Here is a 288,358-nt window from a genome sequence, read left to right on the forward strand (position 1 = left end):
TGTCCATCCCTTCTCCGTGCTGTTCTGCTCCAAAGCTGCTTATGCAAAGCGTTCAATAAATACCCCCTGAAACGTGGAGGAGATGAACAAGGTAATGTGAAGAATAATGAAATGTCCCTCAGCCTCCGGGGAAGCAGTATTGACCAGCCATGGAGAGAGCTTGTAATGAGGCCCACTTTACCCAGAGAGAACAGTAATAGCCTTCCCTTCTGCAGCCCCCTTCACCCCCCCGTAAATTGTGTTTGCTCAAGAAAATGATTTGTTCAGGAAAGGAGGCAGGCAGCGGGTGCTGGCTGGAGGAGCCAGCGAGGAGGCAAGGAGAAGGGCTGGGGGGAGAGTCATGGGCCATGTGTGGCTCCCCAAGGTCGGTTGTTGTTGCAAATGAGATGTGCTGTGTCAAAACGCCCCTCTGCATCCTGCTGGCCCAGGAGGACGGGGGAAGGAGACTTTGGGAAAAGAGCAGCCAGAGGTGGCAGCAGGGGTGGATCCTGTGTCCCTTGAAAGCCACCCTCATCCCAAAAGTGCTTCCCTTTGCCTCACCCAGACCTCTCTGTTCAGTCCTCTGTTCTTTGCACTGATGGTGAGATCTCTCTCTGCTGGTCGCCCTTGCTCTGCTGGAGCAGGCTCTCACGAGGTGTCTGAATTCAGTGCACTTGCTCAGTGGGTTTACTGCTCACTGTTTGGCCCATTTATTGAGCACTCTCTGCCATAGAGGCCCCCAAAGCTGTGGCTGTGGACTCATTCCTGCATCTGCAGAGCATCCGGCAGAGATTACACCTTTGCACAAATAGAGATACAACCCAGAAAACTGCCTGCTCAGCAGCAGGCTGCTCAGCCGACCAGGGCTGCAGCTTCCCACCCACAGCTGCTCTTCTTTTCTAGCCCATGACCAACAGCCTCTTCTGCACCAGAGTGCCCCTTGTTTCAGCATCACGGGGGTTTCTAGGGCTGCTCATTTGGTTTTAACCATGCTATCTGTTCAAGGCACCACCCTGTCTACATTAACCTTTATTGCATTATTCCCATGTCTTTCATTCCTCATTTCCATTCCTTGCCCCTTTGTTATCTGGCGACATAACAGGTCACTTTGCTTTGCTGTTCTTCCTATTTGCATCTCTGCCGTCTGCTGTCAGATCTTCTTTTGCCTGCTCCCTCCCTGAGCAGCACTCCATTTGGGACCAGCATCTCATCAGACTGCAATTCCCTTTGCTTTGGTCCAGTCTACAAAGTGACAGACCCTCTCAAATTGAGCTGGGACTTTTGTCTCACAGCCAGCAAGGTCACTGCAGTCCAAGGAGCTCCTCAGCACGTGCGTGTGTTGCGTCCCATGTTAACACAGGACCAAAGGTAGCTTTGGAAATTTTAGAGCTGTCTGAGTCCTCAGGCTGGTGCATTTGAACACCCACACGCTACACAGAGTGTTTGGAAGATGGAGGGAGAATAAGGGTTTACGTTTACTGTAATTATACAATTTATGTCCTGAGTGATGTCCAGAGGAGAGACTCCTGCCTGCCTCCATGGCAGCTGAGAGAAGGCTGCAGGGGAAAGCATCAGAGAGGGGACAGCTAGGGCAGGGACCTGCCACGTATGACTGGGATATGTGAGACTTCGGTGAGCTGTGGATCACAGACACACAGTAGATCACCAGCCGTGATGGTGTGGTCTGCCCCAGGAGGGTTTCTTCTTCCCTGCTACGTTCTGATGTGATCCAGCGTATGGTCAATCCAGACAAGGTGTTTCAAAGCTTTGCTGTGTCTTCCGTGGTCTCACCCTGGTAATCGGGACAAGGTGATGATCCCTCCCAAGCTGTGGACAGCCCCATGCTGGCACCCTGAGTGGACACACGTCTTTCCTCTCCAGGCAGGGAACAGAGGGGTTAGACTTCACCATGCCCTGGACAAAATGCTCTGGAAGCTGTCAGCCTAAAGCGAATTGGAAGAGCCTCCCTACTGTGTTCAATCTGTTGATTAAAGCAGCAGCTGATCTTATTGTCATTCCTAACAGATCAGCGCCGTGTTTTCCAAGGCTGCTGCTGAGCCTATTGTTAGCTTGGCTGGTTGCAATGATCTGAATTTATCCTAAGGGTTTCTGTTGTTGTTGGTTGGTTGGTTGTTTTGTTTGTTTATTTTGTTTTTCAAGGCTTTGAGCCTACTCAGAAAAATAACTTCATTCTCACTGTGCGTTCATTGGGGTTTCACGTGGAGAAACCTGCCCACCTGGCCACAAACCTTTAGTTGTGAGTTGCTGACTCACACTAACTAAACCAAACTCCTTGAAACCAGAAAAAAATAAAAAAAGCCACGATAGGACAAAAGCAGAGCACATTCAGACAGACCTCCTCAGATTAGCCTGAACCAGACCAAACCAGAGACCTACCTCGATTTGAGCAGACCTGACCTGGCATAGTTGAGTTTAACCAGGCTGTTCAGATTCTGTGGTTTGGTTTTGCTGTATATTGGATTAAATCCACCTGCTCATCTGTTGACACAGCCTCTTCTGCAAACCAAGGACCTTCTGGGATGCATCCCAGCAGGACAGACCTGTAACCTTGCATTAGCTGTTGCCCTCATACTGCTTAATGTGGGATTGCTCTCATACTGGCTTAATTTGCAGAGATCCCAGGGATGGCTCAGAGCAGCACCAGAGCTGGTTGAGTGCCAGCAGGTGCAGTAGGCTACCAGGTGCTGCTTGGCACCTAGTGCACAATGGCACAGCGTTTCAGAGGGCGACCACTTTTCTCTAGGTAGAAAAAAAGCCTTGTAATAAAAGCCAAATGAAAGCAGAGCCTCATCCTTACCTGCTACTTACTGCCTTAGGAATATCTGGAAACAACATGGGAAATGGCACTCATCCGTATCCCAGCTCTGATTGTGACTTTTCTGCTGTGAGTGATGCCAGGTGCTGAACTTGATTTCCTCCTACCTGGAGGTGACACACAGCCCTGATCTAAATGAAAGAGCTAGGAAGCTGCACATCTATGACATATAACAGTGTAACGTACGTGGTAATTATCAGTGCTAGAGGGGCTGAGCTAAAGGAGTCCCATACATAACATGGGACTAAAGCTCCTTTAGACTTATGATAAATCCAGACCTGAACACCAGGATATATATAGATCCTTGATTCAAAGTTTTTGTGTTATACCTACTTAGCAGTCTGCCACCCAGCTTCCAAGCTAAAAATATTGATTGCTTAAGCAGATAAAATGAGCCACCTGAAATGATCCCGTTCATGAAACCCATGTAGGCTCAACACTCATCAATAATATCAAAATGGAAAAGAAGAGGGTGTTATACCAGTTAGGAGGTGTAACAAAATGATGGGCAGACCTTGTAGGAAGGTCCCGAGCTGTTCTGGAAATGGACAAAGAGGTTCTTCATCAGAGATCCCTCCTGGCTAAAAATACAAGTTCTGTGGGAATATCACAGGTCAGATTAAATTGTACGGGTTGGTGAAGGTTATCCACTATTTTGGATGCTTTGAGAAAAAAAGCTTAGAAGAGAAAAACTGAAGTCTGAATTTTGAATGACATTTTGGTCAGGACCAAAAGCTGAAAGTCAATTTCCCATCTCTTTGGGTAACGTCCTTTAAAAGTCCTCACTGACCCTGACCAGAGCCAGATGTCTTGCTGGCCCTCTGTCCTTCCTAGCTAAGGAGAAAAAACTATTTTCAGTAGAGCCTGATGTGGAGTCTCATGGATCACAATCAGCAGCACGGCTTCATACCCTTGCTGCTTTCCACACAATGAGGCATCCAAGGGCAATCCTAAACAGGAACACTGAGTGTTAAATACAGCAGCTCTTGGGAGACAGGGTATTTACCAGACTGTCATTATCTGTTGAAGTTCCCCACATGATTTTCCCCATCAAAACAAAGAAACAAACAAACAACCCAGCAGAAATAATTTTCTGCAGTCTCAACAATCAGGATAAAATCTTTGTTTTTAGACGCTCTTTACTTCCCTGTGCTTCAGGTTGAGCTTGTTACTTTTCCCAGCTAATTAGCATGCAGCCTGCAGGTTCCACAGCATCAGCTAAATATAAACCATCCTTTTATTTTTTCCTTTTATTTGAGGGCTGTTGACAGAGCTTTTTGTTCACATGAAAGGTAGAGGATTAGCCATGTGAGGTTCATCCCTCATGTCTGTCTCCTGTCATCAGAGGACGGTGGGTCTCATCCATTAACCAGGCACACGGCCAAGGCAATGCACTGGGCAAGGCTTCGCAGAGGACAATGTCACAGCCAGACTCAGGGGACTGTGTTCCTGGGCTCTGACTTGGCCACGGTCTAAGTGCTGAGGACAAGAGCTCGGCTCTTGTCAGTCCTGGCTTTTCTTCCCTGCTCTTGGCTGTCCGGAGGAGTTACCTCCCTTCAATGTGCTTTGCCTTCTCCATGTGGTCTTCAGGGATCGGTCCTGCTTGGGATGTGGGAAAAGGGACTGCAGGAAGACTCGCTCCCAGTCTTTGACCTTTAGCTTTAACCAGCTTGTACTTGTAAACTTCTCTGAGATTTCCTAATAAATGAACTTCCAGCAGACACGGGGGCAACGATACGTGTCCTCTCCATGTGATTTCCAGGCTTCTGCTAACAGACTTGGCCCCTGTATCCAGCTTGCCTGCCAGTTTGTAACGCTTTAGGAGCAATGACATTCCAGGCTGAGGAAGGATGAACACAGCCTCTATGTTAATTTCACACCGTTCGGTGCCCCCCGTGTCCTTTTTATACCCATTAGGAGGACAGGGTGACATTAAGGGAGCCACAGACTGCATTTCCAACCCTAAGGGATCCCATCTTGGCTGAACTGTAGCTGACATTTCACCCACTCTGGGCTTTAATGCACAACCAAGACCCTCTGGGCATGATACACAACCATTTTATAGAGCACTGAAACAGAGCTTTCTCCAGCTGGGATAATAAAGGAGGGGATTTTTTTTTTCCGATGGCTCCTGTTGGAACACATTATGAAGCCCTTTGTGAGAGGCTTTAAACAGAGCCTTTAAAGTGAATTCAGATGGAGTGAGACTTGGCAGAGACTGAAGTGGAAGATGAAGGTGAGGGTGTGGGGAGAACCTCCGAACCAAGGGGAATTGTTCCTGGAGCAAGAAGAAAGCTGCAGGATTAGATCCCCTTTGTCCTCCCAGCCACAAGACTGAGATTTACCAGTGCCAGGTGCCCTGTGCCCTCCCTTGAACTGGCACGCAGCCGGCCAGTTTGGCACTGGCTTGCTCTGGGTGGCCCCAGCACAGACTCGCTGCCTGCCAGCTGCAGTCAGCTTGGCCCGGACCCTCAAGGGTGACCAGGGGATCTGGCTCTGCTGTGACCCCATACAAATGTCCCCTGGGCCCTGCACTATCTCTGCAGCCAAAGGGGTTCCCATTCATGCCTGTCTCGCTCCTATTTATTTCTTTGATTCCTGCTGGAGGTGGAAACAAACTGCCACCCCCTGTAGCATCTGTCCTCCTCTCTTGTTCTCCTCTCTAGGGGTGTCTCTGTGACTTCTCTCTTTTCCTACCCAGTTCCATTTGTCATTGTCCAGCATCATCAGAGGTTTCAGCATGGAGAAGAAAGACTATTTGTTAAAAACTTAAAAGGATCCCCTTGGCCAACATATATGGAGTTTCGCAGTGGAATTTACAAAGCCAGGGAGCCTGAATCTATCAGTTCAAGAGCTAAGACCTTCCCCCTGATGAGCTGACACCTCACCTAGCCTGTGTCCTTGCTGGTGGTTCACCCTGGCAAGCCCAGAAGGCTGTGGGACTCCCTTGCTTCCCAGTCCCCTGCTGCTGACACTATGCTGCCTTCAACTGAGGACAGAAAGGGAAGAGGGACAAGACATTTGCTGAGGGGACAGCATCAGCAGCAAGCACACAACAAGGACTCCTGTCCCAGATTTTTGTCTGCCTGGCAGCGAGGGCTGCTGGATGTCCAGAAACCAACGTCCTCCTGAAGTGTTAAGGTGGTAGGGACTGATGTGTTAGAGGTTTCCTGGTGCCTTGTGGTTCTCCTGGGGAGCCTGGTGAGAGAAAGCAGGTGCTTTCTGAGGAAGCCTTGACTTCTGAGTTAAATTGAAGTGTTACTACAATGAGTAAGGGCATGAAATCTAAAGACAGAGATGAGAGCAGAAGCCTGCTTGGAAAGGTCTCTCCCCCATGTTTGAGTCTGCCCCAAAAGGAAGAGATAAAAATTAGTCTGGAACTGAAGCACAAGAGAGCCTGAGCCTGGCTGAGCCTTGGGAGAAGGAGGGAGTTAGGGAACAGTGTTTGGGGATCTTTATGGTCTGACAGCAAAGCCTTCTGGCACAGGACAGATCTTGTGTCATCTCCGGGCTTTCCAACGACAGCACAATGACACATCTGTGACACACAAAATAGAAAAGAAAAGCTAGAAATCCAATAGCTCGACCGGAGCCTGACTCTGCTATCTCTTCCTTAAATCCATCCTCATTGCTGCACCAGAGCCATTAGTTTCAAAACCTTGATTCCTCTGTGCCTACTCCAAAGTTGATCCGTATGTTAACTGTGAGAGCTGGGGTTTTCAAAGCTGGAAATATGCCTCGGGCTGTTTTAATGTTTCATCTAAAGTGAGCCATTCATTTCTGAGGGGAAGATTAGGGAAAAAATAAACACCGCTGGTCTGACCACACCAAACAACATTCTGACAGATGAGTGGCTGGGAAGTGAAAGCTTATGGGTTGGAGAAGGGAAGCAATGTTTGTAAAAAACCACTCAGCCCAGCTAAAGCTGCCCCTGTCAAAAGTTGTGCACCTTGGAAAAGTCCCCAGCCCATATATATTCTGCAGAGAGCAGCTGCAGCTCAACTGCTCTCTCCCTCAATGTGTCTGTGTGGGCTGAGCTTGCTCTGTCTTCCTGTGGCACCTACAGCCCAGTTTGACATCTCTTCCAAATGCTCCAGGGAGATTTTTTTCTGCAGTTGTAGCATCAGGACAGAGTTTTCAACCCACAAGGCAACCTACAGCACTTGGGCTAAAAGGCCTCTCCCCTTTGCAGGAGGCTGCTCCAGGAGCTCTCCTTGCTGTTGCACATGGGGAGGTTGGGAAGGAATAAGGCAGGAAAATGCAAAAAGCAGAAGGATGATTTCTCACTGCCCATCTGGAGGAACTGTCTTGCTTTCTTCTTCTGACACTGTCAGGGGGAAGGCTGCATAAAGTAAGGTTCTCACTGAGAGCAATATATTTCTCCTTCTCTGAGCAATAAGATTTATTTGTGCTGTCCATTATACCCAGATGGACCCATGCTGTGGACACAAAAAATCCCATGTAAACCCTGAAAAAGCAGGCTTTAAGATCTTTGGAAACCTAGTTTCCCAAATTAATGATGATTTTGAATAAATTTGGCTTTGTTTCTGTCCCTCAGTTCCTTAGTTATGAAGATAATAAAACCACCTAATTCAACGGGGAAACTGCTGATGAACAATTCATTAATACCTGTGGCACTCGAACGCTACCATGAGCAGAGCTTACAAAAGGCTTTGAGGAAACCCATCAGGGTTCAGCTGAAACACAGCAAATAAGGTACGGAGCTGCACGTGGAGAGATGGGGATAAAGCAGAACTGTGATGAACCCCTTCCATCTTGTGCACGGAATGACCCCCGAAATACAAAACACAGGGAAGAAATCAGAGGTTGGAAGCTACTACGTGCAGAAGGGTCCAACCAAGGTCAGAAGGCAAAGCCTGAGATGTTGTCCGTCCCTGTCACCCCTCTGGGCATCACTGGCTGCACCCAAGAGATTCAGGCCGCTAACAGACCCTTCCTAAATTCTCACTTTATGGAGATCATAACCCAAGGAGGCCTCAGCCACACACATCTGGGTGGTTCTGCCTGAGGAAGCAAAGCCAACAATCCCACGGGGGAGCCAAGGCAGCAGCACGGGGCAGAGGCCACAGCCTTCTCCTCCTTCCGCTCCTTCCATGGGGCGTTTGGATGGAAAATGCCACACTGCCACTTGGCAAGGGGAAAAATGCTGCAGCCTCCTTCCCTGCCCGCCCTGCCACTGGATCCATCCCTCCGGAGCAGCAGGGAGGGGAGAGGGGAAGGCACAGCGGCAGGGAGGGCCGGGCGGGAGAAGCCTGTTTGAAACCCTCGATAAATGCCATGGTGCAGCCAGCGTGAAATGAAGAAATATTGCTCCTGGTAAATATTTATTTTATATCAGAAATTAGCATACCAAATGTAATTAAAAACATCTTTATGTGCACATCCCCCGACCCCCCAGTCTGTCAAATGACGTTTCGGAATAACTAGTCATAAAGAATGTGGCCTAATTAGCAAGCATCCCAGCCTACTGTTGCCGTTTGATAATTACCCTGCAATGAGCATCTGAAATTAGGATTTCATCCCCCCCATCACAGCCCGCCTCTGGCAGAAGCCAGTGCCGGCAGGTTTTTGTCATCCTCACCTTCATTTTACCTCTCTCCTGGCGAACACCCAGCCTGGGAAACCCATCGCTTTGTGAGCAGGGGATCCTCGTGCCCCATCCATCGTGCTCCCAGAGCCTGAGTCCAGGTTCCCCAAAATCTTGGGGACAGGGACACTGCACCAGGGATGGAGGGGACATGGGAGGAGCAATGGGAAAGATCTTGAGACCAACTGGGGAGCAGTTAATCCTGCTGGGGTGTGCAGCAGTTTAATTGCTCATCCCGGAGCTGCTCGGGGACTGCCGGCACGCAGCGAGCATGCTGCCTCCGTGCACCAGAGGTGCACCGTGCGTGAGATGAAAATCAGTTGTGAAGAGAGCCTGCAAAGTCTTAAATCCATCAGAAATGACCCATCAGTGAAAAAAATATAAAAGGACCAGATGGCGCCTTGTAAAAGTCTTTCTCCTTTCATAGCTCGAGTGAAAACGGTGTTCTCTGTGAGCCTGGGGAGCTGAGGTTTAGGGTAATAAGTGGCTTGTTTTCTCCTCCCCAGGTCTGGGACTACCCCCATGTGATGCCTGCTGCCCTGGCCCCTTCCTTGCAGGTCCATCCCCTCCACCAGGTCCTGGGGGCAGTCCCCAGGAGGTCTGGTGGGGGCTCGTCACCTGCCTCAGCCACCTGCAGCCTGCGTGTCTCTGCCCAAACGAGCCCCTTGCTCCCTGGTCCTTAGGGGAGAGGACGAGGCGCTTCGAGGGCTTGGTGTGCCTGACTTGTTCTAGACATTGACTCCAGCATGAGACAAATCATGTCATAGGGGAGGCTGTTTTCTTCACTGACTAAGCAGAGACCCCAGGGTGATTTAATCAGATGGAAGAGAAAAAAAAAAAAAAGCCAACAACAGCGAGATGAATCCCATTCTGAGATCTTGTTTTCTCACAAATAAGGACTAACAAAGACAAAGCAGAGCAGAGGGGCAGCTAGTATTAAAGAACAACAGGATTAGCTGTAAGGGGAAGCATTTCCCAAGAGACTCTTCAAAAATAAGGCTTTTCATCAGCCCGTGAGAGAGGCGCTGGCTTTGGCTTTGGCTGGGATGCTGCATCCAGGGGGATGAGGGGAGGAAGGGCTCGGGTTTTGGAGGAAGAGCCATGCTGGAGCCAAGTTCCCTGCAAATTCAGAAGTGGTGCTGGGGCACCCTCAGCTCCGTGGTGGTGCTTTTGGCAGCTTGGTGGGATAGCAGCAGGGAAAGGAGAGGTTGTGGCAAGTTTGCTGGGTCTGTGGATGAAGGGGACATCGAGCAGATACACTGCAGTAAGCCATAACCTCACCATCTCCCCTGCTCTGCTTCTCCCCACCATTTTGGGGGGGTTTGTGCCCCCACGGAGCTCCACGTGGGCAGATCAGGGCTGCCAAGATGGATGAGGAGCTCCAGCGTGCTCGGGCCCTCGCTTCCTGGTAGCCTCTGTCGGTGCTGCCAACTTTCTGGAGATCTCCTCCTCTCAGAGAGGGCAGGGAGGATCTCCATGCTGACATTGCAAATGCAGCAGCCCCAGGCACTGGTTTCCTAATTGCTGTGCATGGCTGAGTCCTCCTGGGGATCCGGGAAGGAGGGGTATTGAAGATAAAGAAAACTGGCGCTTCGTTTAAGTCATTAGAGAGCTCCTTGGGGAGCTGGAGGGAAGACAAAGTGAGAGGGATGGAGGGGGAGAGGGAGGGCAAGGCAGCGGGAGAGGAGGGGAGCAAGGAGGAAAGGAGGGAGGGAGAGAAGGTGTGGGCAAAATAGGATGGAAATAGGGTGAAAGTATCTAGAAGGGAGGAAAAAAGAAGGGAAGAGGAGGGAGAAGGGCATGAGTGAGGGAGACAGGGGGGTGATGGAGGAAGGGAACCCCTACCCTGCTGCACCACGGGGTCCTCCTGAGGATCCCCAGGCTGTCCCCTGGGAAGGGGATGCCCATGGGGAGGGCACCGGCTGGGGTACAGGGCAGGAGGAGGCAGGAACAAGAGGTGCTGCCTGACCTCCTGCCCTGCAGGGCTGCAGCAGCCAGCTCACAGCAGCAGGGCGAGCTCGGCAGCGCGGGCTGTGCTCTCAGGAACTTCTCATTGGAAATGGTTGGCTTGTTTTCTCTGGAAATGTTTGCTGGCTTGAAAATAAAGTCTCTTTTCTATATACTTTTTTTTTTTTTTTTTTTTAAGGTAGCAGATTGTTGTTTCTGTCGAGCATAACATTTAGTAGATGGAAAAAAATAACAAATATGTACAACTGTATGCTTTCTTTCCTTCCCCCCCCCCCCTTTTTTTTTTTTTTTTTTTTTTCCATGTAGGACATAAAGGCAAAAAAAGAGAAAAATGTGTCTGAATAAGTGAAATATTTTCATGGATTATTTTGAAGAAAGTGATTTTTTTCATTGTGGTTGCAGAGCAACAGAAAGAAAAAAATGCAGTTTAGATGAATTCTGCTTGCATCTTGAATAGACAAAGGGGAATACCTTCACTGCAGGTATTTCACTGCTATTTTGAGGCAGGGGAAACTGAGGCATGAGCAGCATGCCCAGAGGATGGGGATATGGTAGAGGGGCTTGACAGACAAGCCTTACACACTCCTACCTCCTTCCAGTCTAAATGGCACCGTTCCTTTCCCCTCCTGCATGCAGCACACTTACACCACCCCTGCTCCACCCCGGATCCAGCTTGGGGGGACTGGGCACACTGGGAACAAGCCATGCACAAAGACATTTCTGCAAGTGGGGAGGCCAGGGAGGAGCGGGGAGGAGATGATTTAATTGGAGGAACTCAGGACGTTTTACAACACAGACTTTCTCAAACAAGGGATGCATCAAACCTAATTGCTTTCCGGGCTGTCCAGCTCCTTAATTAGGAAGCATTTCAAAGCCCCGTGTCAAGTCTCTGCTGATAAAAGCACCTCGCAGCACAAAGTGAGGACCAGCTGCCCTCAGCTCCTTGTCCCAGTGCCCAGACCAAGGTGGGAGCACAGGGTCCTGTGTGCAAAGAAACCCACGGGGCCACAGCACTGTGGGGTTCAAAGGTGCCTTCTGCCACTGCCACCCCACTTTCCCCAGCCCATTCCCACCCAGGACAGGTGTCCCTGGGGATGAAGGGATAGAAAACCCCAGCTCAGTGAGGACTTGAGGGGTTGTTTTGGGTTCAGTCTGGATTAAATGAGAGCAGCAAGGGGCACACTGGGGAGATGCTCCATGGCTTTCCCTGAGCTGCTGGTCCACACTGCAGCACATCCACGGGAGTGAGAGGAAGCAAATATTCCCCAGGGCAGCCTCTGATTGTGCCCCCCTCCCCTGCCTTTCCCTGCTACCCTGTTGTCATTTCCCACTTGGCCAGCTCCACAAACATCTTAATTTCATGCCTGCTTGTCAGGGCCGCTTTGTGAAACATCTGAATGACATTAGCACAGTTTAAGAGTGTGACAGACTGAGGAGCAGCAGCCTCCTGCAGTTGCCTATTCCAGATGGTTGAGTGACAAATCTCGCTTCTGAGATCTTAACTAGAGAGGTGCAGCAGGACAAAGCCCCCGGGGAGCACCAGACCCGTCCCCACGGCGGCTTCGAGCCCTCTCTGGGGACAGGCAGTGGTTAATCCAGACGGAAGCAGACACACAGCAGCAGATGCTGTGTTCTTCAGGGACCCTGAAAGCTTTTCCTCTGACTTGTTGCTGTCTCATCTCAATTACATGCACAGCCACAAGCAAACCCCCCCCCCCCCTTTTTTTTTTTTTCTCCCTGCAAGCATCTTCTGCCCAGTGGCTTCTCTCACTAGTGTGGCGCTCCGCCGTGTTGCCTTCAAATGGCATTTGCAGTCTCATAGACATGCTTCAAACCCCAAACCAGTGCAGGACATTTTGGGGGAGAAACTCTGCAATCACACATGCAGTGGAAGATGAGCATTGCTGGGGGAAAGTTTAGAGTCAAAACTTGATGTGCATGTGAGTGTTTTTAAGCAAAATATAGCCCAGAATGGTGAAGCCATAAAACTGAGGAGGGATATTTAACAATCACCTACAGCTGGAGTTTTGTGCCTCTGCTGCAGCACAGCAGTGTTACAACACTTCTAGTGAATAACTGGCATAAATCGCTTCCTTTCATCCTTGCAACTTAATGCGCGTTTCCCATCCCAGTTCAGGATCTGGATCCTGAGGTGACCGTGTCTTTTCACAAAAAAAAGTGAATTTGAGGGTCTTGGGACAAGATCAGCTTGAGCAGCAAACCCCAACACCCCATCTTGTGCCCCATCCCGGGCTGCTGTCTGTTTCTGAGGACACCCAAGGGGCAGAAGCAGCACCAAGGCTCACAGTGGCTTGCTCATGCCAGTGACCTGGACAAAGAGCAGGACAGTTTACCAGTGCTGAGGCAAGGAAATCTGTCCATCTGTACTGTAGTCCTGAAGCAAGGGCTGCCTTGCCCTCTGAGCCAGAAGCTGAAGTCCTGGCAATAGGTCTAAGAGGCAGGAATAAAAGACAGCAGCTGATCAGAAAATAAAACCAGAGAGCCTGAGGAGAGGAATTAAACCCAGCTTTTACCAATCTTACATAAAATAGCAGCGACCTGATGGTTAAACTTGGTAAAATGCTAAGGTTTTAAGGTAGTGGTGGAAGGTTTTCTGGTGATGCCACATGAATAAATTTGGGTGCAGCTACAGCTTTGCTCTTGGTGAGACATTTGCATTTGGAGGCAAGTGGCTCACAACTGCAACCACAGTTCTGGTTTGCACTTGTACTCAGCTACTGCAGTATGGAGGAAGATCTTTGGCTTGCAGACTCTAGAGAAATGCTCACAGGAGGCATCCATCAGCATCCTGGCCCCTGCCTGCCTGCCCTCTGTTGCACTGGTGCAGGTCTGTTACTTTAGAAGTATCCCTTGAGCCTCTCTGAAGTAGGACTACATGGGAATTACTACGTGCTGTGGGAACTGTGTCTTCTGCCCTCTGCTGAAGGGAGGCAGAAATGGGGTTGAATCCAGCTATGATTACTCTGATGGCTGAAGTGATTCCCAGGCTGATCCCAGAAGAATGACAGGCTGAAGTGTGGGTGCAGGCAGAACAAACCTCTAAACCAACCTTGCCAATGGAGAAATGTTTCAAGTTACACTCCCAAACAATAAATGAGATGTTCAAGGACCAAGGAAAGCGACCTGGCCTGATTTATTTCTTCTGAGGGGCTGTGGGCACAAGGAACCACCTGCCTCTACTGGTCCATAGCATGCCCATCACCTGCACCCACTGCCTCCCTCCCCAGGGATCCAGGGAAAAGTGGCAGGCAGAGCTCAGCGGGACCAGAGGGCCTCAGGAAGACAGCAGGAAAGTCCCCAGCCATGAGCAAACTGCACATTTCTCAGCGCTTTTAATCTCCTTATTATGGAAATGGGCTGATAACTGGTTGTGTAGTTAAAATGGAAGTTGACACCAGGGCTGCGGTTTCTCTGACTTCAGAGAGATGCTGCAGTAAACAACCTGGTAAAGGGCTGTAAGAGCTGGTGTTCTGCTTCAAGCCTGTGTTAATGGGAATCTGGAGAAGTGCAAGAAAATAAAGGGAAGCTGAATTTATGGGGACAGATGCATCAAATACTTTGGGTAAATAAAGCATTTCTTGGCCTAGAAAAGGGATGGCAAGAGAGAGAGGTCACCCTATGGGCAATGAAGAAAAAGCATGGAAGATAGACACGTTGTGTCTGGCTTACCTCTGCCACAACACATCAGCTGCTCCCAACATCTTCCCTCTCCACTTGGCCCAGCTGATCAGCCCCTGCTTTAATAGCATGTCAGTCTTCCTTTACTGATGCTTTAATTCCTGGCAGCTGTTTTTGCAGTGTCTACTGCTATGAGGTTTGCTGTGGCCCAGCATGTTGGCTAAGCTTTTGTCCCCATGCATTTCCCTTGAGTTTTCTAAATGTTTGGGAACTCCCCTCTATTGCTTCAAATGATCTGACAACTTTCCTTCTGTTCTGTCCTATCCTATCCCATCCCTTCCCTTCCCATCCCAGACCCCTTGTTCATTATAAAACCATTCCAGCAAAGCACAGTGTGACAACTGATGGGCTGTAGATTTTTCTCCTATCTTCTCTCTTGCCACTGCTCAGCACCCAGCTGTATCTGTACAATGGGGAAGAGGAATCCCTACCGTGGTCCTAGCAGTTCAGTTGCAGAGGTTAAGAAGAAGGTAGCAGGGCTAGGAACCTATCTTCTTCTCTATCCCTATGAGCACCTCTCTCCCACACTACAGAAAAAGAAGGGGAAGAGCCTCTCTCCACTTGCCCTTCTGAGATAGGTGACAGCAGATGAGGCAAGCGGTAAACTCCTCTGAACTGCTGAGCTCTCAGTACTTTTTCAAAACCTTTGAGGAATTGCAGGATGATTGACTGATGGCTTCTGGGAAAATCCTTGTGCAGACCTGCTGGATTTACCCCAGTGAAGCTCTTTATTCGTGCTTTACCAGCCACTTAGGCCACTCAGTTCTCCCTTTGAAAAACAGAAAGAAAAAGACTGTCATTGTGAGTCTCTGCTTTCACTTTTTTTTTTTTTTTTAAAAAAAAAAAACCTCATGGTCAAGTACATTTGCGTAAGGGAATAAAAAAGACCCATTGAATTTCAAGGTCTCGGGCAGCAGCTATTTCCTGCATTAAGCAGACAGACGTGGGGAAATGAGGGAAAGCATATTGATTGATTTTACCACGGTCCATTATAGGTTGTGTGGATATTGAAATATGCATCTGGCTTTGACATCAGGCAGAGAGGAAGCCAGACTCCCTAGAGATTGCTGTAATGAGGAGGTACAGGCTTGCTCTGCCACTGGGCTGGGCAGAGGGGGGATGAGAGCTCCCCAGAGGTCCTAGCATGGGCAGGCAGGGCCCTTGTGTGCTTCTGGAGGGAGCCTGTTGCATGTCAAAATGCTTTGATTTTGGCTTACAAACAGTTATTTATGCAGAAGATTTAGGACCCATCCTCTTCCTTACAAGGGCTCTGGCACGATGTGGGTGTCCGTGAAGCCTCAGACCCTGTCATGAGAAGGTAGGGATGGGGTTGCCCAGCTCCCCAGGCACCCTGCACTCATGAGCCAGCACTAGTCCTTGGCAGCAGGAGCTGGGGACCACGCTCAGCCTGCCCCTGAGTACTGACTGACTTAATACCTGATGAAAAGGCAGTATTTATAGGGAAGCCTAAAGCCTGAAAGGTGCTTTTTACTGGCTAGATTGGGGAAATACTGGCTGTCCAGAGTGATTAGCTAAGAGTGAAGTATTTAGCGCGCAGGCTTTTATCTAGCTGTGCGTAGCACCCTCAGGTAAGGAGAAGCAAATCTGCAGGCCTGCAAAAACCCTTTGCTGGCTGTGCTCCGTGAGTGCTGGAAAGGAAACAGGTCTGAGGGGATTAAAGTGAGATGCCCAACAAGCTTTGTGGGCTAATGGATGTCTCTGACTCTCCCTTATTCCCAGCCTCTTGAGAGCAAGGAGAATTCACGGTGCAAATCAGAGCAAGTTCAGCTCCTTGAGGCAATGCAGGGCTGCAAACCCAGCTGTGCCGACTGCACAGCACGTGCGAAGCTGTGGAACTCCTTGCCACAATAAATTATCCTGCTTATGGTGAGATTAACTTAGCAAAGCTTGGTGACACGTGTAGCTAGGCAAACTGTATTAGTAATTCAGTCTCGTGATCCACAGCATAAGAAAGAGCTTTTATTCTAGCTATGAGGTCTGGGGGTGCTGTCCCAGATTTTCTCAGCATGCTAACCAAATACACCTTTGCATGTTTCTTGTCCTGGTTTCAGCTGGGATAGAGTTAATTTTCTTCCTAGTAGCTGTTATGGTGCTGCGTTTTGGATTTAGGATGAGAATAATGTTGATAATGTGCTGATGTTTTAGTTGTTGCGGAGCAGTGCTTACACTAAATCAAGGACTTTTCAGCTTCTCATGCTGCCCTGCCAGAGAGGAGGCTGGGGTGCAGAAGGAGCTGGGAGTGGACAGACCCAGGACAGATGACCTGACGGGATGTCCCATACCATATGGTGTTATGCTCTGCAATAACACTTTGTAGTAGGGAAATAGAGAGAGGTGGCAAACGTCTCATCTGTGGGATGCTTCTTGACTGATGTGGACTCCTGTAAACGTAGATAACACATATCCATCACTTCTGAGGAACTCCTGACCCCTATTCTGGTGGGACATTCCCCTTGTTCCCTTCTGCCTGCATCCCAGCTCCCTCACCCCAACCTGTGCACTGGACAGACAGTGCCCACCACCTTGGAACAAACAGCCGCTGTCTGCTACCCACTTGGCTGCCTCCTTCCTATCCCTCTCACCGTGGCTGCATGCCCGATTTGAGGAGTGTTCCCTGGTGGGAACTGGGCTCTTGTCTCCTCCCACTCCATGGCATATCGTCTGTGTCCTTGTCACCTCCCTGGTGCCACACTGATTTCTCTGCTGGCCTCTCCTTATTAGATACTATTCGCAGAGGGCTCCCTCACTTTGCACACTCCCAGGAGCACCCGTTAGCATTAGACTTTCCCTTCCTGCAAATCACCAGCAGCCCCACTCTTTCTGGACTCAGCCTCTAATTTTAGCATCACTTTTCTTGCAGCTGCTCTTCCCAGAAGGTCAGTAGAGTCCCTGCCCTGTCACAGACATTATTCCTTTGGAAACACGTATTCCCTCATGTGCATATCTGTGCATGTACCAGCAGCTCTGCCCTGCAACAGGACCTCCTGCACCTCCCTTCTCCATCTGGCACTGCTCTGCGGCCGTGTTTCCAGACCTGGGAAGGCCATCCAAGCTCTGACTGTGGGACCTATTCCCTTTAGTCCCTTCCCAAGCTGTAGGGAATCCTTGACAGCCCCTGGGTGGTCCTAAGCTTGGGCTTTATTATTTTTTTGTTTGTTTGTTTTGGATTTGCATTTTAGAAAGCTGCGTAAGTGCTCGGGAGAGCAGAGGTAGAGCAAAGCCCTCCCCTAGCTCCTCTGGGAGAAGGAATTGCTCCCGGAGCGTGGCTTCTCACAGGGATTGCCTCCGATGTCTCCCAGCTGGCTGACACCCCGTGTGAAGCCAGCTGCCTTTTGGTAGCAATGCGTGGATGGCACGGCAGGGCTGTGCACTGAGGTTCCTCACCACGAAAGGCAGCCCATGAATTATTTAAGCACCTCTGTTTCTGATTAGCTTTATGACTAACGCTCATCGCGCCAACCCATGAGACGCCGCGTGTTAAGGCTGCTGGAGGAGGAAATATAATGGGCTGAATTGCTTTCCAGGTAGCAAGGCACACACAGATCTTTTGTGGACTTTTGTGTGTTTGTTTTGCTTTTAAGTAGGCGCACACCAGGAAAGAGCTCAGCAAGGCTGCTCGGGGATTGGGAAGGTCACAATGGGCCTGAATAATTTTTCAAGGGCAACAGGGAACAATGGGGAGCGAATACCACAGCAGTCATGGGAATTAGAAAGAAATCTTTTTTTTCTGATGCTACATTAAGGTTTTAAAAGCTGTAGGACCTGGAGAGAAGGCAGGGAGAAGATATTGACTTGAGACAGCCTGTGGAAAGAAGGATGCATGAGCAACACCAGCAAATTTCACACCACGTTGAAAAATATAAAAAATAGTGTTGGTGGAGCTCAGGATCCAGAGGCCAATGTTACAGCAAGTTAATAAAAGTATGGTGTGTGCTGACCTCTGGACTCTATGGCCAGAAACACTTTCCCACTGGATATATGACAGCCCCAGCTACCTGTGTGAGTCTTAGACAGGAGCTCAGCCCCAAGCCCCCTTGTAAATTGAAGAGACCAGCCCAGAACCTGACAGTGCAGAGATTGAACTAACAGTTTCATGTGGGATTCGGGTACTCAACATTATCCCAACAATTTCCCAGATGATTCTTGTACCTATTAGCAGCCCCCCTCGCTAGGTGGCAGGTCTGGTTTGGGGTCAGTGAGGAGCACAGGAACTTTTTGTCTGCTGTGGGTCAAATGCATTGAAAACTCTCAGCTGGTGCTTCTTTGTTCATTTGTGTCGACTGTTATCTACAGACCCTCCAGATACCCCTGTGCTGGCTTGTTAGTCACCTTAGTTATATTTGCTAAATAAGGATACGGTTCTTGATCGCAAAACCCAAGCAGCAACAATAAAGGAAATTTCATTAGTCACTGCATTATTTAATGGTATCAGTGCCAGCTGCACTGTGTTCCCAGTGCTGTGAGTTTCCTGCAGGCTTTTTCATCAGCTGAGCTCCCTTCAGGTAAACCAGCTGTTTAAGCCACTTAGAACAAAAATTTGGGGCCCAGAAGGAAGATAAAGACGTGTCCTGCTGGGGACCTCGCATCAGCTCCTGCAGCCTCCTTCAAAACTGATGCAAAGTGGTTCAAAACTGATGCAGAGTAGAGCTTTGCTGCTGGATGAGCCCTCTCCTAGCCAAAACCTGAAACAAAGACTTCAGTGATGCCTTGACAAGTTTTAGCCTTGCTGTTGTGACTGTACCATAAAACTTGTGACCTTCCCTTGGGCACCAGTTCCACTGGGGCTGATATTCCTCACTCCCTGCTGATTTCTACAAGTTCTGCCTCGTGTCATAGGACCCCGCTGCCCGTGGGAGCCCCTGGAGGAGGAAGGTGCCGCCGCAGTGCCTTGCTGGTGGCAGGAGGGAAGTCATTGCTGGGGACCAGCTGCTCTCCCTCTCTGCCATATGTCTGTCTCTGTACGCAGCCTGAATGTAAGTGCCTTTTATTAAATAACAACATCTTTAATTGAATAAAACTCCCAAGGCTGGTTGGATTCCAAAAAACGTCAGCTCCAGGCACCACATTCCCTCCCTCCTTTGACTTTAAGCTTTTTAAGCCCAAACATTTCTCAGATATTACCTCTTCTGCATTCCTCACTGGTAGGAGTCACCAGTTTAACACAGTTTTGTGCCCAGTTTGGGGAACAGCAGCGTCTAGGGGTTGTGGCCAGCAGGCAGCATAGGTGAGGACATCCTGTTTGAGGAGGAGGAGAGATTTTAGCTGCATGGATGTGAGCCTTTAGCAAGCTGTGCTGCTTGCTTTCCTCACCAGAGAGCAGGACTCTGAGGCCAGGAGAAAGGGTGTCTCTTCCTCGTCCAGCACTTGCAGCCTGATCAACTTCTGGTTCCTCAGATGGATCAGTCATCTGAGGAAAGGATGGATCGTGCAATTTTTCTGCAGCCCTGGGGCTTTTCTTATTGCACACATCCCTGGTGGACTCACCAGACACATCTCAGGTCACAGAAGCCCCCAGCCAGCCCTGGCTGTCCTTTGGGAGAGCCGTTCTGCCAGGGGTAATGGCACCAAGGAGGGACGCAGTGGATGGGTTGGTGAGGGTCCAGGACATCCACAGGGTGCCGAGCAGCGTGCCTGGGAGTACTGGGGGATATCCCAGACCCTGGCAGCACATCTCCTCCATTGATTTGTCAGTCTCTGGCCACCGCACAAAGCTCCCGGCCAGGATCTCCCCACAGATACGCAGCTCTGTGAAGCACCGTGCTCTGGCACAGTGCATTGGGCAACCTGGGCACACACTTAGCTGTGTTTTCCAACGCAGACAGACAAGGGCAGTCATTATTGTGCAGACATTATCTCATCTGTCCTAGTGGTGCCCACTCCAGCTCCCTCTGCATTTCGCCTGGCACCTCCTCAGTGCAGTGTGCTCCACAGGAGGACGGCTCGACTGCCTCATTCCTCTTCACTCTGCCTAAATGTCAGCACCAGAAACCACCTGTTTTCTCCCAATACCCCTTTCAGACTCGGGATTAAAGCAGCAAGAAGCTGGGAGTGTTTCCCTTCTCGGCAGCCAGGCTGCTGCTGTTAGGAGCTTTCATGCGCCTGAGCTGAAACTTGAACACGGAGCGCAGGGATCTGTAATCAGAGCCAATTGCTTCCATCACCCGGTGCTTTCTGTGCTCCCCTGGACACAGTCTCCAGCTGTTCCTGCAAGAACTGGCAATGCTTCCATAGCAGTGTCATTTCTTGCTTTGAAAACACTTTGCTGGTGAGAGTTGTCCCCACTATGCTCTTTGCAAGGCTCTTGGTTAATATGTTGTGTGGTGTGCGTGGTGCTGTCGCAAATCCCTGGCATCTTTGGTAGTTGTTTCCAGTGCGATTCCAATTTTTTCAAGCAACTTTGGGGTCAAATCAGCCTTGCTCTATAATCATTGGTTGGGGGTTGTTTTATTTCCCTGAACACAGAGTATCCAGTTCGTTCATGCATCATTTATATTCCCTGCACCCTGGCAAAGCTCTGGCCATTTCTCTATTCCAGCCACGTATTCAGAAATGTTCATTTTCTTTCAGATTCTCTTTATAAAAACAGAAATGCTCCATCATCACCAGTGACTCTGAGGATAGGTGATTTTGTAGATTTTCCACAATCTCAGCAAATGCTTTGTCTGCAGATTTAATAGACACTGCTAGGCTGTACAGCAGATTATAAATTTCAGCCTCTATTATGATCAGCAAACTGCCATTTTTTTTCAGATGTTATGCACTGTTCACCCTTCCAGCACAGGGGGGCCAGTCTCCCCAAGCCAGCGGAAAAGCCTGCTTTCCCCAGACAGCCGGACGAGTTTCATCCTGTCTCTCCTTCCCCCGGTGTGAGTGGATAAGTGCCAGCCCCGTGCTCTCCCAGCTCCCCTCGCCCACCAGCAGCCCATCCTCCCCAGCTCTGCTGCTGGCCTGGTGGGTGGCTGTGTCCCTGCTATCTCACCTCTCTGTATCTCACTCTGCCTGGCTGGAGAAGACAAGCAGAGGGTGGTTGGGCAGAAGAGGCTGTGGCTGTGGCATGCATAACCTCAGCATCCTGCTTGTGCAGCTGGTGAGACCTATCCATCACGGTACTGCTCAGTATCAAGAAGCTGGGCACAAAAAGCCTTCAGTCCTTCATCACAATTTGGAGGCAGGGGGCTGGCCAAGAATTCCTCCAGGCAGAAGCAGCTGAAGCAGGAGCAAGGACTCCTCTGGGCCTGGGCAGAGGTGGTGAGGGTTGGAGACAACACTGTGCAAAAGGCCCTGGGCCCAGCTTCCTCCTGGGGGGCTTTGGTGGGTTCATCTTCTCTCTGCTGAGCCACCCCAACCTCCCAAAGAGGGGCGATGTTGTGTTTTTTTTTTAGCTGCAGAGTCAGTACAAATAGTTGGGGAAGGGGAGGCGGGTGTTGCAGTAGCCTTTGGGTGGATGATGTTGCAGATTTTGGGTAAAAAGGGGCTGCAGGTGTTCAAAGACATAGGGCAGAAGGCAGCAGTGGGGATGTAGGAAGGTCTGCACAGGTCTGCAGGGAGCAGAGGGGTGGCTGCCACCTTCTATGGGGATTGGGAGCCCTGCCGTGGGGCAGCTGTGGGACAAGGTAGGTCTTTGGAGGAGGGACATGGAGCAGGGGACTGCATTTGTAGGGCAGAAAAGGCCACGGTTTGCCCAGCCTTGTCCAGGTGTACACAAAGAGACAGTTGCTGCCTGGAAAAACGCATGAGCTGTGAAGCCAAGAGGTAAACAAAAGGCATGAGGGATGGGAGGAAAGAAGGCCATTGTGAACACAGGAGATGCTGTACCGGACCAGGAGAATGTCCCTGTAGGCCCTTATCTCAACCCTGACAGTGGCTGATATCAGATGCTCCAGAGAAAGCTGCAAAAACAATCTTCACAACACATCTGGGCATCGGTGTGATAGTATCCCCACGGGGACTCTTCCTGCCAGAGCCCATTTGCAAAGCAGCCTGCACATGGAAATGAGAAGACGGAGCGCTCTCGTCAGCTTGGCTCCGGCTGATACTGCAGCCAGAAGGACTTTCACTCATGTAACCTGCTTGCCCAGCTGGTTTCCTTCCCCAGGTGCAATATTCTGGGTGTGCTCTGGTCTCCTCCACCTTCTGCTAAGAGCAGTTCAAGGTGGGCTGGACAATGCCCTTGCTAGCCGTGTCTAACTGCTGTGGACCGGGGGCTTACCCATTTTTCACTCCACTGTTCTCTCCCTTTTCATTTCTTAGCTCTTCAACCCCCTGCCTCCTTCTCCTGTAGGACAGAATGACGATTGCTGAGCAAGTTGTTGGGGTATGGCACTACCCTGAGGGACCTTTGATGGTCCATAAGATGATGGATCTGCAGAGCTATGGTGCACAGACCTCCTCATGGAAAACGCACGTTGTCTGCTCATACTCAAAGCACAAGGAAAACAATGAGAAAAATAAAAAGGAGCAAAAAAGTTTCAAAGTTGTGTTTGGCTCCAAGTGGCAATTGCTCTGGGCTCTCTGCACAGGAGGCTCTGCAGGAAGATTTCTCAGCAGCTTAGGTAGCCGTTTACAAAACCAGAGATAATGAAACTCTAATCTGATGGGTTTTCTGGTCAAAGTCCCCTTGGATCAGATTAGATGTGAGCCTGGGAATGCCTCGATAAAGGCCTTCCCCCTGCTCAGTGCTGTGTGGGATTTGGCAGCATAAACCACGGGCAACCCCCTGGCTCATGGCGGGGTCAATTCCTCTAATGGGGAATGCTGAACATCCTGAGGGGTGCAGGGCTTTGGTTTTGGGTTTCCCTCCCTCTTGCGTGCCCACATGCACACACATGCATGTGCACAAGTGCCCAGTGCCATTTTCATGATTTCCCCCAGCTGCAGGACTACATGCCTAGCAAGCAGAAGCGTTTTTGCTCTGCCCCCTCCATGCCCTCCTTCCAAGAATTGATTTTGGTGAACACACCGCGCCAATTTACTGCTGTTCTTTTACATCCCTACCATAAAAACGTTGCCCATGGATCACAGCTCCACCGGCCTGTTGGACGTGCTCAGGGGCACAGCACCCTGGTCCCCAGGCAGCGGTCACAGCCTGCCACCTCGCCGTGCCCCCTCGCTGGGGGTGTCCCCTGGGATATGACCCCTTGGCCACCCAGCTGCTCTCAGCACTCTGCTAACGCGTGCCATGGGGACAGGTTGGGGTACATGGGGTGGTACGTGCCGTGATGAGATACATCCTCCCCACCAGCCCCCCAGGAGGTGGCTGTCGCTCCCTGACCGCTGCGTCATGGGGTCAGGGCTGTGGTGGCTTTGTGTTGTCACTGCGTGGCATGGGGCCCCGCTGGAGTGCAGGCAGCCTAGGGAAGATAAATCAGCAGCTCTCCAGGGATGAACTCTCCGTGCACCAGCCCTTTCCCTCCTCTTTCTCCTGGCCTTTGGTGTGAACCTTCTGGCTCTCAGGGTGGCAAGTGGGGACAGCTGAAAGCTATCATTCATGGGTTTAGAACTATGCTGCCTGCTTTTTTATTTTTTTTTTTAGTCTCAGAATTATTTGCTGCTGGGACACTGTGCTTGTGTTCCTGCAGCCACTTCAGTGCCATACAGAGTAGCAGAGCTCATGAGAAAAACTGCCCAGAGCAATGCCTCTGCAAGACCCCAGCTCTCCGTTGGCCGTCCCTGCTCTTGCCCTGGGCATCTGGGGCAGCTTGGCACCTGCTTTTGTATGTGTCAGGTGAGGGCAATGGGTAGTATCCATTCTTGGGCTGCTTGTGGGTCCTGCTTTGGTTTAGCTTTGTAGTTTCCAGCCCTTGGTTTGGAACAACAGGCTCTGAATGCAGAGCTGGGGGCAGTTCACAGCCAACATGCATGCTCTTTCCCTTTAAATCAACACTTTCAGGATGCCAACATGGAGTTTGGCAGCCTGCAGTGATTTTTTTCCCCCCCTTTTATCCCCAGTTTAGCATAATTGTTTCATATGTATATATACACATACATACATACACATTTATATATGCTACATATATATATGTAGGGTAGCAATGGCTATTTTAAAACTATTTCCAAAGGAAAAAAAAATAATCCAGAATTGCTTACAAAGTTTTTGCCACGTTGGGAAAACCTACGAATGATGTGAAATTTGAAATGGCAGCCACGTCCTGACACAAGCTATTGAAACACACTGGACTTCTCTGTCCCCCTGCTGCAAGAGAAATGTTTATAGCTAACACAGTCCAAAAATTAATGAAGTGTTCCTTACATGATTAAAACTGTAGCCCAACATATTTTTCCCTTCAGACACATTATAGCCCTCCTAAACAGCAGCTTAGAGCTTGGGCAATCCTGCTGCTCACACAATATAGATCCACAGCTAAAGGGGAGCCAGCTTTACCCTGCTGCTCTCCAAAGCGCGCTGCAGGGCAGGGAAGCAGAGGAGAGGAGGTTTGCTGAGATGCAAAGCATCTGAAGCCAAGCTCGGTCTCATCAAGCTGAGAGTAAGTGGTCTGTTAGCTTTGTGGAAGAGGCAGAAGATTGTGAGCTTGGATACTCTGAAAGTCAGGGAAGGCATTTGGGAGAGATAGGAGAAGGGCAGGATTGCGCCTCTGGCCATACCACTGTGTAGAAATGCAGTTTGCTGGATAAATTGAGTAAGATCATCTCAGTCTCACAGAACAAGAGTCTGTGTCGTAGTATCTTGCCTTCACTGCTGGTGAAGTACATGGTGGAGGCATGGCGGAGATAGAGGACTGAACGAGGGATTCGTAGCTCTTAACAAAGATGCCGGTACAGATCCATGCAGTGCCTGTTATCTGTTCTGTGCGTAAACAAGGGAATTCATCCTCCAGGGACTCTCAGTCTAGTTACTTTCATTAAGAATAAATTAAACATTAAAAAAATAGAGGAGGAAATTTAAAAAAGCATTTTTTTTTCCTCTTTTTTTTTTTTTTTTATTGGAACGCATTTCTTTAAAGCTCTGACTGGAAGAAGCAACATGTAGTGCAATGTATTTCAAACAGATAGAAATAATGCCCTAAACATACCAGCCTAATTAGATGTACTTTCTCTACAAAACCACAATTCTAATGTTCCTGTTTCGCTGTAATTAAAGAAGCATTTACCACGCATTGGAACTTTTAATTAGGTCTAACATCTAATAAACTTGGAGTAAACTAACAAATATTTTCTCTGTCAGTGGGTAGCTTTTAATCAGTGTCTGGAGGTTTAAAATTTCAGACAGCAGACATGCCAGTGCCTGGAGAACCCAAAGAGACATTTAAGCTTAACCTGGGAACTGCTGAGCTCATCCCAGTGAGGACACATCTAGGGATCTGATTCCCAGCCTTTCCACCTTTGGTGGTGTAAGTCTTCTTGGACAATCCCTTTGCAGACTGTATTTGCAGGAGATTTCTCCCCATCCTGTACTCCAAGAAAGCCCTGTTAGGAAGAGGTGAAGATCTGGGTGATTTTACTGAGGTGTCCCTGCACAGAAAGCAGGGCATGGCCCACAGACGAGCTCTCAGGGAGGAGAAGAAAGGTGATGATGGGGTTGCAAGAACTCAGTTAGGAGATCTCACGTTGCCCATCTGGAGAACTGCAGACTGTTCTTTAGGATGGGGAGATGTGGACTGGGGAGCTGGGATTTGGATGCTGAGGAGGATGGAGTGGCAAAGCGTAACCAGTGCAAGGTGTATCTGCTTGCAGCACCTTCCCCAAGCACCTTAGCTTGCCTCCAGGCTCCAGTCATGCTATCTTCCCATGTCCTGCATCTTCCCCCTTCTTCTGACAGTTATTTGAGGTTAATGGTCTGGATGATGATCTTCTACTGCAGCTCCAAGGTAATGCAATTGTTGTGGTAAAAAATCCTGAGAGACGTTCTTACTCTCAGGAGAGGAATCCCCACCTTGTACCAGTGGGGCAGCAGGGCAAAAGGCGTGGGGAAACTGAGCCATGAATTAACTCAGAGACCCCCACATTCTCCACCAAAGCAGAAGATGTGGGGGGCAGGGTATGGGAACACACATTAAAGGACCTCTTGGGGAAGCAGGCAGAAGACTGGAGACACATGCACAGGGCAAAATCTAAGGGAACACCATCTGGAGAAAAGGGTGAACAGAGCACTGGATGTAGTAGAGAAAGTTAGGAGGATGGGGAAGGGGTAAAGGCTTTCAGGTTTGGCTATGGAAATGGGTTCAGGACCTTTCAGAGGGGCAGGAAGGAGCCCAGGTGCCTCCATGAATGGGGACACAAGGGAGCCTGGAGAAAGGCAGTGTAGCATTTGCTCTGCTACAACTGGCAGGTGCCTGTGTTTTTTGAACAGAAGGTCATATATTTTGTGTGAAGTCTCTTGCATCTAGGGAATGACTTTAATGTAGCTTGAAGTGCCAATAAGTAGAACAAGTATGTGCCATTACCAATAACAATAACAGCCCCAGAATATTTTCCACGCAAGGATCTCAAAGCACTTATTTTTATGACTTATTCATTGACTCTTTATGTCCCCTGGGTGGGAGGGGATTATAACGATCACCCACTTTACACATGGTGAAACTGAGGGTAAGTGCCTGGGCTGAGAGCAGAGCCGTGACTGTTCTCCTCTGAGAGCATCAATTTCCCAAGTCATTGGTTGAGAGGGAAAAAAACTGCAGCAGCTGCTGGGAAACCTTTGGCATCACGAAGAGTGTGGAGGGGGTACCTGTCACACCTTCCTCAGGCCACTGCCAGGTGGGGAGGACAGACACACGGACACCCTGGGAGGCCACCTGACGCCTTGCTTTTTTCCCTGGGTTTGGCACGTGGTCAGGTGCATGGGGCTGTGCATACCCTGAGGAAAGGAGGCTGGGTTGGTTTAAATAACTGTCCTGCTATGTGTCGGTGATGATCTGCTACCTAACCGTCCCCTCCGGTCATGGTCCAAGCTCCAAAGTGTCCTGGCTCCATCTCTGGCTAGCTCCATCTCTCAGGCTAAAGCAAAAGGCCTTCTGCAGCTGCTGAGGGGCTGGGGGAGCTGCGTGGTGGAGCTGAGAGTTATTGCTATGGCATTCATGGAGCATGTTGCTATGAATCGATATCTCACCATAATTATCTCATTTGCCCATTTTTCAAATTAGGTAACAAGGTTGAGCGCTTGACCAGACCATCCCTCATCCATTTACATTTCCTCCCCTACTTGGCAGAGGAGGGGAGCCCCTCTGCCATTAATCAGCAGGCTCTGGGGTAGGGGGGTTATACCCTGAAGCCTCCCAACTCTGTTTGCCCGTCATGTTTGCATGTCGTCACCAAAAGGTGGGAGGCCAGGCCCGACCTCCCCCGCAGGGTGGCTGCTTGCCCCGGCTGGCTGCGTGCTGAGGTGGGAGGCGGAGGGGAATGAGCTCACGCTCTGCTCAGACGGTGACATTTCCATGGGGCAGCGCTCATCCATCACCGTGCGGTGGCTGGGGAGAGCTGTTAACTGTTTCAAGCTGGCTGGCTGCCTCCCGCGCTGCAGCCAGGGCTGGGTCCCCAGGGAAGCCTCCCTTTGTACCTGCCCTTTTCTTCTTGGGGACAGACAGACTCTTCCAGCACACTTCCAGCCAGCGTGGGTGCTCACAGAGTGCACCAGACAGACAGATAACCACCTCTTCACTCAGAGGTCGATCCCTGGCAGAATCCATCACCTCCCCACGCTGTGGCCAGGGTGTTTCTGCTCATGCAGGTGGCCAGTTGGCTTCTGTGAAAACGATAAGCACTCAAAATCCGAGGCTCTGCCAGCTTAAATCCCACCCCACGTATCCTCATCCCTCCCTGCGGAGCCTCCTCTGCAGCCAGCCTCTGGGGCAATGCCTGTTAGCAGGTATTACAAGCAAAGCACATGCTTGTAGTCAGATGGCTCATTAGCTCCTGCTCCTCTGGGGATGTCCCCGTGTGTTTCTGCTGCTCCCTCTCTCCTGTGACAGCAAAGGCTGGCACCCCTCCCCGCCTTTGTCAGTGCTAGATAAGGAGCAATTAGAGAGTCATTAATCTGCAGAAAGGAGGGCAGGAGGGGCACCAGCTGCTAAGCTGCTGTTGCAGGGCTGAAGCATGGTGATTCAGGGGATCAGAGATGGGGAGCTGGCTGGTGCCTCTCCCTTGCTGTCAATTAGTCCAAGAGGTTAGCTATACCTCCAAGGAGCCAGGGGACCTTGGTGCAGTTCTGAAAACCGCAGGCAGACTCTTTGGAGACTAATTGGGGTCTTTCACCTCCTTTTAGCTGCTTCCAAGTGATTTGCTCTGGAGCGCAAGCAGGAGAGGAGGCACTTACTTTGCCAGATGCTGGGAGTCAGCAGGCATTTACCAGTGCACCGGAGTTCGAGGAAAAATAGAAAAAGAGTCCTGAGAGAGATGGTCTTGAGGTGCTCTGCTGCTAGGAGCAGACCCTCATAGGGCAGGATGGTGTCTGCAAAGGCATGGGGGATCCCCAGATCCTGCTTTCAGATGCTGCAGTGAAAGCCCCCAGCTTTCCAGAGTCTCCCTGCTTTTGCATCTTTCTCCGTGCCCAGATCCTCAGGTGAATGCTCATTCATTCATTTCTTTTGCTTGGTCCCAGAATCCTGAAATGCATTGCCTGACCTCTCCAACAGGCCTTTGCGCTTTGCTCAGCCCTTTCACAAACTGGGCTAGACTGGACCCACGTATGGAAGCACAGCCCCAGCTGGACCCCAAGCCTAAAGGATTTGGATCCCCACATCTGTTTCCTCCCATCTCCTTCCAACTCCTCATATAACACACCACCTACTTAGTCCCCATAGAGAGCCTCAGTGCTCAACCAGTATGGGACCACTTGTCTTCTCCTGTACCTTCTCCCTTGCTGGGACATATATAGGTAAAGGAAGTTGTCCCACAAAAAGGCAAGGAGAAGGCCTGCCCGGAGGTCTCTTCCAGGAAACGTGCCTCCTCCTGAAGAGAGGAGCACGGGACGGGGTTGCTCTGAAGAGACAATCTGGACTGCACCAAAATACACCACGCGATGAGCTTGAATGGCGGCTGGTTATGAGCCCCTGGGGGGGCAGCTGGATTCAGGCTCAGTTATTAAGACCATAAATCATGGAGACAGCCATGGGGAAGGCTGATGAGGCAGGCACGAGCAGCCAGGAGTGCTGGGAGGGAGAGGCGGTGGGCACCGGCGGCACAGGGCTGCTCCACGTTGCCTGTTATTTTAGGAGTTTTTCACTTTTATGGCGGTGCTGTCAGTTCTCTCAGAAGACGGGGCCGAATGATTTCAGGCTCCCCAATTTCCTGCAGGCCCAGGTGTGAATGCCAAGTCACTCCTGATGAAGAGGGAGATGGCAGCTGCAAGGGGTGCAGAGCAGGAGGGACGGGGCTGGGTGAGCACCGCAGTAACGAGGAGGGCCTGTCCTCAGGGCAGTGCCCTTGGAGCATTCCTCATGCCATGGCCTCAATGTGTGTGAAGGACAATCCTCCAGCTGCATGCATGAGATGGCAGGAACCTGGGCCTGAAACTCGGGAGAGAAAACAAGGATCCCTGCCTTAGTGCCTTCATGCCACCTCTGTGAGGAGAAAAGAGGTCGGAGGTCCTCCCATGCTGGTGCAGGGCAGGGTCCTGGCCAGGAACCACAGCTCAGCCACCACGCATGGGCTGGAAACCCTCCTCCCTGTCCTTGGGGGTGCCAAGCACTTTCTGATGGATGCTCCCCTCCCACCAGAGGTGCTGGCAGCCCCATGGTTTGCTGCAGAGGATCACAGAAGAGCTGAAAGCTTGCGTGCTTTCCTCCAGGCCAGGCCCAGTCCCATCTGCAGAACTTGCCTGTGGCTTGCTGTGCCCCAGGGGAGGCTCCACACTGCCAGCTGCAGCCCCAGCTCAAATACCAACAGCACGCTGGGCTCCAGCTGCCAAAACCCCCGCCTCGCCTCCACTGGGAAGCATCAGGCGCTGCCTCTCCCCAAGGCAATGTGCAGTCATTAGCTAATTAATCCCCATTCCCTCTCCACTGAATCCCAGCTCTCTGCCAAAGCAGAGGCAGGACACTAATCCAGCCCAGCTTCCCCTCCCCTGCACGCTGAGCTGATGGACAAGGTTTTCCCAGCCTGACTCACGACCCCCTGCTGCTCTGGGGCTGACAGGGGCTGGCAGGATGCTGCTGTGGTGGGCTGTAGCTACAGCCTGTATCTCTAAATCTTCTCGAATTTTTAGGTCACTTTGTTCTCCTTATAAATCCTGGCCCTGTTGTGCAAGCCATAAATCTTTCTCTCCAGTCAGCATCATTTATTTTTTTTTCCTCCGGTCTTGTTAAAATAACAGGGTCAGAAAATTTAAAATCCAGATTGTTGCATTTTCTGCAGTTTTGGAGCATAATAAGTATTATCTTCTTCACTGGGAAACTGTCACAAACTCATGGCCAGGCAGGACAGCTTGGGGATTTGGGGGGAGGGGGGAGAGGAACGGGGGAAAAAGGGAACCAAAAGATCTGCACTCTCACAGCCCTCGTAGGTGGGCAAAATCTCATCACAACCACGCCTGCTCAGTGCTCTCAGCTTTCCCCTTTACCCCTCAGTGCCATCAGTACCTTCTCAGCCCTATCCTTGCCCAGCTCTGCTTCCTCACCCCTTCCCACAGGATGCTGCTGGGTACCCACCTGGGAGGAGCAGCCCCTCTTCTCTGCCACCTGCCTGGGGATGTGGAGAGGCACCGTGACACCATGGGTCTGCGTGTTGGCACAGCGGGAAATTGCCCCTGCTAAGCATCAGGTACCTGGGCAGCCCTGCATGGATCAGGAGCCTGCCAACAAGGCGTGTGTGAAAACCCAACGGGTGTGACACCGATGTGACACCAGCAGTCCCGTGCTCAGCTAGATGGGAGCCCGCAGAAGTGCAGCCAAGCATCCTTGTGTGTCTGCATTACTGTCCTCTTCTTAATGACCGTACAGCCACTGTTTCTGCAGGTTTCGTGTGAAGGACTGTACTCACTTGAGCGTGCAGTCAATACCCCCTTTCATCTTCATCACTCACTGTCTGGCTCCAGGCTTTATTTATTCCACAGCATCGAATCCCAAGCCAAACACCAAAATGGCTCATTCTCTTGTGGCCTTTTCAGTGGGCATTCCCAGTGATTGCAAACTTTAACAGAATTAGCATTGCTCTTACCTTTGGAGGTGATACTATTGTCTCCAGTGCGTGCAGGAGGAGCTGAGCCATAGAAGCTCTGCAATCAAAAGCACAGAGCACCTTGCAGGAGCAGCTTGGACCTCACTCTAGTTTCAAATCTGCTGGCACATCCTCCTCTCCCACTGGGAAGGATTGCAGCATAAGCCCAGGTCCAAGTCAGTGTGGAGGCTGTGAGGATGACTGCAGATGGGGTGTACGGCACAAATTAAAGTGTGAAGTCTGGGTTATTCTTGATGGTGATATCCTGTATGGGAGAGCTAGGGACCCTGCTTTTAAAGTGTGTGTATCATTTTATAGCAGACATGCTGAAAGCTGGGAGAGCTTCTGCAGAGCCCCATTGTTAGGACATCTCAGCCAGGTGGAATTAACAATTAATGAGAAAAATACACAATGACAGGGCACTTGGAGAGCCCAGACTTTCTCCAGGCAGTCCTAGATGTCAGCATCGTAACAGTAGAAGTGGAGGGTATGGCTGTAGGTTAACCAACCCTATGATAAGCTCTTATAGTGATATCTCTTGTTATTAAAACCTCGATGTTGGGATGAAATATTTTCTAACCCAGGTTCTTGCTCCTGAAGCCCTGCAGACCTCTGTGCCATAAAGAAGACACCTTCAGCCAAGAACATTTCAGGCATTGCGTGGACCACGACCAGCACTGCCCACTCCCTTAGGGGCCCATGAAATAATCAGGCCCATGCTGGAGACCCCAGGGTGCAAGGCAGTACTGGAGGTGGGAAGCAGAGTTTTGGATAAGGCAGCAGCAGTGTAGGGTATAAGTACATCAGGGAGGGCTTTTTGCAGCTCACTCTGTGCCCCTTCACACGGCGGCCCCAGTGCTGGAGACCCCAAACCTGTCCACATCGTATCCCATGCCCAGTCACCATGCAGAGGTTTGAGCAAGAATAAGAAACCTTCCCCAGGGACATAACCAGGCTTTTTGGGAAGAGCCAAAGGCCAAACTTCAGCATGTCCCTTGGTGTCAGGCAGCAAGAGCGGCTCCTCCCTGCCGCAGCCACCATGAACAGAAACCACAGGCTGCATCCCAGTCCCCTGGTCTCCATCCCAACCCGGCACAGACGGACACGCAGGCTCACCTGCTCGGGTACTGCAGCTTTATTTGAATGAAACAATCCACGCTGAGAGTCTATAGGTTACACGGCGGGTGCGTCGGGGTGTGGGGGGGTGGGAGGTGGATGAGGCAACGCTTATAAAACTTCTCACCCTGTTTAAAAGGTTCGTTTCAGTCCCTTTGTGCTTTGTGCTTTGAACGTTGCGGACGTCTGGGTGTCGTGGCGGCGAGAGGGCCCCGGCTCTGCTCAACGGCAGAGGCAGCACCCTATGAGATGTGGAGCGGGACGGGACAAGACGTGGTAGCGATGAGGAGGCAGGTGGAGGCTCTGTCCCAGGGCCCCCACCCAGGATGCCGATGTGTAAAGAAACAGGCGACACCAGAGGACCCCCCTTTTCTCCGTGGTAACACCAAATACACAGAGTCTGTGCGCAGCTCCTTTCGGGGGGGTGTTTCTGGGTGCTTCCGTCAGGTCAACACATACTTTCTACTGGCCTTGGCAACCTGGAAGCACGAGAGGGGTGGCATCTTGCTGGCTCTGGATCCCACTGAAGTGGCTCACTGTTGGGCCTGAGCTGGTTCTCCCTGCCCCTTGCAAGCTGAGGACGGGATTTTGGTGTGATCCCCATCTATGGGATCCAGGGATGATCTGCTGCTGGTCTCTCCAGGCTGGAAATGAAATGCCTGGTGAGGGTGAGTTTGGGGCAGGGGGATGGAGTGAGGAAGAGTGTGGGAAGCACTGCCTGATGCTCACCTCTGGCCACAGCTGCTGCCCCGTGAGACAGTCGCATACTGGGTGACAGCCCCTTTCCTCCTCTGTGTGCGTTGTGATACAGGCAGGATGGTTCTGGCTGGGGAAAAAGACCCAAGTGAAACCATCCAGCACCAAATCTCCCACCCCATCTAGACTCAGGGGACTGTCTCCATGCTGTTAGGCAAGGGCTATGACCAAAAGCACAAAGAAGAGCCAAGTATCTGTAGCATCCCCAGCTTTTTGGGAATGTCCTGAGAGATGGATGCATGTCGTGGAGCCCTCTGGGGTGAGAGGGTAGATCTAGACGATCCCAAGAGCCATGAAAATAGGCCAAGATCATCTACTTAAAAACACTGGCACTAGGCCTCTTTACCCAGAGCTGATGCCACCAGTTACACCAATGCACTGAGAAGCTAGGGCTGGGGAGCAGAAGAGGACAAACAGCAAGGCTTGATGAGAGCAACAGGTCACCTCCAGCAAACTCTGGGAGTCTTCTTGTCCCAGGATGTTACGTACCAGGGGCCCCTAGGAAACAACCAGATAAATGCACAGGAAAGCTCCTTTGCTCCGCTTCCCCCACCAGCATCTGAATTTCCCAGGGAATCCTCCATTGGCAGCAAGGAATTGATTTTCCCCTCTCACCACAACCTAGGTGCTGTCTGAGCTCACCGTGCCGTTACAGCCTCTGCTGGCTTTTGCTCCGTGTTTACTGGTACCAGTAACCAATTCCTGGGACCAAGGCCCAGTGGGACAAGATATATACTGAATGTCCCCACCTTGGAGGGTGCTCAGCACCTTGCCCGAGGTGCTCAGCACAGGATCAGGCACTTGAGGGGAAACATCTGCAATCACCTCCTGGGCTGGCTGAGGGATGGGCTGACCCACCCGGAGACCTGCAAAGGGTTCGAGTGTGGCCAGTGGGAGAAGGGAAAGGTGGGAAGCTGCTGCATCCAGAAGAGGTTTTTAAGTCCTTTCTCCTCTCTACTGCATCGCTGGCAGCTGCTGCACACCCACACCTCCGTTTGCAGTCCTGATCTCTTCACATGCTGCTAAGATGACGCACCTCACCAGAGCTGGACCTACACCGTGCAAGCAACTCCTGGAGACATCTTCATCTCAATGCCATCTTATTATCACAGCACCAAAAGAAAACCAGCTGGTGCCTGCCAGCAGGGGCAGAGATGCAGGTGGGGAGGTGGGGCAGCTCTCTTGGAGCTGTGTGGGCTCAGCCTGCACCCAGAGCAGCTGTAATGCTGGGGGCAAAGAAGTTGCTGCTCACCCCCCTGCCTGAGCAGGACTGCCAATGCCTGGTGTATTTCAGCTCCTATTCAGTGCCTGTCTGTGCTGATGAGCTTATGCCACAGGTATGCAAGTTTTGATCATCCAGGAGTAAATCCTCGCAGTAACAGCTGGGTTTTATGCAACCAAAAGCCACGCTGTTGCCTAAATGGCAGGACCAGAGCCCAGCTCCTTCTGCCAAAGGAGACCAGGAGGAACGCAGAGATGCTGATGCAGGGTGGCAGAGCAGCCAGTTACCCTTCAGCAGGCTCAGTGCTTAGCCAAGGACTGGCCGTTATCACATCAACCACCGCCAGCAGAGCAGCCAGCCCTGGGCACCAGCCCTGCTGTGGGGAATGGCACTGTGTGAGGGCTGTCCAGCTGTGCTATGCTGCGTCCAGGCCACCCTGAGGGTAAAAAATCCCACTGCAAGCCAAGCACTCATAGCTAAATCAGCCTTTAGGGCAGGAGTCAATGGAAGCATAAAATTGTGCCTCCTTCCACAGCAGCAAGTGGTTTATAGGCCATCCCCAAGCTATACAAAAAAGCGCAGACCTTCCCAGGTCTCCACACAAAAGCTATTTGCCCAGCTCTCCCTGCCAGCAGAGACAGCTCCTCCCTTGCTCCTGTTCCTTTGCAGCTTCCCCAGGGCTTTTCACCATTGCAGTGGTACAGGTTCAAGCTGAGCAATCTGATCTAAGTGCTTTTCTTTCTTCTCCTTCACCTACCAACCAAGCAGCTGCAGAGCTGAGCCCACTGCCTGCCACCACTGAAAACAAGAGCAATGCAGTGTGGAGCCTTCTTTCCTTTTCACTATTAATGCCATCATGCCCTGGTTCATCCTCTCAGCCATTCTTGGCGCTGTCATGAGCCCTCTTTTTCCCATGGGAAGACAGGATGTGACCTTCACAAGGTCCCTGATGGAGCCAACACATGCCCTGAAGTCCTCTTGTCTTTCTGCTCCATCACCAGCACCCAGGCAGACCCAGCAACCCTGTGACAGGACTGGAGGGAGCCAGATGGAGAAGGTGACCACACCAGGCTGTGAGCAGCCACCTGAAGACCCCAGAATCCCCCATGATGGGCTGGGTGGTTGCAGACAATCAGGCAAACTGGCACATGTCTTGCTCCAAAAGGGTGACTGCTGAAAAGCACATATATATCACAGCTACCAATTAGGATGCTGAGTGTACTGGGGCTATTCAGCTCCCTGCTGGAAACCACCAGCCGCCAGTTATTACCAGGGAGTGTAAATTGGGTCCTGTTAAAATGCAATTTCCAGAGCTCTCCGGGACTTGTTTTTCTGCAAATGCCTTTTGTCTGCATTAAATGCCTTCCCAGGCCGAGCGGGATGAGCAGGTAATAGTGGGGCCAAAGTAAAACACACATGGAGGCAGCACCTGGCTTCCCCAGCAGCCTGCATGGGGTCATGCTGCTGTATGCCTGGTGGCTCTGTAGTGCAGGGTGCACCCACATTGAAGGCAGCCTGGAAGAGACAAGATGCCCTGAGCAGTTCAGATCCCTGCCAAAGCCAGGAGGGTGAGAGATGGCTTCTCTCTCGCACAGCAGACACTCACAGTGCAGCTCCTGTCCCCATCAAAAGCAGCATCCTGCTCCCTGGACGCAGAGCTGGGCATCACCTGGGGGCAATGACGGATGAAGGAGCCCCTGGCTGTTCCCACAGGCAGAACTCCCTGCCTGAGCCTTGCTGAGGGATAGAGGGGAGCAGGGATTCCTCCTGCCGGCACCTTGCACAGGGGTGGGCGCAGCCTGGAGGCAAGGCTGAGGGCAGTGATGGAGGGATGCTGCTCGGTGACCGTCCTGGCCGGCTGGGAGCCCAAGAGCAGAGCGGTTCTCCGGGTGCGGAGAGGGAGCGACAGGCTGGGGAGGGGGCTCCCTGCCCTCCCTGCGGCACTGTTGCATTTCCACGTCATTCTGGAGGAGTGCACCCGCAGGACTTCGTACAGAGAGAAATCAGATTTCCATACTTCGAACAGCAATGGAGAGCGGAACACAATTTGTATGGCATTTACTATTCTCGTTCATACAACCACAAATTATCCTTGCAGGAGATTTTCCAGCCTAAACACCTGAACACCCCCCCCCCCCCACCACCACCACTGTCCCCCTGATCGCTGCCCTACCTCCTTCCAGAACAAAACCCCCTCCCAGAAGCCAGGCTCCCCGTCGCTGCGGGGCAGACCAGGCGTGCCGTGCCCACCCGTGCAGCTCAGGAGTTGCCGAGCCATTCACACGCTCCGCGCCGCGCTGAGATTTGTCACGGAGATGAAACATCTTTTCACTCCCATACGGCTGGAAAGAGCAGTGCTCAGGCATTCCGAATTACTTAACTTCGCATCAGATGAAACACATTTGCTCCCTCGCTTTCCAGCGGCTGATCTACGTGGGAGAAAAATAGGCTATTACTACTACCAGCCGGGAGCTGCTCCTCGGAGCAAGTAGTAGGAATTTGTATTTGTGTTGCTAAAAGCCATTGATTAAAGTCCTGTTGATGACCTGTTATTGGGACTTGCATCAAAACATGGAAAATTATAATACAAAAACTGTATTTTTTTTTTCTTTTCAGAATACAATGAACAACTACAAAAAGAGGTTTCAAATGAAAGTTTCTTTGTAAGCCCCGCTTGTAACTACACAGTAGCAGTCACTACTTCTAATATCTACAGCTTATACCCAGGAGCCTGCACACTCACATATTTTCTGTTTTATACTCTGGAAAAAAAAAAAAGAAAAAAAAAAAAAGAAGAAAAAAAAAGAAATGGAGTATATATCGGCTAACACCCACACAGCATTCTTCCTAATGTATTTCTACAACTACCAAGCAGAGGTCTCCTTGTAAATAAAAGCAGTCTCTTAAATTTATATTGCACTTTTCTTCTGCAGGGACTTTCATTCTATGTACAGGAATAATCTCCACCATCACTGAAATGCAGCCACTTCTGGAGCAGAATAAAGCAGCTACTCGATAGGCACACAGCAACATAAAACATCAGGGAGAGAAACATAATGTACCCAGTTGGGACTGCAACAGATATTTAAGAAGACAGTCTGTAATTAAGTTTAAGGACAGTTATTTAGCCAGAACACTGCGAATAGTGTGAGGGGGTCTTTAATTTTGAGGGGTAAGGGGCATGGCTTTATATCTCACCTGGGGTGCATTACCTCCTCGAGAAGAATTGCCCCCTCAAGCATGGGGCTGGGGTAGCAAACCCCAAATACCACTGCCCTTGGAGAGCAGGGATGGAGCCTTCCCCTCCACCACAGCACACACACACACACACAGACCCCCTCCATCGCTGCACAGCTTCTCATCCTTGCTGCTGAAGTGCCTCTTTCCTCTGCTACGCTGTCTCTGCACACCTGCCAGGGAAATGAGGTCCTTCCTTTCTTCCTCGGTACTTCTGACAAGCCGAGGCACTTGGGTTAATGACTTTCCCCCAAACTCGCCAGCAGCTGCTTTCAAGCCAGAGGTAAAGGAGAAGAGCTCTAAGAGGGAAGGGGCTCCCTGAGACTGTTTCTGAGGCTGCTGTGCCGGCAAGAGGCACGCCTGCTCCTGGCAGCAGGAGAAGGCTTCACCTCTGGCTGGGGCGAGCTGCTTGATCTGCCCTGGACCCATGGCCACGGGTCAGCTTGTGAGGCATTTACACCCTTCCTCGCAGGTATGTTCCACCAGTGCTGGAGCAAGGCCATGAGGGTCTCTGCCTCAAGGCCTAGGAGGTGAGGTGGTTGCCCTGAGCTCTTGCCAGGGGCAGAGTGATGAATTCTGGCCTCAAACAGACACGGAGGACAGGAAGAGCAGAGCATTGGACGGAAAGAGCTCAGCTAAGAGATGACAAGGGCACTGATTGCCTGTGAAAACAGCAACAGACAGCAAGAAGCTGAGTTGCTCTAGGCACACACAACATCCCACAGCGCTGCCTGGCCCTGGGAGACTGCCACAGATCTCCTGGTCAGATATTCAGTGTGATCAAGGTCTGGGCTCTGGAGGGAGGAATGGAGACAGAGCAGATGATAGGGATCATTCCTGGAAGTGGAGAAGAGCAACAGGAGCAAGGGAGACCCCTCTCATCCCCTTTCACCTGTCCACTCTGAAGGAGTTCCCCTCATCACTCAGAGCTGATGCCATTTTCTCTCTCCAAAGCTGGATGGGAAGTGTTAGTGCAGAGGAACTCCTGCCCAGGAGCAAAGAGAGCTGGGTTTGAGGACTTCAGACTGCATTTCTTGGGAGTTAAATAAAAGCTTTTCCCCTCCATCAGTGGAGGAAAGGAGGCACCAGCCGTTTCCAGAAGCTGAGCAGCGCAGGAGGCAGCCAGTACATTCAGGTGGTTTTGGACAAATGCAGCTGTCTCAGGGAAGCTGATGTGGTCATCAGAAATGGGGAGAGAGCCGTGGGTACGGGGGGTGGTGAGAGAGCTCATTGTACATCTGTGGTGCCCTGGGTGTGGAGTACAGGTGGGGTGCCCCTTAGGGGGAGAAATCCTGTTTATATAGCAGGCTGGTAAACCCCAGTCCACAGTACTGTGGGGCCAACTCTGTCCCGTGCAGGGAGGCAGATCATGCCCTGAGCTGCTTCCAGTAGCAGCAAGGCTCTCACAGTGCAGGGCAGTCCCTTCTCCTGGGGCTTCACCTGAAGCAGCACGTGCCTCCACCCTGAGCAGGCCAGGTCTGCTGCAGAGACACCAGCTTTACCCCTTCCTGATGCCAGCAGAAAGAAGACGAAGCCCCCACTCCCTGTCTGTTCCCACGTGTCTCAGGCACAAACAGCAGCAGATCTCAGAACGAGCCCCTTTCTCTAGTCCAGCTTTTTGCCTCTGTCCTTCCTTGGGGCACTTTCCTGCCTGTCCCACCCTGCAGCTCCTCAACCTATTTTGTTGCCAGTGAGAGCGGAGTAGCCCTAAGCCTGCACGTGCTGACAAAACCCAGCCACCTCTCCCCCGAGCAGCGGTGCTGTTGCCACATTTCACAATCTCTGCAGATAAGGCCTCAGCAGTTTTCTGACCAGGGGCACGGGGCCTGCTGCTTGGCAGGAGGAGGTTGAGATGCCTGACCCTTCCCATAACCCAAAACGCTCGAATGCTGGGGAGTTAGGCAAAGGAATTAAAGATTATAATAAATAACTAATGAGACAGACAGAGAAACAATCCTGGTCTTAGGGCTGAGGCAGCTCATATCCCAAAGTAAGTAGGGGGAAGCCAATGTGCAACAGCTTCCCCCTTCCCATCCCACCCCACCCCACCCCAGCGCATCCCTCAGCCCCGCTGAGAGACCTTTCTGTCTGCAGCTCAGACCTGCTCTCACAGCTTCTCCACCCAGCCGGAGGTGCTGAGAGAGGGAACGAGGCTGAGGCCAGCACCACGGCCGGCTCCAGCCGGGCCTCCCCCACCCCTGAGCGCGGTCCATGGGATGGGTCCATTCCTGCTCCGTCTTCTTCAGGCAGCCGGGCGAGAAGCACAGAGAGGTGGGGACAGGACGGCAGCGCGAGCCAAAGCAAACCACACCGGGGGTAGGGGGGGCAATTAAATACATGGGAGCCTGGAGGATGAGGGTGGATGGAGACACTGAAGCACATGCGGACGAGGCAAGGTGCTCTGGCTGCCAGCACGTGGGGCTGCCGCTGCGGTGCTGCAGGGCAGCCCCAGCCAGCAGGGGAGCAGGGGTGCTGAGGGGAGCACTGCGGTGTGTCGTCCACGAAGCCGTGGGCTCTGCAGTAAAGAAGGTAACTGTTCTGGTAGAAATTTGTGCTTTAATATATTTTTTGTTTGTTTGTTTGTTTGTTTGTTTAAAACAAGTTCCCACTTCCCTGAGGAAGCCCTGTCCGACATTCCCGAGGAACCATGGGGGTGTTTTTTTTCCTCCTTTAGTTGCTCTTCACATTTCTTCATTCCTATTTTCTGTCTTTCATTCCTTCTTTCCTGTTTTTCTGTTTCTTTCCTTCCTTCCTCTCTTTCTCTCACTCTCTTGTGCACGTGCTTTTAAAAAAACCTTGTCTTTATTTTTTTAATTTTGTTTTAGACATTACGACTTTCTCAAGGAGTGCTCCAGTTCTGAGCCAGATCCCTTTGCGTGGTCATGCCTGTCAGTCTTTGGTAACGTATGGACACTTTGGTGTGCCAGTGAGGAGGGGAGGAAGAGGAGCAGAGGTGGCTGAGTAGGAAAGGAGCAGGAATGTCTCGGTCCGAAGACAGGAGCGCTCACTTGCCATCATCTGAGCAGCACGTAAAGGAAGAAAGTCAATGGGCCACAAAGACAAGGGCTGTGCAGGGCTGGGACTCCACTTCCTGGAAGAGCAACCGCTGCCAGCCAAGGAGAGAGAAAGAGAATTAGTGATGGGACAGAGACAGACCTCATCAAACACGTCAGTGCACATCAGTGTCAACACCTCTCCTCCCACCCCAAACCACAAAGCACATCTCAGATCTAATGAAAGGTCTTTATACCCTTCCCTGGACATTTTCAAGGCTTCCCAATTTTATTTTCTTTCCAGCACGGGTGAAAATGCTGAGTCTTGGTTACTTTTGCAATCCAACCTCCTCTCTTCCTCAGAAGATTCAGCTTGAGCCAAAGAAAAAGTTCTGCTTGTGGTTTGTTTGGAGTTTGGCCATGCTAGGCTGAAACAGATCTTTAACTGCACGGAAAATTTGGACATTTTTGGGGTGTTCTGCCTGTTTTGATGTTTTGTTTTCCCCTTCACCTTTGGAACTAAGAAAATTGTTGACAGAAAGTCTTTCTCAACATTATTTTTCTTTTTTCTTTCAAAATAAATAAATCAAACCATGCTTGCAAATCTCTGGCTTGCATACAGTGGACATCAGCTCTCCTGCCTAACCGGGGCGTGTTACAGAGGGCACAGTCAGGACTAAGGCATGGAACACACCAGTGATTCCTACCCCGGGACTAACATCTGCATACTGATTGTGCACCTTGCTATGGCTTCGACCTCAGTGAATGGGGCTGTCTCACTTCCTGGAAAGCCGGCACCAGGAAACGTGGATGTGAGCTAAGCACCATTGTCAGGATCAGGAGGGAGGTGATATCCAGCTCAGGTAGCTGGCTCCCATCACTCGTGTAATAACCTGCCTGGCCATGCCTCTCTGCTCAGAGGGCAATGGGAAGAAGAGCAGCACTCCTTGCTCCAGGCCACAAGAGGCAGATTTTTTTTCCTGGATAAAAGTTGACTTAACCCTGCAGAAGCCCTTTAGCACTTTCCCTTTCCAAAGCCACCATACCTAGGGCTTCCAGGAAATTAAATATTGCAGAAGCTTTTAGCAGCCTGGGGGCAACACCCCCAATCCAACCTACTGGCATGGACTTCAGCATGCTGGTGTCTGGCAGCACAGCTCCTACAGGATGCTCCTCTGAGCTCTTGCTGACTCACTGCTATAAAGAATGAGTTCAAGGGTCTGACAGGGCCTCTCCTATCTTCTGTTGGTGGAGCTGACCATCTTGTCGGGTCCCATCAGTACATCGCTGTGCTGTGAAAGGAGCTATACATCCCTAGCACATGCATTCACATCTGCACCCCCACCAGCTGGTTTTCCCCTGAGGCACACACACTCTCACCCTTGTTTGGTCCAATTGGCTTCCTCGGACAGTCCCCCTTTTTCAGAGTGACATCGTCGATGGCAATGTCCCCCTCGTAGCTCGTGCCCCGGACACCTTCAAAGATGATCTGCAACCAGAGCACGGGGCAGAGCCCCCTGTGAAGCTGCGGAGGACCTGCTCCCTTCCCATGCAGGGGGAACAGCCTCACTGCGGGGCTCTGCAGGGATGAGCAGGGCACAGACCAGCCCTTACCGGTCCCCCAGTGATTGACTCCCCCTATCTCTCCAGCACCCACAGGATTTGGAGGGCTGAGCCCCATAGCTTAGCGGGCCAACCCCCGTGTGCTTAGCATCTGCAGTCAAAAAATGAGCATGTAGAGTTTTGCTTTATTTAGTATGTTACATGAGCAAACCCAGCACTGAATAGCACTCACAAGAGTAACTAAATCCTTATTTATTATTTTACAGTACCCAAAAGCATGCTGGGCGTTTTGCCACAGTACCACATCTTACCAGCCTGCACAGCCCCAGCTCTCACAAACAACCCTACAACAGCCAAGTACCCTGTTGGGCAAAGGCACCTGCAATAAAACATCCAGTAACAAAGCCACACACTTGTCTGTTACTCATAAATGACTTGTCAAGGGGATACAGCGTGCCCAGTCCACATTCACAGGCTGTCCTATGGTCCTAAACCAGAGGCACCGTGGGGGTGGGCTCTTGTAAGACACGCTATGAGAAACCTCCAGCGCTGTCACCTCTGATTTCCACTAATTAGCTCTAGTGACCCTGAGGGTGCAGAGCTCCCACGTGCCCTCCCCATGCCCGACCAGCCCCCATGCCATGGAGGCAGACCTGTGCTGGGAGATGTCCTATGGGCCATGGCACATGGATGGGGTAGGTGGCAGGCAGCTCCCTGGTGGTGGACCTGAATTACCTGGAAGGGTCCTGGCGGGTTGATGGGCACGTGTGCTTGCTGCCACATGTTCCCCCTGTTCCCACTGAGCGACCACACCTGGGTGTCGATGGCCCGCTTGTTCCGCACACGAACCAGCAGATTCAAGGAGCCTGTAGGGGAGAAACCGGGCGCTGGTGACAGGGGGTATGCAGGAAGCCCAGCCCGATGGGCTGATCCTCGGAGTAGCTTTTTCTTCTGGGTTGACCTGCATGTCCCACTGGCAATATTTCAACCACCTGGGCTATCCAAGGAGGATACAGACCCTGATGAAGACAGAGAGGACCTGATGAGGAAGAAAGAGTCTGTGGCATGGCTGATGTGGCCTTGCACAAGAAGTGGGTGGCAGAAAAGCTTGCTGCAAGGGACTTCCAGAGAGGTCCTGTTCAACCTCCTGCCTGAAGCTGTTTCCTGAAATTCTCTGAGGACAACAGCTTTTCTGAATGTCCAACATGAACCTTCAACGCTGCCATGTGTGGCCACTGTTCCCTGTTATATTGTCACGTATTACTGGTAAGAGTTTGGACCAGTTATCTTTGTAATTACCCTTCAAATAGTCAGGGGCCAAGGGCTGATAGCAGCCTCCTCTTCACCAGACTGAGCAAGTCCAGCTCCTTCGACCTCTTTTCTCCAGCACATGTGCTCCTGGCCCTTGACCAGCCTGATGCCTCTCCGATGGACCCACACCAGTTCCTCCACATCCTACTTGAACTGGGGAGGCCGGGACACATGTTCCCCTCTCCGCATTCACCACTAACACCTGGCACATGCAGCCTACAGCCTTCTTCTTGCTCTCTGGCCATTAGAAATGTGACCCATGTCCTCAGCAGCCACTTGCTTCCCATCCCAGCCCCCAGGTTTCAGAGGGACACAAACACTCTGTGAATCAGCACTGGCTTTAGGCCCTTGCAATCAAAACAATTCCCCAAAGGTTTTGTCTACCATTAGAACAAAAACAAAGCCAACAAATCTCAAAGCGCTTCCAGTTTTTGCTTTGAAAATTGTCACACCCCCCCTACACTCCACCCACAAATGAAACTATCTGTTTACCTTTCTGTAGTGTATTTTCAGCAATCTTCCTCAGCTGTTTTTTTGTTGTTGTTTTTTTTTCCTTTTCTGAAAACATTTTTAAACATTCATTTGGGGTTGAACTGAAACACTTTTTTTTTTTTTTTTCAATTCAGCTGGTGAACCAAAAAAATCAATCATGACTCTATGGTTGTTCATCAGTGTTTGTGGTCTCCATACCCAGACGTATTACCTCTGAGAGCAGAGAGGCAATAACAGCCTTTACTTAGGTGTCCTTAGTCTGTCTGTGCTTGGGATGCTGCTTTCCCACCTGGTGCGCTTTTCTGAGAGGCATAAGGGAACAGTCAGGTGAAGGGGTAGGGAAAGAGGCTTTCCTAAATAATGTCCTTCCTATACAATACCCTGAAATTCTTCTTGGCATGTCAGCCCTGGGGTTACTGTGTGAAGGACAAGGACATGGAAGTACCCCTGTCAAGTGCCTGGCTGTCAGAGAGCGAGATACATTACAGGGAGTTCAGAGATGCACAATAAAGATGATTAAATGTTTAGATTCTGAGTGGCTGACTTACAAGAAAAGGTTAAAAGAATGAAATATGTGTATAATTTAGTGAACTGAGAAAAGACGGGCACGGTTATTGACTGGAAATATTCAGAAGCTCTAGCATTAACGCTGGCTGAGAAAACCAGATGAAAGGCCTGACCAGCCAGGGAGAGGGCAGGACTGCAGGGTTTGCAGGGAAGGAGGGATTCCTCCTGTCATCGGGAGGACATCTCACCACCTGGAATGCAGCCTGACCAGCCCGCAGAGCCAACATCCCCCTTCCAATTCCTGCAAGCCAAAAGCGAATAAGAGAAAGGGGAGAAACATCCTTCTGCCTGGAAATATCCCGCTATTGAATTCCTTTCCCCAGTGGTTCTGAGTTTCCCAGCTGGGATGCACACCACAGCCCAAGGAGAGGAGAGAAATAACTTGTTTCTCTCCTGGGATCAGCTGGCACTGTGCAAGCTCAGGGACACAAAGGCAAGCAGGTGGGATCACGCTCCTGGAAATGCAATGCCTGGGATGGACAGAAGACACCACAGGAGCCTCTGGCAAAATCAGCTTTGAGCCACTGGCTTCTTGGTGTCCTCCTTGACCTCTGGAGCTTCAGGGAAGTCTCACTGGGAAGCATACCCAGTCCTCACTGGGGCCTGTGGCCAAACCGATGGCCCACGCGGGGTCTACGCAACCCCATAGATCAGTGTCAGCCACAGTGTGTTCAGAGCAGCTAATTACAGAGGCCAGAGCTGGTGAGGTGAGGAACTGAGAGAGAATGAAGAATTAATGTGGAGCTGCCAGCGAGCATGGATTAAAAACAACCGCTGTCTATTCTAACCTCATTTGGGGACTTGCAGCTAGGATCTGCTACACCAGAGCCTGGCTGAGCAGCCAGCGCTGGGACAAATCAGGCGGCAAATGAACTTTTGTGCCCTAGGATAAAAGAGAAGGAAAGATAGAAAAGGACCCAGAGAAGCATCTGGAATGCAAATCAGTGCCCCCAAAGCACTGGCTGTGAATACCTGGCCTGAACCCAAACTGAGCCTGAGCATTTCCTGGCTGACAGCTCACTGTCCTTGCAGTGAGTGGAGAAAAAGTTTCAACCTTTTGGCCTCCAAATTCCCTAGTAGAACTGTACTGAACACGAGCAGGCACTCTTCAAGAGGTTTGCAATTGGAAAGGAAGCTCCCCTATCTGCCCACAACATGCTATGTTTCACCATCCCTGTCTACACACTGAAAACTGAAGGTCAAAACAGCCAAGCAATATGCCCATGACTGTCTTACAAATCAGTCAGAGGTGCAAAGGGGGGTCAGATCTGCTGCTTGTAGCCTACGTGCAATCCCAGCTAAGTCACAAAGCCTCCCCAAGGCTGGGAAACAACCACAAACCCTCCTTTCTCCAGTAACACTGTCACTGGGAATGTGCTTCTGGGAGACATGGCAGGGACTCTAGGCCTTCAAACTAAACAGGGGTGAAGCCCCTGTCCATACGAGCTGGGCTGACAGTGTCATAGGTGTTAAAGATTGCACAAGTCTTCGGCTTTAGTCCTTTCCTCTGTGTGTCTGTCTGCCACAGTCTGCCAGTCCAGCTTAATGGCATGTATCCTGGGGTGGAAGTGCCTGGAAATGAACATTCAGAACTGAGCTACAGGCAGAGCCATTTAACTTAGCAGTCCTGCACTACAGAAAGCCCCAAGTCATCTCTCTAATTGCTCAGAGCTTCTTTATCTCTGCTTTTCAGTCTGGCCTGAAAGGCAGCTCCGTAATGGAACAAGTGCTGCAGGGCTTTGTATTTTCCAAGGGAAAGCTTTGGGTGCAGCCCACTGCCCTAGCACCAGATATTGTTCCAGGATCCTACTTACATCAGAATCCTTATGCAGGAAGCAGATGAAGGCTCTGGCTCAAATGGAAGGTGGAGCCTATGGAGATATTGAAGTCCATAGCTCCTGACCCCTGGTGAATCCACACCTCCTCACACCCACCTCTGTGCAATGTGGCAACATCCCTCTCAGGCCTAATTAACTCTGCTCATACCCTGTGTACCTTTCAGCATGACACACAAGTTCAGGCCAAACCTGATGCTTGTAAGATCCCAAAGATGCTCCTCCTGGAGCAGAAATTCATCATCCAAACACCACCGTGCAGAAGGTGGGCAATGCATGGACCAATCCTGTGTGGGGACTGGGGACCCCATTCACAGCTGTGATGCTAACTGGCCACACGATCCTTAGCAAACTGCTTTCACCCTCCGTGCTTTATTCCCCTTATCCGCTGACATGACATGATGAAGGTAATGAAGAGGGACAATAACGTTCACTGGCTGAGAGGGGAATTCAGAAACATCAAATGTTTTACGAGTGCTCTAAGACCTGAGAAAGAATATACCAGAGAACAGGAATACCTGAGCTCTTCTGCCTTTCCAACAGTCAAAGGTGAAGAAAAAGCAAAGTAGGACCTACCCTCCAACCCCCATGCCTCTATCAGTGGAGATGTGAAAGGCCCTTCTGGGATGTTCTCCTATGCCAGCTGTTGCAGCCAAGTCTTTTGTCTGTTTTTGTACTAAATTCATGCCCAGTTTCTTGTATCAGAGTCCAAATCCATCTGGCCAGTTTTGTCACCTCTTTGTTTAGCCATCGCCTTTTCCCCATCTCCTCCATCAGATGTGCCTGGCATTTCCTAAGGGCACACACAAAGACGGGCCATCTATCTGCTGCCGAATCTCTCCAGCTGACCAGAGGCGGGCAAACACAAGAGAAGTCCCAGGATGCCCGCAATCCTGTTGTTACTCTCCCCAAACAAGGCAATCTTCACATTTCTCTTGTAATCTGTATTATTCCTTCTCCCCAAACAAAAGCGAGAATAAAGGCCAGTGAGGAGCGATGAGGAATCAATTACAGCAGGAGCGAGCCCTGCCTTCTGCTGGCTCCCTTTAAGACCAAAGCTGGCATTTCAAGAGTGGCACGCACACAAAAGAGCACCAGCTGGGCTGCCAGATAGGGTAGCCCAAGGGATGCCTTTAAATGTTACCTTCTCACAAGAAGAAAAGGTCTCCTCTCAGTTTCCATGGGTTGGGGACTTCACTGTCACACTGAAAAGCAGCGTGGATCTGGAAGAGCTGGAAGGGTCTGTAGGGGCAGCACCATGGGCACAGGACATGTGGGGTGGCCGAGCAGGCAGAGGTTGCCTCCAGGGCTCTCTGGGGGGCAGCTGGGAGAGTGAACATGGAGTGGGAAAACGCTGCTGCATGCAGAGTTGGGCACACAGCTCAGTTTATGAGGCTGGGGGGGTGAAAGCAGCCATAAAGTGAAGGGAAGACAATGCTGTGCGCTGTGAGGCAGGGTGCTGTGCCAGGCAGAGCTCCATGGGCTGCATGGGGAAGCTTGTCAGGATTCACAGCCAGGAGCAGGGGGTGCTGCAGGCTCAGGCTGATCTCACCACGGCTCCCCGCCACCTTCCTGCAGCATCCCAGCTCTGGGACCAGGTGATCCCAGTCTCTATGAACTGTGAAGTTCTGGCTGCAGCCACAGTTTGGGCTTGGCACCCAACTGAAGCTGTCCAGAGAGGGGAATGCAGGGCTTGGAGCCCCGTGGAAATTCCCAGGGCATTACAACTGCATACAAGACAAACTGAGAAGAGATGCAGAATCTGAATCGTGGCAGGAGATGTCCAGTGGGGAGAGGACTGGGACACTATATAGCCTGGCAGAGTCATTTGCAGACCAAATATGAGGTCTAAAGCCAGACCATGGAGAGAAGAGCTCTTACCTCTCAAACAGGGGCTTTGAGCACTTCCTTAAGTGTGGTTTAGTGTAACACTGCTGGTAACAAACTACAAGCCCAAAGCTTAGTGCAGGCAAATCCCAGGAGCAAAAAAAAAGTCCCCAGAAAGAATTTATTACAGCTCATAATCCCCAGAACAAATACACGCCTCTGCCTCTCTCCCCCTCTCCCTCTCTCATTTAAATGGATGTTAATGAAAAGCAGTCCGTGTCAGGCTTGTGTTCTCAGTTACAGTGCTGTGGGGGAAAGTTACTGCTCCGAGAGCCAGGAAGCAGAGAGTGGAAAAACAATCGTAGCACAGATAGAGACAGGGAAATAATATCAGCTTGTACTGAGTCATAATTTTAAGGAATGTGAGTCGCCTTCATGCCATGATAGGATGTATTTATTCCTTCACAGTCTCTAATGATGCTTCATACATTAATATATGCGGAATAAGACAGTTAAAGCCCTTCAGCTTCTTCCACCCCTGGTTACACAGAAACCTTATCTCAATGCATCTTTAACTGATCCCAGCTCGGTGTGCAGGGCCCCCGTGTCCACTCGCAGGGTCGCTACACGGACACCTTCCACTCCTTCAGCAACTTCAGGGAGCTTGTCAGTACCAAATACACCGACTCTTGGTCACAGTTTGGAAAGCAGGGCTATCCCAGCTCTATTCACGAGGTATCCCCTTTGGCTTTAGAGAGACTGAGCATGTTCAGAGCTGTGTCACAGGCCTGCTAATTGCTACGGGATGCTGACTTTCAGCTTCATTATGCTGGGGAGACTCTGATGAAAGGGATCGGGGGAATCACAGCCTCCAGTTCCCTGCTGTGGCTGGGACTTTCTGAGGATAAACACCAATATAGTAAGTTTTGATTGGCAATGTTTCCCCTACAGCAAACCTGTGAAAATCATTTATATCTCGCTACAGGGAATTTTGTTGGATTTTACTGTGGATTTAAAAATCAAAGAAACAAACACATCTCCACCCCTGACCTCCTAAACCACCATCAAATGAGGATGGGCTTGAAGCAACATCCCCTGACATGGCAAAGCCAATCGCACGGATTGATCTATGATCCATCACTATCTGACCTGCCTGGCATGCATATGAATGTTGGGGTGGAGGGAATGGACCAGCAGAGAAGCAACAACACTGCAAAAAGGCAAAGTGGCCACGGGGCTGGCAACCTGAGGGTTACATGCTGCATGGAAAGGGACCTGGGGCACGCAGGCAGTGGGGTAAATGGAATGGCATGGTCGTGCCTACCTTATACGATGAGGAATGGAAGTGATAACAGGAGGGGAGTGGGCAAGCTACAGCTACAGATCCTTCTCTCTAGGATATCCCCACCTGCCTGTGTGCACGGAGAGCAGATGGTGATATGGTAGGAGCAGACTTGCAGTGGAGCTACGCTTGAGCTCCTTTGCTCATTTGATCCACAGTCTAATTAGAGAAAGTGTTGGCACATGAAGATGAATGGTACAAGACATCCATTTTTGAAGCCATGTGTACAAAGAAAAATCCTGCCATCCCTCTTCATGGAAAATTCCCTCAGAGGTTGTTTGTGACCAGTAACAGGCTTTCCCACACGTGGACAAGTGGATGCGGATTAAGAAATTCAAAAACAGGAAAAAGAAATCTCTACACTCCATAAAGTCAAATTAATGCTGTCTCAGAAGAACAAAGGCCCACCTACTATGCAGCTGGAATAGAGCAGAGGGAGGGTTCAGAGTCTGGCATCTAAAAGACGAGAAGCAGGAGTCCTCAGGCATTTTGCCAACTCCACATCTGATTCATCATGCCATCTTGCTTAACCACATCCCTTTCCAGTACTTAAAACATGTTGCAGGGGATAACATGGACAGGCTATGTCCTTCCCTGCAGGACAGCTGGGGTGTTTGACTCCCAGCCCCTAGCCCTGCTCCATTTCCACAAGCCCTGAATGCCACCTTGGACACCAGCTCTGCTCCTGGGTGCCAGCTCACTCTACTGCTGCCACCCACCTGTGTCCAGCACCAGAGCCATCATGGCAATGTGCACCAGGCCTGTCTGACCAGCTGGGTGCAACATCTGTGGGATCAGGCTAGGAGCATCTTCTGCTGAGCTGAAGGCACCCTTTGTGTTCAGTCCAGACACCCAGCCTAAGAGCCACCGGGTCCTCTGTTTGCCCACACCTCCTGGAGACCTCCTGATCCATACATGAGAGCACCTAAATTCATCTCAAACCCCAGAACACACTGTCTAGGTTACGGTCCTAAGGCCTTGCTGAGGACAGATGCCCGACCACGACTTCTCATTACATAGGCCAAGCATAAGGCAGGGTTTCGGACCTACTCTGGTGAGATGTCTGTGAAGAACTACCCAAAGGCAGCAGTGCTGGTCAGCCCAGGGATTGGATCTACAGCATCCCGTCTTTCTTCCCCTCAGACATTTTTTGGGACCAAGCTGTCTGAAGGCAGCCAAGCAGCTCCTTTCCTTTCACTGTTGCTGTACCTGGTGGTACCCAGAAGGAGACCTTAGCTGGGCTAAGGGAAAATGGAAGTACAAGGAGCATAGCACGAAGGAGATGACACGTAATTGACTTTTCCCACCAATTCTGCAGACTGAAGAGGCAGAGTGAGCCAGAGCTGCTGTGAGGTCTGCCTGCTCCTTGCTCACCCTCTGTTTCGCGATGTGCCCAGATGCCTCCAGGCAGACCCCTCTCTTCCCCCAGCTTTGGTGACTGACCCTTTCCTCTCTGCCACCAGCGACAGCCGGCCCCTCTGTGCAACTCCTGTTCCCAGCTCAGGGGCTGAGAGCATGCACTGTGCTCAGCTCTCTGGCTAGCTGCAATGGAAGCCTGCTGCACGGACACTGCCAGGTTTAAAAGAGCACTTGCATCCCTTCTGCGGGCAGGCTTCACAAAGACCTCGGTCAGAGGGGAAGGAGCCTCTCAGAGCCCCCAGGATACAAGTGGTGTTGGGGGACACCACCACTGACAAAACCCCTGCAGAAGCAGATGTACTTACGCTGTCTCTTCTCTGTCCCTGTTAACAGCCTATTTCCCCATCATCGCCCAGGAGCCAAGCACAGGGCAGCTGCACGGCTGCAGGGCTTGCAGCAGATGGGCTGTGTTAGTGCAGGGCCGAAGCAGGCAAGACAGCAGGGATGAGCAGCTGAAGTATTCTTCCTCTTGAACTGGAGACTCTGCTCAAAAGCTGCTCTCTGGCCTCCTCCTCTGCCTGACCCAAAGAAAGGCGGATGTTTAGGGCCTGGGAAGTGGGGAGGACAGGGTCCTCTCCAGGCACTGTAAGAAGGCTGTTGAGCAGGCTGTGTTCCCGGCTTTGAGGTGGGATGGATGATTATAACCACAGACTCCCTTCCCATTTCGTGCCTGGCTATAATTTCCCCAAGAAACTTACTGGGGAGAGGCTGAAATGGTGAGACTCTCAACCAGGATGTGCAAACTCCAGCAGTTCGGGTGCTGGGGTGCCTGTCACCCCTGTGGGGCTCTCTTTGGGAGAGGCAGGCACTCCTGGAAGCAGTGGTGATGACTGACACTTGTTGAACATTTTTATATTTTCTGGGAAGCGTTTCAATACATGTTACACATCAAGTCTCGCTAAAGTTCAAGAACAGTCTGGGATGGTTGCACAGGTAGTGCAAGACAGTTTTGTCCCCTGCCCCCCAAATTCATGCAGTCAGAGCACCTGGGAGGTCTCTGGGGGTGCACCTGGAAAGACCAACTTCAGCTTCCACTTGTACAAGTCTGAAACTAGGCTCTGGCGAAACAGCTGATGCTCCATGGAGACAGGCACTTAGAGCTCCCATTTTCTCTTAAGCCTCTGTAATGCTTTGTACCTAGCAATTTCAGAGTCTGAATAATTGATACAACACCTGATCGTTCAGGAGATGATCAGGTTGCAGTTTATCCTTACTCAGCTTTGCACATGGCTGCAGCTGCTGTGAGCCAAGTCTGAATGGAAAGATGCTTTGCTCAGAGCCTGGAGGAAGGGAAGGGGGATTGCAGCAGCTTCCCACAGGACAAGTAACAGTGAATTAAATCAGGTAAGCAGGAGTAAAGAAGATCTATGAGGATTCAGGGCACCTGCAAATGAGTTGGTGTCAGTGATCCGTGCCTGACATTCTCTCCAACAAATTCTGTAGTAGGATCATGGCTGGAAAATCAGCAGAAGAGGACTTTTGAAGAAGGCATTATTTCAGTGTCTGTCTGCACTGGAAACTTGATTCAGTGATGCACTGATAGGGCGGGTGGCAAGGAAACCTGGGCATCAGTGCACACAGATTCAAGGTAATAGCAGAATGCCTGCATCGACACGAAGACACGCTGTTCATGAAATAAACAGGACAACACATATATGACTCTCTTTTCTTCTTCAAGTGTTCTTCAACTTCATGTCAAGCTCTTTGGGCTAGGGACATTTCAGTCCCACATCTGTAAGCTGTGTCAAGTGTGCTCTTGATGCTATTTGTAAAGTAAACATCCAGTCAAGCTGTGGACACTGGTTATTTACTGGGTTCCAGCAAGAGTAACTGAAGGGAGTTGTCTGCCCTTGGATATGCAGGAACTTTGATTAGATGATATATTGGTCCCATCTGGCCTTAATAATCTTTAGATCTATGGCTTTAATCCAAAGCTCACTGAAGTCTTTAGAAAAGCAATGACTTCAACAGCCTTTGGTTCAGAGCCACTGTATTGAACCTACAGAGCTTGAATGACACTTTACAAATACGTAGTTACCTTGCCAGGTATTTATAATCCTTGCTCATGATGATGGTATTTGACTAACTTCCAAAAGAACCGAGCAGATACTATCAGAAGAGACCACAGTCTATCCAAAGGGTCCATACCATAGCCCACAGCAAGCTGCTTGACGACTGCACGGAACATTAGTTAAATACACATCCATTGATGGATGAATGAGTAAAGCCAAGAACCCATTTGAATAAGTGGAAAAAGAAAGGGTATAAAAAAATTAAATACATTTTTTCATTACAAACTGTTCACTTAGCTCTAACTGCAAGTTGTTTTCAGGAGCCTTGAGGGAAGTGAATCACACTCATTAGGAAAATCAGCCTCCCCTCAATCAATCCAGTGATGTAATCTCTACCGTGTAGAAATACTGCACTGGTCACAATGGCATGGATTTAATTAATTTTGCAGTCGTATATTAGGCAAACTTTGTATCTCCAGCACAATGCAGCTTCCTCCAGGGTGGTACCCGTATAACCGCATGCAGTAGCATGGTGCTGTATGCTCAGCCAACAGAATGCATTTATCCAGGGGGTTTGGGTGGGAACAAGGGAGCTGAGATGCTGAATATTACGAAAAGGACTTCTTCATGGTTCAGGGCACTTTTACATTGACATAACTGGTACCTGTCAGTTTGTGTGACCTAACACCTCTCTTACTACTGTCACTTGTCAGAAACAACAAGCAACCATGGCAGGTATCCCTGCAAACATTGTCCCCTATTGCATTCGTCCACCACGACCTCTCAGACGCACCTTTGCACTAGCTGCGTTATTTGAGTCGAAGAAGAGAAGCAGCAATTCAGTTTGGCAGGCCTCCCTGTCTATGTGTCCTGCTCAGCTGGGGGCTGTCAGTGGTGACACCACCAGCCCACAAACCTATTACCCTGGTAAAACAGCTTACGGCTTTCTTGAACTTGGATGCTGTGGCAAGTGGTGTGATCAGGGCTCATTGTTTCTGCTGACTCGGAACTAAAATCCCTTTTAATCAGTCCCAAACACTGTTCCTCACAGTAGTTTACAATTTCACTGAAAGCTTCCCATCCTGATTATACACAGGCCAGGCTTAGCTGGTGTGATCAGATAGGGGCCGTATCAGCACCAAGCTGGAACAACAGCACCTGTAACTCTCCAGGTTTTTCATAGATCTTGGATGCATCCCAGAAAATAAGCTTCTCTGATTTCTGGAAGAGGGACTTGCCAAGGTAAGTCTGTGGCACTGCTAGCTCAGATAAGCAGCTTGAACTATAAAACTACAAACCAAGAGCAGGATCTTCAGACATTGTGTTTAACCAGGCCTGGCTCTCAAAGCCCAGGACCTGCCAGTTTTACTAGGGGGAGCAGATGAACATTCCCAGCTTGGGAGACACCCAGGGCAAGGAGGGGTCTTTGCTCTCTCCCCTTTCAGAAACCCCATGTTATAAGCCTGTGTGCAGTCATGAGAGCTTTAAAAGCACAGCAAAAATAGTTTGGAAAGGATCTGCCAGTGAGCTCACCAATCAAAAGGAGGCTAAAAATTGCTATTTGGGTACATTTGATTTCACTGCTTGCACATGGGTACCCCCTGCAAGCATCCCCCTAGTAGGCAGCCTCTGGGAAGGGAGGAAGAGCCCGATGGTGGAAGCCTGTGGGGATTTGTCCCCAGCTTCAAGGCTGACTCACCAGGCCAGTAACTCAATAAAGAGTTGCACTTGATAACTGGTCACTGCCTGCCGTGGCTAGCTTCCTCTGCTGAAGGAGGGTGCAAAGCAAGCAATTCCTCATTTGACATATCTGCACCTGCCACAAGCAAGGCACCCTTGTTCTTGAATGTCTGATGGAAACCGTATTTCTTTCCTGCTCCTCCTCCTGATTTTCTTGTTTGGGCTGGCAGGATTGTAGGGCAAAGCAAATGCTCTCTCTGGAGGGGGGCAAAGGAAGGAAAAACGATGACCAAATAACTCCAGAAGAATGGGAATTGCCTCCAGGGAGCTCCCCTTCACCCTGCTCTCTCATCAGCTGCAAGATATTCAACATCATTCTGCTCTGCTACCCGCTGAATATTTTATACCACGGCTACAAACGCTCCATTTGTATTCTGTTTCTCTCTTTCGTCATATCTATTATAAACGAGTAGTGTCTGAAAACTCTCCCAGGGAAGATTTGCCTGGATGGCTATGGATATTTTATAGTCAAATTGTGAGAGTAAACCAGCTTTCAAGTTCTGTAGAGGGGGAAAAGGGTAATAAAAGGGTTATTAAAAAAATAAATAAATGTCGGGGTTTTATACGGCTTCCTTTCATAGTGACAGAGCTTCAGTTGGCTCCACGATGGAGCTGGAGCTGCTACGAGAGGCTTGAACTCAGAGATCTCATCTTGCTGGCACAATTTGCCATCAGGAGAAATCTGATAAACTATGGTGGGCTCAGCAGGGCTGGAATCTGGCTTGGTAGGGCTGGGCTGACACTAGGTGACAGGGGTGAGGGATGGGTCTGCAGGCACTGGGGACAGGTGGCTATATGGGAAGTGATATGGACGTGGCCCAGGGCTGTGGCCACCCCATCTTTACCTTCATATCGACACTTACGTGATACAGGTAGGAGGCCAGGGTCTGCCTCTTCATTTGGTAGGAGTCCTAGCAAGGGGGGCTGTATCTGAGGGTGACTCTCCTCTTCTCCAGCCAGGGGCTAAAGAGGAAGGTGGCAACAAGCTGAAGAAGCTTGCTTTGCCCTCAGGCAGGCTGCCACTTCCACAGGGGGATCTCAGAGGACTTCAGCCACCAAGGGCATCAAAATTGGTACCATCCAAACAAGCTAAAGGTTTCTAGCTGGAATTCACAACCTTCACACAAGCAAAACAAGCCAGGGAGTATCCAACATGCATTAGAAAGGCAGACTGAGCCATTAGACCTACTGTTGGAACAGAGAGCATCCCAAATGAGGGTTCATTCATGTGTGGATACAAAGGACTGAATTTCAAATTATGGATGGATATATTGTGGGTTTCCTAGACCAAAGCACATCTTCTGTAGCCCAAGAGAAAAGAGCTTTTCCTCATTTTTTTCTCTTTCATTCTGACTCTATCTAATCAGTCTAATTTTTAAATAATTTATTTGCTCTCAGCTCAGCAGCACCCACCCTGGAAAATCATCGCATAGTATTAAAACAGTCTATTTACTTCAGACAAATTTAACAGCCCCTTTGTGCATCCAGGGGGAAATAGGAAACAGGCAGGGACAATAAGGGAAAAATCAATTGATGTAGAAGGCACCTGAAGCCGGGAAATACAAATAGCACTTGGCGGCTTCCCGAGGTCTTTGGCTTAACCGTATATTTTGCTCTGGGCAATTTGTGGATGAAGCAAATGAGTGAAGAGTTTAAAATGTTAAAAGCCAAAAATCAGTCATGAATTGATTCCATAGCATGCCCAGTCCACACTGTCTCTGGACAAACCACGTGAATGCTGTCAAGTGAAACTCTCTTCCAATACAGACCAAAGCTAAGGGGCTTTTTCTTTCACAATGAAATGAACTTGAAAACAGAATATACAGCTGTATTCCTAAAGGAAACAAAGCAAGAGGAGGTCTTCTCCCTCCACACCTTTTTTCCTTGTCAGTCTCCCATTTCTCCCCATCGGTCTGTGCCACCTGTGATTGCAGTCACAGAAACCTGAATCCCTTACAAAAATGCCAGGAGAAAACAGGTGGGCATTAGGCAGCAAAGCCAACTGACCACAAAGGAAAATGGTAGAGAAAAGGGAATTTGCCAGCCAGCGTTAGCAGCTGGACTCTGTCAGCTAAGCAAGCCCAGGAAAACCTGCTGTCAACCTGTACCAACAGCCTGAGTAACCTGCCAGCATGAAGGCAGCACAGAGCAGCCCATCTGCAGGAGAAATACAGGTATGTGGAAACACCTCTGACCTGGCAGAAAACACCTCTGACTGCAGAAAGCAAACACGGGTCCTCTTAGCAAAGACAGAGATGGAGACCTGCTCAGTGAACCGCAATCCATCCCTTACCGCTGGCACCCTCGGGGTCAGGGTTTCAGCCTAGCCCCCACTGAGACAAGAAGATTTTACAGCTTAAACTCTCTGCTCAGCCACACATGCACAGGGACGTGATGGCCGGACTCGGGAGTGTGCTCCCTCCCAATGCCATCCACGGTGCTGAGGCAGAGAGCTGTTAATTAACCCCGTTTATTGAAGGGCGGACACATTCCTGCCTGGGCCCTGATTTTTCAGTCAGGCTCCAGTCCAGCAGGTGATTAATAACCCAGCGTGCTGTGGGAAGAGTGCATCTATTATTCAAATTAATGAAATTATAATCAAGAGGTGACGAATTAGCAATTGCTCCTTGACTGGATATGGAAACTCATTAGTGTGCCAGGCACTTCTGTGGCGCTCGCTGCGCTTGTAGGCTTACGGTTGGAGAGGAAGGAGCCAGGCAGAGCAGGGAGCCCCTGGGCACAGCTTTGCCCTGGCATGCACATCCTGACCATTCCAAAATAGCTGTGGCCACCACAGAGCCCTCCAGTCCCATAGAGTGCCTCCACCTCCATCTCCTCTCTGACACCCCACTGTCTAGAGCAAGGTGGCTGTGGCCGTGTGAGGGAGAAGCACATGAAAGCAGCTGCAATGCTCTTTTTTTTTGTGGAGGGTAGGGGGGGGCCTGTGCCAGAGAAGGCATGAACCAGAGGGGAAGGCGTGATGGCTGACTTCAGGAAACCGTCCCGAGGACAGGCTGCAGCAGCCACACAATCCTAGCACTGCTAAGCTGTGGGTAAGGGATAACCATCTGAAGACCATCCCGCTGCTTTGAGCACTGGAGCGAGACTCCCACCCACCCAAATCGCTGGCTGCAATCGTGGCTGGTGGAGCTGAGGCTGGAGGTCTTCCCTGACACCCTGATCCAGGCTGGGGCTACCCGTCCCCAGACGGTACTCACCGATGTGCTTGCCGTACATGTGGTAGTAGAAGGAGACACAGTAGTACTTGGCCGTAATGTTGTAGAGAGGGCTGATCAGCCGGGCTTTGTCTCCTGTCACCCGGGGCCGAGATGCCTCGATGAACATGTAATAACCTATACAAGGAGAGGGAAAGGTGGGGAAAGGCAGCACACACGGCATCTCCTGCCCTGCAAGTGGGGGGATGCTGGAGGCTGGGACCATTCAGTTGTGATCCCAGCCAGCAATATTCCTAGAATATCTGCAGGTGTTCTCCCTGATGGGATTGGCAGAACCCATGTTAATGCATGCAGCTGATGAGTCCCCGAACATGCATGCACACCTCTGTCTGGGGGCAAAATGAACCCTGCTCCTGCAGCACAAGGAGCCCCAGAGCTGGCTGGCAAGAAGGAAAGCAGAAAGGGGATGGTGAAACCAACCCAGTCTAATTTCTCGGCCTCAAGCAGAAGGAGAGAGCATTCAATACATTTGGCCTAAACAACATTGTTATCTAAAGAGAACAATACCAAAGTAGTTGCTAACAACCCAGGGCGGAATAGATTAGCTACTTGATTTGTTGGCATCATTTTCAATGCTGGATCAGGCTGGCATACTGAACGCTAACAGGAAAAGCCATTTTCTTAGCTGGCCACTGGATGTTTCCCTTTTATTATTTTTTTTTTCTGAGTTCAGAGAGTTGTGCTTGCATACAAATGTACTTTCCTTATTACAGAAAGGGAAAAGTAATACTCAGCTAAATCCGGAGTGTGTACCCCATGCGCAGCTCGTGTGAGCAGTACGTAACACCATTCTCCTCCAGCCAGGGGTGAGGCACCTGGTGAGTGTCACCTCCCCCAGCCTCATTCCCCGTGCTGCTGTTTAATACCGAGGAGATCTGGTTGCCCCACTGAAGCCTTCTTTGAGGAAACAGCTGTCTAAAACCAGCAGGGTGATTTCTAGGTGTTAGAAACGTTCTCCTAGTTGTTTATCCTTTTTTGACTTCAAAACAAGCATCAGACGGGACAAGGACATTAGGCAGTAGGCAATTAGCTGGTAACAAGAACTAATGCTCACACTATTCCCTTAAACAAAGTCGTGGGCGTTTTAATTGTGTGTTTAGTGCCAATCAGTAACATGCAAATTAACCGCCTGCTCCCTGCACCCTGTGCGGAGGAGAAGTGTGTGTGCGGAAAGCAGATCAGCGCTCCGCTGGCTCCCAGAGTCTCAGGACTCCCGACGAGCAGTGGTGTGTGCCTCACCTCCAGGGCCGAGCCAGAAGAAACCCAGAAGTGTGCCTACCCTCCGGCGTACCGCTGATGTCCGTGGGGGGCCCTGTGTTGACGGTGCGCTTGGGGTTCTGGGTCAGGGCGTTCTGCCGCGTCCAGTCGAAGTTGTCCATCTTGTCCTGCACGAAGCCACAGATCTTCTCGTCCTCGAAGCGGCAGGTGTTATCTGCAGGGAGGACAGGAGATGGTCAGCTGCAGCTTCTCAAACCTCCTCGCCGAGGCTGCCTGGCTGCTTGAGGAGGGCACATGCTGCTGCTGCAGCACCGCTGCGGCTCTGTGTGGAGCAGAGGACAGATGGGCAGCCCCCGGCCCCAGGAGGAGGCTGGAAAGGAAAATTTCTGTGATTAGTGTGATTATGGAAGGGTTAATCCAGGCTGATGGATGCAATGATCTGGCAAAATAGAGTACGGCTAAGAGGACTAAAGAGAAAGAGAGGTTCTGCTGGGAGGTCTCAGGGAGCAGACGTAGAGGAGGGCAAAAATGTAAAGAGGAGCACAGAAGGCAAACAGGCCACAAGGGCTTTTAAACCAGAACAACTTGATGGTAGAATAATTTCCCCAGGAGAGAGGAGAAAGTGCGAGACGATGACCCCCACTTTGGTCTATGTATTAAACTAAACTATGGCACACATGAAAAAATCAGCTGTGGAGAAGAGGTCAGCTCAGCGCTACAAATGTGTCATTTAGCTACAGCACATTCAATTTATACCAGCTAAGAGACACATTTGCTATTGCACCTTATGCTGGTTTACCTAACAAAGTAAGCTATGCAGGCAAAGGGTTTTTATGTAGGATCAAACACCCATGCAAAAGGGCTTCCTTCTACTGCTACCACAAGACGGTCACACCTTATGGCAATATTATAAGGCAGGTGAAAAACCTGGGACATAGGCATGACCCAATATAGACTTAAAAAGAACAGTGTGAATTGGGCTTGACCAGACTGAAGATGGTCTTTTGTCTGCCCTTTGTGGTGAAAAGGTACTTCCTGAGCCACAAAACCAAAGGCAAAGGACAAGCCTTGCACTGCTAATATGGTTGGAGAAGGATAGGGAAAACAGGCAGAAAAGAAAGAAAATAAGTCCAAGTTCGGTTATGAAAATTGTTCTGTGTTTTTGAAAGATCCATGGGCAGAAATCAGAACTGGGGAATGAGCTGAGAGTGGGATCTCAGAGCTTGTAAGTGGTGCAGACACAGCAAGCACAGATCTCTATCTTCTGCCTTTATGTTAGAGCCAAGAGTTTGTGCTATGAAACTGGAAGATAAGGTAACTAAAATCCATGAAAGAACACGCAGAAATGAAAAACGTTCTTTCTGAGGACTTCAGATTTGTTAGAAACCTCATCCATGGCATGATGATGTGTGATTCAACTCTTTGGGGTTTACCCTCATCCTGTTCCTGCTGTCATGGCCAGATGAAGAGAAGCCTGAATACCTGCCTGGGCTCCTGCATTCCTCCATCCTCAGGTGTTGTTTGCTCTTGTTCCTGAGCAGGACACCTCAGGCTTTCTGTCTGAGCATGGGTGGCTCTAGCAGGACGTGTAGGACAGAGCAGGGTCAGCAACCTATGTGCTGGGTGCCAATGATGGGATGGGGAAGGGAAGTTTCCTCCAAGACCAGGGTGAAAAGCTTGAGACATGGTATGTTGTGTTGGTGGAGCTTCTCATACCTACCATGCACCCCCAAAACTGCCTTCTTGTACCAGAGAGAAGAGACCAGCCATGAAATGAACAGCACCTTGACTCTGAGATGCTACACCTCCCAGCTCCTACCTCACAGCTAAAGCTCCTCTGATTTGTGAAAGAAAACAACTGTCTGCCGCACAGACATCAAAAACTTGCACGCCCCTGTGGCAGGAACCCAGGGGCTCTATGCTCTGTCCTTCTTGCCTAGCTCCCCCACCAAAGCAGTCAGAAAAGAGGAGGCAGTGTCCTCCCATGGCCCATGAAGTGGTTGGACACTGCTGCAAACCAAGGGCTTGGTTCATGGATCGGGGCAGCTGGTTTTTCTTCTAGCTCAGCAGGAAACACCGCTCCTGCGAGCTGAGCACAGCCATAGGGAGCTTGGCTGGGCTGTCCACTTAACTGCTGATTAACCCTGGCTAAGTGCTTTCCGTTCAATCTGCTCATTTCTAATTAGCATCCTAATCCAAATTAGCCGCTGCTCCACAGTGCAGTGCCGGGCGCCGGAGGCCACGTGGCGGCTGGAGCTACAGGCAGGATCGGATGGGGCAGATGCCTGCAGGGGCTGAAGCCCAGCAATAAAACAGGCCAGAGGGGCTCTATCATCCCTAGCACAAGGAGAAGGAGGGGGAAAAGGGTGAGAAAACAGCTTCTAAGGGTCCTTCCCTGGCCCTCGTGGCTGAGAGGAGGGCACCCCTGGCTGTAGCAGGAACCTCAGAGGAGGCGCTGGAGCCCACAAGCTTTCTGATGTTGCTGGCGTAGTCTAGCACCCCTGGCTTGTCTCTCTCAGACTGAAAACCAACATTTGCGTGGCTCTAGCTTATAGGATGCTGGCTGCAGTCAGAAGACAAGAGTTTTCTCTTACAATGGCATTGCTCGACACAGCAGAATCTACCTTGACTGTCCTTTCGCAATCAAAGGTTGTGGGACAGGGAGGGTTTGCACCTCTGACGCTGTCGTGCTTGTGGACCTTCAGAGGAGGAAGGTAACATCTTTCCCCAGCACAAAATTCACTTTATAGGGAATATCAGATAGAAATCAGAGCTGAAATATGTAACACAGAGGCAACTGACTGAGAGGGAGCAAACCCACAAAGAAAAAACCACAGAAACCAAAGGAGAAGGAGGCTAGGGAGAAAGCCCAAGTTCAGGTGGAGATGTGAGAGAAGGTGGTCAAAAGACTCAGCTTGGGGAGAGAGAAAAAAACAGATCTCTGCAAGACAAAAGGACAGTGTTCTTGTCTTATAAGTGCCAGATGATGGCCTGCTGTATAAGAAGTCCCACACACCCATGGGAAGAGGACTTGAAAGCTTGCAGATGGTAGGAAGAGGCTGCACTTACTGCTGCATGTGGGACACCTGCCACAGGACAAGGCATAGTGTGCTACGGACCCCTAGCTCCTTGAATGCCAAAACAGGGCCCTGACTCCATCCTCTCCTCTCGCTCAGATGCAGCAATTTCAAAAGGCAATGCTTCCAGCAGAGATCACAAAGGGGAGGAGGACCCTGGGCACCACAGCAGGATCAGGCTTACTTGCAACACCTTCTGCTGTGGGGGAGTTTAACTACAGCATGTTGCCTCTGCTTGGCTTGGGATCTCAAGGCACTTTGCAGCAACTTATGAACAAGGCTTCTCAATATCTCCACAAAGAAGCAATGCCTCTCTTTATATATCTCTTGCATTACACGTGGGGAAACAGATGCACAAAAATATAGGCAGACACATTTAAGGTCACAGCAGGCAGTTCTAAAGCTGGAAACAGAACCCAGGTGTTCTGACTCCTGGTCCTTTGGTTTAAAACAAACCACAGGAAGGCAGAAGCTCTGCTGTTTCTCCAGGCTAGAAGTGGAGATGCCCAGAATGACTTGGATATGTTCAGTGTGGTTTGGGACACCACCAGTATGTCACCTCTGGATGGTTATCAGCAATGCTGACTGGGAGAAAACTGGCAGATCCATCTGAAAAGCAAACCTTTCAATGACCCACTGTGTCTCAGAGGCCACAGCAGTGATCTAACTGCTGACCTTGTCTGTGTGAAGCAAATCTTCTTTCAGGCTCACACCATCTGCCAGGGATCCTGGCTCAGCACTGTGGAGCAAAGGAACCTTCCTGTTTAAAAATTAATCAGGGGCTTTAAATATTGAACACAGAAGTTGTTCTCTGGATTGTTAGAGGCGAGGTGGAAGTAGCAAGGGAGCTGGTTCCTCAAAGGCTGGAGTTAGTGCTGTCTTCACCAAACAGATTTCCTTGGCAGGCTTTGCAGTGGCAGCAGCTCAAAGTGCAGAGATGTTTGCTCCTGGTTACAGGCACCTCCCTGCATCCCCAAGGGAGAGACCCTCAGCCGTGGCTATTAGCATTTCTCGTTGCTTTACCTTCTTGAGAAACATAATGGAGGTTTTCATTTCAAGTCCTTAGGGAGAAGCCATTCCTGGCCCTGAAATTCTGACTGCCAGATGAATGCATACAAAAAATAATAATATGATCCTAGCTGCAAACTATGGGTGAATAGCAGATGGAAGCTCATTCGAATAAAATTGCTTTCATCATTTAGCTGTGCTCTGACGGCTGAAACTGGCTTAGAGCACAAGGGACCATGATCCGAGCCTCAGCTCTGTTACAGACCCACAGTGTGACCCACAGCCTGTCACTGGAGATCACTTTCTCAACTAGAATATGAAGACAATGCAAACTGGATTGTGACCTCAAAGTACTCTGGGATTTAAGAAGCAGCATGTAACAAAATTTTCCTTGATAAGTTTCTAAAGCATTTATAACCAGTAATGGAAGAAAGCTTCACAATACAATACTGTTTGGGTCACACTAGAACACTATGTGCTTTAATATCCCCATCTACCACGCTGGGATAATATGGCCTGTACAATCCCATTTGCCATTGTGATACAAGGAACTGGTGGCACTGCAGTGTTTGGGTTAGAACGTGAAGGCTATATCCAAATGAAATTGCAGGGTCAAAGCAAGAAGAACAGAACAGATTCTCCAGCACTGGAATTTAGACATGACATTAAAGATATTAAAGAGATATTAAAGACAAAGCCTTAGAAATATGATAACTCTAATAGAGTGTTTTTTTTTTTTTTTTTTTTTTTTTTTTAAGATAAATTCTGGTTTCTAGAACCAGATGAACTGTTTTTTAAGAGTTATTCAGTCTTACTGCTAACCTTTAAGTAAGTGAAATTTTCAATGTCTTTTGTTCACTCCCTCTGCTTTTAGATTGCTTCTGCTTTATAACCCTAGCACCTGGCTCCGTAACCATGGCACATGCATGCCTGCCCCAGTGCCATTAACATCTTATTAGGCTGGGAGAGAAAATGCATGAAGAAATAATTGTATTAAGTGACTCTCAGAGTTTGTAAATTAATCACCATTGTGCATGCCCTTGGATCAGGCTGCCAGAGGCATTAATCATCCAATCTTTGCCTTTCACTTGAGAGCTCTCAATGTTTGCTCCCAGAATTTGGCTGGGAAGCCTAGTGTGAGGATACCTTTGCAATCCCCTCCCAACGCCTTCCCCTGGGGCTGGTGGTAGGAAGGGAAGTAGGGGGAAAAAGTGGCAGTAGCAAGGCTTTCCATGATGCTGAGCTGAGAGGCTGGCAACTGGGCTGTGGCCCAGAGACAGAGCTAAGAGGCTTTGAACTCATATTTGCAATGGTAGCAGGTCTGAAAGGAAGGGGCATCTCTAAAAGCAAGTGTGCTGGCTGCAGTTTTAAGGCAGTCAATCTCAAGGTGTGAACTCAGAGGCAAGACCCTAATGACTGGCCCAGCAGTCCTAATGTTCAGCACAGGCTGGATAACATATCGAGGAAAAACCTTAAGTGCTGGGTTTACTGCATGAAAACAGAAGCGTAGATGAGTACTCCTCTGCCATACACAAATTTCACGTAACATTCTTGTCTCAGTCAAGCTGCCAAAGCAATCCCAGATGAGCAGTCTGAAGGCTCAGCTTACAAAGACCCCAAGGAGATTGACACAATTAGACCGAAGTTGCCCTGGCATTACCAGTGATACATGCAGTGTAAAAGCAAGTGGCAAAAGGCCAGATTTTGACACTTCGTCCAGTGAGCCAGGATGCTCACCTACTCCAGCAAGTGCCAAAGGACACATTCTGGAGTGGGTCCCTGGCAATACGTTCAGAGTTTCCAAGTGAGTTCCCTCTGGAGAACGTTAGAGGAGGATCAGAAAGTGGAGAAAAGCAAAGAAAAGGGAACCAGGGACTACAGCTACAAATTCCATCTGCCTCTGTGAGAAGCTCCTGCTCTCAGGTAAGGTATGATGCATCAAATCATCCTCAGAGAGTGAACAAATGCCTCATGGCTGCCTTAACAAGATAATCCTGCTCCCAATTTCCTTGTAATTACTGTCCAGTCCCACCTCCTCCTACCCACTGGTATTCTGCAGTGCAGCATAACATTTGCCTGCCTATACACAGCCTACTACCTAAGATTACTGAATGCTGTTTCAGCTTCTTTTAATTTTTACTCAGCAGCTGAAAATGGGAAAAACAACAACAACAAAAAACATTTACATGGAATGAGCTCTGTGGACCACCAGCAAGGAATCTGCCCATCTCTGCCCCAGAGTTTTGCCTGGGCTGATATCCAGCAATCAAAGCACAGGAACTTTGTTTCATCCCCTGGAGATCACTCCACCACTACTTACAGCATGCTAGAAATCCTCTTTTATGCTCAACGGAAACCATCGTGTTCTTGTTAAAGACCACCATTCGGAGATGTTGTGTATTTTGCTCTCAAAATCAATGGGAGCTCCTGGTGCTCACTAAGGATGGGCCTGCATCTAAATGTCAGGCTGCCTTGGCAGGAATGACTGGAAGGTAAATGAGCAAGTAAACAGAGATGACACTGGAGGGGAAGAAGATAGGAACCGGGCTCAAAGAGTTTGCAAGAGGAACCATATCTGAGCTGGAGACTGCTCCATAGCAGCCTGCAGAGGTGTCAAGCAGTACCCTTTCCAATCAAGAAGAACATGGGGGTTACAGACATTAAATACAGACATTTTGGAGGATGTAGAATAATCTGCTTACTGGATGCAGGTTGCTAATATTAGGGGGAAGGTGGGTTCCAATTCACAGCCTACCCAGTTACAGAGATACCAGGTGTAAATGGGAAGTATGTCTCTGGCATATGCCTTTGCAATAATTCAAGGTGCAAAAAAAAAAAAAAAAAAAAAAAAAAAAGAAAGCCATTACTTATTGGAAGCATTATTACTGTACGAAATTTCATGCTGTTTTTTTTTTTGGGGAAAAATATTTTTGCAAAGTCAGTGCTGTTTTCCAGCTTGCCTGATCTGCTGGAGCACTTGACTAACATGCATTACATTCAGAACATAAATACAAAGGTCTTGTTGCTTACCTGTTGGGTTGGGATAGCTGATTGCTGGAAAAGAAAATGGAAAAACAGCAAGTCACAACAGCTTGTACTCCCTCAAATCACAAATTACAATCAAAGCCTGAAAATAAAACAAGCACATCAAGAAAGGTCATAGATGTACAAATCTCCTAACAGCACCCCTGCAAAACAGCAGTGCTTGGTGTCTGCCTTGGCGATGGAACAAGCTGCTGGCTCACTGATCCAAGCAGCAACAAATCTGAAGAAGAAAATCCCACCTAAGTGGTGAACATGGGACTGCACAGGGGAACTGTTCTGGTATCCAAGCAGTTTCTTTCTGGAGCACCCACTGGCAGCTAAAGCTTGGTATCTGTGAGGGACATCAAAGTAGTTTGAGACACTGTGGAAGTCTGAAACAAGTATCTTAGAGATACTTGATGTGGTGTGACTCCCCAGGACAAGAGGGTTCTGTGAAATCAGGCAACCATAGCAGGAAGGGGCTCTATACTTTCTGCTAAAATACAGGTCCAGACTCCTGAGGGGAATCAAGACATCACAAGGTTATGAGAATGCGGTGAGCTGGGAGCTGTTGGGATAATGGAGAAAAAAGCATGGTCAATGTCTATCAACGTGATGATCTGCGATTCAGGGTGTTGGACAGAGCTACAGGATTACTAGTTGCTAGTTAGGAAAGGACCTTAATTCTTTCAGATCTGGAAAGAAAGAAGCCTCTTGAAATCCTCTTGCTTTTATGGGCATGTGGCTAATATGTAGCGTCCACTGGCTATCCTCTAAAATACACCACTGAGATACAGGAGACTGCAGGATGGCCTGACTGGGGATTGGGGTTTTGGTGCTCTCATGCCCACAGAGTGCAGAGCATTTGTTGGAGTCGCTGAGCAAAGAATAAGTAGAGATTGATCCTCAGAGGTCTCTATCTGGTTCTCTGCATTGATGGCAGCAGCCAAAACGTGGCCTAGTGTGGCTGCACCATGCCATCAAACCTTTATACAGCACACAGATCCACCTGAGGGTCACAGGAGACAATGTGTACACATGCCCATGTCCCTAGGCCTGACCCACCGCCAGAGGCTCGGGCCTGATCTCGTAGCCAGGGCCGAGGAGGAGACACCTACGTTCCATGTACCGGATGATGCGGGCAGCCATGTCCCCAGCCCCAAAGCTGGTGATGGGCGTCAGGCGAACTTCGTAGCTCTGAGGCACTTTCAGGTTGGGCAAGATGTGCTCCAGCAGCAGGCCCTTCTCCATCTTCTGCACAGGAATGAAGGTTTGGATGGTGCTTCTCTGAGCCAGCTGCATCGAAAGAGAACACACAGTGTCACGGCGATCTTGAAATTAAAAACCTGAGAGGTTCTATTCACCATCCAACACCTTGCTCCTTCCTTTCATATTCAGGCAAGTACGAACCCAACTCACCTGCATCAGTGCACCAAGGTCTTGCACTCGTTGCAACATGGCATTTTGCCAAGATACCCAAGTCACTGCTGCAGCATTCATTCATTTGCTGCCTGGGCCCCGTGGCATTTCATGTGGTGCCTCGCTGGGAGCTGCCTTCTGCCATGTATCCTCACCACCCTTTCATAGGATCTACCTCTAAATCCTAACCAACGCTGCCTCTGCAGACCAGAGCAAGGTGCCTAGTTCAAATCAGTGATCCTCTGCAGTCATGAACAGGCTCCCTCTTTCTCCAAAGCCCATCGAGGAAGGAGACGAGCCATGCTAGCTGAACCTTACTAGCTGAACAGTGTTTGGTGTGCTAAGGCAGCAAGGATGTTTCAAGAAAACTATGGGAAAAATATCCTTGTCAAAATCACCACGACTGAAAATGATGAATTATGTGTCAGCAACACTTCCCTGCTACAGTCATGCTTGCTTGGTGGGGGAAGGACAAGAACAAAGATTGCATTGTAAAGATACAGTTCCCTGCCTGCTGTTGTGCAGTGCCTAGATCCCTGTGGCAAGCTTTGATTCTGCTGTGTTGTTGAGGAACTGGTCCTGGTAATAAGACCTCTGGTAGGGCTTTCCATGGCCCTATGTTCACTTCCCAGTCACTCACCCTTCCACTGATGTATCCTCTAGGCTGACAGGTTTAATTGCAAAGGCATTTCTTCTGATAGCTGGGCCCAGGGATCATCAATAAGTCTGCAGTTATGGGACAGAAGCAGGGTTGCAGGGAGGAAGGTTTACAGCAAATCCATCAGTTAGGAGTGTGAGGCAAGACTATGGAGCGAGGGCATGGCAGGGGTGGAGGCCATCAGCAAGGCAGGGCAGGGGAGGGATACAGGCAGAGCACCTGGGAACAGCAAGCACGTGCAATCCCTCCTCTGCTTGCCTCCAGTCCTACCATAGGTGACGCTGAGTTCAAAATGAGAAGCAATGACTGCCTCTGAAGCGCTCACAGTGCCAGAGCCCCGTTCTTTTCCATCATGGTCAGGACCCACCACCTCACTTGAGCTGATCTACTCACTGGATGGATGGAGCTCCCAAGCGAAGGGCAGGGCTGGAACAGATCCTGCCATGGTACTGCAGGGTCCCCTGTGGTTGCCTGTGGTTCTTACAGTGAACAGCAGCTTTGTATCCGCCTTGAACAGATCAGGGTGCAAATTGCTTGAGGAACTGCTTTTGGCACTCTCCTCCCCTGGAAAAAGGGCCAGAGAACTGGGAACTGCTCCGGTGCCTTCCTCCATCACCATCCCTCCCTGGGATCAGTCCCAGTGGGCAGGAGCAGGGCAGCGCCTCAGGGAACCAAGCAAGACCTTGGCACCGGGATACTGTCAGGATCCATTCGCATCAACAACGCCCCATCTGCACGCACGCAGGCTGGGTGCTGATCCAACTGGCATGCCTACCGCCCAGCCCTTCCATCTGCCAGCCCGCAGCACTGCTGCTCTGCCAAGCGAGAGTGGAGCTGGCTCTCGGCAGCTCCGATCTCATCTGGGATCGGTAGCACCAGATCCCCAATTACCTGGGAGAAGAAGAGAGGGCACAAGCCAGAAGTAGGGGTCTGGAGCGGTATGGTATGGAGCCCTGACATGGGGCTTTGGGGGAGCAGAGCAGGACCAGGGGGCTGGCAGCAGCTCCTCCTTGCAGACTGCCTCGAGGCCTGGGCGCTGGGAAGGCAGCCAGCAAATAGGAGGGGGTCAGGAGCCATTTCCCTCGTCTAGACATAACCTTTAGAAGAGAAACAAAATGGAGAATCGAAGAGAAGCCTGAGGGTGAGGTTCAGACAGTGCAAATTCCACCTCAGCTGGGAGTTATGTGGAATTTAGGTATCTGAAGCCTCTGGGAGCAAAGTAAAATCACATACTCTCCCACATCACCTAATCCAGGACACTGAGAAATCAGCCTCCAGTCTGGACTGCAAAGCTCTAGGTTCCCCAGTCAAGTCTATCTGCAGGGGCACATGGGTTTAATCAAATAAATACCTGTCTGCCACATAGGTTTGGCTGTAAATCAGAAAAGAAAAACTGCACCTATGTCTCCCTGGGTCACAACTGTCCTGCTCCCAGGTGAGACCTATCTCCAGGCAACGGGCAAGGCACAGCTGGTGTACTGGACATACCTCCTCCAGGAGCATAGGAAAAAAGTTTTGTGAAGGCAGAGAGAGGGAACAGGCTGGAGCTCAGCATGGTTTAAAAGACATGAAATCAGTGCAGGAGAGAACAAAGCTCCAGCCAGCCACTCGCCCTGTGTGTGCAGAGCTGGTGTGGGCTTGCAGTGACTAGTACAGGCCCAGTAGAGAGCAACATTAGGGTCAAAGACTGGCTCTGCCTCCCCCTCCCCAAACACCCTTTGCCTCCCTGACTGCCAGCAGCAGGTCTTTGCAGAGCTGCATGCATCAGCCCAGCTGGAACCCGTTTTCAATCCTCTCCTCCCATCTCCCAGTGCTGCTCTTCTACCATGCTGCCCTGGTATCTTCTTCCCTCCATCCCCTCTGCAGCCTCTTTCCTCCTTCTGGTCACGCTGGCCCAGTGCTCCAACTTAATACTGCTCTGGTGCAGTTAATAAAGCAGAGGCAGGCACAGAGGATGGTGAAACGCTGGCCACCTTATTAGAGATGCTGAAGCCTCTGTGGAGGATCTCACACACCAAGCTCATTCATCACCAGGCTCAGGATGCTGCCAGCAGGGCCAGAACAAGAGCACAGCGCAACGCACAGCCTCATTTCTGCCTTTACCTCCTTCCATTTCAAATAATGAGAGGGAGGGGATGGGAAGAGAAAAAACAAACAAACCCACACTGTTTCCACCAGCTGGCTGCAAATATCACACAGGATGCAGAGGTGGGAATGCTCTTGCAGCACAGGTTTGCTAGAAACACCTTACAAAAGACAAAATCAGCCCCAGGTGGGGCATATGTATTCAACACAAACAGTATGCAAGCTGTCCCTTTCCTTGTCACTTGTAAGCAATATTGGCAACCAAGGGAGAGCACGCACAAACACTCACATGTGCATTTAGCCCTCAAGCCTCCCAGAACTGCAGACTAGGTCTGCCTGTTCTCATTCCTCACCATCACACCTTGTCGGCAGTCCTTGTCTACCCAGTCCCCGACTTATCCTGTGAACTGGTTTGTCATCCACAGAGAGGGCTTGGCCTACTGAGCCAGCTCATGGTTGAGGAACACACAGCAAGAGCCTCAGAGAGAAAAGCGAGGTGCCACACTACCTCTGCCACCACATTGTGTTCCCAGCTGGGACACCGTCTCAGCAGAAAGGTCCAAAGTACGACACCACCATGCCTAGGCTTTCTGTTTGTTAAAGGAACAAAGAATGTCCTTTTCAGACTGAATGACATTTAAGCCAGGTACATAACAGCTAGCAGATATAATAAAGCCTAGGCATATTAGCAAACACATCCATCAATAGTTAATGTTGTACTGCTGCCCAGCAAGCCACACCACGGATTCACAAGAGCAGGATCACCCACGTGTGCTGGGACTCGGTGCGACCCGAGCAGCCACGCACGTGCCCCCACAGCCTGCTGCACTCTAAGCAGCTGCACGCTTGTTTAGGGGAGAAACTGAAATCAGAAAGGAAACCTGTTTCAGCATTAGGCTCCGGGGAATCATTGCAAACACCAGCTAGAAAAATGTACACGAAAATCGTGCAGATTCTCCAGCAAGCAGATCAGAGCAAAGGAGCCGCTTGGTGGGCACCCTGCTTCCCAGCACTCCACTCCTGCTGATCTCTCCTTATTTGCCCCCGTTTTTCAACAACCCTGCTCAGCACATGAGCTCTGCTCTCCAGCACCCTCTCTCAAAATCCTTTCTCCACGCTCTCACCCTCTCTCCCTTCTTTCCTCTGCCTCCTTCCAGTTCCCCTGGCTGCTCCTTCATTCAGCACCAACCAGAAAGGGTGGCCACCTGCCCACTGGTGCTCTCACCCCCAGCTAACTGCAGGCATGGGGAGCTGGGGAAACTCCTGGCTCCCATCCCCAGCTATGTGTGCTGAAGACAGAGGAGATGGACACAAAAGTGGGCTGGGGTGACCCAGCAGTCTCACACCAGCTCTCATTTCACTCCCTGTGCATTTCCACAGCACCTCACCAGGAACAATCACACCACTGGTTTTAACACGATGACACTAGCAGCACTTGTGGTCTTCAGCTGGTGACAGCCAGGAAAGATGCTCCCAGGCACTCTGCCTTGGGACTGGAAGGGATTGAGCTTTTTTACGGTGCTGGTGGCAACTCCTGAGATGAATGCAGGACTCTGCAATGCAAAGCACCATGCTACTACAGCAGACATGCCGTGCCCTCTATTTCTGCACCAACTGCACCTCCAGAGCTACAGGATCCCTTGCAGAGAGGTAACTTCAAAGAGTTTAGATGCCACAGGCTTCTCAAGATTGGAAAAAAAAAAGAGAAAAAAAAAATGAGAAAAAAAAAAAAGAAGGAAAAGAGAAAAGGTGATGACAGGATTTATGATTACAGTGTCCAAGACTGAGCAAATTGCCCAAAGGCCAGACCCACAGGAGCATTTGCAGGTGCTCCATGTGCCTTGAAATGAACAGCAGTTGGGCTGGGACAATGAGCAGAGTTGTCCCCACACAGAGCTTCTCGCATTAAGGTATTTAATCATCCAGTGGCTACTGCTAAAGAAGGAGATTCCAGGAGATTAGTTCCATGGGTGAAAATAACATCACAGCAAATTCCTTGGGAAAAAAATAAATTAAAAATGTTCAAAAAACAGAGGCATGAGGAAGGTGGAGACAAGACAACTACTGGACATGAAGCTGCAGGATTTTCCACTGATCCTTCTCTCCCACTTCTTCCCATTCACTCTCTGGCACATGGCAGTGGATCGAGAGTCTGGTCCTTGACATCACCTTGGCACCACGGGACAGAGCAGAGGAAGATGGGTTTTCTTTGACGTTACATTTGGACACTATCAATTTGATTCTTGCTCTCTGTATTTTGGCAGAGGGATAAAACCCCTCTGCCCTGGCAACATCCTTCCAACTTCCAGGAGTTTAGGAAAGGGAGCAGCATGGCCACCTCCAGGGATGCAGCAGGGGAGGTGCAGTGCTGGCTCACAGAGTCCAGTCTCCTGGCACCGCAGGGGCTACTTCTGCTCGTTTGTTTTATGAACATATCAAATCCCATCTTAAATGCCATTCCCGTTTGGCCTGCTGCTCCTGGTGGATGGCTGTTCCAGGGCCTGACTGCCCTAATGATCTCATTTCCAGCCTGAATTTATTCGCAGGCAGCTTGCACCCAGTTGATCTTGTGACAGTATTGTCCTTTAGCTTAAATGGCCCTTTTCCCTCCCTGCTGCTTGACCCTCTGTTGTTTTCATAGACAGCAATCACATCCCCTTTCACCCTTTGCTTCGCTAGGCTAAGCAAGCAGAGCACTCTGTGCTTCCTCTTGTAACACACTCTCACTTTCCCTGATCTACTCTATAATCCTTTACTGCACGATCCCACTCACTGGGTATCCCAGCCCTGCATATAGCATGCAGTTGCTCCACTCCACCTTCCCTGGAGGTACCTCGGGCTTCACGTAGGAGTGCATTTGCCCTTGGCACACCTGCCTCTCACCAGCAGCTCCCTGCAATCAGCTCATTCACCCACATCATGCCTCCATGTCAATCATTTCCCACTGATGAGCTCCCAGCTTGTAGCAGATTCCTCTGCTAGCACGTCCCACGGTCACAACCTTGCATTTGTACTGCTGCATTTCATCCCACCTGACCCACTCAAGTAGTTTTTAGCCTCCCAGATCTTCTTTACAGTATCCTGATCTTTCACTGTGGTGTCATTACCTTCCCAATGGTTATCACACACATATTTCAGCAGCACACACCTAATAGGAGATTCTGATCTGACTGCAAGTTATGAGCCACAGTGAAGATGCCTTCCCCCTCAGCAGGGTAGCTGCCATCTGCAAAAGCAATTTAGGTGAGTTTGGGGAAGTGGAGAAATTTGGTTTGGCTATGGAGACTTACAGTAGCTGTGACATTTCCCTACAATTTCTCATTAAGCTTCCTGTGCCTGTTAGATTGGATAGAAACATGTTCCTGGGTTAGTACTTCATCACCACCTTGAACTGAAATGATGTCAAGCATAAACAGCATCAATTAAAGCTCTAGGATAAATTTAAACATGGATTCATTTCCGTTTCCTTGCTTGATGACCAATACTTATTAGGGGTTTCTCGAGCAAATAATCACACTGCAAACAAAATTGGCATCTGCTAGACAAGCACACCAGTGAACCAAAATTCATGCCTACGTTGTTCATCAGTCAAGCACACAGGTTCAGACTCTGGGGTTAAGCAAGCATGAGTAGCCAAAGCAAATCCATTATTCAGTCTAAATGAGGAGTCCTGGAAGGTTTTCTTCTTAGACCGTCCTTAGCAGAAGGCTCCCTTTCTGGGCTGAGACATCCCTAGCTCCAAAGAGAGAAGTAACCGCGACCTTCAGTAGCTGCAGAGGACAGCTGGAGCCATCCTAGCCAGGAGACAGCCTCTCTCTCTTTCTCTCACGCAGGCAATCAGCTGCCCATCCTCATTAGGTGCCGAGAGCAGCAGTTTACAGCTTCCCAGAGAAGCCAAATTGGTGCTGTCATGAATTACTGTAAGTGCTTGTTCCACACTCTTCAATAATGTCTTTCATTAGGGGCTGATCAGAAAGCAATATGTATTTTATTAGCATATGTTCCCCGGTCTAAGAAGAGCAGACCTAATCTTCACTCTGTCAGGGAGACAAAGTGAAAGCCTTAACTGAGGCACAGCATGACTGGCAACGTCATGAGCCATGGCCTGAGTGGAGCATTGCAAGGCTGCATGTCCTGAGGAGCCCAGGTGCTGGAGGAGAAGAGGAAAACAGCAGCTGAATTTGGGGAGAGGTGGGAAGGGAGGGAGAGCCACACGCTCCCCAGTCTGTGCAAGGAGCCTGTGTTGGGGTTCGTGTGGCCTGAGAAGTAAAAGCAACCCAAATTGTCCCAGCTTCAGTTAGGTTGGGCCCTGAGCCGTATTGCCTATAATATGGTTGAGCCTTACTGAGACCCATGCAACCAACAGGCATTGCCACCTCCCAGGCCCCCTTTAGACTCTGTCAGAGCTCACTGTTAGGGCACCTTCACCCTTACAAACCACAGATAATAAACTATGGGGCTATTGCTTACTGGAGCAGAAGCAGCCTCCGTGTGTGACTCTGGGCTTTCCAGTCTGGTACACATAAAGAAGGTACACAGGCAAGTATCATCCCCGTGCCTATGGGCCACCTCTAACTCAATTGCATTTGCAATCTTACCTCTAGTAAAGCAGGGGCAGGCAGCACAGCATATGCAGGGAGAGCCATAAAAATCCTTCACGTTTCTCCATGCAGCCTGCACTGGCAGCAAGACCGCATAGGCTTTGTTTCTTTCTGAGGCATGGTCAAAAAATCCTCCTAGTGCATACTCCTGCCAGTTTGTCACTAGCTACGGGAGAGATTACATCTCCCTTCCAAACCCTTCCCCCTTCACTCGCTTTCTCTGCTTATCTCCAACATGCTCTAGGAAGCGAGAGCCAGGAAAAAAAAATAAAAAAAAAAAAAAGAAAAAAAGAAAAAGGAAACAAAAAAGGAGATGGAAACAATAGACTGAAGAGGTGGAAAATAATGAGAGGGAATAGGGAAGGGGAAGGTGTGTAAAGAAAAGACTCCAAAGCAGCAGGAGGAACACGGACTGACTACTGACAACAACAGACGAGCAGAGTAAATGGGAGGAAGCTACATCACAGACTATCAATAGGGACTCTCAAAAAGACTCGATAACCGGCATGTACCCCTTGAAGCCACTGAAGGAGTGTGGATCAGAGATGCACACAAAGGACTTGCTTTTACCTTTGAGACCTGGCAAGCATTTTTCATCCTGTGCTCAGTTTTGTAAAACAGAAGCCAAGAGCCTGCTAGATACAAACAAGCACGAGGGTGTGAAAACAACATCTCAAGCCTGCAAGGCTGATACGAGGGGGTATATTGGTTGGGTGAATGTGATTATCTCTTCTCTCACATTCTCCTTACCCTGAATGAGCACTGAACAGTGGTGTTAGGAGCTAGAGATAGATGAGATTTTGTAACTACATGCGTTTTAAGAGCATATGAGCCTTTCTAGCAAGATTATTCATACTGTTCTCAGGCACTGTAACTATTCCAAACAGAGCTAAGAGTGGAAAAACTGGTCTAATTATTCCCTTGTACCAGGAAAGCTAAACAATAGCCTGCTTTCTCTCTTGCCCAATCAAGTGCTTGAATTGCACTGGGAGCAGTTCTTATGAAAAGTGAATGTTAAAATGAAATCTCAACTCCAACACACCTTTCGAATGGCAAGCCATGTTGTAAAGCTTTTTGCTACCCTGTTGTGGGCAGGTTACTTTACTTGGTATAATCCGAGAGGAGAAATGGTAGCATGAGCCTAAAGCATGATTAACTTGCCACTGCTCATATTGCCATTTTTTCCCCGATTACCTGATTGCAAATGATCTCTGGACCAAGAAAACCATGAATCATAATGAAGAGCAACGTGCGAATGCAAAAAGACAGAATATGTCAGGCAAATTCATTTCTTAGGCATTGTTTGTGGGACAAGGGAAGACTCACTAGCAGAACTGGAAGGTATTTGGCAGACCTAGGAGAAACCTCATCCCACTGCTCCCAGGTGTTTCCACTGAACTCACCTGACCCACCTGTGCTGTTCAGACCAGTGTTGAGCATCCCTGACCAGCCTTGCAGGAGCCACCCTGACACTCCAGCTGACAGGGCTAACAACACCCATGGCCAGGCAGACACCTCCACCTGCAGTGAGGAAGGGCGTGGAGGAAACTCTTGGAAACCCCATTGGCACTAGTGGAAGCTCCTCTGTTGCTGACTTAGCCAGTAACAAATACATACATGTATATGAAATGAGGAAAAAGCTTCTTGCTTCCCACCCCCTCCTAACATCCCTCTGGGATGAGCCTTCCCCTCCAGCACAGGTAGAAAGGGTCTTGCTTTAGCAGCTGCTCTCATGGACGCACCCCAAATGGCGGATTGCTGGGGGTGAAAAGAGGGATGGTTCGGCATACTGTCAGCTGCAGTGACTGATGCTGTGTCTCCTTTACAGGCAGGAGAGAACACAGCTGAGGCAGGATCCTGCCCTCTCTGTTCCCAGCTGCCTGTGGTACAGTTATGGCTTTACTCCCCAGGCCCTTCATAACAATCTCATTAAGACTCAAGCAGAGCTTGTCCATCATATGCTATTGATCAGCCAGCTCTCCTTCCTCCAGAGTGTGGCTGCCACTCAGCCCCACCACATCCCAAACCTCTCCTCCTCTCGCAGCCTAAAAAAAAAAGGCAGTGTCACCTCTCCCTCCCCTTGCTTTCCCTGGCTTTGCATCGTGATGGCTGTTTGAACCACCTGCTAAACACACTGCCCTGACACACTGGCTTCCTTCTGCAGCCTTTTCCACCTCCCTCAGGGCTGACTTCTTGCAGCATCACGTACGCCACTAGCATAACTGAAGGCAACTGGCTGGAGAGCACAAATGTAATCTGCCTATTCTCACTGCCTGCACAAAAGTTGGAAAAAAAAAGAAAAAGAAAAAGAAAAAGAAAAAAAACCATCAGTGGGGGAGACAGGGGAGTTAGACCTGAAAAACCACCTCTTCTTGCTACAGAGGGCAGCTCAGCAGGTAGGTGGAATTGCGTTGATTTGACTTTGTCCTATACGACAGCAGCCTGTGATCAGACATCAAACTGGCAGACGGGGCAGGCAAAAAAGAAAAGAGGACTACAGAAGCTTTCCAGCAGGTGTGACTTACAAGCCTTCCCACAACAGAAGGTCTGTTTTGAAATTCAGTCCTGGGCAAACATTGCAAGGCCAAGTCACTGCAGTCCCCAGTCCTGGCACCAGTGAGACAACCCCAGCACAAACCATACCCAGTGACACGATGAATGGTAAAGGGATGTGCCCTTTGTCACACCCCACAAGTCTTTTGATCCATGGAGCATCTAACAAGCAGCCAGGGGTGCTATCTGCTTCTTTGTGAGAAACCACGCTCCTCTTCCTCAGGCTAGGACAGTGATGCTGTAGCAGGGAGGAGGAAAGGAAAAGGGGTTTGCACTTCCCTTTTCCATGTGCCCTGTCTATGCCTTGTGCTGAGACATCAAACCATGCCGTCCAGTTAAACAGACTCTCAGCTTCACTCAGTGGGGAGGATTTCTTGGAGGAATCAGCATCACAAGTGCTTCCCATCCTCCAGGTAACACAAGGTGAGTGCTGTACAGCTCACATTTGATCCAGAGTATGATGGCAGCCTCCCCAGTTTACCAACCACAACTTCATCATTTAATCTTATCTTCTAGTATGAAAAGGAGTTAAAAGAACCTCCTAGAGAGCTAAGCTCTCATAAAGCCTCACGGCATCACCTCCCCAGCTCCTGCAGTGTCCCCCACCTGAAAACACTAGAGGGGGGACACGCAGGATGGGGCCACGAGGATCACAGGGCCATAAGGAGCCTCGGGATTAGGGCTATGGACACAGGCCTGTTCACAGCCCCATCTCTGTTACCTTGGTGATGGCAGCGCTGCCCAGACAGCATGCAGCCCCTGGGAGCCAGCAACACGTTAGCCTGTTTGTTTGTAAAACGAGTTCAGCCACCCCTGCCTGTCTTATGCAGAGCTTTCTTCTTCTGTAGCACTCAGGCAAGCCCCCCTGAAGAAAGAAATGAAGGATCTGGGGAGACCATATAGTGGCCTTACAGTCAGTACCTAAAGAGGACCTACAGGAAAGCTGAGGAGGGACTCTGTCAGGGAATGTAGTTATAGGACAAGTGGTAATGGCTTTAAACTAAAAGAGGGTAGGTTCAGATTAGACATTAGGAAGAAGTTCTTTACTCAGAGGGTGATGAGGCACTGGCACAGGCTGCCCAGAGCAGCTGTGGATGCCCCATCCCTGGAGGTGTTCAAGGTCAGGATGGATAGAGCTTTGGGCAACCTGGTCTGGTGGGAGGTGACCCTGCCCATGGCAGGGGATTGGATTTACGTGTTCTTTAAGGTCCCTTCCAACCGAAACCATCCTGTGATTCCATGATTATGTCACAGGGTTGCTCACAAGCATTGGAAGATGCATCCAGCTTCATCAGGTTGTGCTTGTCATGCATCAAGGGCCACCTACATGGGTTCATCAAGCTACAGTGGTGCATGAAAGGGGGAAAACAGTAGTGTGAGCTAACAGTGCTCTGCACTAACGCTTAATGTAGAAGCATGTGGCCTCAAGTACGGTTTACTTGTCCTCCCTCTCGAGTTGCACAACCCCTGCTTGGTACGTGATGAGAGAGCATGAAGGCCAGCCCTGCCCTGCACGCCCTTGGAGTGGCGGCTGGCTCCGTGCACTAATGAGGCCCCAGGCAGCCAGCAGCTGACAGACGCTGCTGAAATGGGCTCTGAGGAGAGCAAAAGAATGACTCGGAGGTAGAAATGAAGCGATACAGGTCTGCAGCCCGTGGGCCTCAGCGTTAAGACAATCCCACTGGGTTGCAATGGCCGTCAGCAGAGTTAACCTTCTGCCCTAATCACAATCATTAAATTCCCGCTAACGCCCCTGTCCTATGTATGTCCAAACAGCTCTGTTCTCTGTCACCACCCCTCACGGTGAGCCCGGCTCCCCACCGCCACAGCTCTCATTAACGCTGCTCTGGCTGGCTGATGAGGCGAGTGGCAGCCTGCTCAGGAGCCCAGATGAGTTTTGTGGACAGCAGGGGATGTTTATCCAACATGGAGGGGATGAAAGTACAAACAAAGAGCGGCTGCACAATTACTCGGGCATCGCGCAGGGCCACTCTCATTAAAGACAGTCTCCCTGACACGAATTAATCTGAAGTGACAACTCAGTGAGCTAAATTAGCACATGGGTTTGGGCTTGGCTGGGTGCAAATTGCAGGGGTCTGTCTGCCAGGTAGGGCTAAGCCTGTTCCACAGAGGGGAAAGGCAGGAAGGTGTTAAGCTGGCCTTCTTCTGCCCAAGTCTACCCAGGAAGGTGCAGGGGAAACGGCAGCCTCAGGTCTCCTCGAGGAGCACAATGAAGATTAAACTCCCCTTCTGCACCAATACCTTCTTCTTCCTCTTTCTCCTGCAGCCTCAGGTCACAGATGGGTTCCAGCTCATTACGTGCACAGTAATTCTGCCACTATCCCCCGCAACCGTAACCACCAGCCCAGCTCAGATCTTTCCTCCAGGATGCAACCTGCTTGCAGTATTAGATGGCTTCTCATTTCTCTTTAATGTTAGAGCAGAACTCTGGGAGGGGATAAAATATACAGAGAGAAACAAGCAACTTAAAAGGCTTTTTATTTTTTAAGCAAAGATCTGGTTTGAGGAGGCTGCTTTGAATCCCCAAGCAACGAAAAGCATTTTCAGTTGGAGTGCAGTGGCTCAGTGCCTTTCCATGCTACAAGAGCACAGAGAAGAAAAAAAGCTGACCAAGCAATCACCCAAAAGCCTTCTGGATCAGCCCACAACCAAATGACCCAAGGCTACGGACTCATTAAGTTCACTGGCTACAGTGAAGTAAGACAGACAGCATTTGGAGCAGTTGCCTTGGAGCAAGAAAGGGAAAACCTCCCAAACCCCCAGAACAGCCATCTGTGAGGCTCCTGCAGCTCTTCAATGGGGAAGTTTTCCCCATGGAATTGGCACTCAACGCTACGCCACTGCCTAGCCCACCTGACTGATGCACTCCAGGAAATCACAGCCTATTTACCAAGACACACAACAAAGGCTTTACAAGAAGCTTGCTCCACAATGCTATCGTATGTGCTTTGCCTGGGTCAGTGGCTCCAAGCTGTCAGGCTGTTTATTAGGTTTTAATCTAAGGTTAATTCTTATTCTACTGGAACTGGTGCGTCTGCTGTGCCACTCAGCCTGTGCCGCGGTGCTGGGAACAATCGGCTCCTATGGAAATGCACCTGTCTGTGTTGCTGGAAGCCCCCATGCATTACTTAGGAAACCAAATTCCCCCAGACTGCTTACAAACCCCACAGGAATGCCCAGCCAGCCAGTGGAAGCTGTTGAACAGGGAGAGTTGGAAGAGCACAGCACCAACCAATTAATAAGCAGCACTTTTGCTCTCACCCAGCCCCGTTTTCAGCAGCTGCAGCAAACAAATTTAATTCAAGGGTTCCCAGGTGCCTTGCAAAGCATTCTGCGACTTAGGGATCTTGATATTACATATGCCAAGAGCTCTTCAAGCAAACTGGGGAGAGCAAAAGGAAAACCAGCAAAGTGTGTCACCGTCAGTGGGCATCCCAGCTGGCTGCTCTTTGGATATCAGCTCAGCAATAGTTAACTTCCCCCCAGACAGCCCCTCACCACCTAGCAGGTACCCTGAGAGGTGTGCTGTTTGATTCTCCTTCATCCTTAGGATACAGAAGAGCACTTGGCCATGGAGACCAGTGAGCTCCCACAGGGCTGGAGGAGGAGCTGGCTGGGTAAGCTTTCATCAGCTTGATGATGACAATAAATCAATAAATAAATCAACTACCTGTAATGTCCCCCTCCCCCCCCCCCTTTTTTTTTTTTTTTTTTTTTTTTAATCTGGGGAGAATATCCACTTCAATCCCAGCTCTCTGGGAGGGTTTTCGTGCCACCCCAGCTAGAACCTGGAAGCCATTGCATTCAGCAAGGATGGTGCACAGGCAACCAGTGGCTCTCCATGAGATGCAAGTGGCTTTGTAGGAGGGTCAGGAGAAAATATCATGAACACGCTTTCCAGACTGTTTCCTGCTTGTGCTCAGCAGAGTTTGGTAACAAATCTCCCCTGCTGCTTCCTTGCTCTGCTGTCCCTTATTCAGATTCAAGCCACCAAGATGGGAACTGCAGCCATTTCTAAGAGCCTGCCCATACATGAGATTGGATTACAGCAGGGTCACAGTACAACACTCCTCCAAAATACACCTCTCAAGAGTCAATACGATGTACCGCTGCTGCACAAGAAACATTAACAGCAATAACTGACAGGGTGTGAACAAAGTCAAAAGGTTTAACTTTCACGGACACTCAGCTTCCTTTATGTCATAAAGCAGAAATGTGGCTTTTCCTTCTCTTAATCCCTTTCAGGAGAAGCTGAATGAGGACAAGATCCAAAATTACTTTTAGGCACTATGCAAAAGGAAAAAAAAAAACTCAATATCACTGGAGAAAGATAAAAATCACAAATTAGTTTGTTGAGTTTCTGTGCTGATAATAGCAAAACTTGGCTAACGGGGAAGGGGTACTATGACAAACTGCCTTCATTATTAGAGGCTCCCCTGTGTCCTGCGTTATTATTAAGCACTGACAATGTGCTCTGCGCTGTATGAATAACAAACAAAGGCTGTCCCACCCCAGAGAGCTCACAAGCAAACGGAGACATAAAACTGAAGCCTACTGTGCAGAACTAGAGGAGAGAGACACTGGGATCTTTTTAATTATTTTGTTTTCTGTCTGCAGTAAACAAACTTCTTACAAAATGCATTTGCTTCCAAGCTACTACTGAATGGCAAGAACCGCCAATTTTAAGTGTCCCCGTTTTTAAAATGTGTTGAATGCAGGCACTTTGCTGAGCTTGGATGAAAGTACATGGCAATCCTGTTAGGTTAATGTGCTCTTTAAAAACACCAGACTCTTACCTAACCTTCTCCAACCGGTGATCTCTTCAATGTTCCCTCAGTTCACTCCCCACCCCACCCGCCCCAGCTCTGGCGTGATTTCTGTTCAGATTCAGAAAACCTTGAAACCCACTTCTCTTCCCCTGCAGAGTTTATATAGTCCCAATAGCTTCATTACTGAGACAGTATGAAAGCCCTTTTGCAACACAAACAGACACTGACTTTTTCTTGCAGTTCCTGCCTGGAGAGCTCTTCAGCTTATTCCCTTTATTTCATACAAGCGGGGAGGGTAGAATTCCACTTGCTTGAATCTTTGGCCTATAAAATCTCTAAAACCTACTAATGACTGTGGGCTTTTGTTCATATTAAAACCCCCTTCAGAACACTGAGCATTAACAGTCCAAGGGGAGGCAGTGGGGCTTTGAAAGCTCTCGATTGTACCCAACACCTGACTTAATGAACACTGAGCTGTGTACTCAGCCTGTCTCTCCCATTCAGTGGGGAAGGCATAAGTCTGTCAAGGTCTGGCAGTTTCCCCAACTACAGCTCTTAATCAGCAAGGAGGCATTGATGGAGCTGCTTTCTGAGGTTCTCTTCCCAAGAGCACGCACTGAGGCTCCAGAAGAGCAGACCTTACCTGCCTGACTTCCAGGCGATACTTGAGGATGGGATCCACAGCATCAGGCTCCTTCTGTGTCCACTGCAAGATGTAAGAGTAATTCTTGGATTGCTTCTGGCTCAAGGTGGGGTTGGGAGTATCATAGTAAAACTCTGGGCTGTAAGCTTTTGCTGAAGGAAAAAAACAAAAGGAGGAAAGTAAAGAGTGGGATGGAAGGGGAACATAAATTACAAAGAGATGCGGTGCAAGTGGAAGGGGACTGCTCACCCAATTTGCCTTTGACATGGTAAATTCCTTTAATATTCCAGCTGGTGTTGCATTGACATGCTGAACTGTTCATGGCATCTTTCTCTGAGGATCACTACTACTTTCCCAGCCTAACCTAATGGGAGGGTTCACAGACCCACAACACCAGTGGGGCATGACCAACACCCAGCTGGGGAACAGCTTCAGTACTCCAGCTGGAACCAGCTCTCATATTTCTGTCTTGCTTTTGTAGTTTGGATCGAGGTAACAGCTTTAAACTGGCACTTCTCCTCTTTCATCTGCTGCTTCACAGAGTCCCCTGCTAACAATCCCTGAAGAAAGATCATTTGGCCAGTAGGTCATAGGAAAAGCATTATTTATCGCACAGGGACCATGGCATTTAAAAGGAGACCTTGCTCCTTCTGCATCTCCCCTGCCCTGGCAGCACAGTGCTCCAGCCTCGTTGTAACGTGACGGTCATCTCTGCAGCAAAGGGGATGCCGACCTCAGCCGGGGTGAAAACAGCAGGAGCTTTGGCAAGGGCAGAGATGTCTTTTCTAAACCCACCTCTCCTCTTAAAAACAGAGGGCAGCAGGAGGAAAAGAAACACAGAAGAAACAATGTACTGGAGAGAAATTGGATGGTTCAGAGAATAAGGGATTTCCCATCATTTCCCCAGCTGCTGCTGTCCCGAACCAGTAACAAACAGGGCTTGAAAGCTGGCTGCCTGCAAAGCTCATCCAATTTGCTGGAAGTGACTGAGAGCCCTCCCTGGCATTGCCCTGCCAAAAGCTACCCCAAAATGCTGCCACAAGGCAATGCTGGCTGCAGCCCAGCGGGCAGCAGGAGTGGCTGGACACCAGGAGGACAGCAAATTTAAGCTTGTACAGAGAGATCCTACAGGCTCAGGCATTCTCCTTCCCCATTATATGACAAGACTCTCCCAAAATGTCACCATGTCCACGTAGATGAATTTTGGCTTAGGTGTTGCACCCAGCTCCTCAGAGTGAGTCAAGAACAACTTGAGGTCTTACCCCAAATGGGCCTGTTTGAGATTACCTTCCCTTCTCCCTGTGCAATTCAATTTCTGGGAGGTTCTGGGCAAGGCAGGAGCTGGCCCTGAACCCAAAGCCTCCTTTCTGAGGTCAGGTCCAATCTGGACCTGCACAGACCAGAACCGCACAGAGCAGAGCAGACACAAACAGCATCTCCCCAAGCAGTCTGCCACACCTTGCCACTTGAATCATGGGCCCTGCCATTCAGTGTGGTTATAATTAGGCTCGAAAGGATTCAATGTTTATTTTTTATGAACTCAGATGGATAATATTGATGTTTATTTCCAAGTCCTTTTTTTCTTATTATTTTTATTGACTTGAATTTTTGCACAAGCAAGAAGTTCAGAACCACCTCAGAGACTAATTGCTGCTTATTCAACTTGTATTGACTGTGGAAGTCAAGCTTCATAATGGATTCAGAAATAAAATCAGAACTGATGATAATCATAATCTTGCATGATATTAATTCCTTATTAATTGACTCTAAAATAGAAATAGAAGCTAAAAAAAATCCTTCCAATAGAAAGGAAGCACATCAAAATACTTTTGGAACTTCCTTTCTGGAAACTTTTACCATTGCCAGAAAGTTTTGTCTTTTTCTTTCAGCTGACAGGAAGAGCAAAAGGTTATTCACTCAGTCTTTTGGGGCTATTTCTGAGCTTTCAGATAGATAGTGGGAGAGCAGCTGGTGACCAGTATGGGTGGCCCTGATAACTTTCTCAAGGGAGTGGGTTGGATGCCTCACTATTCTTTCAAAATATTACCAAAAAAAGCTAATCTCCCATCCACAGAAGAAACTAATCCCATCCAATAGACCTTGGCAGGTTTATGTACTCTGTTTCCAGTACGTCTGAATGCCTCACAGTCACAACTGAGTCACTGCCTCCCCATCAGACAGGAAGGTTCATGGACCTTCTTTCACAGAACAGAAACAAAAAGCGACTATGCTGTTCCTCCACAGAGGAAGTCTGTAGCAGATGTGAATTTAAACTAGAGCTCAAGTGCCCTAGTCCAGCCACTGGATTATTTTTCAGGTTGCTCTAGAGGTTCAGAAGGTCTAATTGATTTGTAGCTGTGCAGGACACAGGCAGAGATGTTTGGAGCTGAAAAGCCAGCATCAGCTATCAACACCTTGGAAAAAGAGGAAAGATGCAGAAAAACTAATGCTTGCAGCTTTCCAGATGCGGGCTCTGTAGGGATGACCACTGCTTTCTGCTGAGGGGATCTTGCCATGGGGGACATGCCATGGCACATAGGATGGCAGTGTGTACTTGTTACTACTTCCAGCAAGAAACTGAGAACCTGGGAGCATTCCCGAACTTGTTGAGAACAAAGTTCGCCCTGATGGATGGCTCATAGCGAGATATGGTTTGCCATGTAGTTAGTGAGATGAGAGTTGCAAGCATATGAAGAAAGATTAGGTAGCCAGGGCTCTGAATAATAATTCACTGCCAGACAAATTCTGGGAGACATCCACAGTTAAGGGTAAGGTCCCGAAAAATGTTCCACAGAATAGAAATGGTTTGGGTTGCCCCATTCCTGAGAGCATCTCAGAGTTACAGCATAACTGAGCTTCTCCAGACCCTAGGAAAGATTTAAAGATTTGCTTTAAAGTCTGACCTCTTTGCATATTATTTATTCTCTCTTTCTCTCTCTCATTTTTTTTTCCCCAGTCCTGTCTTGACATGTTTTATAAATTGGCCCTATTCTGGAAAAACAATATTTTGGCTGAATTTACTGTTTATTAAGGCAACTTCATCTGAGAGCTTGTCTAGAATCTGGTGCCCAAGTCAATTCTGAGGTCATGGGAAAAACAGATTTAATGATCAGTTAGAGAGGCTAGGTCAGATGTGTGGTTTTAGATGCTATAACTCTGCCATCCCTCTCTGCAGTTGCAGGTGCTAGAAAGCAGCTCTGGTGCATGCTGGAAAAACAAAGCAAAACAAAACAAAACTGAGCAGTAAATCCAATAGTACTAGTATCCAACCCCAGATCATGTTTGTCCTAGCAGACATTGTGATTCAAAGACAGCCTGGAGTCACAGGGAAGGTATAGGAATACATGGTACCATTGGTTTGTTTGTTTCAGAGGGGAAATTAGATGTTTTTGGAGACTGCTGGCAGGATGTAGAGCTTTTCAATCATCCTTGGTCAATACTTACCTACCAAGCTTGAAAATACTACTACCAAGCCTGAAAGCTGATGACAGCCTCAAGTTTTAGTCTTTCAGGCAAATTTCTAAGTACTGCTAACATACAACAAAGGCTGGCACTAACTGCCCCGGGTCCATCCCAGACTTGAAGATGATGGAGACACAAATCCCTGTGGGCTTACAGAAAGTCACCCCTCCTGAACACAATGCCATGTACAAAGGAGGCAGCAGAAGTGGGACACGCTGCTTGTACCAGCATTTACTGGGATCAAGCTTCCCACCTCTGTGCCCCCATCTCACATCTCGCTCCCACGTGCGCTCTGTGACTTACCAGACACCTGGAAGAGGCAGGCGGAGACCCCCACATCATTGGAAATGCTGCACTCGTAGTTCCCGCTGGTCTCCCGGCTCACGCTGTCCACCTTCAGCTCCGAGTAGTCCTGCTGCTCTGCCGGGGGCTGCGCCAGGAGGGTCCCGTTGAAGCGCCAGACGGAGGTGGCCACCTTCATGGGGCTGCCCTTCAGCATGGTGCAGCGCAGGGTGACGCTGCGCCCCACGCCCTGGCGCACGTCCTGGAAGGCGGGCTCCACCACCGGTGGGACTGGGGACCAAACAGAGCAACAGACAGGGGTGTCATCAGGGGACAGCCACCTCGCTCAGCGCGGCCACCACGACGCTGCCTCTGAAGAGACAGGTGACGGTTATTTCTGAGGTGATATTTGTTTTCTATCTGGAGACAGATTTGTTGGACTAAAAGCAGTGATAACTGCCTGGCATCTCCTTCTGACTGGGCTGGAGCCACCTATCAACTCCCTCCCATTTATTATTATTATTATTTTTTTTAACAAGTTCTCATCCCATGGGGAGGCTGAGCACAATAGCTTGGGTTCAGTCCCTGGATCCCAACCAGAATACCCATGGTCCTCAGTCCTCATATCCAGCATAAACTGCACCACCCAAGCAGGCAGGTACCCTCACAGGCAGTAACACTCATGTCCTTCTGTTCAGTGTCCAACAGGGCGACCAGAGACACCATGTTCAGATGGAGAGATGAACATTGTGTGTCCTCAGACCTCAAGGGATGTTAGAGGAATACATCAATAAAATACACCAGGGACTGGCTACCAGGACCCTTGGTCCTATTCTAATCTCTGCCAGCAACGCCCTGGTGTCATGAGGTGAATCACTTCTCTCCATGCCAGTTTCTTTGCCAGTTACATGAGAGTGATGATATGTGGATGTCTTCCTAGCAAAGGGGGTTAACTCTTGTTCTTTAGCACTTGCAAAAAATTACAGGAACCTCATGATTTGGGCATGGCTGAGGCAGAGCAAGGAGAAAGTCTATGTTGGTATTGCTTGGGTCAACAACCTTATTTAACACAGTGGCAGAGGACCTCAGTCTCCACAGCCATCTGGTGGACATGCTTCATATGCAATAAGATCTTAATTAAAACACTGGAGCATGGGAATAACCAGCAACTCTCTCTCTAAAATGAGAAAAGGCTTCCTGAACACAAAGCAGCGGTTAGCCCAAATGGACCAGAGGGAGGACAGATTTATAGCAGCTCCGGCACAATCACAGCTCACCTTCCCTGGGTTCAGAGCACTTGATTTTCCACTGACAATTTCCTACAACGCACCTGTCCCCTCTGAACGTCTGCAGAGCTGCCAAGCAGGGCTCCCCTCCTGCAGCCTGACACCAGCAAGGCTCTCCTACAGCTCTGTAATACTGGTGACCTCTCCATCAGCCACCGTATGGGTCTGCCATGCAGTGTCCTCTCCCTGTGGACACCGCCGAATCTGTGGGTATGCCTCCTACGAGCACCTCCTCCACCTGACAGCCCCACTCAGCTGTGGCTGATTGTTTTCTAGGTATCTGTTCTCAGCTCTCAGCCTCTGGGCCCTTCACTGCACTTAAGTGGATTAAAAGCAACCCTTGACTGAGCTCACGTTGCCGTGCTGAGTGGCATGGTCAGCTTATTACAGATGGCTTTGCTAGCAATGTGTCTCAGCGGGTGCTCCAAGCACTGACTTGCCTTTGGCTCGCATGTCTTCCACCTCACGGTGAGAATTATGTGAGAAGTTGTTTGATTAGACCTAGTGCCATGAATGTGTCATCTCCATCCCTAGCTGCTATCCCATTTCTTGGGTCACATCTGCTCCTTAATTGAAGACGGCGGGGTCTCACATTATAATCAAGGCTGGCTGGTGACATAGGGAAAAAAAAAAAAAAGGAAAGAAAGAAAAAGAAAAATGGGACAAAAGAGAAAGGAAGGTTTAAAAATAACATGTCACAGCAGCTCCAGATGTGTTCAAAACAACCCACTTCACAAAAGGGAGAGAGAGGAATGGGAGGCGAGCACTGCGTGCGGAGCTGAGATAGAGGAAGAGAAAAGGTCTGGAAGAGGACGAAGTGCCCCCACAAGGCCACAGGCTGTGCCCCTCTGTTAGGGAGGGCCTGGGGCTGGGAAAGGGACACAGAGGAGCGGGGCTGGGACCGTCCAGATGCTTCCTTAGGTCCCAGGAACAGCAGGGCAGCCATGGATGCGGAAGATATTTAATCTTCTTCAGCTGGGAAATGGGATTTACTCGGCTTGCATGGGGACAGGCTCAGGACCTATATTATCACCTTGTGAAGGGAATGCCTCAAAGTACCTACACAGTAAAAACTGGTTATATTTTCTCCTCTTGCCTCTGGCACTAGGAAAAACCCAACAAGCAATGACCGTGCAGATGGTCCTGGAGCCCCCGAGTTTTCTGGAGAGAGAGCAGGAGGAGCTCATCTCATGAGCACAAAGGATGGAGCACCATGGCAAGGGGCAGCTGGTGCTGAAGGACGCCGGAGGTTATGAAAGAAATGAATGGTCACCAGCAATTACAGAGCCAGACATCAGCTCTGGCCCCGACAGCTGCTGGGGAGCCCACACTGCAGGTAGGCTACACATAAAGGGAGACCCGTGACCAAGGCGGGGATTCAGATTGCAAACCCTAGTGGATAACCACATGGCCTTTTCTCATTCTCAGCTTAACACAAAAGAAAGCTTGTTTAAATGAGCTGGTACTCTGATTGCCTTGGAGCAGAGCCCTCCAACATGACTCCTGCACAGATACCCTGGGGGAGCTTCAGGAAATGATAATGATTTTCCAGGTGCTTCTGACACCCAGAGGGAAGCAGCATCCCTGCTGGCCGTAAGGGAACTGATCTGCTGTGCACAGCAATATCGGGCTGTTCTGGCTCACTAAGCTGTTGTGGTGCTCTTTGGGGAGCCTGGGAATCAGACTGAGTTTTTAGCCTGCTTCCAAAGGAGGGTCCTTGTCCAGAGGCTCCTGAAGTGCCTTCCCGTGTCTCCCTGATCTCCAGCACAGGCAGCTGAGGTGCTCTGTTAAGCAGCAGCCACATCCCAGGCGGCAGGTTGCTACACTTGAAGAGGGAGTTAAAAAAAACAACAACCAACCCTTTGCATACACAGGGCACCAGGATTCCCTGGTAGGCATCACAGCAAACAAATATAGGCGATTACTGCTTTCTTTCAGCACAGCTTAGCTCTGAAAGAGCTAGCCAGCAGGAGGAGTGATGCAGGGGGTGAAGAGGGCAGCACATTGCTGTTGTAGGCAGCGATGGAGGAACAAGGCTCCTCCGGCAACCTTGTTAAGATGCGGCTGCTGTGAGAAACAAGGCAGGGCAGCCTGCCTTCACAGTAGAATTATTGTGCAACAGAAGAAAACATAATCACTCACCTGCTCGTTAGGAGCAAATCAAATCAGCCCAACACAGGCGACCTACTCCAGTGTGCCAGGCACCAGGATGCAAAGCTGGGCTGCAGGCAGCTCCCTTGCTGTGAGCCTGAGCAGATGCTCTGCTCTGAAGGGGTTGCTAAACTGGCATGGTGTTCACAATGATGAAGGGCAAGAGCAAGGAAAGCACAACAAAGAAGTGTCAAGTGCCAGGGGGTGTTGCTTTGTACCCCAATTAGCTCTCATTTTCTTGGTTTCATTGGAAATGCAGCACTGAAATGCACTGTCTTGCCAGATGAGTGAGGAAAGCATTGGCCACTGGGCTGTGGCCAAGTCTTCAAACACTTGTTTTAAAAGTCCATTCTTATTTGAGCCTTGTGGAAAGGAGAACTGTTCTTTCTCACAAGACTCAGAGTATTTACTGGAGAGAGCACAGTCTTCGTGCTCTCTTCATAGAACCTTGTGGTTCTACTCGGGCACAGCTCAGGGAGGGCTACTCTGTGATCTCTGTGATGCCATCTGCTTGCTGCAGGTTTCCACCAAGCTCAGACGCCTCCAGAAGGCATGTACTTGTGTCAAGGATGCTTCATCCACCAAGGATTAAGTCAGAGCACCCCAGGATGGCAGCAATGAACCATGAACAAACACCTTCTACTCTGCCCTCCAGAGTCCAGTCATCATTTACATTTCTATTTAAATCTGGAAAGTACAGCACTTAACATAAGCTATGAAAATAGCAAGCCTTGCTAGGTTAGCAAGCAGCTTGATTTTCAGCAGCTCTCAGCCTAATCTGCTGAATGAGTCCCTCCAAGCTTAGCCATGCAATTACAGCACCAGTGGAACTCCTGCTTGCAGGCTCCACCTCACCCTGTGTGTGTGAGCTGATAATTGACCACTCATTTACAGAATTAAAACTGCAAAGGACACACAGAAAATCTGGTATGAAAGACTGGGCTTTCCACTTAATTTCAATTATTAGGTGAGTTTTGTTACCCAAAGTGGCTAAATATATCAGACCATAATTTTTCTCCGGAAAATAAATCAGCATGGACTGCTATCAAGGCCTTATGGAACATATATGACTCCATCCAACATCCATTTACATTCTGGTAGGTACCCTCCTGCAGTCGCACTGGATTTATCTAGTGCAAAAGCAATGCCAGCAGAGGGTACCCTTTTTATCCGGTTCCTGGTCCCATAATCTAGGATGATAGATACGTCACAGGCATCATTCATGATGCTGCACTCTTGCCTTCACAGACAGTAGAAAACTCCATGGTTTGAGTTCCAGGAGAGATCACAGCTCTCCACCCAAACCAGAGGGAAGCTCTTGTGTTGTCACAAGGCTGAGAAGTCACAGCTGCGTAATTCTATTCCCTCCAGTAGCACCCATAATCCACACACCAATAACGGACACTGGGCACCAGCCAAAGCAGTTTTCCATTTGGAAAAAAATATCCAACCAATATTTGCAAGCTCAGTCTCCTCTGCTTGTTTCTGAGATATAATTGAGTAGTTAGGAGAGGGGAGATGGAAGAAGGCTAGCTCAACCAATCTGAGCTAAAAGCCAGAATATTTTTCTTTCATCTTCTATGCCTTTTGCCTTTGCACTCCAGTTTCCCCACATATAAAAAGATAAAACGTGTATTTCTGCAAAATACTTGAAAGCCAAGTTGCAAGTATTGTTATTTCAAACAAAACAAGTTTATTTGAGTACATTTTCTGCCAGACAAGTAGGTGGAGGAAGGAGAGGAGCAGGGCACAGAGCAGGGTTAGTTCGGTGCTAGTTGACTGCTTTTAAAAGAAGAACAAATGAAATAAATTCACTACCAGCTGTTCTGCTTTGTTCTTCTCTGAACTTTCCAAGCCAATTAGCTCAACCTATCTTCACCTTGTTTTAATAAAGAGGGATTTGCTAAAGGATTTCCTCTTCTGCATGATGAGCTGTGGTGATTACTACATGAGATCCCCTAGCTCACTTGGCAAAGCGCTTTCAAGAAAGTCCACCCTGTGTGGGAATTTCCCGACCTTCTGCCTCACATATGTCTCCTCAAAAAAGATCTGTCCCAGACATGCTGGAACTCCACTCAGACTCACTGCCCAATTAATTCATGCTAACAAGACACTACAAAGATGAGCATTCCCTTGCAGTGTAAAGCCACCTCATTCCCATGCCTCACTTACCTTCAAGTGCCTGCTTTCAAAACAGTGCGCTCCCCTAATTGAAACAGATGAGTGGGAAAGGATGATGTATGTACAGAAGACACACACATTTGTATGTGAAACGCATGCTGTTAACCCTCCCCCCACCCACACAACACCCAATTAGAAAAGTTATTCACAAAAGAAATAAAGAGGGTAAGAGAGTGGGCATGCCTATTTCAGGAGCGATGCCTACAATTACTGCCTGACCAATGACATAACCCAAATCTAGACTTTGCAGGAAAATGTTGTCGCTAAATCACAGGCAATTTTGCTGGTTATAGCACAGTGAAACAGATGGACAGCTACTCCAGATCTGGGATTCTCTTGCCCACCCACACACCCACAAGGGGAAGTCCTCCCATTTGAAGCAGCGTCAGACCACCAACTCTCCACTCAGGTTTTGCGTCTGTCTCCTAAAAGATAACGAGATGCCAGCTCATACCCATGCATCCATTACTACATGCTTCTGTTTAACAAATGGGGCTGGCAGTGACATCCTGCTCCCAATAGCATATAAATAGTTTAGATGCAAACATTCACTAACAGTCAGCCAATGATACTCTTCCCCCAAAAGCATCCCACATGCATTAACTTTTGGCAGAGAACCAGTTATCTTACTACTCAATAATTCATAGGTGTGCTACTCAGCTGGGTAGTTCTGGGAATAAAGAAACCCATTGCCAGTGAAAACTAAGGAGAAACAAAACAAAACAAACAAAAATCAATTTAAAAAAAAAAAAGCCAACAAAGAACCAAATGGGATTCTTCTTCCAGAATGGAGAATCCACATCTTTCTTCCTACCACAGGGTTTAATCAGTAGGTTTTTTGTTACCATCTAACTTCATTCCCTTGCTGCAGTTTAAACCTATTGCAAGTCATCCCCATAGCTGGTGTTTTCATCCTAGTAATCAACTCTGACCTATCCCTGCAGCTCTCAACCTGAACAAATAACAAGAGGAGAGAAATTTTGGCCCTCTTCTGAAGTCCTTGACAAATGATGTTGGCATTTCATACACATACATACCTAAACATTTCCCCTTTCTCTCCTTCCCTCTGCTCTTCAAGTGGCAGGAGCACAGCTTTCGTTCCTATTTAGGTTTTTGTTTTCTCTGGGCAGAGAGAATTTGGGAGAATCTGGGCATTAGAGTATTAAATGCTAGAGGAATTACATCTAGTTGGAGGAAGGAGAAAAGTAAAAGACAAATCTGAAAGTACAGCTCTGGCTCTCCTCACATGCCTGGCAGAGACAAGCAGGGCACAAGGGTCTATAAAGAGGCAGAGAGCAACAAGTACTGTTTAAAACCTTGTGAGCAGGAACAGAGCTGCTTGGCCCATTACAGCAGAACGGGTTTCCCTATTCTTCCATCCACAGATTAAAACAGAGGGAAAACAACCGATCTGCAGTGTTCATAGTCCTAGGATAGGCCCTCCATATTCCTGTGAAGGATTGGAACAACTGAGAAAAGACTGATCCTCTTCCCAAGTTTGACAACAAACTTGGAGCTAGCTGAAACAGGACTTTGAAGTCCTAATTTATCCTAATGTCCTCTATATGAACCTCTCTGTGAACTTCCAGTGGCTTGCTGAAAGAGTTCATCACGCACATCTGAGTTGTAACACACATCTGAAGCTTGGGCAGCATGTCCTGCTGTTGGGCAGGAGCCACCTCCTGTGTTTGAGCCGCTTTGTACCACAATGGAGCTACCCTGGGAAGGAAAACAAATACCAGCCAGCACGTTCCCTATAGCAAATCTAGCGAAAAATCTTTGGACTCCAGACAGCATCCAATTAGTGCCACTGCTAGGGCTCATGCCCAGAGTATGCAGCTGCCTGCAAGGAATTGACTGAGTTTCCCCTTGTCTACTCTGGAGGATCTCACAGGTATCTCTCCCAAAAGAGCTACCAGGTAGATGTGACTGCACGTAGCAATCCAGTAACAACAGGCTCCTGTTCTATCGCCAGCCGCCTGAGCAATTCAGTTGCCTCCATATGTTTGGACCCTTTTAAATAAAATAACTGAAAGTTAGGGGCAGGGAGGTTGCAGGATAAAATGCCTCTGAGAACCACAATCCTGTCAAAAGGGAGGAGAGCTTCTGCTTTAGAAATGCAATGATTTTCAGAGCCACAGGTGGTCAGAGCCTTCTGCTCACAGCTGGGCTACAGCGTTACCTCACCTTCTGTTTTCTGAAAGCTAAATTGGGAGCACTAGTTGATCCCTCCACAGCTGCTTTCAAAACAGGCAAGCAAAACAAGAGGCAGCATAGCCAAAAGAAAAAAATGTTGATTAAAAAATCAGAGCTCTTTTAATGTAAAGGTGCTGTCAGAGCTGGAAAGGGGAGAGATCCAAGCCAGAAAGAGCCTGGTAGGGGGAAAAAGGGCAGTCCAAGGCAATTAAGATAATCAAATATTAACCAGCACTGCTTAATATGCTTGCTTTGAATTCTCTGCCTGTACTATTAAGCAAAAAGGATGCATGGGGCAAAGCTAGACTAGGAGGAATTGATGCAGTGGTTCTTCACCTATCTACACAGTGAAAAGAGGTCAAGCTTCCCATGAAAACTTGGCTCTTCCTCAGACTCTCCTTCAGGCCTGGTAAGGAATTTGGATCAGGGAAGAAGAACTTATCAAAGAACAACACCCAGTTCTCCATCGCTTCTCTATCTGCTGCCTCTGAGTTCTGCCACCCATCGTTTAATACGCTGCTCTGCTAACTGTCATCATTACGCCGTTTTTCCATCCTTCACCCTTGATTGATCTTGATTCATCTGAGGAAAATGACGACAATGAAAACGTAACCATTCAGAAGGAGGCTGAAAGGACGCTCAAACTAAAAGATTTATGCCAGATATTCAGTCTCATAGATGAAGCAGCTGAGGTCAACAAATATCAAAGCAATTTTTCCCATAAGAATTAATGTAACAAGGGGGGTGGTGCATACAGGAACTTAAGAAATGCACACAATTTAAAAACACAGGATCAGCAGATGTAGCACAGAGAAAGGAGAGGCAAGAACATTTTTTACTATAGGCATTTTTGCTGTCTCTCTGTGAATGGTTATCTCTTCATCACTGTCACCATCATCTTCAGATGAATCAAGATAGATTAAATCAATCAAGGATGAAGGGTGGAAAAAATGGAGATAGATTCAGGCGAAATGGCCGGGGTCTTCCAGAGCAGTGACTGGCTCCAAAAAGCCAGCATCTCTACCATCTGAAAGTCCTGTATTCCCTCTTCATCCTTCACACTGTTGCCTGCATGACTTTTAAATGTGTGAGTGTCCCAAGTCCCTGTGTCCAACTCCTCCTCTATTAACTAATTCTAATGGAAAAATGCACTTTCAGCAGATTGCTGGTCACAGAAAAGCACCTCTCTACACCTTGTTCCCAAAACTGGTGGCCACCTATGGTCCCTGTGGAGGCTGCTTTTTTTTTTGTCTAGGTTGGATAGTAGCAATGACAGGACAGTGAAAGATTCTGGGCATCAACCAGGCCCCTGTCATAAACTGATTAAGAAAAATGGGTTGTTAAGCCATTTAGTCTCACATTTTAGAATTATTTCTCTGCTGTTTCAATAATTTAGCCTCATAGCGTCCCATGCTGAGCCTGGTGTACGCATACTTAACAACCTCATGCCATTAACAGCAAGACGTATTGAGCTACAGAGAGATCTGCTCGCACTGTTAACCAAGTATCTATTGCACAGAGGACACAAAACTAAGTATGAGGAGTTATTACAAAAGCTTGCTCACTGATCCACACAACAGGAAGAAAGCAAGCTTCCCATGCGGATCAGCCTCTAACAGTGGGCAGAAAGCACGGGCAGGAGCTGTACCAGAACCCAGAGGAGGTGACCACCAGCTCCCAGCCAGGCCAGCAGCCTGCATCAGGAGTCTGTGAGTGCAGTCTTTGGCAACTTGTTTCTTCAGGCTAGAATGATACCAGCTGTATCGGAGGATATGGACTCAAGCTACAGAAGACTCGCTTACCTGCTGGAAACTTCTTGTCTTCTCTCTGCATCGCCACCATGCTTCCAGAGAAGCAGCACACCAACCTCTGAACTGCTGAAGCATGCGTGCAACCCCACAGCTCTCACCTTTCTCTGCATTAGGAAGAGCACTGTCACTTCTGACAGCTTTAGGTGTGGTGGCCTCCCAGAAATCACCCTCTGGGTCTCAGGGTCTCCTCTGCAGCGGAAGGCACAGGACAGAGGCCAGTGACAAAGCTGGCAATCATTCAAGGACAGCAGCCTGCTCTCTCGACCTCCCCATCTGGCTGTCAGCTCTGTCCCATCTCACCTGGACTTGGACCAGGAGACGGAAATTTATTAGCAAGCCCACGCACCGGATAAATCTGCTCTGACATTTGATTTTCCAGGCTGCTTCTGTGTCTGACCCTAAACTGGGACAGAACTAGAGAAACCACTTGGAGGAGCAGCATCCCTGCCACAGCTACTTTTTCATGTTGACTGAGGAGAACTCAGGTAGCAGCAAAGATGTTCTGCAGATCAACCGGGAGTGATACGTACTTTCTTTCTTCTCCTGGTGTCCTCAGGTCAGAGCAGATTTTGATCCAACAGATAAATACCTGTAATCTGTTCCATCATGCTTCCTTTGTTCGCAATCCCAATGTTTTGGGGGCACAAAAAGTCAGCCCGTCACCTTCCTCATTCTCACCCATTGCATCAAGAGTTGAAACTGGATCCTGGCCTGAATCAGTCCGTCAGCAGTTTTCAGCCTGAGGAGTTGTGGCAGCACTCACTATAACACGGCACCCTGCTCCTTCCACCTTCTCTGTGATAGATAGCAACAGCTCCCAGAATCAGATACCCCAGGTGAAAAGGACATTTTAAACACATTTCAACAATGCTTGCTGAGCCATCCCACTGTGGTGAGCAGAGAGAGGACATAATTCTGTGTACAGCTCTGGAAAGAACCTGCATGGACTGAAATCTGGGAATATCTGTGGCTAATTCTATGAGTAAAGCCAGAAATTAAGGGAAGACAGGCTTCTCCATGTCCTGTTTCTGAGACTTTTGCTCAATCTGCAAATCCTGGTCTGAATTCATCTGTGCAAAAATGGCCAAATTAAAGGGTAACAACAGATCATAAAACCTCAAAAATGCCTTATGAAGTAGCAAAACATGGAGGAAAAATGTATTGGAGGGGAAGTGCGTGATGGCATTCTGTGAACATCAGAGGAGATAAAATTATCCTGTAACCTCCATGCTTGTATAGCTTATAAGAGTACAGATATGAACCAATTTGGTCAATGTAAGCAGAGGAGAACTCAGAACAAACAGCAATAAACCTTCTTTTTTTTTTTTTCCTCATTGATTTCAGAAAAAGAACTCATGGAAGATGAATGTGGGATGCAACCATACAAATTAAAAAATGAATGGTGATTAATATAGTTTTATGGGTCCTTGGCAGACAAACTGGGTAGTGTTTGAGAAAGCAACTAGAAAAGTAACTATCTTGTCATAACATCCTCAGGCGTTGGAAGGATCCTGGCTTGCTTCCACACGACAGACTAATTGAAGATGTAATACTATTCAAATGTAGCCCACATTAAGCAGCTTAAAAACACATTAGCTGAAAGAGTTCAAAAAGGAATTTTAAATTGGCGCACACACCACTGAGGTCTCTCTAGTGATAGGGCAGACGTCCTCTAGGAAGGCTTCCCTGGTGAGATCCCATATGAAACTTTGAAGCTGGTTCTATCACCACCAAGGTCAGAAAGCCAGCCAGCAGGTTGGCATAGTTAAAACATATCAATCACAACGTCCCCAGATCCATCTGTGTAGCCAGCATCACACATAAGCAACCACCTTTGGTGTCTGAATAACCTTGCGTCCATTTGCAGTTGGGATGGCAGGGTGCAGATTTTGGCACAACTCTGGGATGCGGCTTGGGCGTTGCTTCTTTCCATCCCTACAGAGCCTACAAAGGCAGTGTTTTAATGTGTGGTAACTGAGGATTGCCATCATTAAACACCTATGTCAGGATAAGATACTAATGTCTGTGGAGAACACAAAATATGCAGCAGTATATAACATACTTGGGAGATATCTCATGCAGGACAACTTGGTTTGCTTGATAGAATGGATTTATGGTAACAGCACTCAATTTGCCTCAGAAAGTGTGAAGATCTGGAAAGAAAACTGTTGAGCAGAGAATGTGTCACTCTGTCAGGACAATGACTCCGGGAGGATCCTGAGTCAATATAGCCAGCTTTAATTTGTAGTCCGAAGATGTCCAAAGCTTTGGATGGTTGAGCCAAAGATTAAAAAAAACAAATTGTGAGGTGGACATCACTCCTGTATCTGCACTGTTGAGATAATTTTTGAAAATCTCTTGAACAGGGGTGACCACCATGCTGCCAGCATGATGCTGAAAAAGGGGGAGGGGGGTATGAAAAACACGCCTTGCAGTGAATGGCTAGGAGACTCTTCCTGACTGTGTACAGAAAAAAGGCTAAGAGATTAAGAGATTACTTGTTCTGGTATCTCAGACTACACAAGACAGAGACTGCTAATAACAAATAGTTCTTTATGTGAGAAGACAAAAGCATAAACAGAGCTTGTATTTGGAAACTGAAATAAGACAGGCTTAGATTAAGTAATGACCACTGAAGCATGGGAGTATAAATCCATTGGAACAATTTACTGAGGGAAGCAACTTACTGAGGGACACAGTGAATTCTCTGTCACTTCTGTCTATGAGTAGCTGCTGCACAAAAAATGTACAAATAGTGCAAGTTTAGATCCACAAAGGTAAATTAACCATGTTGCTCAGCTCCACGACTAAGAGCGATGACACTTGGCATTTCAATAATTCTTCTACAGAGACAAACAGCACAAAAAGGTTATAAAGAGATCAAAAAGCATTTGCTTTCTCAGCGACATCAGGAAGCTGGAGTTCCAGCATTTTGGATAGGCACACTGGAGTGTATAACCTTATACAAGCAATTTTCAAAAAAGAAAGGAAAAAAGAAATTCTCCCAAACATCTTTCCTTCTCCCTTTAAAACCAGCAGGTGAGCTCATTTCCATCTTTTCATTTTTACATATGAGCTAGTCCCTAGAAAGTCAATCAGAATGAAAACTTGCCCATTTCCGTGCATAAATCTGGACTTCTGCAAGGCCTCATTACAAGCAGTTCAAGGGCAGGAGAAAAAAATACAGTAACAACCAGACCACAAAGATCTGTTCTGAATGCTGCTCTGTTTTTCTTTCACCTGCTAACTGCCGCCATCTTCCCATCCCTTTGGATCCATTATGCTCTTTCCTTCAAACCACCTTACACAGAGCACTGCTCCCTTTTCTTCAAGCCCCAGCTCCCTGTTTTATAGCACACATATTGGCTGAAGGGCCTGTGTTATGCACATGCTGTGAACTGCTACGAAAATGCCAGCAAAACTAGCACTATTAAACCCATCTATATCACATTAAGCTCTTATTAGCTACTGCATTTTAGCTTATGATTATGACGCTAAAATATCTCTTCGCAATCAGCACTTGGTAAGGAAAACTCCTGCACTGTGCAAATGCCATTTGTATTTATTGTTCTCTCGACCTCAGTCTCAGCCACTGTCAGGAACCCATTAGTTTTGGCACTCCAACCAATCCCTCCCATCAAACATGTGGCTGACTTGGACCCAGAGTTGCAGCATATTTGGAATGGATGAGATTTACAGCCCTCACTTCATCAGACTTAAGCACAGGTCACAACAGATCAAGAGCCTACAAAGGATCAGCTAGAATGGCCTTAAATTGCCTTTCTTTCCTCACCAGCAGGGATCTACCCCGGGTGCCTCTTCCCCACAAAAATGGAGCAATTTTCAGTCTCTCCTACTTTCCACTCATCCCCCTGCAGCTTCGGCAAGCAGCAAACAGACTCAGAAGTCAGCTTCCTCCCAGTCAACAGTAATGAAAAATTTCCATGGTTTCCCGCAATCGCACATAACCCCAGAAACAAGGACTCTGAAATCATGCAAAATGCAACAGGTCTGCATGCAACTAGGAAATTTAAGCCTGTCTGTCAATCTGGGGGACCAATGAGGGCTTTGCAAGGTTTATCACTGAGTTCATGAAAGAAAACAGACTGTTTTATCTGAGTCCTGGAGACCAATTAAATCTAAATCAGAAGCAAAAACTGAGGTAGGATACAAGCGTGTGCACACACATGCTTATTTGTGTTTGCAATAGAGACACAAAGAGAGAGAGAAATCAGAAACCATATGAAGTGAAATAGGGTGAGAGGTGCATGTTGGAAATGTGATCTCTGTGCATTGAGAAAACAGTTTCCTGGCTTCAAAGAAAAAATAGTTTATTTCTCAGAGACAGACCCAAGTGGAAAAGCACAAGCTAGTAACTGAACATTTTTTTTCCCACAGAAAGCTCCAAAAAGATTTACACCTTTCCCAAAAACTGAACCCTCAGCCCCCCAGTACCATGTCCCAGACAGAACTGGTGGCAGGAAGACTTGTTAAGCTGCAGAGAAGCCTGAACACTTCTGAAATGTAATTCATATGCAGACAGTTTCCCTGCAGGAGTGACTGTAATTGGTGCTGTTTCAGAGTTTGGGGTAAGGATGTCCACAGCTGATTACAATTCAGACCCTTCCCTGGGATGCTCAGTTTCTCCTTAAGTTTTCTATTCACACTGGGAGTGCTTCAGAGGGACTTCCCAGCACAAGACCCCTCTTCAAAGGTGGCTTTGCTGTTCTGTGCCTTGCCTCTACATGCCCTCTGCAGTCCTCCAGTGGGTCAGGAGGAACTAGCTCTGCTCCAGCACCAGGGCACAGAGAGGAGGTGAGGGATAGCACAGGAACCTGTTCCTGCACCCTCACAGGTGCAGCCTGAAGGACTTTGTGGCCCAAAAATCATGGGAGAAAAGCAAAGCCACCGTGCCACGGCGCCATGTAGTTTCTCTCTGGCAGAGAGGCTGGGTACAGCAGGCTTCAGCTCCCTAGGTCCTGTGTCAGGTCTGATGTCTTATGTGCTCCCTTGCAAGTGTGGACAGCTGTTTTCACCTCTCCGTGCCTCAGGCTCTTCTGCAGACTCTGAGAGTTATTATGAGACAATGACTTGCTTTTTTTGCCTGCTCAGTGTCTTCCTGGTTCCCCTAGCAAGTCTGGGTCCATGGCATCTCTCTCTAGGCACTCAACATGCTTGCTTCCTGGTCACCAAGAGGCAGGATTTGATAGGACCAGGCTATTCCCTCATTTTCCACCTTGTGATCACAGCCTTAAAATGAGATCTGACAGCAGTTTTCTAACTCCGTTCATCTACCACTTTCCTTCCTCTGGTCTCCTGTTGCCAGTGGTACTGCACAGCTTGCAGTATAGCACATGTCTCCCCAAATCTATTTTGCTCAGGGGATAGCAGCAGCTCTCTGTCTTGCCAGAACATATACACAAGCCTTCCCATCCTCTTAGCTCCCATATCCCTACCCTAGGTCCCCAAACTCAAGACTTTTCTCTTTCAGGAAAATCTTTAAACCAGCATCTGAACTTGAGCAGCACTAGATGTGGTGGTCAGCTCTGAGAGGGTCACAGTAGGGGAGCAATTATCCGAAAAGAATTGACCAACAGTCTGCTACCCACTATGTCTGCGCAGCTCTCGTCTCTCCTTTCCTGCCAAAATGGTATAGTTTGGACATCTCTCTCACTTGATAAAATTAAGTTGCTCTCCCTAGAGAGTCTGGCAAAAATAAAACAGAATAATGGCAGCTTATGGAAAGTGTATTTGTTTCTCCCCACAGTGACTGAGAAACGGATTAGCTGATTTAAACCGGTTGTCTTCTAAGCAAACGAATTCATCTCTCTAGGTGAGGAGCTCTCACACAAGCTTTTACTCATCCTCTCGTTACAGCCACGGAGGTGTTTAGAGATGAGTAATGAGCCACAGAAAGGCTGAACGGCAGCACAGGCAGGCTGCGATCCAGGTAGCAGACCCAGCTCTCCCCTTTTAGGAGGGTTCCCCACCTTCCTGAGGCACACATCTGGTCGTCACCATCTCTTCCCTCATGGACATTTCCCCAGGACACAGTAAGGAGGCCTCATGGTGCTGTGCAGAGGTAAATCTGAAAAGCTCTCAGGATGCAAGGGAGACTTCCCAAGAAAATCTCAGTGAGTGGCAGCACATGGGAACCTTCCCCCTCAGGCAGCAAGCAGTGAAGAGACTGGGGTCCTGCAGAACAAGTCCTAACTGCTGTGTGCTGAAAGGAAAAAAAGTTAGGCAAGCTGAAATTCATACAGCTGCTTTACCCTGGGAAATATATTTTTTTTTTCTCCAAAGATACACATACCAAATGCTACAAAAAAGCAACACTGGGAGTCCTGGGGCTTTGATCCATGAAGACAAAGACCGCAAAAGCAGTCACAAAGAAGAAGGTTTTGGCTGAGCATCCCTTGGCATGTCAGACTAGCTGCCCCTCACAGCCATGAGGCTGGCAGGAGGGTAGGGCCAACAGGTCCTAGACAAGCAGGAGCCATTCCCTCTTAGGCCACATTTGGTACAACCCCATCTTAAGATTCAATCTGAAACCAATGTAAGCACTGTCACAGTCTCTGTCTGCCAGGCCCCAGGCCCAATAGATGGTAATTGTTAAAACAAATCCGAGGCCAGCTAAGCCTCTGTGGTTGTTACTGTGCTCTGAACCATGGCCATTTGGATTTATAGCCATGACGGAGTAAAATGGATTCCTCCTTCAGCCCATCCTTAGACTGACAACCCTAATTACTTGTTAGCAGCCCAGGCACTGGGCAGCAGAGTGAGCAATCCTCACGCTGTAGCGCTGAGGACAGGGCTGTATGCACAAACACAAACTCAGAGCAACATAATCCCAGACGCAGCACTGCTAGCTGAAAATGTGTTGACAATCAGGAACAAAACTCTCTGCTCTTAACAAGGGGGTTTATATGTGTTGATAGAAACACAGAAATAATGTATACTCTCAGCTTAGTTACACAAACCTCTGTATAACAAATTAGGTAGGAAACAGGGAGGATTTCCATCAGAGTGGGACCAGACGACAGGGTCAAGCTTTGTCTGTTCAGGCTGCTGGGTTGAGGTCACGTCCATGACTGCAAATTATTTTCTTTTCCGTAATGAAAGTCTCCAGATTTGCAAACACTGAATTTGCAGAAAGCACAGTTTGCCCGTGACTTTGAATGCAGAAACGTCTTTCCTGGAACCTCAGGTAATTCTTAAACCTTTGATGGCTTAATATTACCCAGAGCACTCCAGAGCTCTGTTTGGCATGAGAGCCTAGGGTTACCCTTTTACCCTTTTTTGGGAGCAAGACCTGCAGGATATAGTGCAACAATACTGGAACATGAGTGGAAGGGCAGGAAAGGCACAGCCACTTTAAGGGTAGAAAAATCACCTCCTGCCCCCACTTTAGCTTCCAAACTGCACTTGCCAGCTTGGAGGAGGGTGTCAGAATAGACTTCACTGATGAAAATAATAATAAAAAAATAAAATACAACTACTATTAATAAATGTACTCACAAATGAATCCAGCCAAGTCTAAAATTCTTAGCAGATGGCTCCACACTCCAGCGCATGTGGCCAAGCAGCAAGATGGATAAGCCAGCTCCGTCACAGATATGGGTCAGCTCTGGCCAGGGACATCTCATTTCTCTCAGACTCCCTTCACATGAGCAGGGAGAGCTTCAGTGAGCTCTCAGGAGCCAAAAGTTCTGTCCTAACCATTCTGAAGAACCATCTCCAAGCCAGGAGCATGTCTCAAGAGCACTTTTAACAGCGCAGTTAATATCCACGCTTCTCTTCAGAGAGGGTAGGACATCTGCAAAGAGCGCTGACACTGAGCAATGGCTTCAACAGTTGATCGAAACAATTTAATGCATTTCTGTTTCCAGTTGCTTGGATCCAGCGATGCTTCTTACTTATTTACAGTATCACTCCCTCCTCTCCTCCCTGCTCTTCTGTTTGCTACATAGATAATGGGAAATTGATGCTGACTATTGCCCGTCTGAGCACTGCCAATGGGTTCAGGAGGGTTTTAAAGAGGAATAAGTCAACAGGGTGACCAAGAATAACATTTGCCAGCATGTGATCCCAGATGGGAAAACAAATCCTTGCATACCTGAACATTTCTTTAAGTGACAAGGGCAACAGATGCCTCAACAGGACATAATCTGGCTGCCTTTCAGGTAGGGGCAAAGCCAGACTTTCTCGTCACTGGCCCTGTGGCCATTCCTGTGTCTAGGAATATTCACATTTCCTGAAGTCCTGTTAACTGTGATAGCTGCCCTTCCAAAGAAAAATGTCGGTCTACTTTCCTGATTGCACCTAACATTCATTACGCTTTGAAGTTAAACACAATAATCCACCTGCTGCTGTGTGTGACAAAACTCAACCTAAGGGCAGTAAACCTAATTCTTTGGAGATCAATCCCAGGTGATTGGGGACTATTATTTTGAATCCAGAAGGGGCCAAGCTCTCAGGCCATGTTATTCATTTCCTAGTCTTTCTTCCTGCCAAGATGTCACCTGTAGTGTTGTCCAAAGATGAAAAACAGCATCAGCTTTCAGACTGGACTATCCAAAACAAGGTCAACTCTACATAAATGTTTCCTTCTTCCTCTTCCCTTCTTTCTGTGAGCACTTAAAGGTATCAAGACTTCTGCCAAAGATAAGAATGGCACCAGCAAAAGTCTGCTTATCCAGTAAACAGAATTTGGTGAACTAATTACATCTCTCAGTAGAGAAGATAGGTTCCCCGCTATCAGTTTTTGCTGTTTAGCCACAGAGAGAGAACCTATTCAGGTGTTCGATAGTCTCCCCTCAAGCAAGGGCCTGAGAAAAGTAGCAAGTACTGTGAGGATAAACAGATCAGAGGGAAAGTACTGAAGGCAATGCATCAAGGATTAAGTGTGATGAGGCGGGCAGGGTTGAGCTGGACTTTGACAGAGCTGTTCAGCAGTTTATGATATGGTCAGGACTGACAAGCCTTCAGGACTGACACAATATCATTCATGCAAACAGGGTTACGTACTGGGACTGAAATTTATACCACACTGTTATATGAGGCTCCAAGAAAGCAAATGTAACATCACCATGATAAGATAGTCCTCTCAAAGGCCAGTTATTGCAAAGGCTAGAGCTTAGAGTTACTCCTGTTCCTTGTAATTCATGGAAATGCTATTTTAAACAGGCTTTCAGGATATGGGTATATATATTTTTTCTTCAATTTGCTATTATATACTTGTTAAATTTGCATCCAGGTAACATCCTTTTCAGTGATCCACACATACACGTTTTTTTTGTTTCCTCCTTTCATACATATTGGCTCAAATGATACTTTGTAAACCAAAATGCACAGAATGCCATACATTTGCAAGCCCAGTATGTGTTTTACAACCTTATGCTGATCTCATCTACACAGGGTGACCCAGTCCTGATTTTAAACCCACCTCTGCAGAAGATTCACTTTGCTGCTGGGACTTTTTCTTGAGTGAGTACCTAATGCTGGAAAAAGGCTTGACAACAGCATTAACAATAGCATCGATATTATTAACAACAGTACTCTGCCCTTCCATGGCTATTTTTGTTCCAAGATTTCAAAGTGCTGTGTTTATTATGCCTCACAAATCCTCAAAGAGACAGATCAGTTTTATTCCTGCTTTAAAGATATAGGAAAAGACAAGAAATTGTCGCTCCGTGTGGCAGCTAGGTTCCCAGGAGTTCCGACAAGCCCAATGTCTCGCTCTAACCAGTATATAACATTTCTTTATCTTAACCACAGAGCTATGAGGCTGCAAGGACTTTCACAAACTTATTAATCTTCCAAACCCCTGCAGTTCAGACCAAGAAGTCGAGGGAACAGACCATCCAGCCTGTCAGAGAGCTGATGATAGAAAATTACTGCCTATAAGATAAAAGAAGAATAAGTTTTTCTGCTTGCAAAATAAAAAATAAAAAAAAAAACTTTTTTTTTTTTTTTTTTGAGGGGGGGGTGATAGCTGACTTTTTCTTTTAGTCTTCTTTTTCTCTCTCTTTCCAATACTGCAGTGCAGTTGGCAAAGCCTATTTGTGGGCTAGTTTGCTACAGCACAGAACGATATGCATGAGGGTGAGGGGAGAAAAAGAAAAGAAAAAAGAAACACAGAAACAGGTTCTGACATCTAATCAGATCTGCTGTATTGATTTTGCAACTTTAGCTTTGGAGCAAATCAGAGAAACAGCCACATTATCACCCAGAATTCGCTCTTCCCTTGAGCGAGCCGGTTCAAAGGGAGCTCACGCAGGCACACACAGAGGCACGTCCGCATGCACACACACACACACGCACGCGGCCGCATGGATGCGCGTCACCCGCGCAGGCTCTCCGGTGGGAAGCGCTCATCACGGAGGCTGCAGAAGCCACACGATCCCCATTTCCGACAAGATGAGAATTCCAGAGCAAGCGAGCAGACTAATGAGCTCCCCGCGCTGCAGAGCAGCGTTTCAATTAACCACCGCGGCCCCCGCCGCCACACCCAGCACCTTCCAGCTGCCTGAACAAGGAGGAGAGGCACAAGCAGGGACTATGCTCTTTGTTGTTGGCTTTTTTTTAGGGGAGGGGAAAGGGATATAAAGGGGATGGGGGCAATTCTTGCCCTACTTTCTTGCTCCACGGTTTGTTTTTCATGCCGCTGTTACCTGGGCTAGATCACAACAAAGTGTTGGTTGGCCTTGGGAAGAGCAATAGGAGGAATATGTTGAGTTGCTCTTTACAAAGAAGTTCATTGCATCTTTGCCTTCTTGTGGGTCACATTTGGGGCTCCACCCCAAAACAGCTTCTGGTTTCTACCTACAATCTATTGCTCAGGGAGTCATGTCCTCCCCCTCCAGACCAAGAATCAGGGCTGTGCTTCCCCTCCAGACTACTTAGCAAAACTGGATTCAGCCCAGGCTGGGCATTGCCCCTCCCTCTGCAAGGGCAATGAGAGGCAGTGGGGACCACACCGCCTTCAAACACCACCTCTGAACTGAGGACACCAGCAGATCTCATAGTTCTTTGCTCTAGAGTGAGATTTTGTTGCATCTCCCATCAGTTCTTGGGGTGAAAGAGTCACCCTTCCTGCTCTGTGCCTCTCCCAGCCTGCCTCCTAAAACAGCTTAAACCAGAACACCCATGTCCACTCTGCTTAGGGGAAGCTTCTCCATCCACACTTACCTTCACAGAAATCTGCATCTCTGTCCCTGTGCTGCGATTCAGCTGCTGACATGCTCCTAAATGCTGATCGTTTTAAAAGGGGGTTCTTTGAATATGCAAAGTGCTTGCAGGATCTGGCATATCTTTGTTACTGCTGTGCTCCCACCAGCTTGAATCAGCCAGCAGTGTGCCTGCTTGGCTGCAGACAGGTTATCTGCTCCGGTCTTGCTTCTCCTCTCCCCGGGGATCAAGCCAGGGAGGAGTGTGGCAGCGTGTCTAATGAGTGCTGCTGTGCTGTGCTGTGCGTGGATGCTCTGCAGTCACAGCCCAGAGACAGCATGCCTGGGTGCAAATTAACCTGCTCCCTACCATCCCACACCTGCCAGCTCCATGTAGCTCAGAGGATTTCAGCCATCCTGCTATCCCAACAGGATGAGGTCTTCAAGGGAGGGCTTTTCCTGCAGTCACTGCTCCTTCCAGACTGAGCCATTTCACCCTGCTGCCTCTCCTTCCTGATTCAAAATCAGGAAGGAGACAGCACAGACCCTCTGCTTCTGCCTGCCCTCAGCATGTCGAAACAGACCTCAACACCACAAGAGCACTCCTTTACCTGGAGGTGGGAACTGCTGTGGGGAAAGGATGCGGTCACCCAATGCGGGCACCAGCAGCATCCCTCCCTCCACACTCACCTTTACACACAGATATCACTGCCAAGCGGAGCTGCGAGTGTTACCCAGCACCGAAATCACTCAATACACCACACGCTAAGAATCAGTTTTCTGTTGCTTATAGCTTTGCTGCATGGAGACGGGGATTATGCAGTCCATAGTAGGGTCTGCCTACCACCGCTTTTTTGGCAAAATGGTTCAGGCATGTCCAGAAGTGACAGCTGCGGGAACTTAGTTGCACAAAGCATTATGAGGTAGAAGTGGTGTCATTTCCATTCATTTGCTGTCTTTTGAATGCTTGACTTCACAGCCTTATTAATATGCCCTGAAGATATTTTGCACGTATGTTACGCACGCAAATGCACACCCTGCAAAGCTGCTGTTCTGCAGTCACCCACTGATAGGAAAATGGGAAGCATCGTGTACGAACACACACACAACACCCCTTGCATCACACTGCCTGCACAGTATCCTGCCCCTGCCTTCTGCAGCCAAGCCAATTAAATATAAACTGCTCAAAGGTCCCCAGACAAAAGAGACGTGTCGGCTCAGCCCAGTAAGAAAGGTCAGCCCTGCCTGAAAGCTGCACAGTGTGTCAGAGATGCTTAGCCCACACGCTTACGCACACACAGGCATTCAGACCGGCGCCCCAGGACCGTATGGTTATACTCACACTGCACGTTGAGCTGCACCAGGGCTTCCCGGGGTCTGATGTTAAAGCCGTTGTACCTGGCTGTTTGACACTTATAGGTCCCGCTCATCTCTCGGCTCACACTCTCCAGGCGCAGCTTCCCATCGTATGTCTCCATCGTCATTGTCCCTGAAGGCATGGGGGTTTCCTTGTCTACCCGGGACCAGATGATGGGTGGCTTGGGCTTCCCTCGCACCTCACACTGCAGCTCAGCCCTGGAGCCCTCCCGGACGGTGATGGTGGACTGACCCTTGGGGACACTGATGGTTGGTGGCACTAAAAGGGAGATAAGAAAGGACTGGTTTTACACTTAGTTTCCAGCACGTGAGGAACATTCTTGAGATGCCTGTGTCTGCATCACACCAACAGCCCTGAGAGCTGCTTAACTTGACTCTGGTCACACCAGTGCAACCCCTACAGGAACACAGTGCCCATGTAAATCATTCTACAGGATCTGAAGCTGCAGGGCACCAAGGAAGATCCTGAGCTTCTCCAGGAATAGACCCCTATGCCAATGGAAAGTGCCAGCTTTACTTGAACATCCACCCAGCTCCCACTTCTCTGGATGAAAAATGCTCTCCAGCAGCAGGGCTAGCACTGACGAACCCCATATCAAAAAACTCTTTGATCCATGTCTCCATTTCTGGTCAGTGAATTTCCCAAATAGAACTGCAAACTTTTGACACAGAAATAGAAGTTGTATCTACCAAGGCACCTAGTCCTCTTACACAGGTGAGACCAAAGCCAAGATTTATAGGATTAGTGTTTTGCAGACCTCCTGCCTTGCCAGACACCCATAGTCTCCGTATACTTTACCTTGAGATACCCATGTGCTGGTTATCTCTGGCTCACATGAGACAGGAATTCCAGTAAATATCACTTCTGTGCCTCCTTCCAGGCCAGACTGAGAACAGCTCACTGAGCCAGAACTGCTGCCTAGTGGGGACTAGAGCTGATGGCACAGCAACACTCAAGAAATACCCAGTTATCAGCTGGGAAACAAAACTTTGCTGATAAACAAAGCTAAAAAAAAAACACACCACAAACAACACCAAAAAAACAAACAAACAAACAAACAAAACAAACAGGAGAAAAGCAACCCAAGGATTGCAGCCAAAAGGAGCAGAGGTTTCAGTGGGAAGAAATTTGTTGTTCATTTCCCCAAGTCCACCAAGTACCCCTTCCCAGGAAGGGGAAGCTCATGGCAAAAAACATGCTATGTTGACATTTTATTTGTATTAGGCTTCAGAATTAACAGTTCAGCTAAAGCAACTATGGAAGCAATTGTTTTCTGAAAGCTCCTCTTTCAGCCCTTCAAGATGACAGTGGCAACACTTGGATTGTCACTTCCATAACCACAAGGGCTACGTACTTCATTTCCATTTAAAGAAAAGTTAAGGACTACAGAGGCCAGAACAAGCTGTATTAGCTCAATTCAGCTCCAGCAAAGGAGATTGTGCTACAATAATTGCACATGTTACAGCCCACAGCAGCTTTAGAAGAGATTTAGGATGGCTCCAGCCCCGTCTCCTGCAGCAGTGACCTCCCTGTGCAACAGGGAGGCCACATTTTCAATTTGCAACTCTCCCATGGGCTGGGGAACCTCATCACTCCCTGTCCTGAGCAGCGCCACGGACGACAGTGCTCTTGGTGCCGACACCGCCAGCAGCCATTCACCTGGCGAGAGGCAATTTTCTCCATGGGGAAAAGCTGTAAATTGTATTTGGAATTTTATTTTTATTTTTAATTAAAGCTTGTCTCCTTGGAGGCACTCAGTGGAAGCTGCCACCTTGGTGAGCACAGGCTTTGTTTGATGGGGAAACATGAAGCTGCCACTGCTGCTCTCCTGCACTTATCCTGCACTCTGCAGAAAATCCACTGGGTTTTTATTTAGGAGCCATGTGTTGGAAGTGGCTCAGTGACTGCTGCAGGGGATGCCGTGATCCGGGCAGCCTCAGCTGCTGCCCACGCTGCTTGGAGGGCTGCTCCAGCAGGAACAATGGCATTCACTCCCTCAATCACAAAGTAGCTCTGCTGGACCAGATTGCTGAAGGGAGGCTTTAAAATGCCCCCCTCTGGCAGCAGCACCCATGTGAGCATGTGGGTCTCACCTCCACCAGGAGGGCCAGAGCTCAGAGCAGCTGCCAGTGCCAGTGGCCAGCTGGCTCCTGGGTCAATACCTGCACCAACAGACCCTGCCCAGCTCTTTGGTGGGATCATCCAGGGGCTCCCGGCCCTTTGCTGCCTCCTAGCCTTGTAGTGTTAAACACAACTGCACTCTGCCATCTAGTGATCTTGGGCAAAAAGGGTTGCTCCCAGCGGCGGCAGCCACACGAGGTTGGGAGACCCAGGTTTGCACCAGGACTGAGGGGTTGGTAGCAGAGGGAGCACCACCACTGACATTTATCAGGTCTGTGGCTCAGTCCTCAGGCTCCTGCTGAATGTGGGCGCAGTCCCTTGGGGAACAGACAGGTCCCAGTGTTTCTGCTGAGAGACAGAGGGGTCCTGAATCCTCAAAGCAGTACAACAGCACTTTCTGCTGGGGTGCTGAAGCAAGCAAGGTCCAGAAACAACACTGGGACCAGCCTGACTAATGGGTTCAGCACAACCAAGGACTGAGGACAAACTTCCCATGAAGATTCAGGACAAACTCCATGGGCAGCTCATTGCCTCCAAGAGCCCTTACCAGATAACTAGCCTGATGCTGCTTTGTGCCATACCCTCAGGGTGACATGGATGTATTGAAAGGCAGAGCTAGACCCACCAGCTTCTCCAGAAGCCAAAAGACAGCCCTAAGACCCTGAATTTTAGTCCCCACAGTGACCCACAAACGCACCTGTAGCTTAGTGCTGTCCTCACCAAGTTTTGACCCTCAATTTAAAAGGAGGAGGCATTTATAACACATGGGCTTCTGCAGAGAGTGCCCAAGACAGACTGAAATTACAATCCTGTGAACATTAAAGTTCTTCACAGAACTTGCTACAACTGATGATACCAGTCTTCTGGACACAGCTCTGAAAAAAAGGGATGTTCCTCATAAGCAATGCCAAAGAAAGCAAAGAGTTTTAATTCTCTTTTATTCCCTTCTAAGCAAAAGGACTTTTGAAAATTACTGAAATACCACCTCTGCTTTCTTCCCTCAGAATTTGGTGGCTTCTTTGAGCCATCACGCTCTAAACCTGTGGGATGGGGGGATGGGGGTTGGGGACAGCTGGTGATGCCAACAGCTCCCCCAGGGTCCCCGGCTGCCACAGAGGGGCTCACCTGTCTCTGAGGAGATGTTCACCTCCACGCTGAGGTCAGGAATGGGTGCTCCCTGGAAGGTGGCCACACACAGGTAGGTGCCGTAGTCACTGAACCTCAGGTCGATTATCTCCAAGCTGCAGGTCACAGGTGGGAGCTCGGGGTCATTCCTGGTGATGAGCAACCGGTCTGAGAACCTGGCTGGCTTCCCATTCTTGTACCAGGAGTAGACAACCTTCTCCTGGGGGACAGCATCCACGTGGCATGAGAGTTTCAAGTCCTGCCCTAACTGGATGGTCTCACTCTCTTTGATCACATCAGGGGTGATTTGGAACGTGGCATTCTTCATGGCTGGGATGAACACAGGTGCAAAACTATTTAGGGAGAGCAAAGTGTCTCACATGGCACAAGATAACAGCCCTCTGTTGCTCTGGTGGGCAACATCTCTGTTCAAAATGTGTCCTGAGACCTTCCGCAGCTATGCTCGTGCAAGACATCCCCAGGGCTCACACCTGGCAGGCTGCAATCATTTCTAGCCCAGGACAGTACTACAGCCTGGGATGAGGCTGGGAGCAGAGAAGATTGCATTATATCTTCTCCAGAATACTGATCTCTGCTAAGCATCACACTCACCCTCAGCTGTACGAGAACGGTCAGGAGAAATGCAAGTCTGGCCCCTTCACTCAGAAAACCCACGCTACAAGAAAAAGAGCAACTTACACCGCACCAGCAGGTTCACTGTCTTCTTGGCTGGGTTCCCCACGTTGTTGATGGCTGTGCAGTTGTAGTAGCCGGAGTCCTCCACACGGATCCTCCAGATGGTGAGGTTGCCTCCTTGCACAAGGCTGTTGGGAGGCATCGGGCCGGGAGAGTGAGACCAAACCACCTCTGGCTGTGGGTCGCCGCCTGTCAGAGAGCACTGCATAGTGATGTTGTCACCGGGGTTGACCACCAATGTCTCATTGACTGACAGTTTCAGAGCAGGTGGAGCTGGAAGAGGACCAAGAGACACTGCTGAGCTTAAAAAGGACCCACCCACTCACCTGTGCACAGCTTCATACTTCCTGGGATTTGTTCATCAAAGCCTTCACCATGCACCTGGCCTGGGTAACTAAGAGCCTGAAACAGAGGACCAGAACCTGTCTGCACCACAACAGACCACAAATAGCAACTCCACAGGTGTCAGACACAATCTTGTATAGACCTGTGTACTATAGACCAAGTCCCGGGGATGCTCTTTTCATGCACAATTGAACAACTGGGAATGATTCGAAATGTCTAGACAACCTTCCCTTTGAATAACCTAGTACGTAGCTTTGGCTTATTTTATTTCTGCACCCTTCTCACTACATCCCCCTCCATGAACTGATCCAAAAAAACCCTCCCTTTGTATTCTCCATTTCATCCCACGACAAGCCTTTTAAAGCCCTTGTCAGCATCATCGCTTGCTCCATCCAGACAGCGCTGAGAAAGTAGCGGTCCCCAGCACAAAGGCGGGGAGTATGTTTTAAGTAACAGCCATAATAATGCAAAATAAGACAATGTTCCATATTCATGAAGCCTGATTTAACAGCATCATTATTTCTGCCTCTCCTCTCCCCGGACCCTGTGTTAATGAGCTGTGCTGGATTGCTGTTGGATCTCTGAATTACAGCCTGTACAAACAAGGCAAGGAATGCTCTCCGCTCAGTACCCGCACCATAATTTAGCTGCACCACTATCTCTAAGATGGAATATTGTTTTGGTGCACCAAACCCAGTGTCCTCTCCCTGGCCATGGCACATGGTATTTGTGCTAGATGTAGCCAGTTTGTGCCTCTGGATGAAGGCAACTCCTCTGCCACCTGCACTGGCTGTTTTGGGACCTGTATTGGAGCCTTTGAATTCGGAGAGGCCACGGCCTGAACACAGAGCCTTTAACAGGCTTCTCTGCTGGACTCTTGGAAACTGTCTGAAGTTTAATGCTCACTAAGCAGCAACACAAAGAGTTGTGCTCCCTTTTTGGGTGCTGGCTGGTTTCATGAGATGTGGTGAAGCCTGGGGAGGCAGCAGCTCAACAGGTTGTGGTTGGATAGGACACTTCTGTGGTAATGGGAGCTGATACCAGTAGCTGCTCCTGCCCTCTAACACTGAACAAGTCTCAGATAAAGGCACAGACAAGCTGATAGATGCAGCATCTTGCCCGGGGACATCCTCACATCCCCTTCAGAGCTATAGAAAGACTGAGACCAGCTTATGTTGAGACAGAGGATGTCAGAGTTGGGGAGCAGGAACCAGAGTTCCTGCAGGCTTTGGTTAAGATTTCAGGATCTTGTGTTGTTTGATGTGCACGTATCTGACCAACACTCATCTTGCTGAGCAGTGACACGTTCTGGGCAAGGCAAAATGGAAAAGAAGTGACAGGTTGGGCAAGCACTGCCTCAGGGCAGGCTGTGTGTGCATGCAAAAGGAGAGGGAGGCAAACTGCAAAGCAGCCACCCGCTCAGCTTGAGGCAGCAAGTTCCCAAAGCGTGTCCCAAAACGGAGCCCTGGCTGTGGCAGCCTGCACAGGCTCCCACTCCCACTCCTGTCAGCAGATAGAGGTTAACATGCCGCAGACATTGTTATGCAGGAGATGAATCTCATTTATTTGTAACCTGTGGCAATTCCTTTTGTTCTTGGCTCAGAAAACCTGCTGGCGGAGTCTGCCGAGAAGCAAGGGGACCATTAAAAACAAAGAGTCGCTTTCAATTCCCTTTGAAGTTCAATTTGCTGCAGTAAAACTGCAGGAAAATTAACCAGCTGGGCTGCTTAATTTTTCAGAAATCAAGGAAGGGGAAAACATCAGCCCAGCCTTATCGGAGCAGGCGATGACAACCCGGTGCTGAGCCAGCCCCGTGGTTCTGTGGGACCCAACCTGCTGCTCCAGAGCCACACAAGGGCAGGGGGACAGAGCAGGAGCAGGGAAAACCTCCTTCCCACCAAGGCTGCAGGCTGAGAGTTGGTTGCCTGCTGCAAGGGGCATGCTGCTGACACTGAGCTGGGGAGAAGCACATCTCCACACTGCAGACTGTGGTCTGTCCAAAGCGAACCACCTAAGGAAGAGCAAACAAACTGGAGGAGCAGATTCCCTTGGCCTGACATGCCACGACCCACCGGCTCCTCTCAAAGCCCACTGTGGCTGGGTCTATAAATATTTAAGAGATCAATTTCCATGCACCTCAGTGCCCTTTGGGCCCTCCTCAGTTACAAAGGCAAAGGCATCCTGAGAGAAGCTGCTCAGCATGCTGGGCACAGCTGAGGCTATGGAGGTTGCTAATGCATGAGCACAAGAGGAAAAGAAGGAATCTATATAAAAAAAAAAAAAAAAAAAAAAAAAGGAGAGAATTAAGACTTTTCTTTAAATATTTTCTTTTCTATACACAACAATACCTACAGGGTAAGTGAGCCAGATAACATTTCATGTTAAATATGCTCCTGTTATTTAACACAAACCCTCTTTTCTGTGTAACACCAGCTTAATTTTCGTGGGTAGCTTTTAATACAATTTGCTAGGAACATATATACCATAGTCCCTTTGAGTTTGTGGTGTCAGGCTCCACTGTAACTGTGTATAAATATGCATTTACAGCTAAATAACATGAAAGAAAAACTGGATGTATGTGCTACATGGGCCAGGTTCAGAGCTTTGGTAAGTACCCTAAGAAGTTGGTGTGAATTCAGCCATATGTTGGCTTCTGATCTGGCAACAACTTGAAAATACATTTTCCCTGTTAACTCAGTAAAGGGATTGGATTGAAATGAAGGATACTTTCCATGTGCTTGGGCTGGCAGGGGGGAACAGGGTATGGAGAGAATTTATTTATTTATTTTTAATTCTTCAAATGTAAAGCTACACCATGAAAGAACAGCTGCCTGAGATCCCTTTCTACACCTCAAGCATAGGTTTTTAAAGGGAATATTCCTGCATTCTCTACAGTTTCCTCCTGAGAAAAACTCAGGCAGTGATGTGAGCTGCCTGAGATGTGCTCACAGGGATCTTACCACAGGAAGAATTTATTTTTTTTTCCCAACATTAGCTATATTTCACTTTCTTAAGCTTATTATTTTTCTTCTTTCCACATAAAATGAAACAACTACTGTTCAGCACCCTGGGCTCAGTCAGATCAATAAACATAATTTATACAGTATCAACAATATCCCATCAACAGTTGGCAACATCAAAAGAGTTCTGTTTCCACTGCACAAAGATGACACCAGGGATACAAACTGCTTTGTGCTACATTAGAGAGAGGTGAATAATTCAAACAACTACATTGCCTTTCTTTCTGATCATGGAATACCCCAGAGCCGGAAGCGATTTCCTGACATTTACTTACTATTTGAAAATATTTGACATATGTGGGGACTTTGTCATGCTTTTTTTTTTTTTTTTTTTTTTTTTTTTTCATGTTAAATGTACAGTTTGCAGTCAGGTCCTTGCAAGTGTTTGGTATGTGATTTTGGCTATCTGTGGGTTATTGCAAGTCAAGCAATAGGCACCAAATTGATTTTGTTCGCAACTGGAGGCATGCTCAGGCAGTGCCAGCATGGATATCAGCATGTGTGTAGTTGTAAGATTTAATTATTGGGAAGGCAATGGAGATATTTGCTTTCCAGAAACATTGGCACCAGCAGGACCCCTGGGCTGGGAGGCGCTCTGAGCGCAGCCTTGCAAACCAGGCCAGAATCACACGTGAATGAATTATTTGTAAGGACTTCTGCAGCATCTGTCCTGCTCCAGACTGTATCAAATCTATTTTTAAAGTCACTTAGAATTATAAATAAATAAAACAGCATCTGGATTAAAAACTACATTGTACTTCAACACCTACAGGTAGTCTGCTTCAATGATCACACAGCAGGAGCGGCCAAGGCACCAGCTAGAAGAAATGAAGTATTCCTGGCCACAAAACTTCTGCATTAAGGATTTACAACCCTAGCAGCCACACATGTGAACTCGAAGTGGTTCTCTCATCACTGTAGGCCTGGAGAGGCAATGGCTGCTCAGCAGGCCATTACATTACCTGTGGTGTTTGTGAGCTGGAAGGTGATGGACTTGTCGGGGATGCTGCAGACGTTGCGGACGGACACCTGGCATGTGTAGCTGGCGTAGTCCTGGGGCCGCAGGTTCTTCAGCTTTAGGACTTTGGTTTCACCCTGGGAATTGGGAGGAAAGAGGGAAGGAAAGACACAGGTGTACAAAGCTCAGCTCCTCATTGCGAGTCCATCCCCTGGCCCAAAGGCTACCAGCAACAACCACTGAAACACCATGAAACTGTGCAGGCTCCAAGCCCTTCTAGCTCTATACAAAGGAGACACGAAGAGTTTGCAGTGATAGCTCCACCTCCAGGGTTTCTCAAAACACCCAGCAACTGACTGTCATATAACCTGAAAGCAGCGCTGAATGGGTCTAGGCATAATTTCTTGTCAACTGCTGTCAGAATCATCTCACAGAACGCGAAAAGCCTTGAACGTCCAAGAACGGGCCCTGATCTCATGCCGAGATGTCAGTAGGAGCCCAAATGAAGTCAGTGGGGTCTCAACATTGCAAAACCAAAGTAAACGGGAGCAGATGCTGGCCTAAATACGACATGCTTAACAGTTAAGCTTTAAAAAATTGCAGTGCAGGAAAAAAAAAAAAAAAGATAATTCAGAAAAATATTCAAATAACCCTCCCCAACCTTTCTGATCTCCTTTTTCCAGATTCTAATCTCATTTATGCTGGCATAAATCCAGAGTGTCTGCACTGACTTTGATAGCCTTTTCTCGTACTATGGTAACAAACAAACAAACACAAAAATCACTTGCTAGCACTCCATCAGTTACTGGCATGTAGAAACAGAATAAAGTTGTTAAATTAACAATAGACGTGTTCTGTAAATTTTTATTTATGGAATGCGGAAAGCTCTGAGATGCATCCTGTGGTTTGCACACCCTGCAACTCATATGTCTTCCCATGACAGCTTGTCGCTGCTGTTCTCCTTGTGTTTGTCTAAATCTCTTTTGGAGAAACCATTCCGTAATTGCCTGCAAATGTGAGAAGGTGTCAGCACGACAAATCCTCTTGAGACAACCTCAAGGGACTGGGCGATGAGCTCAGGCATGCTAATACATGGAGAACAAGGATCTGAACTGAGTAAATTAGAAAGATAAATACCTAGGAGACCAATAACCCCACGGAAGTCCTGTCCCCTGAGATCTGTTGCTACACCACACAAATGATGGCATTTACAATGTGCACGTCAGCTGGTGACTTACACTGTCGTATGTATCCATTTTATTGATTAGTAAATGTTGGGTAAATGTGTATAAAACTTCAGTGTAAACTTTTGAAAAGCTTAAACAGCAAAGTGTTCACGTCCTTTTTATTGTGAAGGCCTAACCAAACCTGACACTGATAACAGCTTCTCTGGCCTGACTCTCAGACCACAGTACCCCTATGAAGGGTGCTTTGTTAAACATAACTGATTTGAGCTCCAGCAAGGTTTGCTGTAGGGGTGTGTTTTGCCTGACTTTAGCTCTTCTTAACCCAAACTCACAGATTTATGCTGGTGCGAGCAGGAGGACTCAGGCACGCCTGAGTGAGCACGGCTGTCCTAACACCCACCCCAGAGTTGTCCTAACACCCATCCCATGGTGGCAGGAGCATTGCCTGACAGGAGCTGCAGGACCCAGGGTCTTTTACATGTTAATGAAGCACCACAGTGAATTTCTGCTGGAAGCTTTATTTAGCTTGAGAAAATGTCTCAAGTCCTAGGATATCCCCTCATTAAGCAGTGTCTCCTGTTAATCACAGTGAACTTAATAAAAGCTGGAAGTGCCCATGGTGGCTTCCTCTTAGGCCAGGGATGTCCTGCTTTGATGCTGCATAGCACTGGACAAGGCAAAGCTCTCTTGTGGTCCAAACAGCAGCCCTGACCTACAGTATTTCTGCAAATCTGCTGCAAACCAGCATCTCTGTTCTCTGTCCTAATCCCCCTACATGTTTCCATTCAGCTGCCCATTTCCACAACCTGCAGAGATGGCGCGTTTCAATAAAACATGAACACGACTGCATTAACTGAAAAGTTGCCTGGGGCACCGCTCAGAAATCAAACTCAGCCACAATGTGCTTAGGGCCCAGCTTTGGGAGCACAGGAGAGTAGAATGGTGTGTGGGATGAAAGGGGCACCCTCGGGAGCTGCCCTCCCCTCCTCACACTGCCTAGTGGTCTTCCAAAAGCGCTAGGGCTGGTTGACATCTGAAGAATACTCAGGGTTATAGCATGGCTTAGGATAACATGCCCAAGGTGCTTTGGCAAAAGAAAAATCCCTTCAATCACCCACTGCTTTGTCAGGCTAGTGACTGTGAAGGAAGTGGCATTCAGAGGGGTAACACAGCTGTGCAGGGACAAGTCCAGCACAAGTGAGCAGGGGAAGCAGAGAGCATGACGCCTTGCCACAGGACGACAGTCACAAAGTGCCCAGGCAGTGTGGCTGCCACTGTTGCTTGTAGGCATTAGGAAAAACTCTTCATCATTTGCCTCAGCGAGCCCACAGCAATACCTGACATGGGCTCACACTGCTAAATATGGAGCACTTTCCCTTGTTTATGCAGCTTGGGTGCTTGTTTAAGTAAAAAGTAGCACTGAGAGGTAGAGGAGGCCTTTATTATTATTATTATTATTATTATTTTATTATTTTATTATTTTATTATTTTATTTTTTTTTTTGCTTGGAGAACAGTCTCAGCCATCCAACAGTCATGTAAATTCATTAGGGAAACTGTGGTCTGCTCTCAGGGAGCATGCCAAAAGGGGAAGGGATGGCAAGCCAGGGACTTCTAGGCTGTCGTGCTCCCTCCTGCTGCTCTTTCCCCCTGAGAACCTGCATACAGAAAAAGGTACCACGGCTTCTGGAGCCAGTGCTCCTTCGAACACCCCACCACTCTCTCCCCAGCATCATAACCCACATGCAGAGAGAAACACCATCCGCTGCAGAGGGCACCATATCACACCGCGATGCTCATCACAAGCTGGTGGAGGTCTGCTTTTTTTCACCTGTGTGTAGAGGGGTTCATAGATGTCCACGCCATTGTCCTGACTGTGGGAAAGTGTCTCAGCTCCCCGTTTCCATATGAAGCGAGCTGGCGGGTTGGAGTTGACAGTGCAACGGAGGAAGACGGTCTTCTCCTGGTAGAAGCTGCCACGTACATCGCTGATGGTCTGGTGAACGGTGAGAACAGGCTCATCTAGATCTGGAAGGAAGGCAAGGAGGGCCGCAGCAGTTGTTAGTGAAGCTTGGTCTGCCTGTACAGCCTGCAGGGTGGATGAAGCTCCAGGGGCCGTAAGGGAGAGGGGAAGCTCCCACACATTTGGCCAAGGACAACTGCTGAGTTCAGAGCTGATCTGAGGGCAGGTAACACAAACAGTATCTAAAGGGAACAGACAGGAGAAGCCAAAATTCTCCCGCTCACCACACAACATTCAGAGAATAGAAAGCACCCTCTGGTTGACAGATCCCATGTGATCCTCCAGTAAACTGGCTGCCTGACACACACCTCTCTGACAAGTGGGCTGTATAACCCTCCTCAGAGACATCCCACACCCCAAATCACCATTCTCCACTTCAGTGACAGGCCACAAGGATCCAGAGTAATTCTACTCCATCCTCATTTCCTCTGTTCCCACTTTGCACTTCTCAGTGCTCTCCTGAAATCACAGGGCTAAGCCCATGGCTGTGAGATGCCGACACAAAAGACATGACAAACCTTCAAGTCAAGGGGTGAGAGTAGAAACCAAGTCAAGATCAAGGTCCTACATAGGAGCAAGTCTGGTGGGGTGCCACAGGAACATGAGATGCAAAACATAGTGACAGGTGTGCACAATTTCCCTTGTTTTTCCTATTAAAGTATCCTCTGTGTATTTTCCCCTTTCCAAGGTCTGCACTGACTCTCCCTCTTCAGTAGCTTCTACTCAATACACCCCTACTATCCACCTCTAAACTGATCAGATTCCTTTCTCTCTTTACAGAAAATACTCCTTCCTTCACCATACCTGCACCAGACACTAGCCCTCATGATCAGAACAATGGTTATCAATAACTTCACTTGCAAGGAGGAGGTAATAGCTCTGCAGGGAACATACTTTCTCCCTCTACCCAGGGCACGCTGCTCCCTAGGGACTGCCTTCCTGCTAAAAAGGGGATCATTTTCCGGGGCTTTTGCACCAGCCACCACTGTTGAAACATCAAGGAAACATGAGGAGAACCTCAGAGGAGGTGGATCTCCCTTCTTCCAGAACCACTTTGAGATTGATTAGGGTTAAATGTATAGATCCCACCTTACAAGATGGAACCAGCTAGCTCTCTAAAAATGAAATCTGCCCCAATGCCCTTAAACATGCCTTGTAAAGTGTCTGTTGAGCTCAGTGAAACAATCCTGTGCTTTCAACAGCCTTATGACCCCATCTTCAACTGCAAGAAAACTGAAGCACATGCGTCCATTATGCCCTTGTGCTGCCAACACTATCTTCTGCACACAGTAGCAGAGAGGACGCAGACACGTGCCTATCACCTCCAGCCCTCTCATGTCACCTAATTTTCAAGATGTTTTATTCTAGAGATTTGCAAGTTTGTAAGTCTGGCTCCCAGGAAGGAAGTGGAGGAGCAGGGATGAGTTCCTGTTAACGTGTCATGCAAATAACGTATGTTCTGTGCTGAATCACAAGTGTTAAGTGGTGGATTTGCATATTTTAATGAGCTGTATGCTTGGTAGACAGCACTTGTAATGGGACACAAGATTTGTTGGCTTGACCATACCATAGCTCAGAGAGATGAGAAGAGCTGTTAACTGAATGTCGACAAGAAAGGAGAAAAAAGAAAAAAAAAAAGAAAAAAAAAAGAAAAAAAAAAGAAAAAAAAAAGAAATAGGAAAAAAATGTAGAAAACATACAAAGGTGGAGAAAAATGTCCCCTCTCCATAAAGTGCTTCCTCTATGTGTCCATAAGATGACTAAATTTCTAAATTTTACATCAAATTCTCTTGGACCAGGTCTTTGGACACAGTTTTTCCTCTTTGCCCCTTCTTTATTCCTTAATCCCACTTTATTTGTTCACACTTTCCAGGAGCAAGTCTGTAGCTAGCATCCCTCTGAGGCCCCATTTCTCAGAAGGATGCAAGGCAAAACACTTCCCTTACCCATCAAAGAAGATGCTCTCCATTCAGTTCTGCTGACTCCCAGCTACTCCTCACGGAGAAAATATCTTCCTTTTTCCTGCTAAACCTTTCCCCCTTCAAATCTTTCAGCCTTCTTTAATAGCAGTCAGCTCTAAGCCTAGTCCTCCTGAGAAAAGCTAAAATAAGACCTACGACGGTATACATGTCCTTGATGTACGAGTAACGCCACTGATGTCAGTGAGCTGCACATTTGATAAATTTGGCCCAAGGCTGCTCATGGAGATGATCACATGGGATGTTTCATGTGCAATATAAGCTTGTAAACATCCATTCTTTCTTTCTCTTTCCTTTCCCTCTCTCCCACATGGAAATACTCCACACGGCAGCTGTCTCTCTGCCAGTGCCTAGCCAATACTTTAAAGCCTCACTCAACATACAGTTGGAGCAAAGGAATAACTTGCTACACAGGTTAGTGCTTCGGTATTGATATCCTCTTGGCACCAATGATGCTCTCCACACAGTCTGGCTGTCTAATACTAAAAGAATGAGTGAGGACTAGCCCTGGCTGTCAAGGACACCAAGGTCCACATGAGAGTGATTACTTACCTCTAACGACAAATCAGGATGTAGGGAAAAGAGGGGTTTGTTTTCAAACTCTGGTTCATTCAGATGAAGGTTGTCTGGGTGAGCGTTCAACAAAAACTGTGGCTGTTCCTATGTGTTCCCTTGTACTTACTGCAAATACCAGCAGAAAATAGACTCTCCTCCCCAAAAACCAAGTGAGCAGAACAGAGGTGTGTTACCAAGTCCATCTGCAGAGTAGATGTTAGTATGAGAAAGCCCTTGGCCACCCCATTAGCCCCATAGTTCTACAGGTCAGAGCTGCACGAGGGACCATGGGATGCTACATCACTCTAGCTCCAGTCTGCACTCCAGAAGTAAAGGGAATGCCTGCAGGCTGTAAGGAGAGACTCATGCCACAGTTCTGTTCCTATAGACACAGGCCCTGGCAAGGAGTCATACTGAGGACTGGGAAAAACAAGTTCCTTTCGTTACAGAAGGCTATTGTACACTGCACCTCAGTACAGAGGACTGTATTCCTAAAAGGGCCTTGGAAACAGGGGGTGATGGGTTAGGATTGTTCCAGCTAATTATTATAATTTATAATAATTTGCATTTTTTTTAGCATCAACCTCTTGCTGGCTAGGCCTTCTCAGATGATGTGAGTGAGAAGAGGGATTTCGTGTTAACAGAGCTGGAGGAAACTGGAACAGTGGATAGCATAGGACAATGAGCAGAATCATAATATTCCTCTAGAGGCCAAGTCTCCTCAGAAGTTGCCTAAACTTTAAATCTCCAATTCCCCCTAACAGGGGGTATGTAATAAGTCTATTTTTCTTCCCTTTTGATCACAACAGCCCCAAAATAAACATTAAGTCAGCACGAGAAACTACCAAATCTTGGGGTGCAAGGTGGCATCTCCAGGACACAAGACAGACAGGCATTGCAAGCAGCCAGAGGAATGTTGAGCCACTGCTGAAACCAAGGGATCCTCAACAGATTCCCTCACGTTTACCCCTTCTCAACACAGCTTTCTCAGGTGTATCCCAGAATCTTTTGCTCTGTTACTACCACACTGTATTTAGCAATGGCACTGGTTTCAGGAGTGCTCCAGGCACCTGAGGCACTAATTATTCCAAGAAGCAAACCAAGTCTTATTCAAAATTAAGACAAAGAAAGCAGAAGCCATCTACAACGCCACATGCCACACAAGTGCTAGGTACCCCTGGCAGTGACAGACATCACAGCACTTAGATAAGAGTGGTCCACGTGGACAGGCAGAGCCGTCTTTTTCCCATATGGACCTGATCTCCTAGGGAAAATGGACCCTGGGGACACCACAGTAGTCCCTTTGCTCCTGAATGAGATGCGCGTGGTCCTAGGGCAATGCAGCTCCCTACCGGCCCTGCAGCAAAGCAGAGACACGCAGTAGAACTGTGGGAAGGTCTGGGTTGCCGCTAAACGACTTACACTGCACATCTACTCGAATGGACTTGATGGCTGGGACCCCAACCCCATTTTCTGCTTTACAGTAATAGCGGCCCCCCTGCAGCCTTTGGATCTTCTCAATCCGCAGGGTCTCGTTAAGCACTGACGTCTCTTGGAATTTGTCCGATGCGCTGCCAGCGGTTTTGGTCCATCTCACCTGCATAAGAAGAATGAGGGAAACACAAACTGTCAGTGGCACAAGCCAGAGATCCCAGAGAATGGCTGCAATAACTTTTCTCCTTCTCCTTTTCCTCCCCAGTCAGTCACAAAAGCGATCCTTACAACACCACTAGACCTTACTAAAGTTCAGCTGCTGATCTCAATATGTCTCAGTAGACCATCTACTAATTCTGACCCATTGCCAACCCCCATGTCCTAACACCTGGGGTAACCCTTCAGTTAACCAAACACTGCATATTCACCACTCTGGTCCTGCAAACCCCAGCAATTTGCTTAGTTTAATACCACTACATGCACAGCACAGGACTTTCAGCATTAAGCCTCAGGATCCCACATGGCTAGTGGGCCACGAAGCTACAGCAGACATCAGCTCACACCTACAGGGCTTTTATTGCCGTCAGCACTTTTTCATCTTTCTCTGGACAGCAATGTTATTTCTGTTGTTTGCTTTTCCAAGAGTTGAAACCGCTGTTACTATCTGGCTCTAGCCTCCTTCCCACAGGGAACCCCATGTATGTTATTTTTTTAAAGTCATTCTTCTGCAGTACACAAACTTTTACCTTGATTTGGAAGCTACAGAAAAAGAAAAGGGGGAAAAATCCTTTTAGATTACAGTCTGTCTTGCATTTTTGGCCGTATGTTACATGTCTTAAGATCCTGGCTGGTGGGAGCAATATAGTGGCATGGTATTTCATGGTGAACAGTGGCAAAAGAACAGCACTACTAAAGACTGAAGGGTATTTCTTATGTCTGTAACAAGGTATAGTCCAAGCAGTGGAAGTACAAGCCTGCTCTCATTTTCTGCAGCTCAGACAACAGAAGAGAGAGACAGCTTTTCTCAGCTCATTGGTGCCCTATCTCAAAAACCTGCCTTATAAAGACTGGTGACTCTGATGCTCTCCCACAGTTGTGCCATCTAGATTCTGGGGCTGAGATCCAGCAGGTTCTGCCAACAGAAAGGAGACTGATTTTCATTCAACTTTGGCCATGGATGAGAAGAACCAGATACCTTGACCCCATATCTCAGGCTTTGCTTAAAGCTAACTGCCACCACCTGATTGATGCTGATGCTCTAGAAAGAGCATGGGTGTCTAAATCCCAGTCCCAGAGCACCAGGCTGAACAGATTTTTGGAGCTAATGACCATGGATTTATTTAGTCTTTGTAGGCTTATTATGAAATTGTCTGAGGGCCTCAGGACTCTCATAGTCTCATGTTTGCAAGGACACTTCAGCCAGCTCTTTAATCTTTGCAATTTCAATCTCATTTAAGTATTTTGGCCACATTTTCATGCTTTAATGACTGGCTGATAGAAGGGAAAAGAAAAGATTAAACAAAGGTTAGGAAAAGAGCTTAACTGTGGAAGAAATCTACCCATGAGGAGGGAGGGCAGAAATAGGACACGTGCCATATTTTATGTACACAGGTCCCAGCCTCCCTGGTCACGCCTGGTTCTACACTCCAGTGTCTCCCTTGTGTGTCTGGGCAATGACAAGCTGCAGTGTTGCCCACTAGCATGCTGTCTGCATCAGGCTCTGCTCCAGAAATCTCTCTGACTACTCAGGCTCAAATCCCCACACCCTGCCAGCACCTTCCCACATGTTCAACATCCTTAGGCAGGGCCAGCCCTACCATCTTCCTCCTTTCTGATGTCCACAGTTATCATCCAGCCATCACTGCCACAAGCTTAGCCTGATCATTCTTGCTAACCTGGTTTAGATTTTTTTTTTTTTTTTAATGTTTCTAGGATATGCTTTGATGGATAAGCCATTTTAAATCCTGCTGGCTGAGTCTCTCTCCCTCTCCTTTGTCAACTCCTCTAGCCAGGCATCTCTTCACAAGAAAGTCCATGGAGGGGTTGATTGATGTACGCAGATGTGTGGCTTCTCATTATGTCTTGGACTGTCAGGATTGGGGAAGTGGGGCAAGAAGGTGCACATATCATACTTGGCTCCCTTGAGTGTATTCTGTCACATCCAGCCTCCCAGGACACACCAGCTGCCACTCCTGCAATGCTCTGTCCTGGAGCAGGCAGACCCATGCTCTGGTCCTTCACATACTGAAGACCACTAGAAGTTCTGGCTAGGCTCCTGCAAAATTCTTTGGACATATTTCTTGAAAGCAAGGCTGGCTTCTTTATACTTTAAACAGTACTTGTGTTATAGGGCAACCCTACTTGACTCCAACACGTAAGATGAAGCTGGGCACCCTGCTGACAGGCCAGGCTGAAAGCTCACCTGTGGCCGGGGGTGTCCTGTGACCAGACACTGCAGGACCAGCGTGTCCCCCTCCCGAATCGTGTAAACACGCTCGCTGATGTTGTCCTCCTTCACCACGCATGCCTGCCCAGCATGGATGATTTGGGCCTGAGCAGGAGCTGTGGGGAGGAAAGAAGAGGTAAAGAGGGAAACAAGCAGCACCCCAGGCCCTTGACTCCACCACCCATGGTGGCTGTTCCCACAGCAGGGTGGAGGAGCCACCTCTTTGAACCACAGAGGGGAAGAGTCAGACAGTGCTGTGCATGAGACACAAATGTCTCAGGAAATGGAGCACTGAGAGCTCTTCCCCGTCTCCTGAGGGGCTGGTATCAACTCTTAGTTTAAATCTTTTGGTGCTGTTGGGATTAGCAGCTCTAGGCACTGAACGCATGTGGAGCTTTCCTAAGACCTGCAGAGCGTCCTGCACAGGCTTGAGGACCAATGCCTTCCTGCTCTCACCTCACCCAGAAACAAGCATACGCAAGCGGTTAAAGCAGGGACCTGGCCAAATCACATCTGCTCTATGTCTAAAACAGGCCTGGCAGCTGTGATTTACCATGCAGGGGAGCATAACAAACAGCACCTATGTCCCACTGCAGCCCTGACTAGCAGCAGGAAGAGAGAAGCTGTAGGAGAAGAGGATTAAATAAAACAGCTCTGGAGGCCTGCACGAGCAGGCCTTGGCTCCCTACTCTGAAAGCGCCTGTGTGATCACCAAAGCGGCTGAGATGTATTGAAGGTGACTGCACAGCCCGATGGGACACCCGTGCTTGTTCGAGGGGAAAACTCCAGTCACACTTCAAGGAACAGAGAAACCCACAAATGTGTCTAAGAACCAGTACCTCAGTGACAGTCCCCCTGGGATGCACTTCCCCGTCGTGCTACAATGCTTCCAGGTGACTCCAGAGCTGCAGCTCTAGTTCCCATTAGTGAAATACAATGCAAACGAACCAGCCACTGAGGAGGCGTCAAAGGCTTTAAAGCAAAGAGCCTTCATGAGCCTTCTGAAACAAGCACTGCTTTTTCCACAGCCTGTTAAAGCTGAACTGAGCACCCACTTTTTCAAAAAGGTTAGCTGAACTTCAAGACTACTTTTTTGGTTTTTTTTTTTGAAAGCATATTTTTGCTCTGCCACAGGCATGACCAAAATGCTTTAAACCCACCCAGCTGGGAAATGGAAGTGCTCAAATTTATGCTGGTTTCATCCACCAGCAGCACAAACCAAGGGCAGGCTGGGCTTGGGCAGCAGAGAAGATCCGCCTTTGAGGTCGGCCTCTACAAACGGGTGTCACTGCATTGCACTGCTCCCTGAGCAGCAGGGACACAAGAACAGCCTCAGGGCTAGTGGGGAGCATGCTGCTCTCACTGCTAGGATTTTCCAGCCTGCCATGGCCACTTAGCACGCTGGCAGCAGCACTGCTCAGAGAACAAGTTACTCCTTTTTGCACCTCTTCCTTTCAGCTTAGTGCCACTTCGTTGGCAAAATTATTTTGGCCTTTTGCTCTTTTGCTACCCTAGCCATGACTAAGTGAAGCAAACCATTTATTTGAATAATATGATGGCACAAACATAGACAAATCCCTCAGCTTTTCCCATCTTCAGGGCTCATAGGAACATGCCTACCGTCACTTGGACACCATGCAATACTGAAACCACTTAGCAGGTGAGTGACCTTCCCTGCCTCAATGGCAGAAGATCCTTGTTAAAACAGAAGAAAGAAGAAATCAGAAATCTGTATATGCACAGGTATACATGTGCATATGTATACACTTATTAAGTAATGCAGTGACTTATCAGGAAAAGACATCATGATTGCTTGTCAAGTGAACAATGGCAGAGGAGCTATTCAGATGAACATGTAACCTTTGCCAATACACCTTAATCCAAAAGACAGTCTTATCATGCTGCTTCAGCCCTCAGATCAGTCCTCTGCAGACATGCCATCACACACATGCACCACAGAGAATTGTTCACAATGCCATGACCCAGTCTGTGATGTTGAAGACTCCCTGCTCTACAATTAAAGGAGACAACCTGTCCCTTCCTATCCTGGAGCATATTCTCCCTGTGACCTGTGCTACCTATTTTTTTCAGTGGGATCCTGACACCCTGCAGCAGCAAAGCTCTTGAAATCTCTCTACACTTTCTCTGGGCTGCATTTGCCGGCTGGTGGCTCTGTTCTCCCTTTGCAAATGCAACCTTGCTGCAAAAACTAATTGCCAGCCACCCCATGGAGAATTAGAATATTTATCTGCAGCTCTAGCTCTCATTTAAATGTTTCCTTGAGTTGCTCTGCCGTACCCCATATAGTGCACAATTTCTCTAGCCTTAACTCTTTCAACTTGTGTGCTTCTGCCTTTGGCCATCCTGCTGCCATACATTCACCTGTCTTCTGTAACCCTCGTCTGCCACCTGCCTAAAGGCATTAATACATGGGGAATTTCTACAGCAATGCCATTAAGTACAGTGGTATGGGACAAGAAAGCTTTTGTCTAACTACTTGGGTGCCAAAATACTTTGCCACCATCATTGTTGCCTGAGTTTGATAGAAATATTATTTAAAGTAATCTTTATTCTGCAGTACAAAGCATTATATGGCACTAGCAAAACGACGATGTTAGAAATAGGCCCTGCATCACAGTTTTGTTCTTCTCTCCCAAATCCCCCGTAGGCCCACTGGGCTGTCATGAAGCTCAGAAGCAAGACTGTATGTTCAAGCTTTGTTTGTAGGTGCCTTAACTTGCCTGTGTTACTGTCAGTAATACCTTCAGCTATATTTAGTGGAAAGGGACATCACTTTAAGTGAATCCCCTCCGTTCAAGCTGTAACATCTCTCTTGCATTCACAGCATCAGGTCCCCAGCAAGACCAACAATTGTTCTGATGTGTTTTAAACCTCATATGAATCTAAATGTCTCAAAAGTGAGCCCAGAAAGCCTGGGGTTGTCTTGGAGAGAAAAGCATTCAGGGAGATGGAATAGGAGGCTGAGAAAACCGACATTGGTGGAAGTGTGGGGGCTGAGCAAGGGACCAACCCAGCTCCTGAGGGATTGCGTTAAATCACAGGATGAGACTCTGGAAGGCTTCGGTTCTAAGCTCAGCCTGCCACAGCATGCAGAGGCTGGGAAAGTCACCTCATTCCACGTTATGAACGGGCAGAGAGATCGTGAGGATTAATTGCACTTTTAATGTGTTTGAACAGAAAGAATACATTATTGTTTGACATCATCCTAGGTCTCCTGAAGGATTTCAGGATGCAGACAATTTGCGCATTGCCAGGACAACAGGATGGCAGGACCATGCCTGTCAGAGTCACCTGTTTCACAGAAAGCCCTTGGGAGGAAAAAGAAAGGCTGGAGAATGAGGCCAGGTGCTGGAGATGAAGCAGTAATCTCATCCATTCTCAGTGGTGCTCCACAAGGAGTGAGCCTTGCACAGATATAGCCTGCCCTGCTAAGCTCTGTGGAGCAGAACCAATCTCCTCAGGCTGGCAAACCCCAAAGCAGATGGACAAGACTGAACCCTGGAGACTTCTGGGGAGTAAGAAGGGCCACGTTGTTCCCTGCCCTTTTTCCCATAATTTCCATGGATAGATGCATCATCACTTCCATTCCACTTCCAGGTGAGAGATCAATTTATGGAAGGCTCCCAGTGCAACGCACAGCAGCAAAACTGAGCCAACCAACTTTTTAGAGCCAGACACTTTGCCATGCAAAATTCAGGCTTTGAAACTGCTCCATTAAGCCCTTCCTCTGGAAAGGGCTGACTTGCAGTACATTCAGCATCTGCATGGAGATTTCCTACTATGCTTTCCACTTGATATATTTACACATTAAAACAAAAGGAAATTGGAAAGGGTAAAATAATTTTATTCCCAATGCAATGTACTATACGATGTTATTATTACCATAATCTGGAAAGTTTATGACACTCCTGGTGCTTAGAGGTTGCTAATATCATTAAGAGGCAGAAAAGGAGAGAGATTTTTTTTTTTTTTTTTTTTTTGAGAGAGGACTGAGTAATATGCATTTGGTTCACACATCTAGCCACTTCATCTTTTTGAACCCGAGATCCCATCTGTATGATGACAGTGATGAGAACTCCTTCACAGAGAGGGTGGTGGGAGATGGATCCTGCATTGCCAGGAGCCAAGTGAAAATCCATAGCTCAAGGAGGACAGAGCGAGATGGGGGCAGGAGATGGGGAGCAGAGATAGACAAGCAGGGAACAGCATCCTTAGGGCTCTAACAGTTTATTATCTGTTCCAGATATATCTGTCTCCAGCCCATCAGTCTGCAACTCAGAAGAAGAGCTCTGAACACGCAGCAGCACACAGCCCTCCAGGCACACCAGAGGGGCTGGCTGGTGTGCCTGGTCCCCCTGCACACACTCCTGCAGTCACCGTCAGCAGCCATCAGGACAACCACTCATCCCTTTTATAGCACTGTATCAACTACACTGCCACATTTACCACCTGCACGTGTCCTGCATACAATGATGAAGAGCATTAATCTCCAAAGCTGCTGGCCTAGGTCCCATGGTCATGCACCCCTGGACACAGCAACCTCCCCCAGTGCTGCCCTCCTGCTTGGTGCAGAAAGGGAAGCTGTGGCTGAGCTCTGCCACATGGTGCCCTCTTGCATGCCTGGTGTAATTTTAACATCAGGCTCTTCTGGAAGTATGTGCTTGAATAAGAACTTAATCAGTGACATCTGTATGTGACTTTTGTTGCTGCATGGCCGCTCTCAGTAGCAGCCTGCCCATGGGTGGCACTGCCCTATGGCACTGTTTGTTTCAGATGCTGCAGTGCAAAACACCCAGGGAGCATCTCAGGCTTTGAAGTCACCGCTTTAGCTTTTTATCCATCTTGTTCATACAATGTGCAACACTCTGCTTGAAGAGGAGGCGGACACAAACATGAAGACCTTTGAGAAAGAGGTCGTGTCCCCTTAGCAGGGCACAAAGAGAAGCAGGGCACAAATAAAGGGAAGAGACACTGGCAACACTCAGCAGGAGCGAGGAAGGTCTAGTAGGAGGGGAAGGGTCTGCAGAGGCCATGTCCTGACAGTCAGAAAAAAACATCCTGCTTACGCCTGCCCTGGGAAGGGATGGCAGCTGCCTCGTTGTGTGGTCTGTCACTATTCAGCTGGTCTCATTGATTGCTCCACAGTGGATGAAGACCACAGGCCCTGCCGAAAATTTCAGCTAAACAAATTAACCAGGCCAGCTCCAGCCCACAATGCTGGGCAGGATATTGATGGGCCATTTGAAAAAGAAAACTCACTCCAGCTTGAGGCTGATTATGGAAATAATAATACACAATCAGTGTCCATTAACACTGTCAGGAGGGCTGCAGATCAATAGTGTATTAATGGCTAAAGAAAGACTGCCCATACCTACTGGCAGTTAAGACCAGCACGTTGGCAGAGGGAGAGGAGATGGCAGCAGACGGGTGTAAAGGAGCTCAAACACCTGATGTCTTTGAGCAGCCTGCCCTGGGGTGCCCGTGCCACCACCACCACCAGCTGAACATGCTCCCTGGCTGCTTGGGGACCCCCTCTGCACCTCATCCCCCTCCAGACCCTCTCCCAGCTGGAGGTGCCCAGCACAGCCTAGCCTACCTAGGGCTACTCCCACAGCAAAGCTGGCGACACAGAAGCTCCCAGGGAGGGAGCTTTTGCAAGGAGCAAAACACGTCCGTGTTCCCAGGTTTCCTCCTGCTCCTTGCTCTGAGCCTTTCTTCCCCTCTCCAGCACAGCTTTCCGCACAGAGCCTCCTGTGAACCTAGGGCTTCTCTCCTGAAGCTCCTCCTGTTGACTCTTCCAACATGGTGTGCTGCCTGGGTGACTCTGCCGTACCAAAAGGCTGCCCTAAAGCAAAAGCCTCCAGGAAGCCCTCCTGACGTGCTGACCCTGAGGATTACAGCTCCAAGCAAGACGGATCACCACTGAGACTCTCTTGATCCCCGTGTACCAGTGCTGCAGTCCAAACCACGTACACCTAAAAAAGGTCTGCTTGCTGAACTCCTGGCCTAAATTTGCAGCAGAGAATATATATTTCAGCAGCAAAATGCCTGACTCTTCATCATGATTAAAATACAAGCATCAATCCATCCACAACAGAAGCACAGCCACTCCTGAGATATGCAAAGTGACCACGCCTAACCCTATACAACACTTCACAGCACTCTTGAGCAAAAAAAAATGAAGAATATCATTTCTTTTTGATGGAAAGCACACAGAAATCACAGAGATGAGGAAAACAGTCACAGAGCATGAAACTTGGCCAAAACTATCTCTTTACATCTCTGGCTGATTGCATATCCAGAAACAGAGTTCCCTTTTGCAAAGCTCAGCCAGATGATTTGCATGGTCTTAAAATAACTTTTAGCTTAATCAATGTCACTTCCTTGAAGCATCTCTATAATTTGGTTTCTTTTAGAAAAATGCCAGCAACAAAATCACGTGAGATGTCATGAATAGCAGGTACACCCCCCAGTGACTGCAACAGCTGCTTCTGAGATCTTCATTCGATTTAAAACTGAAGAGGGTATTGTGTGCTTTACTGAAGTATCAGAGCAACCAGATCATCACTAACTCCCCCAGCCCCAACTCCAGTGCCTGCAGCAGCTCATCAGTTTTCCACAGTGTTCAAGAAACTTGCTTACACGGGTCCACCCAACTGCAGAGCATCACGCTGCAGAGCAAAATCAATCAGAAACGTTTTGTTGGATAGGTATCAAGTGATAGATGTTATATACACAACTCTGCTGTGGCATGAACTCTGCATCACTGCCTAACTCATGTCTGAGGGGAATTTGTACAGATGACTTAACACAAGGTAGGTTGCCTTCAAACCATTTGGGGTTCTAGATGCAGTGGCAGTCAGAGCCTGCACCTGAGTTATACTGTCCTGGGAGTATCCAGCTTTGGTTAGGAAATGAAAAAACAAGTGTGTCTCACGATGACCATAAAAGAGACAATCTTTCCCAGCCCACTTCTTACTGTACCAGCTTCAAAGCCTGTGCTGTATCTCTAAATCTTGCTGCAAAACCCAATGAGCCACAGAGCCACACTCAGGAGAGGTGATCCAGCCAGGCTGAGTGTTCAAAGCATTGCACTTAAAAAGCCAATTTTTGTCTGGCTGCTACTTGATGTTCTTAAGCGTTTTAGTGGGGAAAACAAAACAAAACAAAAACAAACAAACAAAAAAAATGAAACAAGCAGCTTGGAGGAGAAATCAAGCACCCTGTCTTCTAGGGCCCACAGACAGGCTGATCTGTTTGCCAGCTGGTAAAACACCTAGAAATTAAACAGTCCAGTCAGAAAAAATAAAAAATAGGGCTGCAAGAAGAGAAATTCAGCTGGACACAGCACTGACGTTTCCTTATTCTGCCTGTAAGCTGCAGGAATGCTCTTGAGGGCAGACCAGCAGCAGGTTGATCCCTTGAAAATGGGAGCCAATGGAAACTCCAAAAAGGTCTCCCGTGCCCTGAGCGGGTCCCCAGCTGTTCCATTGTCCCACCACCCTCCAAAGGGGCACAGACAGATGCAGGCTTGCAGAAAACCCACCAACCCTCCAGCCTTTCACAAGCAGCCCTCATGCCCTCAGCTTCCAGCACACTCTCACCCAGATAACTCCATGCTCTGGGTAGTTTCTGAGCACCCGGCCAGCAGGAGAGCTGAGGTCGTCTCTGATGGCCAGGAGCTGTTCTTCACACAGCTCACTTTCTGCTCTCTATTCTCCCTCCTCTTTCCCAACATGAAGATCCTCTGAAGCTTCACATCCCCACTCAGCCATGAAAGCTGCCTTCCACAGAGATGCTGCAGCTTCTCAGCATGGCCCAACAGGTGCCCAGGATCTGCAGTTAATAACTGTTGCAAGCAAATGGGCTTTGCTCAAACGGTCCCAAGGGTTTTGCTATTCTCCTCCTTTCCCTGAACTCAGGGTCTGCTCATTCCCAAAGTCATCATTGATACTGCTTGCTCCATATCCTTTTCCTTCTTATGTTAAATCACTTTGGTACAACAGTGACTTTTCAACAGAGGTTCATGCACAGATCTATAAACCAACGTAGTTTGAAACTCAGCTGTTGTTTTATTGCTTCACCATTTAACACAGGAGATGAAAGGAGAGCACAACAAAGACTCGTCATCCCTTCAAAAGGGAGAAAATATGTCAATTTGCTAATCATCTGTCAACTAGATTAGTGGCAAAGGTGCATGAACTCTAATCAATGAATAACTACAGGCTCCTTTTCATATCAAAAAGGAAAAAAAAAAGTAAACATCAGGCAACAGCTGTGACTCCTGAATCAGAAAAATAGGGAGAGGCAGAGGAAGGGAGTGGTTTCAAACCCAGTTCCCTGGCTGGCAGGACACACAAAGGATGCTACATTCTTAGCTGGTGAAAAATGAAGGCTCCACTGAAGTTGCACGCATGTGATAACCCACTTCTGAAAACACAGGAAAACAGAGACTGATTCAAGAACAATAGACAAGACAGAACAAAAAGTGAAGCCCTGTGTAATCAGGGTACACTAACTAGAACCTGAGGTCTGGTGAGTATCAGACGGGCAGGCAGAGCAGAGCTGTCCAAGGAGGGGACTTCTCCCTATGAGGAGAGCCCCAAGGGATGTTGCACACACAGGGCAGCTGGCCCCAGCAGGTGTGTGCAGCAGGGCAAGGTGCTTGGGGCTGTGCCTACAATCCTACAGACAGTCCTACAGACTTTACCATCCACATGACCAAACCAGCTCCACCTCTGCCACAAGAACTTGTGCAGAGGCACAGAGCTTGGCACAGACCACAAAGCCCATCTGAGGAGCTGGGTAAATACTCAGGCACTGAATCTATGCTAAATCCTCACCTGTCACAGCTGAGCTGCTTCGAGGGCCCAATCTAGCCGGCTCAGAGGGAGCTGGGGACATGAGGGCAATCACAGCGTGATGACAGCACAAACATTTGCTCCATACAGCAGAGGAAAGATTCAACAAATGGCTATGTTTACCCGCTAGTACACCCAGCCTCCACAGCAAGGGAAAGGTTATTTCAGCTGAGGAACAGAGCAGGGGCGGGGGGGGAAATCACCGCAGGAGCGAGAGGGTGATAAGAGCAGCAGGAGAGAGACTGAAATAAAATTTCACTGAAAGCCCCTTTTGTTCTTGCTGTAGCTAGAAAAAGCTGGAAGTACAAATGCCACTCTTAATTCAAGTATCTAAAAGTCCAGTTTTGCTACTGAAAAGTGGCGGGCAGCAAGGGCCTCTCTCTTTGAAGCTCTGAGCCCAGAGGTACCTGCCCATGGGCTCCCCAGCCCACCAGCACAAAAGTCACCTTGTGGGGGACAGGCAATGGCAGCACAGACCCCAGCTCAGCCCTGGCAGAGATGCTGGGGACCCAGGACACAGCCAGGACTTGGCATCCAGTCCAATACCTAATTCCAGTTTGGCACCTTGTAATGCCAAGGCCAATCTTTAGCCTCCGTGACTGCCTAATCCAGCACTAAATCCACAGTCACAGGGAGAGGAGGAAGGAAACCTCTTGCACAACTCAAAGTTTATTTGAGAAAAACTGATTTCCACTGGATTTTCTCCCATATCCCTTTTCACCACCACTGGAAACTCAAGTCCAAAGACTACCGCCAGCAAGCAAAATGATCTAGGGAGGAAAAAGTAAATACAACGGCTCAACTCCACCCCAAAAGAAGAAAGCAAGCACAGGGAGGAAATGCCAGCAAATTGTCAGCAAAGCTGAGGCAACTGGGGCTGCATGACACCCCTGGAAATCAAGCCAAGTAACATTTTATCTTGACAGCATCCTCTGCATCCCTATGGTGCCTTTGGTGTGAAGAGTCCTAGAAAGTCCCTGGTTCTTTCCCTCTTGAGTACCAATAATTAGCAACCACAACCTGGCACAGAAGCCAGCAATTCCCCCTGGTTCCGATAAGAGGAGCTGACATCTCTCTAACCCCAGCCACCTCCATTGTTTTATTCTCTTTGTTTATTGATCCTTTTATGCACATGATGCAAATTGACATTTAATAATTCAGCCGAGTTAATGGTGCTTAAATATTAAAAAGCTTTTCTCTTTTAATTAGCTGTAGCAAAATAGGCAACAAAGGAGCACTAGATAGATGCCATTTAAAACACTGTTGTCCAAGTTCTTTGGCATTTTTCTAAGGATGGGAAAGATCAGTTTAGGGGAAATTTCATACAAATTTCCCACTCTCGCTAAGAAGGTAACTAATCCATAGCAGCTTTTCCAGAGGCTTTGATTCATAGAACAAATTTATCTTTGTCAGTTCTTTGTTTTCTCTGCCTTCTGCTGATAAAGACAGAGGGGAAAGGGAAGGAGGGGCAGAAGGTAGGAGAAAAATTCTTCCTTGTAAGAAGCATTGCTACTGGAGGCCAGCACTCTGGGTAACACAGTGTGGACATGGATGCAGATGCGTTCAGATATGTCATTGCAAGACCCGCAGACAGGTTAAAACTGTGTTAAATGAAAGAAGCACATACAGTGAAATGAAGAGATACAAACAGCACGGAAATCTAGCAATTATTCCTTGGGGCAAGAATAACTAACCCAGGAAATTCATGTAAGATTATACTGGAGGGAAAAAGAAAAAGATTTCCAGATGTAGCAGGGGAAGGGAACACACATTTATTTCTCCTCTCTTTGTTATGCCAAGGGTTGAGAATGAGAGGAAAAATACATGATATCTTTAAACCTCAGTTTCGTCTCATCTGCAGCCAATGGAAGTAATACATCTTAGTCACAACGTTGCTGGTGTATGGCATCACAACACAAACTGCTGGTATTATTTGGGGTGCTTTAAGTGTGCATATCTCCCCTCTTAATTAGCTCTCATTTTAAGAACTGGATCTGTTTGAGTTTGGGATAATGATGTCCCACCTGACCCAGACCAGAACCGCAGTCACAATAATTAAATACAGTAACTGTTAATAACTTAGCTTAATTACAACCTATTTTCTTCCAATTTTAGCCCAGACATGAGACTTCAATGAATTTTATTTACGTGCCACATTTGAAAACCCTGTGCTCTTAGATTTTTCAGTTAGTTCCAGACAAATAGAAAGACTGACAAATACTAAATTTCTTACTGAGGACACTTAAAAAAAAAAAAAAAAAAAAAAAAAAAAAAAAAAAAGGAAGAAAAAACATACAACCTTAATTCAGGCCAATTAATGGATTGACTTGGAAACGCTCAGCAAATTCATTCTCCCAGCAAGGACTAAGTACTGTAATTCTGTAGAGGGTAAGCAGCATTTTTCACACAAAACAGAGATCGAATCCCTAGTTAACGGGCAAACTTGAGCTCATCTTCAGCAGCAGAGCTGCTACCTGCATTTCCACAAAACACTCTGAGTCTGTGGGGCAGGAAACCATAGGGAAGGGTGTACCCCACCTGCCACGGCACTTGGTGACCTTAGGACTGTGGTAGGGGGCTCATCCCCCCGCCTATAAGGGCCAGGGTGTGCGACACAGCCCTCTGCACAGCCAGCATCCCCCCACGCACACAGGAGAGGGCAGTGGTGCCTGTAGCAGAGCCAGCCCACAATGCTTTTATGACAGATTTTAAACTGGTGGAATTGTGATGCAGGAACTGCTCCTCATTCTCCCCTTGCACACAAGTGCTAGAGGAGGGTCTCACAGCCTGGTCACACTCGGGATATCCCCTGCTATCTGCTTTGGTGGAACATGGGGGAACCCTTCCTCGCCCTCTGTCTGTCTCGCTGCACAGAGGGAGCATTTTCTGCCACTCTGCATCTGCCACAAGCTGAAATATTCTTGACACCATAACAAACAGTTTGCACTGTTTCCCTTTAACAGATTATCCATCCACTCCTCCCCAGCTGTGCAGTACATCTGGCCACACTGCCTTTCCTAGGCAGGCACTCCTCGGCCTGCTATGCTGCTTATCGGTGCTCAGAGGACTTGGAAGTGATGGGGGAGTAGATGCCCCACAAATGGATAGGGTCTCCAGAAGTGGTCAGAAACAGTAAAACACAAATCTCTTCAGCACCTAGCTGTCTGCTTTGGCCTTCTGTAGTCTCCTTTCCACAGGCAGGTGTTCTCAGTACAGACAGGGCACTCTGGATGTACCTGTGATTGCCAAAAACAGTACTGCGAGGCAGTTCCTGTGAAGGAGATGAGCTTTGGGCCACCTCTCCTCAACAGCAAGTGCCAGATGTTGGTCTCAGGAGCATTCCTCAGCCCCTACAAAATGAAAGTACCTTTGGCATTGCCACATCCTGGCACACACTCAGCTGTGCCAGCTCAAATGATTTATCTCTTTGAGGGAAATAAGAACAAAAGAAAGAAGAAAAATGGACTAGCAAAGAGGTTTGAGAGGGTAAAAAATCCAGCAACAACAAAAAAAGCGCACCAATTACAGGCAAGGAGAGGCAAGGCAGGCTGATGTTGGCATGGCTGTTCCCTGGTGAGAGACTGATAGCAATGAACTTCGGAGCAGCAGTTCCACAATACAGGGCTATGAATTTATTACTCTGCATCTGTGCAGAGTCAAAAGATCATCTGAAACACCAGAGATTTGCAGAGGAAATTGGGGAAGCGCTAATGCACATGGGATGGTGTTTAAAATAATTTCTCAGCTGGCTGGCTGCATGGGGGGTAGGGACAGAGATTAATTCTCTGCCCGAGATCATGCATTTGTGCAAACATTGTTGAGCACTTGTACAACAGGGGATTCGGGGACGAATGCAGCCATATCAAAGCAGCCAGGGTCTAGCTGACAGCCTTGCAAAGGAAGCAAGATGATCTTTGACACCAAGGAAATAAAGCTCTGAGAGACTGAAATGCTGACAGGCACCAACCTCCAAGAGGAAGTGTGTCTGAAGAGGAAAGCTCTTTAAAGATTTTTGTTCTCAAACTCTTTTCTACCAGAGAAAGGGCTTTGGCCTACTTAGGCAAGGCCGCAGCGGGCTAAGACCTCAGCATATTTTAAAACGACTTATCCTCAGCTTCATCAGATGTTCTCTTGACACTACTAAGATTTTTAGTTTTATTTAAAGCAGTCCTGGGCCTTTGGCTGCCAATGGAATAACACAGAGCAACCCACCTCATGAAGAATAAAGTAGTCCCCTGACTTCCAAGGGTGATGGGAGGAAAGCAAACTCTCAAAGAGAACGAGGTCTCAAACCAGCCTCCTTTCTTCAAGTCCTCAACCATCCCAGCCTGTTGCCTCCCACCTTTGGAGGAATTAACACAAAATTAAACAATGGGCTTCCCATTTAAAATAAAAAAAAATAATAATAATAAAAAAAAGAGTTTTAGGAGGTAAAAGAGTTCCTCTTGCAGAGGCCAAAAAGCATCCTGAAATATGTGGGGAATGGGAATTTCAGTTGTCAGTTCTGCTTTCCCTGTTGTTACCTGCCAAAGACAGGGGCAGGGAGCCAGCTCAAGTGTCTGGGGAGCTCCTGGTTAAACACAGAGGGATTTCACTTGCAACAGCAGAAATGATCCAAACCGCCAGTCACCATTGAGCACTGATTGCAAATAGCTCTCCAGGACTCTGTTAACCACAAAGTTATTCAGTGAAACTCCCCCAACGTCACCCAGGAGACGTGGCATCCTGTATTTTATGCTCGGTTAGATGGACCTAATGTTCTTCAGTTCGTGGCCTTCATCCTTTACTGCTCTGCTCAACTACAGCACAAAGGAAGATAGAAAGAGTAGGAGAGAAACCCAGAAACTGAGAAGAGTGAGCGCTAGTCAGTAACCAACTTGATGTCAGACCTTGGGCAAGCATGTTTTCTTCTTGGTACACTTTTGTCTCCCCATGTGTCATTTGACTAATTATACTACCTTGTCATGTAGGGTATTTTTAAAGCTTGTTTATACAACATTTTGAAGATGCAAAGCACAACATAAGCGCTAAGTATTATTGTGGCTATTACCTTCCTCACAGGGGGGTTATGAAGCTTCATAATTAATGTTTGCAAAACAATCCTCTGTCATCGGTTGGAATGTGCTACAGAAGTGCAGAGGATTAATATCCTCAGTAATCTGATGTGCATTTTACAGTCCTGTGTAATACTTAATAAAATGTAATTAAAAACAAATCTAAGTTGATACCGGTAGGAAGGATTAGGAGGTGGGGCTGGACGCTTGTGGGGACAACCTGCTCTCCATTAATTAAAACCAACACCATCAGTCACCAAGACAGTGCCAAGTGTCTTCTTGCTCCTCGCAATAACCGTACATTAACCTTAGAGCTGATTTTGGGTCACTAGAGCTCTCAAGCACCCTAAGAAGCCTCACGCTGCAAGTAGTAACACCAAACATGGCTGAAGCGGCATGGCTCTAAGCCCCTCAACCTTTTAAACAACAATTGGTACATGGGGAATTGAATGGACAGAGAATAAATAAGTGCATATATGAAGGACTCCACAACCAGGTAGGGACAGACGGGGAGGAAGCTGACAATCCACCCACCATAGGACCCCAGTCCCATACACCTCAAGTCCCTGGTCTCCAGTAGCTAAGCCTGAAGGAGCTCCTTTGACTGTGTAGGATTCAAGTCCCCCATTTCACAGGTAGCTACCAGTCCTACAATCCAAGAACCAGTAGCTCAACGGCTCTGTAGAATAAATACCAACAGCATTATATTCCTTCGGTATGATGATTAAGTCCACTGCCTCTCACAGCAGCCCAAATCGCCTCTTGGTTGCTTGTGCTCCCAATTTCCCATGGGTTCAGCTATGCCTCTTCCTTTCCTGTAAATTCTTGAAGGCACGCTCCTGCTTTGTCTTTTTCCAGTGCTGACCACAATAGCCTTTTGGCCCAAGTTGGAATCACTTAGCTGCTGCCTTCAAGCAACTCATAAGTTATAAAACTAAGAGCAATGACTAAAAGATACGGAAGGCCAAAAATTGTCATTTCCTTTCCTGCTCAGGCCCAGACAGCATACTGCCTCCTGGGAATGAGATAAGGACCCTATGATCTCAAGGTCTAAAGCTCAAATAGCTCCCAGGCCAATAGCCATCAAGTCTGCAACTCTCTAGGAAATAGTTACGGGCCTGTGCACTGCAAGTTGAAGAATATGGTATCCATCATAACAGGATGCATGATGCTTCACTTAAAGACGGTCTGAGTAGGGGAGTTAAAAGCTGAATGAGCAGCTGTTATCTCTTAAGCAAAGAAGTGAGGGATAAGGAGAGAAAGCTTACCCACGAACTGGGCTAGAAAGCACCAAATGTGATAATTACAAAGCATCTACAACAACAGGCCCCCAAACAGCAACTTACATTCTGCAACACTGGAGCCTATCCAGCTTTCTGCTAAATCCCAGAAATGCAACTGCAGGAGCGATTCGCAGTGCAGCCACTTCCACAGGCAACATAGATGGAGAGGCCTGTGAAGGGCTTCTTGAACAACAACTACCACCAGAGAAGGAAAACATCTAGCAGTTGTTTTAGCTGCTTGAGTAACATCTTTTTCTCTATCACAGCAGATGCACAGAGAGTCAGTACCATCTACCTCCTGTACATGCATTAAACAAAAGTCCTCCAAATTCTTTATGTGACTGAGTTCCCACCTCATATCCGCTTGTACCAGGTGATAGAGGCACAGGCTATCCTACATTTATGTGCACAGATTGCAACAGTAATTTGCTGAAAGACTGAAAAATCAACAGGATATCCAAGGCATGCATTTTTTTTCTTTTTTTTTTTTTTTTCCTTTTTTTTTTTTTTTCTTATACAACTGTTAATCAGATTTCACTCTTACTGCATCTACACATGACTTCTCATGGTGCTAGTTCTCTTTGGTTAACAGCAAAGAGTAAAAGTGTTACCAGTTTTGCCTGGCACGTGTGCATACATTGTCCAAAAGCAAATGGACAAACAGCAAACTCAGAGGCGCTACAGAAAGAGCTCCAGGAACCATGCACATTACAGACAGGAGTCTCACAGTACCTGTCAGGTCATCTTCAAGTCTTCCCTCCAGCCTGCTCCACAGTGCTGAGCCTGATTAAGCTTTAAAATGTCCCCAGAGAAGCATTTCCACAGCTGTTTTCATTTTTGCATCAATAAACTTGCCCTGACATGCATCCCAAGTTGTCCCCACAGAAATGGAGTTAAAGACAGTGTGGAAAAACAGCACCCAAAGCACCTGTCTTGTAGCAGGCTTGTCTTCTTTTTGTTTGCCACTTGAAGGCACACAGCAAGGAAATCTGAGCTCACATCAAGTGTTCCAGTAATAGGTGTGATTACCAACAATCCTGGCTGGGCTTGACACACCACCACAGCAGGGAAGAGACACATCCTCTCTCTGCAGAGGGTTCCACGTGGTGCTGGGAAGCTGACTGCACCACCACAAGGCAGACAACAGCCACTCGAGCAGTCCCTGGGGTGGGGTGGGGTGGGGGCATGATAAGCTAAACAAATATCCTTCATGTAAAAAGGCCCCACACAGCACTCACTTTCGAATCCTGAAAAAGCACCTTCCCTCTATACCGACTTATTTCAGACTCAAAAGGGATAACAAAGATCTGTGTGGTACCGTATCGCAGTGTCACATCCCCTTACTTCTCTCTGCCTAGCGCAAAGGATCAAGCCAAATGTCTCCTCTCCATCTTCAGTTTTACGGGGAGGGGGAGTTGGAGGGTGTTGTGCTTTGTTGGAGGATGCTCTGCTAATCCTTGCTACGCGGGACCGATAAGGGCAAAGGATTAGTATCACCAGCTGCTCTGCTAGGAAGTGCTACATGGAAAATTGGATGCATATATGCAGTGTGGAGCCATTAGGAAGAACTGTCTCAAACACCTCCTCCTCCCCATATTGCTGTTCATAATTCCCCATCTCATGCCCACTACGCTCCCCTTCACAACACAGTCTTTATTTTGTCTCCTCTGCCGCCTGTTACTCCAAGTGGCATTTCCACTGCCGAAACACGAGCAACACCCCTCTCCCATCTGCACTGCTGCAGAGCGTGCTGCTCTCACCAAAACCACCCAGGGCAGCTGGCACGCGCCACAGGACGAGCAGAGAATTCGGCACCTTCTGCAGCTTGCCCTCAGCAGGGGGGAAATGCCAGATAGCCCAGCTGTGAGAAAAGTCACTTCATCTCACATTTCATTATCGTTTGTCACATCAAAAAGACTTCAGAAGTATGCAAGTGGGGGAAGGGCGCTGCTCCTATAAGCAATAACATACATCTTCCTCTGAGGTGGATCGTAGCCTGTTAACAGGGCTCAGGAACATTACCTAATTGCTCGGGCTAGAAAAGGAAAAGCAATCTAAACTGATTTGAAGCTTCAGAGGGAATTAGGGAAGCAGAATATAATTACTTAAGTTGGAATTTGGCCAGAGCTTGGGGGGGAGGTTCTGTTCTTTAATGACCACAAACAATCAGCAACTTATCTTTCCATGCCTTTGCAGAGTGGTGCAGGTGTGCATTCGATCTCATTCACACTTACATTGCTCATCAAGAAGCAACTCCTAGGTAAAGAAAGAAGTGCAGGGTTTACACCAACGTGGCTGTCAGCTACATTGCAGTACTATGTTAGAGAGACCACAACGTCCATAATGTCTCACATCACACAGGTGACTTCAAATTTTAGAGTTTGCAAATTTTCAGTCCTTGAAATTCACATTTTTTAAAATGTCCCTAGAAAAATCGCAAGAAATGTAGTAATGTCCAACAGCAGCCAAACATTTTTCAGGACATTTCATGCCTACCATCTCAAGACCTTTCACAATGCACCCACGGAAGAACAGGAGGTTTTCTATGGCTGGTGGTCAGCTGCACAGCTCTGGGTCCTCCTGTCCCAGCAGAAGCTCTTGGTAGCAAAGGGTTTGGTCAAACCCATCCAAGCCCCGGGAATGCTCTGTCCCAGCTCCTTAGCTCACCAGCTCAAAGGTATTAGGACAAACTTCTGTCCTTCCTTCGTGCCCAGGTGCTGGGTGGATCAGGGAGGCAGAGCGAGTCCTTGTCCGTGCCCAGAGGGGAGCATACGGCTGAAGTCTCCCCTCCCAGTAACTGCCAGGTCTCAACCTGAGGGTGCCAGCAGAGTGGATGGGACCAGGCAGCTTGAATTGAGCAGGCTGAAGCCTTTGTCTTTCTGTCCAAAACGCTTCATCTCCAAAGCATGTGTCAGTACTGTTCCTGGCAGGCCTGTTGTCACAGCGAGAAGAGACCAGGAAAGCATGCAATACCAAAGCAGTAAATGCCTTCAATCTCATTAGCTCAGGCACACCGTTGCTTTGAAGCTTCCTTGGTATTTTACAAGCTGTGAGAGGCAGCTCAGCCAAATCTGGTTTGTTTAAAGGACAGCCTGACTCCCACTCAGGTCTGAAGCACTACACAGCTGCCTGAAGCTCACATGAAGCCCAGATGGGGAACAGGTCATGGCTAAAACATCGCTCATAGGAAGCTGCCAGCAGTGCCAGACTGGCCCTGTTCCACCTCCAACCTAGCAAACACCTGTGAATGAATAAAACAAGGCTGCTGCCCTTCTGCTCCAGCCTACCCAGAAACAGAGGCAAAGCTCAGCACTCACAAGGACTGTTCCTGTTGTAGATGTGGCAGGAGAGGCACAGAAGAAGCTGGGGAGCAAAGCCCACTTCTGTTTCCCTGGGGAGAGGGCTTGCCCCACAGCAGTCATCACCAGGCCTAGCTTTGAGAGCTTCAACCAGCACAAAGCAGGCACCAAGGGCATAGCCCTCATCATCCCTACTGGTCCTAGCCAAGTGCCTGTTTCACCTTTTCATCATAGTTAAGGGCAGCATTTGGGCTGATCCCATCCCGCTGAAATGAATCCCCATAATTCACTTCAGCGTGGTGTGTCGGTACAGACAACCCAGTGTCAGTGCTTAGAAGTAGTGGGATATATTAAAAGTCACACCCAGTGTTAATGCTGCACTAACATGGGCTTGAAGAAGCCCTCTACCAGAGTGATCATGGGGGGATGGAGAGGGCAGCACTGTCCCTGCAGTTTGGTAGCAGTCACACAGCTTTGACAATAACATTGCTTTCCTCTTCTGAGGTAGAGGATGAAGAGGATGGGACTGAAGGCAGCTTGGGGCAATGGGGAGGTCTGCCAGGAGAAATGTACGTTTTTAGTGCTTAATATAATCTAATTAAAAAATCCCCGAGTCTTCACAGAAATTAAAATGTCACAGACTATAACACTTAAAAATACGCACACACACAAAAAAGGAAAAGATTGGCAGCAGGCTTTACTTTACACCCTGCCACACTTCAGCTCTTAGTGGTAAAGCAGTGTGGTAGGAAACACAGACATCTCCAGTCCTCTGTAGACTGGGTGAAGTGCTGGTCACAGGCACCTGGGAAGAGTCTTGACCTTGGGAAAAGAGGAAGTTAGCAATGGGTTTTCTGTCTCTAATACATATGGATCCAATTCCACCTTCCGCTGCAAAATTGTAACATTCACTGCAGTCGATAGGAATTACACCTATTTAATAGACGGCAGAATTGATTTTGTGATCTCAGGTGTCTGGATGTGCAAGATTTCCAGCCCACATAACTTTAGATAAAAATCCAGCAAACTCCAAGATAATGAAGTCTTTGAGATTCCACAAACACTCCCTTACTGAGCAAAGCTCAGAGGTGACTAGAGCTCAATGCAATCATGAGCTAAATTACCTTGGGCAAGAAACATTGCAGATCAGGACATTTCCAGCCAGGCTAGAGACTAATGCCATGAGAATTGCTACCTAAGGGATATTTTTATTGCTGCTCCATTGCTCCTGGGCAAAATGCAAAAGGGATGATGTGTACACAGCTCTACAATCCCCATCTAGGAGTTGAACCTGAGCTTCACATCAAGCTGTTTGACTTTACTCTGCAAGCTTTGCTTGTCACAGTGCAAACGCAATGATGTATTTAAGGAGATCCTGTTACCAGACAGAAAGAGTGAGAAAGACAGCAGGAGCAGCTGTCGCCTGCTGAGACACGGCTTTGCAACTTAGTCGGTGTCACGTTGAGGACTGTGAAGTGCCTGACAGGAGCAATGAAAGGTCACAGATACATATCTCACTAGTAGGTCTTGGCACCTTGATCTAAGCACCCCTGGGAGGTGGGGGCACTCCTGCCTTCCCTGGGTTTTGCTCTCCTTGCTGAGCTTCTGAGGGCAACAAGCTGCTGCTGGAGCCAGCAGGTGCCCGGCAGATGGGGGAGTTTGATGAGAGGGCAGGGCAAAGATGAAAAACACAAGGACAAACATCTACAACTTTTCTCCCAGAATGTCTCATCTTTTCAGCAGTACGAGGCACCACCTTCCCCCAGCAGCAGGGAGGAGACACAGAAGCCATGCCAAGCAACAGGCTGGGCCCTCAGTAGGGCTCATCTCGCTGTGCCACCCCACAGCCATGCCTGCTGCAGATCCAAAGGCTGGCCCAGAGTCCTGCAGATGAATTAAGAGCCCACAAACAAGGTTTTGGCATGTAATCTCTGTTTCTCTTGCAGGATACAGCCTCTGCTCTCCTTCTCCACTGGGACTACTCATGAATCTTACTGCGTTCAATTCGGCATCCCTTCTCCATCACCAGTAGCTCAATACCAGCAGACCCTGAAGATCCACGTGATGCATTGTGCAGAAATCACATCATTTAGCATGCATGCTGGCCATAATCTGCACAGTTTTGTCATCTATTGGCTATAACAATGGTGGCCCTTGAGGCCCAGGTATGGCTGGTGGCACACCGCCACCTCTCTGAAGGCAGACAGCAGAAAGAAGAGCTGCGGCACCCCACAGGAGCCTGCACCATAACCAGAGAAGGGTAGGTGGGGGAAAGAGGGAAACTCATATATATCATTTCTCCTCTATGGGGAGGAAGTCTGCCTGTTAGGCACCTAACGATACACCAAGTGGTTGAAGCAAGCAGTTAGACTGAAAGAAGTTGCTTCTCTGCTCCTCCACCCAGCCTTACAGAGGCCTTTCATTTGCAGAGGGACAGACGCTCATGCCATCCCAGTAGGGTGGCCAGCAGCTGCACTGGTAAGGGAACTGGGGGCAGAGAGGTTCAGGATGGTGACCAGAGTGCTCAGGAAGCTGGTGTTGAAATGTTCAGGAGCTCACTGCTAATTTGCTCCTGTAACTATAGCAGTCATCAGCAATGTATGGGGAGGAACAGCCTCTTTGGTGCTCACTTGTGTAGCTTCCAGTCCAGCAGCCCAGTTGCATGTCTCCCAGCCTCCCACAAAGGCAGTCACAGTACAGAAATTACCACAGCCTTCAGCACCCACTTTCTGTAAGGCATCCAGTATACGTGAGCTTGGTGCATCCCTATCCTGCTGTAGCTGCTCATTACAACAGCTCGTGCCACACAGCACCCGAGGAACCTAGAAAAAGAGGTGCTACAAAAGCTTTGCACCACTCATGAGCAGGAGGCTGTGAGCATGCCCTCGCCAGCTGCCCCCTTCAGCTTCAGGTCTGTCATTTCCAAACCACCCCAACACATGGAGCCCCTCGGCCTCCTGAAGGAAACAGAGGGAAGAGGCAGCTGGAGATGTATGACACGGCTGCTGCAGCAGCAAAGCAAACCCTGGGTGGCAGACCTGAAGCCAGCATGGCCATGAAAACCAGCTGGGGAGGCTGTGCCCCACAGTGACTGCCAGCACTGCCTTCCCATTATCCCAGCAGGGCAGATTACGGAAGGCTGGACCCTGCAGCAGGGAAGGCACATGGCCTCCCATGTAACGTCTTCAACAGCAGGTTTCAGGCTACTGAACACGTAGTCTGCAATTAACTCCCACTCGCGGCTTGAGCCAAAATCCTCAAAGTGGAGGCTGATCCTCGCACGTTACCATTTACCACTTCTCCCCTCACAGGCTCCCTCCTTCCTCGTAAAATTTAACACATGCAGGCTATTTCATGGTCTGTCTCTCCCACGTTGCCACAGAAATGCATCCACGTGGGGGCAGAACCCAGCAGCAGTTTAATGGTGTGTTCCAGCACCAAACATCACTTGAGTAGGGCAGGAGAAAGAGGAACATTAAATATGATCTCACGCTAGACATAAAAACCCTCCTGCAATCGTAAAAACCAAAACAAATGAACAAACAAAAAACCAACCAACAGAATGACAAGTTTTTCTTTTGGAAATTTCCAGGTAGCCAGCCAAGCCCAGAGACCAGTGCAATATTCACACCAGCACAGCAAGCAAAACTGCGTTTTGCCATTCACCTCCCATCAATGCTACCCAAGTGCTGGGAGACATTTCCATCTGTTCCCAAACCAGGGATTTTCTGCTGTTTCTTGTGCTCATGACCCACACCACTACATAAGATGCTCACAGCTCTACTTCATGAGGAAAGACAAACTTTAAAAAAAAGCAGCAAATGGCAAAGTGCTCATAGTGCCCTTACATACATGCTGGTGAAACTAGTGGTGCTGCGTAGTTCCCACACAAAAGATGAGTTAGAGACCTAGGGAAGGCAGATTTTCTGCAGTGGTGAGGTAGAACTGGTGTGTCAGGAGCTGAGTGGGGTGGGAAGCAGTGAGGACTTGCCACCTGCACGCAGCCTCATCCTAGGGGGGGTTAGGCTTTTGGCACCCTCACAGGTAGTCCTCTGGGAAGAACTTGCCTTGAGAGGCCACCTGACACAGACAGGCCTGTAAATGATTTTATAAGGACACCACAAAAGGACAAAATTGCAGGTTCAGCTGGCTGGAGATGCACATGACGGAGGCTTCTTTCCCTCCAGCACCCTCCTTCCTACCCTACTGCTGCTGGCTGCCAAGCCCAAAGGAGGCAGGAAAATGAGGGGAGAGTTTTGATGAAGGGTAGAAAAAAAAGGAATAACCTCCTCCAATTATTTGGAGAGAATTAAGGTTACTCTCAGAGAGGAAACATCAGGGACCAGCACCAGATCCACCTGGGGAAAAGCAAGCTCACTTGGGAGAAGTTCAAAGACCAAAGAGCAGATATGTAGAAAGTGCAGAATTAAGTTTTAAAACAGGAATGGATGTGATATAAGGAGCGACTTTCATCTTATAGCATAATAATTGTCTTGTTTTTCCTTAGATTGCATTTCACAAACATTTTTTCCCCTGCCCTTTTGTTCAATATTCCTTCCAGCACTGAACTGTGCCTCTCCTGCAGGTACAAAGCTGGTGGAGAATCAGCAGCCAGGCTGGGAGCCCAAAGGCTTCAATTCCTTGCAATGAGGCAGCACTGAATCCACTGCTGCTGTCTTGGCTACAGCACGTCAGCACAGTAAAGCTGCTCCCCTCTGTCCCCTCCTCTTCACACACAAACTCAACCAAAACTCAGGAGAAGAAGTGGGAAAAGTTCCCATCGCTGCCCTTTCCTGGCTTGCAGGAAGGCAGTGCTTTGGCCACAGCCTGCTGCACAGATGACCACAACACCAGCCATCCCCATTCTCACTCCAATTTACCTCCGTGCTTTGGTCCAAGGCCTGAAATGTGAACTGCTGCTCACGCCAAGCACAGCTGCCAGGATCAGGAGCTGCTCCCTCTGGTTTCATGCTATCAGCCCCACATTAGGGGGAGATGCAGCCCCTGGAGCTTGCCTGTGCACACAGGACTTGTGGAGCATGAGATTCAGAGCTGGAAGAGACTGAATCAAGCAGTGCCCCAGCAACACGGGCAGGCAGGCTCGCAGATAAACGGATGCACGCGAGCCCTGCGAGGAACATCCTTCCCCGAACATCTCGAGGGAACTACCCCTGCCAGTGCTGTTGCCTCGCAGAACACACTCTTGGCAAGACGTTAAAGTGAACACAAGAATACACATCAACAGAGCTGGTGGAGGGAAGCAGGTGTTGTTTCAGAGTCCTGAAGCAGACAGGAGCCTGCTACTATCCCTGGGAGGAACACGCTGAATCAGCCTCACACCACAGCAGGGAGACCTGCTGTGATTTGGGGGACCAGTCGCAGACTCTGCTGTGCATCCTGGGGACATGCTGAGTTTCCACAGATACCCTGCGTACTTTCCTAGTAGCATTTTCCAAGCCTTTGCTCCACAATATACACTACAAAACTTGAATTGGAAGAAACAGTCCTTACGGTAACCTGTGGATACCATGCATCACTCCCTTCACACACTTCCCTGGGTGGGTAAGAGTCACCCACAGCATCTTCTCCCTACAGCCAAGCCAAAGCAGGCCCTGACAACCCTCCCCTGTGCTTCTGCCCCACTAATCTCCTCCTGACAAGCTGGTGCTTGGTGCTGTGTGCAGGATCCCCCACGGGAGCAAGCACACAGCTCAATACCAGCCTAGCTCCATCTCCTCAGCACGGCAGCTTGCTTTGTTTGCTGCAGGACCCAGCACTGCAGAGGACAGGCAAAAGCATTAAAGATGTAGCAGGAACTGTTCAGTTCCCTCCTACAGCCTGAGCCACAGCCCAGGAGGAGGCAGACAGTGGAATGAAAGGGCAGCGCATCCAAAGCAACGGGAAGGACCCGCAGCTTGACAACTCTGTTTCATAAGCCATTCTTCTTTCTGCTAAAGCCCTGGTCACGTTTAAGGAAGGGATTGGACCAATTAGCTGGTATGAAAGGCCTAAAGTCCTGCACCTGATGGGAGGCAATCAATAGCACGTATCAAGCAAGTGGCACCTCGGATTTTAATTGCCCCCCTCTAGCCTGCTTTGCTCGGGCAGCCCAGCACAGCACGTGCTCTGCCTGCTGTCCAGAAGTGATGCTGCAGGCTGGAGGAAGGGGGCTCTCCTTCCCTGGGGAAGGAGGTGGGCAGGAGACTTGGGGTCCCCTTCTTCAGGAGCTTGTGACTCGCATGGAGGAGCCTCCCCTGCACCGTGCCTCCCTCCAGCCGCACCCTAACAAGCCCTCTGCTAACCATAAAAGCAGCAAAAACACACTCCACAGCCCTGATACCAAGTAAATACTCTCCTAAATATTGCAAAATGATGTTGTTGTCGCTCCCACACATGCTCTCCTCATGTCATTGACTGCAGGGACCTCTGTTTGGCTGCTTTAAAAATCTCATAAACTTTCACACTCTTTCTCAAAGCTAGAGTTACTGCACTCCCCAGGATCCAGGCCAGTTCCCTGAAAGTTACTGCCAAGTCAAAAATAAGCTTGCAGTTTAGAAATTGATCAGACTTAAGATTTAAGGTGCTTATTTATTTCTTCCTTTCTAGCCCCTCTCCCTCTATGACCATCACTAAATTAAAGCAGGTATAACAAAGCTGAGGAGAATTCCAGCCAATTTTAAAGGCTAAAAGCAGCATTAGGAGAAGAAATCCATCCTATTACTCCCTCCACCCTTTGCTTTTATATAAAGGAAGTTTTTTTCTCCCTTGCCTTCTTTACATGAAGGATTTTTCCACGTTAGGCTTCTATATTTGGACAAGTCATGAAAAACAGGCAGCATGGTATCACTGGTTAACATGCAAGCCCAATGTATGCCATATAGATATCAGTCAGCTGACGTTCAGAGACCTCCTCTAGTACTAATGTCTGTCAAAGCGATGTATTTCAAGTCACAACCCTGACTTTAGTGGCTTTCTCAGAGGCAGAGAGCACACTGCCATGTGTGAACCAGGGCTTACCTAATGAGCTCTTCACCTCTCCAGCCATGACTTTACATCTGCCCCATTACCAAGACAAATGGGCACAACCTCAGACCTGGAAGCCAGCGGGGAGCAGCTGGCATTAGACCTGCTGGTGACCCAACAGACACTGGAAACCACAAGCATTGCTAAACTTGTCTTTTTTTTCACTGCCATTGAGACTTTTGGTGGCTCACGATAGCTGCAAGCACTGGATTTAAGGGGTGCTGAGATTATTTCCTAACCGGATTACTTCTGAAATAATAATGTAAGGCAGCCAACTGGGAGGCGTAAGAAGGGGAGCTCAATGTCCTTAGGGCACCCTCAGCATAGCTATGGGGGAAAGCTGGGAACCAAAGCTTGTTATGAGGTGACTTTTGGAAGACCCCAAGAAAGAATCAGGATCCAGGATTCTTTCTCCTGAAAGAATCAGAATCAGGAACTCCTGGAATCAGGAACACTCGAGAGAAGCAGCGCCCATGCTGGCCTTCTCCAGTGAGGAAAATCAGGGTCAAGCCACTTGTGAGCCCAGTTGGTCCAGGCTGAAATCCACTGGTGGAGAACACCAGCCATCCCCAAAGGAAATCTGTTGCTCCACCAGTACTGACAGCACACAGAAGGAAGGTGTAGGCAGGAGGAAGACTGCCTTTGCTTCTGCCCTATCTCTAAAAGCCTGCAGGGAGGGAAGCGATTCACCCCTCTCCTGCACAACTTGTCCTTCAGGGCAGGCAGATTTAAGTGGCCTCAAATGCAGTAAAAGAGGACTTCAAACTCCAGGACTGCTGTCAGGTTGGTCCCTTAGACCTTAGCATGAAAATTTAGTAAGATATAGGGGAATGTCTTTGTACGTGCACATATGCCATAATGGCACAAGAAGTCCTCCTCCTAGGAGAAGACCTCCTCTCCTCCCTGGGGCAGCTTTGACAGGGCAAGGCCATGCCTCCTCCCTGCCAAGAGGATGCAAAGGGCTGCACAGTTACTCTTGACATGCCAGCCTGCTGTAGATAACATCCAGACAACCCAACGAGACAGAAGGAGGGTGCCCGGCTCAGAGTTTAATCAGACATTTTGTTCAGCCAAGTTACCTGGCTCGAGCTTGATTCCCACTTGACAAGCACCAACCCACAAACCCCCACGACAGGGCCCCCCTCTGTATACTGTGCAAATTGGAATACAAATCAGAGGAAAAAGCTTTCCTCTGTTTGAACAAATTGCTATAGATTCACCCTCGTCTCAGGTCAGAGCCCCCGATGGGAAATATTTTCACTGGCTGACTGCTAATAGACTCTGGAGCAGCCATTGGATCAATACCTGAATAAGAAAATTAGCCAAAGCACACAATCTGATTTTGCCTTGTTTTGAATTACAGCAGGTTTGTGTTTATTTCGTTCCCTTTTCCCTCCTTCCCTCTCTAGCACGCTTCCCCAGCCTTGCTCCCTGGTTACCTATCTATCACATCTAGTCAGATTTGTGGGAATATAATAAAGTACGTGCAGGAAGATGTAATGCCTTTAGAAAAAAATGTTTACATGCATTAATATTTTCTAGTGAAGCTGCAGCACTGCCACTCCCTTGGAGGAGTCAGCTCAGTAGCAGCACTGAGATTTGCACAGATACATAGCCCACCCCCCAGAAAAAACAATGCAGGGGACCTGCAAAGCACGAGCAGGGACTGGCTGCATTCTCCCTCTAAGAAAACCCAGGAGGTCAGCAATCAAGTTTCCACATTATAAATAAAAAATAACAAGAAAAGTAATAATAATAATAATAATAAAGGATCAGAGTCCTTTCACTCGGATATTGGTAGCAAGAGAGACGTGCAACTGCACTTGGGCTAGATTTCAGGTGCACTGAGGGTGAGACAGACCCTTGAAGCCATCTTTGTTCCTTGAAAGACTTCACCAGCAAGGCAACCAGCAAAGGAGATGCCTTTCACACCAATTCAGTGCTGTGTTTTTGGCAGCTGAACACAAAGACTTCCCATCTTCCCAATCTTTTTTTGCTCGTTAAAAGCCTATTTCGTTCTAATCTGGAAATGGCCCTACAAGAGGGGAAGAGACAGAGAAAAAGAACAGATACTGAGCACATTAGAAAAAATAAAAGCTACCAAACCAACTGTTCAGATAGGGCACATTGCCCAGATAAAATTCAGTGGGAGTAAAATAATTTCTTCTTCTTCCTACCCCAGCATCCCACTCCCCATGCCACCTACAATTGTGTCAAATGAAGAGAGAAAGCAAAACTGAATCTCCAGCTTCCTGCTCCAGCGCTTCACGCTGTGAAGCAAAGCCACCAACCGGGTGCCTATGGAGAACTCAAAGTGCAAAGAAACCCCAGAGCATCCAACGTGAGATGAGGTGCCCCTGCCACATTAGCTCACCGCAAGTGGCTTCAAACTAAACAGCCTGAGCAGGACCTGACGTTGCCTTTACAAAGCATCCCTGAGAAACTGCACATCTTTCTTCCGAGCTACTCATTTGTTGCTACACCCTGGGGACACAACCGCCTTACGCTGACAAGGTGCACAGCACAGGACATCTGCTGAACACCCTTTGCTTTCTAATCAAGCAAACTGGAGCTGGGTACCTCAACCAACACCCTGCAAAATATGTGTATAGTACATTAAATATGCACGCACATATATACACACATTTAAGCAGAGGTTTTTCTTCCTCTGGTGTGTGGTCAATGGATTTATTGACATTTTCCACCATCTCTAACCCAATGCATGTTTAATCTTTTTGTTATGCTTGCAGAAGGATACGAAATATGGTTATTACCAGAGATCACATTGCATATAATGGGAATATATAGAAACGTCTACCCATGTATCTTCAGTTTCTCTGCTTGTCTTCACGGCAGGCTTCATCAAGAGTGTGCTAATTACAGTAGTATTAATCAACAATCTTTAAAGAGTAGGATAGGTCATGAAGAAATCCTTGCTATAAGCACCGCATAGCAGGAAGAACCTCACTGAAAAAAATATCTTTCCTGGTTTCTTCCACAAAGTGCCACTTACATCTTGGATCAAGTCCAGTGCAAGACCATCGGGAAGGTTGGGCAGGGGGAGCACATGGTGTATGAAGAAAGCTGAGAAAAATGTTTTTGTTCACACGTGTCTCAGGACAAAGGAAGTGTTGATATTACTTAATGAGGGGATGAAGAAAGAGCCAGCCTCTCCCCAGAGGTTCATGGTGAGAAGAATGCCAAAAACCACAGGTTGCAACACAGAAAATTCCCATTAGCCAATTAAAATAATAATAAAAATAATTATATATATATATTTCACACTGAGGTTGGTCAAATGACAGTAGAAGGGCCCAAAGAGCTTATGGAACTTTCCTCCACCCTTGGAAATGCTCAAAATTCAATTGAACAAGGTCCTGAGCAATCTGCTTTAACTTCAAAGTTGGCTCTAACCCCAGACCAGCCCTGCTTGGAGCAGACAGCTGGTCCAGATGGCTTCCAGAGGTCCCTTCCAACCTCAGTTATTCTCTGAAGTTACCAAGGCAAGACTGGATTAGACTGGCACCACAAAGGAGAGGGGGTTTGGTCTGTGCTTTTGTCTCCTCCAGCAGGGAAGAGAGATCATACCACCACAGTAATAATAATAATAAATACATGAAAATATAAAGAGACACACATCTTACGCTAACCGGTTTCAATGTAGAGATGTAGAAGCAAGGTAACATAACAAAATCACTGATGTCATGAACATTGCATTTATTGATAATATATGTTTCATTTCCTTTTGTTTGGTTCTGTTTTTCAAAGCTTTGGGCCATTAATACAGGAGTTGATAGAGATGAGCAAAGGATTTTATGGTTTAAGACCTCTAAACTGGGCTGCAGTCCAGACTATACGAATTTCTGTCAGTCCTTTCACCACGATTCAGACTAAATCCTCAATTACAATTACTTTGGTGTTGGCTTAAATCCCCAGGCCTTAGCATCTCTCAGGGGAAGAGGAGAAAAAAAAAAAAAAGTACAAGGAATGGAAAGATGCCAGAGATTAGATGTAAACTCAGTCCCAAAACAAACAACAAGAGATCTGTAGAGATTTTTTTTTTCCTTAAAAAAAATGTAGATTTCCTTCTCCCTTCTTTATATAGTGTTGTTCTCCACCATTATGGAGTTACTGTACCATTTCCCTTTGAAGACCATAAAACCCAGAAAGAGCTTCTGGGAAGGTGGTCACAGAGCTCCCAAAACAATGCAAAATGTCACAGCTTTCCCCAGGCAGGGATTCCAGGGGAACCTAACAGATTATCAGAGACACAAAAGCAGTTTTCCCCAAATGCACTTGTTCCAAAGCCTACAGCCATACTGCTCACCTAAGGCACCTCACTGCTGCAGGCTGTGGGCATGCATGCTCCTGGGGGAGAGCCACCAAGTACTGGAGAAGATGAACAGACCAGCAATGAAAGGGGACATGCTCCCGAGGGACGGGAAGGAAAGAAAGAAAGGTCACTCTACAATTTAAGTGGAAAAGAGTTGCATGAATCCCTCATCTTTGGTACAAAACAGGCTGTACTTGCCTCTGTTCAACCTAACTATCCCCAGACACTGTAGAAGTTCTGTCTGTTTTATATTTTTTTTATTTTTTTCCCCACACTTACTAAAAAATTACTTGAGGAAGCCAGAAAACACTGATCCAGCAGCAATGCATACTATAAGCACACAGAATCACGAGGGGACTGCTTCCTTTCTCCACCCTAGGGAGTTTAGTGCCAGGTTATTCTGCCTAGAGGTTATTACACCCTGGAACATGGAGAATCTGAGTTGTGGCTTCCTTTCAATGCCAGCACTGGGCTGAGGAGCAGTCTGGCCCAACTGGCACTCACACCAAGAAGGGTAGCACTCCCGGAGACACATTAACCCAGAAATACATGAGCACTAGCATACCCAAACCAGCTTTTCTTCCTAGAGGGTGATGGAAAGATGGATTAATTATCTGGGAAAGTATCTGCTCAAGAAAAAGGTAATTAAAAAAAAAACAAAACAAAACACAAAAGTAGAGGTATTAGTAATGTCTGTGATTCCACAAGAGCTGACAAGAACATACTTTAACCATTTGTTTGGCCTCATCTCTAACCAGAGGTGGTTTGTAACCATGGCTTTATCAAATCTGGTCCCAAACTTCCAGATACATTTACTGCATAAGACTGCTCAGCATACATAAGACTTTTGAGGACACAATAGGGCACGCATTCATATTCCACCTGCAGAGTAGAATACCCTGCACCAGCCCTTCATTTCCCAAGCACAAGCTCCTATTCTACTTGAAATATTTTTTTTTTTTCTTCTTTCTATTTTCTCTGGCAAGTTAATAGCAAATCCAGCCTGTGAAGTCAGCACAGCCACCCATCCTCAGGTGCTTGCCTGAGCACCACACACTGAATCAGAGAAGGCAGAAATGTCCAGTCAATGAAACCTGCAGAAGAGCTGAAAGGCAGATTGAAAGTTCAGGGTAAGAATACCTTAGAAAAGGATGCAAATGGAAAAGGAAGAAGGAAAGAAGGTCTGTTCCTCAACCCTTGCTTTGAGGAAGTTAGGGATATCATGGGCAGAATTCACATGTGTGAAGCTAAACACATTTGGCCAGAGAAAATGGTGAGGCTAGCAAGGTGACTCTAAGCAGAAAGGAAAGCAGACTGAGGGAGCACTGGGAATCCCAAAAGCTACTTGAGAGGGAAAATGAAAGTTCACTGAAAGTTCACTCTTGCTTTTAAAACGGAAACAGTGATGACCATTCAGATCAGAAAAGCAAATGCAAGAGCAGAGATGGTTAGCGCTGCAAAAGCAGCCCTAAGGCCTGTCTGCCCTGCCTCAGCTTACAGCAGGTCTCACACAGTCCCCAAGAGCTGCCCCTTGGATCCAAACTCCCTGATCCCTGTTGACGACCAGGCTAGGTTCTCACCACAGTAGGATGATACTGTCAATACCAAACACGTACAAATATTCAGATAAATATTACCAGGAAGGAAAGGGAAGATATGGATATATCAGAAAAATTCATCTTCTCTGTGTTCAGAAAATAAAGACCAAAGAAAGAAGCAGAGGGAGGGTAAGAAAATGCTGTACCACTGCCATCCCTCCCCAAAGAGAGCTGGTGCTAGAGGGTCCAAGGCAGCACAGACAGTCCATAAATACGGGATATGGAGAAGGACAGCAGACTGCCTTGCATGGCAATACCTGAGGGGACATCCCCCAGGGGCTTGGGAAGCTCCCCCTCAAGTGCCACATGCCACCAGTATAACTCAGTAACAGTCAGCCACCCAGATTAAAAATCACAAGAGTCAAGTTGCAAATATCAGCCTTCCCAAATGGAGACTTCAAAAGCTCAGCTAGCCAAGTCACACACACACAAACACTTTAAGGTGGACCAATACCCAATAACAAGGGACAATACACCGATAATACAATACCCCAATAATAAGGGACACGGGCTAAGCAGTGTCAAGCTCTTGGGTCACCATTCTTTCAGTAGGAGCTGAAGTTATTCTGCACTTCTCCAAACCTGCTCAAAAGCTTTGTGAAAAGGGCTCAGGAAAGTAGCTCTCACCAGCACCATGCCTGCTACTTAATCTTATTCATACAGAAAGATCAAACCAAGCTTCCAGCTGCTGTTTGCCTTCAGTGTTATAGCTCAGTATAAAGGTATCACTGGCACGATTTCAATGCCACTTGGTTTTCCCTTGCAACAGCAACTCCTAGCGAAGCAGCCGCAGCAGCATTTGGGCATTTGCATGCCAGCAAGCAGGAGAAAAGGGCTTTCTTCAGTTGCAGACCTCTTGCAGGAATTTAATTGCACACTCATTTTATGTGCAAAAGAATAGAGTTGGACTTTCTTTGCAAAGCTGTCTCTCACAGAGCCAACATGTGTATCTAAACTAAGCTGATAACACATTCCCTTAATACAGCTTTTACTATTCAAACAAATATTATTTTAAGCAAAGTGAATGCAGCTACGATTCTGAAGGTGAAACACCAGGAACCAATGAAAGAGAGGAGGCAGTGGGAAGACAGCGGGACAAAGGAACAAAGACTCCCCACCACGAGGCACACATCTCCAAACCTGAGTGAGATCCTGAACACTAGCTCTATTTATGTCCCTTCCTTCTAGCTGTACTTTTTAAGGCCACTAGAAGAGCTAGGGAATAAATGTAGGTGACAAAGGCAAGGAAAAATGGTCTCAGCCGAGTATAATGCAATTAAGGAAAAGAAGAATTTTTCCTTTCTGTAGCTAACACAACAATCCTGCTGAAAAGCTAAGGCACGCTACCCCAAATTCACTTAGAGTGACAGTTCTGCAGTCTCTAGGAAAGGGTGCACAAATAATATCACATACTGGACAAAAAAGACAAATGTTTGGGATAAGAAAGATTGTTTTTCCCATCATTCCAAGATTAAGCAATGAAAACAGAGGCATGACTTGCTGAGAGTTGAACTATACTTCTAGTATAATAGGAATTATCCCACTCTGGAATAAACAGGAGCATAATCTAAATCATCCATAGCGGTGGATTTTAAAACTAAAGTATTGGGACACTTTCCATGCCCAGAGAAATGAGGAATTCCCATAAAGAAGCCATCATCTCAGACAATAGATCCAGAAAACCCTGGCTACAAAGCTTGGCTCCGTAGAAGCATTTTATGTGGCTAGCCTGAGCCCTGAGGCGTTGCACTCTATACAAAGCAAGCATCCTCCTGTTTTATGAAACAGGTTCACACACGGGGATTTTCTGCACTTAGATCACACATGGGTTCTCCAGCAGCATCTTGCTGAAGGCAGCTCAGGAACTGCTTGAGAGTGGCAGCAGCACAGTGACCACAGCAACCAGCCATCAAGGAAAGGATGCTCACCAATGCATCAAAGTGGAAACTGCCACAAGACTACAAGAGTCTTAAGTCAAGTATTTAATGCTGATGGGGGAGAAGGGGAAGGGGGTGGGTATCACATCACTGAAAAATTCAGCTACTACACAGAAACTCATGTTGTTTGTCTGTGCCCACCCTCCTCGTCCAGATGGAAACACCTCACTGAAACCACCAGCTTTATTTTCAAAACATCCGAGGCAGACAAATGGTACCACCTTCAATTCACACGAGCAGAAGACCAGGAGAAACTAACAGACATGGCATCTTCTGTGGTTTGTTTTAAGGCTTATTTTATTTATTTTAACATGCTTGGCTTCCACTGAAGTCTTGAAAAAAATCAGAAAGGAAGATTGACAGAGACAGGATCCAAGCCATTATGTGCAGCATTTCAGGCCAGCATTTTTACCAGAGGAACAGCTCATCTAGATTCAACTCCCCTCACTTAGAATTAAAACACCATCTACATGAGTAGCACAGCAGAGCCAAAAAAATGTAGCCAGGAAAGCGATACCCAGTAGTTCCTCTAAGATTTTATTTTTCCTTCTAACTTCTGCTTTCACAGAGAAGCTGAAGAAGCACAATCACTCTTCCCAGCCAAACAGTAAGATGCTGAAGTGAATTTGGCCAACATTTTTTTTTTTTTCTGATGGCAATGCTGAAAGCACAATGGCTGCCTCCTCATACCTCCATAGCTGCATCGTTTCCTTCTTAGCTAACAAGTAGAAAGCTCACTGTACCAGTAAGGCAAGCAGGTGTGACAAAACCCATGTAAGAAATAAGAGCTTGTATCGACAAAAATGTAATCAGAAAAATATGCCTCAAAGACTAATTACAATGACTTTAGCTAGATAAGAAAAAAATGGAGAAAAAAAAAGGTAAAAAAAAAATCAGAAGAGGCTCCGCAAATGAGCCTGTAAATTACAAGCTCTTGCCTATTCTGTAGCATCCTGGGATTAGGGCTCCAGCCTCAGTGTTAGCTGTACTGTTTACCTATAAACAAGAGCTCTTCTCTGTCACAAAGCATCGAGAGCCTTAAAAAAAAAGAAAAGAAAAAAAAAAAAAGGAAAAAAAAAAAAAACGAGTATAAGAGAATATATGCACAATCTGCATTATATCCTCCCATTTCTTGTTGGGGGTGGTGGTGCTAAGAGCAGCCCCCTTTTCCCTGACCCTAATATAACAGCTCTCACCCTCCGGGAGATCTGTGAGCCTGTTTCAGCAAGACTCCTGCCTATCGGAGACGGCACTTCTCACTTGCTCTTCCAATCCTTCATTTTGAACAGCAACAATGTCACGGGTATTATCATGAGGGCAATGAAAGAGAGAAATATTCTCACTCCTAGAATTTACACACCGTCAACAGCATCAATTTCTTCTCTCTCTTTTTAAATCTAGCAATAGCTAGACACATTTCCTTCTCATTTCCCTGTCTACCTCAACAAGCACATCACAGATCCTGGTACTTTTTAGCACCTTCCCCTGCTTCCTTCTTCTGCAAAGCTTTTATTTAGGCCTAACAAGCAAACAGCTCACACTGAGGTTTCCCTCCCCCAGCCTCCTCACTCTCTGTTTCTAGACTTGCTTTGAAATAATTGAATGCAATTCTTAAATTAAAACCCTGTTTATTATTAGCTCTGCTAGAGCTGTTCTGCCTGTTGCTTGGTACTGCTGACCTACGCAAAGAAAGAAAAGTTTGCAATGCCACGTTGAGGGCCTCGCTCCTCATTTCTCTCTGCTGCTCTTTTAAGTGTCTGTACAAAATGCCCTGCTGACCCCTCAGAAGCGGAGTGATAAGCAGCTGATTTACTGTGTCTTACCGAATGTCTCTTATCTAAAACGATCTTCTTAAGCAAGCCATATGCTGCAAACATACTTTGAAATGTCTCCATAATAATCCGAGAAGCAGAACTGTTTGTCAAATAGCGCACACACTACTGCTGGCCACTTGGAATAACCATCAGCCACAAGTAGGTACATATGCTCATTGTGATCTGCAAAAATCAGCATGTCATATTTGCCAAGGCTTAGCAAATGCCACAGAGTGCTTTTGAGCTTTGATAGCCACCGTAAACTTTGGCTAATTTCTCCTTTTACATCATGTTTCAAGCCTGATTACCAAACACGAACATGTAGCAAACTGCTCCTTTCAATTTATTGTGATAATACTCATTCATTTCACCCAGCATCCCCACATGAAAGATTTATGGTATTAATCATGCACATCATAGTAAACAGTCATTCTCTACTGTCTATTTCATTTTTCTGCAGGAATAAGGATGAAAGTCCTGATCTGCTGTATCATTAGACCAACCAGAAAACAAACTATTATCACACTATTTTAACCAAAGCTGGAGCTTAGTTACTATGGGGAACGTCTTCAGATGCAGCTATGTGCTTCAGGAGCTCGACTATTCCATTTTGAAAAACAATTTAGAAACTTAATCACAGTTAAATGCAGGGCTTGTCTTTGCAGGGAGCTATTCAAGAATAGTTTTTCAAGTAAAAAAAAAAAAAATCAAAATTAAAGATTAATTTTAGACCTGTTGCCCAGAGCTTTGCTGTCACAACAGCAAGCTGCATTAAGGCAACTTGCACTCTCACATTGCAAGCTCTGCTTGCTTGACAGATACCACAGAGCAAGAACAACTGTGGCATTTGTCTTGCCAGAGTTAGCAATCACTGGAGTGCGCTAGCAAAGCTGCTACAGCCTCGAGCTCCAAACTACACCCCACAACAAAGCTGGGTTTATAGGATCTCCGCCCGGTTGCTCAGGCAGGACTTGAGCATATTTGTTTGCTCTGCAACCCAAAAGCAAGCATTAAACTGGTGCAGGCGTCCTCAACATTTTCATCAAGGAGCTGAGCCCAGCATTTGGTGACCTCAGATGCAAGGGGCTCTGCATGCTGTGCAGCATCCTGAGAGGGTTTTGCAGCAACAGCTGGATCGTGAGCGAGACCGGGCTCCATGCTGTTAGTGCTGCACTGTGACCAGCAGCTGAAACAGCTCATTTAAGGCTGGCTCAGGAGCGCGCCCACAGGATACAGTCCCACTTTTGCTCAGGCACAGCATACACGTACCTCAAGTCAACATGCTTGCAAAGGCATTCCCCTAATCCCTCTGTCTCATAGCACGGGGAAGCTCCCATCCAGTATCTAAGCATCTCTCTTTTGTGGAGGTAGTGCAAGGCCCCCTCTTTCACACCACCTTACCACGGGGATTTTCCCAATGTGCAGCTAACACCACTGCCCTCTTCTGATTCCCCATCGCCAGAGATAAAGTCGTCTTATTCAGCAACTGTTTGATCACTAATCATGATTATCCCCTTCTCAAAAAATCACTTTTAAATTTTGATTGCTCTAAATATAATAGGAAAATCTCTTTTTCAAAAGGAAAAAAAAAAAAGTCACTCTCACTAATTCCTTTCAGCCTTTGTTAGCATTTGGGAAACAAACACTGGAGATTTCTTCTTCCTATCTTTGTACTTGTAAGAAAAACAAGAATACAGACTTAGCATATAATTAAAATAATAAAACTTCTTGGAATATTCAAACTTCCCTTCTTCAAAGCTGCACACTGCTCTGGCATCCAGCCCTTCTTTGGAACCACAACTCCGACCTCATTATCATTACTTCTCCTCTGGTCCAGAGACTGCCTCCAGTAACACACCTATGATACTGTCCCCTGCTATTTTCCCTTTCCTAAATCTCTACTCCTTCGTGGCATAGTCAGTGTTTTCATCCTTCCCTTTGGTGCCAAAAAGTTATTTAGCCTCACCCATTCATGAGAACAGCTTTTAATGTATATACAATTCAATTCTTTGATGCTTTGATCAAGTGCAAAATAATTTAAATTGCTGCCAAATGAATCAACATATTCCACAACTAATCTTTGCACTTCCCTCAGAGCAATTTTCCAAGCCACCAACAGACTGGAGCAGAAGAGAGACACGTATGTACCCGTGCCTGAAAGATTTCCCTCTTTATACCCCAGTGCTGTACAGTAAGACTCAGCCTCTGGTACACCCTAAAAGATATCCCCAAATAAATCTTTACAAGTGAACAAAGATGAGCTAAATTGGTACTGGAAAACAAACATGGTTTTGTCATTTTTAATTAAAAAAAAAAAAAAAAAAAAAAAAGCTTAATTCTGAGATACCTGTTCTTAATGGCTTATTCCTTCTTGGGGATGTATTTCCCTTGCATCTGTCAGCCACGGGGATCGCACTTAATACCAGCTGCACTTTACCGGATAGAAAAGGATGTTTAAAACTTTGCTGGTGTTCGATTCTCTTTTCTGCCAAGGACAAATCACTTAGTCTCTGTCTCATTTCCCCACAGGCAGAGTGGAATAACTGTAGGCAACAGGGGCCGTGTAAAGGTGGAAGTTCATAGATATTACAGTGACGGGAAACACCTAAACTCACAAGAAATCCTACTCGTGTGCTCTGAGATGATTTTCAGGGTCTAACAACCACAGAGGAAGCTTTCAGCTGGTCTGGAGCACTTAACATCCTAAATGTGTGCACTTGCCTGGCCGGGGAGTTCAGTCACACATCCCAAGCTGTCTCCTGCTGAGGTCAGGTTGTTTCTGTGAGCCTTGATTTCTCACATCCCCACTATTTCAAGGGGTGCTCTGAGTTGGAATAATCAATTTATTAAACTAGCAAGAGACAGTCATCCTTCACCCTGTAATTCTACACGTGCCTTTACCCACCACGGCGGGCATAGAACAAACACCAATAACTCCAACAGTGTTTGTAAGCAAAAGCCATTTTGCCATTTCTCAAAAACACCTCAAAAGCCATTTCTCAAGCATCTGTCTGAATCACATTTCTTTTCCCTTTTTGTTTCATCATGAAGGCACACACAGAAGATTCCCCATCCACATTTATCTTAAAACAATTTGCGCCAATTAGTGAAGGACCATTTCCTTCTGAAACTGGAGCAGCAACAGCAAGCATCTCCTCTTGTTTTAAATGTCCACCTGCAGACATCCTAAAGCTTTTCTCACAGCTTGACTTTAGCTTTCAATGTTATATTGGTTCTTTATGCAACACGCGCTAATTTTTCTTCAGAAATTACAGCCCTTACTGCACCTATGTCAATTGCTACCCTCACCCTGCCATCATTTCCACTTCCATAAAACCCAGCAAAAGTGTCTGCATGCCATTTGTCCTGCGCTGCAGTTTGCAGCGGAGACACCATCAGCCAACACATCACAGGCAGATTTTTTGGTACATCGTGGGATCTCCCTTACGCGAGGTACAGCAGGATAGCAGCCAACAGCACCTCCACGAGTGATTTGCAGCACGAGCAAGAGGAGCAACAGGAAAGTGAGAGGCTGACCAGATAGATCCATGCTTGCTGCTTGAAACCCTTGTTCCCTCCCCTCCTTGCAGGTCTGCAGCCTGGTCGAGCCATGACCTGCTCACAGGACAGCAGAAGTGACACTGAACCACCAGGCCATTCTGCCACCACGGCTGTCCTGCCTCATCTGCAGCCACTGAGATGTATAACTTCATCTGCACTGCTGCTCATTAGTAACACAATGCTGAGAACACAGCGTGCTCCACAGGAGTGTACAAAAGGAACGTCTTCCTCGTAGGAGTTTACACATTATGAGACCATAAAGCTCCCAAGATTTTGGGGATGCAGTCATACAAGCATATGCTGGTGCCTAGTCTAGAAAAACATGCAGGAAATTTAAAGAAATAATCATTTGTGTTCAGTAGTATTTTACCAGTTCCCTGTTTACTTCGGGCATCTCCCTTCACCTGGACCAGACTGTTTAGGCATTAAAACTTACAGTATCACCGATCAGAAGCTGACCTGAGATATCACATAGCCAACGCACTGCAGCACAAAGAGCTCCCTGTAGGCAGCCACGATGCTCAGGAGATAACGGTGCAGTGAGCCAAGCCCTAAGTCACACTTTCCCAAGAGCCAAATCTGATGTATGAGCATCAATACAAGCCTCTGCTGGGGTACCCTCAGCTCTGCTGCCTCATGGCAGCACCACAGCACCTGGGTGCATCAGGGGCACTGCTAGCCAGCTGCCACCTTGCTGTTGTCTTTTTTCCTCCTGCCAGAGGAAAGCCGTGCATGAGGATCGCTCTTCCCTCATAACTGTTCAGATTCTTCTAACCCTGTTGGTTAGAAGAAAAAAAAAAACACATAACCCTTGATCACCTAAGTACGTGAAGAAAAAAGAGATGGAGACAATGGTTGAAAAGCTAACTCAGGGTTTAAGATGCCTGCACTTATTTATTATATGATCTTTTATGGGAAATTGACAATGAGATACTCCTGGAAGGGAAAAGAAAAATAGGATCATGAACTGCTTGGACACTGCGTGACAGAGTTTCAGACCCTAAAATAAATGATATTTGTGAAGAAGCAAGCGAGCGGCCAGCACTGACAAAAGGGAAGGAGCAGCTCCGACCCGGGCACTGCTCTCGCTGGACAGAGCCGGTGGGAGCACGGGGCTGCCCTTTCCCCAAGCCCACATGGGTGGCTGCAGTGTCCATGCCAGAAAACAGACCCCACACATGTCTGTGGGGTCATTCCCCAGTGGTCCACATCCAGCAGCTTTTCTTTCAGTGAAGCTGTGGCACCCCCAGGTGCTGAAATGCCTCCCCCTGCTGGGCACAGTCCTGCCACCCAGATGTGCCCTGTGCCCCCCTGCTAGATGAGCCCCGTCCCCATCCCCTTGTCCAGATGTGGCACAGCTGGGCTGAGACCTGTGGGCTGCCTTTCCATGGGCAGGGGGCAGGAGCTTCTGCTCCAAGAAAAGCCCCGGTGTTGGCCTGATAGCTCAGCCTTCAAATAGGTCGTGGCCTGGCTGACCTGTTGGTAAAAGCTCTTCTTGGCTCTGCTTTTGCTGCACCACGATCAGAGATGCCCGGGATTTCCCTTTCCTGGCTCCAGTTCTCAAGTTCTTTCCCAGATCTTTAATGCAGCGGTTTTTGATCACCAGCTCCATGGGGTATCACACATTTAATTTCTTCTTTTAAACACTGAGCTAGCGCTTGGCTATAAAAATAAGCCTCTGTTGTTCCTTCAACCCTTTCCCCCAAGTAAAGGGCAGATGAAAGCTTTCTTTCCTTTTCAAAGCGAGTGCTTTGGATCCTGACAGAGGAGAGATCTCACCATTAAACACGGGCACAGAGACATGAAACATGCACTCCCTTCTCCCACCTCTTCACAGCACATCGCTGTCTCTGGTAGATCCCAGAGCCCTGCCTGGTCTGCCTGCTGCTGCACAGTGCCTGTACCCTACAGCCCTCTCATCCTTCCTCCACAAGCCAGGGGGATGTTTTCCCAGTCTGAATTCAAGCCCCAGCTGATGAGTAGCGGAAGGTGGCCGGGATGGGAGCACTTGATGTGTCCACCTTGACTGCTTGAGATTAGAGACAGTTTTCTTAATAGTTTTGATAAGACCTCAGCTGCTCAGGATAGCCTAAAGACACGCCTAGTGTATTACCAGCTGCAGGTACCTGCTGCATCTCTGAGACCAAAATTATATTTTCCACTGTATTTTGCCTGGAAGGAGCCCATCACAAGGAGAACACCCAGCTTCTCCACAGCAGAACACAGCCCCCTCTGCGGGCACAACACAGCAATCCCTCGGCACAAAACCCACCAACACTTATCCACCACGGTGAGAACTTCACCACTAAGCTCTCTCTGCAGAGCTACACAGGCTGCTGACTTACCTAATGCCACCTAAAGAAACCTTTTTGCAGGTAGGGCTCAGAAGACTTCCACCAGAGGAGCAGAGCACGCCCTGCCAGGCAGCCTTTCACTAGTAGAAATGCACCTGGCTCTACTGCTTTCGCCAGCACATAGAAATTGGTCACACTGCAATTTTTGCCCTAGCCCTCAGTCCTTCCCTCACCAAACAAGCCATGGCTGCTCAGGCAAGACTTTTAGGCATCAGCTATGCTTAATGAACCAAAAGAGCGCAGTGTGTATGGAGGGAGGGAGTGGAAGCCTGAAACCGCACTACTCCAGAAAGCAGAACAGCAATAACTCCAGTCAAAACATGGCCAAAACACTAAGGCTTCTGGCTGATGGGAAGTGTCACAGGATCTCTGAGTCTCCAGCATGGAAGTCTCTCTGTCTTGTTATTTAAAAATAAGAACAGCAGTCCCAGCTGCACAGCATCCCTCATTGCCACTACTGAATTGCTGTCTGACTATTAAGCCTCCAAGGCCATCCTCAGCTGCATTTTCCACTTACAGGGAGCCACTTACTGCATCTCCCTCCCCTATCTCTTAAAATCATCTGAAATATATATAACTAAAAAGAAGGGGGAAAAAAAAAAAAAAAAGAAAAAAAAAAAAAGATAAATCCAGTGCAAAGCTGACATGGTGATAATTTTAAAAGCTATGCTGCTCATGTCAAATTATTCAACATCTGTCTTCATGTTCCCACAAAAATTAGCATAGGATGGTGGTTTCTGGTGACACCTATAGTGAAATATTTTGACTTCTACCAGCAAAGTTGCAAACAACCTGTCAAGAGGATAATGTCAGTTTTCTAGTACTGCATATTAAAGTCAATTGAGGGTTTATCTGGTGTGTGAAGCTACTGACCTGACCTAAAAACAAAGGCTCTGGTGTCAGGAGTGTGAGTCTGACACACTACAGCTGGAGGATGCCAAAGCATGCAGGAGCACAGGGCTGGCCAGATTTGATGCCTTGGACTTAAAGAGCTGGCAGAGAACCATGCAAATGTTGGAGCAGGGCAGTCTTTAGGCCAGTTTTGTAACTGGCCCTCCAGTTACAAAACACCTGTGATGGAAAGGCTACAGTGAGTCACCACAGATTTCAGGGCTGGACAACAAGGAGAAATGGCTGAGCCCACAGGGGAGGATGTGTGTCTGCATATATTTTATACATAAAAGATGCATATACACACTCGTACATAGATGTCTGGAGTACTGCTGTGCTCGTACATTCCCTTTCCCAGGCAGGATCAGCCAAGAAGGGGCCGACAGGAGCCAGCTCCATTGCTGCCTCAGCCAGCAATTTTCTCACTCATTTCAGAGGGCACGGGGAGCACTGGGATAACAGCAAGGAAGCTGAGGAGCTCCTTGCCTGGCACCAGGCTCCTGCTGGCAAAACAGCTAGTGAGAGGCAGGGGAGGGGGACAGATCCATGCCACCAAGCTCAAGGTTAACACTAGGGTGTGCCTGCTCCCCCCAAAACTGGCAGCAAAGTGACACGTGTGAGTTGAGACACCCCGCTTGGGCGATGCTGCACTGAAAGCTCCAGGAGGAGAGGCTTTTACTTCACAGGTAAGAGGAGCAGGAAACAAATCTTGTCATGTGGACATGAAATGAAAGAGTGGGAATGTTTATGGCCTAAACCTAAGATATGTTTTACCATGACACTCCCCTGTTGCAGGCACAAGAAAACATTCTCCCGCTAGATTTTCTGCCTGCCTGCAGCGGCACCTCACAGGTGATTCAGTGCGATGGTGTCTCTTTAAAGAAAGGGCTTTATGGGGCCATTTATCCCCAAACTCAGAGGCCAGGACTACTCTGTATGTGCTTCACTCACACCAGTTTTAAGTATCGCACCAGTTTTAAGCACCGCAGCCCATCCAAGCCTCCTGATATCCGTGCCAGGCAGTTTTGCTTGCTGCCCAGCCCAAGCTTTTATTCCCCATCCCTTGCCTTGTTGCAGCCCCTCATCGCACACTGCCATGACCATTCCTGAAAGGCTTCTCAGACGCCTTTTCAGCAGGTGAATTATGAGAGGCAGGGGACAAAACAGCCCGCTCTCTTTTATCCTGCCCCAAAAAAAGGCTGCTGCTGATCATCTGGACTGGACTGGGCTAGCTGCCAGACACCCCCAAAATGTTAATTATAGGCTACACATGGAGTAAGCAAAGCAGCAGCCCTGGGCACACCCTGAATCAGAGCTAAGTGTGTTCTGGAGTCTGCAAGGCTGACGAGGAAGCAAGAGGCGTGCTCTTCCCTTTGGAAACCCTCTCTACCCTCCCCTTTCAGTCTAATATATAGCCTTTAAGCACCGATAACTTGAAACATGGGAGGTCAGGACCCCCTTCCCCCTTACCTCTTTTCTTCTCTCCCTCCAAATTATGACATTTCCTATAAATTGGTTACTGCTTGCTCCTTATCTTGACCGGCAGCAGTAATGCACCGGGACTGACAGGCGCACACTGAGTTTGGGAAATGGGGCACCACGAGAGGCTAAGCTTGCTGAACTGCCTCCCGTGTCAGGCCATCTTTGTCTTATTTCAGCAAACAAGGCTGAAAGGATGGGATCAGCTAATGAGAAGAGGGTTTCAGACACTCTTCAGTCATTACAACAAATGCCAATTTATATAACAAGCCTCTTCAGGTAGCAGGCTAAAAGCACCTTGACTCCTAATTAAATCGCACCTCCACTGCGAAAGCTTCTTTCCCAGCAACCCCCTTACACACATTTTATTTATACCATTCATCTCAATAAACCTCTCCAGCAACTCCACTCTCCTAGACAGAGGTCTTTTGTGTGCATCCATGTGGGTGTATTATTTAAAGAGTACATCACATGGATACTTTATCTAGTTTAATCTGATTTAATCTTAGCAGATTTACTAAAGTAAAATATATTTATAGACCAATATACACGCCTCACCCTATTCCCATCACCATGAATCCTCAAAAGCAGAAAAATAGACCTGAACCATGATACCTGAGTTCCCAAAAGTGCCACGGTAAGCGCCACACGAGGCCAACATTCACAGCACAGAACACCTAAGTGTGATCAGCTCGAAGCTACGGTGAGAGGCTAGCATTTCAGACAAAGCAGCGGGGCAGTAGGGCTGATTTTTATTCCTGCTTTAGTTATCCTCGCAAACATAACGGTATCAATCCAGTCCTGCGTGAGCCATCAATAACAGCAATTTACCACCCAAACAGCGCTGGCTGCACAAAGCACGAAATCAGTGCAGATAGGGGGACCGAAGGCAGGGTTGGGAGAGACAAAATGAAAACTATTAGTCACCGCAGAAGTTTGCAGTGTGCTGCTTCCACGGCACGCTGCTCTGGGCTGCGCTCGGGGATGGCTGCGTGCAAAGACTCCCGACAGCCTCAACAGATAGTTGGAAGATGTAGGGGAGGGGAGAGGAGGGAGAGAGCGGGTTTCTCCTCTGCGTGGTTAAGTAAGAGAATAGATGGGAGTAGTACCATTTTGACTCAGAGATGCCGTCATTTTAGTGCATGTCTGTCTATCTGGGCTTTCTCTTGCACGCTGCTTGTCCAGTCTCTCTCAGAGAAAAAGAGAAAGCCACCTGTAAGTTATCCTGAGGATCTAATTCAGCAGCATCTCTAACAAATGCAAGTTTGTGGAAGTAAATGAAAAAGCCCACAACAGCCAGGCTCCTCAGGCACATTTAGGTAAACCAGGTGTAAGCTCTGTCCCTCTTGCTACGCTCCTGAGCAAAGAGGCCGTTCTACAGCATCAGCTACTCAGCAGCAAGCACATTAAGGCAAAATTAAGAAAGTTCAGCTAGAAACACATTGCCTGGTTTAAAGGATTAAATAACCTGCCTTGACTAGGTTTCTGTACCACAAACTCATTCTGCTCTTCATTTCCCTGCAATTTTCCTCTGGACATGCGGACTGCAAGAAAATGTACTAGGAGGAAGAAGGAGAAAAAGAAGCAAAACTCCCTCCATTAAAAAATGGTTATTTTACAAAGCAGACCTAAACTCAAATTAACATCCCAGCCCTCAAAGAGAAAGGAGGGATTGTTCCCATTAAAGAAATCCATCATTAAAAAGTGACCTACAAAGACTTACCCATAGCCAGGGAGACTGAACTGATCTTTGCCAGGGCTCACACAAGAGACTGGCTGCGTGCTGTTAAAAAGGGGGAGGAGGGGGCTGGCTTCTCTCACTGGGGTCTCTCTTCAGAGCTCAGAGAGCCGGGCTTGTTAGAGGCAGAGGCATGCCTTCCAGAAGGACTTTACAGCAACGCACAACTGAGTTGCAAGCCAAGATAAAGCCGGCTTGTTAGGAGAGGCAAGTCTTGGGGGTTGCTTTTATTTATTTATTTTTTTTCCCAGTGCGTTGGAAAGGCAGAATTCAGAGGGGGGGCTGGGGGCTGGCTCACGCGCATCCCACCCAGGGCTGGTGCTCGGAGGGGGCGTGGGGGTTCCCCAGCCGCTGCCCCCCGCCCTCCTCCTCCTCTGGCTTTCCATTTGCCACCCTGCCTCTGAACGAGACGGGGTGGGGGGAAATAAGCACCACCACGGTCGGAGAAATAATATAAAAATCAAAGTAACCCCCAAGCAGCTCCACATCAGCTCGGGGCAAAGTTCACCAGGGCGCAAGGGCAGCCCCCAGGGAGAGGGGGGAGCCCGGCGGGGGTCGCCCTGGGGATCGGGGAGGGGGGGGATGATTTGGGGCAGGGCAGCACGGAGGGCAGCCGAGCCGAGCCGTGCCGGCACCGTGCAGGGGAAGGGGCAGCATCCATCCACCCCTGCCGGCATCGTGTCCACCAGCCCCGGGGCGGCCGGGGGCTACGGGGAGCAATTAGGGAGAAGCCACAGGCTCCGGGAAGCCTTTCGCTGCGTAAACCTCTCCGCTCGGGCTGCGGCGAGCTTTGGCAGCGTCATTTACTTTCTCCTGCAGGTGCTTTTTAACTTTGATCCCATCGCCGCCGCCCTGCGCCCTCGCCTCCCCCCTCCCTCCCTCCGAGCAGCCACCGCGATGCCGCCCCTTACCGTAAACCCCCTGTCCCCTGCTGTAGGCTGGCACCAGAGACAGGAATAAAAAACAGATCATCTCCATCTTCAAGGCAGCGCCTTCATCGCCGGCGAAGAAAAACAGCCAAAAGAGCCCAGGCAGCATCCGGCGGGGGAGCGAGGAGCGGGCGAAAACCTCCCGAAACGCCGCCCCATGCGCCCCGCTCCGGACACCGGCGGAGGAAGGGACCCCCCCGCCAGAGCCGCCTGGGGATAAAAATTAAAAAGCAACAAGAAAAAAAGGAAAAAAAAAAAAAAGAGAGAGGAAAAAAAATGAATGGGAAAAGAGAAGGAGGCAGGGAGGGTAGGAAAGCGGAGAGCCGCTTCTCCCTTCGCAAGGATGCTCGAGGATGCCCAGGAAAAGAAGCAGGGCAGTGGGCAGCCCGCAGGGGCAGGAGCAGGAGCGGGGTCCGGGCCAGCCCAGCGCTGCTCCCCCCCCAGCGAAGGGGTTTCCTTTGTGCAGGGGGAGCCGCCGAGCGCTGCCCGGAGTCCTGGGCTGCCCGAAGTGCTGCCAACTGGGGCCAACTTGGGAGAGTCGTCGCCCGCCCTCCTCCCGACGAGGCTCTGGCCGCAGCCCCACGAGCGAATGGGGGAAAGAAGGAGGTGGAGAGAAAAAAAAGAGAGGAAAAAAAAAATGGGGGGGGGGAGAAGGGGGGCGAGGAGCCAGCTGCTGAAAGGCGGAGGGAGGGCTAGGTATCCTCTTCTCCAGATCTTCTGGGGAGGAGATTGTTGTAATTAATCAAATCCAGGATTATTATTATTTTTTAATTTATTTTTTTTTTAAAGCGTCTCCCAGGAGCTCCCCCAGCTGCACTGCATCGCCCCAGCCAGCCTGAAGGGAGAAGCGAGCGAGGAGCAGCCCCAGCAGGCGCCAAGCAGCTCAGCCCGGCTTTCCTCTCCTCCTCCCCAGCCTGCCAGCTCCTTCTCCCTTCAAAACTTTCCCCGGTGTTGCGTGCAGGGCTCTGCCGGCTGCTTCTCCCCCGCTGCTCTCCGGCTCCTCCCGCCTCGCAGGCGCTTTGCAGCCGGGGGGAGATCCGCGCTGCTCCCCCCCCCGACGGCTGCCGGAGCCCCCCCGGGCAAGCAGCGGGGGCTGCAGCTGGAAGGGAGCCGCCGAGAAGGATGGAGGAGCTGCAAGAAGTTGGCTTACTCCCGGCCGGGTGCTCGCCCCGAAAGGCGACCGTCCCCAGCACGAAGTTGCCGGCGGCGTCCCCGCTCCCCTGGCGGCCCCGGGGGGCTCCGCTCCGCTGCCCCCCCCCCACGGGGCGTCCGGGGGCACCGAGCCCCGGGCTCGCCTCAGCCCTGCCTGCCAGCTCTGCCCAGCACGCCGCGTTTTCCTTCCCCTTTGGCTTGCCAATTATTTATTTATTTATTTATTTATTTTCCCCTCCCCTCTTCACCATTCCATTCCCCTTCGGTTTAAAAAATAAATAAATAAAATAAAATAAATAAATAAATATATAAAAATCCGAGCCAATTAAAGCAGCCGTGCTCCGGCAGAGCCCTGCCTCCTGCCCGATTCCCCGAGCCTCCCCGAGCCCCGGCCCAATTAGAGGCGACACCGCAGGGCTGGGGAGGAAAGGGGGCTCGCTCCGGGCGGAGAAATCAGCCGCCAGCCCCGGGTCCCTCCATCCTCAGGATGCTCCCGGCAAGGTCGGCTTCTCCCCGGGCGGGATGCGCGCTGAGAAAAGCCCGGTGCTGGGGAACGGGGCTCGGGGGTGGTGGGAACGGGGACGGGGGGGCTCCTCCTGGCTTGGATTTTTTTTTTTTTGGGGGGGTAAGGTTTGCCAAGGAGAAGTTTGTGCCCCCCTCCAGGAGGGCTGCGGGTGCTGCCCTGTGCCTGCTGGGGTGGGGGCTCGGCGGTGTCCCCCCCTTTCCCCCCGGCACCCGAAGAAAGCATCTCCCGGCGGGCGGCGGTTCGCAACGCGAGCGTGTCGCTACCTGGATAAAAATGTAATTAAAGAAAAAAAAAATAATGAAAAATAGCAGTAATTGAGAGATACGGCCCAGAGAGCGGCTGGCTGCTAAGTCATGCTCTAACAAACAAGCAATTAATAGATATAGCCGCTAATTACGAAGCAGTTATTTCTATTGTAAACGGTGCTCAGCGGCAGAGAAAAGCGGTACCGAAAGGCAGCAGAGGGAAGGCAGCGTTAGGGACAGGGCAGCATCACCCCCCTGACAAGCATCCTCCAGGCAAGGCAGGGGAATTCCCTTTCCCTTGGACCCTGCCGGACCCTATCTCCTCTCTTGTAAGAATGCCGTGAGTCTGAAGAGTCTGAAACTGCTTTTTTTTTTTTTTTTTTTTTTTAATCCTCCTCCCCAGCCAATCTAAGGCAACGCTTGCCAAGAAACCGTGGGCTTCACGCTCCGAGCTGTCCTTCCCAAAGATGATGGCATGGGGAAAGACCTTACAAAGGTGTCTGGTGTGAGCAAGTTTATGATTATTATTTTTATATTAATTATTATTTATTTTTAATTCAATAAGCCCTTCATTGAGAAGGATGTGATCCTTCCCACGGTGGGTGCTGGCAACACGGCTATAGGGTCTGTAGGCAGAAGGAGGGTGGCACTGGGAGGACAGGAGGAGCAGCCCCTTTGCCAGGGCATGGGGAGAAGCAGGAGCTGACACTGAGGAGGGAAAGTAAAACTGTCCCCATCTGCACAAAGCAGGCTGGCAGCAGCGCAAGGAAACAAGGCAAGGAGATGTTTGCAGATCCAGGAAGCTGCGTGGTGATAAAAAAAACAGTGAGACATGAGTCTCATCTTTTTCTACTCTTCATTTTAAGATAAGGATATTTTGGGGGCGCTTCATAGCCTTTCTAGTATTTTTTTTTTCGGGGATTCTCATTTGATTATGAAATAATGCCTCGGAGTTTGAATGACTCTGAATTACAGATCTGGATAACAAGTCTTTAAAAAAAAAATCCCAGAAATGTATGCTTCACACCCTTTTTTTTTTTTTGGTGCTAACTTTCAATGCACATGCTCATGTTTCCTTGGCACAAATGCTCATGAAAAATGAATTTCAAAGTAAACTGCCAAAGTATGTGAAACAACCCAGCTTTCTCTTAGCAAATAATAGTATTGGTGCCAAAAGTAGCTTTGAACTCATCCAATTAAGGAATAGTTTGAAGAAATAAAAATTAAAAAATGCACATAAAGTGAGAATGTGAGTGGTCCATTGAAATGAAGGGAAAATAACTGGATAATAAATAATTAGAAAAAGCTGTCACCTGTCAATGGATACTCTGAGTGAAAAAAAAAAAAAAAAAAAAAAAAAAAAAAAGATTGTGCCAAAGCCTCAGTACACCGTTGCATTTGCTAAATAAGGTAATTAATAATTATTTGTTGAGTCCTCATAAATCATAACAGTCAGAACAATAGAGTTTCCAAGCACAACAGTGAGCCAGCCTTCCTGACACACTTGTAAGCAACCCACTTGTCATCAAGAACCCGCGCCCTGCGGTGATTCTGCCTGTCAAAAGGGACGGCTAAGGGATGCCTTCCTTCCCCACAGGCCGTTTCTGCAGAACAGATTTGTCCCATCCTTCCGGCTGGGAGTCAGCGTCTCCAGTCCCTTCTCAAGCCCCGACTTGTCAAATGAGCCCTGTCTCCCTGCAATATTTATACGCACTACATCACCTATATTTCACAGCTACGTTGAGGTAGACAGTCTCCGGGACGGATGTGGTGTTCAAAGAGAGCAAATCATACCCGGCACAATGTCACCAGGCAAGAGACGATTGAAGAAGTGTGTGAGGCCAAGGTCCAGTTACAAGGACATTAATTCTCTTTGTGTCAATGTTTTCATGCTATAATCTGGTGCAGGCTGTCATTTATTTCTTCTCGGAGATGATGCAACTATCTGTGGTTCCCAGTGATCTCTTGAGCATGTGGCCTGACATTTCAGTCACCTCTTTCTTGCTCATTTTCTTCGCAGCACAACAGCCACGAATGCCTCCAAGTTTGATCTCTTCCTTCCTCCTTCCCCATGCACACACATGGAAGCAAGGGCAGCCCAGCTGGAAGCTTTGCTGGAGCATTTCCCTTGTTATTGCTTACTAAAAGGGAGTGGGAATAGAAAACAGGAAGGAAAAAGGAAAAAAAAAAAAAAAAGGGGGGGGGGCACCTTAAAGACAATGGGTGGCCTGGAGTGCTGCAAGAGAGTTGGGAAGGGGAAAGCCTCTGTAGCACTGCAGCAGGGATGGGAAACCCAGGGAATTATAACTGCAGCACAGGTCTGCATCGAGGAGCTGGGAGCACAGGGGTACTCCTGCGGTGCTGCTGTGCCCTGCTGAGCTGGGGAGGCACTGACACAGCCCAGCACAGGCCCGGGGCAAGGGTCTGACCCGAGGTGATGAGATAAGGCACACAGGAGCCAAGCAGAGGGAATTGGGATGGGCAAGGGAGAGCCAGCGCATGTGGTGTCTGCGTGGGGAGGGAGCCCTGTAGGGCTGCTATAAACACGTTAGGGAAACAGCACCAAGCGCTCTGCAAAGTGAGAACTGCTGGAAGATGGGGAAGCAGGGGCTAAGCTACAATGACGGGATGAAATCTGTCCACTGTCTGTCTTCTCTCTGTTTAATTGGTCTTCATAGGAGAACTGTAAAAAAATAATTAAAGAATAAAAGCATAAAAATGCTAGTTTGTGATTCTGAAATGCTGGAATCAGCATCTCTTTGGGGAAAAAATCTCCCTAGCCTGGAGCAGTGCTTGCTGCCATCCTTAACACTAGGCTGGTGCTGCTCCTGCTGCAGATCCTCCCGGGTATCTCCTGCTCCCCATACAAAGCATGCCAAGGTAGGGCTATAAATCCCAAGGGCTCTGCTTTGCTGTCCTCAGTTCTCTGGTGTATTCCACCCCAGGGAATATACCTATGCTGTGTTTGCTTTCTTCCCAGATGCATTTTACAGCATTAGTAGTACCTCTGAGCCTCTTGTATATTTGTTTTTTTTTTTTTTTTTTTTTTTTTGATTAACTCTCCCCAGCACCAAGTGTGTTGGGCACTGAAAGGAATGACAAAGAGGGAACCCATCTCTATTCCTCACCCCGGGTACTCATCCTGCCCTGGCTTCACCACCCTTCCTCCCTGTGCTTGTGTGATGCCGCCAGTCCCTGGGCTGTGCTGGGAGTTCTGGCACCTGGTTGACATTGCACTGGGTTTTGCTTTTCCTGCCTTTCCCCAGTTACACTTTGAGAAATTTCTATTTTCTGGTTTAGGCTCATCTGAAACCCGTTGCAATCCCTTCCTCTGTGATCTCCATGTGTGGCCACTTTTCTTTCCTCAGCTCAAGTGCTGACACACTCGCACACCATCCCGCTTCTTGTGCACTAAAACCACAGGCTTTTAACTCAACATTTTCCACCAATCTTTATGCTTTTTAGACTATATATCTAGTTTCCCAGAGATCCTGCTGTTTTTTTTGCTCTTGTGCTTTAGGACAGATAGGGGCTGGTGTAGGGGTGCAGACAAGTGTCTCGGCACCACTGGAAGCATCTTTTGCCTGTTTCACCTTTTCTTTGATCTTTTTTTTCCTCTGCCTCCTTCTCCTCCTGCATTCATGCTTTCTTCTTCTTTCCCACCCTCCCTTTCATCTGTAAAAAGTGAGTTGGAAAAATGTCAAGCTGGTGCTGGTCAAAGGAACTTGTTCTCCTTTCTTTCGTTTGCTTTCATTGCCTCAGCCCCCATCTTCTAGCATGTGTCTCCCAGAGTGCAGAGGAAAGGGATGTTTTTTTCACCGAGAGCAGATACAAAAGGCTGGGTATGATCCTCCCCTGTTGGTGCTGTCTGCCACTGTCAGCAAAGGGTGCATCGATCACTGATCTTTTCAGTGTCGGGCAGATGATCTGAATTGTGTGATCTCTGGCCCGTGGTGGAGAGCAGGGAGCTGGGAAAGGTGCAGGAGCTGCTCTTGAAGATGCCTTCAGCCAGAGCCTTGTTGCTCGAGCAGCTCTCCCAAAGGGCTGTGCTACTTTTCCTGCGAGGTGTTTCAAACACAAATTGCAGCATGGGGTGGATTGTCAGGAGCTGATGTAAAACACGCACAGGACAACCTCAGATGGGGTCTTGCCATCAAGGCCTTGGTGGAGACAGCCCCTGGTCACAGGTAGCACGTTACATCTCCCATACCCTGACATGAGTAGGAGGCAATCCTGCAGAGGCTCTTTTATGGGGTCACTCAGGTTAGGCTGTGGTCTCACAGGCCCACTGACTGGTGAGAAAATGCCCCAGCTGGTACCTGCTCACTTCAACTGCCCAAGGACCACCCTCGTCTGGGGAATCTTTGCAAGCGAAGCTGATCCATTAGCAATGCATTCCCTTCGAATTGCACACAAGGAGCTCCTCAGTCCATTTTTGTTCCCAGGCAGAGATGCCTTCACTTTAAGAAGGTAAGCATCTGCATTTTGGATGAAAAAAGAAAGCTGCAGGGATAAAAGTATTTTTCCACCAGAATCCCCACTCACTACTGATCCCAGACCACAAAGAAGTGGTAGAGATTGTTACAGAAAGATTCAGCAGCTTTCCAGGCAGACTGCAGAAAAGAGCATGCCATTCAATGCCTGAAGCATCCCTTTTGCTTTCCAAGGAGCCATGTTCATCAGTGCTGCAGCTCTCTGCTGGCCTCTCACTTTAACATGACAACAAAAACCATTTGAAACCCAAAGGTGGCAGGAACACATGTGCACTGCCACCATCCAAAAGGCTTGGGCAGTCAGACTTTGCACAGAGGTATTTTCCTTGCTGGATGCTCTACATGGACCATGAGTTACCCCCTCAAGTTACTCACACCTTTTCATCTTCAGATGTTGTTGGCCACTGCTGAACACTCTTGAGGAAGGATCCAGTGATTGTTGTCCTTGTGTGAACCTGTCTGTACCTCCACGCACACACATCTTTTTCCCTCCTGTCCGGTGATGCACTACAGCTACATTTTCACAAACCACCTGTTCAAGTCAAAATACCTTAACCAATTCTTTGCGAAAATTCAGAGGATGCAAAAAAAGCTGTGTAAAGAAGCAAAAGCATTTGGAGCTGTGCCTGCTGAAAGGATGCTTTATACACATACACTCCCTCCCCAAAGGTTGCTGCTCCCTCCTTACCTTTGGTGGGTCTGAACCACAACTCCCTGGTGCCTCAATGCTTAAATACACTTATATCCTTAAGGCACAGTGTCATCCTTGTCTTTCCTCTGTAACCTGATAGACTGTTCCATTTTAGAAAACTCATGGTGAAAGACTGTTTCGATTTATCATGACTATTTATAACACAATTCTCTGGCAAACCAGAGTTAGAAGCACCATTACTGTACAGCCGTGTAACGTGAGACAGCTCATACTAGAAATTAACAGAAAAACCCTAGTGGGAGGAAATTATAGAAGCACCAACCACTTCTTTTTCATCTGAGCTGCCCCTAATCATTTTAGCCAAGCTGGGGCTGGCAATAACCAGGGACACAGGATGGATGTGCTGAAGCAGAGAGGCAGAGTTTTCCAGCACAGGGTTTACCTGCCCCTGCCAGGAGCAAGGCAGAGGCATGGGCAGAGCTGGAAGGGAGTACTTTCTTCTCTCATTCCTCAGTGTGGCTCCAGACAGACAGTATTGCTGCTGAACTGTGTATTTCTATGTATAATTACTTGCTTATTAGCTGGAGAGCTCATCATGCCAAGAAAGTTAGTGGATACAAAGCAAAAACATTTCTCCTCTCCCTGTCTTTCAGACCAGAGAAGTAACAATGGATCTTGCAACCTGCAGGGAACCTCCACCTCCTCCACCCTTTATCACCTGGAGGAGGTTGAAGTCTGATTGATTTCTCAGTTACATTTAGTCCCTAGAAGAAAGAGAAAAAGAGCTAATCATGCTAGTCTGGTGCTAGAGCCAGGGATGCTGATGACTGTGGCCATTACCACTTTCAGTGATGTGCTGGGCATGTCTCCCTGGCTGGGAACCTTGCACCGAGCCGTGAGGATGAGGGGAGCTCCACCACACGCCATTCCTCAGCCCTTCAAAAGGACTGAGACAGTGGGAGGAATATCACAGTGTCAGCCTGAGGTAAAGCCGAATACAGGGCCACAGGAGTCGAGAGAGGGTTTGGTTTATTTATTGTACAGGAAGCGCTTTTTGAAAAGCTTGGAAATGCAATGCAGCTGTTGCAACCTCCCACTGGGGGCTCACCAGCCACTGAGGTATTTTCCTGCACTTTTCTCATGTCTCCAGCCTTGCACACTCACACTGTGGGTTTCCAAAGAAGTTTCTCCATGCAGCTCCCCAGATGGCTGCACTCCAGTGAAGGATGAAGCCATTGCCATGGCCAGACAAGCTGCAGCATCCAAACTTCCCTAGAAAAACTAGATGAGGTATTTGAGTAACAGCAGCAGACTTCCCTATCAGCAAAGTCAAGCAGGGAAATTAGTAGAAAATAGCGTAATTTTTATATGGATCAAATCATTCACAGGTTGCAGAGACAGAAGGAGACACTGCTGGTCTGACCTCCTGTTCTAATCAGAGCACATTGTGAGGAGTAACCTCCAGTCCTGATTTCTAAGAAGCCAATAATACACCATTCATTTGTATTTCATACAGAGTAATGCCATATTTCATCAGGATGCACAAACCTGTATTCTGAAGGAACAATACACATTTGGGATTGGATTTACAGCTGTTTGGTAGCTCTCGCATTTGCAGGCAAACTGCAGTACCTGAATGGCTGGGAGGTTTCCTGGCAGGCGGCGGTGGGTGTCAGGATAGAGGAGCTGCCTGTCCACACAGCTTCAGCAGGGTCTGGGGGAACCAGCAAGATCCAGGAGAGAGGGAGAAGCTGGGGGAAAGCTGGGGAAGGATTGACTTAGGAATTAATGAGGGCAGGCAGAAAATGGAGGGTGAAAGAAATGGCCCAAGGCAGGATAAAAGAGGGATGCTGGGGCAGCTTGAAGCATGGGAGGAGAAATGAGGGCTGTGGGAAGGATGCAGGGGGAAACAAAAAAATGAAACTTGGGGACAGACAAGATGTAGGCTGGCATTGATGGGGCATCACTCGAGCAAGGAATGATGGCTCCGGGGGCTGAAATGGGGTCCTGGGCCAGGGGCAGGGTTATGGAGTCCCAGGGTTTTGCAGGGACCATCAGATTTGGTGGCGCCCTCGGGACCCTGGCAGTTCTGCCTCCTTTTCTGCCCTCATTTCTCTCCATCCCACCCCATCAGACTTCCCCAACATGTCCTGTCCTTGCAGGGAGCAGGAGGGGCTGGAGGGGCCAATGGGAAGGTGTGGGAGGAAAAGCCAGCCCAGGTCCCCTGGGCACAGCTGGCCTGGGGGACACCGTGCAGTCTGACCACCTCGGACAACTGGGAAGTAAGTTTACCCTGCTCCAAACACCTTGCCTGAGCTCTCATATTAAATCCACTTCCTCGGTCACCACGTCTGGAAAAAGGACCTCTGAGCCCCCACAAACAGCAGACATTTTGATGAAAGATGCTTGAAAAAGAATATTTTAGTGAAAACAAGAGATGCCTGTTGCTTTGGAAAATGAGCATTGGCCGATCAAGAAATTACCAATAGAAATTTCTCATATTAGCACTTTTTTTTTTTACCTCCTTGCTTGTCTTGGTGGAGAATAACATTTCATTTTCAAACCACAGTTCTACATTTATCATCCCTGATTTGGTAAATTGCCTCTTGCGGAAGCGGTGTCTTACCTACCTTTATTTAAGACTTTGCAGAATAATGTGTTTATGTTGGACTCAGAGAGGGTCACAAAAAAAGTGACAGGTGCTGCAAACATATTGAAATGGAGGTAATGTAAATGATTTTTAGATTTAAAATATTCCTCCTCAAGTAACTTCACACATTCTGAAAATATTGTATTGTCAGTGAGACTTAAATCTATAATCTTGAAAGCAAGAGGAGTTTTATTGTCTTTCTCCTATATTTTCTTCTTAACAGGGATCAAAATCAACCTTTCAATAAGCCTCTCTTTGTAGTCAAAATAGAAGGAGGTGAAGATACCTCTATAATCAGAGTTGGCTCAAGGCTTATCAGCAGGGTAGGCAAAATTTAATTTTGTAGCCCAAGGATTTTCTCTTCATCCCTGGGCAGGCAAAATTCAGCTGTGTGGTAGCGGCAGGGTGGGTGCCTCCCAGGACATGTTTCTCTTTTTCTACCCCCATCTTGATAACACACAACTCTGTGGGTGAAGGCTGGGTGGGCAGTCTGCTCCTGCTGCTGCAGCGGCTGTCCCCATCCCTTCTAGCATGGACAAGCTGGCTGCCCCTGCCAGGCCACCACCTTTGGCAGCCAGCAGCTTTGCCTGTTGCCCAAAACCAGCCCTGCCTGTAATGAGGTACAGAAGCTCGTGCCTGCAAAGCCGAGCCTGAAATCATTATCTTGGAGCTGCAAACGCAGCCTCACACTTAAATTAAAGGATGCAGATAATTGGGTTATCTTGCATAAAACAAATTCTGCCCTGTAAACCATAACCAGGGCACACAATTCATACTCATGGTGCCAGCCAGGAATGAGGGGTGTTGGGACCGAGGCTGGCTTACTCACCCCAAACCGAGAGAGAACCGCTCCTGCGCCCTCAGCTTCCACACCTGGACTGCAGGGGATCACGGCATTCATGTGCACGTCCCCTGCTTGTGCTCCGTGGCAATACAATCAAGCTGATGCTTTCCAGTGGAATCAATAAGAAAGACAGAGGGCATCAACAAAATCATTAATAAATTTCTCTCAATTATAATCCAGTTTCTTCAAATACAGCTGTTGCTGGAGCCTCCAGCCAGAATTAATGATATGGAAAATCTGAAGGACAATAAACAATATATTTGGGAGCTAGAGGGATCAGAACAAACAGTACACAAAAAGGGAAATGTCAAAGGGGTTAAATCTTTAATAAACTACTGCTCCAAAAGCATTTGATATGCTCTCCTTCAGATGTTTCACAACTACACTCCCTTGTTTTCAGAGTTAGGCTGGCCGTTTTCAAGCTAAACATGTTTCACAAGACAAAATTGTAAAGGAGCCATAATGGGCCTTTAACAGAGACAGATTGTAACCTTATTTTTACATGTTCAGCATGGAGCATACCAATATTTGATATTTTTTTATTTTTATTTTATTTTTAAGTGAATCAAGCAGGTACATTTTGCAATTGTTAGTACTAAGGGTAATAATATACACACACATATGCATCCGCCCACATAAGCACGGAGAGGTTAATGCTGATCTAAAAATATTTTGCATGGCACAAAGAACACAGAAACATTGTCAACAGAGCTGCTGGAAGACACGGCAACATTTAATGGGAAGTTTGTAGTCTTGGGCACGTGAGCGCAGGATTTAATCTGTGTTCATCTGTCCAGCCTGGGCAAACACTGCATTTACCTCTTTTAAAGTAGTTTATCAAATGCTTTGGGATGAAAAAGGCTACAACCCCTGTATGGCTTAAATAAAGGAGCCAACAACAGAGATGAAAAAGGCACATTTATGAAGCCAGGAAGGAAACAATAAGTTTTCTTAGGCCTGATTTCATGTCACAGGTGCATTTCTGTTACTTTTGAACTTGCCAAGAGCGACTCAAAATGCAGAATTCTAATCCCCCCAAGGCTCAGAGACAATCAATCACTGATGAAGGGGAAATGCTGAATTCCCAGTATCTTGCCTTCTCCAAGAAAGCCTGTCAGCTGTGTAATGCAAACTAATCTGTTCCAAGAATCAGCTTTTTTGTTTCTTGCCCTGGTTCACGTACATACACACATCCAGAGGGAAAGAGAGAGAAAGACAGAGAAAAAGAGAGAGAGGCCACATCCACACATATCAATGACTGCTCGAAGAAAACAGCTAATACACGGAGCTGGAGCTGGAGCAAGGTGGGACTGCTCCGCAATTCTCCCAGTGAACTGCAGCTGAGATCAGCTCAGAAACCAGCAGAAATAAAACACTGCACAGAAGATGAAAACCAGGGCATGTTTTTCTACTGGCTGAGGGAGGGGGGGAATAGCTATAGATTGTAGCTGGGAGAAGCAGATGGCAGTGTATTAAGAGGACAGGGCACTGCTGCTGTTGCAGCCGCTGCCGCAACTGCCACAGCTCAGCTCTTTCCCATCTGACAGAAGGGCCCCTGGGCAGCCAGGGATGAGTCAGGCTCACGTGTGTTGCACAGGCATCTCTGGAGGACCCCACTCTTCTCTTTTCATTTGTGTCACGCTGCTTCAGGGTTCGAAGTGAGTCGTGCAGCCCCGATATCCTACGAGCACCATCCTTCCCAGGCAGCTGAGCCACGGCCAGCTCCCGATGAGCGCCCAGTAGATCACACAGGATGGGTCTCTGCAGTCTCTAACCAAAGGTGCCACTGGCATCCTCCGCATGCAGCACCAAAAAGACTCCACTTGCAAACACGAAGATGGGCAGATGTGTCACAAACCTTCAGGATTTAGCAAACTCGCTTAAAACTCCAGGTTACCCTTTAGCACTGCCAAATGGTCTTTGTTGGCTCTGGAAGCATCTCAGCCCCTGACCAGCACTGGCCCCAAAACCCCATAGACAGAGGAAGCAGTAAGACAGAATTTTAAAACCAAGATCAGTGGAAACATACCCAGTGCATCCCACCAACCACCAGCTGCTCACAAAAGAGAAACTAAGACAGCGACGGCACCCTGGGTTGCTCTCTTTTACACAAGATGTAGCTGTTGGTTTGAAGCTGATGAGCAGTTTCCTATCCTCAAAATCCACACAGAGCAGTTGGTGGACAAGCTGTGTTGATGAGGAAGAGAAGCTGTAAATCCATTCCACCTTCATCACTAATGCTTCCTCCTCCTGGAAAAGAGACCTGAGGCTCCCTGCAGCAGGCTGCTGCCCTGGCAGCTGGGAGGGGAAAGGGCACCCCTCTGGTGAACTGGTCTGCCCTCAAACACTAGCCTGCTGGCTGAGGGCTGTGCTAGAGGAGGGGAGACGGTCTGGATGAGGGTTTATCACTCTGTGCTTTGATACTTTATGTGGAAAACAAAACAAAACAAAACAAAAACAACAACAACAACAAAAAAAAAACAACAACCAGGGTTACTTAGCTGCTGTCATGCAAACATTTTATGCAAATCTTATCTTTGGCTTCTGCATACTGGTACATAATTTGCATCTGATTATCAACTTTGGGTCTATTGTTTTTTTCTAAACAGAATTCCTGCTGCGGAAAGGGTTTAGATTGACAACCCTGGTGAATAAAGTCATTTTTTTAACAAGGGGGGCAGGAGGAGAACAGCTTCCCACACAGAGTGCCCTGCCATTATTTCTTATCCAGGGCCAACAGAGAAGATGCCAGCCCTTGCCCTCTTCTGAGCCCACCAGCTGACGTAAAAGGAGGTTGTGAATATGAAACCCATTTGAACTTTGTACAAAGACAACCCAAAATCCTTTAAAAAGGAACAGGTAGTCTGTTAGCTTGGATTCACATTCATGCTTCATGCACGAAGTGTTCCAGTACCTAGGTGGCTCTCAAGTGACACTCAAGTATCATAAGAAAATTCACACCATGGGATCTTCCCAAGCAAAACGAAAACCTTTACCATCTTCACCTAGAGGAGTCTTTTGCTCCCCCTGGCATGTACACAAACACTGCCAGTCAGATATAGCCCTGTCCCCAGCAGCAGCAACATGTTGGGTCCATTTCCTGATTGTCCTAGGGTGTCTTGCTCTATGTCAAGGCAAGTCAAAACAACTTGCCTAGGGTTGGAGTGGCTCAGCTCCACTGGAGTTGGTGGTGTGACTTCAGTTTACCTTGGTTAAGATAGGCTCAGTTACACTACATTAGTAGCAGCTTTTTGGGAAGCCCTGTGTGGAAACCAATGATAACCATAGATCATGGTCTTTTAGTTCTGCAGCCTCTGGATCTTATCTGTTGCCTCCTCTGTGTCTGGAAAGATGTTTTTTTTTTCCACCTTGAGCAGGGGCACAGGGCCCTCCTGAGTGCTGAGGAAGCCCAGGGAAATATTCACAGCAGCTGCAGGATGAGATCGGGACTTTACTACCAACAGCTTACCCTGGGACACAGGGCTGCTTCCGTCAATCCAAAGGATGAGGACTAATGAATGTTAATTCTGATCCTTAGGCTTCAGCAGCCACAGCACTGAGACGTATGAGTCTGTCCACTTGACTTTGGGATGGATGGCTGCTCTAGCTGTATTTGTCCTGTCAATAAAGTATTCATCTCCAGTAACAGCTGCTTCTGAAAGAGTGCCAGATTAAGACAAATAATACAGACTTAGTGCTCTTTACATGGATTGCATGGGCCGACCCAGCTGCAATATGCACACCCACAAATCTTCTCAGCTCATTACCTCATTGAACACTGCTGTTCCTATGTAAGGACAGGAGACGGTGATACCCTGACAGAATTTGAACACAACGTGCTAAGTCAGAGCTGGAAATTGCTGACTGAAAGCTCTGGGCCTGGCCTGGCAGGGAGGTGGCCCCACCAGCAGAGTACAGCCTGAAGGACACGTGGCAGCCCTGCTGGACAGGACCCTTGCCTTTGCAGAGGAGGGGGAGTAACTTTTAAGTCAGCCCTTTTTATTTCTGCACTTGCTCTTTGCTCAACACCCCCTCAGCATTTCGCTTCTCTCCTTCACTGCACGGCCAGCTCTGGGTTGAGAAGGCAGGAGTATGCATTGTGTAAATAAAGGTTGTTGTTATCCTTTGAAGTATGCAGGAAGGCTTTGAAAACGCAACTGCAGCTGTTCCCAATAATCTCAACTTTCTGCTCTATTTCTCTGGTTAACCTTGCTGACTCAAAACAACAAAAAGCATAGCCTGGAGGAAATAGTGCTCACTGCTTTCTTAACTTTCCAATGGCATTTTACTGGAGATATTTTCTTTTTGTCAAGATCTTTGAAGTCTGTTCCTCTTTGTTTGTGTGGATTCCCATTGAGACTGAATGGCTCTTACCAGCTTGCTTCCCTGGGCACGGGGTAGGAAGCATGACTGTCTTCCCCAGGTTATAACAAGAATGAAGAGGCAGTGAGAGGGTTGCTGAGATGTCAACAGTAAACAAGTCAACACAGAGAAGTGGTTGATTTTCCAAGCATGCTGGGAGTTAGATGTCTCACAGGCATGTCCTAACCAGAGAGCCAAGATATGCTCTATTAGCCCACCACTCTGATGGTGAACAAGTCGCTCCTTCATCTTGCTTTGCAGTCAACTCAAGAGGTCACTCTTGACTCAAGCAAATTTGCTTCCCCCACACATTCTTGCTTCCTCTTCCCCTGGCTGTATTTACAAACTAATTGCTTGGAGAAGGAAGCAATAGGAGCTTCACATCAAGGCAGGTTCCTGCCAAGCTTTGCTAAAACATCTGACTGGCTGAAGAGGGTGAAATCTGCAAACGAGGTCACTTGAGGGAAAGCAGACACCCTTCCCACTACTGTACTGCCAGGCAAGAGTCCATCTTCCCTTTTTTCTGACCCAAAGGACCGTGGTTTCCTTGTCTGTCTCAAATGCTTTACTCAGAAGGGTTTTCCACGTGCTGGTCAGTGACTTGAGGGACCACCATCCCATCTCTGCAAGGTATAGATATTGCTTCTGCTGAGGTGCAAATCATGAACGTGAAGACCATGAAGGAGAAGGATATTTGTCCTTCATAGGATACCACATCATAGAGCAGGCTAAAAATGGGAAAGACGCACAGCTGGGGGACGTATCTGCCAAGATTTTGTTGAAGTCCTCTCCCATGAATAGAGAAATAGGGTTCATCCCAACCAATTGAACAGAATACACCAACCACCAACCTACAAGGATTTAACACCACCACTTCCTGCCTATCTCTCTTCTTTAAGGAAATGTCCAGTCCTTCAGTGGAAGATGAAGATAAAAAACTTATTCTGCCTCCATAAATCTCAGCCCATCCATCCAAGAGGCACCAAATAAAGGGAGGTGGAAAGAGCTGTATAAACAGGCCCCTTGAACATAATTGAAGGACTAGACTAATTTGGCATGTCTTTATAACAGGCCAGAGCTGGGCACTAGACTTACCCACAACAGATAAAGATGAGTAACTACATAATGAGGTTAAAATATTCATTAAGCTAATTGCATGTTAATTAAGTAAAGGATGCTATTAGGGATCCATTGAGCTCCATCTGTGTGTGCAAACAGGAGTGAGAATAATCACATCAGAAAGCAAAAGAGACAGTGACAGCTCCGGAGCCCCCTAGCACACAGGAACCACAAGGGTCAGGGGCAGCTCTGTGTGCCAGAGGAGCTGGCAGCCATGAAGGGGAGAATGGTTTCATGAGCAGAGGGGCAGCTGGTAAGGAGAAGCTATGAGAGCTGTTACAAGCAATCACTTATGTATGGGCATTTCCCCATGCTCTGCCTCCATTTCCAGGTATGTAAAACAGGAGTTATAACCATGTCCCCAGTGAGAAAATTCATAAGAGAACTCAGAAATTCAGGGTCGAGACAAACATACATTTTTTGTTTTATCTGTTGATTTTATCAGAATTGCTTGCAGGGGCAGAGATCCATCACACCAGAAAGCACCACGGCATTCTAGCCAACAGGCCGCAAGGCACTAGAAAGTCCCATTTTTGAAAATGGCCTACAAGAAGGCTAAAAATAAGGAGGCAGAAATTAGTTTTCAATTTAAACTTCCTGTGTCAGCACCACAGAGGACAGTTTCTAATAAATACTTCTTCAAAAAAGGAGAAAAAAATTCTATTTGACATAATTATGGCCAACAGTCCATAAGGCAGAATAGGGAAAACGTCTACATATTTCATGTTAAAATTCATCAATAATGGAAGACGAGGATTAAATTATATAACTGCCACCTTTAAGTTAAATAATATTTTCAGCAAAAGGCAAGGGAGATGGGATAACTCTATAGCCAACACGTTTATTTCAGCATATGAATAATTTAGGCAAATAATACAACAGCTTTTTAGAAGGGAGAAGATTCAATGAAGGGGTTGGGTTAGAAAGGACTTGCACTGCATTTGGAGGTTTGAAGGACTGGGAGAATAATTCATATTCAATCATTTATTTGATTAATTTCTCCTTTCTTTCAGGCCCCTAATGGGCATATCGTTCTTTTCACAAATGCACTTACAGTCTGAAGTTACTGGAATAAATCTGGTCCATGGTTCCCCTTCAGTGGCCATTTTCTTGCAAGTAGTCACTGTGCTAAATGGAAGTAATTTTGGGTGGGGATGCCAGTTCCCAGAGGGTTACTGATCTCAGACCAGCTCCTCCTATACCTTCTGTACCTTCCGCAGTGAATGTAACCTTTCTCATTTTCCTGCAATAACTGCTCAGAATTTTCACTTTCACAGGTAGACCTGCCAGCTCACCTGGCTCATCCTGTGTGGGTAGAAACTGGGGGAGCGAACATGGATGAACCAGATTCATTAGCAATTTCAGACCATTATTCATGAAAAATTAGTTTATTGTGCTAGCCTGTCCCTGAAGCTGGCATTGATCCAAACCACCCTTCTGATGAGTGGGAAGGAGAAGAACTACCTAATTCATTCATAACTCTGCATTAAACCCTGACAGATGAAGCTTTATCCAGGGGCTGATTATTGTCATGTGCAAAACAAAAAATCCCTGTAGAACCTGATAAGTACACAACCGTATGTGCTCTTCTCCACAGTCCCAGAGCCTCCCAGACACACTCTGACTCACAACAGATGCCCAGGAGAACTGGCACAACCCTTCCCACAGGCTCCTAGATAAAACCAGCTGCAGAAGTTAACCAGATTTCTCTGAGCCACTGGAGTTGCTGGCAAGAGGATGGGATGCTGGCCTTGGTATGATGATGACTGCATAAGAGCAGAGCTTGGGCGCCCAGAAGCCATTCCTGTGACTGACTCATCAGGAAGCCTTGATCCTGATTGTTTTATGGCTCTTAGAGGCCTGTGCCTAATGACTTTTTCCAGGGTGCCTGCCTATTTCCAGGTAGATAAATGCCTGTGGAATGAAAACAGAAGCTCTGCTTGGCACTGAGCTGCCTGCCAAGCTACAGATCTGGGCAGGCAGACCAAGGGCTTAGCTCAGTCTCCATCGCCATCCCACAGTCCACATCTGGAGAAGGCTGTTTTGCAGCAGGACAGACAGTACAAGGAACGAAAGTGCATGGTACTTCTGCTCTGTCTGTAGCAGTAACAAGCAAAGAACACCCAGAGTCTATTTAATTTTGCATTCTATCCTCCTCATTCAAAGAAAAATTAAAAATAATAAAAACTTCTGAAAATATTTGCTGTGGGTTTGAGATGCAAGTGAAATCAAGGGAGTTCATATGTGTATGCAAATGGGAGGAAGAGTAAGAAAGAATGAGAGAGGAAAGGTAGGTGAGATGGAGACTGTTGTTTTATCTGAGCTGCTTTATGGGCTAGATGACCTAATAAGTCTTTTCCATCTCTAATTTCTCTGCTTCACCTATCCCTAGTTTATCATTAAGAAATCACTTATGCAAATTCAATTAAGTATTTAACATTTTCCTTCCTGCGGTTCCCCGCCTCACTGACTTTTCATCCCATTTCAAGTCTCAGCTGACAACATCTCTTACCTCACTGGCTCACATTTCTATGCCTTTACACTATTAACTCAGCAACTGTGTGATTTAATCCAATGAAATATTTTGAGTTTTCACTGCTTCATAAAGGAGAGACAAAATGAAGCTACAGTGTACTGCATTAGCAAATCCTTGCTCACAGCTGCTGGGTGCACCGTTGTATGCTACAGGGACTTAGCACACTGACCGGTCAGCTCAGGTGACCTGGCTACATTAAGTCAGGAATGAAAGTGAGGTTTTCCTTTCTATTGTTGGTGTTCACTTTACTACATTATGACGTATGGGGCTGAGTTTAGCAAAGTGTTTTTGTGAGTTTATGATGGGAAGAGGTAGGTTGTGGTGTGGGCAGAAGAAAGGGGAAGAGCAGGACATAGAGCAAAGATATGTAAGCACTGCACAATCTTGGCCAGTGGCTACCATTCTTCTGGGCTTTAGGAAAAAAATTAACTGTTTAGCACCTTGGTTTTTATCCTCCTTTCTGCTATTCTTCTGGATTTTCTCTCCTTACAGTGCATGCTACCCCCTTCCCAAATAAACGCTAATGCAATTGTATGCAAACTTGCTCGAGTTGAAAAGCAATGTTCTAGAAAGGCTTAGGAGCAAGTCACAGCTAAGTGCTTAATTATATAGTACTTGGAGTAATTTTCCTTTTCCTCTGAAAATGCACATTGGCTCTGATTTTCCTATCTGCAGATTGTAAGCTCATAATTAGCAGTAAATTACTCACACAAGTGACAAATTTTGTGCTTTCAAGTAAACAGACAAAATACCCACAGTTAACAAATTGCCTCTTGGTGCCACAGACACCTGGCTTTTCCTGCTCCTATCTATCCCTCTTGCTGGAGGGATAGAAGCAGCAGAAAATATCTCTTCTAGGAGCTTGGATGATGACATCAATTACTGAGTTACCACAAAAAGCTATAAAAGGCAACTGCTGAGCTAATGCTAGCCAGTCCCCTGGGACTACATGTCTTGGCTGGGTGTGAGCAGGAGCATGCTTAGCTGAAGGCCCCTCTGCAGGCATGTCCCCAACCTGCCTACTCAGAGCTTCTGAGGACACCAGTAAATCCTTGAAGGATGACCTGCAGAGGATACATTCAACCCTCTCAAGCAAGAGGAAGCAATATTTAATATGTTCTCTTGGGAAGCTGCTGCAGAGAACAGGAAGAAGGTGAACTTGCTGAGCTATGGTGGAGCAAGGGTTGGAGCAAGCATTAAGGGAGGAACGAGCTCCTTACAGCCTGGTCTGGTCTTGGGCAATGTTGTATGGTGAAGCAATAGTGATATTGTTTGCTAATCATGGTTAAACACATATTTAAATGGCACCAATGGCCAGATGTCTTGCTGGGGAGACAGCCCAAGCAGAATGAGTGGACTTCAGAGCGAATGAGACTCTGATTTTTCAATTTTAAAAGTCATCATCTGAGAAATGGCTCCTGGAAGAAGCCCCAGAGATGGGTGGAGCTGGATGGAAAATCATCTGTCCTGACTCGGCATCTGTCTGAGGCTCAGAGAATGGCAACAGTCCCATTCATCTGGTTAATGAGCAATACATTTTCAGGGATCTGACCTGATGGCCATCAGTATATCTACCACATAACAAGAAGATGTCTCAGAAAAAAAATAAAATTGTCATGGCAATTATCAGAGAGATAGAGATGACAACAGGAAAAAAAAAAAAAGATTTTTGGGGTCAAAAGGTAGCTGCCTGGCAATGCATAAATGCAAAGGAGGGCTTCTTGGAACACGCAGTTTACAGTAGAGGAAGAAAAAGAAAATGTGAGGAGAAGAAGCTGGGCAAGAGAGGTTGTTTGCTTTAGAGTAATTTGCCAAAAGGCAGTGTGTGCAGTGGCAGGGTAAGCTTTGTTCCCAGAGCTGGGATACTGTCATGGATGCTGCTGTGAAAACGGGTATCAAAAAAGGCAAAAATTATATTATAGTTTTGGTCATTGAAAATTTGGGAGGGGTAAACACATTCTACTCAACAAGCAGGAAAGAACAAAAGAGGAAAGGAAAGATATTTAAAATGAAATTGGAAAAAAAAAATAGAAAAAGGGAGGGAGATTACAGGGAAATAATAATAATAAAGAAAAAGGTAACCAGAGGTTAAAGTTGGCTTGGTATCATAATCCTTTCATTATTACATATTAATATGTAAGGGATGTTTGCACGGAAAAGATAGGATAAAACAATTAGTCTAGAGCATCCATCCAGAAAGAGGCAATTCTGTCCTATATGTAGTATCATGTGAATACATTAGTAACAGACCTGATCACAGAAGTCTTTCACACTAAATTCAGTCACATTTTCAAAGGTGGACTGAAATTTTCTTAAATATACATATTTAGGAACACTGTTAAAGTTCCTGAATAACAGTGCTTTGCACTTTTGTAGCAACTTCCTTCTGAAGGACTCAAAGGACTTTACAAATATGAATGAATTAAGTTTCTCCAACCCACTGTGAGGGAGATAACTACGATTACCTTATTATACAAGGGGAGGAGGGGAAACAACAACACAGAACAGTTAAGCAATTTGACAGAAGTCGCACAGTACATCTGATGGTCTGAAGGAATTGAAGAATGAAGTTGTTAAGATGCTACAGAAAATGTGCAGCCTGGCTAATATTGGCTCTAAGGAGAATCAGGGGGTGGAAACATTGCAGCAGCCCTCTGAAATGAGTGCTTGGGAGAGTAGAGTGGGGTGTGTTGGTCACCTGGGGTGAAAACAGGACTGGAATGACAAAATATCTGAAAGTTGCAGATATAAGAGGGACTCTGGAAGGGCATTTGCAAAACCACCTCAATCTATTAGCACTCGTTGTGTGTGTCAGCAGATATGGGACAAATGAAAATTGTCTGCCTCTTTCCACTTGGATTTTCAAAACATTCTCAACAGGACCAAAAGAAGAGGGTAGACAAAGGTACTGTATTAATGAGAACATCCTGCAATGGCAGTGGGAAACAGGCAAAGAGGCTGATATATATATATATATATATAAAATTTAGCTTCAAGTTTGCTATTTCCAATATGGAAAAATATTACCAGAAGCATGCACCTAGCTCCTAGAAAGATCAGTGTTGGTTTGAATATTAGCAGATAACATGGCAAAAGTGAGTAGTCAGGGAGGTGGCAATGTTTGCAAACAGTCAATATTCCTAGTCAAAGGTGGTGAAACATGAGGAATCAACCACATAACAGGGTATAGTTTTTGCTAACAAACACATTGAAAGAACTCATTTGGATCACCCCGACATGTTGCTAGGTTTGATATGAGAATGATCTGATGTCTTCTGAGGCTGCATTCTAAGTTCTTGTGGCACTGAGCTCCTCTGGTCAGTGTTCTCCATTTGCTGGTGCGTACATAGGCGCTAGGGTGGAATTTCTTACTAAAAATGGCGCAAGATCAGTAGGTAAGTACATTATGTCTGGAACATTGTGTTCAGTTCTGTATTCAAATAAAATTATAGCAGAAATCAAAGGGGTCCAGAAATAGTCAAAACAATTGTTTCAAGGCATTGCATGACTTCCATATAGGAAGAGAATTAAACGGCAGGTGTATTTATTTTAGAAATCATATGAATAGAATAGGCATTCAAAATAGTTAGAATAAATTATGTAGAAAAGTAAATTCAATGTTCCTATTTACCTTGTCTTTCACACTCCAGCACCAAAGGTACATCTCATTAAACTGAGCGATAGGGAAAGTATTCCTTCAAAGGGAATACTTTTCCTCAGGCATCCTCATTCACCTGTGGAAATCTCTGCTACAAGATATCTCTGAGGTGCAGGGTGTGGAGGGATTTGAATAAGAAGATACTCATGGATATTGAAATTTTCCAGATTTTCAATAGGTGAAGTTAAGATACAAATGATGAATATAAAAGCTTCAATGCTACAGCATGTAAGCCAACCACTAATGAGGGTGCTAGGAAGCATATTTCCTGAAGCAACAATTTTTAAGTGTCCAATGTGAGATCCTGTGAGCCTTCCTTCATGGCTTCTGGTGCTCACCAGTATCAAAGACGAAAGAGGAAACAACTGGATAACTGGCCACATCAGACATGGTATTTCCCGTGTTCTTGAACCTTCTTCTCCTCAGCTTCTTTCTGTCTTTAAGGCCACCCTTCCTGTCATCTAAAGTGCACAGAGGTACCACTGAATGATTTAACATTTCTATCAGTGTTTTTTTGGCTCTTTCAAGCAATTGAACTCATGGTGCCCAGTGTCAGGCTCACTGCCAATTTTGACTTGACCTGGTCACAATTTTGCAAGCACTGTCAATGCCAAAGCGACAGCTGAAATGGAAATTTTAATGATGTTAATGAATAAAAGCTTAAGCTGTGCTTCCTGCACCTGGGCAGCAAAAGTGCATTTATAATTACTTGCCAAACAAGCCTCCTGGCTGCATTCTATCTGCCCCAGGCAAACAGTTAACTGAGGTTCTCTCCTTTCACGAAGATTATTTCCGAGTGAATACTTCTGCCAGTGAAAGGTGTTGGATTGACAGCTCTGGAGACTGAAGTCCTCTATTATGTGACAGAAGTGAAAAAATGTGTAACAATAGTTTTTATTAGGTCACCTAGTTCATCCCTCTGTCAACACAGAATTGTTCTCTCTAATACATTCTTGAGTGATTTTTCCCACACACCCCTCCTGCTCTTAAATATAAATCCCCAGGTTTTTCCATTTTGCTGCATGGCTCTGATCCTTCCACACTAATACTGTAGAAAACCCCTCCATGTGCGTGTGTGAGTGGGCAGATAAGTGTGCACATCTTCCAGACTCAAAGAGTTCATCAGAGAAGGGGCAACAAGAGAATTCGGAGTCAGCAGGGAAGATACTGAGAAAACTATCAAAAAGTAATTTCTGTGTGCCAGTGCTTTTCCTTGTAGATGCCTCCTGGAAGGAGATTTCAGATCTAACAATGTTCTTTTCCTTGCTCTAATGCTAATAAACTACTGGTATTATTTGGAAACTTCATGTCGTCTTGACTCATCTTTTTACCAGGGGAGTGCCCTGAGAATTCATCTTGGCCTTTGTTTTAAAGAAAGAGAACTGAGGGACAGGGGGATTAAGTGACTTGTTCAAGCTCCTAGTCAGTGAAATGAGCCCAGACTTGTCCCTAGCTTCTGGCCTGACCTATTCAAGCTTCTCTGGGGACTGGTTCAATAAATCTCAAATGTTGATGAATCATTGCGTAACAGTGTGGGGGTCTCATACCAATGCAGTAGGCCCAGAAGAGCCCTGACCTCAAAGACTTCATCCCAGGAACATAGAGACCTAACCAAATCTGCATTGCATAGATTTCTGGGAATTCAAATCTCTTCTTAGTCTCTTCCTCAACCCTTGCATATTGCCAAAGCAGAGGATTTATTGACCTGTTATTCTAACATGATAGTATTTCTTCCAGGATAGGTCCTTCTGTCAAAGTTAAAGGTCCTTATGTCAAAGTTAAATCAACAAACATGAAAATTGGAGCCTGCTTAACCTCATGAGAAGAGCTCGGATAGCTGTTGCTAGTTAGTACATGAATGGGAATGGTAGCAGAAACTACATCAGGGATGACCAGTTTAAAAGGATGCATTTTATCTTTGTTCTGAAAAGTAGTTACCAGGCACCCTTTCTTATCAGATTCTCTTCCTGTTGCCACTTCATGTTCTAGGGCAGACCTGGGTTTGGCAGTATCCTCCAGAGAGGCAACCTGAGACCCCTGAGCTTTGAAGGACTAGAATATTGCTAAATAAAATGTCCAAGACAGCTCTCCCAGTCATTGTACAGCTTGGTTAGCATTTGGGTTCCTGCCATTTAATTCCATGCATTACGTTTACAGAAGCCCCTTGGCTGGCTGTGACAAACAGTAACCAGGTGTGCTCAGTCGGAGGATTACAAGTGATTTGTTCATTGCTGTGACAGTGCACATGGCCAGATCCTAGGCCGTGTGCTCCAAATCACAGGGCATCTCCTGCTCCCTTTTACACTGGAGAGCATATCTGGATCATGCACTGCATCTCATGCAGAAACTGCCAGGTTTGCACAGCGTTACTCAGCTGTGGTTTCAGAGGTACGAGGACTGCACTGTGAGGTGCTGGCTCCAGGGACTCGGTCCTGCTGGGAGCACTCTGCTGGCATTGCTGTGCCACTTTTATGACCCGTGCTAACATTTCCATGCAGCACCCTGCTGTCGGGTCCGCTCAGGACTCCAGCACAGCAATGCACCATGGCACCATGTGGTGCAGACATACCCTTGGGTCACTCACCAAAGTCACTCAGTTTCTCCCAACTCACGCAACGGCAACTGTGCAGCATCCAGCTGCTTTTATTGAAAAAGAGTGATTATAAAGGTATAAGTGATGGTTTCTAGGAGCCTGAGCTGGAGAAGGGCCAGCCCAAGAAATTCAGAGCGCGAACAGAGTTTAGAAAGTACCCTGGGACTGAAGACAACTTCTATGGGGATTTCTCTATGCAGAAGAAAAGTACATTCATAGGCCAGATTCAGCAAAGAAATAGAGGATACTGGAAGTGCTGAAAAAGAATTAGTAAGGCATTTAAAAGAAGGTGAGAATCTGGGATGTAAATACCAGTTGTGTCAGATGTCTGGACCAAGCCTGGCCACCTGGCCTCCTTCTGTCTAATATCGTTACTTTGCACTTAGCAGAACAAGGGCTGGCCAGCAATGCAAAGTCACAGGGACCTGCCCCGTCCTGGAACAGAGACACCTGGCTCCTGGCCACCCACACGCACCACAGAGCAGCCAAAGGCAGGAGCTGTGAGGACCACCTGGGGTCTCACCCACACCATATCCACAGTGCTCATCCAGGAGCGTGCAATGCTGTGCCCTGGCACAATTCACGCCCTCTGTAAGTGAACGGTTTCTGACGGAGTAACACGAGTGATTCATTCTGTCTGACAGTCTTTCACATGTAAATATTTTATATTCCTATTGAATATTTTTGGATGATTATGAATTCTTGATGTGATGAGGACCTTGCTATGTATGAGATGCAGGCAGCAGCAAGGACTCGGCAAGGAGGAAAAGCATCCAGGAAATAAAAATAAGATATTACGAACTACAAATTAGAAAGCTGGGAGAAAAACAGAGGCACACATTGTTCTTCATCCTCTGCCTGTACACTTTCAGAAACTGTCTGGAGCTCACATAAGGAGATTTGCACATGGATAGATGTGAAGTCAGCTGCCTCTCTCTCTCTCTCTCTCTCTCCTGATTTAGTTTTACTTTCTTTATTCTCGTTGAAAGATGCAACACCAACAGCTCAAGGGACCCAAGACCGAAGTCACTCCAGAGTTAATTTACAGGAACACTTCTCTTTTGTCTTCAGTTAGACTATGTTTCTACAGTGCACCCAGACACCAAGACTGCACCTCCGATTCCACACAGTGAGTCTAGACTGAAGGTGGAGAACTTCTACAAAATGGGAAAAGATTTAGACAAGAGAAAGTTTTCTTTTATATCCCCATTATTGTTAGCAGAAGTATGAGCTTCTGTACGAGTACTGAAGTGGCTCAGATTCTACATGAGGGACTTTGCTGGGCTGCAAGAATTGAGCTCTGTCTCATTGTTCCTGTTAGTCATAAGGATTTGTGCACATGCAGAACTAAAGGGGTCAGAAACGATCAGTCTCCATCAAATGAGGACAGAGCTTGCCAGCAGAAACATACCCTCTTGATTTGGACAGAAATAACTAAATGCATGAATTAGAGTTAATGTTGTTTATCCCTATATATCCATGCCTAGGGTTTGCTTCTTTTCTAACAGTCCTCCCGTCCAGACCACCAGCAGGTGGACCGATACTGCCAATTCTTTTCATAGTGCTCTGACTGGCAATGCAACGTCAATGTCTCTGGGTCACCACAAGCTGGCTGAGGCCTCACCTGTTAGCCCAGATATGAAAATACATGGCTCAAGTTTATCCAAAGTGTGTGCAGTTTACATTGCTAGTATACTTAGTGAGATTAGGAATAATACCCTTTCCTAGGTTTCCCTAGGATCTTGCTTGTCCCTGGGCCCAGAAATTCCATATCCATAGAAGTCCAGTGACAAAGAGGCATGCTGCTACCTGCAGAAGAACCGTTTCCATGAAGTCTCTAGGAAACAGAAAAGATTCCTTTCCCTTATTTATGTGGTGATGGAAGAGAAGCTAGTATGGTCTTTGCAAGAGTGAAGGCTAATTTGGACAGGCCTTCACTTAGAAATCAGCACAGAAAATGCTGCCCTGAGACTCATCTTGAAGACCTGTCCACCTCTGCTCATGCAATCCTGAGCAGATGTCTGCAAGAACAGCCCCTGTGTGCCTGACTGCTTAGCATGTGGCCTGCAGAGGCAAACTGGAATCCCACTGTGTGCCAGGGAAACACGGGGACACCAGAATGGTGAGGAGAGCTCTCAGCTGGGCAAGTCCAGATAAGGATTGCACAAAGGGCCCTGATTATCTGGTTCCCATAGTGCTGGCATCAAAGTCCTGCACTGAGCATTAGGGTTTCCATGAGTCCCCAGGGTGCAGTACATTGACTTCGTTTGCAGTGCAATTTAAGATTGATGAATTCACAGGTTTTAAATCAACTCCAAGCGTCTGGGCTGGCCCCTTGATGGAGGCTGTTAACTTAATGAAACTGAAAGGCTGTGAAGTCAGATAACAGATATTAGAGTCTTTATTTACCTAGAGATTAAAGGAGACCTTTCTGAGGTAGCACAGGACTTCTTTTCTGAAAAGTGTAAGCTGCAGCCTGGCAGCACTTCCCAGGCACCCGTGTGCACACATGCATACACACTGGCTGCCAGGAAGGCATGGTGTGCTGACAAGTGCTCGCTCCCTCACACATTGGCTGACAAGCATGAGGAGAACATCTCCTTTTAAAAGTACAGGTTCTGCTGCAGAGGCTACCTGGCACCAAAGGAAGGACATCCAGCAGCCATTGGGGACCACATAGCCATCCCCCAAGAATGAAGCATCCAGATAACTAATAGACGCTTTTGACCAGGTATACCCAAATTCACTCAGAAACTTGGTGGCAGGGCCAAGGACAGAGGCTCACTCTCTTGACCGTTGCCCAGCTGTGCAGGGCACGAGGCACCACAGCTTTCCATCACACATTTCAAGAGGATGAGCCAGAGCAGTGCTCCAGCTGAGTGAGTTGAGATTTAGTACCAACTGAGATCCTCGTGCTCCCCGCCTCATGGTTAATTCATGCGGCATAGCACGTGCGTGCTCTTTCTGTGAACAAATGTTGCCCATTTCAACTCCTATCTGAAGGAGTTCCTCTGATAAGCTCAAACCTTATGTCTCCTGCCTTCTCTCTGCTTAACATACGCAGTGACATTGACAGGGTGCACTGTTCAGATGCTCCAGTGGCTGCACACAAGGCAGGAGAGGCCTGGCCATCTGGCTCACTGCTTTCAGGAGCAAGTGTGAGCTGCAAAGCATGCACCCTGCACATACAGCAGTCCCCAGGCCCCCTCTGCTTGGCATCCTGGCATCACCAGAAGTACCAGGGAAAGGGCAAGGAGAAAGGGAGCAGCAGATGGATGCTGAAAAAATGGAACAATCCCCCAGCCCCTCTCTTCCTTGGTAGCCACTTCAAGGAGGAGAGAAGGTGTTTGGAAAAAAATAAAAATAAAAATGAAAATAAAACACAAATTGACATAACAGCTCAAAGTCCCTGCCCTCACTGCAGCCAGCTTACAAAGAGATGAAATCCCACCAGATTTCACCAACCACACAGCTCTGCACAGACGGCTGTTAGGGCAGTGTAGTAGCCTCCTACAAGGCAGTAAAGATGTCCTGCTGCCTAGGCCATTTGGAAGAACAATCCCGAGTGAACCACTGATTGTCAGATGTGTTCACAGCTAGGCCTCCTTTGTTCAAAACTGCCCCTCTTCCTCATGCACTGAGGTGCACTGGGACAAGTTCTTTAAAAGTCACTCCTGTCTTGGAGACACTATTGCAGAGCCTGGCGTATCTTGCACAAATGTGCTTGGATTCCTCCCAGCACCAAACAGAAGGACCCTCAGAAGCATATGATAGAGGATTTCAGTGTCAAAATAACTAAGGAGTATTAGGGAATTTATCTCGGCTAAATGGCATATGTTTCAATTTGTATGAGGCTGAGGACTACTCCATTTAAGCTCTTATGCAGATAATTTTTACTTCACTTCACCTAGATACAACCACGTCTGTTCAGCGAAAGTGCAGGGGTCACTGCCTGAAAAAGTCTTTCGATTCAATCAGGGAAGAAAAAAAAAAGAAAAAAAAAAAAGAAAAAAAGAGAAAAAAAAAAAAAGAGTGGTTAAGGTTTACCTTTTAAACCTTAAAAGGCTTTCTTCTTTAGTGATGTAACACCTCTTTGGATTTTCCTGTGAGCTGAATGCATTAGTTAGTCAGTAGCAAGAGCAGTACATTTAAGTTCCAGGATTACCTTCCATCTGCAAGAAGTTGGGATCAAATGTTACGCTCAAGATCTCATTTACAGGTGAAAAGAAAACATATATATATATATATACACAAAGCCAAGAATCCATTGTTAATGTGACTGAAATCTTAACAGTGTGATACAAGAGTCATAATACTCCAGATCAGACTGTAACAAGAAAAAGAAGAACACTTCTGTACAGAAAACAAAACAAAACAAAACTGTATTAGTAATAATACAGTTGAAGTAGTTATACACACACTTTTTGCCCTTCCACTGCTCTTCTAGGTCTTGATGTTGTCCTTCTTTCTGATGGGAGGAAGTGGGGGTATCACAGTTTGTCATCAGACACTGGAGTCCTTCAACAGGAAGAATACGATAATGTTGACGGTTTCTTCTTCTTTCTCACTCTAGGATCCTTATGAGGCATTTGTATATGTTTGCTAACATACTTTTACACTTTCTTCTTTCTTTATTGGTCTTTTGCTCCACAATACATCCAAATTTATTATGTATGGTGCAGTTTACATATGTTAGATATTGTTCTTTGTTTTCTTTGTTGCCTACAAAAACTGTTTTTGTCCAGTTCCAGGTTTGCATTGCACAGGGTTGCGTAGCTTTGCCTTTTGAATCCATGTAGCTCTCATTGCTGGTTCACTCCATCCTACCTGCTGCCTTGCACTTCTAATTAAAGTGCAAAGAGCACGTCATGAGGACTGTGAAGTTGTAGCAGGACTGCAAAATTTGTCTCCTAGCCCTGTCACCAACTTATTGACCCATCTCAAGCAAAAACACACTGTGTCTGCCATTTGTTTTTCCCTTTGCAAGGAAAGGATGACATTGCTTGTATATCTTTGCAGCACTCTGAGAGGATAATACATTGACCCGGATTTGCAAGTGTGCCAGAGCTCTGCTCTGACAACTCAGAGAACAAAGTGGCTAAAACAGACTATTTTTCTGAACAGTTTTTTATCGGGTGTGGTTCTGAGAAGAGAAAACCCAGGCATCGCTGAATAGCCAGTTGAGATAGTTCTCAAGGGATTATCTACCTGCAAGGGCTGGTGAAAGTAAAGCGTGATTGCCTCACTTCTCCTGTATCCCTCACGCCTACAGCATCATGGATGGGCTGGGGAATAATGTTGGACCTCATCCATGAGACCTGTGTCAGATCCGTATGGGGAACTCCTCAGCAAGCAGGTGCACATCACCTCTGGCAGGACAACATGATGAGGAAGGTCTGATAACCTTTCAGAAGCAGTTATAACAGCAATAAGAGGAGCAGTCTCTCTTGCAGCCTGCCTCCCAGACTGAGGATTTCTTACTGAGGCTCTCATCCTAATTCACTGCTTCATGCCTCAAAGACTGCAACTGCAGAAGCATGCCTTTGTGCTCAGAAAACATTTCTAGTGTACAGCCGCTGGCTCCATTATTAGAAAATTGTGCATTATCCACCGGTGAGTGACTTGTGTACTAAAAGACCCCCATGGGACCCTGCATGCAAAGGTTGGTAAAGCCTTTGGTTATCAAGATTTGGCATTTTGTTTCAAGTTGCCATAGATTATTTCTTCTCCATCCCTGTGTCACACTGCCTATCACGGTCTAGCCATAATTCTGTGTACTGGAGGGTTACTTCTGCTTGATTTGTGATTGTGCAGATGGGCAGCAGTATTGCTAAGGACTGATGGACATATTACAGGCTAGGGGAAAGCAGAATTCAGCCTTCTTATTCTCAGACACAGCTCCTGCAGCAAACAACAACAAAAAAGCAAGTAATACAAGTAATTACATCTCCTACATCTTACCCTTCAGCATTAGGAATGATCAGGGACCTGGATGTAGTCCTATATCCAAAATCAGGATTGTAAATTTTGCTTTCTCAGCACAACTGACAAGGGGTTTGGGAAGGAAAAAAAAATATATATAAATGATAACTGTTCCTGTCCCCATTCCCTGCTGGAGTATTTCTGTCCTGTTAGTTGTTGCAGAGCCAGAGAAATAGCAGATTGACTGCTTGTCACATTTCTTCTTTGGCAACTCACCCTTTAAAGACAGTGCCCTTTCCCTTTTCCATTCTGGCTTGGGAGATTGCTTCTTCCTGTATCTTCATCAGCAGTTTTAACCCTGCCTGACAGAAGTAGCCAATTCTGAGTGTGGCTCAGTCTGTCTCAAGTAGCATCACCACAGGGTGGGGGAATGGGACCTGCCTGGCTTGAAGGCACCACGGGGAACTGAAGGGAAACTCTGTAAAAGATATTAACCAGAACTAACCCATTATCATCTGTGAGAACACTGATGATTACATCTACTGTGAAGTACTCTAATCTAACTCTCATTTCTCCACACTGCCTGGTTCTAGGGGCAGAAATGCAGCTTTAAATTGGCCACCCCAAATTGAGATCAACTGGGAGTTCCTTGAGCAGGAACCCTCAGCATGGGCCTTGCCTGTAGCTGGGGAAATAGCTCAGCACACACGCAGCTCCCTTGGAATTGTGTCCAGTTACTACAGAGAGCCCAGGATCACTGCCAGCTGCCTGCCCAGCCACCTTGGGCAAATTCAGCATTTACTGTGTCATACCCGAGGCAGATTTCACAAGGCATCAATTCTGTTTTGCCCAAGAACAAGCACAGAAAGCTTGCCACAGCTGAGCCCCAAAGAAAGAAAGGGATGCTCATCTGCTGCTCAGCACGGGCGGGTGACAGCCACATTAGGGAATGTGCAGCCGCACACTCCTCAGAGAGCAGGGGAGCACCCAAACTTCTGGGTCTTTGAGCCATTTACAGCTTTTCTCAGGGCCACCTTCTCCACCCCCAGAGCAGGACTAGATGGCATTTCTCCAGCCAGCCTGGCCCTGCCATGTGTTTTGTCTTTTCACTCTGTCATAGCTGGATTAACCCTACTGCTCAGATGGACAAGCTGATTAGTTAAAGAACATGTTTCATCCCTCTCTAGGGCTTTATTTTTCATCTGTCATTTTCCTCTGTATTACTGTGGGAAGCCTCTGTCTCCTCAGCTCTCCACATGTTCCCAACCTCAACGCCCCCCTCCATTTCCCCTGCCATCAGCCCTACCACCCTTTTGCAGACATGATGAGGGAACAGGGCCTTCCCCTTGTTAGGAATGCTAACCATTTCTAACACCCTTTACCCCTGTGTGGTATTTCCCAATATCCTTTCACCTCTGCTCAGGCACTCCTTTTCACAAGAGTTAATCCCCCATTTACTCCCCCAGCACTCTGCTTTTGTGCTCCCTTCTGTTCCATCTCCCTAGGGCTGTGTAGGCCCCATGTGTGTGACAGTGCTTATGGGCCCCAGTGCTCCTGCACAGGCAAAGACATGAGGCCTCCCCTCATATTGGGGTCTCTGCCAACCATGCATGGTAGTCTCAGACCAGGAGTCAGCAAGGACAGTGTGTGAATGTACTTGCCCTGTAGAAAGCATGTGCATTGGTGCTCTTTGCTGGCCAACAGAAGCTCTGAACCGAGAAAGGGAGGTTCCAGGACATTACATTCAACCAGAATGAGAGTGACTAAAGCTACTAGCCTTCCTCAGCCATTTGCAGGTCCAGCAACAAGATCTCCTTGGCTTCCTTACTTGTCTCAGCAGTTTGAACATAGCTTTATTCATGGTTCTGTGTGGTCTGTTGGTTACTGCATCCTGACCAAGGCTCACTCCTCCTGCCACCTCTGCTCTCCACCCTTGTCCCTCCATGTGTCCCTCCATCTCTTTCTCCATCTCTGAGCAATACAAATGAGCCCTCCAAATGCTGGGCAAATGAGATGTATCTTTAGGAAAAAAAAAAAAAAGAGAGAGAGAGAAGGAAAAAAAAAAAAAAAAAGCCACAGAAAACACATATACACACACAAAAAAAGCCCATAATTATGCTGCCCCCGTGGCTCCTAGCAACAACCCTGATCACTTTGATTGCACGTTGTGACCTCTTTTGCCATGCTCCATCTGTTTGTTTTTATAGCCTGTAAATTTGCAGCAGCTAAAGGAACATGTCTTCTTATTTGTATCTGGAGGGTCCCCTGTGCAATCTGCCCTAGTCCTGACCAGGGTCTTGCTCTACAGGAAAGACAAGTAAGAATAACAATGAAAAGTGGGAGCTGCAGCTAGCAGCACAGCCCTACTTTGGGAGCAGAAAAAGACAATTAAGGAAAGGATTTTCAAATAATCCAAATGAAGAATACAAGGGAATAAATATTTAATACTCAGTCATGCAGCTTCATCCTTTCTAATAATCCCTAATGTTTCTACAGTGCCTTTCAGAAGGGAGAAGTGCATAAAGGGCAGATGCAAAACTGGTTCTGACAGACAAAAGATCCCTTTGCTTCCCCCAGTGGGATAGCAAGCGTGCAGCTACAGCCAAGACATGAGGGAGCTGTTTATGCAAGCAGCCACAGCTGTAACTCCATGGAGACATGTTGGAAGTATATATTCTGCTTAAGAAGTAGTTGTAGTTCCTACTCTTACTCTCCCTGACTCCATGGGCAGGAGCATGCAGAGATTATGGATATATAATACAGTAAAACATTGTTTAAAATTAAATAAAACCAAATTACTATTTTATTTTTTTCTCAACACAGTCCATGGGGTCCCTCATCTGTGGGGCTCAGCAAATGTTACAAGGTCAGAAGAAAGTACTCTGCATGTGGAGAGAGGGTACATTGGTCTTCTGCAAAAACTCAGTATCTCCTAGGCGGTTTCTCTGCCCTCCTCTTCCCCAAGCCCTCTCAGGATGAATTCCCAGCACAGACCAGTGCCAGTATGAGGAATACTAGTGACCAAGCTGGGCCGAGGGGCACTGAGGACAGTGTGAAATGACAGGCAGGTTGCCTGTGGGTTGGAATGGACAGAGAGAGGAAAAGACAGGAGGACAGGCCACATGTGTTTTGGAGGACTCAGAAGACAGTGCCTGGGGTAAATGCAGGTAGGAGTATTTTATCTGTATGTGCAGAAGAAGGGAGGGGTGGGCTTCCAACATTCTGTTTTTTAACCCCTTTTTCCCTTGATTATCATTTGCAATTACAAACCAAAATTAACAAGGCAAGCGTATGATGTGCAGGTAATATCTGTGCAAAACAGGCGATTCAAATATTTGGTAGGGAACAGGCTACCTCCAGGGTGGCTACATCCCTCTTTTTTCTCTAAGGACAAGCTTACTCTTTCTTCTTAATAGTTGAGAGCTATTTGCAATCAGTGGAGGCAGAGGGAAGAACTGTTACCAACCAGCTGCATCCTTGTATCTGAGAGCCTATGAGTGTATCTGGGTGAAAAGAAGTCCCAATGGCGAAGGATGGCTCCACTCTGGGACCAATAACATTAATTAGGGGATGGTGCTAGCTTTCTAAGTCTTGGACAAAGGGGCTGCTCTACAACATGGCCTCCAGAAGCTCTCTGCATTATAAAACCCTTTGCAATTTTCTGCAAAATAAAACATGTGGATAGAGAAAACACTCACTTTCTAAGGTGTATTTCCACATCCCAACAGGAAGACAGACTGTCATTTCAAAAAGGCATATTTCTTCAGCAGTTTCCATGTGACCATGAGTACTACACTACACAGTGGCAATCTCAGGAGGAGAAAGTATCTCATACAAAGAATTACTGAATAATCCAGGTTGGAAGTGACCTTCCAACTCCTGCTTGTAGTGTAGCTAACTTCAAAACTAAGTGGGGTTACCCAGGGCCTTGTGCTGCTGAGTTTTGAAGATCCTCAAAGATGGAGATCCCACAGCCCCTCTGAGAACCTTTCTCATGGAGAAAAGTTTCTCCCTTATGTCCAATTTCCAGTGCTGCAACTCACGACGACTGCCTCCTGTCCTTTCATCTCTGGGAAGAGCATCTTCACTGTCTACTCTTTTTAGGCAGTAGAAAACAGCAATTAGATCTCCCCTTTGTCTTCCCTACTTAAGACTAAAAAAACACACTTCTGTCAATTGCTCCTTCTGCATCATGTACCACAGCTCCAAATTACCACAGTGACCCTGTACTGGACTCCCTCCAGTTTGCTAAGCTCTTTCTTTTACTGGGAAATACCATGCTGGTCATAGAGCACAAGATATACCCTCATGAGTTACAAATAGAGGGTACTAATCACTTCGCTCAGTCTGATGTTCAGCTCAGCTTTCCAGATCTGTCCCTAATCAATCCACATCCTGGCTGTGTCCTCTGCTAGTTCTGTGCTTTGCTGCATACATGTCAGAAAAGGGAGGGTTTACTGGTGAGAATCAGGCAAAAATTCCTTCTTTACTAAAAAAAAAAAAATAAAAATGATTAATGTTTGCAAATTACCAAGAGGAAAGAGATTTTAAATGTTCAGTAACATTTAAGGGCAAATTGTGTGTGTGTATGTGGGATGTAAGTGAGTAGGTGGCTGAGTGGGTGTCAGTGGCACTAGAACTGATTTTTTTGATGATTTTTAAAATAAAAACATTAAGGAGCTAACAGTATGAAATAGCAATTATTATGAAGCGTGATCTCATTTCTGAAACTGGTATGAATTTCAGGCTCTGTAGTTATTACATTTTGAATAAATAGCAATTAACATCTAAGGCTTTTCTATTTCTTCTTCTTCATTTTTAAAAAAAACTCCTGGCTAACAGACAAACTTAAGCCATTCTATTATTCAAACACCATAGAAGAGAATGTCAAGACCCCTAAATCACCACGAACAGCAAAAATTAAAAAATAAAATAAAATAAAAAATCCAAACCAAGTTGTCCAGCTTTGAGATTTTGTTGCATCTTCCTGGATTGACATGTACTGACCACTTGTGGGTTGTCATTTATGGCAGTGCCAAATGCCTGCAAATCTCTTGCTGACTGTAGTTGGTTTGTGGTTCAACTTCTCATTCTAGAGTCTCACTACAAAGCTGAGACATTTTTTCCCTTGTTTGCAAATAAAACACATAACATAGTTTTGCAGACCATTTTCTACTGTCAGTGGTGTCTGAGCAACTCCACTTTCTGCAGTTCTTTGCCAGCGATACAAATGCATATGCTAATTCTCCAAATAGTGCCTGAAGCAGCAGTTGTGAGATGCCCCCACCTCCGCTGGCACTTGTGAAAATGCGTTGTGGAGACAAGGCATGGAGAGCTGGAGCTCAGGTCACCTTTCCAAGAGATGTATTGGTGCTGTAAGAGATATAAAATTGAAAACCAGTGACAATGTGGTTATCAGAGAAGCCAAGCCTAATTTTCAGATGGTACCATTTCCTTTCACTAGAAAGGTTTTTCTAACCCATCTTTCTTCTCCTGATGTCTCTAGTCAGTATGTCTAACATCTACAACTAGAAAAAAGTTTTGAGGGCAAGATGAACTATCTACGCTAATGGATGATCCCATATGTTCAGTTTATGAGCTCCTTAAAATTTATTTCCTGTAGAACAAATGTAAGACAGCTAACAACACTTATGCTCCTTTGTTCTTTTGCAAGTCATAGGAGCAGTCTGTGAACCTCCAGGACTCTTCAGAGTTTGGACTGAAAACCACTGCAGTAATGTATACAGAGCAGGTATACTGGCTGCAGAGTTGGCAGTAGGACTGCTGCTCAGCCCGTTATGAAAGCTTCTATTAGACATCACATTTTGCTATTAACTGCTATTTAATAGAAAGTGCTATTGCTGGATGACTGATATGAGTGTCATATTTGGAGAAGAAGCATTACTACAGATCACCTGATCCTGAAACATATTAACCTTACTAAGGAAGCAGTGCAAATAGAGGCTGTGTAATGCATGCTTTAAGACAACCACAGATGCTCTTCCACCCCTTTCCCTGGGAGACTGCTCTACAGCCAGATAGATGCTCAGTCAAGATTTGCCTTTAGACTGAATAATGCAGTTCAGAATAGAATCACAGAATCATTTAAAAGATCCTTAAGGTCATCAAGTCCAGCCATAACCTAACACTACCAAGTCCACCTCTAAACCATGTCCCTAAGTGCCACATCCACATGTGTTTTAAATACCTCCATGGATGGCAACTCCACCACTTACCTGGGCAGCCTGTTGCAATGCCTACCCACTCTTTCCATGAATAAATACTTCCAGAAATCTAACCTAAACCTCCCATGGCACAACTTGAAGCCATTTCTTCATGTCCTATCACTTGCTGCCTGAGAAAAGAGACCGAATCTCCCACATCTCTACAACCTCCTTTCAGGTAGTTGCAGAAGGAGCTGAGTTTGCTGTTATTTTATCTCCCCCCAACCCCCGCAGTGTTTTACCTATTGCCTTCATGTACACTTTCCAAACCTCCACTAAAGCAAGCTGGGGTTTTTGCAATATCCTGAAAGTGTAACCGTAAGGCTCCAGTTGTCCCTTTCCCTGTCTTCCCACATTGCCTCTGCAAACCACATCCCTGGCAGTGCTGGATCTGGATGGAGGAAGTCTCCTGGAAGGTTTCCCCTCTACAAGGGCAGGATTTTTCCCCACAGCTGCAGGGACACAGCCTCTGCTGAGGGCAGAAACAGGGAGCTGAGCGACATTATCGAATCTCTCATTCGCTGCTATTAGAAAGGGTCACTTTCAAGCGCTTCTCCCTTGATGAAGCGCTGTCTGTTCCTTCCTGGTGTTTCATTAAATTGTAAGCTGGAGCAAGCAAAGATGCACTGGAGTGAAAACAGAGAGAAAGGGGCCGCAGCTGGAGCCCTCTGTCCTCCCTTGGAGCCTTCAGCCTCCCCTATCTCACTGAAGATTAAAGCAACTATTTTTTGTTTTCAGTTTTTTTTTTGTTGCTGTTGTTGTTGTTGTCACCTTTCCCCAGCACCGTGCCCATCGTTCCAAAGAGAGGAGTGAATATTTGATTGCGGTAATTAGTTAATCAGTAACTGGCATAATTTTTTCCCTGATTAATGCTTTGAATAATCATTGCAGCCCTATCTGTAGGCAGTCCTGTTATCAGAGTCACTTTGAAAACAGCTTTGAAAAGATAGATCTGCATCCTTACAGATAAAATTAGACAGGTCAGATGCTCCACCCTCCAAAAACTGCTCCTTCTCTGATGTTGGCCAGGGAAAAAAAGAGATCAAAACCACATCTTCTTCCCTCAGCTCACTCATTTGCACTTCCCTGTAAGTACCATGAGGTAAAGGACCTGGGGAAAGAGTCCACATGGAAAATTTCTAGCTCACAGGGCAGATGGAAACACAGGATGAGCCTTCCTGGAAATGAGGACCAGAAAGAACATTTATACAAAGCCTAACCTATCTCCTACCTGGAGGGTTTTTTCATTGCTCCAGGTGAATGCTGAAACAGAGGGACCACATGCTGATCTCAGGGAAGAGTAAGCTCAGTGTGGACTTTCTGTGTTTATACACAAAATTATATACATATATATACACGCATACACAAAGAAAACACTAAATCTAGTGTTATTCTGTAGTAAGAAAAGGATGTGACATTGTCCTCCCTTCAGGAGTAAATCAAACTCCTAAAGCAGTGTTGAAGCTGAAAGTCAGCCTTGCTTTGGAGGGATGGATGGCACTCACCGGGTATTGCTATAACCAGTCTGGTGGGAATTTTTTAACTCAGAAAAAAAAAAAAAAAAAAAAAAAGTAAAAAAAAAGTAACAAATTATTAATACAGAAAAACTGAAAATCTCCAGAGTGATACCCCAGTCCCAATGCAGCAATAATAGTCTCTTTAGTATTTGTTTTTTTTGTGTTTGTGTGTGTTTTGTTGTTTGTTTGTTTGTTTTTCCACTGTGAGGAGAGGGTATTTCTGAAATCCTCAAAATGCTGTGAGGATGGGATGCCATTCCCTGACAGATCCACCTGGACCACCTGATCCCAGAAAAAAACACATCTGCAATGGACACATCATTGTTGTGCAATGTTCTCATCAGAAGCTGTGATTTGATTATCACATCAAAAAACCGAAGGCAAGAATACAGAGGGTATTTTCCCATGGTACATTTCTGTTTATTTGATGGAATTATATTGTTTTTTTATCAGCCACTGTTAGCTATCAACAGCCATGGGAAACTAGCGATCCTTGCTGTGCTTGTTAACAGTGGCTACGTAAACAGAGCACGACCTGCTGCCATTTTTGCTAAGAGAAAAGAATGAGAAGATGTGTACAGGAGGTGAAGAAAGTGTCCCTCTGCAACCGGGTCTATCATGGCAAGGATGAGCTAAACAGTATAAAATAGGGAGCTACCCAAGCATCCTCTCAGATACAAGTTGAGGCTCCTCATTGGACCAGTTCTTAAAAAACTACAGCACTGAGAAAGTATGAGCATCAGGTAGAAATCAAAGAGATTTTTAGATTAAAGGTGAAGAGAAAAGCACATTTTATTTGTGAGGATATACACTACATCATTCAGAAGTGCTGGACCTGGCTCCTCCATGTGACCGCACAGACATTAGCTGAGAAAGGGTTGAGAGAACCGCCCCTATGAGACTGGGATTTCCTGTAATATACACAAAGAAATATATTTATCAATCTTATAATGCGATATTACAAGTAAATCGGGAACAATGCAATATACTTATGATCAGACTGTCTTATTGTTATCTAAGTTATATCCTCAGTTACACCACAACTTAAGTAAAAAATTAAGTCTACGGTCTTCTTGGCAATGAGGCCATTTCTTCTGACCTTTTGCCCATGGAAAGCCTCAAGTCATTTGTCTCACACCTCCAATATTTCCTGGACATTTAACTTCCATTTAGCCTACCTAATGCTGAGCTGACAAAAGCCGTCTTAGTAATGGGTACTCATATGTGTGAAACTACCACCTATACTCTGATCATATTCCATCTCTAATGATTATTGTATAATATTTCCTACTTTATCTTATGCTTAATACTATACTTAGACCTACTAAAAGAGACAGGATTAAATGACATGTGAACAGCTATCAAAATGGATAATACTATTCCCTTAGCATCAGGAAGGCTCCCAGAGTGATATGGTCTGGATGGCCAGTGCATTTCTAGTCATGTGAAATCAAGCAGGCAGATACCTACTTATTTCTGGCTCTGGAGAAAGGAGAGCTTAGAACTGCTTTCTGGCTGCTTAGCATGCAATGGCCATCTACACAGGAGAATAAAGTAGGACCCAGGTCCCGGAGCGGACCCTGGGACAACCCTTTCTCATTGCTATACTTGGAAGAGCCACATCACTTACTAGTAAAGCAAATAAAAATCGTGAGATTCATTTTTGCTTATATGATCTGAGAAATAGCTCACATCTTCCAGAGATGGTTTCTGCCTTAATAATTGACCTGGTCCTGCCAATACAGAGATATCTGCAGAGAGTAAAAGATGATCATTTACTGATGTTTATTCACTCTCCTCCCAGTGGAGATGCACCAAGAACAGAGTAGTGGACTCCCCTGTCCATTTATTTAAATAAAGGGATTTGTGCTTGGAGCTGCCCAGCAAACCCGGGGCTCCCAAACCAGGGAGAGGGAGGGCTGCTGTCCCATCCCTGCTGATGGCAACTCCACAGCCCCTGGAGACTCAAACTTCACTGGAAACACAGGAAACAGCAGCAATGTTAAATTTAGACCACGTTTGTTTCTACTGAGGGAAGAGGGGAGCAGCTGCCTATGCCCTGAATCCCCCATCTGATCTATCTCTCTCTCACGCTTGGATGCTTGGGCATGAAGAAAGTCTGGGAAAGGACTAGGGCTGGGGGCAGAGGCAGGAAAGCTGGAGGACCTCTAGACACTCTCATCCCCAGGGAGAATCCTCTCCAGGCTTGGCTGTATTTTTAATCTGCCTGTTCCATCAGCAATAACAAACACAGTCAGAAGAAATAATAACAGGAATTTTGCTGTGTATGAACTTGTTATCACAAAATGTAATCTCTCGATCAAATTAGAGCTGTGTTCAGATGTTCTCTTTGCTGACCTTGGGCTCATCAAGAGAAAAACATTTCCCTCCAAAGGTGGCCTGCTGTTCACTCAGCCACCTAGGCACTTTCCCCTTGTAACTTTTGCTCTAATCTATCTATGCCTAACCACAGCTGCCTAACTCTGGCTGACTCAACAAGTAAAGTCAAAGCAGTTTGAGATGTTTTATTGAATGTGATATGTACCATAAAATCACAGCTGAATCTGTTTACTATCAGGGCTCTTGTTACTCCTATGCCCAGGACAAATTCTGAGCCAGAAAAGTTGCAGCCCACCCTAGATTTATCGTACAGCTTCAGATAGCCAGGTGTATCTCTACTTCTCATATTCCTAACTGATGTATAGCTATGAATTGGAAAGTGACTGCTGTAGTTCACAGCAGGGCTAACAGAATTTCAGTGCTGGACAGAGTGATACCAGTATGTATGAGGTGTAAGGAACTGATGAAGTTTGCTAAAAATCTTGGGTGCTAGACATCTTGGTAGAAGACTCTCATTCATCCACTACTTATTTCAGGTTGCTCCATCTCCAAGTGCCAGTGCTGAACAGCACACAAGGAACCAACAGCTCTTGCACCTGCATTCTTGGGGAATAATGACCTTTTTGGTGAATGCATGGCAGTATTCCCTCCTGACCCCTAAGGCTTATCGGACAACCCCCTGATTCATGCAGAATGGTTCTTTGTCCACTGCTCCAGCAGTTCAGTCCTAGCCCACCCAGCAGAAGGTATAGGGCAGAGGTACTGAACGACCCTGCCTTGTCCTTAACTTGCCAGCATGCATAATTCATCATCCTTGGATAACCTGCAGTCCTTCCACCCTTCTGGTGACTGTATCAGCATTTGCAATGCAGAGCACTCCTTTAATTTTATTTATTGAGGGACTGATTTGCACAGCAGGGCATCACTTTGTTTATTCTCCGCTATCATTGTTACCTTTAATGAAGACAATGAAGAATTTAAAATAATAATTAAAAAATATATCTCCCTCAGTTACCGTGGCAACAAGCTGGAGCTTTTTAACACTGCCACATATTCCATCTGTTTCTTTCTTTTAAATGACAAAACAGCTTCCTCCCATACCAGGATTGCATGGAGGAGAGGAGGTTCTCAGGAAGGGGAAAACAGAAATTCCAGCTAATAAACAACTCATGTTCCTACCCTGAAGGAAAGCCCCTTTCTAGTCAAAAGTGGTTTCCTCCCACCAGTGCTGTCTAGCGTGGTTTTCTCTAGGCACAAAAGGGCACTAGTCTGTTAGCAGCCAAGCCTCCAGTACTTTCTCTTTCCCCCATCACCAGAGCAGTAGATAAAGTGTTGCATGTCTCCCTATGTTTCCTCTGTCTCAAGCTAAATCAAACTCTGTCAGCTGAATGTCCTTGAACTTGATGCGAGTCTAGACCTGGATAAGACTCAGCCTGGATTTGAAGGAAAATACTAAGGGCATACTTGTGATAATGTGAGAGAGATGTCATAACAAGGTGCTTTCTGATAGATTTTGGGGGTGGGAGTAAACAAAATATCACAAAATTATTATTTCCTAGCCTCATAGGTTTCCTCATTTCTCTCTATCCTGGATGTTGTGGACTTTTTTTGTCTTTCTCCTCATTCTCAGACTCTGGTTTGGGACTTACTCCAGCCCACCTCTGTTCCCAGAAATCTTTCACGAGCTCCGCTTCAGCCAAAGCAGACATTTCTTAGCACCCTAAAATGGGCTCTGGTCTTCTCTCTTTCCTTGGGCTTTAGTTTTCCTGGCAGATAAGCCCTCTCCCCCTACACTGGCTGGCTGCCACTGCTGTATGCCACACCTGCCTCCTGCTTAGCATCTGACTCACAATTTAATCTGGAATAATTTGTAATGTGGAGAATCCATCTGAAAGATTTTACTCTTCATTGTATGGATATAAAGCCAAAGCAATTCTCCCAGATTCAGTGGAGAATTCTTATGCTTGCTTGTATTACCGAGACTAGAAATATGCTAAAATGTTGCCCTTGGTCTGATGGCCTGCAGAGGAACAGCAGTGGACAAAACTGAATGCTTAGAAAGAAAGCTGGGAAGTCACCTTGCATGCACAGCAAAAGCGAGCCTTACCTTCAGAAGTATCTTCAGGATTGAAGAGGCTGTGGTCTCTCTCTCTTTCCCTCCAGCTTTCAAGTTTTGTTTTGTTTTATTTTCTCCTTTTTATCTAAAAGTTTCCCATAGTCTTCTACACTCCCTGGCAGTAGTTTTTCCTTTTTTTTTCTAGTGTCCTATTGTTTCTCTCAGAGTCCAGTTCAACCACCTGGAATTTTAGTTTCAGGCAGGCTGTAGAGTGTTTTGGTCTCTTGCCTGTCCTTATATAGCCAGTTTATTGGTTCCTTCTGTCCTTCCAAATAAGCAGCAGATTGCAGCTGGGGAAAAAAAACACCACCAACAAAAAAATGTTGGCTGTTTCTCTCTGGGAAGCAATCTGAGAGTACACCCAGTGTTGGGGCAGCAACTCCAAGCAAGCTTGAAATGAGAGACAGCACCTGGCCAGAAGAGGTTAATGCCTTTCACCTCTGCACACATGGATCCTGGCTAAAGCTGCCAATGAAATGAGTTTGGTGGAAAACATTTTGGCAACTGTTAAGAGACACCAGAATATCATCATGGTGGTAGTCTCTGCTTTGGAAAGATTCAGGGCTGAATAGCATAGAAACAGGACAGTCAGTAGAAAGTACAACTCTGCAGGAAAGCCTGTAGGTCACAGACTGGAGTAGAAGAAGGTGCTGTAACACCGACTGAGATTGTGCCAGGACATGAATTACAACAGGGCAGGCACCTGGTGGAGTTGAAGGGCTAACGGTGTGGTGGTTGCCATGTACAGAATATGACAGAAGCAGCAAGAGTGGCCTCAGGGGAGGATGTTTAGGAAGGTTTGGGTATGGACACACAAGGAGGAAGAGAAGAAGAGCTATGAGCACAGCAGATGTTGATGGCACCAAGAGGAGTGGGTCACCAGGATCACAACATATCTACCTGCAGTTTCTCTACACATGTAGAAGAAAAAAAAAAGAAAAAAAAAAAAAAAGGACCATAAAGGACAACCTAAAATAAAGGATTTTTGGTTTTGTTGTTTTGGCCAGCTCTGGTGTCACCGAAGATGTAGAAATACCATTAAGCTGTCTGTGCCATATAGAGCCTGAGATATTCCTTCTACCCTCATCTTCTCCTCCATTAAGAAGGAGGTTCCAAGAAATGCTTTTTATTTCCTGGTGAAGTCAAAGTGTTGGAAGAGCAATAGGGATGTTTGCCTATAACCTTGATGAGCCACAGAACCAGGGCCTTTTGAGAATTTTGTTTGCTGATGCTCACCAATTCTGAGATCCAGAAAAATGAGAAAAGCTAAAGATCAGGGTAGGGAGTAGTGAAGCTTCTCTGCTAACCAGCCTAGGGTGGGAAGACTGACAGAGGTCTTCTTAGTGAAGTGTTTCCCACATTGTTTGTGGGAAAACAAAAACAAACAAACAAACAAGCAAACAAAACAAAACAAAACAAAAAAAGAGCTTAATGGCTATTTAGCAAGTGGAATGGAAGTACTACTCAATAAGTAACAGAAAATGGAAAAGCTGGGCTGTTTTTGTGATACCTTGCCTCAGGTCTTCGGAGGGTAATGTGCAGTCTCTGAATGATAAAACACTAGCAGTGTGATTGATCCATGTCCTAAGAGACACTGTGATGAAATCCTTGAGGGCTAGAAGAGGAAAACAGACCTTTAACATCTGTAGTGTATGAGTGAACCAGGAGGGTTTGGGATGGAAATGCCACCATCTTGGTCCTGCTATTTTATGATTGCCAGTGATTTTACCCTTCATGCTGAGATGTCCCTGTGTGTCCGTTCTAATAAGCAGGGCACTGGAGCCAGATGGTCCCATCAGCAGTCCTGATGCTGGCAAGACAGGAGTACTGCTGCATGGCACTTGGCGCTTTATTACTTCCTCCTTTACATTGTGTATAACTGATGGTTGTGCTGCTAAAGAAGGACAAACATGATAAATAACCACGGAAAAGAAATCTATGGAGATGGATATTCTACTGTAAACCATATGTCTCTGTCCAAGACTACTGCACAGTCATTACTGAAAACAGCAGGGTAATAAAAAGCAAGATTTCCTACATTTTCAATAATATTTTCTGACCACCTGAATTACCAAGTGTTGAGAAACTGGCCAGAATTGCAGCCCTGGAGGCCAGACAAAGCCTCCTCATGTCATGCCTTCTGGGTCTTTTTACTAAGAGGAGGGAGCCATTGTTGTCGGCCAGCTCTTGCCTGGCACCAGGCCCTCCTCCTCCTGCTGGTGATGAATCTGCACCTCCAGAAGAAGACAGTTTTCACTGCAATCCTCATGATCATAAAGTTAAATGTACTGGCCCTTAGCATGAGTGGTATGAGGAAGGAAAACATACTTAGAGGGAGAATAAATGTATAAACTGTGGAAATTACAGAATACTAATGCCAACAAAGAGTTAAATCCCCAATTTCCCTGATGACAAGGTCAACCTATGAGATTCCTTTCTCACTCATCAATGAGGATGTCCTATGGGGAGCAGCTTTTGAACACCCACCTACCAAACCCCACTCACGACTAGAAATAATATCACCTTAGGTATTCCTTTTCAGACCTGCCTCTACTCCTTACAGAATCACCTGCATTCACTCTCTTATTCCAGCTAATTATTCACCTCAACTAACGTCCATGCAGGGAGGACTTAGCAGAGGCCTTTCTGCTCTAATAACACCCTGACCATCATCTTTCACCCCAAAGTCTTCTCTAACAGCTGTCATTGCCAAACCTTCAGTCTATGAGTTTCTTGATTTATACAATTCTGCAGCAAATCCTTGCAGGATGAAAGCTGAAAGTGCTTAGCAAGGCAAGGACCAAGATCAATGAAATGTCGTGTTTGGTACTCCCAGGTGAGCAGCAAGACACGAGTAAACACAATATGCTCCAGGTTAGAAGCAGTGCTGTCCTTTACCTGCATCCAGGGAGACGTAGTGAGTGGGCAGTTAATTAACTGGTGCCCCCAAACAAGAATGTTTTCTGAAATTCAGCATAAATCATTGTGAATCTTACAAATCTGAAATCCAAGGCTATATAGTGTTATGGTAATTATTGCCCTGTCACACAAAGCACTGTGGGTAGGTAACCCATGCAAATGGAAGTAGCAAAGGAGTAATTTTCTCCTCTGCCTGAGTAGGCAGAATAAAGAGGCCTTTCTCCATTACAGCTCTGGCTTTCGGGCCTTGGCAAGCTGGGAAGATTACCTTTTTACTAGCAACTACAGATGTAATAGAGATTTTCAGTTGGATTTATGCCCCACTGTGTTCATAGAAGTGAAGCATTAAAGGAGTGAAGAGCATCTGCAAGCCATCCTTCCACGTCTTATCATCTTCTAGCTGCTAAGAGGAGCCGAAGGATTTGTTCCCCTACCTGTCTTTCCCAAGCTGTTTTTCATAGTGGACAGAGAAGGGCTTAAATATTACAGATGGCTGAAAATCTTGAGGCATCAGCATGAAATAGCTGTTTCTGTTCATGCTAATAGCCCAAAATGAACAGCAGCAGCAGCAATGTGCCATTGTGAGCCTTGCTCCGGTCCCCTTAGTGTCAATCAACTGAAAAAAATGAATCAACATACCTGGTGTCAAATGGAATCCCAGGCCTTTCTGGCCCAAATTTCCAACTGTTGCTAAGACTGCTTTGGCTCCCTCAGTGGTAGCAATGAGAAGTGAAAAGGCCCATCCAGACAGCTGCCAGCATTGTTAATGTATTGTTTAGCAAGCCTGGACCTAAGTGACTATATAGGATATCTGTGTGTTGTGCATAGCAAGCGAACTTTCAAAACCTCTTGTTGTTTTTGAGACTGCTTGGCTACCAGGTCCCATTAACTTAGCTCTCTACGATAGCAGAAGCCAACAGGTTAATGTTGCATAGCCTTTCTTCTGCTGTGTGGTCTTGGAGCAGCATTCAAGATAGGCAGCATCTCGCTGTCTAACTGCTCTGTCTGTTCACCAAACCAGTGCATGAATGCACAGTGTTCTATACATGTGGGTTTTTAATTGGAAGGCCTCTCAGTCAGTCCTTGTAGAAATTCTTACACATATTTTGTCCCTTCAGACACTGCCTCCTTTTTGTCTTATTCATTCCTTTTGTTACACATGGAATTTATTATATTTTATCTGCCTCTGGTAGGGTGAGAAACCAGCTACATTATATGTCTGCACAGCATGATGATTATTAAATGCAGTTGCCTGGTGCAAGAGCGCCGGCAACTGAAACCCATCATGAGAGCCCTGGAGTCCTCTTCTCCTCATACGCCTCCCTGAAAGGCAGGAATTTGCCAGCATACATATGCATGGACATGTGTGTCATCTCTACAGCTTTTTCTGTAACTAAATGTGTAAGGAGGTATCCAGCCAGGCCTGTGTTTGAATTGCTCATCTTACGACAGGAAAAGTGATCTTTTTAAAAAAAATTATGAGCAGGTATATTAATACTTCAGGAGGTACATTTGTTGAAGACAGATTCCAGGGTGCTCCAGAGAAGCTGAGCTCAGCTAGCAGTAAGTCACAAGGCCTAAAACTCACTTTCCGTGTTCTTTTGCAGATATGTTTTTAACACTACCTATGATTATGATTTGGACTAGCATACTAGGAAAGCAGATGGGTTTTCCTGGCATTGGGTTCCCTGGGCTTTTGGCTGTTGGAGGCTACTGCATCCTGTTGTGAAGGGAATGTATTTTCCAGTGCCCTAACATGATTCTATCTATTTCCAAATATAATAGTTCCCTGGTAATTCTCAGGCATGAGGTAATGCCAGGCATGGCTCAGCCTGACACCAGTTTACTACAATGCACATGTGAAAATAGCCTGATTTCTGCATTGGGTTCCAAGCCAGGAATTAATTGAGCCAAGAACAAATAAATAATTCCTTGTTTATTCCTCACTTAAGCTTTGCTTCTGTTGTCAGGCCACAACAGGTCAAGGAGGACAACTGCTCTGTGTACCTTGCAGAAAATATTACTCACTGTTAAAGGAAATTAATAAATAGCAACACTCCAGAGTGGAAAAGGACTTATCCTTCTTCTCTGTAATTTACAGTAGTGTTTAATAATCTCTACCCCTTAACTACAAATAGTAGCAGTATCCCTACTACTCTTTAAAGCAGTGGAAAAGTTCAACCAGAGAAGACAAGATGTAGATCTTCCCTGGAGTTTTCTCACACCTGGGACTCCACATAGGTTCCCCTACTGGGAAGTTGTAGAGGTTGTTCTTGGCTTTAGAGGCAAATCCAGAGACAACACGGCTGAAAGCATAGAGCTTGTAAGCCGAACCCATAGATTTCCATGTAAAAACACCCGGGAGTTAGTGTTCAACAGAGCATCGTTGCCTCAGTAATGCCATGGGATCTGAATCATGACCTCCTTCTGAAGCTCTCTGTCCTGAAACACCCCTGTTGGAAGCAGCAGGAGTCTCCAGTAAGTGCTGCCCAACATGCTCTCTTCCTATGTAGATGCTTCTGAGAAGCATATTGGGTTGTGATTCCATTTCTGGTCACTGGGAAGTTTTCTTCTGGATTTACATCTCCGGCGGGAACAAGCTAAGCTAGAGGGGAGCCTGTGGGGGCACAGGCTCCAGTGAGGGACATGGACAGACTGTCTCTCCCTGCAAGGGGCTGGTGCGGATGCTCTTCTCCTCAGCTGAGACAAGGGGGCTGCTTCGGGACTCTGCTCTGTGCCTCTGCCATTCCTCTCTGACCATGGTGTGTGGCTACTGTTACAGCAGTGCTTCCACCTTAGTATTCCACATTTCTCTTCTGCTTTGTTTCAACATTGTTTGACTAGCAACGGCCCCCTTTTAGAGTGGTGTTATACACCGCTGATATAACTCACAATTGGTAGAGTCCTGCCTCTCTTGATGTAAGACAGCCTTGAGATGAATAACCTGTGGAGAACAAAGTGGCTGTTTAGTGGTGTCCAGTAAAATTTTGCTAGAGTATATGGCAAAAAGCAAAGTGAAAACCCGCACTAATCAGAAGTGTTAGGGAGATTTAAAGAGTGGGTCCATAAGTAACCTGGCAGGAGTTTAGCCAGAAAACCCTGTTTAGTGCTCCACTCTCTTTAGGAAAGCACCTGTTTGTTTGTTTGTTTTCTTTCTTTTTTTTTTTTTCTTTTTGCTTCTTTTTTATTTATTTTTTCTTCTTTTTTTTTTTTTTTTTATTTTTTTCCCATGTGCAGCAAATAAGGGTTTTACCAGAATATTAGCAATATCCCCATTCCTATATAACAGTGCATCCTTGATGCAAATAGAATGGTATTGCTTGCCACCCACGGTCTATTGCCTTTGTTACTTAAAGACCCCAAGCATTTCCACTTTGCATTTCGCCAGCCACTTGGAATATATATACTAGCTATAAAATGATACTTAAAGAGTTCCTGCACTTTGTACAAATGGCTATTTATGACCTGCCATCAATGTTGTGCTACAGAGAGGCATGGGGAGGGGGAAATTGATGGAGCACTGAGCCTAATCCATCAGTCACTCCGCTACAAACTCTAAACAGATTTTAATTGTGAGGCCAGATTTACTCCAGCCATCTGTATAGCAAACATGTCTCCCCACTGAAATAGAGAAATACTTTATTCTGAATGCTCTTTTGCAATGTATATATTGTATCAATGTCAATAAAATATTCTTCACAGCAAAAATGTAAGCCTGTCTGCTGCATAACAGAGAGTCCCAGTGGAAGGCAACGCTCCCAGATTTAATGCTGACTAAACTTCTCAGTTTCACAGGAAATTAATGGGGCTGGGGAAGAGCCTTGCAATTAGAGGAACAGGGCTACAAATTCTTGCCTTGCTGTTGGCTTTCTTTATTGGAAAGATCTCAGTTCTCTGAGCAGGACTGGGCTGACAGCTGGAATTGCTGGAAGCTTTTATGTCTCCTCAGAGCAAGAAAAATAAAGCCACTGGCATTATAAGCTTGCTTAAGCCTCTGTCCCCGGCTCTGCCAGTGCACCTCAGGTTGTTCCCCACCCAGAGCAGTGGATTTACTCCCTGCAACCCCTTTAAACCATGGCATCACTGTTGAGACTGCCAACAAGGGAGCCAATTAGGTGGTGCTACAAAGATGTTGATGCCTGTGGTCTGAGAGCTATCAGCTCATCTCAGATATCCCCTGGATGGCCATGAGGTGGTAGCAGCTTTTAATCACTGCTGAGCTTGACTTCATTCAGACCATTTCCTTGAGCTATCCAGTCCTTTTGTCCATCTCACTTCTATGGTGATTAAAACTCTGTTTGCTACAAGGAGGCACTTGCTTTAAATGTTGTGCCTTTCCTCAAAGTTAGCTATGATAGAATTGCTCCAGAGGATCCTTTTGTGAATCAGTTTCCATGTAACATCTCTCTCATGGCAGGCCCAGCCAGTTGTCACAGATCTCCAGCCAGCCGGCACAGTCGCTGTACTGCAGGACTGGTAGCCAGCCCTGCTCTGCTGCAGTACAGCTCTGTCCAGCTCTCAGAGGGGACCTAGTTCATAGTCACAGAATGTGACACCGAATGAGTGGTTTGGGTTGGAAGGGACCTTAAAGGCCACCTGGTTCCAGCCCCCTGCCATGGGCAGGGACACCTCCCACCACACCAGGTTGCCCAAAGCCCCATCCAGCCTGGCCTTGAGCACCTCCAGGCATGGGGCATCCACAGCTGCTCTGGGCAGCCTGTGCCAGGGCCTCAGCACCCTCTGAGTAAAGAATTTCACCCTAATATCTATGGAATTACACTGTCCTCTCTGCATTACCACTGTCAGACACTTTCTGCTACTCTCAGGTCAGTTTTAAACTGGGTAGAACAGCTTTTCTGTACAATTCTTGAGGCACTTGGTAGTGAGATGTAGCTCAGAACAAAGTGCCCAGCCTAAGAGCTTGCTTGCTCAGGAGAGGAGGTTCTCTGTGTCTCCCAGGAGCCCAGTCCTGCATGCCCAGTGCATGCAGATGCCATCAGTCTCCTCTGTGAAGGTGCAAATCCTACCAGTCCCATTGCATCCACATTTTTCTCCTCTGATGTTACAGGTGCAACTATTTAAGCTCTTGAAATTTGGGATTATTCCTGTAGCTGAAGGCACAAGACTTCAGTCTGGTGGTCATTAGTACTTAATCTGAATGGATGCCGGCATGTTAAACATTGCATACTTTGATTTATAAAGGATACCTCAAATGTTTATCCTTGCAAGGCTTTTCAGAATCTAATTTGTTTTTCACTTTCTGCTGTTCGCTTGTTCCTTGGCATTTCTCTCAGATGGACAATGAAAACAGATGCATGGCTTTCACTTCAGTTTCTAATCAGGTTTACTCTCTGAATTTTGTGCACTAGAAGAGTAAGATTCATGCTGCAAGCCCCAAAAAGGAATTTTCCTCGTCTTTAAGAATGTTTCTTTAACAGGATTTTTCTTAGATGAATTGCAGTGCAATATTTTTATTGGTCTGTGGCATATGGTGGGCAGGCTTATTTCTAGCAGAAACTGTATTGGGGGGCTTAAGCCTTGGCCTTGGTAAATCCCTTAAAATGGTGGTCACTGGGTAGTAGTTATATGAATCTAAAACATTCATTACAGGTTTTATGTGTGCATGAAGGGAAGAGCAAATATCAACAGCCTCATATCTCTATTTCTGGTCAGCCCTGCTTGGTGTCAGGGCAGTAGCTCTCAAGTCACCAGATGAACCAAGACGTCTGCACTGTGTGATTCAGAGAGGTGTGCCAAAAGAAGAAAATAGTAGGTCAGCGTCGGTCCTTCGGCGTTAACCTGGTGATATTCACTGCACAGGCAGGAGTCTCGTCTCCTGGGTGATATTGAGCAGCCCAGGAATGACTTCAAACTCCTCAGGCTTTGCTCTTGCTGGGCTGGTGGTGCATTTCTCCCTTCTCCCATTAGTGGTGAAGTGAGACAGGGAGTGTATGGATGGGAAGATAAGACGGGATCCCAGTGAGGCAGGCAATAGTTTGGCAGTTAAATTTACCATCAAAAACACTCTAATGTATTCTAGAGGCATTTTAAGTGCACTGCATTAAACACGACTGGTAATACAAAAACAGAGCAAAAATATGCCTTTGATTTCCTTGCTTGTGTTTTATTGCTCTACCGTGTGCTCCATAAACCACGTGAGCATTTACATCCAGGATAAGGCATTAAGTGACAGTGCAGTTCAGTGGGCAATGTTCCTGCCTCTAGGGAGGAAGGTCAGTGGTTTGTGTTTTCCTCCAGGCTCACACCTCCTTGTAGGACAGCAGCAAAGGGCTGGAGGGATATGTTGCTTTTTGGACCAAGCATTACACACAGAAACAATGTGAGACGCAACAGGGTGAAAATGAGGATGCACATCACTCATTTCAGAAACATTATAGTGGGGTATGTACATCTGACACATAACAAAACTTATTAAAATGACAGTACAAAGCCAAGCACTGAAAAATTAGGAGAAGGCAGGAATCTTCAGGCAACCATTAGTTTGTTCCCTTATGCGTTAACCACGTGGCTACACACTGTTTTCCCTGCAGGGCCCTGTTTTATTCACTGCACAAGGTAGGCAGCACTAATTTAATAAATAGCATTTCAGTATTTCTTTTCTCCTTGGTGCTCATTCTGTTTTCTGTCTCGTTAGGCTACTCATCTCCTCTGCCCCTCTCCCCTTCCCTAGTGCTGTGCTCCCAGCCATGTTCCCCGTCCTTGCTGGTGTCCCCTGCTGGTTCCTCTCCTCAGACTCAACACTGAGTCTTGTTACCCCTTCCCATCAGCACTTCCAAGCATCCTGTCACATTAGTCTCATCTCTCCTACATCCACCTTGTCCCCTTTCTTCCAGTCACCCCACTCATCTCCCCACCCCTAGGCCCACACCAAGGTCCCACCGTAACCTCCCCACACACCTAATCTCAGGCACTGAGGACCCAGCCAGCCCTGGCCAAGCCTGGGGAAGAGATGGAGGGAAGGACTGAGGAATGCACACTGCATCCAGGGGCTGGGGAGTCGGACTGTGACACGGAGAGATGCCCTGCAGGAGGTTTGCATGCCAGCATGGGACTGGGACTGTGTCCAGTTCTCATTGGCCTTGGCTTAAAACCCCCAGGGGATTCGGCAGCTGACATCCCTCCTGCAGGCTGTGAGGCTGGGCTCCATCTGATCCTGCAGAGGTGTCCATCTGAGCTAATCATCTGACAAGCCTTTTGTAGTCAAGGCAGAGAAATCAGCAGTCCTGGGGCATGATTCATCCTAAGCAGACATTTAATATAGGTCACATGAATTGTTCCCTGTGAGTGTCACTGACTGTAAATGGAAATAGAGAATATGAAGCTATGCAAGATGAATGCCACACTGGTGGCCAGGAGAGGGAGATCACACCATCACCTAGGCAGTCTCTTTCTTTCCGCAGTCCCAGCCCAGCCTTACTCCCTCATCCCTCTTCCCTCAGCCTGACCATTTTCCAATCCGAGTCTTCGCTTGCCACATCCCAGCCTGCAGCCTTTCACCTTTCTCTGCACCCCACACCCCCATTTCCTTCTCTCTCACCTTCACCATGTCCCAGGTGAAGCTCCAACCCCCATGCAGATCTGCTCCCCTGACAGCACCTGAAAGCTGGTTCCAGTGGCTACAGCCTGCAGGCCCCAGAGTACAGGAAATTCTGCATAGCCTGGGGCATCAAACATGCCCAGGACAGGCAGCCTGTGGGGGGAACACTGCTTCTATGATCAAAGAAATTTCTAATAGACATGTGCAAATCACCATTTCGGGAGGCCAGATTTGGACCAGGTTCATGAAAATACAAATGGTGCATTCTCAATTCGGAAACTACCCAAGTGCTCAATTTCAAGTCTTATTTCCACAGCACGCGGGATAAAGAGCATTCATAGTAAAAGGTCACCTTCATTTTTAACATGGGCAAAGACATTTTTTTCTTTTGGCTTCATTCTTGAAAACTGCTACCTCGTTTTGGTTGAAATAGATACAAATGCATGTACCCCCCAAAGAAAGAGAAAGGAATCATGAACAATCTCTGCCCAGAAAAATTCTTACATAACTAAAAATAAGATCTGATGATGGGAAATGCTGGACAGGCTTAATTATAGGTGAGGCTAACAACCTGAACGTAAAGATGAGACAGTGTCAGGAATTGATGTATCAAAAGAAAAAATGCTAGAATAAATGGATTACATTAAAGAGTATTAAATCACCAGCTTCTGATTGCCCAGGTTAAAAAATTCTGAAGGCACTTAAGAAAGAAATTTTGAAGGAAAATACATAATCTCTCAATAGAATTAGTTACACAGCTGGAAGATAGCAAACACTGAATTTACCATTTTCAGAAGCACTAGGGTTAGTCATCCCGGGAAATACAAATCAATACATCTTACTCTGATAAACAAGTTTTGTAATGAAAATTTAAAACATAATTATAGTGCCACTGATTGAGATATGTTAGGGTCTAGCAGGCAAATTTTCAACACAGGAAAACCATGTTTCATTGGTCTATTGGTCTTCTTTGGATAAAGAGGCAGTGGAGAATTTGTTGCTACAGGCTATTGGATTCCTACACAACTTTTGACAAAGTCTGCCTTAAGATAGAAATGCAGAAACTGAGCAGCCAGGGGCAAAGCAACATAATAAATTAGAGCAAAAGAAAATGAAGAGGAACAAATTGGTTATTTTCATTATGGTAAAGCACCACTAGTGAGTTGCAACAACGTTTAGTACTAGAGGATCATATTATTTAATACAGTCATTGATGATTTTGAAATGGGAACAAGCAGCGTGACAGCAAAATGGGCTGATGAGGTCCCTTTACTTAGCCAAGACTGTGTGAGACTGGGAGGCTTGGTCTGGGTGGATCAGACCTCTGGTGGGGCCATTACAGCAGGCCAGGATTTGGGCCTACAAACCCCACATGGAGCCTACATCGCTTTCCTACGCCTGTAGCTGCTGTGTTCATTTTTCTGACTGTGATCCAAAGCACAGCTGCCCTTCGGGCAAATGCTTCCTTAAAATCATCAATATTTTCTTGTGAAGTGTAGCCCCTGAATCCAGTGGCCTACACTACTGTAGCTGGCTCCTGAACTGTCATTGCAATGACTATACAGTGTCTGTTGTATTAATGTATGGAGGGGACATTCAGCCTTCCCTCTCAGGAAGCCGTCTTTCACAACCCTTGCTGCATTTGCTCTGGACCACGAGGCTCAGCACTGGTACCAACAGGGCTCCTGTGCCTGGAAACCTTTGCTTCAAACTCTGTAAAATTTCCACTACGTTTTTAAACAGCGTAGCATCGTGTATATTTATAGCATTATAAACATTAAAATAGTCCTTTTACTACCACCAGTCCACTCGACTCAAGGGTCAAGCTAGTCTAGGTCCTTTGTCCTGGCACATTTGGATAGGATGCTCCTTAAACTGCCTACAGACCAGCCAAGTTGAAGCCAATTGCTCTGGAGGGCAACTGCTTTAGTGCCTTGTGTGTCTCTGCTTTTGAACTCTCTGCTTAAAGCTGCTGAGGACAAGGCACCTCTAATCCCAGCAGCTGGGCATGCATCCAAACATCACAACACCTCTTGGGCCTGACCCCATTTTTTGCTGTGGCACAAACAAATTGTCCATATTGTTCATGTAGTGGGTAATAAACAAGCCTCGTGCTCCCAGATATGCGTCACTGCTGAGTGTGGGGGGTAGACAAGAAGATGCTGTTTCCCTTAGCTTCAGAAATGTTTCTCTATTGGGATTTTCCCCCCTTCTCTCGCAAAGAGGAACTGCAACACCCAGGAGCTTTCAAAAGCTCTCCACCCACAACAGCTCCCCACAGCACTGTGAAGGGGGACATAGGGAAGAGGTGGAGGAGGAAGAGGAGTGACATAAACTCATCAGAAAGCAGAGTCAGAAATGGGAAGTGTTTCCAAGCCCTCGCCTGCAGCATGACTTTCAGAATGATCAGGTTGGTTTAGAGGCTGCAGTTCTGTGATAAGGTTTGCAGAGTGCTCTGCAAAGAGCTGGACAGTCCCCAGCTTGGTCCCTGCGGTATGACAGTAATATGTTCTGCTGCGGTCTGACAGCAATATGCTCTGCAACCATTCATCCCTGGGCAGTGCCAGTTGCTGGGATGCTAGCTGCCCATGCTCTCTGATGGGGCTACGTGATGCAGAGGTGCTGCTTTGCACAGGCCCTTCCTGTGCACACAGTGTCCCAAGATGCTCAACTGAAGATCCTGGGGATCCTGGTGATGTCTGCTCATAATCATTAACTGCACAACACATTGTGAAATGTCAATCACCTCCTCTTCTCCATCTAAATCTTCTTGCCGTGTAAGTCAGCAGTTTTTCCTCCTCAGATTCCCGTTTGGAAATTCGCATTTTCCCTGTTTGACTTCCACAAGGGGCTTCCCTAAATACTGCCCTTTTATGAAGTGAACATTGAATCAGGAATTTTTTCACAGCAGAAAAAAAAATAATATATATATATATATATATATATTTCCTGTTTCTCCAACTATTTATAAAGGAAGGCTGATGTCCTGTGCTAGTGCGTGCAGGAGGCAGTGAAAGCCATCCGTCTGTGCTCCTAAAGAAAAGCAGATCCACAGAATAGCCAACTAAGCTGAACTCCAGCATCACTCCTTGGCCTCCCCTTTGCCTTCTCACCCCTTCTTCCAAGTCCCCAGCTGCACAGCAGAAAGGCAGCACATCTTTAAAGGTCATATGCTGGTGCTGGCTTGCTGGGGTAGAGATTGGCGTCTGACTTGCGATGCAGTGTCGTTTTCCCTAGTGCCCACAGCTCAGTGACAGGCTGTTTTGAGGATGTCACCCCAGAAGCAGGACGAATATTTGGGGTCTGAGTTGGATGACAGCTGTCTAATATTGAAAAGAAGTTTAAGAGGACAGTGGTGTGGACCTGGCAGCAAGGGACCAGCCCCCTGATTAATATCTTCACACAAAGCCTGGAAAGAGAGCCTCCCCACCCGTTCACCCATCTGACTGCTTCAGAGAGCAGGGGGAGCATTTTCTGGCACTGTGCTGGCAGAAGAGCAGCCCTCGCAGCAAGGAAATAATGGTCAAAAGCAGGGCAGCTCTGAGGTACAATGCACACATGTCTCCCTGGAGCGATGTGCAGAAGGCACCAGCCCAAATGCACGCAGTAGGAAAAAAACTCAGCTGCCTGAAAGATAGACAGTGCAAAGAAATTAATGAAGCTTCTGTATTTGCACAAGTTTTGCACAAGAAGCGGTATCTGGGGTCACATGTGCCCATGACTTTGCACCTCCTGTAAATTGCTGAGGTATAAGGGATGAGAAAGAGGCCACCTTCCTTCATGTCCAGCTGAAGATTTTGCTAGCTAATCTCCACGGCCATTTGCAGGCAAGGGGGGGGGGTGGTGGTAGGGAATGTTGCAGCTTTTCTTACTGACCTGTTGGGCCAGAGGGATGTGGGTCACGCAGCTCACAGAGCACCCCAGGCTATTTGCAGTCCCCTGGCAGTCAAAACTGGGGAGAGCATCTGCTCCCTCCTTGCCCAGGGTGGAGTTGTGTCCGGACACCAGCATACACCTGGGGGTGGTTTTTCTCCCTGTATAAATCATCCCTGGGGGAAAACAGGCATTTCAAGCACACCTCCTTGCTCCAGACACCCCACTTGTCTGGGCAGAGGGCATACAAAAGGTGAGAAAGGGACCTGGCGGGTCATGGGGGAGCCCAAAGTGGAGATTAAAACAGAGATAACAAGATAGAGATTTCTCCCCCCAGTGGTTAAATATGTTATTTGGGTCCATTTACTTGAGTCTACTTTTTTTTTTTTTTTTTTTTTTTTTTGGGGGGGGGGGGGGGGGGCTGGTTATGAATCATTTTGGAGCATTTCTTTCAGATTTTTCTGCAAGAGGTTCATAAGTTTGTGGGGAAGCCCAACAACTAATGAAAAACTCCTCAGGTGCTCAGATGGGGAAAATGCTAGGGCCCCATGAGTGGCCAGGTAAAGTTCACGAGCAGAGACTATGAATTTCTTGACAGTGTCATAAGTCCAGAACAGCAACCTCAGGCATCTTTATAAAGCAGCAGCACATCTTTTCTTATAGGGGTCAGGCTGCCACCGCATCCTGCTCAAAGTAGTACCGCAGGGGAACTAAACCAGAATTCCCAGATAGATTCTGTCAAGCTGTCTTCCCTCTGGCTCAGCTATCTGAGACTTTCAGCCCCACTCTCTAGCCATATACGACAGCCTTAGCTGGGCACAATGTACTGAGTGGCAAGGGGGGGGGAAGAAAGTTTATCCCTTTTTATGCCATTTTGTCAATGTTTTTCTCTATTAGACTTTTTCTTCAATAGGAATTGTTTCAATTTAGACCTCTAGGGATAGTCTACGCATAATTTTTCATACTGACTTAACTATATTAGCTTCAAAGCCAATGTAATTAAAGTAGTATTCCCTCCTCCTCCACAGTCACACTTTAACTGGTATAAAGGGACTCCTAATGGTACCGCTTACATGAAAATGAACTGCATTAATTCTTCCTTCTCTGCACACCTGTATTACCATCTGGACAGCTGCAGCATTGCCAGGGGGTGGACTGGGGATGAAATACGGAGACCCTTCTGATAAAGTTGAATGGGTCCAAGCGTAGGCATGTAATACTAACAAGGCAGACTACCTCACACTCTGGTCTTACACATAGTGAGACAAACTGAGAATCAGCATCTGCTTGGGGAGAAGGGATCTAGAAAAGTTTGACTTGTGGCACTGTATCAAGAAAGCCCCAAAAGAAAATGGACATTAGAGCTTCTGGTCTCACACCAGCATTAGGATCTCCACTCCTGACAGCAGAGGACAATGCAGCAGGTTCAGCTATTGCCTTCGACTGTGTCCTCCTACACACAGCTCTGTCAAGTCTCTCGGCTCCTTGTTTGGATGCTGAAGCTCGCAGCTGTCCCTCCGCTCTCCCTGCCCTGCTTTCCCATCGCCCAGTCTCCAGGTCTCCTTCTGCAGCGAGGAACTGCACCCTGCATCAGGCGAGCACCGCTAAGGCACCGCAGCCATCTTCCCCACACAGATGCCAAAGTGCAACATAATTTCACATTTGTCACTTCCCAGGCTCCTTCCCCAGTCTCCCTGATTTGTGATTTCTATTTCAGGAGCTCTGCAAAGGAGCTCCACTGATTAATCCTCCCTCTATGAACTAAAAGTAGCTGTAATCCCAGGGCATGGGGGAGGGACCCTTAAACATCCCTGGTGGAAAGAGGCAGTATTAATTCTGGCATGGGAGCAGCACTTAGCTTGCCTGCAGAATGACTTAATTTGTTTCTTAATGGACACGATGCTTTGCTGATAAAAGCCCTAAAGTGCCTTTAAAAAAATATTAAGAAAGTGATTGTTCATTCTTTACCCATTGGAGGTTTCATTTGTAATGTTTATACTCCAGCCTGGAAAGTGGAAAGGGTTATGCTCCGGATGGGAACTTAACACATATGCAGGCCCTGGTACTTTGTTAACTTTGAAAGGGAGGGGAGGAGCCCACAACAGAAAAAAAGCAAGGAGCAGATCTCCTAAGGAGTAACTGCCTAGCCAGAGCTCCAGGGCAGGCCAGAAGTGATGCCTAGGTACCTAGGGAGATGTTTTACCTCTGTGCTTGTATGCTACAGGAAATAGAGATGGAACATTAAACCCTGCATCTAAATTTTCCTAAGCTATAAGGAAAGCCAGCTCCACCAGGAGTCACATTCCCAAAAGCTGGCACCAAAAGCTGCTCCCTGGGCAGAGAGTGCTACCAACTACTTGGCCCTTCCCTGTACTGAAGCCTTCAGGTGCTGGTTTCCCTACAGCTGCTGATGTCTCAGAGTGATGGAGGAGGTCCTAGAGATGAGAATAAGGAAGAGCTTTTTAGATGATGTATGACATCAGAATATCAACCAAATATTCAGAAACTAGAAATCAGATCACTGCTTGGCTCTGGATCTTGGCTGAGGGCTTTGTTTTGGCTGTTTCTGCACACTGAATTTGTGCTGCTGACCACTGCCAGGGACACAGTGCTGGGCTAGACCACTCATTCAATCTAACATGACAGTTCCCGTGCCCCATAATGCACAATGACCAATAAATTTCTAGAGATCCCAGGCTTTCACATTAGTCTCAAAATTCAGGTTTTGATCCTGAGCCTCAAGCGCTAGGTCTCCTGCTTGTACTCTTGTTACATTTGCCTAGAGTTGCTGTACAAGTGCCAGCTCCAGCACTGCCATTTCTGCCCACCTCTGTGGCATGCAAAGACTTTCTGGCATCTCTTTAATATGTGCTGTGTACCAGCGATGGTGCTGCAGCAGCACTGTTTATGTTTCCTGGAAGCATTAGCAAACCATCCCCTTCCACCTCTCCTTGTCCAGGACCCCTTGTTTGTTTTGTCTCACTCCAGGTTTATTAGAGATGCATATATGGCAGGAGACCATCACCTCTTATGTTTGGAAGCCTCTTCTAGTAGGATCATGAAGGTGGGAAAGGATCCCCTTGTCAAAGGTCTATCCCTCTCTCCAGGCTGGAAAGAGCAGACTGGGTCAGAAATGGAGGGTCTGGAGGTCAGGGTTCTCCCCCAGCAGAGAGCTACCTCCCTGCCTGGGAGAGGAGGAGAGAGCTGCAGGGCTTCCAGGTGTGGGGACTAACAGAGGTGAGGAGCCAAATGTAAAACATCTGAGCTCATGGAGAAAACCTGATGATCCAGGAGTATCAGCAGGATGAGGGAAGATCTTGCAGAGATCAGAGCTATAAAGGGCAATAAAGCAAAAGAACGTGACTAGCTACTAAAAATAAAGGTTCTTGAGTCAGACTGTATTAGCCTATTGACTTTAGCAGCAGAAAAATACCCTAAGTACAGAGCAACTAGGTACAGGATTCCTCTAACTGGGCCAGAGCTGAAAGAGAGGGAAGGTGTACAGGAATCTCTTTTAGTGTCATGAGTGTTCAGCGAGCTTAAAACACTGGTGAAAGCTGCATTTCCTTCCAGCCCACAAAGCAGAAAGGGCATACTTGTGCCTGCAGAGCAGGAAGGATGAGCATGAGGGAGATACAGGGACTTGGCACCAGGCAAGGTGAAATTCCCTTGGCACTGGCCAAATCCAGGCTGAAAATGGTGTGGGAAGACCCATGCTCTTTTGAGCTTCCATCCCTCCAGCCTAGCAGGGTTCAAACATAACCTTACTTGCTTGTACAGGAGAACCCAGGGAAATCCATTTTCCTAAATGTGCTGCTCTCTGGCACCAAGCATCCAGCCCAAATCCCAACCTCACTTCCACAGGCAGCATTAACATCATCTGAGCAACTTTGGGCTTAGAGTGGTGTCACCAGCATCAGAAGCAGGCCTTCAGTCATTCCTGGCATGAGACTCCGTTTCCCTCCCCCTCTTCTTCCCTATATTTTCTGCAGTCTGTAATACCATTTTCTAAAAATATTACAACGTGCAGTTTACTTCTGGCAGCTTCTTCAAGACCTTCCTGTACCTTCACCTCTTCCCCACCCCCACTTCCCCACCTCTGCAGGAATTTCACAAATCACTGCAAGCTACGCTCCCCTAACACGGGGACATGCATCACCTAAACACCCTCTTCACAAACTGCCTTTCACCTCAAGGACAATAAAAAAGATGCTCCTGCTGGCTGGTCTGCTTCTCACCTCGCAGAGGATGTGTTAGGAAAACTCCAGACGCAGCAGTATATTGATCTAAATTAAACACACACACACAAAATCTAATTGGACTGACAGGAAACTGCTGTTTAAAGGCAGAAAATTAAAGCTGTTAATATAATAATGAACAGTTGTGCTTACTGTCTGTGCCACTGACATTTCATATTGTCATCTCACCAGCTAATCACCGCCTCTCCCCCTTTTGTGGGAGTTAATGTGTTTTCATCCATTCACCCAACAAGGTAGCTCTCCAATTGTTTGACAGTTACTAATATATCCAACCTGCTAATGAGCCACAGAGCTGGAGCTGCTCAGGTGATGGACTAATAACAGCTGTTCATCGCTCGGGGCTGAGATTTTGGACCCTGGCCCTGGATGCAGCCACTGGGCGATGGCTGTGCATCCCCTACGGCACTCAGCTGCAGCTTCGCAGGGCATTGGGCAGCTCTGCCCATTCCCAGAATGAGCCCTGGAGGTTTTGAAGGCACCGTAAAAACTGCTGGTCATGGTCTTGATAGAAATTCGTCTCTTCTGATCCGCATCTGACTGCTGAGTGGGCTTCAGCCTGAAGAAGAATTTCAAGCAGCCTTTGCAAGTTTGGTGGCCAGCCACCACCTGCCTGCTCGCCCAGACTCATGGACATGAGCACCACAGCTCAATGGCAATTTTCTCTCAGGGGCTGTACTCACCGCTGAATAAATATCTCCGCTCACAGATGGGGAACCCAAGAGGAGGAGGCAAGGACAGGCTTGCTTGTGAGTCAGCAGCAGGATGGGGAAATGGACCATTGCCCCAGCCCCTAGATCTGCCAGTTTCCAAAGCAGAAAAAGGAGAAGAGGAATGAGGCTCATCCACCTTTCAAGATGACCCGCAAGCTGATTTCCTCCACTGATTTTCCAATAAACTTGACTAAATCGCTCGAGTGCTTTCTTGACAGCCTCAGCATAACAGAAAGGGCACCGTGCTCCCCTAAGGTAGCCCCCATGAGGGCTACACAAGCTCAAAGCCTGTGGAACAAAATTAACATTATCCAGGCCAAATCCTGCTTTGTGCTGCACACCAGCCATGCCCTGAGTGGTGTGTAATTACCTTTTAGAGGGGTGAGCTTTATCTAGTAGAGGGGTTAGCTTGGAGGTGTTAAAGTGGTTGCACCTGTGGCTATTTGTTATCATGACCAGGAGACACCTGCTTCTGCTTGCACAGCCAGTGTGTGTAGAGTCCTCAGTCCAGCTGGAAAAGAGGAAATCCCAAGGAAGGAGGGAAAAGGCACAGCTCTCCTGATCTGTCACTATGAAGCAAAGAGACTGTGTGGGATTAGAGTGAGCTGTGGAGACTCACACTTTGGTTTCTGGCTTGAAACACAGGGGTGAGCAGGTCCTGTGGTGACATCCTTACTGAGACTTCCAGAGGACAGTGGAAAAAAAAAAACTCTGCAACGTGTGTCCCTTGGGGAAACTTTCTCCACCACTCATCTCATAGAAACTGGTTCCTGCCTTGAAGCATAGGGATTTATAGTCCATCGTATAAAATCAAGGGTGTTTCCATTATCCATGTTAATGCATAATTTTTTATTCTGGCCCCATTTTGGCTTTTGGACATATTAATTTCCAACAGCAAGGAGTTCCACAGGCCTGGAAGTATGTACTGCATAAAAAAAAATGTCCTAGTTTTTTTCATGCAGTTTTTCTATTTAATGAGTCATCTCCATGAAAGAATTAGGAGCATCCAGTATACCTTCTCTAACCCATCTATTCTTTTACTCCTATCCACCATGTCCCATGTTATTTATCTACCCTTTTTGATAAAGACATCCAGTATTTTCCATCCCCTTTCCAATTTTTTTTTTCTGTCTGGTTAGCAGTTCCTGCATCACTTTTACTTCTCTTGCACCTCCTCTGGCCAGTTCTTCAGGACAGAGTACAGCATTGCACGTAAAACAAGCTATTTAGCAATATTACAGAATTAGCACATATTTGATCCATCACATTTCCAGCTATTCTTTGTTTTGCTTTACCATCTTCCCATGTGCTAGGGGGGTTGGTTGCAAGGAGCTCTCTGTACTGGGAAGCTCACTTTTTTCTTCTCTTAAGTGAAGACACAGCAATGTCATTGAATGGTTTAAATGATCTCTCCCCACTCCTCATTCATGACAGCACCAGCATCTTCAGGAAACAGATTATTGGCTTTGTTCAGGTTAGTAGTTTCCCATCCTTTGTATCTCTGTTTGCCTGTCACATCCTCTTTCAGCTCTCTCTGCTTATGGGGCTGCATGAACTGTCCCCAAGTCCCTGAGTTAGCCCCACATAGGCAGACCCATGACAGACACTTGGAGCAGCACTGATAGAGATGATATGAGACCTCTTCCCCCCACCAGTTCTCCCAGTTTGCCCAAATCATCCAATTCCACTGCCCCCTGCCAGACAGGTGAAGAATGAAATATATCTAATTTCCCCCAGGAGGGGAGCAGTATTCTTGGGTGATATTCAGGCTCCTGCAGGGAGCAACAAAGCAGCCACATAGCCCCTGACACTGCTGCCACACAGCTCTCCCACAGCTCGAGCCAGGCAGGTTCGCTTCAGTGCTCGGGCTGATAAAATCCAGAGGACAGTCGGCAAAGGCCAGTGAACAAGCAGGGACAGCAGAAATCCTGTTTCAGCAGGAGAGAGAGGACAACAAGGCAAAGTGTAGGGAGGCCGTCCTGCAGAGCAGGGCTGACTCCACAGCCACTGCACCACTGAGCATCAGCGCGGTCCCCAGGGGTTGCTGCTGATGTCGGGGATGCTTGATGGAGATGCTTCACCTCTGGGCAGCCCCAGCTGCTGGTAACACATGCTGCATGGTAGTCAGTGGGGAAGGGGATGGAGAGGTCAGAAAAACCAAGAGGTGATGAATTGTAGCAAGGAATCAGCTCTTGCTGTAGTCTGGCCCATCCTTGCCTGTGGGGAATGGATGGTAGGTGCTGAGTATAAATCAGGGCTGCTATGCCTGCCTTTCCCATCAGGACTGGGCCCAGCAACATCCTCTTACACACAGACCCCTTACTATCACTTGTAGGACACATCCAGGCTTGTCCTGAAGTTTGCCATGCAGATGTCTCTTCTGGGGCTCTGTGCTCCTCCTTTACCAGCCCACAGCACAACAGAGAGGAACCCAGAGTCCACTTCCCCAGGGACGGGCATAATTTCCCATTGCCCAGGCAATAAAACTACCTTTCCTAGTTTTATAGACACCTGCTGACAGGCTTTAAAAATAGGGGACCCAATTTCCATTTTCATGGTGTTCCCTTATATAATATAAAGGAGCTTTAAATTGGAGTGATCTATATTCATCTCATGGCTTCTTTCCGCTGCCAAAGTGCTGTAAAATCTGTTGTAGTGTAAATGAGAATCAGGTCTAAAATGTTCCTCCACAGCACAGACCAGCATTGGCCCCTCCAAGGCTTTTAGCAAGGCATCGGGGAAGGGAGGGATGAGAAAAAATTCCAGGTGGGAGGAAAGTAGGAGGGCAGGGAGGAAAGCATGACCTCAACAGGTGTGTTTGGGAAATAACCCTCTGCCAGCTGGTGGCTGGGGATGGTTCCTACTTATCCGAATGCTCAAAGAGACCACACGTGGGTGAATTAGTGTGGGTTTAGTGTGAGAGAAACAGGCACAATGCAGGTAATATCTTCTGCATTATATATTATACTATATACCTGCATGTGTATAAATTGACAGACTGATAACCCCAGGTTTTGGCAAATCTTTTCAAATGTGTCTCAAGTACTGCAGAGATCCAGTGGATTACTGATAATTCAGAGTTATCCTTCCTGTACAAGATAACCGGTTTCATATGCAGTGTAAGCAAATGCATCAAGCAATTTTTTGGTTCACCCAACTGTAGCTGCTAGTCATGCTAGGATTTATGTATTAACTGCATTGGATCAAATGTCGGCTCAAATGTTGGATAACTTGGGGAGGGAGGCCAGTGTTTTTCCGACTGAAATTAGACTGTGCTGGAAGAAGAACAGGACTGTGAACAGCAGCTTACTTTTTTAACCCCTGACAAATGCCGCAGGCAGCAAGGCTGATTGCCTCCCCTGTTAAACCTGGGAAGGTGACTGTGGTTTTGGTACACACCCAGCTTAGATCAGGAAAGCCACCACCATGGGCAGCGCTCCCCTCTGACTGCCTCTTATACACCTATGGGTGCAAAGAGACAGCTGTGACTGCCAGGCTTGGACGGGAGGTAGCGCACTGGCCAAGAGTCAGAGAGCATTAGCAGCTCAGCAACAGGTTTCTGTAGCTGCCAGCCTCCAAAAACACATCCTTTCCTTTCAGGAAACACATCCTTTCCTTTCTGCCTCTCCTCTCACCACTCATGGATGAACCAGAACAGATAGAAAGCATTTTGGTTTTATGACTGAGATCCACAGAGGCTTCCAAGTTAATTTACACATCTATCCTCCAAATAAATTGGTACAGAGAAAGGAGGACCAGCACCAAGCTCTAGAGACACTTTCTGGCTTGAAGATGTTGTGCTGGGCGAAACTCTAGTGCCTGGGCCAGACCAGTGGCTGAATGCTGGCAAGAACTATACAAAGATGATTTGGGAGCTGTAGGAGTGAAGGAGGGACGACCTCTCTGACCTTTCTGCCTTTGCTCTGGCTGTGGCACCTCCTGGCCATCCTGATCCCTGAGGGACTGAAACTGCTGGGAAAAGCAGGTGGACAAAGGAGAATCAGCTTTCACCCAATTGCCTCTGCCCTAGAGCACTGGGAAAACTCAGGTTAGGTTTTTTGGGATGTTGAAAGAAGGGAGTTTCCCATCCCAGCAAGGGTGAGAGGACACAAGGTTTACAGCAGGTAGCCTCCAGCCCAAAAGGACACTGTGTCTGAGGTTTCTGCTGCATTAAAGAGATGTGCAATGTGCAAACACATTGGCCACTTTGCAGTAATATCCTCTCACCACAGAGTTACTGTCAGTGGGTGACACAGCATTTGGGGTGAAAGAAAGGACCACATGAATGTCAGTGGTGTGGGACCAGGAGACCCCATTAACTCTCTCCTCTCCTGTATTCCTGCTTCAAAACAAACTGACCACTGGTTTCAGGCACATCCTACAAAAAACAGCTTTCCCAGTTCCAACCTGTGGCCTCATTATTCAAAAATTGATTGCTCCTCACCATCACACATTCCCCTTCAAAGAGGATGATCAGACATAGATAAGCAGCTATTTAAGAACTGCACATTTTCCAGACAAAAAAAAAAAAAAAAAAAGTAAAAACAGCTAAATAGAGTGAGTGGGTTAGAATTGGTCCAGGATGCTGGTACCCTTTGTCCTAGGGAGAAAAGCAGTGGCATTTGCCAGGGATTAAAGAAATCACTAGCTGTACAATTCCTCCAGGTCTTGCTGACTCTTTTGTTTAGCATGGACTCAAAGGGCAGAGCGAGGCTGTCTCCCGCAAACACAAACACGCCAAAATACCAGCGCCATTTCCTGCAGCAGCTACGTTTCCCACAGTGGGGTTCTGATGCAGATTGCTAGATTGCTTTGTAGGACAGGCCAGAAGCAGAGCCCTGAATGATGCCACGTGCTTGCCCTCTTGCTATACCTTCCTTCTGCTGAGACTAGTCACATCTCCCTCCAGCTGCCTTGGCCTACGTATCCCAAGCAGGGAGATTGCTGTCGCTGGTTGAAGTAGTCAAAACCCACAGCACTGGGCTCTTTCTCAGAGCAAAACCTGACCACAGCAACCCAAGGGATGAGCAAGAGCCAGGACTGACCCTTCTTGAGCTCCCAGGCACGGAGCTGCTCATACCAGGTTGTGCTTCCCAGAAGACTTCTTTGGTTGGGAACGTTCCTCCAAGGCTTGCTTTGCACTCACTATTTCCTAGCTCATATTTGACTAGTTAAAAGTTTTATCAGCCAAGGCCATAAATTACAGTGACAGCTTCTAGGGAAACTCGGCCCTTTCGTCTCCTGCTCATTTCCTCCCTATCCCCCACCATTGATCAAACCTGCAGTTTGAGACTTTTCAAAAGCAGAAACAAAGAGAACTCCAACCCTGTCTAATTGAGATGTGGGTAAAGTTAAAAAGCAGCCACCATGCATGTATTTGCTACAATTAAATTGGCTCCTTGATATTTTTGATAATTCCTTTTTCTTGTTTCCTTTTTTCTTTTTCTTTTCTTTTCTTTTTTTTTTTTTTTTTTAAAGCAGCTTTATGATTAATGGCTGCTGTGATGTGCTGACATTTCAGCTTTTCACATACCCCACGCCCCTGTTAAATGGTGGGGTCTCAAGCTCCTATTTGCAAGGAGTGGGACGACCACAAGTTGTACTATTAATCAATGGGGTAATGCAGCCAGAGAGCTCAGAGCTTGTCTTCTGGAAAACATGATACCCCCCTGGGAACCTCGTAAATGTTCGTATCAGATGAGCTTTGTACCTGAGAGCAAAGCAGGCTGGCTGAGTAGAGGGCTCAAGGCAGTATCAGTGTACTCTTTGAAGGTCATTAATTTGTGTCTGATGAGGAAGAAAAAAAGCAGTGAAAGCCAATGCTTTTCCAATGTGTGGATCGAGGGCTCTAACAGGCCATGAAGAGCTGATGCTGGAGAGAGAGCAGGAGTTGTGTTTCAAGCCATTAAGCCCTGGCCTGACTTCCAATGTCAAAAAGGAGATGGATGATGGTGCTGAGAGCACAGTTTCCTTGCACGGGAGTTTGGAGACCACACAGTAAACTTTGAACTGGAAAGAGTGTGAGGAATATCATGCTGAGGGCTGCTTCTGTAATAACAAGTTTCAGACACTGTAAATGTCTCTGATCCTAAAGGGGCTTTAGCAAACTTGGGCACAGAGCTCACTGTGTTGAAAATGGACACAGAGCTGCTCCTGGAGGAGCCAGTCCCAGTGGTGCAAGACAGCACTGAATGCGGGGTGCCAGCCTGGGGCTGCAAGCTGGGACCCTTCCATTTAAAGAAAGGATTGATGTCAGAAGTCAAAGAACTTAGGTAATGTTTAATCATGTCCCTGTGTTGCAGGGAAATCATGGTTTCTGGCTAAAAAGCCTCAGATTTCCACAGGCAGATTTTCTGGCCAGATCTCTGCTAGGTCAGTTGTTGTGTGGCTGGGGAGACCAGACGGGCTCGCAGCCCCAGGTGGGCGACAGCTCTGCTTTTGGGAACAAGCAGAGAAAAGCACAGCTGAGGAACTGGCGATCAGGATTCTCCCTTGGCTCAGCATTTGTGCCAGCCCAGCATTATGCATGTGAAGAAGTGGCCTACTTTAACAAAGCATTGAGCCCCCCTTCGTCTAAATGGGAGCAGAACCCTTGCGGCTGGAGGGGTGGTTACATGATAATGGTGTGTTCAGCAGCAAACCAAAAGACACACGTAAAAAATAATACTTCCAAGAAAGGGCTGAAGAAGCTAAGCTGGATCTTAACAATGCACAGCACAGCCCTAAAATTGGTGTTATTGGTACAACTGAGGGGGCTGCAAAATGTGGTATGAGGGCAGGAATTTCTTAAGTCAGCTTTGTGAGCAACGGAAAAATATTGTGTAATTACACCCTGCCAGTAATCACAACAGCAGCAGGTCTTGGTGTCTCCAGATTTCTGTTTCTCCCTCAGTGGGTGTAGTTATAGGAAAAGTAATCCAGGCAACCCCAACTACCCCATGCAAAATAACAGCAGTGGAAACAACAGCTGAAAGCTTTGTCTGCTGTGGCAGTATGGGTCTCATAAATGATGTTCCCAATCCTAAGAACAGAAAAGGCTTCTCCAGGAGGTCAGGACACCTACAATCACTATGTTGCCTAACTAGCATGGAGAAGGGAAAAGTCATGCTTACTGTTTGGGAAGACTCATAGAGCAGCAGCCGTCGGTGCAAGCAGCACTGGTAATTAGCTATTGCAGAGAGTGCCCTGGTTCTGCTCCATGACAGTGATTATCCCACGCTGGCTGGGAGGCAAGCAAAGAGCAGCAAAGCCAAGATGAGAACCTCGCAGCCTATTCCACTTTGCTGCCTCTCTTTCTGGAGCACCAGCAGAGGCATACAGAGGAAGTGTAATTGCCCTTTTTCAGGCAAGTTGGGCCCAAAACTGCTGTCTTTCCTGATGCTCTGCCTGACCCGACGCTGAGAGATAACAATTCCAAGCAATCTCCAGGCTATCTAGAAGGAGGGATGTGCATCAAGAATTGTCCCTGAACCCAAGCAGGTCCCAAAACACCCACAGAGCTTGGGAGACCCATGAGAAAAGGATTTAAGGAGGCTTTGGCACAGGATTCAGGGCCAAAAGCATCAGAGGGGAGACACCAGAGGGACACACTGGCACAGCTCGCTTTGCCTGGGAAGTTTCTGGTATGGATGGGCTTGAATAATACGTTGGGCACATATCTGTCAGGAGAGACTGGCCCTGACTGACTCTGCTGGTGTATGAGGATGGACCATCAGATCTCATAAGGTCCTTTTTACTGCCATTTTTCTGCCATTGCTGTGAAACCGGCTTCTTTGTGACTAAAACAAAGCATCACCTTAATTTTTCAAAAACCATAAAACAGGCTTAAGCAGAGCAAATAGATTTAGATATAAAACCCAAGGGACTGGCAGCTCTATTGGAGACCATAGCTTTATCCAGAAACCCCAGCCACTTCCTCCCCTGCTGAATAATTCAGAGCTTCATTTTCTTATCTGCTTTAATCTGGGTTTGTACAAACCAGCCCTGCTGTTAAGTAACATGAGCGAGATAAAGAACAACAAGGCGTCGCTGTGCAGGGGGAGCCTCAGCAGGCAACACACATCTCTTCTTTGCACTGCCACACTCTGCAAGAGAGGAACTGGCATCTCCACTCCACTCTGGCCCACTTGTTTTCCTCCATCTTCTCTCCAAGCTCCTTTCCCCACAAGGATTCAGTAGGTGCCTGCCTGGACCGGCCTCTACCTGGAGCAGGGAAAGCCAAGCAGCGCTAGGGAACAACAAAAAAAAAAAAAGCCCCCAAGCTCTGTAATAGGCTTTTCATGACATTTACTAAATCTTTTAGAAGTTTTCCTTCTTTCTGCACTAAATATCGGTTGCTTAAGATAATCTGCAAACCTGTAGAACGGCCATTAGGAGCTCCCTGGTGACTAGGTTAATTCACAGTAAATTACAGTCACTGCCAAGGAGATTGCAGGGAGGTTAGGAGGAGATTGGAAGCGGCAGGCAGTAAAGCACTGTAGCATTTACCAAAAAAAAAAAAAAAAAAAAAAAAAAAAAAAAAAAAAAAAAACAATAATCAAAACTCTCCCTTGTAAGGAAGGTACAAGGAAGCCAGACACTGAATGCATGTTGGGATACAGAGATGCTGGTAAATACTGGGATCGACCCTGGGCAAGTTGTCTGAGTGACAGACCAGCAGCTGCCATGACTGGGAAATGTGAGGAACAGCCACAGAGAGACTACCCCTTTCCTGACTTTTTTATTTTAAATGAGGTAGCACCCAGTAGTGCCAGGCAAGAACCAGAACCTCAGCTGCACCGGGCACTGTACACATGGGAAGATGTTCTTCAGACAAACAACCTTTTCCACCTTCCCTTCCCCTTACCATCCTTCCATCTTTTCCGTTTTCACTGTTTAAATGGTGGCAGTGACCTCTCTCCAACCCCAGTGAATCCTAGAATCATTAAGGTTGGAAAAGACCTCCAAGATCATCCGGTCCAACCATCCCCCTACCACCAATGACACCCACTTGTGTTGCTGTGAGTACACGGGCTATTTAATAGCCCAAATGTTTGCTAGTGCACTGAGAACACCACAGCTTAGAGGCAGGTCCTCTAAGTTCCTGATCCTGGCAACAACAATGTATTTTTAAGTATAAAACAGCACATTCCCTGTGCAAGTCACAGCTCACTTTACCTTCTTTCTTCTAACTCATTTCAGAGCCCAAATCTTTCTCAACCATTTGGCTACCTTGATGTTGAGAATAAATACATTTCCATAATCATACCTCAGAGGGGAAAAAAAAACACAATCCAGGCAGCCTCCATATTACACAAAAAGTTATTTGAGCCACATGCAACACTTAAGCTCTGTGACAAAATTGTGCCTGGAGAGCTTCTTAGAAGATGCCAAACAGGGGTCTCCACTGTAGGACCGTCCCCAGGACCACCACCCTACCGTGCCTTCTCTTCAGCCTCCCACCCAAAATCCATTTCCCTTCCCTTGATATTTCCAAGGTGTCTTGCACCAGCTGCTGCTCCAGCTGACAGTCAACATTCAGATCCCTCCAATACTCTGGCTGTGGCTTCCTTGCTTACAAAGCCCTGGTATTCAACACAGTCATGTTAAGTTGGTAGTAGGCCATCCTCCACAGTGCTATGGTCTCCTGCACAATTCACCTGGATTCATACCTCTGCCATCTACCCCAGGAAGATGTACCAGGCAGCTGCTTTAGAAAGAATTTAGAAAATTCCCTGACTGCAGACAACAACCTCTTCTCTAAAATGGACACCAGGCAGCAAGGTGTAGAGGCCCTGGAAATGCAGACATCCACTCTTCACTCTCTCCCTTCACTCCCTCTCTCTCCAACAGCCTCTGGTTCTTTGATGATGAACTTTCATTTCTGCTGCTACTAAAATTTAACTGTACCAAAACCTAATTTGTGCCTTTTTGTTCTCTTCCTGAAAATATACATATTAACCTATCGAAAAGCTTCCTTTCTGCTGCCAACTGGTATCAACAGTCAATCAGAATCTGTCAACATAGCAATTTTATCATCTCAAACTCTGGTAGCAATGCAGTCGTCATGGGAACCAAAATAGTAACTATGGAATAGCTGCCTTAGTAACAACAACAACAAAAAATGTGTTGGCATAAAATTGCATTTGTAGTAAATTTCACTTAACACTCCAGAAATTAAACAGTCGCTGTGTGAATCCTGGAGACTGTAAATTCAAGGGCCCTCTCCAGGGGAACGGTGGCTTTCAGAGTTCCCTGAGATCTAATCTTGCTGCTGGTCCATTGTGCTGCAAGTTGAAAGAGGAGGAACAGAGAGAAATGGGTCTTTTTTTTGATATGGACATCTGTGTAACATGAGATTAAGGATGCAGCAGCTTTATCCTGCTTTAAGAGGCAACCTGCATCTCTTATGTAGAGTTAAATTTGTGATGCTGGGGAGAACTGCTAACTACAGAGACTTTAAAGGCAGCCTGCTTTAGTCTGTGTGAAGATCCGAAAGAACATGACCATGGGCAAATAGCAGGAAGAGAAACATGAAAACTGCTGTACCAGAACAGACCCATGGCCCAATGCTCTGGGGTGTATCAACATTTCAAAGTGAAATGCATATTCTCCAAATGCTTTTGGTCACACATGCATAGATATTCATCTTTGCAGGGTGGTGGGTCATTCCTCTAGCCCATTTGATGCTCACGCTGTATTCCCAAAAGCAAGAGAACAGAAAGGCAGATTATGTCTGAGAAGAGCACCTGCTGAGTTTTTCTTTTCAGTGTAGGTTTAATACACTTGGTGCTTTTATCCCCTCCAGACCTCTGGTTTCTGTCCTGTAACACCTTTGGAAATGGAAAAAGTCAATCCTAGTTTTATTTTGTATGTGGCCTCTGAAGATTCTGCCAGATCTCTTTGCATTGCATAAATGACCAGGACTCTTTTAACAGCGAAGATGAATTTGCAGGACTGTTTTTTAAATTATTTGTCAAGGAGCTGAACATCAAGACCACCCAGAACAGCAGGTTCAAATCCCTGCATTGTCTTCTCTTCCCTGTATCTGCTAATGGATAAGTCGTATTCCCTGCCACTGAAGACATTCTGGACAGTTGAGGGATGAGGGTCATAAGAGTCCTCAAAAGAGTCAAGAAGTTCCTTATGAATGGTTTCAAGGTCCTTTTTGAAATGAAAGCACCGTTTGATGCAGTTTGCCAACATCACCAAATAAATAGAAACCACATCTGGCACTAGAAGTGTTGAGCCGTAGGAGGTTGGAGGCTGGAGAAGAGGCAGGGAAGTATCACTAGCTGCTTACACCAATTTTATGTTCTTCAGAAGTCCAACTTTTGTTTCTTGACAGAGAAAAGATACTATGCTATATAGATCTTTGGACAGGCAGTTTACGTTTTTTAATACTCTTGCATTCACATGACTAGTTTGTTATTGGCCTCCATCCAAGGAACAGTTTTATTTAATCTGTGCTGTATTAAAATTGTAAAACCATTCTGATAAAATGGGATGGATAGCTAGTTAATATTAATGTTTGTCTGCCTAGAATAAGAGGTAGTTTAAAAGTTTGTATAATTGATGCATCACAAGATTACAATCCGTTCACTTTAGCTCCAAGACTTGTTCTTCGGAACAAGGCCATTGAGATTGCTGACTTGCAACAAGGGCCAGTGACCCAACCATCAACCTCCTGCTCCAGCAGACGATGGTCTCAAACAAAACACAATCATTTAGAATGGTATAAGGGGAGTACACAACTTAAGTGACCTTTTAACCAGATGAGTTTGTCCTAGTGACTAGTTACCTGGAGAGAGCACGTCCAGAGGAGAGAAATGGTCAGAAAGGTCAAGGAAACTTTCCACTCGTCACTGTTCTGATATCTTTTTGAAGCCTAAAGATGTGAGGGTGTCTTGAGATGCTCCAGAGAAATCAATAAGAAAATCTGCTGGAGCAGTAACAAAATCTGTGTCATGTAAAGTGAATTTAGACCTAAGGTTTAATGTCTTTATCTTAAAGGGCATCTCTCTACATTCTTCCCAGCACTGTGATAATACAGTGAAGAATGGTCAGAAAAGGTGTTTCTCAAGAAGAGATGTGAGTGCTGGAGGGTTTGGAGGATTAACCTTTCAGTTCTGGACACCAGGGCTCAAATACAGGCTTTGGCATTAGAAGTGGCTATGAGTAAGTAAGGGCTGTAACTTTACCAGCATGGACAGAGCTGATGAGGTTACAAAACAGTTTGTGTGATTAGCCAGGAGCCACAGCAGAATCAGTGACAGAAGTGAAAACAGATTAGAAACGATGCAGCTTTGAAGACAGGAATGGGGACATTGGGTAGAGAATAAGGTTAGTTTTCTCAGATGTGTTCCTGTATAAATAAACAGGAGACAGGGGATGGGGTTGAGGTGGTAAAGCTGATCCCAAAGTAAAACTGAATGTGAGAGAAGGATTGGCCTTGGGGGCAGTAGCAGGCCTAGGAGGCATTAGCAGGCCTAGAGTGTCCCCATGTAAGATAAGTTTATGACCATTATTTCTTTATTTGACACTTTTACCAGTCTCTCTCTGTCACTTGTCCCTACTCCCTATCATCCTCACATACGGAAACATTTTTTCAAGCAAAGGTGGGGGTGAGGTGAGACACTTTCCCAAACATACCATTCAGGAGAGTGGAACACTAACCAGGGGGTTGTATGAAACCTTCAAGGACTATTCAGCTTCAGTGACTGCCAATCTTATTGTGCTTTCCTGTGTATATGAACCATGCCCCTACAACCCCTGAAAGAGGACTGCTACCATTCTCACTTCCAAAATGTAAAAGAGAATCACGACTCCTTGTTGTGTCAGGGAGTTCAGGGTTGCCCCTGGTGTTAAGGGTGCCTCGCTACTGCCTACACTGCTCACATCTAATCCTTGAAGGTTTCTATATCCCCTATACACCTCAATTAAAAGGTTTTATAGAGAGATTTAACTCCAAGCAAAAAGAGGTGGGAATACTCCATAACCCCACTAAAATCTACCAGGATGAAGAAGGCTTCAGGAAGGGCAAATGAAGAAAACAAAATCAGAGCTATTTTAGGAGACAAATGGTACATGTGAACAACAACCAGTTTGTCACTGGTCCTCAGTGCTACCCCTGGCTCAGGAGGTACTCTAGCTGCAGAGCACAGACAGCTGAAGACAGAGCACCAAGGAACATCATCACCTAATGGTTTATTGCTGATACTCTTCTCCGGGCATCAGCTACTGTCATATACTGGATTCTGAGTGAAGTGGCTCTTGAGTTGCACCCAGAGCAGCTGTTTGGGTGGTGGTCGCATCCTGAATTCCTGGAAGACAGTACTGACTACATGAGCTAGAAAGGAAATATCTCAGTCCAAGATGAAATGCTGTAAGTAGTTTGTACTGACTGCTGTCTAAAAGTGTGGGTTTACCTTTGACATTTCCAAGAAAATGATGCTGAAATCAGGTCTGCAACTGCTTACTTACATTTGCAGTTACAGAACATGTGATTTTTGAGGAAAACTGACCAATTGGTGGCAATTTTCCCTTATTTCAAAGTAAGAAACCAAACTGGGAAGGCATCTCTAAAACACTCTACATGGCTATGAACAATAATCCCTGCGATGCAGCAGCACTCAGGTGAGGGAGAGGGCATGAATCCCCGTCTCAGCCATGCACCCACCCCAGCAAAGGCACAGACCCCAGCTCCAGTTGGGTGACAAGCTGTCTGAATGCCACAGTGAGAGGAAACCCAGGCCTGAAATGGTCTCCCTGCCTCGCTTTGTGCGGCACCATACTTATCATTTGATGCAATTATGTCATTAACTAATTTGCAAATTTGCATAGAACCATTAATTTAATCTTTAAATAAATAGTATGGATTTAGCGCTGGTGAAAGCGATCCAGATTAACTGCTCCATGAATGAAGCCCCCTGCTTATCTGTGAGACAGCAGCAGGACAAGCTTTATCCACACACTGCCCTGCCAGCAGACTGCAATGCTGATTTGACAGATACACGCACAGCTTCATCTGAGGACTTTGAGGAAGGAGCTCGGCTCCACGGCTCAGGCACCTCACTATCTCTCTTGGGCCAATTAGTGCACATAAAGGCAGAAAGTTTGCAAGGAGGGCGGTTGGAACCGAGCCTCACTGCTTGAATTTCAAGATCGTCGGAATTAAAGTGATGAGCAAGTTGTCACAGGGAGCCAGAAATGGCCCCTCTACAAAACGAGCCCTACACAGCTGTGAGCAGCCACAGCAGAATAACGCTTTCACACATCCTCCCGCTGCCTTATTGTCCTATGCCACCCACCTCACCGGAGCTATTTATACCCTGCTCCACACAAGATGCTCACACCTCCCTAGAGACAGGGAAGACAGACGAGGCATCTGATGGGTGCATTATGACAGCTCAACTGATCGGATTACCCTGGCTGCTGGGGAGCTGCCCCCGCAGCCACTGCTCTCTTGCCAGTTGCACAGAGGCAGCAGTTGGGTTGAGGAGGGGCAGAAGATCCATAGATAGCTGCCTGCTGGCGGATGGAGATGGATTCCCTCATCTACATGTAATAGCTGGGTGGACTGACAACTAACAGCCCTTCTCCCTTCAGCTGGAAAAAATCACAGGGCACGAGGAGGAGGATCCATGCTCTTGCTCCAGTGCATTCACGAAATTCCAGGGCAGCGACATAACCATGACAACTACTGCTCTGCAATCACAGCCGTGAGGACTAGGAGACAGCTGTGGCCAGCCATGAGGAATGGCAGACAAAACCAGAGGAAGAAAATTGACAGGAAGGGAGTGAACTCACAGCATGTGCTGTGAAAGCAGACCTGGCTTCCTTGCACTGCTGCCGAGGAGGCGTGCTCAGTGGCAGGGCACACCTGGACCAGCCAGTTGGCTCTCGGCTGCACTTGTTATTCTCTGTGACCTTTCAACATGACTCTTGACAGAAAAATTACCAAATGCAATGCACTTGTGACTTAGTTAATTTGCACCTGCATCTAATTTCAGACTTGCTAGAATAAAGAGCGGTTCAATAATCAAAACAGGAGGGAAAAAAAAATAATAACAAAATAAAGTCAGGTCTGCTACACACCAGCATCCGTGGTGGAAACTGTCCCTGCTACATGCACAGCCTGGTGCAGGAGCTTTGCACTGCTGGCAGACAAGGCAAAGAAGGGATGAGGTGAGACCCTGGGACTCAGGCACGACATTCTGAGGGTTCACAGTGGTCCCTGTTGATGCCACGCTCCTCCCTGGTTTCTGAGGTAGAAATTGCTTTGGACTTCTGAATACCTCTGCATTTTCTTTTGGGGACATTGTTGTGAGTGGTTTACAATGGCAAGAAAGTCAAGAACACTTTGGGTTTTGCAGTTCTTGCATGACTCTCAGGCCTCGTGGCACCTGCCCCCAGGCTGCTCCTGTGCTGGCCCTGTGGAACCCAGGGCTGGCCTCAGCCCACCCAGCCAGCCACCTCTCCTTCAGAGCCTGGGGCAGAACTGTGACAGCAAAAGTGCTCTTTCTGAAGGAAAACAACAAGGATGATCTTTTATTTTCCTCTTATCCAACTCCTGTATCCAGCTCTCCCTGAAGAGGGCCTATCTACCTTGTGTCCTGCAGTATCCTCCCTGCACAGACCCTCCTGCAATGTCTCCAGACACCCTTTGCATCTTAATGACCCCATACCACATGGCCTAGCTCCAGCCCTGCCCAGAGGCTGTCATACGAGTCCCTGTCATGCTCCATGCTCCCAACCCATACCCAGCCTCCTTCCTACAGCCCACCTTCCCTCAGTGGCTCCAATGGCTCCGTTGTTCCTTTGTCGCAGTCGCCCAGCTCCCTCCCCAGTGAGAGCAGTGACTAACCCCTGCCACCTCCTCCCTGCGGGGAGCTGGAGGCCATACGGATACACACACAGTACAGAGAAGCCTGCACTTTTCCCCTCTGGACAACCATAAGCCTACAATAAAGCTGCATGGGGAAAGCAAATCAGGACATAAAACATTTTGAGATCTTCAGATGAAAGGGGTTAGTACATCATTAACATCAATTTCTTTGCCTGAGACACATGTTAAGCACAGGATTGGGAATATGTAAGTCTGATGTTTCAACCTTGGCTTTCTCACTGACCCCTCATCTCTAACCCTGGTCATGCATTTTAATACCATTGCCTCCATTTCGTTTCTAAAGGAAGATGATCCTAACTGCCCTGCCTTGCAAGGCTGCTGCAATTGTGTAATTAGGTATGGCCTGTGGGTCACCGTAAATGTAAAGAGCAATATGTAAGCATTATCTATTTATAATAGCTTCAAAATGCAGTGTCCTATGACAGCGGGTGTACCACTGCAATGTGCTCCCAGAGGAAATCAGTCCTTCCACCTCATGGCCTTGCTTCTCTCCACACTAAAGTGCAGTCTTTGGCAGTCTGTGCAGGGAATTTCCACCCATTACACCTGAAGCAATCAAGAAAAAGGAATTTCAGATGCTGTCTCAGGATGTCCTCACACCACAAATGCATTTATCGTGCTGTTATCCAAAGGGATCTCTCTGCACTAGAATACACTCCCAGGAGGCAGTTGCTCACTCACCGAGGGAGAACTGTGCAAAGCATAACCACTGACCCATGCTGATCTTCCCATCAGTGCTGAAATTTCCTACCAGTGATATCCTGCAGCAACAGAGCTTGGAGGAAAAGTCTGGGTGAAGGATATGCGCTTCTGTCTTCAAAGTAACAGTTGAAGCAGACTGAGGCAGATCTCACACCAGAATCATGAGAGAGAAAGACTACAGGGAGCAAGGCAAACTCAGGGCACTGCCTGGTGTAGAAGACTTTCTTCATAATGCAATTGACTCCAGCAAAGCCTTTGCTTTGGTCAGCTTTTGAACTGTTTCACATTCACGTCGCTTGTGCTGAAATTCTTTCTTTTGTGGTTTCTGTGCCAATTAGCCTTTATGTGATATGCTCTGAGTGTTTAGAACAACTTGCACGGAGATACTGGAGTCTTCTCAAGCCACTGTTACTCCTGCCTAGGTAATTACCTACAGACCTGCTCCTGTGAGACGAGCACCCACCTTCCAGTTGGCATCCATCCGTCCTCCTTCAGTCTTAGCAGAGGCCAGGCCCTGAATACACCAAGCAAACCAAACATCTAATCCCTCGAGGTGGTGCCTCCTGGGTGAGGTTGAAGGCGTATTAGCGATGCAGTGTGGGAGAGCTTTAGTTTATCTCAGGTTCCAGAGCTATCAATCCAGCGCTGCGGTTGTGAGATGCAAAATCTTTAATTAACTTCTGCTCACTTGCTACCAGCGCTGGTGGAGGTGGGTGGATGTGATTGTCACTCAGGGGAGGATTCTCCCCTCCCCCTTCTTTTGAATTCCCTGGCAATTAGTGCTCTGTATAGAGCAACATAAATAGAGCTCCTCCAACCCCAAGGGTTTAGCTTGGTTTTGTTTTGTTTGGGGTGGGTTTGCCCTCCTACCTGTTCTATCAAATACCAAGCAATTTATGGGCCACTTTACATTTATTTGCACACCCTTTTGCATCTTAACTGACAACCTACGTGCTTTTCTAATTAAAATTTTATTGGCTTTTCTATAAGTGATATACCTACAGTAAGTGAGCACAGTTCAGTACAGATAACATGTGGTTTGTTTAGCTATCTTGCGGGAGATTATTTCTGTTATCATTGTAAGTTGATTATTGTAATTATTGAAAGAGAGAAGGCTGAGAGAAAGAGCATACAGAAGGAAAATGGGGGGGGGGGTATTAAAAGATAATAATAAAAGATAATAACAGTCTCCTTTGTTCTTACTTCTTTCTCTTGACAGCCTACTGTACATGCTAAATTCCAGTTTAATGTTAGAGTCAATCCCTCCTGTTGCTAACACACCCCCATCAATAACACAAGGTCTTTAAACCCTCAATGCCTGCAATTAACTTCAATACCAAAGAATACTGGGGATTGTCTCTCCCCTCAGTACTGCCAGCCCTACTAGTGTCACAGAAGGCTTCTTTTCACCTCCTTATTCTGAATTCACTTGATAATTTTAACACTCTCTAGAAAGTGTATGGCTTAAAGATACATGTAATTGAAGATAAGAGTTACATAGGGGGGCATAAAAAGATGGGGGGGGAGACAAAGATTATATACTGAATCAATAACCATGCTATTGGGCCATTACTTTGGGGCCAGCATGTGTGATGTAGAAACCCATGAAGGCCCTGAAGTCTCAAGCAGTTAATGAAACACTGCTCTACTTTGCTGTAGTCACGAGGGACCTATTTTTCAGAGGCACTTACATCCCCTGCTCTTGTAAAGTACAAAGCAATTGGAAGATGCTGGGCAGCTCTGCAAGGAAAATCCTAACTGTCCCAAGTGAGAAGATTTTTTTGCACGCTTCAGATGGATGCTGGCCAGTGCTTGAACATCTGGGGGAGGATATCAGAGAGCCACCTTTTCCCCACCTTGCTTTTTGCTCTCGTGGGAAGTGGAGAGATCCTCTTATAATTCAGGTGGTGTTGATAAGTTGACTTTTTTAGATGCTTTGATCAAGGCTGCTGAGGTTTTCAAGGTCCCAGACTTTGAACTTGACAATGTGTCCTCTTAAAACTTGAGGGGAAGATATGGCACAGTGAGCTTGTGCTCTTGAAGCGGTTGGGACTGCATCGGTGTTTCTCACACCCTGATGACTTTGTGCCCAAGTGGGTCAGCAGAAAAAGGAAAAGCATACATCCCTGTGGGGCAGCACCACAGTTAGCAGTGGGGGTGCATGTTCGCATCACTATGAACTGGGTATGTCCCTCCAAACCTTCCCCATCAGTCTGCAACCCCCCTCCTCAACAAGGGCTAGCATGAGGTCATGGTCAACAGAGTCAAACGCTGCAGAGACATACAGCATCTCCCTGCAGGAGGTCTGTCCTCCGGCCGTCAGAAGCAGAAGTGCCACAAAAGCAGCTTCATTTAATGTCCTGGCCTGACTCCAGACGGAGCCCCTGTGTCATTCCAGGAATACTGCGAGCAGCAAACCTCCCTCAGGTCAGGGGGTCAGCGCTGAAGCTATTCAGCCATCAGCTATTCAGATGTTTCTCAGAAAATCCTCCCAACAGGCCAAGCCCCGTGAAACCAACCTGAAAAATAAAAACCAAGAAATCAATGCTGTGCTCTTTACGGTTTCTTTGCGGTAAATAAATACTGCATTACCTACACTGTGCTCACATGAAAGGATTTTCTTCACTATGGGTAGTTACTCGCCTCAGAATATTCAGCGTTTGCTTCTCCTCTTTGCCAGAGGACCTGATTTGTGATGTCGCATGAAACTTCAAAATGAACTGCTCCCACACACAGAAAAGGAGACTAACAAGCTGCATACCCTTGCCCACCTCTCACAGAGAGGGAGAGCTACAGCCCGTGTTATTGCTTTATAATGACACGACTATTTATGGTTGCAAAGGTTCTTGCCAGGGTTCTTCTAGTGAGGAGGAGACGGGCAAGGCAGTGCTTTGAAGGTCAAAATAAAATGGGCAAACCAGACGAGTGTTTGTTCCGGGCAGTGTGGTGGGAACATAAGCCCCTTGAGATCATCTGTGAACCATAAAAAGCACCAGGATCAAAATATAATTTTCATTTGAGAGGTAGAAATCTGAAGAACAGACTGAAAATAATGTAAAGAATAACCAATTTTACCATGTTTCTTTATATAGCAGTGCCCATCCTGACCTACATGCAGGAAGCAAAGGAAAATAAGAAAGTGAAGGGAAAATACTTTTAAATTAACCCAGCTTTCTCAAACCATTTCGAATAATCAAACAAACAAGAAAGCCTGAACTGTCACTCACTCTTTGGATGCAAGCTCACGTCAACTTTTATTTTTCTGAACTGATTTGCTTGTTTGTATTCCTTGCCATTTTTATTTTTTTGTCCCTGAAAGTACCGTAAAAGCCAACTAATAGGGGTACAAAACGGTAAGGTTTATGTTCATTGCAGAAACTTGTATATGATGCAATTTGTTAAGATCTTTGCCATTCCCCCAGCAGCGCGTCAGGTTTGTCTAACACCCAGCCCTTGAGTTATGGTTTTACGGTGCCGATTTACAGCGTTATAAGTTTAATATAGTGGTGCATTGTAAAAGGGCTTTTTTTTTTTCTTTTCTTTAATTAATATTTTAGACCCCCCGAGGAAAACACCACAGGGGCACGTGGCAGGAGCGGCGGCACGGTTTAGGGCGCCTGGAGCGCAGCCACGGAAAAATCACCTCCTAGGGGAGCTCCGGGACGAGTCCCGGGGCACGGCTCGGCCCGGCTCGGCCCGGCTCGGCTGCCCGGGGCAGCGCTGCCCCCTGCCGGCCCGGCTCGGAGCCTCGGCTCCCGCTGCAGCGGCTGCGGCTCCGCTCCCAGCGCCGTGCGCCCGCTGCGCGCACCGGGGTCGTGGCGGTGCCCAGGTGCCCAGGGACAGCGGCAACACATCCCTCCTGCCCTCGGGGGACCGAGCGAGCATCCTTCGCAACCCACAATCGGTTTTAAAAGCGCGCTCTCGCTAATGGAAAAATTACTGACCCCACCCAAGATTATGGCAACCAGAAAATGAGAAGAAATCCACAGGCACATCCCCTTAATTCCCTGTCATCGCCAATGCTAGCATTAAATTGTAAACAAGTAAACAAGTTCGCAATTTAAAAGGTGCCAGCCTGTGTGTGCAGGATGTAAAACACCAGCCCTAAGCTCTGGAGTTATCTCCTTCATGGGTCTGGTGCTCCTGGGAAGACCTTGCTGCCAGGCTTGTGCCAAGTGCTTGGGCTCCCTCTGTGAAGCCTCCACCTCTCCAGAGCTCACCTCCAGCCTGACAGCCCTGACAGGCCTCCTCTGAGACAGCTGGCAACATCTGGGCAGCCCAGGGAAAAGCAGCAGCATCACCAGTACTTTTTTTAGCCTTTTAATTTGCCATTCTCCAGCGGGTTGTTTTCCCAACAGACTAGTGGGATCTAACAATCATGCTTGCAAAACCAAGCTGTATTATCTCACAGTGGAGGTGGTGCTGCAGAAACAAATTGCAGAGTGCGCTTCAGGGATGGAGGAAAGAAGAAATGCTTTGGCTTTTTCTGTAGTCCTTCTTCCATTGAGCCCCCCCAGTCCAAACAGCACCCACCACCAGCCGGGTCTCTCATTGGAGTCGGCTCCAGCTTCAGTCCTCACTTCTCTGTCACCCTTCTCTCCTTCCCTAGAACACCAATTTGTCTGATTGTTTGTAATTAACTGCAGATTATTGTGCACAGAAGTCCAAAGAGGATAATTAAAAACAGCTCAACCAGCAGCAGTGGAAAGAGCCGGCTGCCAAGGAAGAGAGAGCAGCGCACAGCAAGCACACCCACGCTTTCTGTGCACCCAAGTGAGCTGTCAAGGACCAGTGATGCTGGTAGGCATGGGCAGGCTGCAGGGTGCTCCCATCCCATTAAACAATGAGACCAGCGGCCCTGCAAGCATAACACGCACCTAGGTCCATGGCAGCAGCCTCGAAGCCCTGAGCAATTTCCTCAAAAAGTCCACCAAGCGGATTGGAGAAACCCAGCTTTTCTGCTTTCCCTAGCAGCATCTCTTTTCAGACAAATTGTCGGTGGAAAACCTTTCAAGAAACCGTCTCGCTGTGAAATACGCTTTGGTTGTTTGAAATAAAGGACATGGGCAAATGCTGGAGCTGATAATACAAAGTGCCCACTCAGTCCTGTGTCAACACAGATCATTTTTATACACAGTAACAGACAACTTGGAGTGTTGAGGAAAAGCCTGAGCAGGAGAAAAGTACACATGATAAATTTAAACCTTGGAGGACAGAGAGCTGGAAGTGGAGTTTTATTGTAGTAGAAGGATTTTTTCGCCTCTTCGTTTATACCAAAAAGAATTGCAGGTCAATTAGAATGAAGAAAAGTCTTTCCAGTTGTATATGGAAAGCTGGCTCTAAACTCGGAGCTCAGAGCCTCTCTAAGATGCCGCCTGTGAAAAGGAACAGCCTATGAGTGTGCAAAAGGAAGGAGGATGAAGGAGTAGAGAAGAAGGGGATGTTTTCAGGGAGGACTGCCATTTACCTCTACTAGTATGTCAGAAATAATTAAAATAGCTTTTCCACTTAAAAAAAAATGAACCATTTATTTAGAAGGGGCTACTGAACTTGCCCCACTATAGGCATGGTCAGGGTTTGGTTCAGGGACAGCTGAGACAAGGCAGTTGTTTCTGCCAAAAGGAAGGGACTTTTTGCCTTGCCCTCTTTCTGTTTCTTTCTCTCTCCCCTTCTCCTGGCCCTGTGGGAATGCCTTTTCCCTCGAGACAATTTCTTTTGCTTACCAAACCCTCCAGTGTATTATGTGAATTGTTAACCCAGCAGGATATGATCCTATTTTCTGCAGTGTTTTCCTGCTGTCTTGGTGAGTTAAGGTCACTCAGGGTATGACGCTGGCAAAGTAAGAAACTAAACAAGAATCTTTCTCCAAAGGAATACCAAAAATATGCCAAAGCCTGGTAAAATGGTTCAGTATTTTGCTAGAAATAGACCTTGAGTTAATCCCAACCCTGATCTGTATTTTGGTGACCGTCTTGTTCCCCAGATAAAACCAGCAACGCAGAAGTGACAAAAATGAAGAATAAAAAGAATAATTGAACTGCTTTGATTATCAAAGAGAGGTTCAGGATGGTCCAGCTGTGAATATAATGAGCATCTTTTGTTTCCTCCATAGGAGACCTGTAGGGATACTGTTGGTATAAAGGTACCAGCTCAACAAACCGATAAGGCATGACTACAGGAACTGTGCCATGCTGCTACAACAAAGTGTACTTCAAGACACAGACATAATATTTTCTCTGAGAAAGGTGGAGCTAATTGCAAATTCTCTTAGTTTCACTGAAATCTGCTTCTTGGCTTCATTTCTTAAAGCTGGAGCCAAGGAACTCTGAACAGCTGGGATACCGGGGGCAGAATGGAAAGAAACGGGAATTCTGTGCAGGAGAAAATGCAAAAATCGAAACTGAATAAGGCTTAATACATCAAGGATGAACTCTGCTTTGACATTTTTTAAATAATATCCCACAGCCTGAAGACACAATGCTAGATGCTGTGAGAAAATAGCTCTCCTCTGAAGCTCCATGTTTCAAAAGAAGCAAGGCTTATAATCCCATTGGATGTTTGTTTAAGAACTAACACATTTAGTAGCTGTAAAACCTTAGTATAATGTATTGCTGTTTGTCCACTAAATCACATTACACTCTAGCAGTGGGATGTATATTCTGCTTTGCCATCCTGCCTGTCCTCAAAACTGGAGCTTTCTCACTGAGTGTACCACCAGCATTGTACTGACCGTGTTCTAGACCTTGTATTTAGGGCTGGTCAAAAGGGTTGTAAGAAACATCTCTGAAAAGTCTGACCTCCTGCCAGGCAGCTTGGGAGCAAAAAGGCAAGACTTGAGCTGAGGTTAAAAAAAGAAAAGGATTGGTTTTGGTTTTGTTAGAATTCAAGAAGCAAAGCTGACTCCTGAAATAGGCGACTGTGGGCTGCTCATTGATTCCAGTGATGCAGTGCCTTCCTCACAGGCTGCTGCTCTGTGCCATGCTACAATGGGCAGGTCTGAGCCCTGAACCAACAGGCTTCATTTACAAGGAGATTCTCCCTCTTGAAGCCACTCTGCTTTGTTGCATTTGCATGGATCTTTTCCACTGAAGACTACTGCAAGAGTCACTGATGCTCAGCTACACACTGAATCTGTTCTTGGGTGGACTGGTAAGTCCTGATGTCCCAGCATCTGGGCTGCTAAAATGTGACAGTTTGAAGCCTCAGATCTTCAGGTCAAGCTTCTCATTTACACCACTCCCTGACAGGCTTTCATCCCATCCAGAGAAGCTGCTCTCGGTGCTTAGAAAGTCATCCTCACAGCCCAGTCTTCAGTCCCTCTGATGAGCTTCATAGCCAGTTGATGATTTTATAGCTCCGTCCCTTGCTGTGGATGTGCCAGATCCAGAACTGACAGTCCTCAGTATTCAAATCAATAAACAGTGCCCCGAAGTCGTGAGTTTTGTCCAAAAGTTCCACGCTCAAATAGACTACTTAGAGATTATTTCAATTCGCCTCAGTCCCTATTTCCCTATGAGTAGTTGGCTGGAGGTTTGCTTTTTTAGACAGAAGAAAAGAACAAAGGCATTAATTCCTTGTAATCACCCGGCTCCAGGAGACAGACCTGCAAGACATCAGAGATCCAGCAAAATCCTGAGCTGGCAACACCCCAGCTCTGTGGCCTCTGAAGCGCCGCTGGGTGAAAGCAGGCTTCATAGCTCATCAGCATGGAGCAAATACAAACTTTATTATGTAACCATTGTAGCTGGAAGAATTATCTATTCTTTATCTCAGTAAGAGCGGGAGAGATTAAGCTTGGAAGCCTATTAGCCACCACTGAAATGCCATTGTTATCATTCGCAGTTAATCATCACGCCCAGCTCGAGTACACTTCATCAGAGCAGCTGACACTTGGGCTCTAAATGAAAGTCAGCCAAGCGGGAGAGAGGAGGAAAATGCCCATGGCTGTTGCATGGGTCTGGCATCTTCTGCTCATGGCAGCTTTCGATTCAAATAAACACCCCGGCAGCAGGGTGGGAACTCCTGGCACATTTTTCCAGATCCATGACTGATTACAGCTGGTCTTGGCAGTACAATTAAATGGCATAGAGAAGTTAGCAGAAAGGCTCCCTGTCACAAAACATCCAACGCAGGACTAACAGACACGTTTAGGAAGCCAGCCCCTGGTCGAGGAAAACACTTTTTTAGGGTCTTTTTGGAAACTCCTGCCTGCCAGCTGTTAATGGATGGGGTTGAACTGCAGTCTGAATGTTAATGAGCTTATTATGAAGAGCACTTTATCTTGTGACAAAGGTGGATTTAATGGAGTTGAAAGGTTTCCCAGAGTAAATTTCAAAATGTCCTAATAATGCAATGAAGAGTCCATTAGTGCATTTATTAATTACATTGCTGCCACATTTCAGCAAGGCTGCTTCAGCAACCCAGGATGTGAATCTCCCAGCAGAGTAAGCTCATGTGGAAGTGACCTGCAACCTGAAGATGTGGATGTGAGGGTCTGTGTCACAACACAAAGGAGCTCCTCATGGTCCTAGGCCTTACTGAAGGACTGCAATAACAAAGTATCATCTCCAAATTTACCTTAAAATGTTTCACTTGAGCAGAGCAAACCAGAGGGTGGAGAAGCCCTCTCTATCCTGCACAAACATGTGGAATCTGAGGCCAGAAGAGACTATTAAATAGTTCAGTATGACCTTCTAGAAGCCCTTAACAAAATGTTTCTTATTTCTTCTTCCACCTTTACTTCCAGTCTGCTTTGTTTTGTGATAATTCTGGCCTTGATACTTGCCATGCACTCTGGACCCTTATCATCCAAACACTTCTAAAATACCTGCTCAGCCGATCTGTCACTGATATGGATTTGGAGTGGGATGAGTCCCTGTCTTATATAGGTTTGCAGGTTAGGTCCAAATCTCGCAGCTCCCTAAGCATAGCTCTGAGCTATTTTGGCTACACCTTTGCCTCTATCATGAATCTTCCAGCAAAAGTGATAGTCAAGTCAACCTCTCTGGTGCCTGCTTTTAAGAGCTAATGCAACACGTATCGATACTTTTTCTCCACATGCCTTGGCTCAGATCCTTTAAAGAAAAGGTCAGTCTCAAGGCTAAGATGAATCCCTTTGTCTCAGGATTGATGCTGTCCTTTTGACCCTGCTGGTCAGAGGTCTCTTCTATCTTAGATGCTCTCGCCTGCTTTTCGTGAAGATTGTCCTGAGAGGTAGGGAGCATGTTTATTGTTTTACAGCACTGTCAGGTAGAGGACATCTCCCTCTGCCTTTCAGCTTATGGTCTGTGTTAATAGTCAAGTGTGAATGACTGCAGGCTTTCTGTGAGTTTGATGGAGTCAAGCTTTTGAACTCATTCCTCTCCTAAGAACTAGCACACTCGGAGGTGAGGAAAACAAGTCATGCAATTAACATAAAATTCTGGCACAACATCATGATTCACAGTATCACCTTTTATTTTCTGTACTCATCACCTCTGTCTCTTACTGAATGTCTTACCTCTACAGAAGAACACCTGTGTTGTCAGGCTGTAATCCACATCTCATTCAGCAAACACAGACCAGATAAAAATAACAACAACAAAAAAAAAGCCAACAAACAAAAATTTCAACTCAACTTTTTACTGTCAAGGAAAATGTGATCTTTCCTACTTCAACCAAAATCTCCAGCTGAACCCTTCTCTCTGAAATAAGTTGCACCAATCTAACAGGAGACACTCTCCTTCATGCTACCTGGCTCATTACTCATTTTAAAGCAGGGGTTTTAAAGGCTATTTCAGTTGAAAAAGGGGACTAAAGTTTTCTTCAACCCAGTCTCACTCCAAGCACTCAGCTGCATGGTAATTACCTTCACTATCTCCTGCAATCAAAGGGCATCTTCAGTCAGAATAAGAAATAATACTTTTTCTATAGTACTTTCTGTCCGAGACTGCTAAAATCCCAGAATTATTTCTCATATCATCCTAGTCTCTATAACCTTCCTTTTGCAGATGGAAGAGCTAATTCAAGGTGATATGAAGCAGCTTGTCTCCACTGTGGTGGGACAGTCAGACTCCATCTCACTGGCCCTGACTCACTTCCCATTCCTATACACTAATGTTTGCTGTCTCATTTGAAGACACCGTGAAAGAAGCCATGGTGTGTGAACTCCATTTTTTGGTGATTTTCCAGGTCTCATCAGAGATCTAGCAAGTATTAATCTAGTTTCCGGAAGAAAAATGACTGCATTTTTGTTTTCTAATGGGAAAAACAGGAAGAAAAGTTGCCTCATTCAATCCTTTCCTCAAATGGAAGAAGTTGCTCTGAGAATGCAAAGGACTCTGTCCATACCATCTGGCTCACATGCCATCATGCAGTAAGAGTGAACTTCAACATCGTTAGAGAGGGGTATCATTAGAGGAGGTGGTCCTGGTTAACATAAGCATCCACACACCTCTGAGAAACAAAAGGACTGTGACAGGTCTGGAAATCTGTCTTACACACTGCTCCAGGTGTGAATCACAGGAGCCTTGGCAGACTTCATGAGGAAAACTCTAAGTGTGTTAATGTTTGTCATAAGTGACTAGAGAAGCACATAAAACACAAATAAAACCATTTGTATTGCTAAATGTGTCCTGAACATGGTGTTTTTCTAGAAAACACTAATAATAGAAATTAATTTGTCATCTCTTGTTTAGGCCCAAGCCTGTTCTACAGCAAAACATTGAGGAAAGCTGGTTGAAATAATTATTCTTGATTTACGCAATCATTCTTTTTATTTCTGAAGGCTAATGGAGTGAAAACATGCTTTCCAGACCTTTGCTAATGACAGAGTCAGAAATAATGATCAGGGACCCTTATGTTCCTCTCATAATGAGGAAAGCAACATGAAATGATAGGGATGCAAGTCCTCAATAATCATTTATTTTTTATTTAAAAGGCAAATGGAGAATTCAGATGAGTTATTTAGGTTAATGGAGCCACAAATAAGGTTTGGGGGCAAGAATTTTTCATAGATAATGCAGCATGGGCAATACCTTCTCTGGAGATTGTTGAGATTTCACCAACGTAGAGAGGCAATGTAGTCCCTCAGGGTGCTGAGGCACTGTGTGCTCAGCCTGGGTATCAGGTGCTGACACAGTGCAGGAAGGTCACAGACGATCCCAGCCCCTAACCAGAGTCACAGAAGGAGCCACAGCAAGTACGAAAATTACTCCCCACATGCTGGTCACCCTAACCTCACATGCCCCACGTGCACTTTCCTGCTCACTACTACATACCCTTGCCTAAGACACAGATGCCGGCACAAGACCCAGAGTACATAATAACCCCTTCAAGAAGAAATGACCCGGTGTCTCCTGCTCCACTGATGTTTGCTGTGGGTGGCAGGTTTGGACTGGCCAAGTCCAAGAGCAGCAAGCAGCAGCTCCAGCAGTTTTACCCCACATCCATCCACAACATGTTCAGCTGATGATCAGGTAACTGACAATCAGGTAGGAAACAGCTACAAATCAGCTACAAACAACTGGAAGGAGAAGAGAGAGCCTGGGAAGACTTGTGCCCTGCAAGGTCCTTCTTGCTTCATGACATTTGTAGCTGCTGCCTGCCTACAGGCTGGTGAAGACAGCAGCAGAGTGGAGCCCCCCTAACCTTGGGATGGCAGTTCAGGTCCAGGTCTCCAGTGGGATTTATTTTTTCACCACATCACCACATGAAGGAGGTTCATGTTTCCATCCTGGTTCTTTTCATACTCATCAGTTCTCCTGTAAAAAGATCTGGCACAACAGCAGCAGACAGAGGACTTTTAAAGAGAGAGACCTTAACTCCTTTGTCACTAGCACATAAATTAATTTTACACCACTGCTTTCACTTCTGGTGTTGCAAGAGGACAGCCAGGCTTAGACATGATCTCTGCCACAGAGTCCTGAGTCACTGCTTTCTACAGAAACACAGGAGGAAATACAAATTCCCTCCTCCACTCTTAAAAAGCCTATCATGCAATGGAAGAATCATCACAATCCTCAGGCTGCTGGTTCAGACAGTTAAAAAAATCCAGATATGGGTACATTGATACCACTGATTAGTAGGAAGCAGTACATAATCTACCAAATAAGTTCTGAAAGATGCATAATTAGTACAATTAACAGTCTCTCATTCCTTTCAATATGAGACCATCACAAGGGAATAACAAAATTTAACAACCACTGTGATATTTATATCACAGTATGTATCGTGAAGCAGTCTCCTGGAAGGAAACAGATAATAGTTCACGGATACATTTGGTTGTTTTATCAAAGCCTGTGCAGCATTTATACATTAGAAAGAAATTTAAACCCATTGATCTGTCAGGGTTAATGACAAGAGAACCAAATTTGAGAAATTGGTTTGATTCTCAAGTCCTTATTTTAATAAAGCTAACTGCTTTCCCAGGCTGTGATCTCATCAGCTCTCACAAGTTCAGTGGCAGGAGCTTTGTCAATGTGTTCAAGACCATGATCGTGCTGGCAAGAACCTTGTAGTGATGGAGGAAATCTTCCCCACCCTGCAAGCCAGGATTTGAGCCCAGCAGCCTCAGTGACATTTACCTGGTATAGTCATCCATGAAAAGAGATGTGAAAACAATGTCCTAAAAATCTGTGTCTAAAAGAATTTAGTAGGATTTTATCTGTACAAGGTTTTGTCTGTACAAGTGATGTTTGATTTTAACAAACAAACAAACAAAAAACTTCTAAAATTTAGCATCTACCAATGGATCCAACCTTCAAATGCACAAATTCTCCCTTAACAATTTTTTTGACTTCACTGGAGTTCCTGGGTGAAATCAACATATTCCTTAATATTTAACAGGAAGCAGATTCCCCTTCTATCGTCTTTATGTTGTTCTATAGAAATATGTCTTTGATGCTGCAGAGCAAGCACCAGCTGGAGAAATTCTGCTCCTATGACTTTCTCTCCCTACTCTGACCAAGACAGTATGAAATGCTAATCACCCTTCAAACCTCACAGCATGAAGATCGACTCCTGAGAGTCTATTAATGAAGGCCCAGCTGCAGTAAGCTGGGCTCATGGTTTGGACAGATGGTACAAGAATGCCCAAATAATGAACTGGGAAGGGCAGTTGTCCAAGAAAGTACTTGAAGAAACTTTACATGCACATATGACTACGTGTAATTTATCAGCCAACACATGAATCTTCAGTCACAAGCACCAAGCTCGAGGAAGATATAAGCCACTTAGATCAGCTTGCCCCTGGGCAGAAAAAGCACATAAGGAAGAGGATATCATCAGTAGCAGAGTGACACATGCTGAGAGTACAATAGGTCTCAACAGTCACCTACACCCCCACCAAGTCTGATTCACTCGTCACTTGAATGACACTGTCACCCTCACCTGTAAGAGACTAACACTGACATATGCAACCAGTGAAAACAGCCTGTGCTGGCAAAGACCATTGGCAACACCATCAGTGATAAGATCCAAATGCATTACCCTCATGTAACAGAAATTTCAAGGGAGATAAATAAATAAGTAAATAAACTATGTTATGGCTGCCATGAATAAGAGTCGACCAGACCAGAACGACTCCTTGTTCCTGGAGCCCAGGTGAATGACCTGGCATTTGGCAACATTAAAAAACATTTCATTGAAATGGGCACTGTGCACTGCACCATCCTATCGCGCTGTGCAACCACTGTCCCCATCTTTATTGGCTACTACATCAGTTTGCGTGTCATCCTCAGATTTTATCTGCAGCAATTTTATATTTATTTCCAGATCACTGGTAGAGAAATTGAAATAACACCAGACACAGACTATTTTATATAAACCTCTCTCCCATCAGTCAGCGTGCTCTGCCTCTTTTGACTCAAGTCAAAATGTTGTGTTGGGCTATGTTGAACACATTGCAGCAGCATATTATCTCTCTGCAGTCACAGTTGACAACTAAATTTGTAAACACAAAAATGAAAGCCATTCTGTTTAGCAGGCCCTACCTTCTTATGTTACCTGGTGTTAATTATATTTCTAGCTAGCAACTGAGTGTCATTTTCCTGTGCATTATTTTGACAGGTATTGACATCAGGTTGCTTAGCATATAATTATCTTAAACACTCCTCAAACTCATCTGAAGTACTGGCAAAACCTAAGACCTTTGCAGTCCTCTGTAATACTGCCAGCACTCCCAGGTTCATTAAAACCCAGCGTTTCCTCAGCCAATTCTCTTAAGACTCTTAGGTATATGTTATCCTAACAGATTATGTTTAACGAACTCTTTGGTTACCTCTTCTTGGAAGTAATCATCCTTATCCAGGCCCATATGCTGTAGCTTTTAAAATACAGAGTGGAAATCATGACACAATGCTTTTGACTCCTTGGCTTCATTACAGTATCTTTAATTATTGCTGCCTGATAATGCCAGAGCTCCTGCTTTTCCTGAGCCTACAGAAAGTCCTTTACCTCCTTTTGTTGCCTTTACCTCCTCTTGCATTTATGTGCTGTGTTTAGCTGTCGATGTCTCCAGCAATCTCTTTTCATGGGTGTCATGGACAAGGAACAAAAAGTGTATCCTGGAGGAGGATCAACAAGGTGTCCCAATAGTTGCCTACAGATTTGGAGGTTTTCTGTAATTCACCTAAAAGTTAATAGGGCCAAAAGCCCTGTCTGCAATTAGGGGAAAATTGCATGAGGACTAAAATTTGCTCCCATCCTAAGAGTCTCCAGATTGTTGTATAGGGTTTCTCACTTTCCTGACCTTTTTGTGGAAGGAAAGGTAAGAGCTGGCACAGAGCCCATAACAAAGACAGGAGCAGAAGTCACCACTCTGAACTACTAATTTTGAGTCTTTTTCCTACTCCATTTTTTTTTCCAAATTACCTGCCCCATCTTGTCTATGCTGCCACACGCACAAGTGAACTAAAAGCCTTGCACTCAGAATAAATATCTACTATGAGGAGAAGCTTGTTATAGTAATAACACATTCTCTGCACACACACCGCATTCTAATAACTATGGTTGTGCAGAGAAATCCTCTTAAACCAAAGAAATACCACAACGAATAATGAGAATGTTCAACAAAACTCTCTGAAGCAAACAGGGAAATAGAAAGATTGTTTGACCTTTTAATACTGTAAATACATCTACAGTGCCCAAGGAATAGCTGCGTCCCACAGCCTCCTGAACAAATACCTGATCCCCCTAATAACACCGCTCTCCTGCACGTCTCTGTAACAGCCACATGGTTCCTCTTAGCAGCAGGACAAGATAGTTGGGATTAGATGAAGAAGCATTTCTCAGGTTTTGGTTTTGTTTTGTTTTGTTTTATTCTTGGTTTAGGTTTTGTTCTGTTTTGTTTTGCTCTGTTTTCTGCTGCAGGAACTCTCTCCATTGAGTAGGCTAGGACATCAGATGGAGCATCCACTTCTTTTCTGAGTCTACCTTGTTCCCAAGCTGCCTGCAGAGGCTGAGCTGCTTCACAGCTAAACTTGTGGTTAGTGCTGGGCTAGAAAACAAGTCGATAGAGTTAGGCACTAGCAGGACACCAGGCATCCACAGGTCTGCATTCCTAGTCACAACAGCCTGAAGAACCAGCTGCAATGAAACACGAGTCCCATCAGACAAACCACCCTCCGCTGGGAGAAGCAGAATTAACGGCCTGATATTAAAGGTCTCACATGCCTGAAGATGCCTGACAGAAGCCCTGAGGGTCAGAGGGGAATTTTGATGAGTGCCTGGGGCAATGACATCCAGCACCTCCTCAGTCTCCCTTGGCTGACAGCGGAGACAGCCACCATCAATTTTGGGGTTTACTCCATGCAGAAACAGTTGAGGAAAAAGGTTCCTCTTTATCTGGGACAAGGGTGAGCCTATCTATACACACCCAAATCATTTTATGTGAGCATCTACATGGCAGTGGTAGATACAAAGCATAAACTCGTCTTCTCCATGCATGGGGCAAAGGTCATCAAGATAATTCTACTGCAGCTAATTCTCAGGCTGGAAGCAGAAGAATAGCTGTGAAGCTGCCTTGCCCTACAGAAAGGCTAATTTGCTGGGCACTGAAAGATCTATCAGATCTCCAGGAGCTGAACTGTTATCTGCGCAGAGCCACACTGTGCCATGAAGACTCACCAGCTTGTTAAGAGGTGTCACCGCACAGCCCTGGGTCAGATTTCCAAACAGGTCTGTGAAACTCTAGTCCCAGGTATGAGTACTGATCTGTTTGGAAAATCAAGCCTTAAGCTCCTGAAATCTGCCCTTTCTCATGTTCTTTCAATTACTACTGAACTCATTTAAAAGCCTGGTAGTGCTGAGGGATGGCGTGATCAGCACTGTAATAGAAACAGGTTTTTGGAGTCTGCAAAGCTACCTCTGGTCAGAATATATTAGCCATTCTTCTTTGAAAATAACATTAAGGACAGGAAAAAATAGTGTTTAGCATGATGCTCACAGAAAGCAAAACTGCCTCACTAATCTCTCAGAATTTGCTGGCCATGTTAAAGGAAAGCCATGACTTGTTCAGACTGATAAAATGCTTTTGAGCAAATGTGACACAAAGAGAAACTATAGGAATTAAGACATCTTTGGGAAAGGGGTAAAATATATTTTGGATGAAATTCTAGAGAAGAGGAAAAAGCTAAGTGACTTATCGGATGGCCCAATTTTCACCTTGGCAAACATTGTATGCCTGAAGGCTCCACCCAGGATCCCACACTGCTCAATTTGCATGTGTTTATGAATGGTCTAAAAAGGGATTGAACTGAAATAACAAAAATGGCACCAGACACATTTTTTTTTTAGATGGGTCAGTACCAGGGACAATTATGATGACATTCAGGAAGACCTTAGACAAACAGATGACTGGCCAATGTAATCAAACAGCAGTGCTGAAAACACCAAAGATAACAGCAGGGCAACATCTCCCTGCACACCTCACCTCCCTGGATCACAGCATGGATCTCTGCTGGCTCATGGAGGTGGGTGTTCCTCTGCCTTCTCTCACCCACCACACATATGCACATGGGTCCCTTGGGTCCCTCTTGGCCTCTGTCCTAGCCAAGAGCACAAAGAAGGAGAGTGGAGAAGGATGGAGGCTGCATCAAGAAAGAGAAAGGCTGCAAGGTTTAGTGGGGACTGTTAGCGTTAGGTCAGAGGTTGGACTCGATGATCTTGAGGTCTCTTCCAACCTAGAAATTCTGTGATTCTGTGAAGGAGAAGGAGAAAAAAAGGACATAGAGCAGGGAGTAGGTATGTTAAACAGGTGGGGCTACAGAGAGGATGTTGCACTGCAGGTGGTACAAGGATGCAATGTGGGTAACGCAATGAAATACTCCAGGACACCACCATAGATGTATTCATGTACACTCAATATGTGCACAAATAATAGCAGAGAGACAATATGAATTAGAAATAAAAGACTAGAAAGTGTTTGAGCTGTTCTACATACGCACTACAGACCCAGCTGAAATGCCACACAAAACGGCATCACTTCATAGGCTCTAAAAAGTTCCTCAGAAATACTGCACAAGTTAAGTAGGGTTATGACAAGAGAAAAAATATCAAAAAAATCCCATTATAGCAAAGTATTAAGAAGGCATTCTAGGAAAAGAGCAGCAGATGAGACTAATGGCTAGGGTTGGGGTTTAAAAGAAAAACAATAAAAGAGTTACAGATAGAGTAGGGCTCAAAAAAAAAAAAAAAAGCCAAAGGAACAGGGAGGCTGCAAATGTGTTCTCCACTGAGAGCCTTTACACTTCGGAGGTGCCTGAGAGTCTGGGGTAAGGCTGTGCTGACAAATAGGGCAAGGGCGAGGGTAAGGGTGAATGCTGGGAGAGAGACAAGAGCTACTGCTCTAGATGGACTAGGGCAGAAAGAGGGCTACCAAGGGACAGGCAGCAAAAAAATAAAAGCTCTCCTCTGAGAGCTTGCTCATCCTAGCCATGACTGGAAAAGCTGGAACAAAAGCCAGCCAAAGTCTGTAACTAGGATTAAGATACAGATTAAGTTAGGGTTGGGAGCCGTGCAAAGACTCCCTCTATTTTTGAGATACCAAACCGGTGCTTAGGCAGCCGAAAAAATTCATCCCCTGAGACCTTTTTTCACAGTAATGTGATGAAGGAATGTATCATCTTTAGAGTATACTGAGTTTATTCCTACTCCTTATTTCGTAATGGCTGTAGAAGGGACATAGAGTGAAGAAAAATCACAGGGAAATAACCACAGATAAAACCTATGTATTCATTGCCGTACTAGACCAAGGACACAGAATGATTCAAAATGAAAATATATTTGTCTATGGACAACATTAGTTTCCAGAGTCATGGGAGTTAATGATAACAACAATTTTCAGAGAGTATTAAATGCAGTACTTCAAGGCTTAATCCAACCTCGAACTATTTAGGGATCAGGATGAGATCTAATGGGGCTTGAGAACAAGGTTGAAAGGATTGATTATCCTGCATCTGCCTGCTGTGAGGTTCTTACATCTTCCTCTGAAGCAGGTAGTGCTGGCCAGGGTCAGAGGCAGGATGCAGAACTGGAAGGCACCCTGGATTAGCTTGTTTGTACTCCCTCTGCTCTGCCTTGGCTGCTAGCTATGCAAAGGTTTTATGTCTGTAATCCACAGCTCTCCTTGAGGAACACAGAGGGCCTCTGAAATGCTAAACAATCCAGGGAAAGAAGCTTACCTGAAGCCATGAGTAAACCCAGCAGTCAAACCTCTGGCAGAGATTTTGGCTTCTTCCTCTTCTAAATGGCTCAAGGTTTGGATGTCTTTGTTTTCAGCCCTGTATCTGAAAGATAAAGGAATTAACAGGATTTCTTTAATCTTCGTGTTCTCCCAGATAAGTGTATTAGAGGAATTTTGTAGCCTATGAAAATATTTATTTTGAATTAAAATTAAAGCTGCACCACACTGTGTTTTATTATATCTCAGTGTAGGACACGGCTGAGTCATGCAGTCTCCCATACCCTGACTGCAGCAACATCATTTCCTTTGCCCAGACCTGCATAAAGGAAAAAAAGATGCTCTCTTTCCAGCAAAACCCAGTGTATATCTGTTGTGACATGGTATAAATGAGGTCCAAAAATTCTCCTGAAATCTGTATTTTATTTTCAAAATTTCATAGGGAAATTGATTTTGGCTTTCAAACAGCAAAGAACTAGATATGTAACCTAGGGCACTCTAGAGTCGGTGTGCCCTGTTATTGACAGAGGAGACCAATAATTGTATTTCTGTGTAAACTTCTTTTAGTGAATATAAAAATATTTTAATTGGCTTTACCTGAGTTCCCTCCAGACCCATTTTACTCTGATTTAACTGGAGGGAAGGTTGCTGTTACCTTCTACCTAAAAGAAAGTAGAAAAATGCTAGTTTTGAAGTCAATGACCATGCACACATGCTTCCTCACTGCAGGCAGAGCCGGTGCTGGTGTCTACAAATTTCACAGAATCACAGAACAGCCCAGTTTGGAAGTGACCTCAAAAGCTCATCAAGTCCAAACTGTCATGAGAAAAGGGAGTATAGATGAGATCACCTAGCACCTTTCCTTCCCTCCTTCAAAAGAAATATAGATCTTAGAAAAGATCAAGCCCAAAACGTGCTCTAAACTTCAGAGGCAAAGACTCGTGAACAAAGAAAAGCTATTTCTCTGGAACAGGGGTTCTGGACAGAAGGATATGGGGAAGGTGGGAAACGTGGTAGATCTCTTTCCCATTTCAGCAGCTATGAGCTTCTCTGTTTCCTTCTCGTGATCATATGAAGCCCTCTCTGAACATAGCCACCCACCAAACAGTGTAACTCCAGTACCAGCCAAACCGTATACCTACAGCCATGCAACCCTGTCAGAGCCTTCAGCAAACCTCTTTCACTCTTAGCCCAGGCTAGCCTGGGAAATGCAGTTTCATTAAGCCTTTCTCACAAAGACTGCATTCAAACACTCCATCCTGATGTTGGCTCGAGTCCTGCTGCACAGTATTTCTATGCCTCAGTTTCTCCTGCCACTTTTTTTTTTTTTTCCCTTCTGCTTTCAGTAAGCAGAAGGATTCAAGCACTTATCTCAGGCCATTTTTTTTATTATTATTTCAAAGCTGGATTACTGCATTAACTCCCTCTCCCCATTTTTCTACCACTTATCTCAATGCTCTCTGACTGTGAGGATGTAACACAGCAACAAAGGAACAGGAAAAGACAAGGGATTAAAGTATAAATGAATCTAAATTCTTAATAGCTAGAAGGAACAAAAGTGTGACCTACATTAATCAGAGGCAAAATAATGACAATAGGCTTCGGCTGGTTGTGTACCTTATATATATATATGTATATTTAAAAGGCCAGGTAGCAGAAAAGATGCTTGGAAAGATTTCGTTAAAATGTGAATTCAGCCATAATTTGGAATTTTTCTACACCTTGGAAACAATCTGACAGCATATGAGAAAAAAAAAAATATATCAAAAATACTATCACCTTTATGAGGACCAGCACACCAGGCAAGAGACAGCCAAGAGTTGCAGATTGAGCCCTCCCGTGTGTAAATTACTGAGATTTCTGTTTAATTTCACCATGAGGATCCTTGCTGCCATTTCTTGCAACTTCCTCCACATGTCTTTCAAACTGCAGCTTAAAGCTCCAGGCCCTGGAGTCAAGAGATGATATGAGAGTCTCTGTTTCTATTACAAACTAAATTGAAGCCTGGCCCTTGTGATAGTGAAGAGAATGTTGAATGGAGGAAAGGTTCAGAAATCAAAAGAAAAAATACTCTTCCATATTTCTTGACTTCTGATTCTTAACCCATAGAGATGGGATATCAACTTGTTTTCTGAGTTGCTGGAGTGAGCAGTGCAGTAAGCACAAGGCTGCTGTTAGCATGCAGATCCCTCAAGGATGTTGGCTGCATCCTTTTATTTCTCACTCCAGCTGCTTCTGGGAGAAAAGACAGAAAATGCAAATGGCCAGTGCAAAGAGCTGGGTATGTGCCATCCGTTCCCTTCTGGGAAGTCTGGGAAGACTTGCCTTGCTGAAACTTCTTGGCCATTCTAAACAAATGGTTTATTTGGGGTCCCCAAGCCTGAAGCAGTGAACAGCTGGGGATGATGCATTAATAGCTTCAGTTTATATCTTATCTGCTCCCCTCCTTGGAAACATTGCAGCTCGAGACGTTGACTGTACTCTTGCCCCAGCAGCCTCTTGAGCTCTGAACTGGATTGGTTTTCCTTTAACAAATCAGCCTCCTAGCCCCCATTTTAACATTAATTGATTGGAGATGCTTTTAACTGTTCCTTCTGGGTGTATTAATTTTTTACAGATTGAATTTGGTTTGATGAGGCAGGAAACATGAAACTATTCCTGGCATCTCCTGCATACTCAGAATAGCCACTGTAATGCATTCAGAGAAGCACACAGCAGCAGGGTGGTAACAGAGCAGGGTGGGGAGGGGGGCTACGTAGTCACCTATCCATTTCCAAAAGACATCAGTAAGTGATTGCTTACCCGTGTCATCTTTTATATTAAACATTTTTTCCCGGCAATGCAGGTATTTCGATCAGGCTGGGGCTCCTGACATTAACAGATATTAAATACACTCAGGAGAAATATGATCAAATGTTTGAAGTGTCTAGTAAATGTGCTGTTAACCGCCCTCCCAGGGAGGCTTAGAGCAAGCTATTGTGTTTTGCTGAGCGAGAGAAAGGCTGGAATATTAGACAAGGAATCCAAAGGCAATTTTATCAGCAGTGTTATGCAGCTCTGGAACACATTGCTAAAGGATTGGAAGCTTTTCTATTACAGTCATCAAATTACTTGCTATTCTTAAACATTGAAATGCCATTTTGCATTTTAAACCCTTCTAGCTGGCACCTGTAATGTATTGCCATGCTCAGCAACAAAACCTCCTTATTCTGACACTGTGGCAAAGCTCTGGGCAGGGCTGGACTTTGACTCCGTATTAGACCAGGCAAAGGCTTCATCCTCCTTGCTCACCCATACAGGAGTGGAAGATACACTTGGCCAAGCCCCTCTCTCTTGTAACTCTTCTCAACTCAGCACGTTTAACCCATGGATGAGGTTGACCAATTCCATTCTTATCCACATGTCCTGGATCATCAAACAGGCCTTTTCCATCTCAGAGAGCTTTCATTTCTTCCTCCAACAAGATTTTATATATTTTTACTTCCAGAGATGTCATACCACCAAACTCCATCATCACAGCTCAACTGTTCTTCTCCTGGAGCAGAGCAAATATTAGATGGGAAGAAGACGAAGGGCAGAGAAGAAAGGGGGGGATTATGTGAAAGAGCAGAAGGAAAAAGCACTGGGAGAAGATCCTCCCTGAAAGTATCGTGTTATACTGTGGCTATTTCTCTTCCATTTTTCAGATTTCGGTTTCATGAGAAGGAGCCTGAGGCTGTTCTTTCCTCTTGACAAATTGGGTGTACTGTGTCTGAGCCTGTGAGACCTTTGTTAGGCTGGGCAATGTAAACACTCCCTTGCAGAGGTTTTCTTATTCTTCGAAGAGCCTCTTGATCCCACAGGACTCTTCCACAGGGTCACAAAAAAGAAAACAAACAGAAAATAAAAGGCCACTTTCTTTGGTAAAAAGCCAGGTTCCCCTGGCCTTTTGGTCATAGTTTACCAAAGAGATGCCATTGATCACTAATAAATAAGTTACACAGATTAGTGACATATAGAGTTTTATATCCTGGAAAGCATCCTCATTCTTTAAATCTCTTCAGTATACAGGAATCAGTTCATCTAAATACAGCCACATTCAGACTAGATAGAGCATCTCAAAACACTCCTCTCCGGCCCCAGCCAAATGGGTTTTCAGTTCAATTCAACTAAATTAAAGAAGCGACTTTTTTTTTTTTTTTAGATAAAGAAATTGAACGACATGTTTCTAGAATACATCCACACCTTAACATAGGTTATCGGTGCTACACCAGTGCTGCATAGCCAAGCACCCTTGCACATGAATTGACTTCAGACTACGACACACAAATGTTACCTGTCCTTCCAGCAGGCAATGTTAGTGTCCTGCTGGGAAGGACTTGGACTATTTCATCTGCCCAGCTTGTTATGTGATGTTGCCACAAGGCAGATGAGATACACAAGGAGAGCTGGACCATGCACATCATGCTGGGGTCTCCAGGTCTGCTCACCCTTTAGCACACATGCCATGTCTCCTTTCTCCCTTGACCCTACAACCCTGAGATGAACAGGACATCTTACTTCAGAAGTACCCCAAGGTAGCAATTCAACAGGCTAGGCAGTCAATACATTTAGCTTCAGTCAAGGCTTTGAGGCCAGTCATTAATTTGACCAGCTGTGATGGTCAAAAAGTAATTGGTAAATGCACTGCAGAGGATTTTAACCCACCATTGAAGCACTGGGTACCAACTGCTGCTGGCTTCGGTGAACTGGTGGTGTCATTCAGCAAAGCAAGCCCTAGGCCCTCCTGTTTGTTAGAATACTGTGGTTGTTTTAAATTCAAACCTGCTGTCTTTTTCCTCCCTTCTTTTTCTATTGCTAAAAATGGTTTTATGACAGATCTTGATGGATATGAATTGTCTGCCATATGCTGTTTCCTTTCCTGACTGTTATCTCCATATGTCAAATGTACTTGCATCTGATGATCTCCATACAAACGATAACAAAACAAACAGACAAGGAGAGGCCAGACTGCAGGGGAAACAGAATCCCAATCAGGGAACTGAAATACCAGCAGACAGGCTTTCTACTGGAGACTGTACAGTTTACAAGCTGTCACTCAAAAACAGTGACGAGTTTCTCCTTCCAGGCATTCTTGCACATTAGTTGCTCTCTGACTGCCGAGAAAGGATGTGTACGAGGGGGAATTCCCCAGGGACCCACCATCCCAGTTAGGATACAGACAGTCTAGCAAGAGACCTTGCAAGTAAAGGTTGTTTTGCCTACAGCATAATCATTGCCAAGCTTATATCCTGTTTTTATTTTTTTCCTGCTAAATTGGGTAAATTATGAGAATCACCCCCAGTGACTTCAACCTACAAGAGATTTGATCTCATAAGTCCCTTAGACACTTAGGAAAATTGGATCTCTTCTCTGTTACGGTGGTTGCCTTTCTTTTCATTTTCTCCTCACCACTTTCACATTATTCTCAGTCTCTTTGAGGTTCCTCTCATAATCCAAGAGGTCCAACATTAAGGATCATTTAGAAAGCAGAGGATGATAAATGTCTGATAATCCAAGACAGTGTAAGGGGGGGGGGGGGTGGTACCATGTTGTCCTTAACTACTTTTTCCCTGCTGGCCCCAGGCTAGGCTGTTCCCAGGGAGGCTGGTGACAGTGAGGACGGGTAAAGCCATTCTCTACAAAGTTTTCATCTTTGTGGTGAGCTCCCCACAATGTTTGTGCAGTATGCAGTCCAGGGACCTTCACAGAGACACCATCCACACCAGAGGGGGCTTTCTCTTAGGTAACACAGATCCAAAGTCATACTGTGCAGCCCCCTGTGACAGCATCACTGCAAGGAATCATCTTTCAGAGGAGAAGTAAGACTGCAGCCCTGTCCCCTTGCTCCTGTTTTGCTTTCTGCACAAGAGCAAAATGCAGTGCCTTTCATCACAGCTGAGTCCACTAGGAGTGAAGTTCTTCCTTCCTGGCCAAGGCAAATCTGTGCAGTTCCTGAGAACAAACTCACCAGCCAAGTAAGTATTAAAAACTCACATTCTAAATATGATAGTTCCTGACTTCCTCAACTTCTACTTCTCTGAATTCTTCCTTCTTCCACCCCATGGCCAAGAAAAAAAGCACTTTTCTTCCCCTCACAGTTATTGCCCAGATAAACTGCTCAAGGAATGAAGAGAAGTGTTGGAAGTGAGATCCTTGCAAGGTTAAAGAAGACACCTTTCACTTTAACAGATGATGGTCTCTATCTGCTTAGTATCCCTCTCATGTGTCAGTAACAGATACAGGCAGAATTGATTATCTTTACTTCAGACCTACTAATTAAAGCCCTCTTCTGATGTAATGGTACTACTAAAATTTCCACTTGGGTCATCTGTGCTTTTCTGTGGAACCTATATTTTTTCCAGGACAGAGAAGCTAACATTTAAGTATATATCTATTTATCTATCTCTATATATATATTAAGGGGAGGGGTGGCAAGGGGGGTGGGGGGACCAGGGAGAGAAGAAATTTAAAAGAGCTGATGAGTCAAAACAATCAACACGGACACGAAGTTTTAAGATTTAGAGTAATACAGATTGGAGGGATTTGAGTCTATTTAATCCAATAACAATCTTAAAGTCAGCTTCAGAAGTAGATTATGTTGCTCAGGGCCTCATCCAGAAGAGCTTTAAACTTCCAGGGATGGAGATCCCACAGCTTCTCCAGACACTTGTTTCAGTGCTTGACCACTCAACTTGCAGACTGATATAGCAGCTGAATAAAGGCTTTTATGGTTAGTATCTGTCTTGAGCTGTCCTTTCAAGGAGAAACATGGAAAGCACACCTGGCTGTGGTCAGTATTTGCTTGGGGCTCAGCATCTACTCAAAAAAAAAAAAAAAACAAAAAAAAAAACAAAAAACTCTAGGGCATACAAAGGAGCTGGTGATGTTGTTTCAGGTCTTTGTTATACACAGAATGTGTCCAGGATGCCCGCTCATGGGGAAGCATTAGTCAGCCTGTACAGCCATTTGGTGAACAGTGCTGAGAGAAAAAGGTCTGTAACACAATTCACCTTGGAAGGTCCATTGCTGTTAGTCTGACACTTCCCAGAGCATCCCTTACCAGGGGACTAGCCACAATGCTCTTCAAAACCAAGAGGATTTGGGGATTCACCCATGTCCCTGATGCTTCCAATGTTTCTTTTAGGCTTATAGTCACACACACTTGCTTTGGTGCAAAAGGTATCTGAAGCAGATTTCCTAGCATCCCCCCTCCCCTTTATCTTTTCAGAATCTTAGTGAGCGGTCCAGGCCTGCAGTACAACCAAGAGGGCAGTCAGCTTCCATACAGAGGCAGAAATGAGCAAAAATGAGCAGACCAGGTCGAAGAAAATAGAACAGGCTATGCAAGCTTCAGTGCCAAAGCTGACGTTCAAAATATGGTCCAAGCATTAAACCTCAGCTGGGGGAGATCTCAGCAGCTCCTTGGACCTGTCCCATGGAAGGAAAGGAGAGGGCACAGGCTGCAGCAGACCTTTAAATGCATGGGGAAAACAGATTTTTCTAAGAAGCTTCAATACATGTGTATTTGTCAATGCAGTAATGCCCGAGATAACAAAGAGCTTGCTGCTACTCTAAAAATTTTACTAAAATACTAAAATTTTAGTGGTTGTCTTAGGCCAGTACTGTAGCAGATCAGTTGGGTTACTACCATTCTACATAAGCATTGTTACCAAATGTGTATTTAGAATATTTTTTAAAAGGAACATGATTCATTCTTCTGGGTTAACTGAAACAACGACTTGACACAGGCAGAGAGATTAGACAGTACACCACCCTTGCACACACTGGATATTTTCTTTATCTGAGTAATTCTAGCATCAACCAAGCCTAAGATTCCAGATTTTAGCAGTAAAGCTCATGCTTTTTAGAATTCAAGTCTTCTAGGTCACTTGCTCATTAGCCACAAAAATGCTCTCCTCAGAAATGCAGTATAAATAAATAAAAGATAATGTAAGTAATTCAATTTCAATTCAAGAAACATGAACCTGAAGAAAATTTTTCTTTTTGAAGTCTTTCAGCTTTCCAGGACTCTGGTCTTCTAACTGCACTTTAACAACTGGTGTTAAAGAAACAAGTAGTTTAGCAAGAGACACTGGAATATGAGAAGGACTGAGGACAAGGAAGAGATCAGTTTGGGGGGATGATGACCATCTCAGCATTAGATCTGAAAGAAAGCAGCAATTTCAGACCCTCCTTCACCACAGCTCCAGGTATCAGAAGCCTGTCTGTAAGGATTTACGTAGTAAATAACTCCTACTTTTGTCTCTTGTACATCTCTGGCCATTAAGTACCAGTATCATTGCCCTTGGGGAGCACTTAATGTCTCTATCTATTTTAATTTCATATCATTTCGCACTGGTTCTTTAGAAATGCAATTGCATGGTTTCCTTTGTTTCAGTCAATATCACCTAGACAGCTTGAAGTCAGTACACAAACTCCTTAAAGATAATAATGCCCTGAGATAAAAAGAAAATATTTCATTGCTTCATACGCTTGAATAGGAAGGAATTGAAAGGACCTCTACCAACATCAGACAAGCTCACCATTTAATGTTATATTTTAAGAGTCTGATTATATTTTGTTGTCAAACTCTTGTAGTTCAATTCCATACAGAATTTTCTGACAGACAGAGCACTTCAAAGCTGCTAGTGCAATTGTTTCTATTTAGATGATGCTTTTTAATCAACATAAGATCTAGTGTTACAAACAGCATATACATGTATGTAGAACTCATAGAAACCTTACCAAATCAGAGCTTGTGAACCTCCACAATCTCTGAAAGAAAGCAGGCCTGTTTCTGACTGGAAAATAATAGAAACCATAAAGCTTCCCTAATTAGTGCATTCAGTTTTGGTGCCATCTAAAGACTGAAGCACGTAAGTCTCCTTGTTTAAAGTTAACTCTACAGGACACGGAGGAATCACAGCAGTGCACAATGCAGAACCAGAAAATGTGAGAGAAAAGCAACTTGATCAGCCAAATGACCATGTCACTAATGATTGTGACTAATGACAAGATGTTGCAAGACCTAAATCATCCAGAGTGAGTGATCCAATGAGCGTGTGTGTGTGTATGTGCACACATGTATGAGTTCATGGGGCTAGAATAAAAAGGGTGGACTGCTAAGTGTCAGTGGAGTTGAGCAAATTATTTAATGTACATAAGTTTTTGAATGTAGTTTATCTTTTACTCTATTTACTCTTTATGGTGTGTGTGCTCACTGATTTGAGATTTTCCAGAAATAAATTCAACATTTGAAATTGTATCCGGAAACCTTTAAAAAATTCAAGTGATCTGTAGTTCATTCACAAGTTGTTTGTTGCAAAAATTATGTAGCTGAAATTGTGCTGGTTATATTTAGATTTCTAGATAACTTAATATTCATGTCTATCCCTAATTCCTGCCTCCCATTAATTGCTAAAATGGGTTTTCAAAGCCAAGTTCTATTATTAATTCAAAATTTGTGCTCTCTAAAAAATTCACACACCAGGTAAATTTTCCAGTAAAATATATCCAAGGAAGCTCTTCCTTTTTACCAAATTTCTGTCTGCACGTGCACTACTGGGAACTGTCTCTTCCAGCTTCCCATGGCAGAACATGGGAGGAGCAATGACAACCAAGTCCTATACTGAGAAGGAGTTCTCAACATCACAGAAAGGACTAGGGAAATCAAAATGAAGGGTACACTTGTGAGGAGAGCAGACATTTGAGCTTACACTGAGTGGCTTCTCTTAAAATTGGAGACATTTCAGATAGATGTTTTGGATACCCTGAAGAGACATTCTAAGCAAAGACAATCCCAGCAAACTGATTTGAAACTACAAATGTTGAAGACAAGTTGATTAAAGGAATCCCTTAACTGGTTGATTTTGCTCTGGTAGTAATGACTGGAGTCATAGTAATGACTATCTTGAGTCTAAGTGCTACATTTCTCTTGTACAAGAGGAGGATGATTAGATCCCATCCCCCTAATGCAATAAATCTCTGAATGACATGATATTTGGGATAATTACATCAATAGGGATACTTCAGCAAGTGGCCACAACTCTGCTGATGCCATATTTTGTTAAGTGACACCTAAGGAGGACAAAATAACTGCCTGCACATATTTGAAGTTCATTTATAGCTCAGTTGAAAAGGGACAGTGTGAGAGGTACCTAAATATAGCAATATATCTGTTTTGTGCTAAGACAAATAAGTCATTGAATCCAGTTGTGACCCAGCGAGGACTCATGCATGCCATATGTTCCAGCTACATTACGGGTGAGCTCCCTGACTCAGCTGCTTCGATGGGCTGTAAAACTAAAGTATTGAAATCCTACAGAGGATATGTAATGCTAGGTATCAGGAAACAAAGAGCTTGTAATAATGAGATCTGCCAAGCCAAGGGACAGAATCATAGAAGAAGAGATAGGAACCACATTTTCTGAGACACAGGCATCGAGTTTGATAGCTGCTCTGCACAGAGGTGACTGGAGGGATGCTGAGTCAGTCTTTTCCATGTATAGCTATGATTTTGTTTCTAGCAGCCAATGTGAGTGAAAAAGAAAGTTGTTTTCCTCAGAATGAAGAAATATTCCTTTTCAAATTCAATTTCTGGGACAACATTAGTGAATGCTAGTGAATGGACAGACAAGTTCCCCACTCCTGTCAGTGACCCTTCATCAGATGATATTTCCAATGTTGGGCACCTCTTTTTGGTACATATTACTCCCTTGTCAACAATAAACATACATCCATTGCTGCTGCTGTTTCTGGATAGGTTTGGGCATCAGTCGGGACTCCCAGCATGAGAGCAAACCCATGGAGGCATGACTGACAATAGGCAAAATTTTAAATTAATTGAGATTTCCCTCCTCATTTGGAAACAACTCAGCAAAAACATAAACCTTGTCATATCTGAAGGACGGCTTAATACTACACTTCTAAATGAGACATGACTGAGTCTTAATCCCACTGAGTGAAACTTGACTAGTTCCTATTAATAGTTTATTATTATCTCTGATACTTTTCCCCACTCCAAATCCTTTGTGCATGATTTACATGGGATTTTTAAGCGGTAAAGCAAAACCCATTTGGAGAGACATTTTCCCATTTTAATAACATTTTCACACACATCAGCTAAGTCAGTCACTGTTGCAAATTCAGCCTCCTTTTTCTGCAGTGATCAAAATTAAATGCCAGCTGATCCCCAGGGAGGCTACAGACTGAGCCAAGAACAGCAAGCTCCTCTGGTATATACCAATGCTCTTGGTGAATCCCCTCACTACTTATTCATGTATTTAGTGGTAATTCAACACCATATTTTTACACAAATCACAGGATCCCAGCAATCTGAGCTCAGACAGTTTCTCCATACCCTGAGATCTGTCCTCAAGCCTCCTCACTTCAGCCTCACCATTACTTAGTGCATAGTTAGATCCTTTCTCCACACTGGTTTGAGTGAAGAAGCGGCCACAGAGTTTGCACATGAATTTACAGTTAAAATGTGTGCTCTTTCAGGTCAGAAACCTAAAAATAAAATGTCAAATTCAGGCTTTGCTGTTGCATGGACAAGCTCAACAAGAAGGGGCAGGATATAACTACCTTGCCAGAATTTATTCATTCTCACTGATAGAAGAGGTGAGGGCAGAAGTCTCCCTTTATTTTGCCTTGCTACAGAACAGGCCTCTGCCTGTCTCTGCTGGGAGGAGCTGAAAGGAGAACAACAGACATCCTGCAACCTCTGTAATAGCCATGGCCAGCACCACCTGGGGTAACCACGTCTGGCCAGGATTCATCCAGGAAGGCGCTGGGGACTGATGGCACTAGCTGTGTCTTTGTACAGGTGAGGTCCTTCTTCCTAAAGGCTATGATCCCATAGAACACTTTCCAAAAGATAATGACCTTTCATAAAGATAATGATCCATCTTGCTAAAGATAATGACCCACAACACCAAACAATTCAAGACCTTCTGTTATCGGGATCTCCAAACCCAGCCAGGCAGACCGTATGCACACATCCTTCTGAGGACACCAGAGGGAGATAACACTGCTATCAGAAGGAGGAAATACACCCTTTCTAGGAGTTCTTCCACAACAACTGGTCCCCTTGAGAATATCTTGCTTCTTAATAACCTGAGCCCCAGCCCCTTCTGTGCTACAACATGGAGCTCTTGCTTGGAAAGTAATTCTTAAGGGAAGGCACACTGCTGTCAGCACTGCCATCACCCAGAACATTTTGCAGGACTATAAACCAGTTGGGAAAAAAAAATAATATGGGACTACTGTGTAACAAAAACCTTTCATTCCCTATTAGGTATGAAAATGATGGGTTGTAGAGGGTATTTTAATTGTAACTGCATTGTTTGCCAACCATTCTGTGCTCAGATATAGGTGATCACAGGACACCTGAAAACTACTGAGGAAATAAACTGGCAATGTTACAATTCCCATATGGGCCCAGCTTTGAAAAATTAAATTGTATTTGTAGGTTGCAAGTGAGCAAGACCACGGGTAGTGCTGTTTTACACTTAGCTTTCTGAACGTATGCCAGTTTGGTGGGGTGAGGATTACGATCAGTTTCAGTGATCCTGTTTTCAGACAAGAGGCAGAAGAACTAAGGAAATGTGCTGCCCCATTTCAGCATTTGCTAGTAACATTCTCTGATTGGGACTGTTGTAGCATCTGAGCTAGTCTTGCTTTGCACCTTGCACAGGCATTCATGCCTGAACAAAGAACATACAAAATGCTACTCTCTGGATTTGGCAGCATGTTATAAGCATTTGGCACAAGCATACATTTCAGTGTAAAGTGCAAGGCAACAAAGAACCCAATCCCATTCACTTCAAAAAGAAAAATAAATAAATAAATAAAAAGAGTATTTTGTACTTACCTAATGACAAAATTTGCCAGGTCTGAAGAGTCTTTTTTTTTTTTTTAATGTTCCTATCAGCCCTGCTTTTAAAACAGGAAGAATGGTAGCTGAGGGCAACTAATAGCCTACAGGGTCAATCTCAGCATTAGGATTTGAATGAAGTGATGAAAGAGGTCTAAAGGGAATGAAATCCCTGGACACAGAACTATGATCCTTTTGGGAATCATTCCCATGGGGCCACTTAGCAACAGGCCACCATCCAAACACAACACCCCTGAGAGCAGAGTAAAAACTTTCTTCTTTGTATTTTGCCCTCTCTGCTGAAAATACTGTTTCAGGCTCATTCCCTGGGGAGTCAGTGCCTCATCAGGAAGAAATAAAGCTGGCCAGTCTGAGAGTGATTGTGTCTCATGCTCTGCAAAGGCACACATTTCTCTTATCCCCAGGAAGAAAATTGCCTCATTTCATATTCAGAATCAAATGTACTGAAATTATAAGCGGTGGAATAATTACGTTCAGCACGACACACTAGATCTGACCTTAATAAGACAGCCCGGTAGCCTTAACGGTTATGAGACTGGCTGCTTCCATTTGAAGACCTGGGGATCATTTCTGCTTTTTCCCTCCAGCAAAAATAAGTTATGTGTTTCTTGCACATGTCCATGGGCTCTGTGTGACCCTGGGGGCTGCAGCAATAACTCGTTTCATTCTGATGCATCTGAGTGTTGACTTGGCCAGTGCCACTGACATAGAAACAAAGAGAGTAAACATTTACTTAGAGAGAGGAATAGACCCAGCTGTGGAGTTATTTTTAACCTTTAATTGTTTGATATTGAATTTTAGCAAATCTAGAGGAAACTGTGGTTCCTCTGACAGAATGAAGTTGCCCTGAGTGTTGATGGCGCCGATGCAGCAAGGACATACCTCTTTGATAAAGGTATTTGGTATCAAAATCTGTCACAAACCAAAATCTGTCAGCAGCCCTCAATTCTGACCTTCAGGTCACATTGGTATTCAAGTGCCACCCTCACACATCTCTGCCGATGCTTCTCAGTCATGACCTACACCCCCTACCATTAGAGCACCAAGCACCCAATGCGATCCAGAAAACACATTTTTCAGATGGGATAACTATATCACAAAACCATTACACAAGTTGGAATTGTTTGCCTTTGCTCAGAAACCTCCCTGCACTTAGATGATAGAAGGTCACAGGATGGGAGAAAAGGGGAAATGTCTCTGTCCAGGACATTTCCTTGGCAGCCTGCAGACATGGCTTTTTATCCCTCTTTTCCTTTGGGATCAGTCAATCAAAAGCACATAAGAGATGAAAATCAACATCCCATCTTTCTGCTGAGTAACAGCAGCAGCTGGAGAGAAAACTGTGGATATAATTGAGAGCTAACAACTATGTGCAACTTCTATTCCCCGGAGAGGTACAAACATGAAAGTTTGATGGAGAGTCTGGCCCCTCCCCTGGCAGAAGACTTATTAAGGTTTCTGCATCTAAATATCCAATATCAGGTTACTACACTGATTTGTTGCAGGCCTTGTTCAACCATTATTTATACCAGTTCAACTTTCTATATAATCTAGGATTTCAACACATTAAAGGCAACAGCACAAACCTTAAACCCCCTGCACTGTTATTCCTCGACTATTAAAGAAGCACTCTAGTACTTCCTTCACAGGGATGCTGGAAGGAAAGCACTACAAATGCTTGGGAGGTGTCCAGAAGCTGTGGATGTAGATGTTGTACACCATAAGGACATACAAAAAGAACTGACTTGTGTCTTTATCAGGAAATTGCATGTGAAGGGTTAGACCCGGAGACCTGGAGAAAGATATCCATGTTATTTTCCCAAGTCTGTCCTTGATCTTCTAGGTGACCCTGGGAAAAACACTTTTCTTTCCAGGACATCCATTTCCCCAGCCATAGTATGGGAACAGTAATACTGACCTTACAACTCAAGACATCAGAAAAAATGAATTCACTCATGTAGATTGCTTCACAATTTCCATCACAGATTGTGGCTGAGAATTAGTAATCTTGTCCTGGTACAGCCCCAGTGCAGCTGTTTCTGAGCCTCTCAAACTCCAGTGCTAAAGAAAGGAAAGAAAAAGTCCTTGTAGTCTTAACCACCCTTGTGCAAAACCTGCCTGCACACCTTAGATGACGTGGCTCATTGTAGCCCATGTTGCATGGGGCCCCATCCTTGTGCAATGAGCTCTGAAAAACAAACCATAAGCAGAAACAAAGACTGTAAGAGAAACCCCATTGTACTTTTGTCCCCCAGAACCTCCTCTGCTCACCCTGTGCCTGTGAGCTGCCTTGGAGGACGGGGCAGGACAGAGAACATTTCGTGGCAGTTTGTCACTCAGCGCCGCAGGTCAGGGACTCACATTCCCTTCTCCGTGGTGTAATCCTTTGTCCCTGAGGAAGGTCCATAACCTGAAGTAAGAGAGGGCCTCCTACACAGCAGGAACTCTTCAGTGCCCTGCTGCTTCCCAACAGCAGGCTTTTGCTCCTTGTGTTATTTAGCATGGCTTCAGCGTTTATGGTCTGTAGCCCTCTATACACCCTGCTCTTTGCAGTGCCACCATGGAAATGTCTATATAAATGTGAATTTCAATAGCCATTATACTTCCAGCAGCAGCAATCTGTGTTCGGTACCTCAGAGCCTGTTAATCTGTAGTAGTCATAAGGCTACTTATCTCCTGCTCTTTTCAAATACCTCAGCAATGGATACAAAAGGGAAATGGCATGAGCAATTCTCCTCTGGAGTCTGAAAGGGTGTGTGGTTTTTTTTCCTTTCTTTTTTTTTTTTTTCTCTACGCTCTACTGTTGCTACATTACCAAATGTCACATTCAAAACTGATGGCAAAGTTTGGAGAGAGATAAGAGATGACAATCTCCTAAGTTTCTGCTCGTGTAAGACTCCTGGCCTAAGAGAGCAGCTAGCTGCAGGATGAGGTCGCAAGGGCCCAGTGCTTAGCTATCTGCTAGCAAATTAAAGCACCATGGTAAGAAAGCTTTGAAAGATTCAGTTCAGATCACCTTTGGGCTCATTTTTAGCTCTACTGTCTATTTGCTGGTGAATCTTCAGCTCCAGCCTACAGGCACTGTGCTACAAAAGAAAGGTGGGAAAGGTGTGCTGGTACGCCATGGACATAGGCATTGTCATAAGACAAAGAGAGGCACGGTTCCAGAGAGACTTCTAGTGAAGATAACAAGAGCTAAAAATGTGAAAGAAACTATGAAATAAAATTATCATCTCAATTGGATTTGGGCTGCTGCTTCTAGAGCTTTCTGGTGAAAAATCTTTGGTGCTGATTCACTTAGCCTCTACCACTGCTGAGATCCAAAGCTGAAGCCATTTCAGCAGCCAAAATCTGGAAAACAGCTTTCCCTGAGAGTCAGACATCATTCCTTTTTGCACTCCCAGGTGGAAGGCCATGGGGAATAGAGCACATTACCCAGCCCCAGAACTCACCACATGGCCAAGGCCTTTTGGTCCACAACACAGCCACAAAAAAGAGCAATAAAGGCACAAAGCCCATGATTAACCTGCTAGGTAAATTGGATGCACTATGTTTAATGAGGGACAGAAGAGCATTTACCTGGAGGATGAAGTGTCCCAGGTGAGAGAAGAGCTCTGTCAGGCACTATCACTATTTAAGCTGTGGCATCAGCTTTGCAAAAACAAAGAGTCCAAACGTTTCTGGGCAGGGAAGAAAAAGGAGAAAAAGTAGAGCTGAGTCCTGCAAATGAAGAACAATTATGCCAACTAAGGCAGGACAGACTAATCCAGATGTGAGGAAAAGAAGAGGTTGCTGCAGGCAAAGAGCCCCAAAAGATGGGGATGCCTGGTTCTTCTGAGGAGATGGTAACAAAACAACTTTATTTTCTATGTATAGTAATGAAGATACTCATCAATTCTTTCAGGTCAGTTTTAGTAAGTTGGTAGACAAGAGGCCCTCACTCAAGAGACAGAATGCCAGGAATTAAATCTTTAATACTTATTGTTCATCACCCAATCTTTGCTCTGCTGGCTCATTTATCACAAGGTATTAGTGAAATCAGCTGTCTCACAGACCACAGTGGAGAAAGGTTCAGGAGCACATGCCAGAAAGACCAATACAGAGAGGGATCTTTGCAACTTTCTGCTTGGACTTGCAGGAATACTTCAGCACTGGCAGATCACCCTCAAACTCTTTATCTTCTTCCACCTTGGAAATAAATCCTTAGGTCTTTCCCCACCTACATGTTTGCCATTTTTTTCCTAATTGTCATGAAGGTAAATGGATCCCATCACTACCAGCTGAGGAGATTAACTGCCTGTACAGCTGGGACTGGAAATCTCCAGGACCTAATTGCTTGGAATTTGCTGAAACAGAGGAAAAGAAAGGGCCAAGGACCGCCAGTTTATAGTGCAACAGCAGGCAGCTTCCTACACTGCCTGATGTAAACAAGACATTGCTCAAATACTCCTTTTTTTGTGCTACCTCTCATACCTTTATACATCCCTGAAAAGCATCCTCATTCTGCAGGTTTTGCTGGAAGGTGCAATCTTAGAAATAAATCCTAGATTAGCAAAATGGGAAGCTTTTCAAGTGCTGACTGCCAGAGGCTGGGGAGATGAACCAGGCAAGGCATAGATGCTCTGTTCTTACATTCATATCGGAGCATCCACCACTGCTACTGATAGAAAGGCTGCTGGACTGAATAGGCTTTTGATGCAATGCATTGCAGCTGTTTCTCTTTATGGAAGGGGTCAATAAGTAAATTTATGTGCTAAAAGTTAATAGCTTGAAATTTCATTCAGATTTCCCTTGCCAAGACAGCTAATGATAAATTTGTCTTTTAAGCAGGAGAACAAGCTTGTAAACCTCTCCTAATTAGAGGAATAGAAAGGCACACTGTTGCTTTCACTTAATCCAGTCTGCAAATCTAAACAGAAATTCTGCCTTTCATGAGCAGGAATACATGTAGACCAAAATATTCATAGAGCTTCACTGATCTTTTAT

The 288,358-nt window shown here is 46.8% G+C and overlaps 1 protein-coding gene across 1 annotated transcript; it reads right to left on the reverse strand.

Annotated features, from left to right (window-relative positions):
• Positions 1–40,549: 40,549 nt before the first annotated feature.
• MDGA1 (MAM domain containing glycosylphosphatidylinositol anchor 1) lies at positions 40,550–173,048 on the reverse strand (the record flags this gene model as incomplete). Its single annotated transcript, XM_082755484.1, has 17 exons — positions 40,550–40,654; positions 41,922–42,030; positions 42,840–42,970; positions 57,868–58,002; positions 59,165–59,317; positions 66,219–66,242; positions 67,331–67,508; positions 82,962–83,113; positions 86,727–86,996; positions 108,841–109,134; positions 112,123–112,452; positions 112,822–113,091; positions 117,146–117,278; positions 120,159–120,355; positions 124,307–124,481; positions 126,741–126,880; positions 172,922–173,048. The coding sequence occupies 17 exons, from the start codon at positions 173,046–173,048 to the stop codon at positions 40,563–40,565; spliced, it is 2,910 nt and encodes a 969-aa protein (XP_082611610.1). The 3' UTR covers positions 40,550–40,562.
• Positions 173,049–288,358: the final 115,310 nt, after the last annotated feature.

The sequence above is a fragment of the Aythya marila genome (assembly GCF_965140915.1).
Source record: "Aythya marila genome assembly, chromosome: 3".
Lineage (NCBI taxonomy): Eukaryota > Metazoa > Chordata > Aves > Anseriformes > Anatidae > Aythya > Aythya marila.